This window comes from Xyrauchen texanus, chromosome 22 (assembly GCF_025860055.1).
Source record: "Xyrauchen texanus isolate HMW12.3.18 chromosome 22, RBS_HiC_50CHRs, whole genome shotgun sequence".
Lineage (NCBI taxonomy): Eukaryota > Metazoa > Chordata > Actinopteri > Cypriniformes > Catostomidae > Xyrauchen > Xyrauchen texanus.
This window is the reverse complement of record NC_068297.1, coordinates 24395857-24684214: the sequence shown is the minus strand read 5'-3', so window position 1 is coordinate 24684214 and position 288358 is coordinate 24395857. Positions and strand designations below refer to the sequence as shown.

Here is a 288358-nt window from a genome sequence, read left to right as displayed (position 1 = left end):
CGCAACTGGAATACATATTCCTTGAATAACATATAACGTGCGAGTAAGGGTAGCCGGTGCCCTCCTAGGGTAAGATGTTGCCCCCCTGCGTAGTCGGCTTATAGGGAGCAGCAGTACTGCCCTAACCCCAAAATGGATTGGTACTCCTAATGTTCAAAACATGGTTACAACCTTGACCTTGACTGAGCATTGACTCAATTTGATAATCTCTATATCGCACACAGTATGACTGATACATAACAGTTTCAATTCTGGGCTCAATTCCCCCCTTTGTCCCACTTTTCCCCATCCTGTTACCTGTCTCCACTCTTAGTATTTCCATTAATACTACTTACAGTATAATAAATTAAAATGTATATTTATGATTTGGTCACGGTGTCAGTCAGGGAGTTCAGAGAAATGTTTGATCTGGGTAAAATTAACCATGGTTTTACTATAGTAGAGTATAGTATAGTATAGTAATACTACATACCCATATATTTTGGCTGGATTTTTGGCTGAAGCCATAGTTTTAATGCATTTAACCATGGTATTACAACAGTGATTTCGTGTTAATATAGTAAAAAAAAAAAATGTTTTAGTTACTATGATTTTACTACAGGATACCACGGTGATACTAGGTTTACTGTTGTAAAACCATGGTTCATTTTTGTAAGGTAAGGTTAGGGTTAGGATTAGGGCTAGGGGTTGATGTCTGTGGAACTCTAAATAAACAAAATAAACACTACAGTTTTACTCCTATAATGTGTGTTAGTATTTATTTAGGAGTGCAAATAGTATCTGCCACTAAAGTTGTACCTGTTTGCAAAGTGCATAAAACGCCATTTGCACATAGTACAAAGAAGATGCTTTTTGTTTCTATTGACACAGAGTAAATACCATCTATTGCTCCTGCTGCCTTAAAAATAATAATAATAATAATAAGTAATAAGAAATATATCACAGGCAAGAATGCAGTTTTATTGAATAAATGTTTGTTAAAAATGCAATGGAATGTTGAGTAAAAAAGTAATTGTTCTATTTTTTTACTTTTTAAAGGTTTTAATTATTAATTTGATTAGACACCATTTAAAAAAATAAAAAAAAATAAAAAATAAAACAGATTTTCCACAAAACATAAAATGAGGCACTTTGAGCAATTTGGGTGCTTTTGAAACTACATAAGGGTGAGTAAACGATGACAAAATTTTCATGTTTGGCTAAACTATTGTTTTAAGCGCTGAAAAAAGAGAGTAATGTTTTGCACTCATGATAGAACGGGTAAGCCAGAGTCCAAAATGTCTGAATCGTGTGGAGGCCTTTCAGTGCACCTATATTCTTAGCATGCATATTCATGAGGTGCCCTCACCCTTTTGTTGCCTGCCTAGTCAGCAGTCACAAAACACATGGCGAGGGTTGGCAGTGCCTTGCCTAGGTAGAGAGGGGCGGTGGACAAAGGCAATGGCAGGAACTGGGACCTGTGAGGGCTGACTGACGTTTCCATCTGTGGTGAAGTCTGGTAATTATCAGGAAGAAGAGCGCCCGCAGCAGCGCACCATCTGCTAAGGGGGAAACGGCTCAATGAGGTATGATCGGGCTCCGCAGCGCCGGCGTGCCATTGCCTGATTCTGACATGAGGCCTCGCATCTGCTGCAGACGGGCCGCAGCATTGCCACACACTCACACACACGTCTGGGTGCAAGGCATCTGACAGGAGAGAGCCAAACAGAGAAATGCCCTCTGTGACCCAAATCTCCAACTGCTTTGCACCCTTTGAAGCCGACACAGCCTGTGCGTCACACCCTCAAAGTTTCCACATCTGTTTGTTTGTATGGTTGTTTGTCTCTGATGATCCTGTTCCTGATTGTTTTTTGCACTTGCATTGGTGAAGTCAAAGGAATAGTTCTCCAGAAATTTCTGCCTTTACTATGAAATTGTATTCACGTCTCTAGCCATTCAAGACTGGTATTAGGGGTGGGCAATATACCTGTACTGCCCTACAAAGGCAAAACGCCGTAACATCATGTTTAGTCAAAAATGAGTTAATGCCATTTTTGGGGTATTCAAGACCTCCTTTATCATGTGAATAAATATCGTGAGTCAATTTGATTGTTTTAACGAGAAATTAAAGGGCTATGACAACCGTAACATCCAAAACCATACGAGAAACCACAGCAGAACGTCGTAACAGTTGTTACAGCTCTTAGCCTTTGTTCCGGCACGCTTAAGTTGAGTTAAGGTGTTCTTTATTTGTTTCGCCTGGCATCAAGAGAGATGTTACGGTGCCGCTGTGATGTTACTGTACTCTGGCTTTGTCATACTGTCAAAGATTACCACTCTTTTATTGTCACCAAACCGCGTAACATACACACGACACATCTTTGAAATAAAGTGTAGACTGCCGACTGATTGTCTGTATTATTACTCTGTGATAGCGATGTGATAGGGTGATGGTTCAGATCTGTCAATGTCAGTGACAGCCCGGAGCTTGCTAAATTTAATCGGTGTCACGTAAATTAGCGCTAACGTTGACGCTGACACTCGCCTCACATCAGATGCTGAAAACCAAATATTAAATACAGAGGCATCCTACCTTTCCATGCAATCCGATATAATCCATAGAAGATATAATCCATAGCAATGCACGTCATCTGCTGTATCCACAACAATCCATACGTGTTTGAGCCATTCCTTCTTGCAGGTGTTCACGTCAGATTTTACAGCTGTTATCGCTAATGTCCGTACAAAGTAGGCTAACCTAAATAGTAAAAGTAATTCAAACTTTTTTTCGGTACACTCTGTCTATATTATCTCAGAATTAAAAAGTAGTAATCCAAGTCGAGTTCGTTGACTGAGCATCTTGAGCAGTTTGGTGGCCCTTAACCCTTAACCCTTTAACTGTCACCCCTCCCCCTTTTTTCGCATAGACATGAAAATCACTATCCAAACTTAAATGGTTGTATTTCAAGAATGCTTTGTCATATATACCTATGGACAAGTTGTGTTCCAAATTTTAGGTTGATATCTCAAAAAATTAGCTTTCAGTAAAATTTTATTTGGGCGCAGTAAAAAACTTGGAATGAGCAGTCTCTAATCTCTAATGTATTGGTCTAATGTTTAATTAATTATTACTCTATATCTTGCATTTAAACACATATACCTTTGTATTCAATTATAATTAAATTATCTTTATTGTGAAAATATTTATTGTATTTATTCATACTGTACATACTGTAACTTATCTGTTATACTGTTTAACTGTGTTTGTGTTGCCGCACTATCCTGATCATTATAGCAATAAATAGGAACAACAAAAGGTCTTCTATATAATTTAAAACAAATACCATGATGACTAGACCTTGGTTAGGTGTTCTTATAATGGATGTAAGTATGGTGAACAGCAAGTAAATATTGATTATATGTCAGTTACGGCCTTTTGCCTTTGCATGACTCCTGATTTTTGGCACATGATACAAAGGCAGAGTACAGTAACTGCCAAACAAGGGTCAAAGGTCAATTTTGAGCTCAAGATTTTTTGCATACAAACATTTCTTCAGTATAGCAACTAGTTGTGAAATTTTGGGAGTCCTACCTATAATACTTTTGTCTGGACAAAACAGAAACTTTAAAGTCATTTTTCTCAGTTTCACACTCTAGTGAGTTAAGGCCTTTTGCTTTTGCAGGGCAGTGTAGCCACGGTTGAAATATGCCAACGCTATACATTTCGGATTATCATCTCTATCGTGGTTTTAGAAAATTGCCAACCAATGGCAAGAAATGTGCACAGTATTACTATTCACTTTATATGCAGACGGTACACACTCTGTCGGAGAAATGGCGGAGCGGCTGCTGGTTCTTCAAATCCCTTTGAATGAGGAGATGAGGAGGAGATTGTGAAGAAAAAAGTTTTGTCTTACAGTAACACAATGCATATGTAAAGTGCAACTTTCGCTGGTGTGGGTCTGATTAATCGGTGGAGCAGTACAACACTGTGGTGCTCATGGATGTTGGTGATGGAGCTTAACAGCGCTTTTACACATGCCAGGTCTACACTCCCCCCTTCTTTGTCCAACTTTGATCGCTCTCTCTAAACAAACCAACATACTCTTTAACAATGAGCATGCTGTTCCGGCCTCCTGGGGGCCACAAAACCATGATGAGGATACGTGGTGTCCCATTGCTATTATAGCCTAAACAGTGGCGGGCCGTGCATTTTAAGCCTTCAGTGTGATTCATGCCATTAAGAAAACACAGTTTCACAATGAATAAGACACCCTATTCCTTTGGACATCATACATTATGTTGCAGCTAACTAGTAATACCAATTGACATTATAAAAACACCTGAACCGACACTTAATGCTCAAACAAGCCAAATTTTAACTGCAGAATGACTGATTTCTGAAATGAACATCTCCCGAAGGGACATTCAAAAATCATAATTTTTCATATGAATCTACCAAGGAGGTCTATAATACCTGGAAAAATCAATCTAGTAATATTTGCGTTAGGTCAGGGTACACGGTTATGCTGCGTGCCATTCAAGTTGGATGTGGGATATTCCTACTTGATATCTCCAACCATAAATGCATTCCATTTCCCAGATATTTGGAAGATGACTTTTAAGGAAACCAAACTGCAACGCTCCCATTAGCTTAGCAGGTGTTTGACTCATTTGAGATGTCTCCTAGCAACCCAACTGATAACATGCTGCAGCGGAAGCATTTGTGCTTCAGGTGTATGATTATCAAAAGAGATTATAATGTTTTATACACCTGTTCCCATTTTGTCACTCACTCGACGTTGTGTCGATTGTAGTGACACAAGGGGCTTCTTTCGGGAGCCTTGGATACCTCTGAATATGAAAAAGGCCAATAAAAATTGGTGAACAGAATTTGCATGTCCCGCCCCCGGGCATACGGGTATAAAAGGCGGGGATTGTGCATCTCTTCGGTCAGATTCTTTCTTTGGAGCTGAGCGGTTGTGTGATCAGCAAGCTGAGAAACTCACTACTGTTCCACTCACCTCTAGAGAGCTTTAGTGTTGGATCTATGGCGCATTGCCAGCGGCTTTCTCCCTCCTCTGCACGCCAGTGCAGTCCACGCCCCTGGGCGCTTCGACAGCTTTCTAAAAGTGTATAACTCCTCTAAAAGAATAATAATTTTCTCTAAAAGAGTTAATGCATTGGCGTCGAATGTCTTTTTAAAGACGCATGTGTCTGGGTAGCGTTCACACTGAAGTAGCGTTTGTGGATGACTCATGTACTCATTGTGAGAACTTGACCATGGCATCGTTGCAGACGCGGCTGCGGTCGCGGCTGCATCAGAGAGCCGAGACGTCGGGGTTGAGTTTAGGACTCAGCTGGGCTGCAACCTTTGGTTTGCCAGGCCAGTTCGAGGCTGACACCCAGATGTCCGGCATGCTTGCCGGGCCGCCGTGAGCGTGGGGCTGGACTGGAACCCTCCATGCTCCCCTCAACCCTCTCGACTACACGATTGGTTCCTCGGGTCAGGGCGCTGCTCAAAGCCACGTGGAGGTGCACAACAAGCTAACAAGGTCGTGGAGGGCACCTTTTACTATCCTGAACTGACCTCCTTACACGTCCGCTCTCACTACCCTCGGCGGCGGGGCGGTCCATGGGTACACAGAGGTCCCTCGTGTGGACAAAGCGCAACCACTGTACGGAATCACCCTGCACTCCTCTCCAAGGCCTGTAGGACGACATCGTCGCTGACAGCGAAAGCCTACAGGGCCTCCGGACAGGCCACCTCTGCCCTGCATGCCATGGCCCTTCTGCAACTTCACCAGGCCAAGGCACTAAAAGATCTGCATGTGGGTAGTCCTGATCCTGATGTCCTGCAGGAACTGCGCTCAGCTACCGACCTCGCCCTCCGGGCCACGAAGGTCACAGGCGATGGCCACCCTTGTGGTCCAGGAGCGTCAACTATGGCTGAACTTGGTCGAGATGTGGGAAACTGACAAAGCCCCCTTTCTCAATGCCCCCATCTCCCAGCTCGGTCTATTCGACGACACCATTGAAGACTTTGCCCAGCAGTTTTCAGTGGTGAAAAAGCAGACAGAGCAGGACTACATCCAGTCGAGCCCCGTCTGCTCGCAGAGTGCAGTCCTCTTCAAGGACCTGGAAGGCTCCCAAGCATTCCTGAGACGGACCACCCAGGGGACGAGATGTTCACGCAGGAGCTGGTAGCCAGACCACTCCTTACCCCGGTGGAGGGCCAGGAGGAGAATCCTTGCTTTCATTATTTTCATTTACCGCACCCCCTTCGGGCTGCGGTACCCACTTTTTCATCCCCTGTGTCACCTAGCCGGTGCAAGCAAACGCCGATCTCAGGGAACAGAAGGGGTGTTTTTTTGTCAGTGTTTTTACAGTCATTTTTTATATTTCTGTTTCCCTCCCCTTGACCCCTCCCTCATCCAGGTAGATGGGGATGACCTGCCGGCAGACAGGGCTTAGGGCATGCCCTCCTCCAGGGAAAGGGGGGGGGGGGGTGTAAGTCATGCCGGGGGCTCCCCTGCCTGAGAGAACAAGGGAGGAATGTGACAGGGCGGAGTGCGGGGCCGGGTTGTGATTATACACACCCGGTCCCTTATCAGGCTAATTAAGCCTCCGAGAGGGATAAAGGCCGATGGTGGTGCGACGAGAAAGAGATTGTTTACAGACATGTCCATCGTGTGTGTGTTTGTCTTTTGTTTAAGTTTCTCATTAACATATTATTTTTGTCGTCAAGCCCGTTCTCGCCTTTCCATTTAACTGCTTTACAGCTGCCTTTATGTACTTTTGGAGCTTCAAAATTTTGGTACCCATTCACTTGCATTGTATGGACCTACAAAGCTGAGACATCTAAAAATCTTTGTGTTCAGCTGAAGAAAGAAAGTCATGCACATCTTGGATGGCATGAGGGTGAGTAAATGATGAGAGAATTTTCATTTTTGGGTGAACTTTAACTTTAAGAATCCCTACAGGATTTCAAAAAATCGATTAAAAACTCTGATTCAACAATTAATTTCTATCATTAGTCAAAATTGTTAATTTAAGTATGTGTGTGTGTGTGTTTTTTATATTTAAAATGCATTAGTACAAATACTGCATATGCAGGTGAATATTTCTATTGATTATTTTCTATATATAGGCCTACTATTGCACATTAATGAAAATGAGTAAATATTCTTCATCATTTATTTAGTGTGGAAAATATTTTGTTCTTCTCTTTTCCAGTAATCTCTAAACGTGTTCTTTAAAAACCCAACTTTTCCAAACTTTCACCATATTTTTAATGCAGTCCTTCAGGCTGTTACTTCCCTCCAGAATCCCTCAATATTGCAGCAGCTCTTTTCACCTTTGCGGATCTGTGTTTTCATGCTGCACTTTAGTACTCCGAGTCCCATCTGTGGTTGAATAAAAGAGGAGGAAATAACTTAACTTTCTATCACAGGAATTTGTCAGACTGTTTGGACAGATTGGTAGAATACAAAATGCAGTGGGGAGCTCTGATGTGGCGATAAAGCGCTCCCCTTTGATCGTACTTTGCCTCCCCTCCCATCACGCACATGTGCACGTCAAAGTCAGTTACATCATATACCGAGAGACAAGAAGCTAGCCACCAAATTGACAGTATTTCTGTCCATCTGTAGCTTTGAAATCACTTTCCTTCATTTTTATCATTGTGAGAAAAGGCAAGTTTTGCTTATGATGAGGGAGCTTATTTGGGCATAACTGTATATCAGAATGGACAGAGACAGAGGAAGGAGGAGAGAATAACAAAATGTGCAATGCGGTGAGCAATAAAATACTACAGTATTTCCAACTTCGTTGAGAAACTATTTCCACGTGCAACATTATTTCATAATTAACATCTAAAACATTCGCTGAAGAGAAAAAATGGAAATTTGACTTTTCTCTTTTTGTTGGAGTGGCTTTTTAGATGTTGCCAGCACTTAGGAGAAATTCACAGCAGCATCAACAGCGGCTGTCTCCTCATTCAAAAGCATTAACTCTGTGCCATGTGTCTAACAAACAGAGGCCATTCTACAGCCCTTAATGACAAGGCAGGCGCTCCTCTTGCCTCCCTCTCCGCTGTTCAAATTGCTCTCCAAATGAAGTACAGCTGTGCCGACCAGGTGCTGCCATCCCTTTCAGAGAACAGGAAATTATCAAATCCCCAAATTCCTCAAACACAGCAAATGCCGGCTGCCTCTTCGTGTCTGTGGGCTCTTATTTGCGGTGGGTAGCTTGCCTTGTGTTGTCATGCGTGCACTATGCATAGATTACTGTAGAAAATCATATACTTAACAAGTCCAGTTTTGAAGTAAAAACACTGAAATGTCCTAAAAACCAAGACAAATATGCCCGATAAGCAAAATTGGCTAAGGCTTGTTTTGAGGGAATTTGTGTATTTATTAATTTTTTTTTTATGGCATTGGCAGATTGACTTGATTTAAACATTCAACAAACTTTCTCTGAAAACAAGCCTTTATATCTTGTGCAGTTTTGTGTATCAGGTTATTTTATCTGGTTATAAGGATAGATATTTTTCCTGGAATACAAGACAAAAACATTTGTTTGAAATTTGAGAAATACGAGTGCTTTTGGTGGAAATTAGGAAGTATTACCTTGGAAACCTTGAAACATAGCCTTTTACACATTGGCTGAACATGAAAATAAACTATATTCCACTGTAGTGGAATAAGGTTACTTATATTTTGCATTTTAAATTCCCATTATATGTATTCTGTTACTCCCCAACCCTGCTTATATATAATACTCAAAGCATTTCCACAGCTCGGCTTCATATGTGCACCCCAGCTGGGCTCCCACCCCAGGCAAATCCCATTCAGGCCTTGCTGTAACCAGATTTACACTGCACACCAAGGCCTCTGGGTCAACACATGTTAGAGGTATACAGAGAGACCATCAAATCCATTAGATGATTTACTGAATGAGGTTATTGGAAAAGTGAGTGCAAGGTCCGTAAATGTGCTTTCAAGAACTCTTCAAGAAACTCTTTCAAGACCACAGGACTTCAAGTCTTCCAGTAGCACAACTGGTAGAGTATGGCAACAGTGACGTCAATGTCATGGGTTTGATTCCCATGGTTCCAAATAAAATGTACTTTAAAAAGCATCTACCAAATGCATAAATATATATAAAAAAATATATACTACATTGTGTATAAGTGTCATCAATGGGCAGCATTACACTCTGTCTACACATAGGTGCAACATGATCACACACAAATTTGCCATGTTGCTTCCAAATGTTCCAGTACCTAGACATTGGCCCCATCATGCCATGTAACTGATAAGCACCTTCTCCGTGCTCTTCGTCCTGTGGCATGACTGATAGTGCATTGTGTCATCAACGTGGAACACCCGGGATCTGGGGGTTTGGTTAGAGTTAATAAAATCTGCATTCCTCTTCACTGTATTACACAGTGGTGGCCGTGCATTTTAAGTCTAGGACATCAGTGCTATTTGTGCGATTAAGGAAACACCATTTCACAATGACTAAGACATCTTATGGACATCATACATTATGTCGTAGCCAACTAATAATACCAATTGATGTTTTAAAAACTCATCCATGCACGAAAGCCAAAACTTGAAATGACACTGAATGCTCAAGTTAGAATAGCCTAATCTTAACTGCAGCATGATTGTTTTGTGAAATATATTGTTAAATAAAGAGTTGGATATGCCTCTCGACATTCAGAAATCATAATTTTTCATAAGAATCTACCGAGGAGGTCTATAATACCTGGAAAAAGCTATCTGATCATATTTGTGATTTAAATGTAGCTTGCAATAAATTTCACTGAATGCTCAAGACATCCTAATTTACAGTTTGAAAACTCCTGATGTTGCTATAACAATGCAAAATGCACTTACCAATTTATTTGAATTCAAAATCAACCCTCCTTTCCTGTTTAATAAATTAAGCGATCACACGGTCATGCAGAACGTCTCGGATTTATAAATTCATAAGGATCTCTTTCTCAATGGCGATAATGACTCTTCACTTTCAAATAATTTACATTACTTAATGCATGATTGCGTCACTCAAGGTCAGTTAGAAGGCCTTGACAGGGACTTATCTAAAAGCATACACCCACCAGGAACAAATAAATCAATCTGATTGGCTAATGAATCTGACAATATGACACTAGATGCCTAATCATTTGCACTGTTGAGGGATTCAGTGAAAATTCTGAAGGCTTAATGGGGTGGAGCTCAGACTCACGTGTTGCTTCAGCTAACGAGCTCGGCTTCGGCATGCCATGTGAAACAGGCATCACACTTTGCTTATAAGTGTCGAGGAATAAATTCTGATCGGATAAACGTTTCGTTTGTAGATGAATTAGGAGTGGAAAGCGTGGAAATAAATAGGCAAAAAGGTGAATGAGTATGAAGGATCAAAACTAAAAAATTTTATCAAGCAGGTTATGCCAGCAGAGAAGGCTTTGCTAGCCCTGAGAATTCACCACTGGTATTACATCATTTACAGCCAAAAACAAGATGCTTTACAACTCACTTTTGGCACCCCTCTGTGGACATTTAACCAGAAACCGGAGTTCACATGTGGCCTTACTTTCAAAAATACTTCCAGCTTCATCCATAGGGGGCAGTTCTTCCATATTCTGTAAGAGTTCAGCTCAAGAAAAGTCAACCTACTGTTTTCAAAATCACAGAGAGATCAATGATCAGATCTCGTGTGTGTGAGCGAATGTGTCTGTCTATGCATGGAGGTGTCGAAGCTGCAGGTCATTTAATTATGTTCACTAAAATGGACCAGTCAGCTGTAAGCTTGAGGAGAGCAATACTTTAATGGGTGAAAAACTATGTATCATACTTCATTTTCAAAAGAAATACATTGGTTTAAATATTGACTAATTATTATTATTGAATAACCATATATAAATCATACATAATGTATGAATAAATCATAAATAATATGAAATTGAATATATTCTAATTAATCTAATGTTAATATTGATACAAGAATCATGTCATGTTAAGAAGTTTATTAAATATATAATTACTAAAATGAATATAAAAAATAAACAACACACACAAATATGATATTTGGTAAAGTCATGAGTAAAATCATGTGGACTGGATGATTGTAAATTATAATGACTGCAGTGCAACAGAAATACAGTATACTGGGTCATCGCAGCCCTCATATCCGATGTAGACAGAGTGTAAAGCAGATCAAACTCACTGCACTCTTACCTAAGCATTAAGACCAGGCATAATCTCTCTTCATGTTTACCTCTCTGCGCATTTATATGCTTCTCTGGCACTCGTGCCAGGGTCAGGCAGTCCAGGTGGATGCCTGACTGATCAAGGCTTTTAACAGTCAGGCTTATTGGGATCACAAGACATGCCCATGCTGGCTTTTATGTCCCCTTGTGCAGTTGAGGACGACCTGAATTGGAGATGAGCAAACCCCTGCTGAAACCAGATAACCTCAGATGGGCAGTCTCTTTCAAAGACTTGGCCTGTACTGAGCCTCTGAAAAAGAAAGTGAACTCTTTGAAATGCAGAGTTCCATAAAGAATTGAGAAGCAGGACAAGAATCAAAGGATTCCGATTGGAAAGCAGCAAGCGAAAGTGATTCCTGAATTAAAGATGAGGAGGAAATGTGTCAGGTTCTAAATGCCAGATGAGAAAATCAATATTTGTTCGTGCCAAAAGAGACAATAATTTCTCTCATTTAATGGGATTTTAGAGAGACAGTACATTTATATGTGCACTTATAAATGAGCTACCGTGAGTTTTTTAGTTTAGTTGAGCTAAAGTTTTCATCTTTCTGTCCAAGAATACAGAAGATGTAATTGAACATTTGAAGGACTGACGTCAGCTCAGAAAGTGTTAAATACACATTGTGCATCATAAATGCATTATTTACATCTATTAGTCTGACTTTGAGAAAATGTTTCACTTGTACATACAGTAATATTTTAAAAACACAAATTATTGTTTAAGTCTGACTGTAATTAAACTGGTAACACTTTATAATAGTACACGAATAATCAAGTTAATGATTGTTAATCATTAAAAAATTCGGACAAAACATAGGTAATAATTATTGGACCACAAATCCCTAAAATAAGCCGCTAAAATATAATTTGACTCTTGATGGATGTACTGTTACATCGTCTTCTACAGCAAATAACTTAGGTATTATATTTGACACCAATCTGTCCCTATGTTTGTTGAACAGCATTTTTCCACCTCAGAACTTTTGCTAAGTTAGGACACATTGCTGATGCCGAAAAACTAATTCATGCGTTCATGACCTCAAAACTAGATTATTGTAATGCATTACTGGGAGGATGTCCATCAAGATCAATAAATAAACTTCAATTGGTTAAAAATGCAGCTACCAGAGTGCTGACTAGAACCAAGAAATATGATAATATTAGCCCAATTTTATCGTCGTTACATTGGATACCTGTTAAATTTTGTATTAATTTTAAAATTATGTTAACTACTTACAAAGCTTTGAATGGTCTAGCTCCACAGTACTTAAGTGACCTTCTACCACGCTATATTCCATCACGTTCATTACGGTCACAAAATTCTGGCATGTTAATAATTCCAAGAATATCAAAATCCACAAAAGGAGGCAGATCTTTTTCAAATTTGGCTCCTAAACTATGGAATAGTCTCCCAAACACTGTTCAGGTTGCAGACAAAGTCACTCTAAGTTTAACTCTAGACCACCACCCTCCCCATCTCCGTGCACCACTCTTGAAATGAGGGCGCTCCAGCCGACTTCCTTCCCCTTAAAATAATTTGTCTGCCGATCATGACACTGGTTAGAACCCAATTTTTTATGTGTTTATCTACTAGATTGATAATCTCCTAAAATACAGAGCCTGGGGCAAAATTTAATTTGAGTGCCCAATACATCACACATAAAACTCTGAACCGTCAACCAAAATTCTTGGATCTTTACACACCACCAAAAAACATGGGTTGTGTCAACATCTTCTGATTGGCATCACCATTAGGTGGGTGTGTCTGTCAGACCAAGCCAATACTATCAATAGATAATCTATGTAAAATCTTGAATTGCATATGGCGCACACTTGCACCTCTAGATACAGACTTGATATTTTTTTTAATGCTAGCCCACACTCAATACCAATCTTTCTCCCATAACCTCTTGAGAGAAGTTGAAGCTCAGTCCCCCTGATTCTGGATTAGCAGGGAGTAATACACTGATGCCTCATGACCTTTTCCAAAGCAGTAATCGCCAAAAGAACTGAGATCTGGGGATCCCAAAATGTTGAACCAAATTTTCAAAGGATCTCAACACTCCACTCTAATATACTGTAGGTCACTGAGTGTATGAACCTCCCTCACAATCCACTCTGACCAGCAAAAAGGGGACTTATTAATACATAATTTAATTCAGCATTATGCTCAAGGTAACATTTAAATAAATGTTTGAATTAAACACTGGACACTTTTGTCCATACCGAGTGCAAATGCGAGATAACGGGGTGTACCTTAACTTTCCGATTAATTTGATAGAAAGGCTTTGCAATTGCGAAATAGGGGTAAGAACTTCATGTTCAATACAAAACCACGGAGCCGCTCTCTCAGGTGGAAGCGACCAATGAGCCAAATGTCTTAGACCGAATGCATAATATAAAAAAAAAGATCTTCAATAAAAAGCAAATCGGCCTATGCAATTTACTGAAATGTAATCTGGGACATTTACCATTTCAATTGAAGGACTTTGATATGCTATCAAATTGCTTGAAATAAGAAAGGGGGACATCTACAGGGAGAGATTGTAGCAGGTAGTTGAATTTTAGAATACAATTCATTTTAAGAACTTTAACCTTCCCAATCATAGATAAATGTAATGAAGCCCATCTGCCCACATCACTAAAACCTTATATAAAGGGTCAAATTGACTGTAACTAAATCACACAAATTTGCTGGGAATAAAATAACCAAATACTTAATGCCCTGTTTGGGCCACTGGAAGGTGCCTGGCTGAAAAGCCATTCATTACCTGGTAGTATGCTATCAGAGCCAAAGTTTCAGATTTAGACCAATTGACTCTGTATCCTGAGAATTTAGAAAAGGAATTAATAATTCTGTGGAGACAAGGCATAGATCTAGTTAGGATGGAGATGAATAATAAAATATAATCTGCGTAAAGCAAAAGTTATGCGCCACAACCCCTGGAAAATCATCCCCTTTTCTTATCACGACTGCTAATGGTTCCAGGGCAAGACAGAACAAAAATGGGGAAAGAGGGTCACCCTGCCGAGTGCCCCTACCCAGAGTAAAATAGTCTGAAATTAATCCATGTGTTTGTACCGCAGCTACTATAAAGTAACTTAATCCATCCAATAAAAGTATTCCCAAACCCATATATTTCCAAAATCTTAAAAAGACAATCCCATTCTACCATATCAAACACCTTTTCAGTGTCAACTGAAATGGCAGCGATCTGATCATTGCCACTGACTACTTGATATAGATTAAATGCCTAATGTTATCAGAAGAGCTACAGCCCCGAATAAACCCCACCTGATCAATATGTATAAGAGTTGTCATAACTTTACCTTTGACAATATTTTAACCTCTAGCTGGATCAGGGAAATTGGACGGTAACTCCTACACTCACTTGGATCTTTGTTCTTTTTAAGAATCAGACTGATACGGGCTTGTGTCATGGTTGGCGGAACATTCTTTAATGATTTCATATAAACTTCTAGCAAAAGTGGAGCCAGTTCTTTAGCATAAGATCTAAAAAATTCAGTGGCAAAGCAGCTCTGGCCCCTGAGCCTTGCCTGCAGGTAAGGCCTTAATTACCTCGCCAAGCTCTGCCGAGGTTATCTCAGAATCAAGATAATTTTTTTGCTCAGTCGTCAGTTTAGGAAGTTCTAATGGTTCCACAAAGTTTCTAATATCTTCATCAGTAGACGGAGACATGGAAATATAAAGATCAAGATAGAATTCTTTAAAAGCATTATTAATATCAATGGCCGAGATAAATATTTTACCATTTAGTAGAATTCACTGAGGGAATTGTAGAAAAAGTCTCTCTGTTTTATATATCTAGCCAAAAGCTTCCCTGCTTTGTCCCCCAACTCAAAGTATGACTGTCTTGCCCTGAATAGCCAAAACTCCACCTTCCACGACAAAATAGTATTATATCAGTATTTCAATCGCGTCAACTCTCTGAGGCCATTAGAAGACATTCTGCGCTTGAGTTCTACTTCGGCACTTTTTATATTCCCTTCCAATTCCACAAGTTCTTGTGCTTTGGATTTTTCGGTGAATGAGGCATACTGTATGATCCGGCCCCTAACAACCACCGTGCCTCCCAAGCCCCGCCTACTGAGGATACTGGGGACAAGTTGGTCTCCTTATAAACATTGATTTCAGCCTTTAGCATTTTTACACATCTTCTGAAGCGTCAATGTTGCTCCAGAGGGCTTGCACACTTTTGCTTCACTATGATCGAGGACTGAGTACATCAAAAGATTAAAGTCTCCTCCCAATTTTATATCATGAGGGGTGCCAGTGGCTTGCAACATCCCTTCAAGATTTATAAAAAAGCCCTGATCTTCAACATTAGGTGCATAAATATAGATAAATAAGACTTTTCCCTGAATTTCTGCTTAAACAATAATGACTCTTCCTAATTTATATTTAATCTGTTTAAGACATTTGAATTGTAGATGCTTACTTATCAGTGTAATGACTCCCCTGCTCTTACTTGAGCCAGCACTAAAGAAAACATGTCCACCCCATATCTTCCCAAATCTTTCAGCTTCCTTCGGGGAAAGATGTGTTTCTTGAAGAAACGCTATATCCTATTTCTTACATTTAAGAAGAGAAATAACCTTCCTTCTTTTTATGTGGTGCCCCTACACATACGCATTCCACAGAGAAAATCCACTTATATTAACATTTGACATATGAGAATTATTCAAAAACAAAATTATAAAGACCACATTCCAACATTAGAGCAACAATCAAACCCCAAACTTCCCCCAAAACCAAACAAACAGAAAAAAGAAAATGTGCGCATTAACCCTGTGCACGACAGCACCAACTGACGTCCATCCCTTTAAACTCAAACAGTCCATGTTTTGAGTTACGAGAGCCCCCACGACAACTTTATTGTCGGAATGCTCAAGACAAAAGATACTTTCATTTTTTAAAACAATGGACCTTAATGCTTACTTAATTTACACATTTTAATTTGGCTTGCACTGCACACAAATAACTAACATTGGCATTATATTCATGTTGTTTAGCCAGAGGGGAACTGGCCCCCACAGTGAGTCTGATTTCTCCCAAGGTTATTTTTCTCCATTAACCAACATCTTATGGAGCTTTGTGTTCCTTGCCACAGTTGCCTTCGGCTTGCTCACTGGGGTTCTAAATATTTTTATACACAATTTAAATACTATTTAATCAAACTACACAATGATCACTCTAAGACTTTGTAGATATAACAGTTTCATTTTTTATGCATAATTTGCTGTAAAGCTGCTTTGAAACAATGTGTGACGTGAAAAACGCTATACAAATAAAAATTACTTGACTTGACTTGATCATGTACTGTAAACAATCCGAGTGTATGATGAATGTAGGATCTGATATTTGTAACGTGGTGCTGACAAAACTGGTGATGGTGGCAGCTGATGGCTATTATGTCCAGGTGGCCAGGGTTGCGATGGGGCTCACAGAGAGCCTCCAAGCTGCTGGGATTCTTTGCATGTCAATTAGAGCGAAGGGAAAGTGTGTTTGTAGGTTTCACAAGGACACACGGCACTCCATGTGTCACATATGGTGAAAATATTTAGGTACTAAGGTCATCAAGGTCATTTTCAGTCTGTCTGATCATGTTAAAACTACAGTACATAGCAAAATCTAAAGCGAAAGCTTGTGTTGCTGAAACTGACAATTTAGATCTCAACTGAAAAGACAGGCTTACAAACAGAATTAACTTCCATGCTAGACTGGTTTGGAGCTTTTCTAGATGTTGGACCAGTATAGGAATGCTTTTTACCAGCAAAAATGCAGATCAATCAACATTGATCAGGGAAGTCTAGCTGATTTAGCTAGTTTAGACGCCTGTTAGATGTATTAGATACACTTTTGGGATGCTCTTCATCAATGGCTATCCAACTATTATTGAACATTATTGAAAATGCCTTCGTTTATAAAGAAAAAGGACAATCAGGTATCATTGAGAGCAGCACGTTATCTCACATTAATTTCAGTACAAGGTTGTACAAGGCAAGTTCTCTTTCACCTTTGGAAATCTGGTTAAGGTCAAAGTGTGCCAAGATGTTAGCTGTTACTCTGCTATGCATGCCACTTTAATAGCATGCGCTGGGGTCAGAGGGCAGGGAGCGGGATTCAGTTTTCATAGCCCATATCGCAAAGCCATGTCTATCTGTGTCTGCACGCGAGCTGCTCTTTGCATTAAGCCATGACAGGCCTGGTGTAATTGGCCCAGGGAGGTGAATTTGTAATCGTGTGAGTGGCACGTTCCTCGCTATATTTTGACACCAAAGGTGAGGGAGCGGGTGCATGTCACATTGCCATAAGGACTAACCTTGTTAGAGGCCAGAGACACACTGATGAGGTGTTTCTATTTTTGCCTTCTCATTGCAATAGCCTTAGAATCCCTGCTGCAAAGACCAACATGAATTTCTATGCTGCAGGTTAATTTATGCTGGTTAGTACTAGTTTGGAGTTTTAGCCTAGAAGGTGGACCAGTATTGCCATGCTATTCAGTACCTGGTAGCCAGTATGGTCTTTCTACTTGACTAAGGATGTCTTGCTGGTTATGAAGCCTGGTGGAGACACCAGCCTCCGAAACCGGCATTGCTGGTATTTCAAGCAAGGACATTGTTGGAGACGTCTTGCTGCATGTGCTCATTTGTCATATGAAAATACAAGCTATAATCACAGGAAATGAGCTGTTTTGCATATGTAAATGCTGTCACAGGAGATCCTATAGTTCCATATGGTGACGCTGGACTTGTCTTCTTCCTGGCTGAGACATTTGAAAAGAAATGCATCGTTCCTCAGAAGCTCTCCACTGCAACGCACAGATGGTTATTATGGAGCTCCACATAAATTGATTATGTTGGAAATTAACTATTGCTGTCAAAGGCAGCCGCCAAACCTGTCCCAGTGTGTCCCTCTGCCCGCTGATGCATAGGATCCAGCTGATGAACCAGATGTTGTGTCGAGCTCTTCATTTTAAGGTCAGCACAGACGTGCTATGGAGGTCCTCACTCCTAATCTTGCTTTGTTTGGTAGGCTTGTTAGTCTTGTGTATTTGTCAGAACTGTGAAAGGGTTGTGACTAAAATGCAATCTGATGTCTACTTTTGCAGCTGTGAAACTACAGTACATATTAGAGTATGCAAACATTCCGTTCCATTCTAGTTTATCAATTCCATTGTCATGTTTGCACATTTGATAGCTGCAATCTATTTATACCAAATCACTCAGAAGTGTGTTCAGCCACTTACAGCACCCATATAAGTAACTTGCATAGGCTGAGGTTGAGATACCTAGAGATTGTTTTTATTTAAAAAAATGTTCCAATGAGTTGTGGTATATAATTGCAAAACGTGAGTCTAGGGACTAATCAGTCGAGGGAGTAATACATTTACGTTTTTAATAGTTGACTGTTTAAAACGTAAAAAATAAAACTATTAATGCAGTCTCCATTTTGTTCACACCAAAATCACCTGAAATCACTCACTGATGGTACGTATCCACTGGGACATGGTGGGTGAAGCTGAGTAGGCATTTTTAATTAATTCCAATGAGCATCAAAAACGCCCTCTTAGCTCCGCTCATCACGTGACAACATTTTAACATGTACAAATTTAAATAATTAAAATAGATGACTAACTAGTTTCTTGCAAGTTCTTTGAGATCAATTATAAAGTAAATATATTTATGATTATATTAATGTACCATGAACCATGATTATTTGCTGTGAAAACTGCAATTAATTAGTTAAAAACATTTAATCGATTCACAGCTAAGTCTGTTGCGATTATTAAACAATCGTCTGATTGTGGTTATTTGATCTGACCATGGTTATTTGAGATAACCCCGATTATTGTGCACTTCAAATTTTAATCACATTTTGAAAATATAAATGCCATGAATGGAGTGTTTGTGTGTCATTCAGTTGAACTCCGACCATCACTGAGCCACACAGCCTTTCTCAAACAGAGCAACTCCTGTCCGTCAGCTGAGGCATGTGCCAAACTGATGTGAAATATAAACAAACAAATATAGTGACAGTGAATCCAAAGCGCTCCAGATTCACTTTAAATGATTGTGTAATGGCAAATGCTCCTGGTCATATCGGGTTTATACATGCAGTGTTAATGACATGCAGTGACTCTTACTCTATTCCTGTGGAGTGATAAAATGATGACAGCAAATCTCAAAGGTTTGCTTCATGACAAATAAGAGCTTGAGATTTTGATTAAAGAGCATTAAAATAATGCGTGCAAGTGAAGAAATATTTTACTATAAATATAATATAACATAATACTGCATAATATATTTATCATATTTTTTACAAAACAATTAATTATATTTTTATGTGAGTTCCAAAAGCAAGTGTAAAAGGTAAAATTAACCAAAACTAAAGTTGACAAAAAAGAAAACAAATTTTTATTATTTAGAAATATTTTGGCATTAAAAAATATTATTTTTCATGTCATTCATACATTTTTAAATCCTTAAAATTAAATCATATTTTCGTATTTTATTTATTTTATTATATATTTGAAGTTAAATATGCAAAAAAATATATATATATATATATATATATATATATATATATATATATATATATATATATATATATATATATATATATATATATACTTCTAATGGTGTATAAAGCACACATGCACCTTAAGAAATATGTCAGTTTATATGGCAATTCAGTGTGAAAGCTCTAAAAGAGAAAATTAATTGGCATAGCCCTAAAATAGACAATTAATCATCATAATCGCAATCATATTTTGACAATTATTCATCAGCCAAATTCCATAATTGTGACATCCCTATTTACAAGCCTAATAATAAGTAATAAGCATTCTTTCTTAACATAACAAAATGAAATTGAAACAGCTTAACTACATCTGCATACATCATAATCATAAGCAGTTCTGCACCAGCAATGGCAGCACCAACTTAAAAATGTATGGAAGTTAAGATTTAAAAATATAACAGCAGTTATGAGCATCAGCATAATCCCACAACAGCAATTAAAATTTCCTATTGATATCTACTGCACAGTTGAAGTCAGAAGTCTCCATACACCTTAGCCAAATAAATGTAAAGTAAGTTTTTCACAATTCCTTACATTTAATCGTAGAAAACATTCCCTGTCTTAGGTCAGTTAGGATCACTACTTTATTTTAAGAATGTGAAATGTCACAATATAGTAGAGAGAGTGATATGTTTTTATTTCTTTCATCACGTTCCCATGGGGTCAGAAGTTTACATACACTTTGTTAGTATTTGGAAGCATTGCCTTTAAATTGTTTAATTTAAGTCAAATGTTTTGGGGAGCCTTCCACAAGCTTCTCACAATAAGTTGCTGGAATTCTGGCCCATTCCTCCAGACATAACTGGTGTAACTAGAGTCAGGTTTGTAGGCCTCGTTGCTCGCACACGCTTTTCAGTTCTGCCCACAAATGTTCTATCGGATTGAGGTTGGGCTTCTCACCAATATCTTGACTTGGTTGTCCTTAAACCATTTTGCCACAACTTTGGAGGTATGCTTGGGGTCATTGTACATTTGGAAGACCCATTTGCGACCAGGCTTTAACTTCTTGGCTGATGTCTTGAGATGTTGCTTCAATATGCCCACATAATTTTCTCATGATGACATCTATTTTGTGAAGTGCACCAGTCCCTCCTGCAGCAATGCACCCCACAACATGATGCTGCCACCCCCATGCTTCATGGTTGGGATGGTGTTCTTCTGCTTGCAAGCCTCACCCTTTTTACTCCAAACACAACGATGGTTATTATGGACAAACAGTAAAACTTTTGTTTCATTAGACTATGTGCACTTGCAAACTGTAGTCTGGCTTTGTTTATGGCAGTTTTGGAGCAGTAGGAGCAGTATCAGCCTTTCAGGTTATGTCGATATAGGACTTGCTTTACTGTGGATATAGATACTTGTCTACCTGTTTCCTCCAGCATCTTCACAAGGTCCATTTCAGTTGTTCTGGGATTATTTGCACTTTTTGTACCAAACTACATTAATCTCTAGGAGACTGAGAATGTGTCTCCTTCCTGAGCGGTAGGATGTCTGCGTGGTCCCATGGTGTTTATACTTGCGTACTATTGTTTGTACAGATGAACTTGGTACCTTCAGGCATTTGGAAATTACTCACAAGGATGAACCAGACTTGTGGAGGTCCACAATTGTTTTTCTGAGGGCTTGGTTGATTTCTTTTGAGTTGCCCACGATGTCAAGCAAAGATGCACTGAGTTTGAAGGTAGGCCTTAAAATACATTCATAGGTACACCTCCAATTCAGTACACCTCCTGTCAGAAGCTAATTGGCTAATTGTCTAAAGGCTTGACATCATTTTCTGGAATTTTCCAAGCTGCTTAAAGGCACAGTTAACTTAGTGTATGTAATCTTCTGAGCCACTGGATTTGTGATATAGTAAATCAAAAGTGAAACAATCTGTCTGTAAATAATTGTTGGAATAATTACTTGTGTCATGCACAAAGTAGATGTCCAAAACAACTTTCCAAGACTATAGTTTGCTAATATTAAATCTGTGGAGTGGTTAAAATTTGTTATAATGAATCTAAGTGTATGTAAACTTCTGACTTCAACTCTATATGGATTCATGAATACAGGCATCATGTCCTTGGCCTTTTCCAGCCTTAGACACGCTCTGCCCATGTACCATGCGTCAAAGCATATGCAAGGCCACTAATCCAACCTCAGTCCTTGAAGCTCACAAAGCATCATGTCTTTTAGTTTATATATGCCAGAGCAGTAGTTAAGTCAGTTAGAGGCATCCTTGTAATTCTTACACTATCATCTCAACATATTTTACGATTAATCGAATGAACCTGCTTTCACCAGTTTAAGTTTTAAACTGGTTTAGCTGACCGACCAGGTGGTCTCCTTGCCTCACCAACTGGCTAATGGCCAAAATCCATATAAAACTATCAAACTACACTATTGATCAGTGAGACCTGCAAACCACCTTAAACTATTTTAAGTTTTTTTTTCATCAGATGAAGCAAAAATCTTTTCTTTGAAGAGAAGTGACCTAGATTTATTTTCGTGAGATTCACCCTTAAGTTTTAAATTGCAAGATTTTTACAACCAGTCTTTACATTCATATCTGAATGGAAGAAGATACCTTTACAACAGTCAGTAATGGAAAAAAACTCTTTGCTTTTCAGCATTTCTCCTCTTCACACCTAAAATATCACAGCAAAACAGCCATCTGCAGAATGCATTCTAGCCTTTTAGCGAGCATGTCTTTATCTGTGATTGGGGAGCGCAGGCTCCACTCGCCGCGTCTGGCAAAAGACGGAGTCCGGGCGCATGAATATGGATGCTGTCAGGTGTAAAAGAGTGGGGCTCTGTGATGCAGTGCTGTCTGTGACACATCCTCTACACAGCTCCCTGCTCCAATCACACCCCAGATGTACCAGGGCTGCTGCTGCTGTCACTCAATCTGCAGCCCACGTTGTCTGCCAGCAGCAGGAGCCTTGCTCCATAACGCCCATCTCTGACAGCCATGAGGACAGAATAGGACACAAAAAATGCTGTACACAGTTTGGGTTTACATAAGCTACAGGGGTTCCTTTTTATATGAATTATTTGGGGAATAATGATGAACCTGAGCTACAATAGTCCTGAAAGTGCATTTAACATTTGTGGCTTTTTATGTGGAAGATTATTTTAATTTCTCCATACTCTGGCCCCAAAAAGTATTTGGACATAATGGCTACACTTAATTACATTGCAAATAATATAAGCACTATTTCAAGAAAAATATTTCACAAAAAGATGTTTGTTAGGCAAAAGCATTTTGACACGTTCTGGTTGTGAAATGTAGTGGAAGTGGTTACTCTACTATGACTCCTGTGTAACTCCTGAAGGGAACAGACATAATACTTCCACTAAAAATCACCTTGGGACCTGTTGGTTGAAGTTTCAGAAAAGTGAAGCTAGTTCTAAAAAACAGTCTAGCATCATTTGTTGGAAAATGTCGCTTGGATTGACATTTATCATCTATGCAAAGAAATACATTTTTAAGTGACTTAAAAGTCAAAAGTGTTCAAAAACTTTTTGAGGCTACTGCATGCAAAAACATTATTTTCCTGTTGTCTAAAAAATAATTTTGTTAGCATTATCTCTCTTGGCCTCATGTTGCATGAATAGTCATGTTTCCATGCAAGTTACAAATTAAATTTATGATGTTTTGACAAAGTCAAAATTACGAGATATAGTCATAGCATTATGAAATTAACGTGGTGAAATGTTAAATTAAGTAACATCGAAGTGATGTGGTGAACAACAGCATAGTGGAGTGTTTTTGACTTTACATACAGTAAACAAGGTCACACTTTATATTAGGTAGCCTTAACCACTATGTACTAACATTAAATACATACAAGACTATGTATTTACTGTGTAACTTCATGCTATTCTGCAAAATTCCCACATTTGCTGCTAATGAGGTTGAGGTAAGGGTAGGTTTGGGAGTAAGGGTAGGGTTAGAGTTATGGATGGGGTAAGGGTTGGGTTAGGGGTCAAGTTAACTGTGTAATTACAAATGTAATTAAATGCAAGTACTTTAAATGTAATTACAATGCAACAATGTATAAAATAAGTACATGAGGCCATCTAATATAAAGTGGATTCATAAACAACACTAACGGGAGATAACACTAGCTGAATTTGTGAAAAGTTTTTGCAAGAAACCTGTTCATGAATGAGATGTGCATTAGTACAGGAGTTTTCAACCTGTCGGCACCAGTCAAAGGAGGCAAGAGATGCTTAAACAACTGAAGTGAAAAATTACTGGAATTACTATGAATTATATACTGTAGGTCCATTTCAGGACATTATGTAAGGATAATGTACAGTCAGCCTTTTGTTATGTCAGAATAATGTTAAACAGAGTGATCAGGACCCCGACGAGAAGCGTCTTATTTCACGGCTACAAACCAGATATATAAATACATACACATAAATATTGATTTGTATTGATATAACAGGTATGTGAGATTAAATAAATCACTAAACAATCGAAATCCACCTCCCGTTTGCGTCAGAGTTCTGTTGGTGTTTATATATTTTTTTTCTCCCCTTTTCTCCCAATTTGGAATGCAAGTAGTGAATCGCCTCAATCTGGGTGGCGGAGGACGAATCTCAGTTGCCTCCATGTCTGAGACTGTCAATCCGTGCATCTTATCTGGCTTGTTGCGTTACCACGGAGACCTAGCACGTGCGTAGGCTTCATGCTATTCCCTGCGGCATCCATGCACAACTCACCACGTGCCCCACCAAGAGAAAGAACCACACTATAGTGACCACGAGGAGGTTACCCCAACGTGACTCTTCCCACCCTAGCAACTGGGACAATTGGTTGCTTACGAAGCCTGACTGGAGTAACTCAGCATGCCCTGGATTCGAACTTGCGATTCCACTTGCGGCTGTCTACCCAGGCACCCCCGTTGGTGTTTATTTGGTGAAAATTACCATCTGACTGTATATTATCCAGCTTAATATCAGACTACTTGCCAAGTAAACAAATACATGGACATGAAACATTGATTTGCATTGAAATGATGTAATTATGTGAGAAGAAATAAAATGCTGAACAGCTGAAATCCATCTCTGGTTTGCATCAGAGTTCTGTTGGTGTTTATTTTGTCATTAATAAAAGTCTGCCTGCTCATTATGCATCTCATTACAATACTACTTGTCAAATTAATAAATAAATGCACACGAAACATTCATTTGAGTTAGAATTATTTCATTAGCTTACTTGTGGAGTTCGCACAGTGATCCGAAAAGCATGAACAAAGGCTTGCAGTACCCGCATGGCCAGTCTGATATATGGACATGCGGTTGTTACAGAGAAATATCAAATAGCTAGATGGCACCATTGACTTATCAGAATAGAGTATTCCAGAGTGCTGTGTAAGAAATGTGGTAATATCCCCTCAATTATACTATTGTTTTGAGAGTCAAGTCAAGTCAATTTTATTTGTATAGCGCCTTTCACAACACACATCGTTTCAAAGCAGCTTTAAAGAAGATCAGGCATTAACAGACGATACAACTGTAATGTCTATAATGTCGATCATTGTGTAATTAGATAAAATAAGATTGTTAATCGTGTTTAAAAATAAGTAATTCAATAATAATTGTATTTATAACCCTAGTGAGCATGCTGAAAGCGACTGTTGCAAGGAACACAAAACTCCATAAGATGTTGGTTAATGGAGGAAAATAACCTTGGGAGAAACCAGACTCACTGTGGGGGCCAGATACCCTCTGGCCAACATCATGAATATAATGCCAATATTACTTGTCTATAGTGCAAGTCATGGTTTAAAATAATTAAACTACGTAAGTGTTAAGGGTCAGTGTTTAAAAAATATTTTGTATGAACTGTAAGATTAATGACTAATGTCTTTGAAGTCCATCCTGGATTAACTGCAGAAGTTTACATTGATGCAATTGTCCTTGTTAATTGGCTGATGAAGGCTTTTGTTTGCAATTGATAGTCTATGTATTACATTTCAAGAGTGTAGTCCATCATTAGACCGAGGTGATGCAGGCAGAGATCAGTGAGGTGCATGGCATTTCCACCGGCCGGTAATTTCTCTGGAGTTCGGTGAGGTCCATTCTAAATCCAAGGTTCAGACAGTGGCATATTAAGTATCCCATGTCTTACAGTTGGAGTTGGCATCAGTTCATCCTCTGAAGTCCATCATAATAGACTGAAGTGATGTTTGGCTCATCACAGTCATCATCATCACTCAGAGACACGTAGCAGTGGAGTCCGACACCAAGCAGGAACAGAACTGGATACAGCCGGTTGTGGTGAACTCAGAATAGGAGTCCCGAGGTTGAGACAGGGAAACAAATAAAATTATATAGGCATAGATGCCATTCAATTTATTGCAGAATTATGGATCATGATCAAACCAGAAACATTGATCATTATCTATATTGTTTTGAGAGCAAAAAAAAAACTACAAAAAAGCAGACCAAGTATCACCCACGCCGAGTGGGAAATTGGCACAAAATGGAAGTTATAGCCACTGAGGAAGGTAAACTGTATCCATCTTAAGTAAGCATATTTGTTTTTTACACACATTTTGGGATTATACACGCATCTTGTTGTTCCATCCAGCATTTTTTATGCACACTCAAAAATATTTTAGCTTATTTTTAAGATGTATCCATTTCAATTGAATAACACATTTCCATCTAATTGAATTGAATAGTCTTGCAGAAAATGTAATTAATAAAACTTGCACTTTGTAAGATTTGTACATTTTATTTAGTTAAAGATTAGGCAATTCAATTAGATGGAAATTTGTTATTCAATTGAAATGGATACATATTAAAAATAGGCTAAAAAAATTTTTTGAGTGCAATATCCCAATATTTGCATAAAAATAAGTGGATAGAAACCCAGCTAATGACATACCCTTACCTGACAATTTGTTAAAGAAATAGTTTTTCTTTACATATGTAACAAAAACCATGACTACGATATAAAAAACACATTTTCTTCTACCTTCAGTGCAGTAACATTTAAACACCTCAACTCAAACTCTTTTCTTCAAAACAATTTCTGAACTTCTTTCACTTTTGCTTGCAGAGATGTCACAACATGCCCTTAATATATATGCATAAGTAATATCATTTTCATTCCACATCTGTAAAGTTACCTTATCATGACCTTGCTTATTTAGTCTTATGAAAGTGCTCTAAAGATGACAGCTTCAATAGTTGTAGTAATAAGTGAACTTTTTTTCTGGCCAACATCCTTGACAACAAGGATTCTAGAATACGTTAAGCGTCTAATTTATGTCTTTCTCAAAAGTTTGAAAAGCCTTTTTAACACAGTTTACAGAAGTTGATCTCACTCATAATCCCTCTGGGGTTTTTTTTCACACGGCTTTGTGAGTCTCTGCAGAGAATATGGATGTCTATTTATTGTGCGTATAAAAAGATGAAGCTTTCTTTTCTTTTTTTTATGTGATGTTAATGGGAAGCGACACAAAATATGAAACATAAGTAGATGATGCTTGGCAAACCCAGATGGGCCATTTAGACTCTTTAAAATATATGAGAAATTAAACATGCTGGTAGGGGAAAGAAATGTGCTTATCTCGTTTTACAACACACTCCTGTAGAATATCTGCTAGTATCCAGACGAATGGAAACAGAAGCAAAACAATGTTGAGATTTTGGAGCAATGTGCACTCATTGTTGCTGGAGTTAGATTAAAAATGAGGGCTAAGGAGGGGGGTGCAGATATTTTTTTTGGTGATTCATACCCTGCTGTAAAAGGCAAAACTCTCAATTTCACTATATCAGAACCAAACACCTTGGCTGATAGACACTCTGAGGTGGAAAATAGCAGAATTAAATTTTCTGTGCTTAAACGGCGAGAAAGGGTGAAAAAATAGAAGAGGGGATATTCTCCAGTCACTGCGCCGCCATCCTTCTTTGTCCTGAGAGGCCTGTTTGCCATTCTGCATGATTAACAATATTATCTGTACCTGCCCATGTCTGCCGGCAGCCTGCATGCCATTGTGTTCTCGTCAGGGGTGAGTGCCTCGGGCCTGGCGTGACACTGACGCCGGCCCATCAGGTGCCACAGGGTTGGCTTCGCCCAGGTGGGACTGCGCTGGCATTTTGACCGGCTCCACAGCAGGGGGAGTTTAGAGACCCCCAGCGGGAGAGAAAATGGGGGAAGCAACTCTTCCAACACCTGACCAAAAGAGGTGTATGTGTATATGCATGTGTGTGTTTGGGCAGTAATCCCAATGGGTGTAGCATTTGTACAGTTTGTACAGAGCTCCAGCAGACTCTTCTGTCTGGAACAGAGAAGTTCTGCAATATGCCACTCATGATTTAATTAGCATTTAGATTACTTTATAGATATTCCTGTTTTACCTCGTCTCAGCCTCAGAAGGCTAATCCATGGACTGCCCACAATCCATAATCCACACAAAAATGGCAGGACCTGGTTGAAATTTGCTAAATTCATATCAACAAATCTGATTCTGAAAAAGATTTGTTTGAAGCATTTTGAAGCATGTTAACGGTATATCTTCTTATTGTACATTCTACATCGTTTTCTGAGTTATGTCTGAGAAATATTATGTACTTATAACTTTTGGATAAACAGAAATTATGATCAAAGCCTATACACATTTTCTGCTAATTTTTCTTTTTTCACTGATTTCAGATTTACCCACCCCTCTTCCTGCCTAACGGCCAAAGTATACTTCGGTCAGACGCGAACGCTAGGCATATAGGATGCGTGACAAAATGTAGTAATTTAGACAAATTTGAGTGCTCGAGCACTGAACGTATGTGGCTAGATTTTCCTAACTGCGTACTCTGCACAGTATGCACATGCGTCTGGAATTATTTGCAATAATAAGTGGGTCCACAAGGTGGCAACACTCACCACTGAGCCATTGCTGTCATGAAGAAAAGCTAGAAGATGTAATGGTCGCTAAACAGGAGACGAAGGTGGAAACAACAACAGTGGATAGGGATGTCCCGATATCAATACTGGTATCGGGTCTGATGCTGGGCTCACATAATCCTACTCATACTCTTCAAAAGGCTCCAATACCAAAAACCGATACAATCTGACATAGGAAGGTCATTCATTCAGTACACAAATGAAATCCACAAACTGTCCTACTGTGAGTATTAAACAACAAATGCTGCAATTTAATGAAATAAATATATAGTCTGCATGTACACATGCATATTTACATATTTACATGATTCAATCACAGCATTTGCTTTTTAAAATCAGACTTCCACAGAGCGATCTTCAGCTTTTCTGGATCTGTGAAGCCAGAAACCACCATCACTCTGTATCACCCGACAAAATTAAAGCTCTGTCAAAATAAAAGGTAAAAAATAGACAAGTCATTTTTATTTGTTAAGCGCTTTTCATAACACATCGTTTCAAAGCAGATTTAACAGAAAATTATTCTGTAATATCTTTAAATTCTTAGAGTCATGTGTAACTATATAGTTATGTAATATTCACGGTGTTATATTTAACTAATAATTGTGTTATATTTAAGCAATACCTCAGATCCTTAATGCTCTATTTTGCAGCTTTATTTGACAAAAATAACTTAAATGTTATATTTTAAGGATCTGTATAAAAGCACTTTATATGATAAAAATCATGCAATTTTATGTTGAATTACTTGTAATAGTTCTCTTTTCATTTGATTAATTTCATTCAATTAATTTATTTAGATACCCTTAATAATACAATTAGATTAAACTGTTGTAAATTAATTGTTGTAAATAATCTTCACCTTAAATTTGCAAAAGAATGCTTATTGATAGACGACCTTTACATCTTGGTTTTAAATTGAGCTGAAACCAATAAAGTCTGCAGGTCTACTCTCTGTTTTTTTTTTTTTTTTTGTGGTTTTTTTTAAACTGCAACATTGCAAAAAAAAGAAGAAAACAAAAAAACAGGTATCAGACTTGGTATCGAGGAGTACTGCAAAAAAAGTAGCGGTACTCGTACTCGTTTTCCAAAAAATGGTATCGAGACATTCCTAGTGCTTGTGTAAAGAGGTCAGGAGATACATGCAATTATATAGCTTGACTCTGAAGGACTATAAATTCATCTTTATAGGTCTAAACTCCTGAAGAGAACTAATCCAGTATCTCACTGCAGTCGTAGCGCGCATGCATCAACCACCTTTGTATGTGCACACAGCAGCATATGCGAGTAAATATGTCTGTTAGTCACTGGCTAGTAAATATTAACATTTCACTCGCCAGTGATTGAGTTGTGTAGTGTTGAAGCACTGATATCCTTTCACTGAATAAAAAGCAGGCAATTAAGATGCTGGATTCAGTCTCGTCTTTCCCTACATGCTACGTCTCATGAGCGTGCAGGCAAATGCAGTCTCATTCAGTTGAACTGTTGCGCGTGAAGATGAAATGCTTCTCAAGCGCTCTCTTGTGTGTGCCATCAGCAGAAGCTCCCACCAAACTCCCACGAAAATAGAAACAAGGAATACATTTATTAATTTAATGGTGAATGCAAAGTGCTCCAGTTTCACTTAAATGACCATGTAATGGCAAATGTCCAAGGTAATTGCGGGTTCATTCACGCAGTTAATAACATGCAGTGGCACAGAGGAGATGCCCACCTACACTATTTGGAGATAAATTGCAAGAAATAGAATCTCAAAGTCTTGCTTCATGAGAAATTATGGCTTGTGAGTTAATCAGAGAGCTAGAAATTATTTTGGCAAAAATATTTTACTATTGCATAATATAATATAATATACAACAGTAAGTTCAGGTCCTTGAATCTGATTGGACGAGAGACGTTCTATGAGTACTGATGATCTGACAACATCAGCAAATTCGCCGCTCATTAAGATTCAGGAGATGCATGACAGATATAAAAAAACATGGGTGTATGGAAGTGTTCAGATTAATATTGCTGCTTCTCTGTTTCGAGTCTCAAAAGAAACAGACCGAACACTTTTAGGTGTGGTCTTGTGTGGAAAGACGGAGACTACAATCAACTATCTTTTATATCCTCTGACTAAATGGAATAGTTTCTCTATCTGTGTAATTACAATTTGATGACATAATCACGGCCGTTCACCATAACACGGCAGCTCGTTTCAGCTTACTGCCGCCAGCTCGGCACCGTTTGGCCCACAGGGAAAGTCCCAGTTCTCCCTATGGCCAGTCTGCCCCTGTACATCAGTACTAAAATGGTGATACACTCTGTTATACCATTTGGCAGAAAGACTTTTTGTCCTCTGCATACCTTGTTACAAAATAAGGCTAGTTATTGTATCATAAAGTAAGGAATCACATAGTGTTCTTTTATGCCGATGACAAATGTAGAGCTTTAAGGAATTACACCACATGATTATTTATTTAGGCATGTGTAAAGGGATCAATGGAAAGGGGAGGCGAGAACCGGCTTGACAATATCAATAATAGTTTAATAATAAACTAAATCAAAAGACAAACACACACATGACGGACATGTCCGTTAACGATCTCTCTCTCCCGCACGATCCTCTGCAGTCAACCTTTATCTCTCTCGAAGGCTTGATTAGCCTAATACGGGACCGGGCGTGTAGGATCACGACCCGGCCCCGCCCTCCGCCCTGCCACAGCATCATATACTTAACTACTATGTAAATAGATACAGACAAAAACTAGGCATCACACACTAACCGACTGAGTATCACACAGTACTGGACTCCACCCTCACAACAACACCCTCTCGTTCTAGGAGACACATAACAGATGTAAACAAACATGGATGTACAGGAGCTGGCTGCTGTTTTTGTTGCTGAGTCAGTCCAATTGCATTTGGGTTAAGCCTTATGTGGAAAGACAAAGTCTGCGACGTGAGATGGAGGCACAGTAAGTGCCGTTAAAAGTTAGCCTGCATTTTCTGCGCTTGTTTGCCATCTCCATCCCCCATTTTGATACTTATTTTTATTGGATGTGCTGTTATAACAAAATCTCTGGCCCTTTCTTTTGAAAACTCAGAGAATGTGACTCCCTGCAAAAGTACTTTGATCAATTTAAAACCAATTCTCTTTCTCTATTTCTCCCTTTCTTATTCTTTTTCTCTCTTTCTCTGCCTACCCTTCTATTCACTCTGTATAATTGACTCAGCTGCAGTCTTTGTGATATAATAACCAGTTCACCTCAATGAATAAGATTTCAGAGGCTCAGCCCCAACATAAAGCTAATTGTTCCTGAAAGAAAAAGAGAGAGCCATGTGTGTGTGTGTGTGTGTGTGTGTGTGTGTGTGTGTGTGTGTGTGAGAGAGAGAGAGAAACCAGTGATAAGAGCAGAGGCGACACACTTTCAAACTGGGGCCTGTGTGTGTGTGCCGAAAGTGACATTTATCTTCACAGCGAGGCATGAACCTCCCTGTATGCCTGTATAAAGAGAAAAGGCTTCCAGCCACACCGTATTTTTTCATTTTAATATTACTTTTCAATAACTACAAGGTTTCTTTTTCTCTCTCTGCAGGCCCAGTCTGGTATACTGCTGTGCTAAGATAGGCAGTGTAATATTCACAGAACCTCCATTTTCTTTCTTCCCCATAAGCAATAGGATTTTTTCACCAGACAACTCCTCATTGTTTTTTCTCAACTGAATTTTGTTATTTCAAAACACTCTTGACAAATATAAAGTTTAAAGGCCTTTATAAGCTCTCGCTAATTAAACCATTAAAACACAAAACTACCAACATGTATAACAGGCACTTACTTATGTTATATGTACAGTACATGCCATGGTAACTTATACAAAATATTACTGTACTTACCAATGGTACAAACATGGTAAACATATTGTAACTACAGAAAATGTGGGGTAATAGTGTACATACAAATGTGAAACATTACTGTACTTATCAATACGTTAAAAATGATAGATAATAGTACATGCTATGTAAGCTGGATGGGATATTACATAGAACCTAATATGACTGAAATGTTCGGTGTCCAAGGAGTGGAAGAGGAAGAGGGGAGATGCAGGAGTAGAATCATTAAAACTTTTAATTACAATCGCTGGAGTGGAACAAACACTGGAGTGGAACAAATACTGAACATTACAAACTAGTTAAACAACTTAACACTTCAATAAACTCAGCGTAAACACTTCAAACATTACACTGCTAGGACTGACAAATAATGAACAAAACTAGAAGGTATAAATACACAGGGAAACTTATGAGGGAATGGCATACAGGATAATGATGAAGTGATAAGGGCAGGGGATTCTGGGAAACGTTGTGCATGAGAAAACTTCAAAATAAGAGTCCTTGAACACGGTGGAGACAAACTGTGACAATGACACACAGCAGTAACTATACAGTACTTCATAGGCAGGGTTGGGGAGTAACAGAAATAAATGTAACCGGATTATGTTTTTAAAATACAAGTAACTGTATTCCACTACATTTAAATCATTGGTAATTAGAATACAGTTACATTCAAAAAGTATTTTGATTACTGAAGAGATTACTTTGCATTTTATTGTCATTTGTTTAATTTACTATTTAGTCCTTTCAGATGGAAAACATTTATACATATAAATGATGTGATCCAAAGTGCATTTGAACAGCGGTGAAACACTTTCTTATGATGTGTTACATTCATACGAGCAGACAGAGAGTTTTTAAATTTGAAGTATGTTTGGAGCAGAAGAAATAGAAATAAACCTAGTGTAATTTGTCAGCTTTAAGCTAAGATAAAATGTTATTTAAAGCCATTTTACATGCACATGTTACCAGCACGATCATATTTATATATATATATATATATATATATATATATATATATATATATATATATATATATATATATATATATAAATAAGAAAATTCACATTGGATCATAATTTCTTTTTAAATAGTAAGACCTTTGATATTAGGACAAAAACTTTATTCTTGATAATAATTTTTGGATTGTTTTCCTGTAAAAATATCAAAAAAAATCCTTAAAACAAGATAAATTATATGTATCTTGTTTTAGAAACATCAATGCATAAGATATTCAGGTTTTTCAGAGAATGTATTTTTAACACGTGTATTTTGTCTTAATGTACTAGCTGAGTTTTTATAGTCAAAACAAGTGAAAAAATCTACTAGTGCTGAAGAAGTAATCCAAAGTATTTATAATACGTTACTTACCTTAAGTAATCTAATGAAATACATTAAAATTACATTTTACAGCATGTATTCTGTAATCTGTAGTGGAATACATTTCAAAAGTAACCCTCCCAACCCTGTTCAAAGGGTTATTACTTAATAATTTTAAGCATAGCCTTCTTCACATGACAACTTGTAAAGTCAAGAGCAAATATGAGTCTGGTAGCTACTGCAAAAGTCAAAAATGAGAACTGTCAACACATAATTATTAGGTATATCGTCAAAAATCCCTTCATGAATTTCCAGAAATTACAAGGATGTAATGAGGGTAATGTTATGGTATACCAGTCAGGTAAGAGAATCAAATATTGTTAGGTAAGATGAACTGCAGTGGTACTTAACAGTAAATAATACGATTCTTCGTCCATTTTTGACATGTTTGTGTATAGTTGTAACTGAATTTCGAAATCGAGTAAGAAGTCACGTCACACATGATCATTATTGATCATCGTTTACAGGATTGATCTTTGCTGTCACTTTCGAGTACTCGAGTACTTGTGCCCATCCCTTATATTTATAGATTTCGTCATCTATTGTTACTTTCTTGCCCATTCTTTTTTGTTGATGGGAGATATTTGAGGAATACTTTGTCTTGGATAGTGGGAGCTCTTTTCAAGCCTAAAGGGGGTTTGGGAAGATGTCCCTGGTGGTCCTTTCAGTGGTTCTCTACTGTCACACAACAAAATGTGTCCAGTTCGAATAGGCCACATTATTTTCTTCAGCAGTTAGTCTCTTTTGATAGAATTGGCTTAATATGCATTTCTCGTCGTTCTTGGTTTACCTTTCAAGATTCTTTGCTCCATTTCTTTAGCCCTCTTGTCAAAGTCAGTCTTTGCATCAAAGATCCATTCAGTCTATATATTTAACCTTGAGGGACGTTCTTAGTGCTGGAGTGGATAAAAACAGCTCCTTTTGGGAAAATATTATGTTTTCCATTCTTATGTCAAATTCTCAAGAAAAAGTTAGACTCTCTTTACCACTTGGAAGAAGATCTGATCTTGGGAGAGGAATTAATTGTTCTTCAATGTCCATTTTGATATTTCTGTCCCAGAGTCTACAAGATCAAGGCCTACTGCCTGATAAATATCTGTATAAAGTGATTTTGCATCTGTAGTGACTACAAAAGTATTCATTGTATGCTTTTCATAATCAATGCTTGGCAGTTGAAAAGTGACTATTCTGGTTCTACTTTTTATTCTTTTGTTTTTAGTATCTTTATTTTCAAATGGCAGCCACTTTTATCTTAACTTCAGAATCTTTTTCTGATTTAATTGAATTATCTTTTACCTCTGGCTGCTACATCCTAGTACATTGGGACATTCACATACATTTAGTATCTGTATTCTCAATGTTCATTGAAAAGAGTTGCTTTTGTAGTACCTTTAGTTGACTCACACAACTAAGAAAACATCATCTGAATTCCTCTACAGAACTGACATTGAATATCCTATGATGCTTTTAGTGGATTTTTTTTAAATTTAGGATTATATAAAAAGTTCTTCTACAAGTTCTTCTTCTATATTTTGAACCCACCACACATACAAGGTCTTTTCACATGCAGCAACTGGGAGCCCTATATGTTGCTAAACATCCTTTAACTTTTCACAAGTCATAGAAAATATCACCATGACAGTCGTTGTATTGCAAAGTGAGATATTTAGCATCCATATGCTCAAAAGTTGAGGAGGATGAGTCACTGTTTCAAATTACAAATCAGATTTGTAATTTATCCAAATGGGATGAAAAGGGTGGTGCAGCCTAGTGGTTTTACAACTTGTACAGTAAAACGCTCTGAGAAGTTGTATCTTTAAATGCACACCCTTTCGAACACTGCTACAGCCACACAAATCCAGACAGACATCTTTGGCCATCTTGTCACATCTTGTGCTGTTTGTTTAGCATCCCACATGTGCAAAGAATTTTAAAGACAGTGTGTCAAGTGAGTCCAACTTTTCAAAACATGACTCAAGACATTGCGTTCTTATCAGTATTGCTACATCCTGCTGTTTTAAATTCAAGAACGCGTCTTAAGGTATGTGAACTCTACCTAAGAAATTTTAGAACTGGTCAGTTAAATATGAATCCAGCACAATTATACAGGCTTAATACTGATGAGTTGACTAATTGCTCAGAAAACCCACAAACTAGTTGATTTTGAAAATGTATAGTTTTGCACAACCAAACTCCACTAACTGGGATTGTCATAAAATAACGATACATTGATTATTGATTGACATGTTTTTAATAGCTAAAAATGTAATCAAACATATAATATAGAAACTGTTCTCTTAGTGGGATACTTTAAAATTTGAAAAGCACAAACACTCATCAGGGAACTTCAGTGTGTCTGATATCAAGCACATCAGCTCAGTTAAACAGGTTAACCATTAAAATAAGGGAGAATCCCACTCTTAATGTCATGTTTGCTGTGCACTAAGATTAAATGCAAGTATAACTGTCAGAAACGTTTGGTTACGTATGTAACCTCCGTTCCCCGAGGGAGGGAACGACACGTTGTGTCGGAGAAGCGACACTAGGGGTCTCTCTTGAGCGCCGATATCCACCTCTGATCTATGAAAAAAGGCCAATGAGAGTTGGCAGCCAGTATTTGCATGTCCCGCCCCGGACATACGGGTATTTAAGCGCGCAAATACGGGAGTTCATTCAGGATTTTTCTGAGGAGCCGAAATGGTTCGGCCACAACAGTGGCTCGGTTCAGTGACATGGCGGAGGAAAGACACAACGTGTCGTTCCCTCCCTCGGGAACGGAGGTTACATACGTAACCAAACGTTCCCTTTCTGTTGCTCTCTCCACGTTGTGTCGGAGAAGTGACACTAGGGGACCCATTCCAATCTTGCCATGTGCTGAACCGTGTACGTGAACTGCCGATACAGAGGCGGGCAGGGATTCATCCAGTGCCATGCATCGTCTGTACCCGGCTGCACGCACTCTTCCCCAATGCCCCATACTGAACATCGGGATCCTTCTAGTTACCCTGGGAGGGGAACAAGGCGATGTTTGCCAACATGGGAACGGGCCAGCCTGGCTGGGCCTCTTTTCTCTCTATGTTTCTCGCATAGAGCAATCACGGCCGGGGCCCTTACACGCATATAGGGAAGGGGGTCTTACCAGACCCTTTGGAGACCACACCTGCCCTTTTTCTTGGGGAGGAAAAGTGGTAGACACGTCACACGGCCATCTTAGGGCTCGTGTGGAAAGTATGGTGCGGTGGTAGATCCCAGCCTCGAAGGGGGGAGTTGCTACAGCACGGTGACCGGGGCAGCTGTAACTGCCTAAGGGAGACACGGGGGTCCGCTCGTAAGGGGACAGAACCGTGGAAATACGCACAGGGGGCATCCGCGCAGGAGGCCTTCTATTTTACCTGTGGAGCACCTATACCAGTACAGGGTAGCCATCAGGATACCCGCAGTGGCTTGAGTTCCTCCGCTGAACCACGGACCCGGAGGGCTGGGGAGGAATCGACCAGGGTCCCGACTCGGAGTGGGGCGCCCTGGGAAGAAGGCGCACTACTTTACCTTGACGTCAGGAAAGGGCGCTGGGCGAAAGCGATCCACCCGGCCGGTCGGTCTACGTGTTACCGAGTTCTACGGGCTCGGACCTGAGAAAACACGAGACGCAACCGACTCAACGCGGAGGTTGTAAAACCTCGCGAAGGTGTTGGGTGTTGCCCAACCCGCGGCTCTACAGATGTCTGCTAGGGAGGTGCCCTTGGCCAGTGCCCACGAGGACGCAACACCCCTTGTTGAGTGAGCTCGGACTCGTAAGGGTAGGGGCACGGCCTGGGTGTGATAAGCCAGTGTGATGGCGTCGACAACCCAGTGGGCGAGCCTCTGTTTGGAGACGGCATTCCCTTTCTGCCGTCCCCCAAAGCAGACAAAGAGCTGCTCAGAGCATCTGGTGCTCTGTGTGCGGTCCAGGTAAATGCGCAGGGCGCGCACTGGACACAGCAACGAAAGGGCTGGGTCTGCCTCCTCCCGGGCAGCGCTTGCAGGTTCACTACCTGATCTCGGAATGGTGTGGTAGGAACCTTGGGCACATAGCCCGGTCGCGGTCTTAGGATCACAGACGTATCTGCCGGACCGAACTCCAGGCAAGTGTCGCTGACAGAGAACGCTTGCAGGTCCCCGACCCTCTTAATGGAGGCGTAGCCGATCAGCAGGGCCGTCTTAAGAGAGAGGGCCCTGAGTCCAACTGATTCGAGCGGCTCGAAGGGAGGTCTCTGGAGTCCTGCCAAGACTACTGAGAGATCCCGGAGGACCTAGGCCTGGCGGAGGGATTCAACCTCCGGGCGCCTCTCAGGAACCTGAGGATCAGGTCATGCTTACCCAAAGACTTGCCGTCTACAGGATCGTGGTGGGCGGCAATAGCGGCAACATACACCTTGAGGGTGGACGGGGACAGCCTCCTGTCCAGCCTCTCCTGTAGGAACAGAAGCACTGACCTAATCGCGCATCTCTGCGGGTCTTCGGCTCGGGAAGAACACCAAAGCGCCACTTTAGGGCGTAAAGGTGCCTGGTAGAGGGGGATCTGGCTTGGTTGATGGTATTCACAACGGTCGCCGGTAAGCCGGCTAGCTCTTCCGCGTCCCGTCCAGGGACCAGACGTGGAGGTTCCAGAGGTCTGGGCGCGGGTGCCAGAGCGTGCCCCATCCCTGAGAGAGGAGGTCCTTTCTCAGGGAAATTCGCCAGGGAGGAGCTGTCGCGAGGAGCCTGAGTTCTGAGAACCAAGTCCGAGTGGGCCAGTAGGGGGCCACCAACGTGACTTGCTCCTCGTCCTCCCTGACCTTGCACAGCACCGGTGCAAGAAGGCTCACTGGGGAAATGTGTACTTGCGCAGCCCCGAGGGCCAGCTGTGTGCCAGCAGCGTCTGTCCCGAGGGGAGCCTCTGTTAGGGCGTACCAGAGCCGGGCAGTGGGAAGTTTCCTGGGCGCTGAACAGGTCTACCTGGGCCTTGCCAAACCGTTCCCAAATCAGCTGGACTGACTGGGGTGAAGCCTCCACTCCCCGCCGGGCAGGCGTTGTCGTGATAGCGGCGTCCGCTACGACGTTGAGCTTGCTGGGGATGTGAGTGGCACGCAGCGACTTGAGTCGCTGCTGGCTCCATAGGAGGAGACGGCGGCGAAGTTGTGACGTGTGGCGGAGCGTACGCCGCCTTGGCGATTTATGTACGCCACCACCGTGGTGCTGTCCGATCTCACGAGGACATGTTTGTCCCGAACTAACGGGAGGAACTTCCTGAGAGCAAGAAGGACGGTCAGCAACTCCAGGCAATTGATGTGCCAACACAGCGGGGCCCCTTTCCAATGGCCCGCTGCTGCGTGCTCCGCTGTACATGGCACCCCACCCGGACCGGAGGCGTCGGTTGTGACCAGAACGCGTCGGGAAACCTGCTGCAGGGGCACTCCTTCCCGTAAAAAGCAGAGGTCTGTCCAGGGTCGGAGTGTTTTGAGGCAGGCGGGGTGATCCTTACCCGATCGCGTGCCGTGGTGCCATGCTTGTCTCGGGACTCGAGTCTGGAGCCAGTGCTGGAGTGGTCTCATATGCATCAACCCCAGCGCGCGACCGCCCGTGAGGATGCCGTATGCCCCAGGAGCCTCTGGAAAAGTTTTAGAGGGACCACTGTGCCTGGCTTGAGGGAAGCGAGGCAGTCCAGCACCGACTGAGCACGCTCGCTCGTGAGACGTGCTGTCATTGAGACTGAGTCTAACTCCAACCCGAGAAAAGAGATGCTCTGAACCGGAGTGAGCTTGCTCTTTTCCCAGTTGACCTGAAGCCCCAAACGGCTGAGGTGCCGGAGCACCTGGTCTCTGCGGATGCCGGCTACTTGTAGCGGGGCAAGGGCCGCCTCTGCGACCTTCGTGAAGATGCGAGGGAACAGAGACAGGCCGAAGGGGAGGACTTTGTACTGAAACGCCTGGCCGTCGAACGCGAACCGTAAGAAGGGTCGGTGTCGTGGCAGAATTGAGACGTGGAAGTACGCGTCCTTCAGGTCTACCGCTGCGAACCAATCTAGATGCTGAACGCCAGCCAGAATATTTCTCTGCGTGAGCATTTTGAACGGGAGTTTTAACAAGGCCCGATTGAAAACTTCGCCGGTCCAGGATTGGTCGTAAGCCACGCCTTTCTTGGGTACAATGAAGTAAGGGCTGTAGAAACCCTTCCTCATTTAGGTTGGAGGGACGGGCTCTACCGCACCCTTGGCTAAGAGGGGTGGGAGCCGGGCAAACTGAATTGGCGTAACCGAAGTCGAATGGTCCGGTGCAGCCAGCGTGATGCATTGGGGAGCGAAAGCCACGCTTCCCAGCTCTGCGCTAGGGGCACCAAAGGGACGAGTATTTTGGACGTACCGGGCGGGCCTCGCGAGCGGGCGGAACAGGTAATGCAGCGTCGGGCGGCTTCGTTGCAGCCCGAGGCTGAGGTGCTGAGAATAGACTCAAAGCACTTACCTTGCTCCGCGCACCCGGCAGGGGGCGGGTTCGTGACTGAGGAGGAGGTCTGATGCTGGCGTCCTCTGGACTCGCTCTGAACTGGCCAGCCGGGGGACAGTAATGGGCAGGCAGAAGGCGGGATCGCCGCGTCCGGTGTACCGGGACTGTCGTAATCTGAAAGCAGATTGCCGTGAGAACAGCATTTGTGGGCCAGGTGACCCTGAGGCAAAGGAAATAGCTCTGTTAATGAGAATGTGGGTACCACAGCCCCCGTCAGGGGGTGTGGAAACATGAAAAAACAAAGGATTCTCTTCCCGGCCCTCCACCGGGGGACGGAGCGGTCTTACCACCTCGGAGCTAACATCTTCGGCTCTGGGTCGGCTGTCTCAGGAACGCTTGGGAGCCTTCCGGGTCCTGGAGGGGTTCGTGAGACAGGGGGCGTGCGCCGCCTGCGGGGTGCTCGACACTGGGGCTGAGAGCTGGGCCCAGGTTGAGGCGGAGCAGGAGCTGGTTTCTTCGCAGGGGGACGCCCTCGGCGGGCAGACGGGGCAGGGCCCGTAGCGGCAGGTCTGCGGCGGGGCATCATGTGAGAGATGGCCTCCGTCTGCTTCTCCACCGTGGAGAACTGTTGGGCGAAGTCCTCGACGGTGTCGCGGGAAAAGGCCAATCTGGGAGGCAGGTGCGTCCAGGAAGCGGTTCTTATCAGCCTCACGCATCTCGACCAGATTGAGCCAAAGATGGCATTCCTGGACCACTAGGGTGGCCATCGCCTGTCCGAGTGCCTGCGCTGTGGCCTTCGTCGCTCTCAAGGCAAGGTCGGTCGCTGAGCGCAGTTCCTGCAGCACATCAGGATCAGGTCCACCCCCGTGCATGTTGAGTGCTTTGGCCTGGTGGACTTGCAGGAGGGCCATCGCATGCAGGGCGGAGGCAGCGCATCCAGCCGCGACTGTAGGCCTTCGCGTTGAGCGAGGATGTTGTCCTACAGGGCTTGGATGGGAGTACGGGCGGCCCGCCAGGCGGTAGGGCTACCGGGCATAGATGGTACGCAACTGCCCTAACGACCTGGGGAATCGCCCGTATCCGTGGCGCTCTCTGCCGTCGAGGGTGGTGAGAGTGGAGCGGGTGGCACCTAGACGAGCGGAGAGCGGGGCTCTCCACGTAGACGTCAGCTCATCATGCACCTCCGGAAGAAAGGAACCGGGGATGCGAGGCCGCGAACGGCGCGCCGCCCCAGGAACCAATCATCCAACCGTGAAGGCTGTGGGGAGGATGGAGGGTTCCAATCCAACCCCACGCTCATGGCGGCCCGGGCAAGCATGTCGGACATCTGAGCGTCGGCCTCAGCCTGGGCCTGCTGGCCCAGGCGGCAGTCCAGGGAGTCCTCGGCATCAGACGCCGCACTCTCCGATGCAGCGGCGAGCTCATCTGCTTCGGACTCGGGAGGATAGACAGCCAGGCCGTGAGGCGAGCTGCTATCGCCGCGAGCGTAGACGGAAACCATCGAGCGTGTCGGGAACGGGAGGTTCGCGGGGGTTACCCGGCGAAACTGCACCCGCTGCCGCCCCAAATCGCCCCAGCGCCAACCGCACCGTCCTCAATCCCGTGGGAAGAAGGAGCAATGCGAGGTGCAGCTGGGGTGGCTTGCTTTCTGTTGAAAGCAAGCCGCGATCGCTAACGTGGTCATGGTCATGTTCTCGCAGTGAGAACATGAACCATCCATAAACGCCGCCTCGGTGTGATCGCGGCCCAAACACACGAGACAGCGCCTGTGGCCGTCTGAAGTGGAAAGCACTCTACCGCATCCAGGAACGACACAGGGGCGGAAAGGCATCTTGAAAAGACGCGTCCTTAAAAGGACGTTCAACGCCGCTGTGTTTGCTCTTTTAGAGAAATTACTCTTTTAATAGGAATTTACTCTTTTAATACACAGTGTGTGTGTGTGTGTGTGTCTGCTGTCGAGCGCTCAGGGGCAACAATGCACGCCGTGCAATGTGAAGGAGAAAGCCGCTGTTGTGCGCCGTCAAGATCCAACAGCATGCAGATCGTCAGAGGAAACAGGAACGTTTATAGTGGTGTGTAACTCGCAGCAAACTGCAGACAGACCATCGGCTCCGAAGAAATTTTCTGAATGAACTCCCGTATTTGCGCCGCTTAAATACCCGTATGTCCGGGGGCGGGACATGCAAATACTGGCTGCCAACTCTCATTGGCCTTTTTTCATAGATCAGAGGTGGATATCGGCGCTCAAGAGAGACCCCTAGTGTCGCTTCTCCGACACAACGTGGAGAGAGCGACAGAAGGGGAACGGTAAGCATTTTTTCCACACTGTTTTATTGTTCTTATACTTTTTGCATTTTATTATCATGCAGAAACACATTGATATACTGTAATGACTGATCATGAAACCAGAGACAATCCGATAATACATGGTCAAAAGAGTCGCATATAAGACCAGGTGTAAATGGTGATGTGTCTGTCAATGGTGCCTGTCCACTTGTGATTTGATCGGCCTAAATGTAAGTTGATACCAGGCAATAAACATTGGCAGGACACACACACCCAGAGCGGGAGTGAGAGAGTGAAATCAAAACTAATGTGCTAGGTTTAAGTGGTTTTCTTGTTTATTTTTTTATCTGTCAAAATGACAGATTATCCGAAATCTGACATTTCCAAAAAATCATTTTGGTTAACGCAGCCCCTGGGTGGCAGTCCAAAATTGATAATCTAGACTCAAGAATAAACAAAATTATGTTGATGAGTTGTATGTATAGTGTAAGTGCGCAAACTGAATGGCGACATTTATTATGCAATTTCTCTTTATGTAGCCTTGAATGTGTTTCATTCAAGCTGTCAAACCACAAAAAGACATACTTGTAACTGAAAATACATTGTGTAGGCTGTATGAAAGATACATATACACAACATATCATCCAATGATGGAAGGAGTAAATATTAATTTACTCATTTGATAATGATTTGGGTCAAATTTAATGGAAAGCTATTCAAGTTGTGCACCGTGGTGCTGAAAATTTTTGAGCAGTCACTTGAGAGTAGTAACTAGGCAGAGCCGAAAGACGCCGTTTTTAATTGTAAATTGCATCATGATGTCCGCCAGACATGTCCGGTGTGCGACCCCCCTATAAGTTATCCAGCTGCTCACACTTTACCAGAGTTGTGTTGAGCTGAACACCTGTGTATGTGTGTACTACTGTATGTGAGTGGGGGGGGGTAGGGGTTGCTGACACTCTTGAGCTTACTCACAGCAGAGTGGGAGGTGTAAACAGGAAATTCCGTTAAACCTGCAATCCACTCAGCAGTCAAACCTGTGTACCATGACACATTTATCCATCACTCTGATGGACTGAGTTGAAAATTTTTTTAGAGACAGATACCAGCTTTGTACAAACTTTAGGTTTAAGTAAGGACTGCTTATAAGAGTAGCTTAAAAAACAATACAATTAATCAATGAAAAACTTCAATGTGCAATTGTTGTTTTTTTTCAGATGCAAAATCTCTCATTGACATTTTTATTGTCTTTTGGCAGAGATAATGTTTGTAGAATGTCACATTTCTTTTCACAGATTTTGTTAATATTTTTCAAGTTAACATTAAATAACGGATGGGCTAAATGTTTTTAGTAAAGCACATAATGTTTTTGTCATCTTGTAGGCAGGGCTGGACTGGCAATCTGGCATACCGGGCATTTTACCGGTGGGCCGACGCACTTTGGGCCCGATCATGGGCAGACTGGCCAGCGGGGGAACCGAGTGGGCCGGTGGTGCATCCGCGAATGGGCCAAAATAAGCAAAAATGAGCTGCCGTATGCAGAACGGACCACAAAACGGCACTGCAATATGCAGAAAAGGACAGCGACCCCAAGTTTTGGGCCAGTTGGCATGTAAAATCCTGGACCGATTTCTCTTCCCAGTCCAGCCCTGCTTGTAGGGATGTAAAAAGTACCAGTACTAGTATTACAAAATATATACATATAGTGCATTCATAAAGTATTCAGACCCCTTAATTTATTTTCACATTTTGTTATGTTGCAGCCTTATGCTAAAATGCTTTAAATACCAATATTTTAATTCACATCAATCTACACTCCATACCCCATAACGAAAAAGCAAAAAAATGATTTTTGATAACTTTGCAAATTTATAAAAAAAAAAAAAAACTGAAATATCACAGTGATATAAGTATTCAGACCCTTACTTGAAGCACCCCCAGATCAGGGCTGGATTGGTAATCTGGCATACCGAGCATTGTCCTGGTGGGCCGACGCACTTTGGGGCCGATCAGGGGTGGACTGACCATCTAGAGAACCGCCAAATGGGGCGAATGGGCCGCGATAAGCTGAAATGAGCCACTGCGTTATGCCGAATGGGCCACAAAATCGTGCATCTTTATGCCTAAGGGAGCAGCGCTATGCAGAAAAGAGACCACCCCACGCCCCGCTCAACAACCTTTGGGCCAGTATCTATGTAAAATCCTGGGCTGCTTTCTCTTCCCAGTCCACTCCTGCCCCAGATCATCACCGTTCCTCCACCAAATTTCACAGTGGGTGCAAGACACTGTGGCTTGAAGGCCTCTTCAGGTCTCCGTCTAACCATTAGACAACAAGGAGGTGGGGGTGCTTCAGCAAGGCTGGAATCGGGCAGATTTGTCTTTGTGAAGGACGCATGAATCAAGCCATGTACAAGGTTAAACTGGAAGAAAACTCTGACAGTGTTCCCCAACTCTGAGGATTGGTTTTTCCAGCAGGACAATGGTCCATACCACACTGCCAGGTCAATCAAGGTGTGGATGGAGGACCACCGGATCAAGACCCTAACATGGCCAGCCCAATCTCCAGACCTGAACCCCATTGAAAATATCTGGAATGTGATCAAGAGGAAGATGGATGGACACAAGCCATCAAACGAAGACGAGCTGCTTGAATTTTTGTGCCAGTAGTGGCATAAAGTCACCCAACATCAATGTGAAAGACTGGTACAGAGCATGCCAAGACACATGAAAGCTGTGATTGAAAATCAGGGTTATTCCTCCAAATATTAATTTCTGAACTCAATGAAGTTAAAACATTAGTAATGCGTTGATTAAAATGAATATGAACTTGTTTTCTTTGCATTATTCAAGGTCTGAAAACACTGCGTCTTTTTTGTTATTTTGACCAGTTGTCATTTTCTGCAAATAAATGCTCTAAATGACAATATTTTATTTGTAATTTGAAAGAAATTTTGTCAGTAGTTTGTAGAATAAAACAAAAATGTTCATTTTACTCAAACACATACCTATAAATAGTAAATTCAGAGAAACTGATAATTTTGTAGTGGTCTCTTAATGTTTTCTAGAGCAGTAGTACTAATAACGGTCTTTCTGCAGTAACTGTAATCCCAAAATACTGACTCAGTTTGGTACCCACACACTGCCTGGCATCTACATTCCAGCACTTGTGCGTATTTGCGCACACACAAGAAGAGTGCTCACGACTCAAAAAGGTCAAAATGCCTGTCTTGGTAAGATATGGAAAACAGTGTAAATATTTAGATACCTAAGCATGAAAACAAAGAGTTATATACAGATGTGTTTAAGGAATTTTAAAACTTTAAAACACAAGCCAGGATCATTAGCATTTTCGTTATAAAGACAATATGCCATGGACCTCGCAGTAAAGACTAGATGAAAAAAAACAGCGGTCAATGACGTCATAAATAAAAGAAAAATTATTAAAAAAATACAAAAAATAAAATACAAAAATTAAATACGAAAATTAAATATGGTAGAGGCTAATGTCAAAGGAAAATACAAACAGGGCATTAGCCTACCCATATTTCATTTTCCTATTAAATCTTTGTATTTTCTTCATTAGTTCCTTCAGCATACATCACCTTAATACATGCTTTCATAATTCCCAGCATTTTATGCATTTAACACATGCTTAAATCACTCAAAGCACTTTATGCATTTTTAACCAGGCTTTAAAAACATGTATTAGTTTAAAACAATAGAATTCTCATTACACATGTTTTCACATATAGCACGTATTACACTCATTCATTAAACTGGAAAACACTCTGGGCCATAAATCATTAAATAAGATATTATTAATTCTAAATTTACATACCCAGTCCTTGCATGTGCACAAAAACATGGTCAAATTCCACACATGCAATCCATATGCATCCTTCAAAAATGACCATAACAAACACTCAATTTTAACATTCAACACTTCTGAGCACATATTTAATTAAATGTAATAATAATGATAATAATTCCTTACATTTATATAACACTTTTCTTGGTACTCAAAGTGCTTTACATAGTATAGGGGGCATCTCCTCAACCACAACTAGTGTGCAGCATCCATCTGGATGATGTGACGGCAGCCATAGTGCACCAGAATGGCCACCACACACTAGATAAATTTATAAGCATTTTGTGTAAAATTGTATATTTATCCAAAGAATTGTCAACCGATGAACAAAACCGGAAGCTCTTTTGCACAACGCATGCTCTCACATCTCTAACACGAGAGAGTGCTGGAAAGCAGGTGTCGCAAAACTCCAGTTCTTAAAGGGGCCACATCCAATATATGACTAGAGTTAAATTACATCAAATTTCTCCATTGGCTACATTAAGTATTACATATTTCAATATTTCATCAAAGGATAGTTCCAAACGTATCCATAGAGGCCTAGGCTTTGCCTCTAATATCCATATAGAACAGCCCCAGTATAACGTTATAGTTAACATGAGCTTAAAATTAAAGAACAATACTTTTACAAAATATATTAAACGTGCCTAAAGTTACTTGTTAATATTAATGGTACATTTCTACACAGAAATATTTTTTTACATTGAAAGTTGTATACACTAGCAATAGTTAATACATTATGAACTAACCATGAACAGTTGTATTATGAATTAACATTAACTAAGATTATTAAATGATGTAGAAATTATGATATATAATACATCATACCTAATGCATTAGCTTATATTAATGTATAGAAACTTATTGTAAAGTGTTACCTAGACTTTCTCATTAATTAAAAAATATAGATTTTATCGGATGGGACAATAAAAAGTGTGACAGTATATTGCAAATACTCAGTGTCACAGGTATTACTGTACATTGCATTGTATTTGAAATTCTGCAAACTTGATTTCCTGGTTGTGGGGTAGAGTTCCTGACCTTTATCGATGTGGCCTTCTTTGACCATGGAGGTCTGGTGACAGTTCAGAGGAGTGATGTCTTCCCCCCTCTTTTTTCCTTTCCTTTTTAGCTCTCTCCTTATCTTTCCACATGCCAAAGCTTTCAGGGCTACAGGAGTCTGCACGGCAGATGGGTGCCTTGCTTTTACATCTCACTTGAGGGATGGAAAAAACAGCACAATCTGCGACCCACAATGCAGCATCAGCGAAGCCGCACAAACGAAACTGGGAATCGATGCTAGGGCACAGCCCAGATTCTTAACAATCCCTTTGAATCCTCACTTCCCTCTGCCTGGCCCTTCAAAGTGTGCCCAATGTTTTATTTATCCGATGGTGGGAGGAAACAAAGAGCCCGGCACAACAGAGTACCCCTTCTGTTTCCTGAAAAAGTCGGCCGTTATCGAGAACGAGGGGAGGGACAGTGGGGATTTCACACATGTCTTTGAGAAAGAACTACAAATCCCAATAGGTTTGGTGGTGGAAACGGACCAGCTGTCCACGGTTTTGCAGATCAGATCCCGTTGTCTTGATTATGAAATCACAAAATAATGAGTAAAGTGCAGGCATGAGTGTTTTCTCCTTTGTTCTTGCATTTTGACAGAAGTTATTTTTCTCCCGTTGCCTTCAAGCTGTGGTCTGTGGTTGCCAATGTTTGGTGCAGGACTACACTTGTTCCCGCAGACAGAAGAGAAGACTCACGGCTTGCCCTGTTTAAAGCTGTCGTCCAACTCCCGCCTTGTGTTTTATTCAATTTTGACTGTGGCCCATACGCATCCCATACCAACTGTCAGCATAAAAATTTCAAAAGTCCAATGCAATTAGACTTTTTGCAGACTCTTGGTTAACTTCTGTTCTGTTTTCACATTATATTAGATAGACACATGAAATACTTTCAGAAAAAAAAATACTCTGCATATTGTTTTTGCAAGATTTAGAAGTGAACACCCCAAATACACATTGATGAAATGGCTCCATATCTCATCTTGAGATTTGAGAGGGGTTATCTGGCCTCTACAAAAATAGCACATTACACAATCTCCCATTGTGTGATTTATGTTTTCATATTTGTAAATTGTAAACTTCACAATATAAAGATAGGGTTCTCATAATAACCAACAGGTAACAAACTAAAGCTAGCAGCAACACAAAACGAGAGGTTTTGTTTGCATCAGGTGCATTTGAAACATTGATTTCCCTCAACTGAAGAATGCTGAATACTTAGGTCTAGTAAACATTTAAGCATTCCATTTAAAATTATACTATCCATTGAAAATTAATTCACTAGATCAGGGGTTTTCAAACTGTGGGACAACAATTTATTCCACAATAGAAAAAATAAATATTATTATTATTTTGAGGATTTAACTAATTTAATTAATCCAGTTTATGTCTAAGTCTCTCCTAACATTAATCATTGGTAGAAAGAAAATACTCTGGTAACATAATACAAATTCAATAATTTCCAGATGTAAATGGAGCCAGCTGGTAAGTGATAGCTTGCGATATGTGTAAACCTCACTCCCCTAGCCTCAAGATGTCCACTAACGACTGGCGCTAGAGGCTGTAAACTTTAGCATCCTCATTAGCCTCCCATGCCGGCTGACGCCAGTTTGAATCCCGCTCGGAGTGGGATGAGCAGGACTGGTTACAGAGATGCCGTGACCCGGATGGGAGTGGGGTTTACAAATACCACACAGCTATCACATACGAGCTGACTCCCATTACACTCACCCGCCTAAACCTCAATCCCATCGGGGTCACGGCACCACTGTAACCGGTCCTGCTCGACCCGCTCTGAGGGGAATACTGCAGGTGCACTAACGAAAAGGCTAAAGGCTACAGCCTCTAGCGTCAGTCGCTAGTGTGCCTCTTAAGGCCAGGGAGTGATGTTTACACATACTGTACTGCTATCATGTACCAGCTGGCTCCCATTACACAGACAGTATTCTAATAATTTGTTTTGGCTCTGGGTAGCTCAGAAAGTAAAGATGCTGACTGCCACACCTGGGGTTGCAAGTTCGAATCCAGGGCATGCTGAGTGACTCCAGTTAGGATTCCTAAGCAATCAATGGGCCCGGTTGCTAGGGTGGGTAGAGTCACGTTGGGTTAACCTCCTCGTGGTCCCTATAATGTGGTTCTCAGTCTTGGTTGGGTACATGGTGAGTTGTGAATGGATGCCACGGTGAATAGCGTGAAGTCTCCACATGTGCTAGGTCTACTTGGTAACGCGCTCAACAAGCCACGTGATAAGATGCACGGATTGACCACCCGGACTGAGGCGAGTCACTACGCCACCACGAGGACCTAGAGCGCATTGGGAATTGGGTGTGCCAAATTGGGGAGTAAAAAAAAAAAATGGTTTTGGCTAAGTACAATACCAATAAAAAAATCGAATTATTTAACTGAACAAACAACATGTCTTTATAATGCAACACTCACTTTTTTTCTCACACAGTATAAATCAGTTTTTATACATAAAAATACAAAAATGGCTTTGTATTTTCAAAGGGGATAGTTTGCAAGGAGATCATCATATTTGGGTTAGATTGCATTAGATGTTCATGTACATACTGTATAGTGTTAGAACACAGTGCATCATTTCAGATACAATTTTAGTTTAAAAAATGCTCTTGCACGCACCTACAAATGCTTACTTTGAAAAACAACAACTGTGCCTTCCTAAATGCTTGAGTTGACTTCCATAATGATATGATGATAATTTTCTTTATACAAAGACAAAAGGGCTGTTTTATATAAACTGTAACTTTTTACGACACAGCAAATGAGCAAATCACAGCAGGCATTGAAAGTGGGCAGCATTGTCAAAAAAGATTTAGATATGAACAAAAAAAGCTGACAGTGTTAATATGGAACCAAAAAGAGGAGCGCAACCTGGCATTCACTCAAATTTTGCACCTGCACCTTAACAAATGGAGCTCTCCTGTGTGCCTCTCTGGCTTTCTCTGACTCCATCTCTCATTTCTATTCAGCAAAATCTCTGTCCTGCCCTACACCCAGGCTCTGGGCGACATTTTTGGGATGTTTCTCCTGCTCTGTGCAGTCTACGTTCGTTAATTTTGGCCAAACCCTGAGGGAGTGCAACAATGAGGTGGACCTGTTTGGGAACACGTGCCAAGTTTGGGGGATGACACTGTGAGGAGTTAGAGACACCTGGTCTGCCTGAAGGGCAAGCAGAAAATGTCTTCCCCACTTTCCCTTCTTTTTCTCTCACTCTGAGAAAGCAGCTGCTGATCAGCATCTCACAGCCATCTTACCACACTGGCTCAACTTATACCATCAATCAACCAACACCTCCTGGGTGAAAGAGAGAGAGAGACTGCAAAAGAGTGAGCAATGAGCAATACCTCATTTTCTTTGGCATAGGTGTTCAGTTTATTCTCACACAAGTCTCAGGTCAGCTTTGATGGTCTCAGCTTGTTTACTTGTATGCGGTTGTTAATGTTTGTGAAATGTTTTAAAATACACAGTACAAGTGGCAGCAGCATGCCGAACCGGAAAAGAGTCTTTCTCTTATCAAGAACCATTTTATGGGGTTTTTCAGTTGGCTATGGTTGTTTTGTCTTGATGTCATATTATAGGTTCTTAAGATCAGTGTATTAGTTTCTGGGTTCTTTAAAGCACCAGCAAATAGAGGCTTTTCAAAAGTACAAAAAAAAAAAACCTAGCAAGCTCTCTTGCTGTCTATGGCCTAGGCAGACAGCTGCCTTCTAAGGCATCATCCTAACTGAAATTGAACATCACAAGTGACTAATTTGGAACAATCTGAACTACACTAATATTGCTTTTCCCACTAAGTGCATTTACGACTCAAATCTATAGAAACATTATTTAAATTAAGTTTGATGTAAGCTTATTGTTAGCATAACACAATACTAAACACTAAAATACAGAGCACACACACAAATCAATACTTTAAAAAAAAAAAAGCAAAGAAATTCACGGAGCTCTGGGATTGTCTTTGCCATGTGATGCTTAATGCCTTAAACTTTGGCCAAAATGTAAGAGTTTGGAACAGGGATCTCGTCTTGGATTTCTAGTTGTCATGACACTACTCTCCTGTTGTCGTCTTCATTAATTCTTAGTTAACATTAAGACATGTACATGCAGGAGTTATAATGCCCAGCTTCTTTACTTGCATCTTTTAGAACACACCTCACCAGATTGGCCACTAGCCATACAACAGTGGGTCATACCAACTACATGAACTATAGGGGTGTGCTGGTCAGAACCATTCACTGCATATACTACATCTCCCCCAAGTACACAGTTGGAAATATCATAATGAGGATATCATAATATCATAATAGTACTATTGCACTCTAAAACCATTCCCACGTGTGGCAATACATGCACATTAAACATGTAACAATGCACACATTTCACAATATGATACAATTCAATGCATAGCCTCACGATACGATACGAGCACCTACAAATATTTCGCACAGAATTACTCAAGGCTTCGACAAAAATGTCTTTTAAATCATAAATGCCACAAAGGCCACCTCGAGAATATATATATAAAAGAGAACAAATGTGGCAATGGATGGAACTCACTGAGGTCTATCCAGAGGTGACGCTATAAGATTGTTTATATTAATCAAAATTGCACATTTAACTCCAGTTAGGGGGTAGTATACATTTTCCCTTCTGATGCACGGGATTGCTGCTGTGGCAAGAGCAAAGGCTATCTTTGCGAGCTGCGCTTGATTGTACTGGATAGACTGCTTAAAAATTTCCAAATATTATCTTGAAATAATGGGATATTTTCTCAAAATGTTTAGATCATATCTCAAGATAATGAGGTATTATCTCAAAATATTGAGATTTTATCTCAAAATAATGACTTTTATTTTATTTATTTTTGTCTTGGTTGAAACAGGCTTCCATAGGTTTTACTATATAGCATGTACATAATTTAATATTATTTAGCCGTTTGAACAAAAACTATTGTATGATAAAATACAATAATTTGACACCCCTAATGTGCATAAAACAAACACATGCATATGCTAGCATGCTCTAAGAAACAACATTCAGCTTTGCCAAATATTCTACTCTCCTTTTTTTAACCTCCTCTGTCCAACCAACAAATGAACTCAAACAAGCAGTGCTAACAAATGCTGCACTATCACTTCCTGTATGCCTGTACACTGATGGGCACAGGCTGTATCCAAATTTGCATACTACCCACAATATATAGCAGGAGAGATTAGGTTTAGTGCATACGGTCCAAAAAATTGTATACTATTTCTAGAATGTTTTCAAAGTATGCATCAATGCATGGCTTTGAGGTTAATATTGCCCATAACCCCTTGCACTAAAGAGGTATTTGTGAAATTTCTATTTCAACTTTTTCAGTTGGAGAAATATGACAAAGATTGCAAGACCAAAGCTGCCATGGTAACTTTTAAATATATCAACCAACAAGGTAATAAATGTTAAGGTCAGGAATTTTGCAAGATGCTAATGTTACTTTGCAAATCCAAATAGTATGCAACAACAGGGTCTGTAGCAGCCAATAACACACATTTATGATGTTGTAGTATGGCCCAGTAGTAGCATATGTCCTGTACCATCATCACTGAAGTACATACAGTAATTTTAGTGCATAGCAGGAAAATGCAAATTAGGATGCCTTCAATGGTTATGTTCGGAATAGCATACTGTCATACTACTCTTATTATTGCTGTATACTGTACAGTTTGCAAAATACTACTACACATATTTGCCAAAATGTACAGTTTACAATGTAGCTTACATGCTAGAATACTGTTTCCAACAATGTCATGCGATTGACTTCTTCTTCCATTTCCAAAGTGATGGATGAGCCAGAATTACATGACTTTAAACATCTCTTTCTTGGATCATTATTTGACCAGACTAAAGAATGTTAAGACATTTTTACATAAAATTAGATAAATATTTGTATTTCTAATAGAATAATTAAACTTGCAATGCGATGAGGCCATGTGATAAATTATGTGAGGTCCAGTGATAACAATGTTGCAAACTGCTGTTTCAAACTCCCACTGTTTCAGTATTCCATCCCGAACAAAGCCAAAGTGTCAAACTGATAGTCATATGCACCAACGTTTGCAATGTTCTACTTCTTTCCATCCACACGTGCTTTAGAACGTCTTATCCTCCGTGCAAGTGTGCAAAAAAGAGGGAACCCTCTGTACAGTAAGTTGGCCTGTCTTTCTCCTCCAGTGACATGTTGAATAATGGAAAGTTGCAGGAGGAGTGCTCGTAGGCAGAGCCGGTGACATACGGACCCAGGCACATACTTCGGCACACAACTTGGTCAGCACAGATGAGTTGTGGGAAAACAAGCAGCTGTGGGAGGAAGAATGGACCATAAGGCTCAACCGCTTGCCAAATTTCATCATCTATTATGGATTGCCTGAGAAGCACACTCCACTGCGACCGGGGGCATGCCTGAATCACGTGCAATCGTAAATCCACATCAAGCGCAGAGATATTGGAGATGTGCTCTGAGCTGGCCTAGCTTTATGGAATTTAACATGTTACTACAGAATTAAAGGATTTAGATCGTTGAAATGTCTTGAATTGAAATAACCCTGCAATTTCAAATCAGATATAACAAGGATTTACAGACTTACTGAGAGATGTATTGCCAGTTTGTGCAGGATGATAAGCGGAAGATAAATCTGATCAATTTATTACTACATCCAACATTCAAATTGACAAAAGGCCACACATTTGTGCTCTGAGCCATTTTAAACAGCATAATTTCGATGGTCCATGATTCAGTTTGTCCCTTTTCATCAAATTAAAATAAAAGTGCTATGATGGTATCAGCTGGTAATACCAACAGTTCTTTGATATAAACCATGCAACTGACTGGTAATCCAAGGTACATCTAAAAATACCACAGTATTACCATAGTACATGTCCAAAAAACATGGTACATTTTTGATAGTGTATGGTCAAATAATATATAATATTTCAATAGAATTAGCATATTCATGCAACATGGTATGTACACAGTACTCCATTGTACTACAAATAATTTTTTTTACTTTTGCGCCACTGAAAAAAATAGTACACGGTTACATGAAAATAAATGCTAGATTCTACTTGTCTTAAAAGTACATGATAAATTAAACCACACCATAAAGGCAGTAGAGCAGATATACGGTATACCTACACTTCTTAATCTACAGTTGACAGAAGCAGAACTAAAGCAGTTGAGAGTTGCTGAGCATTTCAATATCTTTTCTGAGGGCCCACTTTGGCAGACACCATCTTCACACAGCAGTCAATTGCTGTGTAAATTACAGGGCCGGGGTAATAAAAACTGATTTGTATATCACCAGGAGTGGAGAGTGTGTCTGTCTTGTAAATTTAATTAAACAGCAGGTGCAAAATCAGGTCATATGGCTTTGATGTGCCCCATGTGAGAATGACAACCAGACAAAGATTCTAATATGGGCAGAATTTACATATTTTTGCATGGAAGCTTGTACATTGAAACAGCCATCACCTTGTAGTGTATTGAATCCCCCCACCCAAAAAAATCAAACAGGATTCAAATGAACCATCCCCTCCAATTTTAATAGATTTGTGCCAAAATAAACGTTTAAGCTCTTCACAACAGCTTTGACTGGCTTAATGTTGCATAAATGCACTTATTATAGTCGGTTTACTCTTACTGAAACACTTCGGCTGCTTACAGCAAGAAATCATCCTCTTTTTGGACGATGTGATCTGTGACATCAGTCCCGCCTCAGTCCCCTAATGATTTGATTTGACTTGTAAGAGGTGTCAACACCCATCTTGTGTTTTTACTTTCTACTTTCTTATCTTTTTCTAGAGAAGGTGCAGGATAATTACCACCTAGGATGTTGCCATCTGTGCCGCCTTTTCACGGTCTGTTAACTTGCCTCTCAAAAAGTTTTCTGGTGGCAGGGGCCACACATGTAAGAGAGTACGCATTCAAGCATCATTAAATCCTGCGCTAAAGAGGATAGACTCTACTTATGGCTCAGAGCAGTATGTCATGCTGCCCTAAAAATAGGCTGTTAGAAAATTAAGTCCCAAAAATGTAATAAATTTCATGTGTTTTATGTGTTTTTGACCATTGAGGTCATGTTGCCTCGATCCAGCCCAAAAATTGCTCAAGTTGCCCTGGCACACACACACACACACACATGGTTTTATCCAAAGTCAGTCTGACCTTTCCCACCTTATGTCCAGTTAGGCACAAATGTGTGGAACCGATTTTGATATCTCAGACTGTTTAAAGCAGAGGTGCCCAAACTTTTTCCTACAAAGGACCAAAAATCAAACTTGATTGATTGAGGGCCGCGGGCCAAAACAAACTCTGGCTTGAAAAAAGTTTTTTTCTAGCCTTATAAAATGACTGTGTCATCCTTACACAGTATAACAAATACTTTAATTAACATAATTCAATTTTAAAATGGCAGACATGTTTCAATCATTTAAAAATTGCAGATCTCTAGTTTGCATAATGTGCATTGTTATTGAAACAACTTTTCTCATTCACATATTTCAAAATATTTTGGCCATTAAATTAACATACAAAACTAATGCACTGACACAAAGGAGATGACATCATTTCTCCAGATTTGGAATTAGGAGCTTATAAAAAAAAACTTAGCAACTTCTTAAAGCCAGTTGAATAATGCAATGCAAAAATAAACATTTAAAAATTCGCATTAGTCAGAGATATGATTCATACACTAAAAGTGGTTAATGTTCTGTAAAATTATTACTGTATCATTAATAAAGTTTTATTTAACATCAAGGCTATTTAATGCATCCAGACATTATTTTCGTTAATATTATTATTACCTACATTGTAGCACTGAGTAATTTTAGCATGTGAGCCCAACATCGAACTGATGTTTTGCGTGAGAAGCGGAGTGCCCCTCTGTGCACATTTATGGAGCGAGCATCCGCCACTAACCCGGCAACATCTGCACAATGGACGGCACAAAACAAATAATGTTCAGTGAAAATTCAAAGGAAGATCGCGTGTATGTATTTGAAACTATATCAGATTGCAGGGGATTTTTTTTGTTGTTGCCCAGAGCCCCGTTAACTTTTACTCTGGATGGAACTAGATATGGAGATGAGAGATGTAACAGGTGTTTAAGTGTCTTTCTCTTAACCATGCAGCTGGTACATTACACAAAGCATTTTGTCTATTTCTTGCAAATGTGCTGTATTATGACTAATGAAAGCGCGTCAATATAGGAAAGGTATAAAGAGAAACGATATAGTTTCATCCCGTTGCTTGCTTACGGAGACACAGTACAGCGCCATTTGCATGTCGAATTAACAGGTTTATACATCTTAGATCTGTAATTATTTGACAAAGCGTTTCCTCACTGCACGCTTACACAAAATTTAGCAAACACTCAATGCGCTGCTGACAGCTGCACGAGAGAAAGGAAGAAAGGGATGCGGATGGAATCACGCAGCATCTGGAATTACAGTTTGATACAAAAACAAATTTATTTATTTGATTTGTTCTTCTGCATCTACTGGTTTACTCATTCGCAGCTGCACTGTTAAGTTAATAAATGTGTGTGGGAATTTCCCACATTATGAATGTGGAATTTGCAGGAATGATTAAAATTGTGCACAAAACCTGCAATCCCGCACCGAAATTCAGGCCCTGCAAATAATATTACATTAAAATATTAAAGTTGCCCTTGATCTCCTCCTTTTTTTATTTAATTATGTAAAAAAACATTACTCTGCAATCTGATAAATTAATGCAATGAAAAACTGCGTCGATGGCATTTTTTCCCCTCTTGGTCACATATGGCAAAACAGGCCAAATCAAAGGTCTTCACAGGCCAACTTGGGCCTGCGGGCCCTGGTTTGGGCATCTCTGGGCAAAAGTTCACCCAGAAATGAAATTTCTGTCATGATTTTTCTCTCCCTCATGTCTTTCCAAACCAAAGGATCACAGTCCACCTTTTCAATACATTGGCAGTTGATAGTAACTCACTTTAAAGCTTAAATTAGTACCTATAAGTATAAAAGTAGTCGATGCGACTCTTGTGTCATTTCAACTCTTGTGAAAGCATATGATAATTTTTGCTAAAAAAACAACCAAAAATGAAAGTGATTTTCTGTGGAAATCTGAATGTCCCATGCATGACAAGAGTGCACGAAAGTGCACTGAAAAACAAGTGTTGTATTTACTTAAAATATATTCAGTATGTAGCATTTTTAAATCACTTTTTATGTGAATTCAACTTATGGTCATTTTATGTCAGCATAACTACAAAACCTTTGTTTGATATACACAAATTAATCAGCAAATGTAACTTTGTTTACTTAAAATGGTATGTCACACCATTAAGACTGAACAACTAATAGTATGTTGTTTAAAATGTAATTATTTTAATTATTGTTTCTACTTTATTTAATTGGCTCATTAGAAAATAATTCACATGCGCAAGGAAAAATTACGTGAAATCCATCCAACCAATCCAACTTCACCAAAGGGAGCACTGATTACCCTAATGGTGACTTTACACAAAACAACTAATTAAAATTCAACAAATACTCATAATACTAAAAATATCTAAAATCATAAATGAGTTCTTAATAATAATGAATTAAATGCCCCAATAATTTCCTTTTGACCAAAAAAAATATTAAATAAAGTCAAATTCAAGGACAAGGTCTTATGTGTATTCCCCACAACCTCAGTTCTGTACTTCATCGGTTGAATTAGTGGTACTTAAATCTTAATTTTATGGATTTTTAAGCCAAGTTCACTGTTATTCTTTTACTTTATGTATCCCTCTAACCTTATAGTCAATATTTTGTGTTGTACACATTTATGGAAATTAAGTAAAGGTAAAAATATGAATATGTACATTTCTGAGTAGAAGCGTTTTCTTTTCATATGTATTTATTTTCATACAAAGTTTGATTTGTTCACATTCACAGTGGTACGTGTGCTTGTACTTCTAAACACATGTACGCACAAATTCCAGATTGTTTGTCACCAAGAAATTATCGTATACCTTCAGAAGATTTGGCACTTCATTGTTGTTGTGAAAATCTGTTATTAACAAGCTGTCTGGTATTTGTACTGATAGATTCTTTGTGAAAGCCTCACTTAGGAAACTGCGGTATCCAGCTGAGCAAGATTTTAATGAGAAATGCCAAACAAAACACGGCACACAGCTGCAGGAGCAAGGAGGTGTACAGGTGCATTGCTGGAAGCGGTGGATGGCTCGATAGCCAAGAGAGGACATATCTGTGTTCAGGATCTCCTCTGATTATTGCCACACATCACCTGAGAAATGAAGCAACATCAACACAGGTGTGCAGTGGAGGGTTATAGGAGCCAATCTGACACATTCTGAGAGCACCCGCTCTGTTTTATTACTCAGGATGCTCGTTGCACCACGCAAAAACCCAACAGTGGTACATTATATGATATGAAGCAGATCATCAAATCTATAATACAAAAACCAAATAATACACGTGAGAAATTCTGATTGTTTTTAGATGATGCAGACTTTCAAAGACAGCCTTGCTCCTTTGTTAACTATTTAGATCATGTGAATCTTAGTGGATGAAGCCAAACAATGACAATTAACTAAACTGTCTGAATTTCTTTGTGTGTTTTTGTGTAAAAATGGTACCTTTAGTGGTATAAAAGCTTGTCACTTGGGCGGTTCCCTTAAAGGTACCCTTTAGATGTCAATTTCAATGTGTTTGTACCTTATCTGTTGACTTCCGTATTGTGACATTTCCGAGTGAAACAGCTTATTGAAAAAGAAAAAAATGAAGGGCAGGGTTTTGAGCTTATCCATTGGTTGTTGATTGGACTGTGAAAATATGGACGTTGCATAGCGGAACAGAGGCAGATCTGAATGAGAGTTTGCAATGGACACACACACCCCTACCACCGTGCTGCTCGAGTCAGTGCCGATTATTGGTCAAATTGAGCAGCGATCTCAACATATTTACGAACAAACTGACAAACAAACATAAATGCATGGGTTTTTGGGGTCGTTTGGTGTTGTGGGTGATGAGATGGCTGGAGGAGTTCAGGGCACCCACTTGTCTGTGTGGTGTATGGAATGATAGTTTTGAAGGAAAACAGACGAAAATACACCTTGCCATCTTCACCAACATGCGATTGATGCATCGTTCAACTCTACACAAGGTTGGGATATTTATAAAAAAGTGGCAGGGTTTAATAAGACTAAATTATTGGAAAAGTCCTGCATACGTCACCAGAGAGAAGTCTGTCGTTTCACCGGAAGATCAAGTTATTACATTTTCAAATAACAATTTTAAAAATAAAACACATGCATGGATGAATAATTCACAATAAGAGAAACAACATATATTTAGAAAATATATAGGGTGAATTTTCATTTCATGCTGACTTTCAGTAAAGAAGGTACTGTACACTGGGTGTACTCTTGAGAGTACCGCCCGAAGCACTGACATGTTTTTTCTGACAGCATTATAGCACCTCTAGAGGGCATACCGGGCACTGCACCTAGGCCTATAGCACTTTAGAATATAAAGTGAGGTCACGTATCAGAGGGTGGCTGGTAGGAGCAAACAGTTTTTCAACCGCATGCAATGCAGTTTTAGCTTGACTATTTGTTTGATCTTCTTGTTGTGTATATTGATTTTGGAACAAAATAAAATAGAACAAAGAAAGAAAGAAAGTGAGTTGAGACTACGGCCTTCTTTAACTTTGATATCGGCCGCAACATCACTTATATTAACAAGGTAACATCTACACGTTTTAATTATATTTGTTTTAGGTGGGTCTTCCAAGTCAAAAGCATTATTTAGTATGACTTAATCAACCTGGCTACAACTAATTAAACCAACAAAAAGTATTTTTTAAGGGTTAGTTCAGGTACAAATAGCACCTTAAAGGGATAGTTCACCCATATCATAATTTACTCACCCTCATGCCATCCTGTATGTGTATAACTTACTTTCTTCTGCAGAACACAAAGATTTTTAGAAGAATATATATCAGTTCTGTTAATTCGTTAAGATGCCCAGTGCCCAGAACTTTGAAGGTTCTTCAAATGTCTTCAGAATCGCTACCTACTGGGCAGGGAGAATAATTTATAGTAACCTATCACATCACTTCTGAAGATATGGATTTAACAACTGGAGTCACATGTCACCTTTATGTGCTTTTTTTAATGTGCTTTATGATCTTTATGTTCAAGATATTCTAGTAAGAATCTTCAGAAGAAAGAATGTCATGTACATGGGATGACATGAGGGTAAGTAAATGAGAGAATTTTCATTTTTGGGTAAACTATTCCTTTATGGTGAGAACTGCAGTTTCACTTTTACAGTGTAGATGAAAAGTGTGGAGTTAACTGTGTTGATCAAATTTTCAGATTAAAAAAAATGTATTGGTTGATTCTCAAACACAAAAAATACAGAATAAAGCAAAGTATATATGTACAGAGCATGCTCAATTACCCACTCCATGCTTGTGCCCGATCACGGCCCAAGCGAATGCTCCACTCAAGTACCTCTCATGCTCACCAGTAAAAAGCATTGTTTTTATTGTATGATCTGCCCCTATGAACGGCCTGAAGTGACTCCCATGCCACGCCCACAGAGGATACTGAGGACGAATTGGTTTCTACATAAACATTGACTTCTGTCTTTAACATTTGTTGAAATTCAGGGTCTTGTAGAGGGGATGTATTAAAGTGCAATCTACATGATTGTCTTTTCTCTATAGGCGGTAACATCTCTAAACATACCAAATTATGATCTGAAACTAAAATGTTCCCAATTGAGCAGTCTTCGGTAGATGGAATAAGGGACTTAGATATATAAAAAATATATATTCTAGAGTGAATCTTATGAATTGACGAAAAAAAGGGTATTCCCTCCCAGATGGATTCAGAAGTCTCCAAATGTCTGTATTGCTCTAAAGGGTCTACACACTTTTGCATCACTATGATCAAGGAATGGATCCATTAAAAGATTTAAGTCTCCACCCAAAACCATATCATGAAGGATCCCAGTGGCTTGTAGCTTCCATTCAAGATCTGATCATCAGCGTTGGTTGAATAAATATTAGCCCAAATAAAGTTTTACCCCTGTATTTAAACCAAAACAATAATTACTCTTCCTAAATGATATTTGATCTGTTTGAGTCATCTGAATTGTAAATGCGTACTTATCAATGTGATGACTCCCCTGATCTTACTCGAACCAGCACTGCAAAACACATGACCACCCCATGCCTTACCAAGCTTTTTTTTTATGACACAACCTTCCTTCTTTTTATGGGGTGCCCCAGCCCATTAACATTCCATGTGAAGAGAAACATTTGACTTATATTAAAGTGTGACATATTGACATGTAAAGATAAACTGTGTACCCAAGGCAAAATTATATAGATCACTTTCCAACATTGCTGCAACAATCAAATCCTGAACAACCCACAGAACAGAAAAATAAATCCCAACTGGCATCCATCCCCTGGAAATCTGACGGTTCATGCATGCTCACGAGATCCTCTGCAACACTTCTGTAACCAGACTGCTCAAGTCCAGTGATTTTTTTTCTACTTGTTTTGTCTTGTTTTTGTTTTTTAACAAACTGTGCCATTAAATTGCACAAAAATGTATTCCATAAAATAAGCCCCAGTAAATAATCACATCGAACCCACAAAATGAACAAATTAACTCAACAATAAGTCATTAAAGGAAGAAAGAGAAAAAAAGAAAAGAAAAGGGTAGAGCAAAATTACCTACTCACACCATTGATTTAATGAAGGCCACAGCTTGTCGTGGGCATGTAAATCTTGCGACCACACTTGGTGTCAATTCTCAGTTTAGTAGGAAAAAGCAGTACGAAACCCCCAAGTTCTGTTGGTGAAGCATTTTTTTTGCTCTTTGAATCTGTCACACTTCGTTTGTGTCTGGAAAAACATTGATGTTGTAGTACTCTCATGACAACTTGCCTTTATTCCTCGCCGCTCATAGAACAAAGTCTCTGTCACCCGACAGCAAAAATCTTGCACCGTGGGAAGCTGACCAAAAACTCTGTGGGCCCATCCAAGCCCATCCAAAAACTTCCCCATATCTTGACCTTCCTTTCCCTCGGGGATTCCAATGAAACATTATTACGCCTGCTCCGATTTTCCATATCCTCTTGTTTTTCCCACACGCGTTCCACATCAGCCTTGGTTGCAGGCAGGTTAGCCTGTAGCTCTCTTTCGTCCAACTTCAGAATCTCAACCCATTTTTCAACATTGTCCATTCTTATGATCAGGGTGGAAGTTTCACCTCCATAGATGTAATCGCTCTGCCTATTTCTGCGAGGCCCTCCAAGATTTTAGTCAGCACTACATAAATGTTTGAGATCTCCCGACCTACTTCACGAAGCTTGCTGCCACCATCGACCGGAAATCCGCCATCCTGCGAGTTGTCCGACCCATGAGAACGTAAGTGTTTTTAATGTCCTCACAGTCTGACAATTTCGCATTTTTCGAAATCCTGCCCTCCCAGCACAGTTAGCAAACAAAACTATTACAGTTCTCACCAGTTAATATTGCTTAAAAGGATAATTGTAGCAAAGTTTAAGTGAAGTTCGCCTTTTAAGTGACCAACCTTTGCATAACGTCATTTGACTTCTAAATATTTTCATGATGACCAAATTTTTATGTTTTAAGGCTCGGAAACAAACATGAGCTCACACTGACTATTTTTATTTATCCATAAACAAAATCCAGGATTAGTGTATTGGCATACAGCAATATATTCCTCTACTTCTTGCCAGTCTCAGGGTGTGTCCATTAAGTTATATGGAAGTGCCTGAGAGACATTTCCCACCTGAAAGAAGGTCCAAAGCTCACCTACGATTCCAATAGAAACATCATGGGCACAGCTGAGCACGCTCATAAACACTCCAGGCATCATCAATGCAGAGTAGCAAGGTCCTGGAAGCAGACCATTACTACTGACTGACATGACGGTTCCTCTTCATAATGAATATTATCTATCTGCAGCTGTTGTAGATAACATAAAAGAGGGCTGGATGTATTGGCAAGCTTTGTCCAAACAAGTGAGCGAAGGCTATATTTGGAACGCTGAACTAAAAGCACCCTGCTGAGAAAAACATCTTAGACCAGAATACATTTCCAAGCTGATTCGTGATGGTTTGGTATTGGCAGGGCTGCTTCTCCCTATATGCAGATTTAACCAGTTAGCGTAGGCCACCAACCCTGGGGGCACCATCTTACCCAAAAAGTCCACTGGCTGCTCTTCCTCGCACATTATAAGTTATTAAAGGACCCTGTCGTGGAACAGCCTCCCCGTCAGATGATCACCCCATTCAAAAACAAGGATGGCAAAAAGAAAATCATACATTTTATATAACATTTCGAGTTGAGATGAATCATGTTGTGGCCAAGAATTTCAAACGCCAAAGAAAGACCAGATGTCCAAACATCATGGAGCTATGAAGAACCATTTTTGCATGCAGAGTGTACTACTGTAACTAACTATCTGCAAAGTATATTGTTTGGTATAATACATACAGTATATACAATAACAATCTAAATTGTTTAGAAAAATTAGCTCTCACAAAAGCTAATAGAGGAGATTATTTCATTACACAAAAAAGGCCATGGCTACAAATACATTTTCATTACAATTTCCAATGGACAAAGTTGGCAGCACCATTTATACATTTACGAAAACAAATAGGGTACAACAGCAACTTTCCTGGGTGTGGAAGAAAGCAAAACTTAAACAAGGGAAATGTTGACTTGAATATTCAAGAGTGAATTTGAAAAAGGCCAGTGGAGTCCTGGGAGAATGTTCTATGGACGTATAAGACTAAACTGGAACTGAGTTTTAGACCCATGTGTCAGCATTATGTCTGGAGAAAGAAAGGCAAGGCTTTTGACAAGAACAACACTATCCCCAAGGACAAGCATGGAGGTCAGTCCTGTCATGGAGGTGTTTTGCTGCTGCAGAAACTGGCTACCCTGACTGTATGACTGGCACCATGGATTCTTTATAGGGTATCAGGCCATTTTGGCAAAGAATGTGATGCCTTCAGTGTGTAAAGTGAAGCTTTGTAATCACTGGACTTTTCAGCAAGACAAAAATGCCAATGATACATCAAAGTTGTCCAAAGCTTGGTTCAGGGATGGGTCCTGGAATTACCTTGAATGGCCCTCTAAGTCTTGCATAGAAAATGGATTTGAAGGAAGCAGTGGCAGCACAGAAACCAAAGAATATCAATGAGCTGGATGCTTTTGCTCATGACAAATGTGTTAGTATTTCAATAGAGAGGTTTCTGAAGGTTTAGAACACTTACCTGGACCATTTATTGGATGTTATAAAGGGTAAAGGATGCTCCACAAATTACTGACTTTGGGGGTTTCATAATTTTGACATGACATTTGTGAAGAGAATTAGGTTTTTTATTATTATTATTTGAAATTAGAAAAAAAGTCTTTGTTCTCAAAATCACTCAAATGTGTATTAAAAACGTACTTTGTTTACTGTGGTTTTAGATAATATATACTGTATAAATACAATATAAATGCCTTAAACTTATATTTATACATTATTTTTGTGGCATTGCAGACAGAGCAAATGGGTTGAGCAAATTGGTTCCCATAGTTACTGAGACTTTGGTTCCCTCACTTGGTAGACTGGTGCAATGAAAGCCCATAAACAGACAATTATGTTTTTCCAAGACATATAAGTACATAATCCCTAAAAATATTGAATTAATTCTGTATGTACCATTAAACACAGTACAATGATGCAGTGGACATGAAGATAACTTTGTTGTTGTTGTTGTTTTACTCAAGTGAGCCTACCTAAAAATATATATTTTATCATGAGAAATGTTAATCATCTGGAAGGGAAAAAACTGTGATGATTAATTAATATTAAAGGTGATAATGAAGAGATTATTTTTCCAAAACGATAAGCAAATGGCTTGTAATTAGAAGTGCTGTCTCTGTCACTTTAAGCAGCCTTTGACGCAGCAGTGACAAAAATAACCCCTCATTAGCAGTTAATAATGTTAACCTGACTGTGTGCAGTAATGGGGAACTAACTTGATTTTGCAACAAGAGATTGATTTCTTGCAATTAAATGAACAGGTGCGATGCATGTAGAGTTTCAAAAAAAATTTTGAACAATCCCTTTAGTTTATTTTAAACACTTGATTTTAACTAAATAGTCCTATTTTCACTCTTTTCAACACTTTCTGAGAAGGGCTCAGTGCAAATTAAAGTGTAAGAAAATAAAGTTTTTCTTTCAGGCCTTCAGCACAAAGTGTGCATACATCATAGCAACAAATCTGAATGTAACAAATAGGCCACAAATAATTATTATAAATAAAAAAAATTTATTTAAATGTTCTAAAATAATACATAATATTAGTTTAGTTTGAAGAAAACTCGTGAAATATATAGATAATGGGAAAACGAAAAGTCTCTCCTCATCTACTCACCCTCATTCCATACCAGATGTGCTCTGAACACAAACCAGGATTTTTACAAGAATATTTCTGTTCGTCCATACAATGAAAGTAAATAGTGGCCAGAACTTTGAAGGTCCAAAAAGAACACAAAGGCGAATAAAAGTAATCTATATGACTCCAGTGGTTGAATCAATGTCTTCAGATGTGATTTGATAGGTGTGGGTGAGAAACAGATCAATATTGAAGTACTTTTTTCTCTATAAATCTCCACTTTCACATTCCTCTTTTATTTATGGTGATTCAGTCTTCATGCACATCGCCACCTACTGGGCAGGGAAGAGAATTTATAGCAAAATAAAACAAAAGGCTTAAATAATTATCTGTTTCTTATCCACACCTATCATATCTCTTCTGAAGACACTGGTTTAACCACTGGAGTCGTATGAATGACTTTTATACTGCCTGTATGTGCTTCAAGTTTCTGGCCACAATTCACTTGCATTGTATGGACCAACAGAGCTGAGACAAATCTTAGCAGAAGAAATTCATATAAATCTAGGATGGCATGAGGCAGTGTACATTTTTTATATGATTTTTTGGGGGTGAACTATCCTAGTCAGCTATGGGCAGATCATCTGAGCTCTACTCTGCTCTCATCAAGCTCAATAAGGAGCTTGATAACTGTCAGATTATGAGTCTAGTTACATTGTTGGACTTGTACCATTGGTGCCTTGTGCCAGTGCATATGCAGGTTCATGCCTTACTTCCATAAATATTCCCATGAGATCACATAAAAAATTGCTCTAAGGGTCCAGGATCTTATTTAGCCAAACACCTGCAGGAATACAATGAACAAAGACAGATACATTAGGACTCCAGAGGGGACATCAGTAATAGAACTCCATAAACATCCTGTACTAAAGCACTTAAACATAAAGTCATAAACTCTCAGAGCTGCCAGTTTATGATCAGATACGAAATAATATAAGAAAAAAAAGGGCTGACCTGACTTCACCTCATCAGGAACAAGTGGCCTTTGTTATTGAGACGAACCACCAACTGCACAACTCAAAGCCTCTATTTTCTCATTCGTAGAGATTTATTTGAAAGTGGACTGTTGACATCCACTTGAATTTTATCACAGAGATGTACAGAAAAACCTGTAAAATTTTGTTGAAACATAATTTAAAACCTGTGAGTACAAATGGAGTCGAGCAGTAACATGCCATGAGCGGGAAAGAATTCGAATCCTTTAAGCCGCTTCTTATATGCTAAACACTGATACAACATCGCCATCTTATGGTAAGAAATGTAATTACACGGAGTAATGAAAGATATATGGGCTGAGTTCAGAATTGCACACTACCATACAACGATTACTATTTCTGCCATAGACACGAACTCTATCCGCGTTCGTTGTATGGGGAAAAATAAAATAAAAATAGGTGATATAACTAGTAGTCACTTTTATTTTATTCACCATTTTTAATCAATGCTAATTTTTGCAGACCACTTACCAAATAGCTCTATGGCGTGACAGATGTCATACTGGAGGCACAATTTATGAGGTCATGGATTCAGCATGTGCAATAATTGTAAGAGAAAGCAGATTCCTTCACTTTTCTAATGTATTGTTTTATATAATTTTACAAAGGTTCTTACAAAATACCACTTTAAAGTTATTTACCAAAGCAAAAACATGGTAAATGTTAGAGCATTTGTTTTTTGTTAAATTACATTTGTGGTCACGATCACAAAATAACACAAAGGGCAAAAATACATAAATGTTTTTTGGAAGTAAAAAAAAAATATATATAACTGCTTGTTTTTATTAGTTCAACATCCTCAACAGATATGGGTTCTGATAAGCAGAAGTAAACTGGTTAGTTGCTTTTAAGGTTTATTAAAAAATATCCGAGGCCCCTGACAGATGAGCATCTATCTTAAATGAGGCTTTGAGACAGAAAAACTTTAAACGATCACAATTATGAAATAGTTTTTGCCTTATTATAGACTCAAAGCAAAATGTAAGTGGCCATGATAGTAAATGCATCCCAAAAGTCATAAATCAAACATCCATTAATGAAATCCTCTTCTTTAACTCACAATCTGAGTAAATTATTCAAGCAGCTCTTCCCATCAACTCTTTTTCAGTCCTTGTTTTATGACAAACAAACCGATGTAACTCTAAAGTCCCCTGAATGATTATGGCAATGCTGGTTTATTCTTTTTCATCAAGCTAGTCATCAGCTTTGGCCTCCATCTCCTCTGCATCATCGTCTCCATCCACCTCTGCATTCTCTCTCTCCAGTCGCTCTAGCTGCCTAGCCAGTTCTGTCTCATCTGTGTCTGTTACGACTTTTGGCTGTAGTGGGATAGAGATATATAACAAAACAAGGTCAGATACTACATAAACGATATAAGCAACATACCGGTCTATAGTTTTAGTCAAGTATTACTCTTAAAGAGATAGAGAATTTTCATTTTTGGGTGAACTCATTATTTCCTCACACTCATGCCATCCCAGATCTGTTTGACTTTCTTCAGCAGAACACAAACAATTTTGTTTTTGAAGAATATGTCTGCTTTGTAGGTCTACAAAATGCAAGTGAATTGTGGGCAGAGCTTTGAAGGTCCAAAAAGCACATAAAGTCAGCATAAAAGTAATCTATATTACTCCAGTGTTTAAATCCATATATTCAGAAGTAACACGATAGGTGTGGGTGAGAAACAGATCAATATTTAAGTCCTTTTTTACTATAAATTCTCCTCCCTGCCCAGTAGTTGGCGATATGAATGAAAATTGTGAATTGCCAAAACAAGAATGTCGAAGAGAAAAAGTGGAGATTGATAGTAAAAAATGACTTCAATATTGATCTGTTTCGCACCCACACCTATCATTTTGCTTCTGAAGATATAGATTTCACCACTAGAGTCTTATGGATTACTTTTATGCTGCCTTTTGTACTTTTAGATCTTCAAACTTTTGAACCCTGTTGACTTGCATTGTGAGGACATACAGAGCTCAAATATTCTTCTAAAAATCTACGTTTGTGTTTAGCAAAAGAAGGTAACTCATACACATCTGAGATGGCATGAGGGTGAGTAAATGATGAGAGAACCTTCATTTTTGGTGAATCAATCACCTCCATCTGAATGTTGAAGACACCTCTCTTCTCCTCAATCTTTTCTTTAATGACAGCCATGGCCTGATTGAGCACAGAAAGGCCTTCTGTACGCTCTAGTGTGGTTGTGGTCATAACATAGCGAGGAGGGGCAATCAAGTTGATCTGAAACAAATGCAAAGTAATAATAAGCATGTCTGGATTTGTGTTAAAATTAAAGACATATTTAAGTGCACTCAACTGTTTATATTCTATGCATGCCTAAAACCACTAACATAACCAATATTTGGGCATGTAATTTGTCAAAACTCACACTTTACTATATCTGCGATTAAGGACAGATTGTGTTCATATTAACAGTGAACCATACCCCACACCACCTTTTCAAGCGGAGTCAGGTGCGGTTCGCAGTTGTGCACCAGAGTTCGGAAACAAAGCATTCATGCCGTAACAAACTAATCTAAACAACCCAAACTTTGATGTCAAACAATCCCGGGGAACACAACAACTTGTAGTATGACGCACCCTAAAATATAGCAAATAGTGCTGCACATTCGTTCAGATCAGTCGGAGGAGTTCTTACCTTGATTGGCATGGCCTCTGTTGAACAAGTCAGCCCAGCCCGCAAAGCATCTTTGACTGCATCTATGCCTTCATAACCATAGCAAGCCACCTCAATGTCTGTTAATGGGAAAACACACACACACAAAACATTTAAAAGACAAGAGGTAAATACTGATGGTGATACACAGATTATTTAAAGGGATAGTTCACCCAAAAGTGAAAATTCTATAATTTACAGTGAGTAAATTATGCCATCCCAGATGTGTATGACTTTCTTCTGCAGAATACAAATTAAGATTCTTAGAAGAATGTCTCAGCTCCATGTACTTTTTAGAGCTTCAAATTTTGGCTATTATTCACTTACATTGAATGGAACCACAAAGGCAGCATAAAAGTAATCCACATGACTCCAGTCGTTAAATCCACGACTTCTGAAGCGATATGAGGTTTGGTGAGAAACGGTTCAATATTTACTAGAAATTCTCCTCCCTGCCCAGTAGGTGGCGATATGCATGAAGAATGTGAAAAGCCAATAACAATAGAAAAATGTGAAAGTGGAAATTTATCATAAAAAAGGACTTCAATATTGATCTGTTTCTCACCCACACCTTTCAAATCACTTCTGAAGACGGATGAAACCATTGGAGTCGTACAGATACATTTTCTGCTGCCTTTATTTACTTTTTAGAGCTTCAAAGTTTTGGAACCCACCCACTTGCATTGAATGGAACCACAGAGCAGAGATATTCTCCTAAAAATCTTTGTGTTCTGCTGAAGAAAGAAAGTCATACACATTTAAGATTGCATGAGGGTGAGTAAATGATGAGAGAATTTTCATTTTTGGGTGAACTCTCTCTTTAATATGTTTATTGATTCATGTTCCCAGTAAGTGCCAACTACAGAACAGATCAAAAGACGGGCACCTGCTCTTATTTTAACAGCTTGTGGAGTGAGTCGTCTGTTGATGTTATCAATCAGGACAGTCCTTTCCTCCTCTGTTAAATCCAGGCCATCTAAAATGGATGGATCTCTGCATAGAAACAATAAACACTTTTTTTTTATATAGTAGGACAGATGTACAGTTTACAAAAACGTTGTTTTTGAAAATGGTTCAGAGTGGCATTTTACTTACGACACCGCCTGCTTAAAGGCATCATAAGCGCCATATCCTGCCCGCTTGAATTTCTCGTCAAACACCCAGGCTGTTCGCAGGTACAGACTCTCTAGCTGCTCATCTTTGGTGTACTCTAAAACTTCTGCTACATGTCTCAAAATGCTGTACACCTACAACACAAACATTATCTATAAGATCATTTGCCGAACTTCACAAACCAAGACAAGGATATTGATGCCAATAGGTGATCCAAGGAAATTTGCTATTACATACACAAAATGTAAATCTTTCAGCAATGCATTACTTGTGATATTCTTACAGTTTTAGATTTTGTGAACTTGTCTTCGCATTTAATGGCCTCTTCTGGTGACACTCTTCGTTTGGATAAATCAATGTAGCCTTGGGAAACATGGACATCACAGGTTCAGTAAAGCAACAGAAGAAACCATCAAGAAAAATTAAATCTCAGCAATACACACCTTTCTCCTTGTCCACACGAATGACCACGACACATTCGTTTCGGCCGATCCGGATGAGTTTGTTGATGGATCTGATCCGTCGTCTGGAGAGCTCGCTGAGCAGGATCATGCCCTCGATGTTGTTGTACTCTAACAGACACACATAAGCGCCCATCTCTGCTATGGATCTTACATTGACCATAACCACATCCTCCACCTCTGGAAATCTGTGCTGGTAGAATCTACAGCTGAGCCCGGGCATCTTCAACCTAAACACAAAGTGTGCTTCAAAACCTGTGATCAAGATCAGCACGCCCAAAAATACTGTCTAGATAGGCAGCCAGCCACTAGCCCGAGATCTCAATAGTGCATTAACAAATATGACAACTCGTCAGTTAAACGGCTACTTAAACACAGAAAGGTGTAACGTAGCCTATTCTGCAAATAATTTCAGGCTTGACGCATAAAAACAAAGCATCATCATCAACTAGCTGTCGTGAATGATATCAAATATAACTCACTTCTTGCATCTAAAACACGAAGCTCTTCCACTTACCAATATATTCGACAACTGTTTATTGGAGTTCAGTTTTAGTGATGTAATTTATTATAGGAATTCAAGTGTATAAATCAGAAAAGGAGATACTGAGCACCGGTTTAACAGCTATTTCATCGACATGTTAAACTTCAGCAGGAAGCGGAAGTTGTTCTTTCCTCTTTTCGACGACTTCTCTCAGTGTTGACGTGTTCTACATTGCCATCTACTGATCCGGAGCTCTTTGAGGTTTTTTCCCTCCTTCTTTATTTTTCAGCGCTTCCGATAATTAAACTTTATTGGCAGTGTTTTACGGATGATTCTCAAGCGTGCATATTTTAACTTGTTTTTACGTCTCCATAATCATTCTCATTAGATTATCATCCCTGTAGTACACCTGAACAAAAGATGTTTAGAAGAATATCTCAGCTCTGAAGGTCCATACAATGTAAGCAAATGATATCTATAATTTTGAAGCTTCAAAAAGTACATAAACTCAGCAATAAATTAATCCATAAGCCTGAAATGGTTCAATCCATGTCTTCAGAAGAGATATTATAGGTATGGGTGAGAAACAGAACAATATTCAAGTTTTTTTCCACAATAAATTATCTTCCCTGCCCAATGCAGGCACAATGCATGAAGAATTTGAATCACCAAAAACAAAAGGTGAAAGTGAAAGTGGAGATCTATAGCAAAAAGCACTTAAATATTTATCTGTTTCTCACCCACCCCTTTCATTTGACTTCTGAAGACATGGACATAACCACTGGAGAAGTATGGATTACTGTTATGCTGACTTTATGTGCTTTATGAAACTCTGGCCATCATTCACTTGCATTGTCTGTACCTAAAAAGTTTAAATATTCTTCTAAAAATCTGTGTTCTGCTGAAGATAGAAAGTCATACACATCTGGGATGGCATGAGGCTGAGAAAATAAGAATTTTGGGGTGAACTATCCCTTTAAGGACCTGCAGGTGAGATATTCTTCAAAGAAATCTTTATGTTGTGCAGAAGAAAGTCAAACACTTCTGGGATGGCATGACGGGGAGTAAATGATGAGAGAATGCACAGAGAAAGAGAAAAAAAAAAAGACAAACGCTCTATTAATCTGGGCTTTAATTCACTTACATAATTCAAACAAAAACAGTTGAGAAGGAAAGGTGATTCATCTTTTACATTCATTAATTCTACTTTCAGTTCACTGGCATGTAACTAGATCACATGAGACTGAGGTGATGCACAGCAGGTTACTGGCTCAGTCCACACTCAGAACAGAAACCAAACTGTAGTGCACAAGAGTAAAAAGCTTAAGGATGTGTCCGATCTATTCTGTACATAAAAAAAAAATATTTAGGTTGTTTCCTAAATACACAATATCTTGAAGAAAAAAAAAACAAAACAAAAAAAAAACAGTAAAAACAGTTTGCAAAACAAATCTCTCAGCTGTTTTCAGTGTGTGCTTGAAGCAGTTATAGAGAGAATACTTGCCTGCAGAAAGGGTTGTTTTCAATCATGCACACTGCTTTGTGTCAATCATGATCAAGCGCTCCCTACTTCCAATATTTGCTCTCATGGGCAAATCACAGAAATCATGCATTCACAAGCATACGCTCACATATGACTTCAACATGGACCTGATGTTTCACACTTTTGATCACTAAAAGTCATGGAAAACTAATAAGTGAATCTCATTAAAATGTGAAAATTTCCTGAAATGTTTGAATCGCATTTCACCCCAAAATCAAAATGAAAAATAATAATAATAAAATAGCCATAAAGAAATTGAAGCATATTGTTAGGTAAATTAAGACTGTGACAATTAAGCAACTTTTCTTATTACCACAATACATCTAGATGTTTTTTTTTTGTAAATCTAATTATCCTCAAAAGGGGATTTTCATCAGATTCTTACTGTAATACAGTAATTTCTTACTGTAACACAATGCTTTTTTTCCGGCAGTACAACAAATACTACCATGATAATTAAATATTTTTTTCCCTTTATTAAAGTGATGAGACTTTTAGGGGGAAATGTCCTTGTCTGTCATGAAAATATAGTATGATATATCAATATCAAATACCAAAAATATCTAAAATCCTAGTCCAAAGAAATAGTTATGTTTTCTTTAAACAATACTTTCTTTCTTTTGAATTTGGGGTGAAAAATGACCCAGAAATGTTCTTGACAGGTTTCATGAGATCCACCCTAATAATAGAGCACAACCACTGCTTGCTCAAGTTGAAAGCCTATGGGTAAAAATACAACAATCTTACAATCCAATTAAAGGAATATCACTTGATCAAAGAAACATAATTTTAAGTTCTGCATAAACATTGACTAAGACTAGGCCGTGGCAATGCTCAGATCGTGAACCTCACTGTATTGCTCCCGAACACTGTTTACAATACTGGTTACACTTCTGAGTGCATGTGAATACTGGGACAAGAGCACAGGAGAAGCTTTGAGCCAATTACGGTAGCTCTTATTATAGACTTGGCCTTGCAAACACTCAAAACAACATTTAACCTGAAGTTTAACTATTAAACTCTGTCATAATCACAGTGTTGGTTGCCATAGGAACACAGAGGCAGCACTGCAGGGATTGAAGGCAGAGGCTTCGAGTACTGTTGCAGTCACTTCAACATTCATCCCATTTGGTGTCTTGGAAGCTTGGAAGAGTTGTTCAAATGTGACGGACACTGAACTCACTGCTAGGTATCCTTGAAACTTTATACATCAGATGTTTAAGGTGATGAAGGAGAGAATAATAAAGAGTACAAACATTTTGTCTGCTAATGAGGGAGTCTAAACTCTAGAGCAGTTTTGGAGCACAGATCTCTCCCCATTGAACTTTTAAAAGAGTTGCTTTCTTACAATTCAAACCCATTCCCATGTTTCTCTTTAAAATGACATACAGAATATTTACAATCATAAATAGTTATCAAAAGCAGTATAGAAGCCCTAATTGTACTGCTGCACCAAGTGCTGGTAACTCTCTTACAGGTCTATGGAATGTGGGTAATTGGACTCAAATACACACCATGATCAAACATATTATGACATAAAAACTAATTTCCCCAGCCTGTTGACAGCACAGTGCAGACAGACACTTCTGTCAAGGTCTGAGGTGGCGTAATGTCCTTATCTTTAATAGAGTGTTGAATTATTGTAGTGTAAAAACATGGCCTTAGAGTCTGCCACAGGAACCCGAGTGTAAGAGATTCTTCATTTACACCCGTCTGTTGATGGGTCAGGCTCCGAGTGGGGTTCATCTCAGCGCAGCCAGGATGAAGGGACCCACTGAGGTTCAGTATCTAATTTATTGATGAGGCGGAGAAGCTCCTGGAAGGCCTTGTCCAAGTCAGTGTTCACGATGGCAGCGTCAAACAGGTGGCCATAGTTCTGCTCCATTTCCCGAGCTTTCTCAATGATGTCTCTAAGCTCCTCAGGCTGACACATGAGAGAAGAACAAGCAAGGTATAAGACTATATGGGGAAAACAGGAATGGATTTGTAGTAGAACACCATATCCTAACCAGATACAAGGAATTTTATGGTGGCTTGATCTCCATTTTAGTCCAGAGTTTGGGGTGGGAAAATCTGTTTGTCTGGCCAAATGAAGATGAGGGGTGTGTTTGGGTTTAAAAACAATTCTTTATTTTATTCAATTCTGTTTAGTCAATTTCAGTAAGGACAAACAAATGATTTCATGCTCTAAATTTGTCACATCGCACCTGGTTAAAAAAAACTAAGACATGGTGCTGAAGGATAAATATTACCTTTGGGTTTTTGTTGTCTTTTGCTAAAAGGGCCCTCAATCGTTCCTGTGATGGGGGAGCGATGAAGATTATGTAGGGCTTGAGGTCTGAGCTGCGCAACACCTTTAAAGACTTAAGGGAGACAAGACAATAGTTATTAGTGAGCATTTATTGCCTCATTACATTTCAAAATCCACTCACCACACTCTGTCTCTCTCTCTCACCTGACTATGCACACACAAGAGGCAAATTTTGCCAGTGTTGATGACCTGTCGGACCGAGTTGGAACTAGTGCCATAAAGGTTCTTCTCAAACTCTCCAGACTCTATGAACTTCCCTGCCGCAGAGTCCAAGTCGAAGACCTGGCGGGACACAAAATGGTAGTCGCGTCCGCTCATCTCGTTATCGCGGCGGTTTCGTGTGGTGTCTGTGACAGAGAGAGGTTCTTGTTTAGGACATTATAGAAGAAAATGTTCTGAATTAAGAAAAAGTGCTGCATATTAGGCATGTGACTATACTGTTGGTAAATAACATGCATGATATTGTTATCGTGGGCACTTCAAAATACCGTAAATAATTCAAGACAACCTTTTGGCCAAATTGTTTAGATTTTTTCTGCTCCCACGGTAGTTTTTATTCCATCAACGAATCGAGATTTTCAACCCTGCGTGTATGTGGCACAAATGACACATGGGCACACTGATGTAAAGGAACCAGTGTGGACGAGAAACGTGACTGAAGCAGGAACGCAGCCGACCCTTTGTCTGCCTTCTAAAAGGGTTAAGTTTGCAAATATTTTGTGTTGCTTTAAAATGCAGAGGGATGGTTGGTTGGAGATGGTTTCCCTTTGTGTAAAACATGTGGCAGAAAAGTGGTATAGAAATACGGGAACACCAACATGTTCGCTCATCCGTGGGACAATCATTCTGTTCAATTCAGTGAGATAAAGGGAAGTTGTGACACTTCTGCTCTTTTTTTTTTTTTTTTTGTAAAACTGAGACATCACTCTAAGAGACAATTAGCTAAGTGACAACCAAGACGGCTAAAAAAAGTGAACTCTTGTTGCCATTTGCAGATAACGTGGAAGTGACCGAAGAGTAGTTTGCTAGAGCTCCGCTAGCTACACGGTGACGTTTGTATCTTGTAGTGACAACTAAAATACAGTTGTAATCAGCTAACACCAAGTCCTGTAATTAATAATGGCAATGTGGCACAATGATGATTTCAATATTAATTTCAAGTTGGAACGCCAGTACACCACGCAATCATACGTTGCCATACAGTGCAAGTGAACTTACGGTTATTACATTTGTAGCTAGCACCTTGCTATGTATTAGCAACTGCTTGCTATCCAAAAAAAAGGGGAACCTAAAACAAGCATACTATTGTTGTAGCCTAGTAGCTGGCTTGATAAAAATGTGTCTAGCCTTACTTTAACAATAGCCTCAACAAAACAAGGTTTGTACTGATCAGTAGCCCTGTGGCATAATGACCATTTAAATATTAAGACATCAACTAAATGTTATATTTGGTTATGTATCTGTGGTATTGATGGTAATTTTTTTAAACATTCAGGGTGCTTTTCAAAGTTCTTTGTTATTTGTTCATTTAAAGGCCAATCTGGTATTGATAAGGTAATTAAACTTGTTATTAAGAAAACAAAAATAAAGTGTTTATCGTTCAATCCATTTTTGTAATGTAATTCAGTACCGTGATAATACTTTATACTGTGATAAAAGCTTCAGCAATTATCATAACGTGAAAATGTTATACCGTCACATGCCTAAAAGAAGGGGATACAATAAGAAGAAATTGATTTTGACAGTTGTTGTCACTAGAACATTGGGCAAGCACACATGCACGCCATCTTCACAAGGCAGTTTTTGATACTTACGAGGGACGGCGCCAGCAAACCTGTCTGGCTCACTGGAGAGGAGTCTTTGTCTGAGCTCATTCTGCCCACAGTTGGGTGGGCCAATTAGAGCAATGGGCCGCTTGCGATTGGCTGGCTGGTGGTACAGTGCCATCTCTTCATATGTGAGAATCTCTTCATTATCAATGTCTGCAGGGCAGAGCAAAAAAAAAAAAAAAAAAAAAAAAAGAGGAGGAGAGATTTCAGGGTCTACTGTGTGAAAAATTTGTATATTCCTGAAGTAAAGATGTATGAATATTAAAGTGCCCATTTTCAGGAGTCATTACAGTAATTGAGAGAAAACGGAAGTAAAAATGTATTGACCCTTTGCAAAGCCCCACCTTAAAAGCTGTTTTAACTGTTGCCCCGTCACCATCACTCTGATGAAGCGTTTGCCTTTTCACAATGAGAAGTGTTTGTAGTGTGTTTGAGTAGTGATCCACAATTTAAAAAACATTGCTGCAGGGTCATTTGAAAACTTGTTTTTTCATTCTTTAAAAAAAATTAATATATATCTTTAAATATATATTGAGAAGAGCATGCTATGGATTAAAGTATGTCATCCCTCATTCCCAATGGAGCATGTACTGTATATATCATAAGTGATGACATTTCTTCCAAAGTAAAGTGAACAACTTAACATTAGTTCATTTACGCATTGATTCAGGTTTTAGTAAAGGTGAATAAAGAGATCACAGCATCAAAATGAGAGTGTCATTAGATGTTATAAGCAGTTTTTTTCACTTGCACTTATGTTATAAGGTTTGTAATCAAGTGACGCTTTTCTCTTTTTATGTGACTGTGATGATCGTTTGCCTCTATTCTGATTCACAGTCTGGACAGTTTTCAATCAAATTAATGTGTAATTTAACCATTCCTTTGACAACAAATGTCAGATAAATATTCTTTACAATGTCACTCTTCATTCCAGTCCACGTAATAATATTATTTATTCTGTTTATGAGAATATTTTGCCAAAAATGCAGCATTCACAGCAATCTCCCATTCATTCCTATAGGGAGTTCTACGGAGCTTGTCAGAGTGAGCGACTGTAACCAAGGGGGATGGAGCTTAGCAAATGGTCAGTTAAACAACAAATAAAGATGCAAATACAAATCTGAGTATACACGATGTAACAAGTCGTAACAGTTAGATGCTGCTTGGAAGGATAAAGACAGTTTGAGCGAATATGCACACTTTCAGTTTCACTCCCTCCAACATACCTCCAACTCTGTGTCATCGAACATGCGTGATCTCATTCTTTCATCAGTCACTCATCCCAGCGCTATTTTGTAAGAACCCTGACTTAAATTATATATATATATATACAGTATATTTGTCACAATACAACTTATTGCAGAAATAACAGTTTAAACTTCAATAATGCCACAGCGTCTTCATTAGGGATGCACCGATACCACTTTTTCTCTTCCGATCCCGATATCAGAAATCTCAGTATCGGCCCATATGATCCAGTGTTGTTTTTTTGCATAATCAGTTTAGAATATCTTTACATTATTGTGTGGAACTAATTGGGATTACTCTTTAATATGTATAGAAACACAAACCTTTAACTACACATTATTTCAATATAAATGTATTGATTATTAAGAAACACTTTATTATTAACTAGTATACTGGATAATGTAGCAGCAAAATTGACAGTAATTCCAGTGCGTCATCATTTGAAAATGTCTCTCTCTTCCTCACTGCAGTCACAGTGCTCACTCTCCCTTGAGTTCAGATTACACACACCTGCATATCATTACTGGCTAATCAAGGACTGCATATATACAGTGATAATATATGTGTCTGTTTGTAGACAAGTCCACAGTAGTTTAATTCTCTTCTTATTCAAATTCTGGTAAAAATGCACCTCCAGTGCCGTTCTAAAAGCATAAGTGAACCGAACTATTGAGTATCTACATATGCAATGTTGTTCGTGAATAGCGCTCAAATATTGCGCACCGCGTGAAGGCTAAAAATAGGCACGCGGGTGTGTGTAAACAGAGCAGCGCCATTCACTGACATGCTGGAGCTGCTTGTGAATTGTATATATTTACTTATAAAACACAGCTATCGCACATCTTCAAGTGGCTTTGAATAAAATGCACGAGTCAAATTAAAGGGTAACTAAACCCTAAACCAACTTTTTTTAGTTAATGATCTGTCAGCATGGGGCTTTATTAGTACTGGTCATTGATTCAAGTAATTTTTTTGACATTTGTGTATAAAGTGTTTTAATTCTACAATATATGGTGTAAAAACGTCTGAGTGCTGCCCTCTTCAGGTTGAACGGTGGCTACTGCAGTTGAATTTTCCTATTGGCTGTTGCGGTACTTCGTGACGTAAGCGGTGACAGCTGACGTAAGCAGGTTCCAGCTCACCACGCCAGATTCATGTACATGTCGTCTCTCGAACGTGTGAGGAATAATAATATCAGAGTCTGACAGCAGCTGTCAATTAATCCGTCACTACGAGTCTCAGGTGCCCCCCCCCCGCTCTCGGTTCGTTCCCTCTATCCCCGCCGGGGTCTGCCCACTTTTCCAGCATTTTCAAATATTTCTAGTGGGTGGAGTCAGACTCTGAGCAGGTGTTTAGTTACCCTTTAACTACTTTAATTGTGTTTTTTGGTTTGTTTGTCATTTTTTGAGCTTGAAAGTAACGAACACGACTAACACACAGTATCAGATTTGGATTAGGCTCGTCAGACCGATACTCAATAAAAACTTCAGTATCGGATCGGTGTATCCCTAGTCTTCATGCAGTTTCTTAAATAGTGAGCTGTGTTACAACAAAATGCCAAAGACAGTAAACAAATCATAGATACTAATGATTTCTCACTGGAGGGGTTTTGTAGCTTGTAGTGGATATATCGCTCTTATTTGTTTACATATCTCTGCTGTGTGTGATGCTCTCATGGCATTCAACTGTTTGCCAGTATGTCACAATGATCTTTGATAATGACAAAATAAATAATAACTGATTTGTATTTAAATAAATGTTAGAATTTCACAATAACTATAAATTAATTTTAATTTTACACTGTTTTGGGTACACACAAATAACTGCAGCACATAAATCATAAAAGTGTCACAGGGCACACTTAAAAAATAAATATCGGTGATTGGATTGGCATTGGCCAATCAGTGTTAAAATATTGGTGATCATATCGGCCTCAAATTTCCTAATAAGTGCACTACTACAACAAGTAGCAATCCATGAGCTATCACGACAGAGCCTAGAGCGAGGCACTTAACCCCATGTTGCTCCAGGGGCATTGTCCCTGTGTTAAGTGTACTGTTAGTCACTTTAGATAAAAGGCATCTGCTAAATGACTACTTGCTGAATTATTTAGAAGCCTCTGATATAACTGGAACATCGCATTCGTCTTATCAAAAGAATAACATTAAATCAATGCCAAAACATAAAAATAAAATATTTAAGTACACAGAAAGGAGGGTGAATTGCTTTAGTGCTGGTTAGGGATGAGCAAAACTACATATTTTCAACATTGACTCAATGGGGTCCAACACTTCCAAGGACCAAAGAGGACATAAAGGCAGCATAAAAGTAATTTATACGACTCTAGTTAAATCCATGTCTTCTGAAGAAATATGATCGGTTTTGGGTGAGAACCAGATCAAAATGTAACTCCTTTTTCACTCATTCAAAACTGATCATATGGCTTAAACCAAAAGACATGGATTAAACCAATGGAGTCTTTCGGATTATGTCATATCAAGTACTGAGTTTGAGAGGGCATAAGGCTGAGCAAATAATGAAACAATTTTATATTTGAGTGAAATATTTCTTTAAAGAAGCACTTTATAATTATGCGGGGTTAATTAGGCTAATTTGAGTTAACCGCATTTCTTTGTGGGTAATTACATATAACGCTTTATTGTTTTCAAAAACAGCTAGATGCAACGCACCATAATTCTGGGTCTTTGAGATACGTTTTTAACTTGACATCGAAAATACAACCATTGTGGCAGAACTCTCTCTCTCTCTATCAAAAAAAAAACAAAAACAAAAAAAAACAGTGTGAGACATGTCGCAACAGCTAAAGACATTCATCTGAAAGTAGTGGGGCATGAAAAGGGATTAATTTAAAGATGCATCCTTTCCAAAAGGATTTAACAGCACAAACTGTGTAAAAGTTGAAGCACAGCATGTTAGCACACTAATCAAATCACGCTGCAAGAAATATCGAAACAAAAAAAACGAGTTGGTTGCTGGATGACTAATCAACCATCGTGACCCATCCCTACCCAAGTGCTGGGAATTTTTTTTTTATCTTGAACCTTCAAAAGGGGTTAAAGGAACCTTTAACATGACTGGCACATTTTCACTCAGATGGTCCCTCTGAGAAGCAAAAACAATTGTTTGACTCACCATCATTTTTGTTAGCATTGTATTGCATCTTCTTTCGCTTCTTCTTGTTCTTTTTAGCACACCAAAGTTTTCCTGATATGAAACAAGATTAGTGTTACCAAGAATCAAAAGTTAAACTATTGCGCACCCAAGTGTTTGTGAGTGTGTGCATGCACTAAACAAAGCACATGCCTCTGCGGAACAAAAATTGATATTTCCCAATCAGTGGGCGTTTTCAAATAGGAATGGGCATTTTTCAACTATTCAATGAAAGTAGGGAATCTCTACATAGTAGGCAAATCAAGAACAGAGGTTGAAACTGATTGGGAAACACCCATTTTTGTTCTGCAGAGACACTAGTCTTTCTGCAACCCTCACCAGATTTCTCAGGCTCTTTATCCTCCTCTATGGTTTGTTTCATTGCCTCTCTCTGCTGCTGGAAGCTTTTCCCTGGATAATGAGACAAAAAGGACAACTAAATATGAAAACTACAGTCATATATTTCAAAGTCAAAAAAAGAAAAAAATATATCAACACAAACAAAAAAAACAAGCACAAAATAGTGCTATTGAAGCCTGTGTGCTACAGTACCAGGGACCAGGCCAGCGAGAGGTTGATTGTCTTCATCCCCATCTCTGTAGGCCTGCCACCAGTTGGGGTCATCTTGGCTGATGATGTGGAGGATATCTCCCTTCTGAAAGCAAAGACCGAGCTCTCTACACGGTACATAGGGGTCATCTGAAGGGTCGTAGTCAAAATGTGCTTTCACATGCACCTGAGTGGAGAAACGTGAATTTATTAATTTACTGACTTTATTGCACAAATGTAACAAAAACCATTGTATGTATTAATTGATGAGCAGAGTTTAGATTGATAGCCTCACCACTGTCTCTTTAATGGGAGGTGGTTTGATCTGTTGGCTGGGGATCAGAACGAAGGTCAGTACACCATGCATATCCGCCTGTGAATATGAATTATACATCTATTTACATCTCGCTTACACAGCCACACTGTATTCATATCTTTTGTTTCTCTCACCAATTACATTTACATTGCCTTTTATCTAATTTCTTCCTTTGACGTACAGCAGTGTCTAAAAGTCAGAGACTACTAGTGGTAGTTTTTCTACTTCATCCAACATTTTTCATAACAAATTGTATTATCAGCATAATAATTTAAGTGAAAAGATGAAATAAAAATGTACATGAAAATCTGAAAATCTCACTAATTTGGAATGTTCCCCTTTTGCATTAATAACAGTATCCAGCTGGTATGGAATCCACAACTTCATACAAAACTTGATCCATGTTAAGTTTGCATGATTTGAATGATTCAATGTAAACATGGATATCTGAACTTTTGCACAACATAAACACAATGTCACAAATTGGCTTATATTACCTAGAAATAGACCTTGAAACAGCATAGAATCTTATTTTATTATTATTATAATGTTTCTTTAATTGAAAGTTTTCAAAATCCTAAAACTTTATTTCTTAGACTTTTGGACCCCATTGTAATCCCCTCTCTTACTCTTACCAGTATATCGAAGACCTCGTTGACATCTTTGCCGCGGATCTCCACACCATTGATCTCAAGTATCTCATCTCCTTCATGCAGCAAGCAACTGCGTTCTGCCGCCCCTCCTTTTACAATGCGGCTGATGATCACGCTGTCCATGTCGTTTCTCACAGTTGCTCCCTAAACAAATTCATAACAGTTGAAGACCCTGTGAATTCATTTGATGGGTTTTCTTTCATGTGTTGAATAATTTCCTAATGAAACAAAGTTTGAGCAGGACCTATCAAAGGGCCCATCACCTTTAAAAAAAAAAAAAGAAAAAAGAAAATTTATAGGCTTTAGTTGTCACAGCTAAGCTGCGGGGGATGGGGTATCCTCATTCCAGAGAAGATTTAAGCTGTAAAGTTGTTTAAATTGTAATTTTTACAGTCATTTTAGGATTTGTTGACATCACATCATCATGGCAGATAAGTTGTATAATTGGCTGTACTTTTACACAGAAAAGGTTTGTAAGTGATTCCATCACACTAAAATTAGTTTACAAGCATACTGTTTATGTCTTATGGCTATACTTTTGAAACAGTGAGTATATTAACATAACAAATTGGCCCCCATTCAGTTCCAATGTAAGTGCCGCATTGCTACCCAGATTTTTGCTATTTTTTTTAAAGGGCAAGTCAAAATACATTTTTGTGGTAATCGATATTATGACACAAATGCTGTCGATTGAGCTTTACTTGTATTTAACCCAGAATATTCCTTTAAAGTTAATTCTGTCAATATTTAAGAGTACATTAACATTTAGACCACAAAGCTAACACAGATGGCCTAAGAGCCACACAACTCTAATTTTGTTTTTATTGGGGTTTAAACCAAAATACAGGTTAAGTGTGAGGACTCAAATAATACAGCGCAAGACACTGAAATGTCATCCTCACCAGTGGGATGTCCTTGGACTTTTCAATCCGCACAATCTTGACAGTCTCCCCGCCCCACTGGGTGAGAGTCTCACTTGCATTGACTGAAGGTGCAAGAGGCTCCAGCTGCATCTCTTGTTCAGCCACGCTGTCATGGGCCATCATAAGAGCCTGGAGGATACATATACAGAGATGATGAGTAGTTACAACCAGGATGAAAGCAACTGAGTTCTGAGATGGACTGCTAGAGAGAAGGGTCAGGGTAGCCATGAGTCTGATCTTAACATCTAGTAAGAGATCAAAGAGCTTAGGCTGTTGGACAGGGACTATGATCACAACTGTGGGCAACATTGAGAGAGAAGCAGGGACAGACTCTGTGTGTGTGTGTGCGTGCGTAATTGAAACACACCTGCACATGAGGAGTCGTGAGCAGAGTGCTTAGTTCCAATCCCTCCTTCTGTGAGCTGTTGTGCAGCATGGCCTGGATCTGTGAGGATAGTGGATTGTGCCAAATAAGATAAATACAGCAACACTACTACAATTAGAATGCACTAATCAGTTTTCAAAATAGAACTAAAAGGAGGGGTACACTGCTAAATTTGAATGCCCCATCCTTTGAGGAAAGTTGCATTTTTTTATATAAACATATGTGAAAACTCATGAACGGTGATTTCACAAATATATTAAAGGGATAGTTCATCCAAAAATGAAAACTCTCATTTACTCCCCTTCATGCCATCAAGTATCTCAGCTCTGTTGGTCCATTGAAATCGAAGCGAATGGTGGCCAGAACTCTGAAAGTTCATAAAGCAAATAGGAGCAGCATAAAAGTAATCTATACTCAAGTGGTTAAATTAATGTTTTTATCCCACTAAGGTGGGATAAATGGACTGAAGCTGTGAACAAAAAAGGACAGCAAAGGCTATACTTCCTTAGGAAGATGCTGACATTTAAATGTAAATGTTTCAATCCTAACAGTATTTTATGATTCTTTTATTGAAAGTGTTTTTACATTTTGCATCACCTGCTGGTTTGGAAATGTCACAGTGAAGCAAAAAAGTTCGCTTAGAAAGGTCTTGATTACTGTGAGTAAATTAATTGGTATCCCTTTAAGAGGTCTTGAACAAATTTATAAAACTAGATGCCTTAGTAAAGTAAGACAAATTATATCAGACAATAGACATCCTCTGTTTGATAAATTTGAGATATTACCCTCAGGTAGAAGATACAGGATGCCAGCAATTTTTTAAAACCGGGAAAAATTCCTTCTTGCCACACACAGTAAAATTATTAAATGATAGGTAGTGTGGGTGTTCACTGAGTGGGTCTCAGTGAAGATTAAAATTTGTTTTTATTTATTTTATATATAAATCTGCATATTTGTTACATGTATATTGTTGGTCTTATATGTACGCATGTTGAAACACAAGCACAAAAATTTCCCTAAGGGGATAATAATAAAGCAATCAATCAATCAATTAGGTGTGAGTGAGAAACAGATCAATATTTAAGTCCTTTAACTATAAATCTCCACCTTTTACCAGCCCCAACCACTAGGGAGGAGATATGCACGAAGAATGTCAATCATGAAAAATGTGAAAGAGTTTTATAGTAGAAAATAATTTAAATATTGTTTCTCACCCACACCTATTATATTGCATCTGAAGATATATATAACCACTGGAGTCGTTTGGATTATTTTTATTTTATCTTTATGTGCTTTTTGGACTTTCACAGTTCTGGCTACCATTTACTTGCATTGAATGGACCAACAGAGCTGAGATTTCCTTCTAAAAATCTTCATTTGTGTTCTGCAGAAGACTGCCATACACATCTGGGATGGCATGAGGGTGAGTAAATGATGAAATAATTTTAATTTTTGGATGCACTATCAGTTTAAAAACAACAAGAAAATTGACCCCATTCACATTCTTAAAGGGGTGCTCAATTTTTCCCCATTAAAAGGGTTTAACAAAGAAATTAAGTCATTTTGAGAAAAAGAAAAATCTTGTACACCCATGAAATGCACATTCCAGTGATATCAGTCGCCTAATAAAAGCATAAAATGACCTAATTATTTTTATTTTACATGCTACATGTGCACATTATTCAAGCTTTAAACAAAAAAATGTGTTTAAAGCAATTCTTCAATTTAAATGTGCAAACAATCTCTCTTTTGTCACATGAGATAACATTATGGCACACTTCTAAAATGGAATGTGAAATTATCCAAATGCATAACACTGATTTAGAGGGGTACAGAGGAAATTATGCAGTTTAGTTTCAGGTTGCCCCAAATTGTACAAGAAAGCAGAATGAAGGATTTCTGTCATCTTATTTCTCCCTTCACGTTTTAGTAGACACAAAGCCCACAAGCCTTGTGTGATGGGTCAGGGCAATGTGGGGAGACTTGGAGGTTTTGGAAAAGATCTCACAGTTAGTCGTTTAATCTACCATGCTCAAATCAGTTACTGATGGATCAGGTGGAAAGGGACATTTTTGGAGAACTTTGGCAATACAGTATATGAAAAGATGATCAGTTAAGGGTTTACAATATTGATAAAAAACTGGATTGAGATGTGGCTACATTCGAATAGGCTTTTCACAGAGGGTCTTTTAACCTGTCCCCATGAGAGAGAGTATTACTGTGAGAGCAGAGTACAGGTCAGTAGATTTGGGACTTAATGAATGCAGAGGACAGAGCAGCTCTCTGTCTGGTATTGTCCAGCACAGAGTGAGAGAACAAAAAACAACAACCACGAGTTTATCAGCCTCTCATTACCACTTCACACAACAATAACTCCAACTAAAGAGCCTTTTCACCAAACATCGGCTTCATTAGTGCAAATGCTCACATGGCAAATCATTTGAACAGCTTTAAACATCTTAGCTTCAAACCTGTTTTGAATGAAGTGTACTAAATATATATGATAATGTAAAGACAAATGGATATTAAATATACAGTTGTTTCAGGAACTGAATTGAAGAGATCTTAAGTCAGTTTTAGCAGTAGGATGGAATGGTATCTACACTCACCTAAAGGATTATTAGGAACACCTGTTCAATTTCTCATTAATGCAATTATCTAATCAACCAATCACATGGCAGTTGCTTCAATGCATTTAGGGGTATGGTCCTGGTCAAGACAATCTCCTGAACTCCACACTGAATGTCAGAATGGGAAAGAAAGGTGATTTAAGCAATTTTGAGCGTGGCATGGTTGTTGGTGCCAGACGGGCCGGTCTGAGTATTTCACAATCTGCTCAGTTACTGGGATTTTCACGCACAACCATTTCTAGGGTTTACAAAGAATGGTGTGAAAAGGGATAAACATCCAGTATGCGGCAGTCCTGTGGGCGAAAATGCCTTGTTGATGCTAGAGGTCAGAGGAGAATGGGCCGACTGATTCAAGCTGACAGAAGAGCAACTTTGCCTGAAATAACCACTCGTTACAACCGAGGTATGCAGCAAAGCATTTGTGAAGCCACAACACACACAACCTTGAGGCGGATGGGCTACAACAGCAGAAGACCCCACCGGGTACCACTCATCTCCACTACAAATAGGAAAAAGAGGCTACAATTTGCAAGAGCTCACCAAAATTGGACAGTTGAAGACTGGAAAAATGTTGCCTGGTCTGATGAGTCTCGATTTCTGTTGAGACATTCAGATGGTAGAGTCAGAATTTGGCATAAACAGAATGAGAACATGGATCCATCATGCCTTGTTACCACTGTGCAGGCTGGTGGTGGTGGTGTAATGTGTGGGGGATGTTTTCTTGGCACACTTTAGGCCCCTTAGTGCCAATTGGGCATTGTTTAAATGCTACGGCCTACCTGAGCATTGTTTCTGACCATGTCCATCCCTTTATGGCCACCATGTAACCATCCTCTGATGGCTACTTCCAGCAGGATAATGCACCATGTCACAAAGCTCGGATCATTTCAAATTGGTTTCTTGAACATGACAATGAGTTCACTGTACTAAAATGGCCCCCACAGTCACCAGATCTCAACCCAATAGAGCATCTTTGGGATGTGGTGGAACGGGAACTTCGTGCCCTGGATGTGCATCCCACAAATCTCCATCAACTGCAAGACGCTATCCTATCAATATGGGCCAACATTTCTAAAGAATGCTTTCAGCACCTTGTTGAATCAATGCCACGTAGAATTAAGGCAGTTCTGAAGGTGAAAGGGGGTCAAACACAGTATTAGTATGGTGTTCCTAATAATCCTTTAGGTGAGTGTATAGGCCGCATTTAGACTGTCAACCAATCCCGACTTTTACAACAGTATCTGGCACAGGTGTGATATTGTTGCTCGTAAACAGAAAACATATGAGATCAGAATAACACAGCAGCTTTAGGTAACTTTCAGATATATTTTGATCTGACTTACATAACACTTCTTAAATTCATTTCTTAACTGGTTGTTACATTCAACAGGTAGGTCTGCTTTAAAATCAGGTAAAGTTGGTGAAAGCAATGGGAATTCCAACATGCGAAAAAGGAAGTTCAGTCAGAGGAGCCAATACAAAGTTATTTGTCTAACAAATGTGTGGGTACATTTTAATTACTTTGTCAACCCCTTCAGATATTCTTAAGAACAAAGATATAATATCATAAATAATGCCATATTATTATTCAACATATAGACGTGTACATGTTAAACTCATATGAGGACAACTGCAAAAAAAAAAAGCTATCTAAATTGGGCAGTTGTCAGCCTAGCACCATTTGTTGTTTTATTCATGTCAAAACAATTGGATATGTCTTCAATGAATGAGCCAGAAAATAGTGTAATCTCCCTATTAGATTAAGGAGCTGATGGATGGAGATGTGTTTAACTACTAACTTCATTAATGCTCTATTAACAAAGCACTTTTTGTTACCTACAACAGACATCCACGTAGGAATGCATGTAGAGCAACACTGCACTGCATCAGTGACTGAATGACTATAATATTGAACTGAATTTCCCTCTGTTCTTTGACAAAATCCTTTAAACCAATAACAACAAGCATTTTACATGAACAGCCACAATATTATTTTGAGTCAGTCCATGAAAACACACTATTCCAGTTTGAACTGTTTATTGCACGTGCAACGCACAAGACTCAACTCACAAACACCGTTCCCTCTAAGCTGCGAATATGCGCGGCCGCACACTACTGATATGCAATTCTGTGCATAAGGAAAAATTATCTGTGCAGATAACGGACTCAAGAGTGTAGGGAAAGTCTAGCGATTTTCTGGAATCAGAGCTATATTAATACCATAAGACCTTAAAATCTAGTCAAAACGAGATATCTTAGAAGGCAGCATAAATAAAATACCTACTTTTTGGAACAGCCTTCGTGTCAGAAGCACGCATATGATGTCTTAAAATGCTGCCTCAGGAGGACAATCACTATGTTTTGGAACAGACCCATTATGCACGTTACGAAAGACAGAGGTGACTCGTGTACTTAAAACTTGTTCAACTGCTATTCATCTTTCAAATATCTGATTACGCATTGCACATTGTGTCATCTATACTTGAACAAAAAGGTAAGGTCTGTTGCTTGACTACACAAAAACTTGCTGTAGTTCGATTATACGGTAATTGTGCATGAAAACTTACTGAATAATGACTAAACTAATCCACAAACAAACTTTTTCAAGAGCTCTTCCATTACAGGCTCCAAGTTGAGGGTCAGTTGTCATGTTGCTATTTTGCATGTGTATGAACATAACATCCGTTGAATGCTGCACCCAGCCATGAGCAGTTGGAGGCACTCCAAAGCAGAGGCAAACAAGTCTTTGAGAGGTCTTCTGTTTATTTTTTCAAATACCTATAGGGTTCCCACTCCCTTTGCCAGATGGATTTGTATGACTTTTCCAGATATCTGGATAAGGATATTTAACCATTTTATTGGGATTACACTAAATTTTTAGCAGATTAAATATTTCAGTGCTGTGAATAATAGTGAGGTAACATTATATTCGCTCAAGGAATTTACAGGCCTGGAAAACTCAATTTAAAAATTCCATATATTTTCAGGTTTTTCCATAAGCGAGAGAACCTGCACCTAGCATCCTCATCTTTCAGAGAGAAAGGTGCTCCACCTTTCTTTGTTTACAAGTAGTAGGCCTATACTGATCTCATGTGTGTCAGGGCATTGCTTTCACATTAATCTTTGGGTAGATATAAAGATTCTCAGACTGCGTGAGGTCATCTGACTCTGCCATTTCTTTAATGTTTACAATATCCATGCCAAGCGTTTATGTGTGATCCCTGCTCAACCTAACGCCTAAACTACATGGGATATTCACCTCCTGTATCTATACTTGCAATAATGTGCAGCTCACCTCTTGTGCAAGGTTCTGTGCATGGTCCGTCAAGGGGAAGGGAGGGCTGGGCCGGTTCATGTACTGGGCCACAGCGTTGTGGATGTTGAAGGCTTTCTGGAAGTCAGTTTTCTGGACCAGCTGTAGAACTAGCTCCACGTCCTCTTGACTCTGAGAGTCATTCAAACAATGCTGGACCTGCTTCAGGGACATCAACAAGTCCTCCAGCTCTAAATAAACGCATACGCAAAAAAAAAAAAAATTATTCCATGAGAACCAAAGACACTTACATTATCCTAAGTTCAGTCTCATACATGTTGGTCATTGGTCACTTATTTGTCTCAAAAAAGAGTGACTTCCGAGGAATAATGGTACATACCTCTCGATCATTCACCCGGAAAACTGATGACATTGACAAAGACTCCCCCACTGAGCATTTTTATTGTTCGCCATCTACACTGCATCAAGTTCGCGTAAATCAGAGCAATGATTCTGCTACACTTTCCTAAACGAACATACTTCAGCTATCTTACTCTAATTTCTAGTGTCTAACTCCAGTATGAAGGAATGGTGAGTCACAATGGGGGTGTGTTAACTTTGTGTGAAGTGTAGAGTTTAAGCAGGTGGCTAATAGAGGTATTAGTGGGTAAATCAAATATCTTAAATGTTGCCTTCACTTTGTCCTTTATCTTTATGCACGCTTGTTTAAGCATATGCCTTTATGACAAAAAAAAAACTACTTTTGGCTAGTTTAAAAACAGTTTAGGGAGAGCATAACAAACAATGCACAAAGATGAAATGTAACAGAAACAAAGAATCAGGAAAACACAGTACAGCAACAACAGTCTGGGTCAGAATGTTTCAAAAAAGGCTTTTTAATTAACCCCCCCTCCCCCCCCCCCAAAAGGGTCCTCTCCTCCCTCCCTGAGGAATTCCACTCACACACATCCCTCGGACATGACTTTCACTCACATCACCAAGTGCCTCTCTCATTTGCACAGAAACTCAGTCTGTTATTCTTTGCCTTGCATGCTGTACTTCAACCTAACGGAGATCTATTCAAAACGAAGAATACATTTTTTGGGGCTAAGCGAGCATGTACATCCAATCTCTTGGATCAAACTCCAGCTAGAAGTTTCATGCTGAGAGAACCCAAAGAAAAAAATATACAATTGTGGTGTGAGGAAATGGCATCAGCAAAAAACAATCTGTCAGATGCAAAGAAAGCAGCTATAAGATGATGTAAAATAATGGCACATGCAATTGGACTTTTGTCCTCATTCAATTTCAAGACCAGTGCTCTTGAGCACTTAGTCATCAGTAACATGGCTCTAAAGTATCTGCTATGCCTCCTTTAACAATGATTTCACTCATGCGTGCTGATTTCAGCAGTCAAGTGCCCTTCAGTTGGCTCAGCATCAGTTTCAAACTTGCACCATTTCATCACTGTTCCTCCTTGCTTTTTGTCCCTTTTACTAGTAGGACTGTGAACTGTTGTGGTCAGCCGAAATGGTTTGTAATGATTATTGCCCCGGATAACACTTGAGATATGCATTTGTATGCATTCAGGAAATTGTTGCATTTGTGATAGTTTAATTCTAAACAATACCTACTGAATATATATTATTCATTTGCAGTTTATTTATTGGCATTTTGTCCAATACGGTCTATTTTCTACCACAGTTTCACTGGCAATTTCCTGCCTGCATATTGTCAATGTCAATTTCCTGCACATCAAAAGGCATGCACTTTGTAAACCCTATTTAGTACTATGTTTTACAAATAAAACATATTATTAGTATTATCAAACACATTGTTGGCCTACTGTTGTGCTTCACTTGGGCAAAAGAACAAACAGTTGATGTGAAATGTCAAACTACATTGAATCTGGTGTTTTTATGAAATCAGGCTATAGTTTACCATCCTGTATACAGTTTTTCCACTTACATTCATCTTCGCAAATCGCTCACGGAGATGGTGCTTAAAGTTCGAAGAGTTTCCCGTCTGAGCCAATACTTTTTTGCAAAAAACTTTACAGACTGGCTAACCATCAACACTGATGGTGCCTCGTGGGAATTTAAGAAACCCAAAGAAATACCAGACAGCAGACTCCGCTCATGCAGCACTTCTGAAGTGCTCGTGATGCGCTGCCCTTGTGACACCTGCATGTCACCTTTAAAATTGAGTGACCGTTGAATGGAACATGAAGAAGGCCCAAATTAAAGATATATTTTATCTTGCCTAGTTTATATGATGCTGTGTAAACGACGCCGATTCTGTCAATAATGTCTATGAGAAGATTTCAATGGTATAAAACCGTTTAAAGTCCGTTTTAAAACGTATCGGTTACCTAACGTAACTTCGGTTCTCTCTAGATGAGGGAACGAGTATTGCGTAAGCTAGCTTACGCTACGGGAAAGAGTCATCTTTTCTGAGATATTGAAGCCAAAAAATTATCCTTAATTTTTGTATCCATTGTCAACGCAGTGCGGCAGCTGCAGACCTTGAGCGGGCTAGCTAGCAAGCTCATAGGTTGCTCTGCGGCAACTGCTGCAGCCTATAGACGAGCTTGGGAGAACTCGCATCCAATGAGAGGCGTCCACGGCTCACTGCATCAAAGCCCGCCAAAATGGGCGGACTTGAGTGCATATAAGCGTAGTTCAGTAGGCTGGAACCCTGGTTTTCACTGACTGAAGCGTAAAAGTCGCCGTGGCGCGAAGCACGCCGGCTACGCAATACTCGTTCCCTCATCTAGAGAGAACCGAGGTTACGTTAGGTAACCGATACGTTCTCTTCACGAGATGTTCTCTCAGTATTCCGTAAGCTAGCTTACGCTCACGGGAACCCATTGTCAACGCCGGCGCGCCAAGCATCCACTGTATGAGCCCCAGGGAATTAAGGGGGACCGGGGAGCCCTTACGAGTGGGGAAATAATATTTGGCCGGCAAGAATGCGGGTCATTGATTGTGTAATACATAAGCACATAGTGGGAAGGGAACGACAGAGCGGCGGTGCCGGTCTGTGTGGAATGTGTCCCATCAGTGCAGCTCACCAGGGGAGCTGTAGCGTATTAAACCGCTAGTAGTTTTGCCTGCAGAGCGGGCACTTCCATATTGTAAAATCTGACAAAGGTGGAGGGGAAGTCCATCCCGCTGCCACACATATGTCGTGGAATGGAAATCCCGCTGGACCATGCCCACGAGGATGCCATGCCTCTAGTGGAGTGAGCCCTAATGCCCAACGGGAATGGCAGGTCTTTTGACGCGTATGCAGCAGCAATAGCGTCCACTATCCATCTAGATAGTGTCTGTTTCGAGTGCCGAGACCTTTGGTGCGCCCTCGAACGAAACGAAAAGCTGCTCAGAGCGTCTGAAAGCGGCGGAGCGCGCAGTATACAATCTCAGTGCTCTGACCGGGCAAAGGAGATTGGCGTCGCGTTCGCTATCGGGTGCTGGCAGCGCCGATAGGGAAATGACCTGTGCTCTGAAAGGAGTACCGATCACCTTGGGAACATAGCCGTGTCTAGGCTTTAAAATGACCTTGGAGTCACTTGGTCCAAACTCAAGACACGCAGCGCTGACAGTCTCCCACACGTTTGACTGATGACAGGGCAGTCAGAAAAACGGTTTTGAGTGAAAGGTATTTCAAATCCACGGATTGAAGTGGTTCGAAAGGGGGGGGCTTTCATAGTTTCGAGAACTATAGAAAGATCCCAGATAGGAACCGATGGGGGCGCGGGGTTCATCCTTCTAGCTCCCTGAGGAAGCGGATGACCAGCTCGTTTTTACCCCATGACTGGCCGTGCAGGGGTTCAGCGAACGCCGCAACGGCCGCCACATACACTTTGAGCGTGGATGGGGATCTGCCCTTATCCAGCAGCTCTTGTAGAAATACTGAGCAGCGACGACACCCCACATGTCCGTGGGTCCAGGTCTCTGTCGGTGCACCATTTTGAGAACACAGACCATTTTGACGCATAGAGTCTTCTCGTGGAAGGGGCTCTAGCGTGTATGATGGTGTTTATTACCCCTTCTGGCAGAGCGACGGGTAGTCGTTGATCACCCACGCATGCAGCGCCCAGCGCTCTGGGTGGGGATGCCAGATTGTTCCGCGAGCTTGAGAGAGGAGATCTGCTCTCACTGGGATGGGCCACGGCGCTGTCAGTGACAGCTGCGTAAGCTCCGGGAACCATGTCTGATTCTACCATGTCAGATTTGTTGTCCGAACGGACCAGGACGTGATGACCCTGAATGACCGGGAGAAAGCGCACGAGCAAGACGCTATCATTTCCAGACAATTTATGTGAAGGAGCTTTTCCTGAACTGACCATAGGCCGAAAACCGGAGAGCCCTCGCAGACCGCACCCCAACCCGTGTTGGACGCGTCTGTCGAGATGACTTTTCGGCGAGATATAGCTCCCATTGTCACTCCCCGCTGATACCATTCGGCCACTGTCCAGGGCTGCAGAGCTGAAATACAGGTCTGAGTCACCTTGATGGGCTGGCGGCCCGTGGCCCAAGCCCGGCGAGATGCGCGGGTGTTTAGCCAATGCTGAAGTGGGCGCATGTGCAGTAAACCCAGCTGAAGTACTGCTGCGGCTGAGGCCATGTAACCTAGCACTCTCTGGAATTTCTTCAGAGGCGTGAGGCTGTTCATCTGAAAAGATGCGGCTAGTCGCTGAACACGGCGCGTGCGCTGTGTAGATAAGCGAGCCGTCATTGCCACGGAGTCTAGTTCTATTCCAAGGAAGGAAATTGTCTGACTGGGCTGCAGTGAACTCTTGGTCCGATTGACTGCAAGACCCAAACTGTTCAGATGGCTGAGGAGGACTGCTCTGTGAGACAGAAGCTCCATATGTGACTGTGCCATAATCAGCCAGTCGTCCAAATAGTTCAAAATTCGCAAACCCTGACTCCGCAGGGGTGCGAGCGCCGCACCCATGCACTTCGTGAAAGTACGGGGTGCTAAGGACAGGCCGAACGGAAGGACGGTGTATTGATAAACCTGGCCGTCGGGCGAATCTCAAGAATGGCCTGTGACGGGATTTATCTGAATCTGAAAGTATGCATCTTTCAGATCGAGAGAAATAAACCAGTCCCCTGGCGCATATGCGCGAGGAGTTTCCTGATTGTAAGCATTTTGAACGGTCTTTTTGCAAGCACCTTGTTCAAAACCCTGAGATCTAATATGGGTCTGAGGCCGCCGTCTTTCTTGGGAACAAGAAAATAACGGCTGTAAAGCCCCGACTCGCTCAGAGAGGGTGGCACTTTCTCTATGGCCCTTTTGCACAGAAGGCTTGCTATTTCTGAACGAAGCATGCTCGCTGTTTCCGTGTTCACAGTGGTTTCGAGCTGCGCTCTGAAGCGAGGAGGGCGGCGATCGAACTGTAGCAAATAGCCCTGTTGTATTGTGCTTAACACCACTTGGATATCCCTGGAATAGCTTCCCACGCTTTGAAGCGTAACGCTAGAGGGTGAATGGCCAATTCGCTCTGATTGCCGCACACAGAGCGCTGAACAAAATGTGTGAGCGCGTTTAGTGTGTTTATGCATGATTGCTCGCAGACAGCATGAACAGGCTGTTTTGTGAGTGACTTCCGATTGGAATGAATGGGGAAAGAGTCACATCTGTTACGTGATGCGCAAGCATAGTCATGGGCACGGACTTACACACAGAGGAATGTTTGCTGGCCGTGTAACAGAGCGGGCAGAGAATGGGCGTCGCGACGTATTCGTGGGTCGCATTTATTGACTCTAGCGCTCGAGCGGTTCGTAACCGCTTTATGTGAGTGTGCTCTGGTGGGGACACGAGACATGCAGTGCTTGTGTGTAGAGGTGAACACTGGATTGTGGGCACTTTTTCTACACATAGGGCTGGTCGTGTGACAGAGCGGCCAGAGAATGGGCGCGCGCACGCATTTGTGGGCGCCTTCAATGACTCTGACGCTCGAGCGGTTCGTAACCGCTTTATGAGAGCGTGCTCTGTTAGGGGCACGGGATGTGTTATGCTTGTGTGTAGGGGTGAACACTGAAACACTTGAAAAAGACGCTCGTACTCTTTTGTGAATAGTTCGTGAGAACTAGCTTGCTGAATAAAAGGATACGTCGTCGGATGGCGTAGCTCGCAGGATGGCTGAAGGTGGCTGAGACGGCCGGCTTCTTCTAGCGCTGTCCACGCTTGCTTGATGCCCCTCGAACGGCGACGCGGCTTCCAGGTCAGCGATGCGAAGAGCTTCGCTGAAGAGATGAAAATCAGGGTTCCAGCCTACGAACTACGCTTATATGCACTCTAGTCACGCCCATTTTGGCGGGCTTTGATGCAGTGAGCGCACGGACGCCTCTCATTGGATGCGAGTTCGCCCAAGCTCGTCTATAGGCTGCAGCAGTTGCCACAGAGCAACCTATGAGCTCGCTAGCTAGCCCGCTCAAGGTCTGCAGCTGCCGCACTGCGTTGACAATGGATACAAAAATTAAGGATAATTTTTTGGCTTCAATATCTCAGAAAAGATTAATCTTTCCCGTAGCGTAAGCTAGCTTACGCAATACGAGAGAACCTCTCGTAAGAGAACTGAGGTATATTGTGAAACACTGAAACTGTTGCATCCCTAGTGCCAAATGGTATTCACAACCCTGCATATCTACTGCTGCTTGCTCTTAAAAGGATAGTGATATCCCAGGTGTGTATGATCTTCTTTCATCAGCAGAACACATTTGGAGAAAAATAGCTTAGCAGGTCCTTAAAAAGCAAGTGGATGGTGATCTGACATTTGAAGCTCCAAAAACACAGACAGTCAGCATAAACATCATCCATACAACTACAGTGGTCAAATTAATGTATTCTAAAGTGGTGTGAGAAAAAGATTAAGTACTTTTTAATTATAAACAATTGCTTCCGTTAAGCTTCAATGAGAGCTGAGCTCAAACGGTCTCTCGTGTGATGTATTCCGTTGCCATGTTATGGACGTAATCTCACATTCTCCTCTCAGTTGAGAAATCCAGGATAAGGACACAAATGCAACATTGAGAGTAAAGAAACAGATAAATACATATCTAAACCAAAACAAACTAAGCTTATGTACAGCGTTCCTCCTACTCTGTTGTAAACAGCGCTGCTCCTCCAGGTGTGCCACACGTGCATATGTTCTCACGCGTCGCATATGCCAATTCGATTACGTCAAATGGGCATACCGCTGCTGACTGGAAGCGATGGATTATAGTTAAAAAGTACATAAATATTGATCTTTTTCACACCGAAAGCCATTGTGTTGCTTTAGAAGACATTCACTTAACAGCTGGAGTCGTTTGGATGAAGTTTTTGCATAATATCAGTTCTTTTTGGAGCTTCAAATGTCAACATCCACTTGCAAAAAGGACAGTTTTCACAATGTTTACCCTCATGCCATCCTAGATATGCATGACTTTATTTCTTCAGCTGAACACAAACAAAGATTTTTAGAAGAATATCTCAGCTCTGTAGGTCCATACAATGCAAGTGCATGGTTCTCAGACCATCATAGCACCAAATCTCACATGAAGGAAACATAATGTGAGTTAACATGACTCCAGTGGTTAAATCCATATCTTCAGAAGTGATATGATAGGTGTGGGTGAGAAACAGATACAAATTTAAGTCTTTTTTATCATCTGAAAGTGAATGTGAAAGTAGAGATTTAGAGTAAAAAAGGACTTAAATATTGTTCTGTTTCTCACCCACACCTATCATATCATTTCTGAAGATATTGCTTTAACCACTGGAGTCTTATAGATTACTTTTATGTGAGTTTTGGAGCTACAAAAGGTTTGATCACCATTCACTTGCATTGTATGGACCTACAGAGTTGAGATATTCTTCTAAAAATCTTTGTTTGTGTTCTGCTGAAGAAAGAAAGACATACACACCTGGGATGGCATGAGGGCGGGTAAATGATCAAATAACTTTCATCTTTGGGTGAACTAACCCTTCAAGTGAACAGAAGTGAAGGGGGTGGGCATAGTTTAGCACCAATCTTTGGAAACATTGTTAATTAGCAGTTTATAACACCCACCTAGTAGAGCTGGTGATGCGATGAGGTTTTGCAGACCTCCTATGGAGCCTCCAGGACCTTCCATTTGCTCAAAGGTGGGGTTATCGATGCCCACCTTGGGGTTCTGGGAGAGCTTCTTGAGACGCATGGAGGAGTTAAGATCAAGCTCCTTGCGTCCCTCCTCCTCGCGTCTCCTGCGGTCCTCCTGCTGCTGCCGGATCCGTTCGAGCTGAGCGCTGCGTCTGACGGGCAGGGTGCGGGCACCCAGGTCTCCAGGGCAGTCCACCGCCATCTCCCTGTGCCTCTGCACCACCTCCTCCAGCATGTCAGTGCCTCCGCCGCTCCCTCCCTCGGGTCACATATCCGTTCATGTAGGGGGTGGTCATTATTGCTGTGCGAGAGTGTGGTGGTGTATTGTGTGTGTGTGGGAGTGTGTGTATGTGTGGGCTGAGGGTTAGGAGGGGTGCTTTCTACATGGTGTGAGGGCTGAGGCCATGACAGTAGGGCTGAGGTCAGCAGCGGCTCCAAAGAGGGAGCCACACCTGGATAAAAAAGGAATAGTGGTTAGAGTTTAACACACACCCAAGCTTGACCAAGAGCATGATTGAGATGTTACTGCTCAGAATGAAAAAACTTCACCAGGATAAAACAATAATTTTTTTGAATACTTAAAAAATCTGAATAAATATACATTGTGATATACAGTATGCTTTGTTTTGGCATGATATTTTTATTCATAATCTGCGTATATGCAAAACACAAAAGCTTCTATACTGTTACAACAGGAAGATATATTACTTTCCTGTGGAGTGCTTGTAGCATTGCTGATTTAATCGAGTGCTATTTATGGCATACAGACCTAAATAAGTGTACAGTTATTTAGGCAGCGTTTTCAGATTAATAAACTGCACAGTAATTTCCAAAAAAAGACAACAAAAAAAACATATCAGTCCTCATAACATATGCACTTACAGCTAAACAGAGATTCTATCTCTCTCTCACACACACACACACACACACACACACACACACAGCCTTGTGGTTGTGCATGCAGCATCAGCTGTTTGAGACAGGCCAGATCTCTCTGTTATCTACCTCTACATCATCTCGATTTCATACAGCTGACACTTTCAGAAAATCCCAATCCACTTCTCACCCCCCACCAAAACCCTGCAGATGTGAGCAGCCCTGACCCTTGGCCGCCCAAGCCTTTCTTTCCATCCTCTTATAAGGATTCCGGTAACAAATATTCCTGAGTCATGGCTCTGTCACCCAGTGAGTCAGATGATGAGCTGTGTGTGGAGATGCTTTAAAACAGCTCTTGTAACGACAGTATTCATGGCGGAGTGATTTACGATTTAAGTGTTTGCTGTTGACTCAGACTGCCTACGTTCTTACCAATGAATTATGCATGAGAAAGTGACAACACTTAAAATGGGCATCTCCTTTCAGGAAAAACCATCTCATAGAATAAAGGAACGACATGTAATGGATAATGCATAACCTTGTCCCTCCATCTACACCTCCTCCACTACTCACTTCTCTAACTACTTTCAATGTGGGCATAAAATAAAAGAACCAGCCAACACCATAATCAAAAGTAATAAATATAAATGGCATGACATGAATACAACCTCATGGCAGGTATGGTTCTCCATGGGTGTGAAAATGTGTAAACTAAACACTCACTTTTAAACGTGCCAAAAACAGATCGAATACTTAATTCCCCAACCAAACAAATATTGTGACTGAGCTAGGCCTGGGCAATACATAAAAAACATTTCTGCTTGATTGATTTTGCTTTACAAATTAATTGAAACAAGAAAAACAAACAAAAAGTAAAAAACAAAACAAAATGTATATAACCACCTCCCCAGATCCAAACAATTACCATCTCTAACTGCCCCATTTGCCATCATGCAATTATCAGTCAACGACAACATATGGAAAATTACTAACAGCCTACAAATTAAGAATTATAAATGTCAAAATAATAATCATAATAAAGATTAATTAATTCCCTTTTTTCCCCAAAATAATGCTACCAAATGTGTGTTCTTATTGAATTTGTGTTTGTATTGCATTTTAATAGTTAACGCTGCCTGAAAATAAAATAGAACTCAATTTAAGGTTCAAGGTGAACATTTCTTGTATTATTTTATGATTATTTGCCTTTGTTTCTTTAATACAAAGATATATATTACTGGCCCTGCAGAATTGCGTTCACAATGCATGTTAACCGCAAACTGCTTCATGGAAATAAAACAAATTAAACTCACAGCACCTCCTGAGATGATCAGATATAATTTGCAGTATTATAGACAACAAGCAAACAGTTTTCAGATGAATGAAACAGAGAAAAAAGAATGAAAACTCTTTACATGCACTTGTTTCAAAAGACAGGCTCATGCTAAACGACTATGAGCAAACAGAGGATCAGATATGGGCATTGACTGCTTTTCTTTTGTCCGTTCTTAAAAAAATACAATAATGTGTGTTTCTTCACGTGCGTGTCTTTGTGTCTAACATCATGTATCACTCGGCGATGTCTTACAGGTCGCCCGTCTCTTGCGGGTAGATGAGCAAATTACCAGTGCATAAAATTCCTGCATTTGGATGAGGAGCTCGCAAACTAGATTCAGCCTTGTCGCATTTGGCAGGTGCTAGCCCGTTATAACCATCACTTTTGAATATACAACTCTATATACAATATTATTTTAACTATACTGTTTAATATATGACTTCCCAGATCCATGTGTGATGAGCAGGAGGGCATTGCCGGGCTGAGAGTATGCACTGCCGGCGCTGTCAATAATCATCGGGAGAGAGAGTTAAAGGGGAGCTGGAGATGCCAGTTCGGGAGAGAGAGACAAACGCGGTCACATGGTGTGTGCGTCTACGTGTTTTAAGTTCTTTTAAGTTCATTTCTGTCATTAAAGTTTACCTGTCCTGTCCCATCACCTCCTTGCTCATCCTTTACCCATTAAACTGGTGCCGAAAACCGGGAAGGGGTGGGATGTGCTATAGTGGAGTCCTCGCTGCTACCGTCTGCCAGAGGAGACGTGGCCGTCCGTTTTAACATGTATACACTGTTACATTGATTTGGGCTTGTTTTATTTGGGATCGTCAATGCCATTTTCCATTTTTTGTAAATATTTAATTAAGAAAAAACCAAAATGTGAGAAAACCCATTTGTATAAAACTAAAGAGCCATTTTTGTCACGTGCATGCTTACTGCATTGTGAAAATTACATATTGTCACGTACAGCAGATGATCCAAATTAAAATGTATGATCAAATAACCCTCACAGTGACATGAAATGTTAGCATGAGACAATTTATGTCTAATACCCTTTATTTCCAATTCAATAAAGCAGAACATCGGTATAAATGTCATACTTGGTGGTTCAAGTGAGTAACAAACATTATATATTACATTACATTATATTCAAGATAGATATTTACATACGTTATAATGTATATTATTCATATAATGATATATATTATGATATATATATACACTCACCTAAAGGATTATTAGGAACACCAGTTCAATTTCTCATTAATGCAATTATCTAATCAACCAATCACATGGCAGTTGCTTCAATGCATTTAGGGGTGTGGTCCTGGTCAAGACAATCTCCTGAACTCCAAACTGAATGTCAGAATGGGAAAGAAAGGTGATTTAAGCAATTTTGAGCGTGGCGTGGTTGTTGGTGCCAGACGGGCGGTCTGAGTATTTCACAATCTGCTCAGTTACTGGGATTTTCACGCACAACCATTTCTAGGGTTTACAAAGAATGGTGTGAAAAGGAAAAACATCCAGTATGCGGCAGTCCTGTGGGCTGAAAATGCCTTGTTGATGCTAGAGGTCAGAGGAGAATGGGCCGACTGATTCAAGCTGATAGAAGAGCAACTTTGCCTGAAATAACCACTTGTTACAACCGAGGTATGCAGCAAAGCATTTGTGAAGCCACAACACACACAACCTTGAGGCGGATGGGCTACAACAGCAGAAGACCCCACCGGGTACCACTCATCTCCACTACAAATAGGAAAAAAGAGGCTACAATTTGCAAGAGCTCACCAAAATCGGACAGTTGAAGACTGGAAAAATGTTGCCTGGTCTGATGAGTCTCGATTTCTGTTGAGACATTCAGATGGTAGAGTCAGAATTTGGCATAAACAGAATGAGAACATGGATCCATCATGCCTTGTTACCACTGTGCAGGCTGGTGGTGGTGGTGTAATGGTGTGGGGGATGTTTTCTTGGCACACTTTAGGCCCCTTAGTGCCAATTGGGCATCGTTTAAATGCTACGGCCGCCCTGAGCATTGTTTCTGACCATGTCCATCCCTTTATGGCCACCATGTACCCATCCTCTGATGGCTACTTCCAGCAGGATAATGCACCATGTCACAAAGCTCGAATCATTTCAAATTGGTTTCTTGAACATGACAATGAGTCACTGAGGCATCTTTGGGATGTGGTGGAACGGGAGCTTCGTGCCCTGGATGTGCATCCCACAAATCTCCATCAACTGCAAGATGCTATCCTATCAATATGGGCCAACATTTCTAAAGAATGCTTTCAGCACCTTGTTGAATCAATGCCACGTAGAATTAAGGCAGTTCTGAAGGCGAAAGGGAGTCAAACACAGTATTAGTATGGTGTTCCTAATAATCCTTTAGGTGAGTGTATATGTATACTGATTCACATGGCAGAGAAAATACATGTATAAGTTAGATGGAGAGATTAAGAAGAGATGTAACAGGTGTTTAAGTGTTTCTCTTAGTAGTTCTGGTAGCTACAAATAAATTTTTGCTATTGCTGCCCTTCTTGTGAATTTGCTTTATTATGGGTGAGCGCCATGATATGAAAGGTGTCAAAACTAGACAGCTACAACCTTGCACGTTGCGCACCGCAACACTGACAGCTTTGTTGAATATAAACAGGAGGGATCGCTCGCTTACAGAAGCACTGTATAATGGCATCTGTAACATCATAAGTTCAGTAAATATGCGACAACACACACTCAAACCAAACTCAATCGGTCAATGAGCTGTTGAATGCTGGCTGAACGAGAGAGAGCCATTTTGAGATTATTGCCATTAGTGGGGAACCATGACCAAATGCGGAAGAGCTGTTTACTAACATTACAGTTTAATTAGATTTTTTATTCAATTTGTTTATCTGTATGGATTGTTTTATATGTTAAAGCAGGGCTCGACAATAAAGACTGTCCGATGGCCCGGGGCTAGTGAGGCTTTATTTTTTTTTTAAGTATCCCAAAACATTCCAGTTCACAATCACAGTACACAAAATTCCCAAATTTTTGTCTTTTTAATATGTTCTACACTTTGGAATAGTGTTGTCACGGTACCAAAATTTTAGTAGTCGGTACGATACCAGTTAAATGTCACGGTTCGAGATACCAATTTCGATACCACAGCAAAAACATGCTAATATGATAATGTGCTTTTGAACACACCAGTTTAGTTATTTTTTATTATTTTAATAATATAGGTTAATTATTATTTTCCAGAATTTTTTTTAAAGTTTAATTTAATTTCATCATCAAAATGGTGTCTAATCAATACATTCTTAATTTTATCAAGTGAACATAAAACGTTTTAACGTGTCATTGCTTATTTTTTTGCCAAATCTTTATTCAACAGATGTCTTGCTTGTGATACTTTAATTATTATAATAATTATCATAATAATGTTTAATAAAAATATATTACAACTTTATAGTAAAATGTTATATTCTCTATAATAATAAATAGAGAATATAACATTTTACTATAAAGTTGTAATATATTTTTATTACATTTCAGGCATCTAGATTTTATTTTGAATCGTGCTTTTATTATGATGTGTGTTTTGCCATATGCTTCACTTTTCTGGATAAACAGTTTGCGACACTGCAGTGTGATCATTGAAGACTTTTAACCAATTTCTTTACACTTGCCTTGAAGTTCGACGAATAAAAAGAGCCAAATAATCACACATGTTTGCTGTTTTAAGCATCTCCTCTATTCTAACTCAAAATTTAAGATCTTTGCAAACATAATTTAAGACCTCTTGTATTTTAAGAAATGTAAGACTTGTGGCCAAAAATGTTAGACTTTTTATGGACCAGTGGTTACCCTGTAGTTGTTTTTATTTGTTTATTTATTTTACTAATAAATTAAAGCAGCTCAGTTTTAAAGGGTTAAAACTCAAAAGGTCAAAATATCAGGCACAATTAGGCTAGCTTTGAATTATCGATGCATTCCTGGTGGTAGCCCAAATTAGGTCTGAAAGATGCTAAAGGTAATTTATTCAGTGAGTAATGGCTTAAATAATGACATTTCTAGATACAAATGTGCTTTTTTTTTTTTTTTTACACTTTTAGAGCAGGGGTAAGCAAACTTTTTGACACTCTGTGCCATTTTTAATTTTCCTTGTAAATAACTGTGCTGAACAACCCCCAATATGCAAGTACTTTATATAAGAATAGCCTAACATAACTTGTTTCAAAAGTCCACTTGTGAAATTGCAACATATTTTTCTTATTTAACGGTTTAATTACAAATCATACTATTAGCAAAACCGCTTGAGTGGAAAGTTATGAATACCAGATTAGCATGCCACATGCAGGTGCAAGGGACTTTATAGAAATAATACTATGTCTCACTGTTGATCGAGTGCTAGCATTTAGCCTCAACGTGCCAGCCGGCAGCTGTTGGTCACTTAAAAAGCAGGGCTCGACATTAAACATTGTAATATGCTTGTCCTCTGGACAAGTGGTCATTCACTTGTCCGAGTAAAAAAAAGTTACTTGTTCGGATTGAAAAAAGGACATTTACATGTTCAAGTAACATGTCAAAGTTTATGTTGTATATTTTTCTAAACTTATGAACAATGCCCAACCTAATGGTGTACCTAAGCAATCAACTCAATTCTGTGCGACAGAAATGTAAACTGCACCAGGTAGGGGAGGAGGATATTGACATATGATAATTATTTTATGTTACATATGGTAGTCAAATAAAGAAAAGCCTCCATTGCCATCATTAACAGCAGGGGTGCTCACACTTCTATGGAATGAGATCTACTTTTTCATCATGTTATTACAACAAGAGTTTACCATGTACAATAAAGGCTATACATTATCACAATACCAGACTTTCAGTAGTCGGTCATGAAATTGAATGATTCTCAATACAGCTTCAAAACCACAACAAATAACACCACAACTAATATGTTAATTATGGAAGAATGTTTTCAAGTAATCATTCAAGACTAGAAAATAGTCAGTAATACAATAACATTAAAAAGCAGCACTGAATAGAAATAGATGAAAAATAATAGAACAAAAAATAATAATAAAGAAAATTATGTGCTATTTTAACAGCTTTAAATGTTTTTAACAGCAGTATCAAGTATTCAAGTAAACATTCAGAATGAAATGCAACATAAAACTACTACAGTTCTTCACTGTATGATTAAAATACATCAATTATTTTTTTAAAGCTACTAAAGTTATTCAGTCAGGAGCAGTGAGTGTTTTCTGTTTATTATTATAATGACACGTTAGACAGTAGCAGGTCTATTAGCTTACATTTATACTTACAAGTCCGACATTTTAATACAAATCTGCTTTTTCCTCCACACTTTAGTCATCCCTCTCTGTGTTTACATGAATACCTCAACAAGACGGGCATTTTGGCCAAATTGTGAAATGTATTTGATCATTCAGGTGTGCATTAACGAGAGCATTTTCAGAACACGTTCAGCAAACACACATAAGCCACCTGTCAATCAAAGAGGATGCAGCTGTTACTAAATCGCTTGTTAATTATTAAATTGCGTGCTCTTGATTACTTTCAACAGCAGAATAAGAATATTAACTTTCTAATAAGTAACACAGGTCTAGGCGATCACAAATATCGCTGGTTATTTGTTTTTGTTATTGTTATTGAGGTTTTAATCAGTCTGCTTGTCCAGTCAGGCTAGTAAAATTCTCTTTCACTTGACCCTTCAAAAATCCACTTGTCCCAAATGCAAACAAATATAGTTGATTACGACAATAATTTTAAATCTATTCGTGTTGTGTGCGTTCATGTGCAGTTTTGTCAGACATTATCTTGTGAGTTATTAAATATGTTTTTAGAACACGCAAAACCAGTCTGTCTCATGCTGCTATTAACATGTTCTGTTTCTGACAAGTTCGCTGCACCGCATGCATCAAATAACCCAGCACGAGACTCTTTTGAACCAGATCTTTTTCATGAATCACCTGAAAAGAACTGAGGGTTTGGACTCAGGAGCTCAGGTTAGCAGTTTGAAATCAGATTTACTTTCTCAGCGAATCAGCCGTCAGTGAGCTCACAACTGGGAGCGCACAAACAAAAAAAAAAAAAAAAAAAAAAAAAAAGAGTCCCATGTGTATTTCGGGCTTCTTTATAATTAAAAGACCCGTATTGTGAACCACTTTTTCATCTTCTGGTAATTATTGATTGGGATTGAAGTAGCACTATAATCTGCATCTGGGATTTCATTCAATTTACACTCTTGTAGTATCTGTGTCTGGGCCATTCGGTAACAGTTAAGAAAGACTAAGGCGATATTTTAAAACTATTAAAAATGATATATAATCAAGCTTTTGACACATAGGACTATTGAGGGACTTGTACACAACTATTACACAAGGTGCAAACATTCATTTATGCTCAGAAAGACAACACACTACACTGTAACTGATTTTTGTAATTTGAACAGTATTTTACTGTTATACGTACACCAAGATACTGTAAAATGTGTATACAGTACATTACTGTAAATAGCAAAGGATTATGGGAAAATATATGGTCATTACTGTAATTCTTCTGTACTGTAAATCCATTTACAGTAGTGAACCTACCCACAAAAAAACTGACCAATGGCAAGAGAGATTTATTTTCAAATATTTTTTCCATACTTTTTGGTGAAAGTGAGATAAAGGACAACTGGGAATGTAATTTTACAACGGTGATTCATCAAAAAGGTTAGTATATTGTTTGTATTATTATATTTAATTATATAAAACAGAGACATTTTCAAATGTATTGATTTGGAATGTTTACAGCATACTAACGTGCGTCACCTGATTAAAGAAAGTTTTATTAACAGTAACTTGTCTTATGGCGCCCGTTTTTTTGGCTGTTGGCTAGGAGTTGTCGGTGATTGGCGTCATAACGGTGATATTATCAACTTGTGAATATGTTAATATCAATTAAATTAGCTGAAGAAACCCTTAGTTAAACAGAGAAACACAACTTTTGTGTGTTCCTCTGCCGCTTTATCGTTAGCTAACCAGGAGGAGGAGTGTTGAACTCAACGCAAATATCTAATGTGAAACACTAAAGAGTGTTAGGCTACACCGATTAAATCAGCAGCTTCTCATAACATTATGTCTCGTGGTTGATATTTATCGAGCAACTAGTTAGTGGTTACTGTAAAAATGACCACGCGATTTGTGTGCAAACAATGTAATTTTATCTGTGTGAACGCTTTCCTGGTTTTATCACCATATCAAAATACAAACCTGACTAATTGTAGTTCTCTTACGAGAGGTTCTCTCGTATTGCGTAAGCTAGCTTACGCTACGGGAAAGATTCATCTTTTCTGAGATACTGAAGCCAAAAAATTATCCTTAATTTTTGTATCCATTGTCAACGCAGTGCGGCAGCTGCAGACCTTCAGCGGGCTAGCTAGCGAGCTCATAGGTTGCTCTGCGGCAACTGCTGCAGCCTATAGACGAGCTTGGGCGAACTTCGCATCCAATGAGAGGCGTCCGGCGCTCACTGCATCAAAGCCCGCCAAAATGGGCGTGACTAGAGTGCATATAAGCGTAGTTCAGTAGGCTGGAACCCTGATTTTCATCTCTTCAGCGAAGCTCTTTGCATCGCTGACCTGGAAGCCGCGTCGCCGTTCGAGGGGCATCAAGCAAGCGTGGACAGTGCTAGAAGAAGCCGGCCGTCTCAGCCACCTTCAGCCATCCTGCGAGCTACGCCATCCGGCGGCGTATCCTTTTATTCAGCAAGCTAGTTCTCACGAACTATTCACAAAAAGTACTGGCGTCTTTTTCAAGATGCCTCGCTCCACTTGCGCCTCATGTCGCGCCCTTCTCAGCACAGGAGACCGCCACATCATCTGCGCTCTCTGCCTGGGACTGGGGCACGCAGAGCTCGCCCTCACTGAGGCGGATCGCGATTCTGCGAGGAGCTACCGATGTCGACCCTGCGGGCTCGACTCGAAGCGCTCAAAGCAGAAACCGCCGCGCCGCCTTACCTTCAGCCGCGCAGGAAGAAGCGCCGCTCACAAAGGCTGCCGGAAACTGTGGTTAAAGCGACTGCCTCGCCGAGCGGCCGCACTGCTGCCATCTCGGATGACGAGGCGGAGAATAAGGGCCGCTGTTCCATCATGGCTTCGGACAGTGAGGAGTGGTCAGGCTCCCAAGCCTCCTCCTCGGCCCAGGAATCCAGCAGGACCCGCGCCGGAGTCGAAGGGGAGTTAACACGCCTCCTCACACAGGCCGTTGACCGCCTCGGGCTCGAGTGGTCACCGCCCCTGAGCAGGCACCCAACAGACTTCGGCGGCTGCTTTCTTCAAAGCCATCGCCGCTCTACACCCGCGGCCCGGGCCGCTCCCTTCCTGCCGGAATTACATACGGAGCTTGCAAAGTTGTGGAACGCTCCTTTTTCAGCCAGGACCCGTTCCCACGTCTCCACCTCTCTCACGTCGGTGGACGGCGCCACTGAGAGAGGCTACTCCTCCATCCCCCCGGTCGAGGACTCGGTAGCAGCACACCTTTGTCCGCCCTCTGCGAGATGGCGTTCCAAGCCTGTGCTCCCGTCTAAGGCCTGCAGAGCGACTTCTGCCTATGCTGGCCGTTTTACAGATCCTACAAGCAGACCTTCTTCGGGAGTGGGATGAGAAAGGCAGGCACCCAGAGGCTGTTACTGGTCTACGAAGCGCGACAGACCTCGCCCTTTCGCGCTACCAAAGCTGCAGCCCAAGCTCTAGGGAAGTGCATGGCCTCGCTGACTGTGACCGAGAGACACTTATGGCTAACACTAGCCGACATGGGAGAAGCAGAGCGCTCCACGTTCCTCAACGCACCGCTCTTTCCGACCGGTCTCTTCGGCTCCGCGGTGAGTGGCATTGTTGACCGCTTCTCAGAAGTCCAGAAAGCCACCCAAGCCATGAACCTCTTCCTGCCGCGTCGCACTAGCTTCTCTGCAGGCCGCTCACGTGATCAGCCTCCTGCTCGAGCCTCTTCACAGCGCCCAGTTCAACAAACTCAGACTTTTCAGCGTCGACAGGGCGGCCGCCCTCGATCGCGCTCGGACAGCCGGCGCAGACCGCCGCCCCCCCGCGGGCCTCAATTTAATGTAACGCTGAAACCAGAGCAACCGAAGTCTTCCTAACTTTGTTGAACAAACGACGGCTCAGTCCCGCCGCGGCCGGACCACCGTCAAAGTCAGTCCCCTTCTCTCAGGCTACTACAGTGGTGAATTTAGCAGCCAACAAGCCGGTGACACTGCCCGCTTGCCTGCACTCAAACGCCGTTTTCACGGCGACCCAAATAAATCTTGTAAAGAGCAAACATGTCTTATGTGTAGAAAGTGCCCACAACCCAGTGTTAGCCCCTACACACAAGCATAACACATCCGATGCCCCTATCAGAGCACGCTCTCATAAAGCGGTTATGAACCGCTCGGCGTCAGAGTCAATGAAAGCGCCCACAAATGCGTCGTGTGCGCCCATTCTCTGCCCGCTCTGTTACACGGCCAGCCCTATGTGTAGAAAATGTGCCCACAATCCAGTGTTCACTTCTGCACACAAGCACTGCATGTCTCGTGTCCCCACCAGAGCACGCTCACATAAAGCGATTACTGAACCGCTCGGCGTCAGAGTCAACGAAGCGCCCACAAATGCGTGCGCCCATTCTCTGCCCGCTCTGTTACACGGCCAGCAACCATTCCTCTGTGTGTAAGTCCCGTGCCCATGACTATGCTTGCGCATCACGTAACAGATGTGACTCTTTCCCCATTCATTCCAATCGGAAGTCACTCACAAAATAGCCTGTTCATGCTGTCTGCGAGCAATCATGCATGAACACACTAAACGCAGCTCACACATTTTGTTCAGCGCTCTGTGTCGCGACAATCAGAGCGAATTGGCCATTCACCCTCTAGCGTTACGCTTCAAAGCGTGGGAAGCTATTCCAGGGATATCCAAGTGGGTGTTAAGCACAATACAACAGGGCTATTTGCTACAGTTCGATCGCCGCCCTCCTCGCTTCAGAGCGTGGCTCGAAACCACTGTGAACACGGAAGCTTAGCGTGCATGCTTCGTTCAGAAATAGCAAGACTTCTGTGCAAAAGGGCCATAGAAAAAGTGCCACCCTCTCTGAGCGAGTCGGGGCTTTACAGCCGTTATTTTCTTGTTCCCAAGAAAGACGGCGGCCTCAGACCCATATTAGATCTCAGGGTTTTGAACAAGGTGCTTGCAAAAGACCGTTCAAAATGCTTACAATCAGGAAACTCCTGGCGCGTAATGCGCCAGGGGACTGGTTTATTTCTCTTGATCTGAAAGATGCATACTTTCAGATTCAGATAAATCCCGTCACAGGCCATTCTTGAGATTAGCCTTGACGGCCAGGTTTATCAATACACCGTCCTTCCGTTCGGCCTGTCCTTAGCACCCGTACTTTCACGAAGTGCATGGATGCGGCGCTCGCACCCCTGCTGAGTCAGGGTTTGCGAATTCTGAACTATTTGGACGACTGGCTGATTATGGCTCAGTCACATATGGAGCTTCTGTCTCACAGAGCAGTTCTCCTCAGCCATCTGAACAGTTTGGGTCTTGCAGTCAATTGGACCAAGAGCTCACTACAGCCCAGTCAGACCATTTCCTTCCTAGGAATAGAACTAGACTCCGTGGCAATGACGGCTCGCTTATCTACACAGCGCACGCCGTGTTCAGCGACTAGCCGCATCTTTTCAGATGAACAGCCTCACGCCTCTGAAGAAATTCCAGAGAGTGCTAGGTTACATGGCCTCAGCCGCAGCAGTACTTCAGCTGGGTTTACTGCACATGCGCCCGCTTCAGCATTGGCTAAACACCCACGCGTCTCGCCGGGCTTGGGCCACAGGCCGCCAGCCCATCAAGGTGACTCAGACCTGTATATCAGCTCTGCAGCCCTGGACAGTGGCCGAATGGTATCAGCGGGGAGTGACAATGGGAGCTGTATCTCGCCGAAAAGTCATCTCGACAGGCAGCGTCCAACACGGGTTGGGGCGCGGTCTCGCGAGGGCTCTCCGGTTTTCGGCCTATGGTCAGTTCAGGAAAAGCTCCTTCACATAAATTGTCTGGAAATGATAGCGGTCGAGTGCGCGCTCGTCGCTTTCTCCCGGTCATTCAGGGTCACCACGTCCTGGTCCATTCGGACAACAGATCTGTGGTATCCTACCTAAACCGTCAGGGCGGTGTCAGATCCAGGAACCTCTTCCATCTGACGAAACGCATACCGAGTTGGTCCCAGTGCCACCTGCGCTCGCTGAGGGCGACGCACGTGCCAGGCCACCTGAGCGGCGGCCCGGACAGACTGTCCAGAGACAATATTCCCCCAGGGGAATGGTCCCTGCACGCTCAAACAGTCCAGACGTTATGGCACCTATTCGGCAGAGCAGAGATAGACCTCTTTACGTCCAAAGAGAACTCTCACTGCCCAATATTTTTCTCGAAAAGTGAGGACGCGCTGGCCCAGGACTGGCCCAGGCGCCCGCTTACGCCTTCCCTCCCGTCTCGCTATTGCCACAGGTAATGCAGAGGATCAGGGAAGCGCGTCACTCGGTGCTCCTCATAGCCCCACGTTGGGAGAATCAGACATGGTTCCGGAGCTTACGCAGCTGTCACTGACAGCGCCGTGGCCCATCCCAGTGAGAGCAGATCTCCTCTCTCAAGCTCGCGGCACAATCTGGCATCCCCACCCAGAGGCTGGGGCTGCATGCGTGGGTGATCAGCGACTACCCGTCGCTCTGCCAGAAGGAGTAATAAACACCATCATACACGCTAGAGCCCCTTCCACGAGAAGACTCTATGCGTCAAAATGGTCTGTGTTCTCAAAATGGTGCACCGACAGAGACCTGGACCCGCGGACATGTGGGGTGTCTTCAGCTGCTCATATTTTTACAAGAGCTGCTGGATAAGGGCAGATCCCCATCCACGCTCAAAGTGTATGTGGCGGCCGTTGCGGCGTTCAGCTGAACCCCTGCACGGCCAGTCATGGGGTAAAAGCGAGCTGGTCATCCGCTTCCTCAGGGGAGCTAGAAGGATGAACCCTCGCGCCCCCATCGGTTCCTATCTGGGATCTTTCTATAGTTCTCGAAACTATGAAAGCCCCCTTTCGAACCACTTCAATCCGTGGATTTGAAATACCTTTCACTCAAAACCGTTTTCTGACTGCCCTGTCATCAGTCAAGCGTGTGGGAGACCTTCACGCGCTGTCTGTCAGCGCTGCGTGTCTTGAGTTTGGACCAAGTGACTCCAAGGTCATTTTAAAGCCTAGACACGGCTATGTTCCCAAGGTGATCGGTACTCCTTTCAGAGCACAGGTCATTTCCCTATCGGCGCTGCCAGCATCCGATAGCGAACGCAGCGCTAATCTCCTTTGCCCGGTCAGAGCACTGAGATTGTATACTGCGCGCTCCGCTGCTTTCAGGCGCTCTGAGCAGCTTTTCGTTTCGTTCGAGGGCGCACCAAAGGTCTCGCCGCCTTGAAACAGACACTATCTAGATGGATAGTGGAAGCTATTGCTGCTGCATACGCGTCAAAAGACCTGCCATGCCCGTTGGGCATTAGGGCTCACTCCACTAGAGGCATGGCATCCTCGTGGGCATGGTCCAGCGGGATTTCCATTCACGACATATGTGTGGCAGCGGGATGGACTTCCCCTCCACCTTTGTCAGATTTTACAATATGGAAGTGCCCGCTCTGCAGGCAAAACTACTAGCGGTTTAATACGCTACAGCTCCCCTGGTGAGCTGCACTGATGGGACACATTCCACACAGACCGGCACCGCCGCTCTGTCGATTCCCTTCCCACTATGTGCTTATGTATTACACAATCAATGACCTGCATTCTTGCCGGCCAAATATTATTTCCCCACTCATAAGGGCTCCCGGGTCCCCCTTAATTCCCTGGGGCTCATACAGTGGATGCTTGGCGCGCATGGCGTTGACAATGGGTTCCGTGGCGTAAGCTAGCTTACGCATATCTGAGAGAACCTCTCGTAAGAGAACGTATCGGTTACCTAACGTAACCTCGGTCCTCTCTAGATGAGGGAACGAGTATTGCGTAGCCGGCCGTGCTTTCAGCGCCACGGCGACTTTTCGTTTCAGTCAATGAAAACCAGGGTTCCAGCCTACGAACTACGCTTATATGCACTCTAGTCACGCCCATTTTGGCGGGCTTTGATGCAGTGAGCGCGGACGCCTCTCATTGGATGCTGAGTTCAGCCCAAGCTCGTCTATAGGCTGCAGCAGTTGCCACAGAGCAACCTATGAGCTCGCTAGCTAGCCCGCTCAAGGTCTGCAGCTGCCGCACAGCGTTGACAATGGATACAAAAATTAAGGATAAGTTTTTGGCTTCAATATCTCAGAAAAGATTAATCTTTCCCGTAGCGTAAGCTAGCTTACGCAATACTCGTTCCCTCATCTAGAGAGAACCGAGGTTATGTTAGGTAATCGATACGATTTGTCAACTTGACCTTGCAGTTTTTATTTATGATTACCACAATGACGTACTTCAGAGAGAGAGAGAGAGGATTCACTCTTTCTTTTGGCTGATGTAAGTATTAATGCTAATTTGAACAGCTGTTTCTAGAGTATACTGATTGTAATTAGGATCATTGTTTGAAATTTCAAAGACTATTCCTGTTTTGTATGTGTCATGCATTTGAGGGTACATTTTATTTGCATCATTCAAAAAAATCTAACTTTACAGGTAATAAGCCTGTAATAGAATTTAACTGTGAATTGCAAGATAGGCAGACATACTTGAGCTGGTCAAGGGGTTGTATCACAAGATATAACACATAGTGACATATAAGCATAACCTCTATAGAGGAGCCTATTAGAAAGTATTGTAAAGAAAGACACAAGTATGTTCTCTATATATTTAATGAATTTCTTCCTACTTTTTGTTAATTGCTGCACTTAGGTCACTGCAACTCCAGCAGATGTAGAGAGAAGCTTCACTGTTCCCAGCATCCCAAGGTGATTGCACTTGGTAAGGCTATGAAAATAATTTAATTAATTGATACTATGGCTGAGATTATGATCAGATGGTGGGTCTGTACAACACCAACTATAAGATCTTACGCATAGGCTGAACATAGCCTGTGACGATAATAAAAATCTGCTGTGATGGTGTTTGTTACAGGAGATTCTGTTCTCCAAGCAAAAACATGGATGCTAACTATGGAGGGCAGAGTCATCATCCAGCTGCAGGAGCTAACAGATTGTTCATCAGCATTTGCTGTCCTATTTGGCTGCTACTATGTAGTCAATGTGCAGTACCAGGAAGAGGCGGCCAGTACACTGGAGTTTATTCACAGGTTCGTACATCATTAAATACTTCAAAAGCAGCATAACACCAATTGTTAAATGACAGCGTGACAACAAATTGTGCAGAATTTATATTCCTAATTGGGGTTGGGGTCAATCCACTTTGATGTATATATTATTGATCAATATAATATAAATCCTGTGTAAGCGCATTGAGAGCAATGAAAAACTGTGGTCAAATTCCTTGTATGTGTACAAATACTTGGCCATTAAAGTTGATTCTTATTCTCATTTTGATATTAACCGTCAATTTAGTAGATGAGGGATGTGAAGTGTATTGGTGGGAAAATGGACAGTGATTTTGTTGTAATGCCAACCTGTCTAGGTTGAAAAAGGGCAGCTCAGTGGTAAGCATTTTTGCCTCGAAGTAAGAGCATCCTGGGTATCCATGTGCTGGCCAGCTAGCGCCTTTCTTTGAGTTTCCTCCCATTGCTATACTTTTTCCCACATGTATGTTAAGTTAATTAGTGAGTCTATAAATCTTTTTATATATTTTATTTTTCAAATGAGGGTTGCAGCATAAGTATTTTGTTGTAATGGTGATTTGAATGATTCAGTGATTTGAATGTCATGGATCATCAACTAATTATGCACTTTACCTGTAGGTATTCAGTACATATTGCTATTATTGGCCCCAAAGTGCATACATTACAGAGTTATGACAGTTGGAGAAACACTGGTTTGATAAATAATGTATTTTTTCTTGTGCTTGCAGGTTCATTCTGAGAATCAACCCTGATGGCACCAAATAGCAATCAAAGTCACACATCAGCCAAAAATCTGGATAGAGGATGCAAAGAAAAAGCATCAGTCTGAATCTCCCTGTGGCATCTCTCATCAGAGAAATTGTTGACTTTTATTGGCAAAATTACAAAAAAGTAACAACAAACAGATTTTTTTTATTGCATTTTGTTTGGGCTTGTATCACTTTGAAATTTTAGCTATGTTACATTACAGATACATAGGAACTTGTTTTACTAAGTAAATGTTCAACAAAGACAATAAATGTAAAATTATGTATATGAGTAATTTTGAATTTTTTGGGGGGACGGGGGGACGGGGGTGTTGCTACAATTAGATTTTCTTACAGGTGTAAAATATTAATACCAAAAAATACAAATTAAATCTTAACTAAATTACATTTAAATTCAATTAATTATAAATGAAAACACAGTACATATGCTGTAAATGAAAATATGGTACATATACTGTAAATGAAAATACAGTAATACTGTAAATGTAAATACAACAATCAGTAAGTTACTGTAAAATTTACAGCAAACTTTTTACAGTGTACTTATATGCACACTTTATGTAAATATCTGTAATGTAGATTCTGAAGAGAGTATATCAAATATTTGTATAAATTATGAAAGGGGTGTGAACATTGAGACAAAAGACAATGCAAACGTATCTTCTCAACTATGTTTACAGTTTATTAAACCTTTGATGAAAGGGTTATCAGCTGACTTCCTTTTCTTCAGCTTTCCATCTGGTTTCTGAACAGCAATCTAAATTGAGAAAATCTGTGATTTGGCTACTAAAAACAGCCATTTGGCTCCTTAATGTTTCAGTTTAGGAGCCAATCGCTCCTAAGTCTTTTTTTAAAAAAATGTCTGGAGTCCTGGTTAATGTCGAGCCCTGAAATAGTGTGGAAAAGTAGCATGAATATTCTTCAGAATTTCTCCTTTTGTGTTCCATGGAATAAAGTATATTTGTTTGAAATGAGTAACTGAATGGCCTAAAACACTTCCTGGCATGAGCCTTAATAAGCTTTAGGCAAACTTTGGGAGTACTAAAGGCAGCCTGCAAAAATGCTACACCTATAGTCCCATCCTGTTGGTGTCAGGAAGCAAATCACTGTGAATTGCAAAAGTTGTTAGTGCAAGCAGTGACTTTTTTTTCTTCCTGAAAACTCCTAATTCACTCGTCCTCTATGCAAATCATACAGATAAATGGAACTATTTATTTATATAGAAGAAATATTTGATGTATTTATTTATTTATTTTTGGCATTAAAATGCTTAGTGGTTTCTATTTTTCCACTAATTCACTGACATAATATTTCTGTTAACTCTGAATACGGCGCACAGTGGGAATTTTGCTAATCTAATCTATCTACCACATTAATCTAATAATCAATGGATGTTGTTATTAATAACTTTAGCACTGTATTACAGTCATATGAGGGCGTTGTGCCACATCATATCTTCTCGGCACTCAGAATCGATGCCGAATGTTAATAAGAAATTATCAAGATAGTAAAAAACAATAAATATAAATACAAATGTATGCTTGTACTAATGTTTTTATACTTGTTGGCAGTTTTTAGCAGTATTAATATTTTAATAATGAAAATATATATTAAAGGTTAAACATGACAAACAGAATGAAGATTAATTGTATATACCATTTTATAAGAATAACACGTATTATTTTTGTTATTATGATTATTATTATCTTACAGGTATGATAAGTCTACATGTGTGACGAAGTTGTGTCCGCGTCATCTCCAGCGTTCTCCACGATACTCTGTGTATATACGTCAGCATCCGAATTCACTCACTCATTTCGTTCACTCATTGCCTGATATAGGGCACTCGCACACATCCACTGTATAGGAAATAGTGAATCAGTGAACAAGTGAGCGACTTTGGAGGCAACTTTAGTCTGTGCACATTGTTGCCGCATATGCCTGCTGTTGACTGTACTAAAAGTGTCACAAAGCAGATGTAGTGTTCATGTGTCTAACGCGTTTGTATTCATTTTGCAGGCAGAAGAGTGCAGTTTGAAAGGCAATGCGGTCGATCGGGGGTGACCCGATCCGGAACATAAAAAAAATTAAGTATGCCTGGGCCTTTAGTCTGACATTAGCGGAGCCTTTTTTCTGAAACCAGCCTTCATAAAAGAACCTTCCTCTTTTACTCCCTAATCTTTAACACCGTCCCTCATTTAGTCTAAATTCTGCCATGCCTCTCAGATTCCCCTCCTCAGAGATAACTGTGCCGCACGAATGAAACATGTTGCCATGACAACAGATTTGTCAGTGCGCAGGAGGTCCCAAGGCCTGAGAACCAAAAGAGGAAAGCACAAAGTGTCTCTCTCTCTCTCTCTCTCTCTCTCACACACTCACACTCACACTCACGAGAAGCTACATGGGGGTCCTCACCCGTGTTGGCCAGTCAGTACAGGATTAACACTCCAGATTGAAGCAGGGTCTCCTCACTTCTCGTCTGTCATGACCCGTCTGCCTCTTTTCCCTGAGTAATAAAAGTCTCTCTCTTTTGACCCCCTCCTGAAATGAACAGAAATTATGAGATTCACAGAGATGCCAGGTGTCAGTATAACTTTATGACTTTATGTTGGAAGGGAGGCATGAACTTTGATATAGACAAATCAACAACAGCCAATCAGATAAAAAAAAAAAAAAAAAAAATTATTCACTGTATGCAAGCTATTTGATCTTACCAAGTCCTTCAAATCACATTGGCTACAAAGTACATTATCTTTGTAGAGATATGGTGAGTTTACCTAAACTAAAATGTGTAATTTTGTACTCGCCTTCATGTTGTTCCAAAAATGTATGACTTAATTTCTTCTGTGGAACACAAAAGGGGATGTTTTGCAGAATGTTAGGGACTGACATCCTCAGCCATCATTCACTTTTATTGTATAGGAAGAAAGATGCAATGAAAGTGAATGGTGACAAGAGGCAATCATTCTGTCAAACATCTCCTTATTTTTTTTTCCACACAAGACAAAAAAAAATAAAAAAAAATGACAGAATAACTTAAGTGCATATGACAATTTGAATTTATGAGTGAAACATCATTAAAACATTAAAACATCTGAAAGTGCACTGTAGACACTTACAACAACAGCTTGCACACTATAGTGTTTATAGTTCCCTTGAATGCTTATTTTCTAAGTCCCATAGACGTCTGAGGTCATTCTGGTGTAGTGACCAAGCAACAATCCCATAATGCACGAGGGAGGAATGCAAAACAGCCTGGGAATGTTATTCCTCTGAAGACCAGACCATTATAAGTGACCTATTGTGAGTGAATGCATTTGTGTGTATTCTCACGAGACCTCAATTCCTGATTATTGTAAACTTGAAGTCTAGGTTAAATGAAGACATAAAGAACTAGTGATTAAAAAACAAATGTAATAAACACATGGATGTCATTTGCGCATTACCAATCACATTTTCTCACATAAGACCCAATCAAACCAATTGTACATACAGTACACAGTGAATATGGCAATTACTCAGTGCATGTGAAGTGCTTTTACTTTGAAGATGCACTCACGCTTTCATGCTGATCCAGCGAGCGCAGCAATCTCCTGAGAATTTAAATGCCGTGGATCACCTGCTTGTATTATCATGGACTGACCATCATGATTTGTGAATTATTAGAGGAGCATTTGATCCTGAAGATTTTGATTCTGGGTGGACAGGAAGAAAATGCTGGATTTCGTGAGGTTTATGAATTACATTATGTTTAAACAAGATATACATATTTGCAGATGGTATATGATAGAAGTTTATTGATATTTGTCTTTTTATCACTAGAAAAGTTACAGGGAACTGTTGAGGTTAGAGATAGAAACCAGAGCGCACTTTAACACATTGTGGCTCTGATGTGCGGACCGTTTAATTGAGACAGTGTTGCACACCATCTATTATTAAAAGTTACTCTTCAAATTACCTCAATGGCCAATAAGCCATCTGAAAAATTAGCTAAAAAGCCAAAACAAATCATAAGAAAAAAAATAACTAAACATTTAATTGACATATTTTAATTAACTTAAATATTTTTATGACCAGTAAAAATACTTAATTTCACTGGCAGATGAGGCAAAAATGTTGGATCCTGGTGCTGTGAAATGAGGCCTTAGATAAATGTTGTTTTAAACGTTCTGCACATATATGAACACAAACACACGCACAAACACGGAACATCTCAAGGATGTTTCCCCTTCCCCCTCCCTCATGACACATCATGTAGTCGAGAGCCTAAAGACTGAAAAACATATAAATAGAGCCACAAACCATCTGCTGCTCAAGAGCTTATGTAGCCTATTTCAAACCCCCCTGTCCCATTCAACGGTGGGCTGGCTGGGGCTCAACTACAGCACTGCCTAGCACGCTAAGCCTCTGGCCCTCTTATGCTGGAAATAGGGACAGCTGGGCTCTTTCTGTAGATTCAGCCCTTTACACTGATCTAGGATCAGATCCAAACTTTAATGCTTACTGGCTAAAGAGTGAAGCTGATTTCAGATCAGCACCGAAGGGAAGGCTATTATCTCCCAATGCAGCAGAATAGGGATGAGTTGGGGTGGATTAAGATGAGCAGGTTCATGGTTCAATGCAGGTGTTTCGAGCCAGAGCAGAACAGGTGCAGCATGGCTGGCCCTGAGGCTGTGGGCGTCACCTCACCATGGCAGCCAATGGGACGCGACTATGAGTGGGCGCTGTGTCAATAACTGATGTTTTTTCCTTCCACCTGAGGAACAGTCCACAGATACTGCAGTGAAAACATGCTGCACAATACAAATGACGTGCTCTCAACAGCTGCATTCCTGGTAGCTTCAGTAGTTTCAATGTAAATAAAAAGCGAAACTCGAAAAGTAGTGTTGAAAAAGTTATCAGATAAATATGGATCTGATCAAGAACAAACTATGTTGAAGTTCCACTTTACACATGTCTACAGCCACTTTGACCCATCTAATTCTCACTAAAATCACAAAGTTAAAGCCATATGATATTCTTAAACCGTTAACAAAATCAAAGCTATTAAATCACAATACCACGGCTCTCAAGAGTTTACTCAAAGAAACAAAGCTCCACTTAAAGCACAAAATAACAGATTTTATTTTTTCATTTCATGTGAAAGAAGATTTGTCCTTGAGCTGACAACATCAGCCCTGCACAAGATGAACCGGTTATAATGAGAGACAAGAAACGGCTCGTTCTGAGGAGTGGCAGCAAGGAAAACACAATAGTAACGGAACTCTGGGAACTCCCTACATCATACAGCTCCATAAAGTGTTTATATGTATACAGTATATAGCATCATTATATATAAAATATCTGTGGTTCATCAATAAACCGAACCTTTCCACTGAAAAAGCCAAATTGACTTGACACTTCACATGTAGCAGTCACTCTTATCAGAGAGCTGGTAAATGCATAAGGCAAAAGTCATTCAAACAAAATGGCAAACAAAAGAAATTTGGACAGACATCATGGAGGAGAGAAGCTGGACAGGCTGACACTTCAAAGGCTGTCACTGCGGAGGAGAAACAGACCAGGATCGTTATCTTCTCAAAAGCTCCAGCTGAACATTCCAACACCCAAAGCTTACGTACCAAGAAAATTCCAGATTCCATGCTCCTAAGAATCGGGGCACGTACCACCGAGTACCAGGAGGGAGAGCAATGCCAGAGAGAGAGAGAGAGTGGAAATGACAGGGAAAGATATAAACAGAGGTAAAATTTGTGGAAAATGTATCTTAAAAAGCTAAAATTGTACCAATGAGGGTATGTAGGCATGGTTAAGTCTGACGCAGGCAAGCACTATCGTTAACAAAAAGCTGGGATAATAACTTTTGGCTTTTGCTTTGGTGGCAAAAATTTACAGAAACAGTTTTGAGTTTGGGAAGAGAGAAATAAAATAGCACAAGACCTTCATCTTATGCTGTTGATGTGTTTTCAAAGCTATTAATAAGTAAAACATTCTACTTGCCTTCAAATGAATAACTTACAATGCAGACAATCAGAGCTGAAAGTCATGTTCATCTTAGCATGCAACTATGCACAGAGAATAAAATATTCAAGAAGCCGATAGGTGAAACTAATAGGTGTATATTCTTAGGTCCACCACTTATATTTTAAAACATCAACCTGCCGGTTCAAAAAACTGCCAATTATAACCTACTCCTGCCAGTGTGTGTGTTTATATACATATACATATTAGTCAAATTAGAATGGTATCTTTGTTTTACCGGCAATATGCGTCATGTATAGAAAGAATGCCCACTAGCAATGTACAGTGCAGGGACTAGCGACATCAAGTGTTGCTGCAATTGTGAATGAGGTTTTAAAAAAATGTATCTGTTTAGTGACTGTTGGATATGACCCTAACCAGCCTAATACAAGGCTTCCTTAAATCCTGAATAGTCAATCAGACAATTCACTGACTAATCTATTTTGTAGACCTCTATGTAGTTTTGTACATCCCTAGTAATAACATACAATCAGCAGCACGGCCGTATATGAAAAGCAGCTGTTAAATGCATGCATTGTTTAAAGTGTGCTGCTGATATACTGCAATTTACAGCACTGAAGGCCAACTAGATACAGTGCTGGGGATCAGTGGATGAGCCTTCACTGGTTGTTGCACTCAGACCAGCCAGTTGTAACTAACAGAGTTTTCAGTTCAGTCATTAAGGGAAGTTCAGTCATTAGTTTGAACACTCAGGGGCCAATATGTTGTTATTGTCCTTTACAGGCCCCCTGAAAACAAGCAGGAAAATCCAGGTCTAAGCAGAACAGGAGGCCCCAGTCATTTTGGATGGAGTCACTAGGAGAGTTGGCGGACAGTGCAGGCTTGTTATTTCCTAACCACGGTGGTCCATCAGGACATCAGAGCTGGCACATATTGAGAATTCCTCAGGGGGACAGAAATGGGTCACTGAGAACATATGGGTCCTGCACATTCCTGTCCCAAGTCCCAGAACCTTTCCGCACCACTGTCCATGTGATAAGGCCTGTCTACAAGTTCATACTTGGGATGGGCATGAGTACTGAAGTACTTGGATGTGACAGCAATGATCGATCATGAAAATGATGATTGATGGTGATCATGCATGATGTGACTTTTCACTTAATTCATAATTCAGTAAATATTACCTGACAACTAAACACAAATGTGTCAAAAGGAGGAGTTTATTTTTAATTTTGAGACCGATTAAGTTGTGATTTTGAGGGATACATTGATTTGAGAGGTCTCATAGCAACCAAAATGATATGCGACACTGCAATGCTATTGTTACGATAATCAAAAGTGCGCGTAATTAACAGTGTTTTGAACACCTATCTCAGCAAAACGTTTGTTAAATAAATTTTATTCTCATTTAAATGTAAGAACTTTGACTCGTTAAAAGTTATTTAATCAAATGTAATGTTTGTCACTGACTGAAACTTTCCTGCCCTAGGTGGCAAAATGTTTGCATGACGTAACACACCTGCATCTCGATGAAATGGGAGTTGAAGATTTCCTCACGAGTTTCCAAATTAGAAGTCTGACATAATGTGCCATTCCATTGCACTTTCCCCAGTTTAAAGGTGGAAATTATACCAAAGAACCATTGAGCAATGTTTTGATAAGCTGAAAAAACTGCAGGTTCAATATCTGAAGGTTTATCTGGCAGCTCACTGGACGAAAAGGATAAATTCCAGTGGTACGATGCTGTGACAATTAGGCTTGTGAGAGGGCCGTGTGTCACTGTGCTCCAAATGACTTCAAATAAGCCACAGATTAAGTAACGTTACAATGATGGACTCATTGTGCTGTGCGAGAGCGCTTTTCTTGCCATCACATCATAATGACGTAAGTGTGCTCAGCCCTGTAAAGAAGTAAAATGTGAGTGCAGGCAAGCGGGGGAGTGGGGCCAATCGTGCTTGGGCATGGTACAAGGCAACTGTGCCTAGTGTAAGTATGCCCGAAGATTACTACGGTAACCTGAAGGAACAACAGACAGACACACGTGGTGCCCATTCTTTCAATGAGTTGGGCAGTGAATCTTCACATAATGACAAAATATGATGCATTAAATTTTGATTATGTAATATTTTGTTCATTTTGTGACAGATTATTTAACAGCCTATAATAATGAATAGACGATACAATGGAACAACAAGACACAATGCAGCAGCCATAAATGTTTGTCAGACATGTTATTATATATAAAGTTATGTACATGTTATTATATATAACATGTACATGTTATTATATATAAAGTTATGTACATGTCATTGCCTCTCGAGTACTCAATGAGTAGTTAGTCAGAGTACTCGAATAGACAAAATGACCAAATGCCCATCCCTACTTCATACCTCATTTACCAGGCCAATGCATTGTATACCTGAGAATGAGGCTGCTGCACTTGAGACTATCAACCTACCTGCTACTTCTACACATTACTACAGAATGTCTGCTGACAATATTTGATGATAGTATTTGTCAGTGGTATGGATATTAATAGCATGGGAGGGAATCGCAAGGTGATTCAATATTATATCGATATCCATGTCATGACAGTATTATTGCAAATATTTTAGGTGTATTGCAACATTGTCAAATATTGTAATACATAAGTAATACTAACCCTCAAATATGTCTTTTTACACATCACCTATTTGGCCTATTTAAACAAAAATAGAGCAGTGAACATATAACATATAAAGTCCTACAGTCCTAGCAACTTAAAGGGATAGTTTCAACAAAAACAGCCTTCTAAGAGGTGAACAATTTTTTTGAAGTTCACTAAACAAAGTATATATTATTTAGTAATATGAAGTCATTGCAACTAAACACTTCATTGAATTAAAACTGAAAAAACATAAAAACAGAATACTGTAACAATATATAAAACTTTTTTGGCAACTGGATCTTTGTGACCTTATTGTACATGATAATGTTTGGATGTGACAATTTGAACATGAATATTTAATATATAAATAACAACTTTAAAGTCATGCTATGTGAAATCAAGCTAAACTTAATTAACACCTTATACACATTAAAGGGGTCATGACATGAGAAACCAAATTTGCCTTGATCTTTTGGTATATAAGAGGTCTTTGTATCATTAAAACGTCCTGCAAGTTTAATATTTTAAGACGTCCCCCCCATTCTAAACGAATCATTTATTTAATCAAGCTCAAAATACAGCTCGTTCTGGATTCATGGTTAGAAGTGACATGACGGTTAGAAGTGACGTACCAGCGTTTGCATATGACCGCCTCCAGCACAAGATAACTACGCTCATTTCGTATCGCCGTGCGCCTCACAAGTGTTCAGTCGATGGATATGGACAGCGAGCTCTGACAGAGACTACTTGTGCACAGGAAATTTACGATGCCACACAGATGTGCTGTTCCTGGCTGCGGTCAAACAAAACCTCTGAATAAGCTGCCGAAAGATCCAGACGTCAGGGAAAAATGGATGCAGTTTATTTTTTGCGGACGTCCCAGTCACGGCAGTGTTAACTTAAGCGTTTGTTCTGTACATTTTAAGGATGACTGTTTTGAGAACAAATCTCAATATGATGCTGGCTTTGCCAGAAAACTGTTGCTCAAAGATAAGTCCGTGCCGACTATTCTGGGAACAACGACGACGCAAACTGTAAGTAATCTATTTTAAACTTTAAACTACTTTTTAAAGCGCAATTTCATTCATTATGAATAATCACAGTGTTTTTACTTAGTTTACTTGCATATTGTTCTGGCTGGGGCATCAATAATTGATACATAGGCACTGACGTTAGCCAATCATAACAGTAGGCGTTAACACTGAAGTCTTAAATGGAAAACGCCCCAAAACAGACTGTTTGAATCAGAGGATGAGAAACAGGGTGGGAAAAGGTCATAAATCACTAGATTTTAAAAGTTTTTCTTAAAAAAAAATATATTAATACTATAATTGCACCTAAGGGAACATAATAATACAATAAAAAAACCCATGTCATGACCCCTTTAAAAAGGTTTTGATTCCTACTTGATAACAGATATTGTTTTCCTTCCAATAGGCCCTAAATTATTTCAATGATTAACCAATCCAACACCAGGAACGGAATTGCCTCCGATAGTGACATTTTCAACTGGATCAAGTATCGGTTCGATGAGCTCAATCAAAACCGATACCACATGTTGTTCATAGTAGTTACAATCAAATAGTGGTCGGCGATATAATCTTATAGCACGATAACGATATACACAGTAGGGCTGTCACGATTATGAAATTTGGCTGACAATTAATTAATCAAACAAATAATTGAGATTATGATGATCGTCTCTTTTAGGGCTTCCACAACTAATTGTCATAGAAATTGTCATACGTGTGCTTCATACTCCTCAAGTCATTTTTACGTATTTAATTTCAAATATTTAAATAAAATAATAAAGTAGGGCTATAAGAACTTATAAGGCTTTAAAAACTCATGAATGACATAAAAAAATTTTTTTAAAAAATGATACATTACCAATTGTTTACAGTGAAGCTGGAGCACTTTGCGTTCACTATCTTAGTTTATTTTTGTTTGTTTGTTTACATTTTCGTGGGAGTTTGGCTCCAGCCGCTACTGTTGGTGAGTGCATCAGAGTGCTTGAGAAGCAGATGACGCTCTTCCAGACAGGAGCTGCTCAAGTTGACATCTGCCATCTCAGTGATGCTTGAAGTTCAACTGAATGACATAACACACATGCCATTAATAACATTTATATTTTCGCTTAAAATTCCTTTATATGGGCATTAAAATGTGATTGGAATTTGAAGTGCACAATAATAGTGTTTCTCAAATAACCGTGGTTAGATCAAATAACCGCAATTAGTGTTGTCACGGTACCAAAATTTCAGTAGTCCGTACCAATACCAGTGAAATTTCACGGTACTCGATACCATTTTCGGTACCAAAGCAAAAACAGGTTACTAAACAACACTCTTTTATTAACAAAGTCTACAAAACATTAGCAGCAGAACTCCAAGAACAAAAATAAGCCATTGAGCAACACTTTAATTTAAACATATTATTTTTTAATTATAACAAAACTGAACAATGTATGCTTAAAGTATTTTTGAACACTTATATAAGATTTGCTTCAACTTTTGCAACTTTTAATTTAGGTTTTTACTAAGTACTAAAAAACATAACCTAAATAAACAAGCATACAATAGAATGAATAAAAAACAATTTCCAAACTAGTGTGCAATGTGCTCTCTTATTAATAAAGCTGCATTTTGCCAATTTTCTTCATGATAAGAAATACACAGTGACATATATTATGATTAAATAAGTCGTGAGCAATCACGTTCTAATTTAGCTGCATTTAGCGCGCGCGCAAGGGATGAGCTCCACGAGGCTCTCTCAGCTATGGCAAGCCGTTTTAACTTTTATTCATTTCCAGGATATGAATCCTTGATATCAACAATTACATTTTCACTAGTTAAAATGATAGTTATTGATATCAGGAATTTGATATCTACTAGTAACAATGGCAATGTTTGATATCAGAAATTACATTTCCACTAGTAACAATGCTAATTCTTGATATCTGTAATATCAATTGTTACAATTGTTGATACAACTGCTCTACATAAAGATGGCCTAAGGTAGAAGAAGACTGCCAAGACCCTGACACTGAGCTGCAGCACGGTGGCCAAGACCATACAGTGGTTTAACAGGACAGGTTCCACTCAGAACAGGCCTCACCATGGTCGACCAAAGACGTTGAGTGCACGTGCTCAGCATCATTGCTGCCAGCATTGCTGCAGAGATTGAAGGGGTGGGGGGGGGTCAGCCTGTCAGTATTCAGACCATACACCGCACACTGCATCAAATTGGTCTGCATCGCTGTCATCCCAGAAGGAAGCCTCTTCTAAAGATGATGCACAAGAAAGCCCGCAAATAGTTTGCTGAAGACAAGCAGACTAAGGACATGGATTACTGGAACCATGTCCTGTGGTCTGATGAGAACAAGATACATTTATTTGGTTCAGATGGTGTCAAGCGTGTGTGGCGGAAACCAGGTGAGGAGTACAAAGACAAGTGTGTCTTGCCTACAGTCAAGCATGGTGGTGGGAGTATCATGGTCTGGGGCTGCATGAGTGCTGTCGGCACTGGGGAGCTACAGTTTATTGAGGGAACCATGAATGCCAACATAAACTGTGAAATACTGAAGCAGAGCATGATCCTCTCCTTGGAGACTGGGCCGCAGGGCAGTATTCCAGCATGATAACGACCCAAAACACACCTAAGACGACCACTGCCTTGCTAAAGAAGCTGAGGGTGAAGGTGATGGACTGGCAAAGCATGTCTCCAGAACTAAACCCTATTGAGCATCTGTGGGGCTTCCTCAAACAGAAGGTGGAAGAGCACATGGTCTCTAACATCAACTGGCTCCGTGATGTCGTCATGGAGGAATGGAAGAGGACTCCAGTGGCAACCTGTGAATTTCTGGTGAACTCCACGCCCAAGAGGGTTGGAAAATAATTGTGGCCACACAAAATATTGACAATTTGGACATTTTCACTTAGGGGTGTACTCACTCTTGTTACCAGCAGTTTAGACATTAATGGCTGTGTGCAGAGTTATTTTGAGGGGACAGCAAATTTACACTGTTATACAAGCTGTACACTCACTACTTTTCATTGCAGCAAAGTGTAATTTCTTCAGTGTTGTCACATAAAAAGATACACTCACCTAAAGGATTATTAGGAACACCTGTTAAATTTCTCATTAATGCAATTATATAATCAACCAATCACATGGCAGTTGCTTCAATGCATTTAGGGGTGTGGTCCTGGTCAAGACAATCTCCTGAACTCCAAACTGAATGTCAGAATGGGAAAGAAAGGTGATTTAAGCAATTTTGAGCGTGGCCGGTCTGAGTATTTCACAATCTGCTCAGTTACTGGGATTTTCACGCACAACCATTTCTAGGGTTTACAAAGAATGGTGTGAAAAGGGAAGAACATCCAGTATGTGGCAGTCCTGTGGGAGAAAATGCCTTGTTGATGCTAGAGGTCAGAGGAGAATGGGCCGAATGATTCAAGCTGATAGAAGAGCAACTTTGCCTGAAATAGCCACTCGTTACAACCGAGGTATGCAGCAAAGTATTTGTGAAGCCACAACATGCACATCCTTGAGGCGGATGGGCTACAACAGCAGAAGACCCCACCGGGTACCACTCATCTCCACTACAAATAGGAAAAAGAGGCTACAATTTGCAAGAGCTCACCAAAATTGGACAGTTGAAGACTGGAAAAATGTTGCCTGGTCTGATGAGTCTCGATTTCTGTTGAGACATTCAGATGGTAGAGTCAGAATTTGGCATAAACAGAATGAGAACATGGATCCATCATGCCTTGTTACCACTGTGCAGGCTGGTGGTGGTGGTGTAATGGTGTGGGGGATGTTTTCTTGGCACACTTTAGGCCCCTTAGTGCCAATTGGGCATTGTTTAAATGCCACAGCCTACCTGAGCATTTTTTCTGACCATGTCCATCCCTTTATGGCCACCATGTACCCATCCTCTGATGGCTACTTCCAACAGGATAATGCACCATGTCACAAAGCTCGAATCATTTCAAATTGGTTTCTTGAACATGACAATGAGTTCACTGTACTAAAATGGCCCCCACAGTCACCAGATCTCAACCCAATAGAGCATCTTTGGGATGTGGTGGAACGGGAGCTTCGTGCCCTGAATGTGCATCCCACAAATCTCCATCAACTGCAAGATGCTATCCTATCAATATGGGCCAACATTTCTAAAGAATGCTTTCAGCACCTTGTTGAATCAATGCCACGTAGAATTAAGGCAGTTCTGAAGGCGAAAGGGGGTCAAACACAGTATTAGTATGGTGTTCCTAATAATCCTTTAGGTGAGTGTATAATCAAATATTTACAAAAATGTGAGGGGTGTACTCACTTTTGTGAGATACTGTGTATAAAACATTTTTAAAACACCTCATTTTAAATAGGGCTAAATTATTCTGACTGTGCAACTTTATTTGGACTCCTCTCATCAGGCTGATGTTGATTCAAGTTCAGTCATCTCTTCAAATTTTGAAAGCAAACAAAACCAGTTATCCGTTTCTATAATCAGAGGGCATTAGAAGAGAACAGATTTTACACACAAGAAAAAATAGTTCAGGTCCAGAGTTTAAAGCCCTTTATTCTATTTTGCATTTACCCTTATGAAAATGTACCATAGTTTTTTTCTTTTATATAGTTTTAAAAGTGTTTTAGTTACAACACCATGGTAAACTCAGTTAAAACCAAGCATTGCTCTTCACTACCATGGTTAGATGTAACATGATTTCAGTAAAAGAGACTATGGCATTTATGTGATGATTTTTAAATAATTCTTGTATACAGGCCTAACTATGTTAATCTAAACCAGGGGTACAGTCTCTACATTTTCTTCCCAGCAACGGTCCGGATAATAGTATGTATCTTACAGTCTCATATGGCTTATATAATATATATTTTTGAATAGTTTTTATAACTTACCCCATTGGCAGCAAAAGTGATTTGTTAAAATAAATAAAATTAAAAATTAAAAAGTCAAAACAGTCTCTTTAAAACTGGGCAGGGATGAGGACATTGTGGGGACATTTTGGGTCCAGGGACAGCCAAAATAGTGGGGTCTGAGGGATCTTCTACCAAAAGATAAAAATATTTAAATCAAGACTTCATCACTCGAGGGCACTTGGGTATGAACTTTAAAAGATAAGATCAAACGTTCTTTTGAAGCTGAATGACAGCAGTCCAGTTTTTGTGTTCAAATATTTTTACATTCATAATATAAATGTATGGGACATAGGAGGCCTTTTGACAAATACAAATACTTTATTGGGCTTCGGGGGTTTCCCCTGAGAGAAAATTTATAAAAATGTAAAAGTTTGAATACACCATTTTAATATTTTCCTTAAAGTGAGAATCTATGAGCAACAATTTATAAAACAGTGAAGCATTACAATACTGTTAGCTTAATTTAAGTATAAGCAGGCTTTCCTTGCCACTTATGACATGACGACATTGGAATAATTTTCACAAATTTAGAAAAAAAATCTTTTGTTTGTTTCATTTGTTTATTATTAAAGACTCCTAACATGCTGATTAATGATGTTATTGTCTAAAGGCGCCATGTTAACTTGCCCCGACACAAACCTGGCTGAGCTGATCCATCTGAAATCACGCATCAGACAGATGGAGTTTCACTCAGCTTCATTTTTGTTTGCTGCAGTGTGTTTAAGAGAAAGATGCCAGTATCTGTAGCGGTGTCTCTGCTGCTGTTGTTAAAATAACCATGCCTGCAACAACGTACAGTGAATTAGGCTTTATGCGCCTTCTCTATAGTGGGGAAAGAGGCAATACGCATGGAACGGGAAACAAGCACATTCAGCGCTAGGGAATAAGCCCGTAGTGCTGGACACACTTTATTCCCGCTCCGCACACATTTACAAGCATGCTTACACAATCACTTAGCCAGATGTCAGATAACTAGCACAATGATTTAGACCTCGGTCGGTCCGGCTAAATTGTCCTTTGGTCTGAATCAGGACTGGAGTCTGTTTAGACCAGGGGTACTCAAGAGACAAAGTAATTTTTATTAGTGGTTGACCGATATATCGCAGATGCCGATAAAAAATGAGATTTTATGACTTTAATTATCAGCAGATACATTTTCCCATTTAGCCGATTTCTTTCTTGAGGGTGCCGAGAATCGACTGCTTGCATGTGTAGCGACTGGTTATGTAAATAACCAGTCACGGTTCATTTTGTTGTTACGTGCCATCATGTTACTACAATAAATACCGGTGTGCAACACGGTCTCATTTAAAGATCTGCATATCAGAGCCACGGCAGACGTGTGAGCTCATAATGTTAAAGTGCTCGCCTGTTTCATTCTCTCTCTCTCTCTCTGTCTCTCTCTCTCTCTCTCTCTCTCTCTCTCTCTCTCTCTCTCTCTAGACATTAACTGTCTTGTCTAATTAGAAAAAGGCAAATATCAATCAAACTTTTATTATATACCATTTGCAAATATGCAGATATCTCATTTAAACAGATGTAATTCAAGAACCTCAATAAAATTCTGCGTTTTCTTCTTGTCAAGCGCTAATCTAATATCTTCCTCTGAAGCCCGTAATCTATCAGCCAGAATCAAAAACTTTCATTCACAAATAATGATGGTCAGTCCGTGACAATCCAAACAGGCGATCCAGGCAATCTAATTGCAGAAATTAGAACACCCAACCAAGAGGTTCTAACGGATGTAGAAAGGAAGTCCCGCCTTACAGGTAAAAGAACCAATCACCTTTTAGATACAGACATCACCTATCAATCATCTCGGGAAAATTGCATTATTTTAGTGTAATCTGAGGTAAAGAAGCACCATTTATGATACCAGCATAGTCAAATTTTACTGCTGATTTGAAATCTGTTATTTGATAGAAATCTTGACCAACCATTTTTAAGATTTCAGTGTTCCCCCATTCAAGTAGAAAGGAGCTGCACTGTCATGACTGGATATAGTCTCCCAGGAGCATTCCAAAGATGGTCACCAATGGACTCACTTAACAGACTTTTGCTGATTCCGCACAAGCGCACGAGTGATTCTTCAAGGTAAAAGCACATCACTTGTGCTATAATTAAATGTCTTATTCACTATGCACTGCATGTACAATTGGTTTGATTCGATATTTAATAAGTAAATGCGACTGCTAACGTGGAAATGCCATCCATGGTTGCCGGACTACTGTGTGTACAGTTATTTCCTTCTTAATATATGAACAATTTCATGTGCAATAAATTACAAACATTTTATGAATAAACAGAAATAAAAATAAATTTCCATCTACCATTTAAAATACAATATAATTTTTTTAATTCTTTACAAAATGTATTTTTTTGTGAAATTGAGAAAATATAGTGCTAAATAAAATTTGTTTTTTTAGCAACTTTGTTTATGTTATTTACTATATTATATTGTGTGCAGGGCGCGACATTAAGCATTGTAATGTGCTTGTCCTCTGGACAAGTGGTCATTCACTTGTCCGAGTAAAAAAAGTTACTTGTTCAGATTGAAAAAAGGACATTTACATGTTCAAGTAACATGTCAAAGTTTATGTTGTATATTTTTCTAAACTTATGAACAATGCCCAACCTAATGGTGTACCTAAGCAATCAACTCAATTCTGTGCGACAGAAATGTAAACTGCACCAGGTAGGGGAGGAGGATATTGTCATATGATAATTATTTTATGTTACATATGGTAGTCAAATAAAGAAAAGCCTCCATTGCCATCATTAACAGCAGGGGTGCTCACACTTCTATGGAATGAGATCTACTTTTTCATCATGTTATTACAACAAGAGTTTACCATGTACAATAAAGGCTATACATTATCACAATACCAAACTTTCAGTAGTCAGTCATGAAATTGAATGATTCTCAATACAGCTTCAAAACCACAACAAATAACAACACAACTAATATGTTAATTATGGAAGAATGTTTTCAAGTAATCATTCAAGACTAGAAAATAGTCAGTAATACAATAACATTAAAAAGCAGCACTGAATAGAAATAGATGAAAAATAATAGAACAAAAAATAATAATAAAGAAAATTATGTGCTATTTTAACAGCTTTAAATGTTTTTAACAGCAGTATTAAGTATTCAAGTAAACATTCAGAATGAAATGCAACATAAAACTACTACAGTTCTTCACTGTATGATTAAAATACATCAATTATTTTTTTAAAGCTACTAAAGTTATTCAGTCAGGAGCAGTGAGTGTTTTCTGTTTATTATTATAATGACACGTTAGACAGTAGCAGGTCTATTAGCTTACATTTATACTTACAAGTCCGACATTTTAATACAAATCTGCTTTTTCCTCCACACTTTAGTCATCCCTCTCTGTGTTTACATGAATACCTCAACAAGACGGGCATTTTGGCCAAATTGTGAAATGTATTTGATCATTCAGGTGTGCATTAACGAGATTAACAATCAAAGAGGGTGCAGCTGTTACTAAATCGCTTGTTAATTATTAAATTGCGTGCTCTTGATTACTTTCAACAGCAAAATAAGAATATTAAATTTCTAATAAGTAACACAGGTCTAGGCGATCACAAATATCGCTGGTTATTTGTTTTTGTTATTGAGGTTTTAATCAGTCTGCTTGTCCGGTCAGGCTAGTAAAATTCTCTTTCACTTGACCCTTCAAAAATCCATTTGTCCCGGACAAGCAGACCAGGGTTAATGCTGACCCATGGTGTGATATATTGCATTGTATCGGCCACACTGCTCTCTGGATATCAGCATCGGCCATTCAAAAACTCACATACAAGTACTAATTTTGATAATTTCTTCAAAAATTACTCCTGTCCGACAGTTGTGGTGTCATTTCCTCCATATAAAACTATTTTGCATTGTCTTCTTGAGACAAGTGACGTTTGAGGATTATGGAAAACGTGTCAAAAAATATCATGCACTTGTATTTAGAATAAATGTTATGTTAGCTATGAAATTAGCCTTAGCAAGACAAAGGAGTAATGTTATTTCCATCACTGTTATGACACATAATTCTATTAAACAGAATTTGAGATGTGGTGGAAATGACACGGTGGTGTGAATTTTCATGGATTTAAGGGGGAAAATGCATGTACTTACACTGTTGGACATTGCTAGAAGAGCTGCATGATTAATCATTAAAAGACCATGATCTCGATTCAGACACCCATGTGACATTGTTCCTAAATGACAACGATTCAGCTATCTTAAAGGGATAATTTGCCCAAAAATTTAAATTCTCTCATCATTTACTCCCCCTCATGCCATCCTAGATGTGTGTGACTTTCTTCTTCAGAACACAAACAAAAGTTTTTAAAACAATATCTCCGCTCTGTTGGTCCATACAATGCAAGTGAATGGTGATCAGACCAGTGACGTGCAAAGACCTTAGCAGTGACAGGGGCAGAAGGATGAAATGGAGCACTGATTTTTTTTTATTTTACCTTTTTAATGAGTAGTAATTATATATACTTATGTAATTTCTTTGCTTTTGAGTATTTAAGCATTTTTCTTGTATTATATACCATTATGTAATTAATTTTTCATTTTTTTTCTTTATCACAAATAATAGCCAATTCTGTTATATTTCTTACAAAAAGCACAATGGTGTTACATTTGTTTATTTATTTTCAGACATGGCATGTGATAACCCCATGTTTTTACATGTGTCAGAGTAAAACCATGGTATTTTTCTGAAAGTGATTAATCTAATGATTTATTAGTTTGGCTTTGGCTGAACCAGACTGCTCCTTCAGTTTATGCCAATATTCTATAAAAGACTCAATGAAATCGACGCAACCGCTCACATTATAATTAATAAAGCTATCTGCACAGCATGTGTGTGATGTCGGAAATGAAGTAGCAATTGAGTATTATTCTTTTGATGAACTTACAGCACAATACATGGAGTGGACTTTTTATCTGACTCGTTACTCCTCTGAGTTACTGGCACTTCGATGTTCAAGGGCAAATATCAAACTGCATTTATGCTCCAATGAACAGCACTGCTGCCCTTCCACAAAGCTGTTATCAAAGGGTACATTCATACAGCAACGCCATGTTACCTTCAGTGTACCCAATTCAAGGGCAATGCTCTTCATAGAAAGCAGGGCATTGGGAGGATCAATTGCGATAGGAATCCACCCCCGATCTGCTGAAGCGTGTGCTGTTAAAGGCAGCTCTGCTTAATTTTCTGTAATATGCCTGCTTGCGCTCCTGCACCACCATTCTGTGCACGTCAAAGGATCAGATATTTATAGCTCCAAAAATTACATAAAGGAAACATAAAAGTAATCCAAATGACTCCAGTAGCGATATGATGGGTGTGGGTGAAAAACAATTTGTAATCCTTTTTTCCTATAAATCTCAACTTTAACTTTCAGATTTGAAAGTAAAACTAAGCAGGCACCACATGAGACTTTCAGATGTAAAAGTGAAAATGGATATTTAGATATTAAAGAAGGACTTTTATCTGTTTCTACAAAAGGTCTGATTACCATTCTCTTGCATTGTATGGACCTACAGAGCGGAGATATTTTTCTAAAATATGTTGTGTTCTGGTGAAGAAAGTCATAAACATTTGGGTTGGCATGAGGGTGAGTAAATGATGAGAACATTTTCAGTTTTGGGTGAACTATCCCTTTAACTTTCCAATGCATGCCTTTGTAAGGTGGTCAAATTTTATTTTGAAATTCGCTTTGAGACACGTTTTTAAAGGGTTTCTTTAAGATATGGCATCTATAAAACCGCGCGCCTGAACGAGATGCAAAATAAACTGTTTGGGAACCACTGTCTAGCGCAGTGGTTCCCAAACTGCAGGGTGCAGCAACTACTGGCTATGGGTACTACGAAATCTGCGCTCAGTTCAATATTTTAATAGCTACTGATGCTAAAAATACCAGCAGTATCAAGCTCTGACTCAATTCAGTTGCCACACATGGTTTGATTTCAGCTGGCTACTTTTAAATGCTCAAACTTTCTGCCCGTGCACTTGTGTCCTGTGATGAATGTAGCTGTGTGTGTGAACAGCCAAATACACTTGTGTGTGTGTAAATGCCACTCTTGATGTGATATTAATGTAAACACCGCTGCTAATAGCCAAGCAGATGGGACAAAATTTTTATATTTCCAAATATTGGATCTGTGTGATGTGCAAATGCAACCTAATATACCTGCTGCCCTCGGCCTGCTGTATTAATGTATCTAATAATCACAAAGTAAAGATTGTCAATAATTTATGTAGATTTATTTTGCATTAGACTACTTTTTTACAAATCCTCTGGGTATTAAATGTAAAAGCTTGAAGCAACATTAACAAAAGAAACACTAAAGGCTCTACTGTTTTAAATTAATGAGTGTTTTTTTATAAAGCATATTTGCTCATTTATTTACCAGTGCAACACAAAACCTAATGCTCAGGTTTTGTAAAATATACTGAAATATTATTAAAATTTAATCCAGAATCATGCAGCTTTAATTGCTTTCAGTGGTCGGTACCGATGCCAGTGAAATGTCATGGCTCTCGATATTAATTTCAATACCACAGCATAAATATACTAATATGATATTGTACTATTGAACACACCATTTTAGTTATTTTTAAAAATGATTTTAATAATGATAGTTTAATTATTTATCATTATTATTATTATTAGTAGTAGTAGTAGTAGTAGTAGTAGTATTACTCCATGTTTAAAGTTTAATTTAATTTCATCATCAAAATAGTGTCCAATTAATTCTTCAAAAAAATAAACCTTTTCAACGTGTCATTGCATTTTTTGCCAAACTTTTATTCAACAGCAGTCTTGCTTGTGATATATTGCTTATTATTATTACAGTGAAATTTACATTTTACTATACATTTGTAATATATTTCTTAGATTTAGAATCATTACATCATTTTTATTTTAGTATCGACTTGGTACCGAAGTAATGGTACTTCTGACAACACTAATTGCTAGTAGACAAATTAAAAAAACTAAATGGTGAGTGTGAGAATTTTTTTTTTGAAGAGACTTTACTTTCTAGTACTAAGTTTGCATTGCTAAAAGTGCCCGAAGTTATAGAAACACCCAATTGAATTTTTGGTATTCAAATGCCCCTTCCACCCATCTGCAAGTATTCAAACAAACAGGTACTCCAAACACACACCATTGGTTGAGCCAGAAGTTGACATGACGGACCACTCAACCAACAGAGAGATGTTTTGATAGCATCACAGACCCTCTAGTGAGTCAACTTTAACTAAAAAAAAAATGACTCATCACCTTTAAATGACCAAGAACTCCATTAATATTTTCAAACTTCTTAACTGTCTCTGATAGGAGTCACATTGTACTTCATATCCTAAAAGATTATCTTAGAACAGAATAACCTCCTCTGGTAGTCATAACATCTCTTCATCAGGCTCACAGCCCAGACACAATGAACGAATGTCCCGGGAGCAGTAATATGATTCTAGAGTGTGCTGGCATTAACACCTCTCTCTCCGCTGAAAACAGATACCAATCAACAGCTTGGCTAATCAACTGATCCAGATCCAAAATCCTGTATCATCTGCTATAGTATCATTTCTTTGTGCAGTAACTCCATACCTTTACCATTACCACATTTCACTCTTACAGCCTATGTGGACATGCAATGTCTTGCAAATCTGCAATCGTAAAAAAATTACATCTCATTTTAAAATGTGCACTATCATCAACACACCTTAATCATTTAATGTGACAATTGGGCTTTGACTTCAGTACACATAAAAAGACAAAAGAAGGTTTTATAAGGCTAGGCTGAAATATATCACAGCAAGAAGTGAAGACTTATCTTGAAACAACACAGAGCAGCCAGCTGACTAGCAGCTTGTGATTTAAGGAAATGATAAGATTGTGAATTGTGTTCCTAATAATGGAATAGAGATATGGATTACAGCCAGACCATGCTGAGATTTTCCTTTTGGTGACCTGATAACTTTACCAAAAAGGAATGTCAACAACACAAAGGTTAAAGGGGATGCGTGCCATTGTTTACGAACATAAAATACATCATTATTTTTCCATCTTAATATGCAGAGATGAACCATCCAGACCTAGCAACATTGGCCTGACCAATACCACAAGTTTGGGACAGGGCTATGTGTTTGTACAAATAATGGCAGACGGGGAGTGTTCAATTTTGCTCCTGAGAAACCTTTACATTAGAATAGAACAACAGTGCAACACAACCTTTGATCTCCTTTAATTTAATAGCACATCAAACTGTCAGAACCCTTTGGACATGCAAAAAGGGGGGTTGACAAAAATGAACCTGAACACTTCAGCTTTTATAAGCAAATAAACACTTTGTAAATGTCTTGTAAAAATGCCAGTGACTCCAGACTCTGGGCCTCTTTTCATGCATGACACTGGATCTTCAATTCATTAATAAAGCAGGAAAGATCTACTTGTAACTGTAAAGATCTGTCTGGGCTCACTGCTCTAGTCTACAGCAATCCACAGACATAAAAATAAAGTGATAACGCCCTTTCCATGTCAGTTTTGATCCCTAGTTTGATCTCTCCAGTTAAGAGTCAGAGTTATCCGATTTCTGCATTTAAGCGCTGAACAAAGGGAACCATTTAACAATCCGCATCTGTGCCCCAATGGCTGTAATGATAAACAACAGCAGTCCGTGGACCGATCAAACAAACTTCCAGTTTCAACAGGTTGTTGTTGTTGTAGTAAGTGCTGGATGAATCACTCGCTTTGCCATTTTGAAATTTTAGATTTTTATTCACACCGACTTAATCAACAATAACAGTGCGACTGAAACCAAGCAAGCTGCCTACTTTAGACAGCCTGTGTGGGCTTCATAAAGTGATGATCAATAGGAACGCGCATATTGATGCCACAAATGCTACATAAGAAGGCAGCTCGCTAGTATTCGAGACAGAGCCGCTGTTAAAGCTTGGTATGAACTTCAAACTAAATACATAAAGAAATTACTCGTAACTTAAATAAACGAATATTTAAAAAACCCAATAAGGTTAATTTACCAGAATTAAGAGCTTGTTTCGGTGTTTTGCAGACTATTTGCATTGCTAACACAGCTAGCTGGTCACTTTCCGAAGTGCAGCTCTGCCTTTCCCAGGCAACCTGTTGCAAACAACAACTCACACCGTATTTTAACGTAAAAATACTACTTTAAAGAGAGACTTAACTCACCTTTTCAGTCAGATAAGGCGTCACTTTACTCCAATGCGGGTATAAAAACTTAATAAGAGATAGTTTAGTTCACCAGAATAGCACATTAGTTGTCATGTTGTGTGACTGGTCGCAGCTGCTCGAGAGTCCACGCGTGTGTGAGACACTATCTGACTGAGAGCGGCTCAACAGCGCCTCCGCTGTTACGATGGTTTATTTCTCTGGGCGGAGCTAACATAAATATTCATGAGATTCCTCAACATGCGCGAGGAACTGAAAATGTCAATCCACGCTCTTCAAATCTCAACATGAACACCTCCAATGGAATAGTTTGAAACGGTAAACAAGTTTCAACGTCCAATTTATGCCTAAACTACTATATTTTATTCAAATTTTCGCGAGTTTGCAACATGTGTTTTTGGTTAGTTTTGTCTTTTGTGCAGACTTGAGATACGTTCTGCGTTCTTTATGTTATGTGACGGCAGAGCAAAGTTATCAACTAGTGTACAGATATTAAACTTATTCTTCGTTGTACTCTTCTTACCTTGTAAGAGTCTCTTTATTGGTGGTTATCAGTGCCTTTACAGAACTGCTGACTGACGTACAGGTGATGCCATAAGTTTGGAATAATGTACATATTTTTCTGTTTTGGGAGGAAATTGGTTCTTTAATTCACCAAAGTGGCATTCAACTGATCACAAAGTATAGTCAGGACATTACTTATTTAAAATAGTGATGGTGTTTTTTTACTTAAGTAATTTTTGATCTAGAGAGGCCCCATTTCCAGCAGCAATCTCTCCTACCATATCCTTGAGTAACCATGCTAAATTGCAAAGTTGAAAGCTATTTGGTTCGTTAAATGAAGCTTAACATTGTCTTTGTGTTTGTTTTTGAGTTGCCACAGTATGCAATAGACTGGTATGTCTTAAGGTCAATATTAGGTCATAAATGGCAAAAAAGAAACATCTTTCTCTAGAAACTCATCAGTCAATCATTGTTTTGAGGAATGAAGGCTATTCAATGCTTAAAATTGCCAAAACATTGAGGATTTCATAGAAAGGTGTACACTACAGTCTTCAAAGACAAAGGACAACTGGTTCTAACAAGGACAGAAAGAGATGTGGAAGGCCAGATGTACAACTAAACAACAGGATAAGTACATCAGAGTCTCTAGTTTGAGAAATAGACGCCTCACATGTCCTCAGCTGACAGCTTCATTGAATTCTACCTGCTCAACACCAGTTTCATGTACAACAGTAAAGAGAAGACTCAGGGGTGCAGGACTTATGAGAAGAATTGCAAAGAAAAACCCACTTTTCAAACAGAAAAAACAAAAGAAAAGGTTATGGGCAAAGAAACAGACATTTGGAAAAGAGTGTTATGGATCTAAACCCCATTGAGCTTTTGTGGGATCAGCTAAACTGTAAGGTGTGTGAGAAGTGCCCGACAAGACATCCACATCTATGGCAAGTGCTACAGGAAGTGTGGGGTGAAATGTCACCTGAGTATCTGGACAAACTGACAACTAGAATAACAAGGATCTGCAAAGCTGTCATTGGCGTATGTGAAGGATTTGTTTAATGAGAAATCTTTGATGTAGTTTAAGAAGTTCTGAACATTTTATTTAAAATTGTAATAGTAGTTTTTCACATTATAAATGTCCTGACTATATGATGTGATCAGATGAATGCCACTTTGGTGAATAAAAGTACCCATTACTTTCCAAAAGAGCATAATCTGTACATTATTCCAAACTTTTGGCCACCAGTGTAAATTTGCACAATTGTATCATTGGCCTAATATAAATGTGTATAACATATCCTTGTCTGATTATTCTGTCTATTATTTTTGTTAATTTATATTTTTTAATGAACATGATATAGACCCTGATGTCAGTTGTTTCACCACATGCTGCTGGACCAATGTGAAAATCACTTATATTCCCTTCCATCTCATTTCAATGTCTAATGGTCTTTAAAGACATATTTTTGTAAACATCTTTACATGTAATGATTCAAGTGTTTACTTACCATGTTCTGACTGTTTAAAATGTAAAAGTCTCATTCAGAGTTTTTTTTTTTTTTTTTTAAGTATAGGTACTATGATAAAATCAGCCATATTACATACAAAAGGCATGCTGATTTTTGTCTTCGATACATGTTTTATACATATTAGTGTCATGAAATATTTTATATTTTATAAATATACGTTTCATGAAAAAAATGTTAACATAAGAAAAGGGGAAGCAGGTTAAAACTCATATTGGAAAGTCAATGAAAGTTTCAAAGCAATGTGTGAAATAAAACACAAGATTGGCTGAATTTCCGAGATAATAGTTGATTATACCGCGGGTCTGTTGAATGCTTGATTCTGATTGGTTGACAGACGTTCTAAGGCAAGGGTGTCCAAACAACGGCCCACGAGTCATCTGCGGCCCTCCTACTGTTCCGATGCGGCCCGCAAGAGACTTTAGAAATACAACAGAATTAGGCCCGCTATGGAGAGATTATATGAAATTCATATTCTGGGCACTTGATGTTGCTATCATGTACAGCGGCTAATCACAGCGCATCGTCACCAGCTTCATCCACTGACAGAGTTCAACAGGAGTTTGGAATATTCCTCTTATTTCCAAGGATGAAGCGCCCCGCAGAAAGAATGATGCATTTATTAAAGGATTGACACCAGGTTAGATACTTATGTATTTGTTCTTGTTAAAATGTCCTGATACCTCACATCATACAACTGAGTAGAGCTGCTGTTGTGCCAGTTGCTGAACAGTTTGTTGAGCGCGCACAGACACATGCAAACCGAGCATAATCTTCCAGAACGTACACTGTAGCACTGATGTGCACAGAACAGAGTGTGTGTGTGTGTGTGTCCTCTGCGCATCGTGACCGCATTACCACCATGGGTGTGCATTATTTTTCAATAATTCAATTGTCTGTCGGCAGTTATTACTTATACCATGGGCTATTCGTATCCTCGATTCTGATTGGCTGTAATGTTCAAACTGTTGAATGCAAAAGTAGTTCCGGTCAGTTTTAATCACCATTCGATATGAATGTGCTGTTTGTAACCCTAGCAACATAACATAACGGATAAAGCAGAGAACTATAGCAATTGAAAACATTTCCTAACCACTTTCTTCAGTATAGCTAATATAATGCAATTCATCTTGTTTTGCACGGAGGGTGAAAAGAGAAAATTAAATGCCTAATACCTATTAAATGCGTCTTTCGCTGTCCGGCAAGGCGATGCAAGACGATTTAAACTGTAATGTGCTATTTATGTTATATTATGAAGCACCGCCTATTGCCATTAACTATTAAGCATTCAACATATGCGTAGTATAAAACAGTTCATCATATCATCACAGTCTGTGAAAAAGGTCTATTATCTGCAATATCTGTGAGAAACACCCTCGCGCTCCCCCTTCCACTCACACACGCGCATAACGCACACACTCCTGAGAGAAAAACAGAGCTGTCATGTCAGTGCACACCTGCATCTCAGTGGGGTTGAAAACAGTTGTTAAGGTTTACATCGGAAATATGGCGACACTGGCTGCTGCTGAGAAGTGCTTAAACTTACATCTTGGCGATTTTGAAGCGATTTTACATCTGACGAGAGATGCAACAAATAAAGGTAGTCCCACAGGCGATCTCTCTTTTTCTGAGCTTCTCTCTTTCAATTCCTCAAAACCAAACACACACACACACACACACACACACACAAACTCTCACACACAAACGCACTTACTCATTACTCTAGTAAGTGCTCCAGTAAAGCAGCGCAAGCCTCACAATCCTACTTTGCTTGTGACGTTTTCGAACTAGCAATGAAGGCTTGAGTTGTATCAGAGTAAGACGCTGAATCCTTGGCGGAAGAAAGTAGTTCCACTCACAAGAGTATTTTAGGGATGAAAGGAAATGTCGTGAGATAAAACCCTGAATAATGTCTTAAAACGGGGCCTTAGCACCCTGGACAAATACAAATTCACACAATGTGAGCAGTACCAGCCACAGCTGCTGTCATATGTAATCTGAAAGAGACACTGAAATAGACATCACATTTGTCCCCCTTCCAAGGGCCTTTTTGAGAGCATTTTTTCCCCCTCAGCATATGACATATACAAATGACATCCATTAAACTTATACTAACCCCATGACTTGAAAGACCTATAGGATAGTGCATTATCTGTCACTTTCTGATGGACAGTTTAGACAGGAACCGAATAAAAAATGTATCAACTCTTAGACATGTTTTAGATTGAAGATGTTAACAAAAATTAAAGAGAGAGTTGTCTCTGTCTTAATGGTACAAATATGGAGAAAAATAACCAAAAAAAAACATTTTAAATGACCCATATGTAGGCTGTTATAATATAATAGTGCTAAATGAGTATTATATCTAATATAATATGATAATATAAAATTTCAGTAGCCAATAAATCATGCTTAAGGAATTCATTTATATTTTACTATTAGTGATCTTTGATGATACACTAACACACCTATATTGTTCATATGTTTGAAAATAAATGACAGATAAAGAGAACTGACACTTCAATCAACTTTCAGTATTTATTTAAAAAAGAAACAGAACCACGTCTTTACATAATGATCAAGAATTTTAATTCTCGCATTAGATTCAGTATTACAGAAAATGATATTATAGTACAGAGCTTTTCAATATCTTTTCAATACCTTAGTAGTGTTTATTCCTCAGGAGTGCTGGTCACTTATCTGTACAATATCACTCTAGCATTTTTATTTTTTTTATTTTTTTTTGACTGTACATTTTATGTAATTCGTTTAAAAAGGCTGTCAGCACTTAAATATGCTGTGTCCTCCTTTTTCGATGTTAAACAAGGTTTGAGGGAGCTCAGCCTCTAGGTGTGGGCCGGGCAAGTTTAAAAGTAAGGGTAGTGGGTAAAATAGAGAGTAATAAGGGCAGAGCTATGAGGGCCAGTTTATTATAAAGCATGTTCCAGACTGAGGAAGCCTGTAGCACCGGACCTGCCTCTGGGTATGTGCAAGTAGCACAGAATTTACACAGACCCATCCAAGTTCACTGACTGGTCATCATATCCAAAAATGATGTTTATAAGTTGAAGGAGCTGCACAAAGTCTGTGTTACTCAAAAGCACCCACTGCTTTTCAAACATAACCACAAGACCTCACCCCTCACAGCCCTGGCTTTTAGCACTGTGCACATAAACACGACTCACAAGATAAACGACAAGCAAAGCAGTTTTGTAAACCCTTTATGAAGCATAATGAAGTCTTTATGGATCACATAATACCAAACGGAAAGATAGCTGGGTCACCTTGGTGCACTTTAAAGGAATAGTTCACCTAAATAATACAAATTCAGGCATCAATTACTAACCCTCATGTTGTTTTAAATTCGTATGACTTAGTTTCTTCTGTGGAACATCAAAAGGATATGTTAGGTGGAATGTTAGCCTCGGTCACCAAAAAAAGATGCAATGAAAGTAAATAGTGAATTGTGAATAATGCTAACATTCTGCCTTAAAAATCTCCTTTTGTGTTCCATGGAAGGAAGTCATATGGTTTTGAACGATGAGAGGGTAAGTAATGACATAATTTATATTTTTTGAGTGAACTATCCCTTTAAAGAGAGATGAAAATATCTAACATCCATCAGGGATCCAAAGGGGTTTCTGATGACATTTTTAAGAGCTTTTCATCCCATAGGGACACATTTTCTACCGATGAGAAAATAAGCTTTTCAATGTATGTGTGACAGGCGCCAACAGCTGTCTATTAAAATGCTACGGCTATCTATAAGGTCTAGCATTGAACACACAAAGCAATTGCAATGAAAGAACAGAGTTGCTTAATATGATAATATTCATCATTATATTAATAATCATAATAATTATAACAATATATTACAGAATAAATCTCTTATATTTCATATATATATATATATTTTATTTTTTTCACTTTAAAAGGTATAATATTTTCTGTCTTTGAAATACTATGATGTCTTCAAAGTCATATTTTCATAAATTCACATATTAGTCTTTGCTCAAATTGTTGATTATACTGGATCAACTTTTTCCAAATCAATAAAAACTAGCTGTGCCGTTGCATATTACAGAATAGTAATGATATGTGGACATGCACCACTTTCTTGCTCTTTACTTGGTCTGTCCTCTTAAGATGACATCATAGCCGTCCTATGACCATGACATCCACGACTTCACCCTTGTGCAGCTCCACGTATTGCTCTGTTTTTGGAGGCAACATCAGAAGGCCGTTGGCACTGCGCATGCTCATTAGCCGACTACTCATTTGGTTTCCTGAGAAACAGAGGAGAAAGAGGGTATTACTTGCTATTTATGTAGCGGACACTTTTTATCCAATGCAATTTACAAGAGACTAACTGCAGCAACAGTTCCACAGGAGCAACCTAGAATTACGTGTCTTATGGTGTGTTAACATAGAACACGAATTGACCGCTGGATTATAAATTTGTGTTTAAACACGCGTTCACACGAGTAACGCAAACCCGTGAGTATTCCCCCTTCTCTTCTGGAAAAGGACAGGAGGAGGGGCTTCTACGACTTGGTTCATAGTAAAGTACAACCAATAGCTGTAATCAAGTAGACGCGCATATTTTCAGAACTTACCAGGTAGTCCAAATTCCATGCTCACTTTCCTCCAAGTGATGTCTTTTTTTCGTCCGGTCTCTGTACATGTATGACATTGTGTCATACAATTCCGGGTGCCCACACACCGCTACAACAATTTTTTCATTCATTGTTCCAGATTTCTTCTGCTACTATGTCAGTATGTCAGTGACATCCTGACAATCTCAATGCTGATAGGCTTTTGCGACAACGCATCATGCAGATTTTTCACTCGAGTTGAAAAATGTTAACTCACGTGACTATGCGAATGTTGCAATTTTGCATGTTTGAGTCGCTCTATTCGCGTCATTCTTGCTGCCCGGTGCGAACACGCATCGATCTATCTTTTCATTGACATTGTATGTAATTGTGCCGCTTCGCATTGTATGTGAACGCACCATTAGTTAAGAGTGCAATGTTGATATATTATGGCCACGTTCACTCAGCAGCAGAATACGGTTGTCAGTTCTGTATTTGAGTACGGTACTTAATACAGTAACGTTCACACAAAGTTGCTATTTACGAGAGTGTCAACCGCATTCTATGACCGATCTGACACACGCACATTTTCAGGACTCCCAACCACATTCTCTGCAAACCTAAAATTATACTTCAGTCAGACGTGAATGCTAGGCGTTATACGAACAGGACATGTGGCACAAATTTTGTCATCAGCAGAGTGTTCGAGCATTGAATGCGTGATGCCCCATTATTCCTACAGTGCTTACTCTAAATGCACAGAATGTGCATGGGCTTGGATTAATAAGCAGGTCCACAAGGTAGCAACACTCACTGTTGAACCCATGTTGTCACAAAGAAGCGCTAGAAGAAGATGCATGTCAAGAGCATGTGTGTGAAGAGGTCAGGAGATACCTGCATTTGTATAACTCAACTATAAGGACTATAAAGACATATTTCTGGGTCTTCTGAAGAAAAGTAGTCCAGTATCTCAAGAAATCGTAGCGTGCATGCGCCAATCGCCTCTGTATGCGTGTACAGTCACATGAAGCATACTTCGAAAGGCTAGCGTTCGACTGAATGTATACGCTAAGCATTCATGTCAAAACCGAATATACTTTGGGCTTTAATAGCATTTGTGTAAACAAACCATTAGGCTACTACTACATTTATGAGAGTGTAAGTGCAGAGTTTAGGAGGGGAAACCAAAGACAGAGCCAGAAACAGGGCTACATAGCAATCAGGTTTTTATACCTGTGCTCTGTGCCCAGGGCAGTGGTTCCTGGTGATGCCATGTCAGTATACAGCGATGATACTCTGGACGTGGATCCAACTTTACATCGCAGGACAGCTGCACAGAAAAGGGCATATACTGATGTCATTCCAGTACAACAGAAACACACTGTCAGCCACAGTGTGAGCTTCAGTTTCAGGTGTAATGCTTACCCTGGCTTTGATTATGGTGGGTCTTGGGTCCAGGATCCCCTGCATCTTTCTTAATGCAGGGATGACAAAAAGGTTACAGGTTACAACAGCTGACACTGGGTTACCTGAGAGAGAAAAAGGGAGAGATGACTGTTGAGGTGAAGGCTAAGGGTACACAGAATGGTGTTGGGTCATGGGTGAGGGTTTGGGGCAGAATCTCTGTACAGGAGAGCATATAAGAATTGTGGAACATTCTATTATGGAGGTGTGGTAGTATGTGTGTACTTGCTAAGGGCAAACAAGAGTTTTAGTAAGTAGAGTTGTTTAATGTACTGTAAGTTGTGCTTAGTGTAGACTGGAACCATGTTTGTCTTCTGAACCATTAATGTCTTTAAAATATTACACAAGAGTTTTTGGTGTGGACTTGAGTTCTTTCGACGTCAACTCAAGTGCACACTAAGGAACTGCCCCACATCAGGTTCAATACAGGGGTCTAGGGCTTAGTTTATGAGATTTCCTGTACAGTTTGCAACTGGTTTGAAAATGTCCTGGTCTAATTTGTGGAAGTTCTCCCCTTTCAAAGTGGGACTGATTCCCTGCAAGCAGAGTGGCGAATGCATTTCTTATGGCTGCTTGTCTCCTTAGAAACTGGCTTTGGAAAGCAGCTTGCATTCTTTGCATCTCTTGCAAAGTATCAGCAGTTTGGTGTCTGTTAACCTTAACCTTAATCCAAGAAGAAAGCTAAGAAAGCTGTAATTATATGGCCATTCATGCGTAGCTACCTAGCTTGGCATTGTGATCTGGCTTCAGTGGTAAACAGCTGCCACTAGTACTCAAGGTGATGATGCAATGGATTTTAGGAGCCAAATAATGCAACATGGAAAGAAACCAAACTTGAGTTTGGGCAAATCAATTGAATCAAGCTTGAAAAGAGCCTAAGGGGCTATTTAGACCTTGAATGTGTTCTTACCCCTAATGAGGCTAGATGTAGCACAGCAAATGGGATATAAATTAAGTGTCTTGAAACTTCTATTTAAAAGATGAAGTTATTTTACCGTGACATGACATGGTGACACTTCTGTGCGTGATGCTTAAATTCGAAGATGACCAAGTAGCGTCTGTTTACATTGAAAAACTATTTAAAATGAGCAAGGATGAATGTAAAAGCCCTTTTGATGTGAACTGTTCCTAAAGGGGTATGGAGATCACCAAGTTGCTATACCGAAGGTTGCTAGTAGGTGTTCATACTCGACTGCTGTACCAACTGTTTCAGGAAGAGGATCATGTGAGCTCCACTGTCTACACTACCAGTCAATGCATCATGTTAATGTGCATTTGCATGAAGTTGAACTCTGCCCAAATTTGTTGCAATGCCAATGGCCTTTATTGCACATGTTGCCTTAAATTGTCATTAAAACAAATGTCTTCTGATAAGTGTGTTGCTGTAAACCGCTGTCAGTGAAAACATTCCTTAAAGTCAAGTACACGCTACATTTTTGCAGTCTGTGGATAGTCATTGACTGGTCTGCAATTTGAAGTCTCAGATCGCAGTGCGTGCTCGTCGCTGACAGTATTTTGTGCGCAATACCAGCTAATCACAGACACTATGATAAAAAAAACCTGTTTGAAATTTGTCCGACCAGTCAACTGGTGTTCGCAAGGTATTGTGAAAGAGTAGCCAAAACATATTTGGAAAATAAAGAACATCAAAATGCTCCCCACATCACCCTTCTTATCGATATTTTTGGCACTTTGTCTTTTTTATGGTTCTGTGCAAATCGGTGCAAAAAGAGCAGTATATATATAATATATATATATATATATATATATATATATATATATATATATATATATATATATATATATATATATATTATATATATATATATATATATATATTATAATAATACACTTGACTGTGTCCACGTATTTATAGTAAATACGTAATACATTTAGTATTATTCAACTGTGTTCCAAAAATTAAGTCGAGTAGTTTTTGTACAGCTTGTTCATTCACAAATTATTTTTTTAGTACAAATATATGAACGTAATAATGCTTTTATATTAAGCTATTATGCATCATTGTATATCAAATATTAATATAAAAGTGCATATCAATGAAAATTATGTAATCTCATTCACCTTTGTGTTCATTTAGAGAAAAACTGTGGGGGGAATTGGCTTTATTTTCAAATAGATTTTTATTAAATGCCTTTAAAATATTGAATCTACTTGGCTACAATGGCTGTTTTGATGAAATGATGGATGGGCATAAAAAAAATTCCTTTTGGGCCATTTCAGAGCAAATATATAATTATTGAGATATACAGTGGATATAAAAAGTCTACACACCCCTGTTAAAATGCCAGGTTTTTGTGATGTAAAAGAATGAGACAAAGATAAATCATGTCAGAAAGTTTTCCACTTTTAATGTGACCTATAATGTGAACAATTCAATTGAAAACAATATGAAATCTTTGTGGGGGAAAAATGAAAAACCTTAGAATAACCTGGTTGCATAAGTGTGCACACTCTCTTATAACTGGGGATGTGGTTGTGTTCAGAATTAACCAATCACATTCAAACTCATGTTAAATAGAAGTCATTACACACCTGCCATCATTTAAAGTGTAAACTCTGATTAATCACAAATAAAGTTCAGCTGTTCTAGTAGGATTTTCCTGACATTTTCTTAGTTGCATCTCAGAGCAAAAGCCATGGTCTGCAGAGAGCTTCCAAAGCATCAGAGGGATCTCATTGTTGAAAGAAATCAGTCAGGAGAAGGGTACAAAAGAATTTCCAAAGCATTAGATATACCATGGAACACAGTGAAGACAGTCATCATCAAGTGGAGAAAATATGGCACAACAGAGACTGTGGCAGTGGGGGTGTGGTCAAGTGCCCGTCCGGAGAGAGGGAAGCGGTAAGGGCACTTACACCTGAGCCAAATTATGTCTAACACCTGTCTCTAATTTCAGTGAGCACGGGGAGAGCGGATAAAACACCCACGCCATGGGCAGTGGGGGAGAGAGAGAACAACACGTCAGTCCAGTGTTGGCGTGTTCCCCGAAGTCAGATAACTTTTGTGTTTACTGAGAGTTTGTTATTTGTGAAGCTGTGAGCACTGCTGCGTGCCCATTAAAATCCCTACCTGAGAGGAATATCTCGTCTTTGTGTCCTCCTTATCCTCCATAACTCTTTACAGAGACATTACCAAGAACTGGACATCCCTCCAAAATTTATGAAAAGACGAGAAGAAAACTGGTCAGGGAGGCTTCCAAGAGGCCTACAGCAACATTAAAGGAACTGCAGGAATTTCTGGCAAGTACTGGCTGTGTGCTACATGTGACAACAATCTCCCATATTCTTCATATGAATGGGCTATGGGGTAGAGTGTCAAGACGGAAGCCTTTTCTTACAAAGAACAACATCCAAGTCTGGCTGAAGTTTGCAAAAACAAACATCAAGTCTCCCAAAAGCACGTGGGAAAATGTGATATTGTCTGATGAAACCAAGGTTGAACTTTTTGGCCATAATTCCAAAAGGTATGTTTGCGCAAAAACAGCACCCAAAGAACACCATACACACAGTGAAGCATGGTGGTGGCAGCATCATGCTTTGGGGCTGTTTTTCTTCAGCTGGAACCGGGGCCTTAGTCAGGGTGGAGGGAATTATGAACAGTTCCAAATACAAGGCAATTTTGGCACAAAACCTTCAGGTATCCGTTAGAAAGCTGAAGAGGAAGTTCACCTTTCAGCATGACAATGACCCAAAGCACACATCCAAATCCACAAAAGCATGGCTTCACCAGAAAAAGATTAATGTTTTGGAATGGCCCAGCCAGAGCCCAGACCTGAATCCAATTGAACATCTGTGGGGTGATCTAAAGAGGGCTGTGCACAGGAGATGTCCTCGCAGTCTGACAGATTTGGAGCGCTTTTGCAAAGAAGAGTGGGCAAATATTGCCACGTCAAGATGTGCCATGCTAATAGACTCCTACCCAAAAAGACTGAGTGCTGTAATAAAATCAAAAGGTGCTTCAACAAAGTATTAGTTTAAGGATGTGCACACTTATGCAACCAGGTTATTATGAGTTTTTTTTTTTTTTCAGTTTGTTTTTCAGTTGAATTTTTCACATTAAAGTTCACATTAAAGGTGGAAAAGTTGTAAAAAAATCACAAAAACCTGGCATTTTCACAGGGGTGAGTAGACATTTTATATCCACTGTATAGGGAATATTGTCAATAAGATGAAAAATATAGAGATTTTTCTAGCCATTTCGCCCAGCCCTATTTCAAACTACATTTAACTTAACACAGAATTTATGACCAGAGATGCTGTAAACCACTGAAACGCAACACAACCAAAGTGAGCTGCCCCAAATGTGTCCATAGACAAGAGTGCATAGACCAAATATTACAAATACCTTAGATCGATGTAAGCCAACAATAGGATTATGTTCAATGATATGGGAATAAAAATAATATTTTTACCTTTAAGCCACTTTTTGATTGTAGAAATGTTGTCTGCTCTCACAATATATCTAATGTATATGAATTAATTGAATTATAATATTTATTATATATTACATTTATTATTCTTTTAACTTTTATATGCAAAATTATGTTTATTTGGTGGTTTTCTGAGTAAATATTGTGATTAAGCAATTAATCAGCACACCACGCAATTCATTCAATTAAAAATTGTAATCGATTAACAGCCCAAGTTGTAACATGCTGCATGTGAGTTTGTATGCAAATAAATGTATGGAATGTACAGTAGTTGCTTCAGTCAGGCCCATGTGGTTTTGAAACTGATACACCCAGTCTGCGATCAGTGTTGTAGTGTGTGCATCAACATGACCGAAAACAAAATACTGTGAGTTGTTAAATGTGTGCATTGTTTAAGACTCCGCTCTAACAAGTCAGGTGTGCCATCCTACCAAATTATGTGAAGGAAGAATAGTGTGTGAGGTCGAGAGGTGTCCTTTAACACATCATCGGGAAGGGGCATTGAAAGTAAAATGAGGACAGGAGAGGGAATGGGGCAAACATTCAAATATTTCAGACAATCAGCAGTTTCAAGACACTAAGCCACATCACTGTTCACAAACGATAAGGCTTTGGGAGGTTGCAACAGAACTAATAGCTACAACGAGCAACATAGACCCAAAATAAAGCATCCTAAAAACAGAACTTGTGACCAGAGACAGTGTAAACTACTGAAACGCAACCAAAGTGAGATGCCCCTAAAGCGTCCATCTGATGCATGTGTGCATAGACCAAATAATACAAATAGCTTAGACCAAAATCAATAATAGGATTATGTTCAGTGATATGGGAATAAAATAAAATTTTTAACTTTATACCAGTTTTTGTATTGTAGAAATGCTTAATTTGTCTGCTGTCACAATATATCTAATGTATATGATGTAATGCATTTTAATTAATTGAATTATAATATTTATTATATATTACATGTATTATCCTCTTAAATGTTATATGCAAATGATGTTTATTTGGTATTTTTTTGAGTAAATAATGTGATTAAGCAATTAATCAGGACAGCATGCAATTCATTCGATCTGAGACTTGTCCTCCACCACCCGGATTGAGGTGAGTAACTGCGCCACCACGAGGACATAGTAAGTAGTGGGAATTGGGCATTCCAAATTGTGAGGAAAGGAGATAAAAAATTTGTTTAAATTCTAATCGAATAACAGCCCAAGTTGTTACAGCATGTGAGTTTGTATGCAAATGCATTTGGTCAACGTATAGTAGATACTTCAGTCAGGGCCGTATGGTTTTGCAACTGATACACCCAGTCTGCGATCAGTTTTTATTTTGTGTGCATTGACATGCAACTAAAACAAAATACTGTGAGTCCTCAAGTGTGTGCTTTAAGACTCCTCTCTTACAAGTCAGGTGTACCATCCTACCAAATTCTGTGAAGGAAGAATAGTGTGTGAGGTCGAGAGGTGCCCTTTAACACATTGTCAGGAAGGGGCATTGAAAGTAAAAGGAAGACAGGACAGGAGAGGGAATGGGACAAATATTCAAATATTTCAGACAAACAGCAGTTTCAAGACACTAAGCCACATCACTGTTCACAAACGAAAAGGCTTTGGGCGGTTGCAACAGAACTAATAGCTACAACGAGCAACATAGACCCAAAATAAAGCAAAAATACAAAGCTTCTCTCAGAAAACAGAACAGAAAGTCACATTTGAAAATCAGAACAAAAATATTATATCCCATTTTTTTCTCCGTTACACTTATGATCCATTTCATTATGTGTTTTTGAGGTTGTTACATTATAGAAGTTTTTTTTTTTTTTTTTTTTCTGGTTTGGCATCTGACATCTATAATCATTCTAACATACTGGTCCCAAATGAGCCCAAGTGCAATACAAAGAAATGTTTCTGGTTTTGAAAACCAGTTCTTTAAGATTTTGTGTCAAATTTTAAGTCCATTTCCGTTTTCTGAGCTCGGGCTGAAGACAGGGCATATTTCCTGGAAGAGCACCTACTTCTACGTGGGGTAGGAGGCAGAGGCAGTCTGCTGGCCTCGCTGTCACTCAGGGGCACTGCCTCCAGAAGAGTCGCCCCTGTGTCTCTGTAGGTGAGATTACCTTCAAAGGGGAATATAGAAATTGCCACTGTCATCACTGCCTCAAACCACCTGTTTTCCGAAGGCACAAGGTGGGAGCACAGTGTGCTTGGGGCAAGGGCAAGCTTGGGCAAGTGGGATGTTGGCAAGCAGGGAGTTGTGGGGCACAGGTTTGCAGAAGGGTATAGAGGTGGGCAACTGTGAGCTGCTTATATTTGTTTGGAGGGGGTACATTTAGTTTAGAAATCTGGTGAGAACTTCATAGTTAGAATGAGGAAAGTTGTTTTAATTGGATCAATGCATATGTGGGAAAAATCAGCTGGGTTTGTGTATGTATGTTTTCTCGTTTGTGTGAATGGTATACATTTTAAAGAGTAAGTTCAACTGAAACATTCTGCAAGTTGAAAAAAAAATACACCATTCAATCACACACATACACGCTCACAATTTCAAACACATAGTACAATATACAGTACCTGGTAGGGCAAAGATCAGTTTTCTGGCACCATCAATGTCTAAGGTGGCAAATGTAGTGGGTAAACTGCAATTAAAAGGAAAATAAAACGAGTACATCAACATTCTGCATCCCAGGATCAATCCAAGCTATTTTCAAGAATAGAATAATGTGACAATTAAAGTAATAACATTTCTAAAATAACAAATTGCAATGATCTTCAGCTGTTTCTGTCTATACTGTTCAAGTCAATAATTATGATGATATCAGCGTTTTCAGAATTTTCAGAAAAAACAACCAAGATAATAACTTCTTTACATGTCAGTCAGACCCCTTCCTCTCTTCCTAAGTGGGCAGTACTTGACTGGAGCATACTATGATATGAACCAGACTTTGAGTAATTCTAGCTCTGTATGACCATATTACTCTGATCAGCACCTCACTCACCCTGGCTTCATAAACACTCGGCCAAAGTGGATCTGGGCATGGAGGTCTATATCCAGTACTTGCTTCAGGTAGTCCTGCAGGGAAAAAGATATTTTAGTTGTGAGTAAAAGTGTTTGTGTTTTCCTCTCATGTAGGACAACATATCTACTCCAGCGTGTCCGACAGCACCACACGGCGAAGTGAAACATTGGGTAATTAAAGAGCGCTAATTAGTAGGTTGGAAAATCTGGGCAAAGACCCAGAGTAAATGGCCAGATTAGCAAGTGCTGCTTTGTAGCAAGAAACAAGTGATAACACCAGATGGCAGTAAAACACATGGCGGCTTGTGCTCTAAAGTGTTTTGGTCAGAGATCATGTTGCCTCTGGGTAAACTGATGTTTTCCTCGACTTGACATGAAACACATTGATCAGTGAGACTGCATTCCTCTACTGAGGTACTCAGAGGTTTCGAGCACTGTCACTACCCTTTATAAAGGTAAAATGCTTTCAGACATGCCAATTTACTAACCTTCTCACCCATGGACACACCCCCAGAAGTGATGATGACATCAGCACGACTAATTCCCTCATTTAGGGCATTCAGCAGGTCGTCTGGGCTGCAGGGTCAAATTAAATTTGAAATTAAAACAGTTCTAAAATACATTTATAAATTTCGAAGACAGAGGTCCACAACCATTTTTAGACCATGGACAATGTAACAAAGTCTTTAGTTTGAGCAATGGAGGAGTCAGGAGACAAAGAAGAAAGTTCCAGGTCAGTTCTTTATTTTCCACTTCCTTTGTTTGGAACGACGGTAACCGTTGTTATAAATAAATGAAAACACATATAAGTTTAGCACACTCTGGCTGCTGTACTCTCCGGTCTCTCTCTCACTCTGATGCTGTGCCGTGACTCTTAAGTCTCCCTCCGCCTTCACTATAATGAGAGACAGGTGTTAGGGATCATTGTGAACCAGGTGGCCCCATTTCTAGAGAGGAAATCAGGCACAACCATCTGCGCCTCCGGTCTGTGGACCACCTTGAATTTAAAAGGCTGGATAGCTAGATACCAATGGGTGATCCACGCGTTAGTATTCTTCATGTGGTGGAGCCACTGCAGAGGAGCATGATTGGAACAGAGGGCGAATGCCCGCCCCAGCAGGTAGTTGCGGAGGTTCAGAACAGCCCACTTAATCACAAGACACTCCTTCTCGATGGTACTATATTTTGTCTCCCTGAAGGAGAGCTTGCGACTAATAAATAGCACTGGCCATTTCTCCCCTCCTACCTCCTGCGAGAGCACTGCGCCCAGCCCCCTGTCAGATGCATCAGTCTGCAAAATAAAGGGGAGAGAGAAATCAGGTGCATGTAAAAGCGGTCCCCCCACACAGTGCAGATTTTACCTTAAGGAAGGCCTGTTGACACGACTCTGTCCACTGGACCGGATTGGGAGCCCCCTTTTTAGTAAGGTCAGTCAGTGGGCTGGTGACATCAGAGTAGCTAGGCACAAACCTTCGGTAGTAGCCAGCCAGGCCCAAGAACTGCCTTACCCCCTTTTTGGTCTTGGGTGCTGGGCAATATGCGATCGGCGCAGTTTTGTCCCGTCTGTCTCAGTGTCCCGGGACAGCCCTCGGGTGTTCTATATGCCGTTGCCAATCATTGCTGTAAATTATGATATAATCTAGGTATGCGGCGGCATATGCCATGTGCGGTCTGAGGACCTTGTCCATAAGGCGCTGAAACGTGGCCGGGGCTCCGAACAAACCGAACGGAAGATTCACGAATTGGTGTAATCCGAATATTGCGGAAAAAGCCATCTTTTCTAGGGATATTGCCGTTAAAGTGATCTGCCAATAACCCTTTGTTAAGTCCAGTGTCGAGTAAAATTGAGCCGCGCCCAACCGATCGAGTAACTCGTCAATTCGCAGCATTGTATACATGTCAAATTTGGACACGGCGTTCACTTTCCGTAGTCAACACAGAACCGGACCGAGCCGTTACTCTTCGATACCAGAACTACCAGAATTATGCCCATTTCCAGCATTGCCTCTAATTGTTCCTGAACAATCTTTTTCTTGTGTTCAGGAAGGCGAGAGGGATGACTACGAACCACCACCCCCGGGGGTGAAAACATGTCTGCGAGTTCTGCTTGCAACATGGAAATATCTGTAAGATGTGACAGCGAGAGGTGGTCTCTGCAAGGGACCGGGGTGAATGAACTTGATTTGGGAAATACCTCTGGCTCGAACTCTGCCCTCTCTGGAACTACCATCTCCAAGGCTACAGGTACCGCCTCCCTCCATGGTTTGAGAAGGTTGAGGTGGTAGATTTGACGTACCCCTCTCCTATCCGCTCGCCTAACCTCATAATCGAGATCTCCGGCTCGACGTGTGACCTTGAAGGGTCCTTGTCACTTGGTGAGTAATTTCCCGTAGTCGAGTGCCCCTGTCTTACAGTCGGCGTTGACATTCCTGAGCTTGGAGCAAATTCTCCTGTGTTACCTGCCCCAAAGTGTGGAGATTTGCTTGAAGGTCAAGAACGTATTGAATTTGATTTTTACTATTCCAAGGTCCTTCCTCCCAGGCTTCCCATATAACGTCGAGCACGCTGTACGGCTGGTGCCCATACAGTAGCTCAAACAAGGAAAAACCAGGTGGCGAGCATTACCACCCTCTCCCGCAGACCGACACATGACCACGCCCCCCCAAGCCACAGACAACTTGGTGGATAGTAAAATGGAGAAGGGAAGCCCTGTTGTACAGAAGTTTACACAAAAATAACAAATTAGTAAATCCAGAGGCACTCTCGTTGTGGAATAAGCAGAGCCAGAGCTCTTTAAATGAAACACCCCGGCGTTACATCTTAAATGCAGTTATATTTAATGCGTTATAGCTAGGGATGAAACGGTTACCACAGTAAACCACAATAAATTCCCAGATGGTTATTATTACTGTCACATTTAATTATCATTAAAACAGTGCACGATTAACTCACGGTAAATGCTGTCCACACACAACCAGCATGAGTCTGACACATGGGCGCAGCATTTAACATTGTTGTTTATTTATCTCGAAAACATGGCGCAAGGCAATGAAAGCACTCAGGAGAATTTCCAACCTTCCAAGAAAACCAAATCAGAAGTGTGGTCATATTTTGGATTTTATAAGAATGCTGAGGAATTAGTAGAAGATGAGAATGTTGAATATAATATTAAAAATATAAATATTTTAAAATATCTAAAAATCCTCCCTCTATGGTATGCAATATGATATCAATGAGGAAAAAAATATGTGTAATGCTTTTCCTGCTTAAAATTGGACACTATAACAATATCAATAAACATTTTCATTATTTTGAAATTTATTTATTTATTAAAAGTTTGTTGCCTCAAGGCATTGTACCACAATAGACAAATTGAAACATTTGACATTTTCATGCAGAAAAAATAAATATATTTATTGAAATCATCAATTTCTTTAACAAAACACTTGAACAAACAGATTTATCTAGTGTTAGATGTATTACACATTTCATATTTAATAAAAAGTAACATTTCATATCGAGCTGTTGCTCTCAGGCAACATTGTACCATCGTGGTATTACCAAACCATCATATCAATTTATCATTTCAAAACATTACAATCAGTGTTGTTTCAAGATAAATCAATAAACCAAAAAATCACCATAAGCTTAAACCTAATATGCACCTTATCCTTACAAGCATGCACGTACACACAAAATGTCCTTCCTCACAAATGGCACCTCACCGCTTGTGAAAGTTGATGAAGCAATTCCTCTCAACAGAAAAACACAGATAGGTAGCACATTTTGAGCACTGCACTTTTACAGTGCCTGAACATCCTGGGTATTTGCATTACCCTTGTCTGATCAAAGCGAACCAGCGTTGATGGTCGTTGTTCTACAGGGGTTTTTGGATGCTTTTCAGGCTGTTCTTCCTCACTGTGCTCTGATAGTCTCCCCCTTCTCTTCAAGGCCTTCCTCTCCATACAGAGACACGCTGCAACTTCAGCTTTGAATTTTGCAAGGCTGCACACACCCTTTGGGCGGATGTCACAGTCACTGCTGTCTCTCCGGTAGAGGAGCCAGGCCTCAACAACAGCCAGCTCAAACATGTGGAAGACAACTCGGTGATACCACTTTTTGGATCGAATCTTTGTTCTGTAGAAGGCGATGAAAGAGTCTAGTAGATCAACTCCTCCCATCCCCTTTGTTGTGGGATTGTAATGTTTCATGGGGTTTTTCCCCCTTGAATGGGACAATTTTTTTCATCCACACAAAGATTTCCATCAATTGGGATTGCTTGGAACTTCTCCAAGAGGGATGTCAGCAGTGGGCACACCTTGTACAAGCTTGTCATTGGAGACCCAGCCAACCTAGCATGCCCGGTATGGCCTTATGCGATTCCATTACGGTACAATGTTGCCTCAAGGCAACCTGTAGTTTTTTGTAATGTCCTATGATACATTTGATGATATATAATGTAACGTTTTTGAAAATACTTCTTTACTTACCAATGTAGGTGACTCAGATTTTTGAACAAATATTTGTGAAAAATGCACTTTTCAATGGAGAAAATATGGACCCATGTGACATGTGCTGAAAAAGGAAACACAATAGGCCCCTGTGGGTCTTGTGACCACTTTTTTTTGCATTTTCATTGGTTAGTATTTTAGTTCTCCTCCCTGATATAGCATTGCCAAATTAAATGGGTGTCTCATTTTATTAAAAAACAACTAAAATAGGCTGTGTTGCATGGAGGCAACACGGTACCATAGAGGGTTAAAAGAAGATGCATTCTCCTGAGAAGCAGCATGTGAGGTATTTAGACTTGCTTTTAGAGAATATATCTTGAATAAAAGTATATTTTGTCTTTACTGCACTCACAGAAGAATAACCAAGTGAAAAAACACACATATATGCAAAATACACACTGTATATTTAAGATACATACTTTTAAAGCAAGTCTAAATATATGAAATGTTGCTTCTCAAGTAAATGTATCTTGTTTTAAGGATTTTTTAGACAATTTTAAATGGAAAACGACAAAAACACTCGATAACAACACGATTTTTTGCAGTGAATATCTTTACTGAATTAAACTTAATAAAAGTATTTTTTTCCCTTTTAATTCAGTGAATGTCATTTAGAGGTATTTTTAAAAGATGATTTTATCCTCTTTATTGTTAATATGCAGGTATAATACAACCTTGTAAGTCGGGAGCACAAGCTGAATAATCGGTTGAGAGCTAATGATTAATCATTGCAATAATCACAGAATAGTCGAATAATCCTAATAATCGTTAGATTAATTGATTATCAAAATAAATGTTATTTGCTGCCCTATTGTACAGTATATTGCATAAAATTCAATGCTACATTTGAAGTCTGGCCAATAATAACATGCAAATAGTGCCATATTAAAGGTGTTGTAAGCGATTTTAGCATACTGAAGCTTTCACGTGACTGAGCCGTTGAATTAGCCATGCCCCCTCATTCCAAAATCCTACCCTCCAAAGATAATTTTGAGACCAAAATAGAGCAAAAGAGCAGCTTTGTTTGTTCCTGTGGTTGTCAAATTCAACAGTGACACAATAGCGCCCTCAAATGACAAACATTTTGAATCATAGCCTCAATGATCCGCTTCAAATACAACACTATAAGAATGGGCAAAATTATTGACAGGTGAAAAGCATCAATGTCTGAGGACACATTTTTGTTTGCTGTTTACAAAGTCTACAGCTGTTACAAAGACCGGTGAGATATCTCAGGACACTTATTTAATTCATATCTTTAAGGGAGTAGGAATATTTTTGCCTACTTTTCCATGAAAAAAAAAAAATAGCTTACAGCACCATTCCTGTACTTACATAGTTTGTTCAAATTCTCACATTGCAAAGTCTTTAAAGGGTTAGTTCACCCAAAAATGAAAATTTTCTCACCATTTACCCGCCCTCATGCCATCCCTGATGTGTATGAATTACTTTCTTCAGCTAAACACAATCAAAGATTTTTAGAAGAATATCTCAGCTCTGTAGGTCCTCACAAAGTGAATGGGTACCAAAGTTTTGATAGCAATATAATAGGTTTGGGTGAAACAGATCAAGTTTGAAGTCCTTTTTTATTATAATCTCCACGTTCACTTTCTTCTGCTTGTGTTTTTGGTGATTCACATTCTTAAAGCATAACACCACCTACTGGGCAGGGAGAAGACTTTCTAGCAAAAATAGACATACTATTCATCTGTTTCTCACCCAAACCAATCATATAGCTTTTGAAGCCATGGATTTAACCATTTCAGTCTTATGGATTACTTTTATGTTGAGCTTCAAAAGTTGCATTGTATGGACCTAAAGAGCGGAGATATTTTTCTAAAAATCTTTGTTTGTGTAATGAAGAAAAAAGAAAGAGGGTGAGTATGAGAGAATTTTTATTTTTGAGTGAACTATACATTTAATCTAATCATTACTAATGGGCAGATCCTTATACATTACATTTAAATTAAACTTAATACATTTTAATGTGGGAGAAACAATGGAATATTGAGCTGAACTTCAGCCTCGGAACTTTAGCTTTGGTTAAAGTTAACTTGCAATGTGCACATAATACTAAACATTTTATTTACTGCATATTATCATTGTTTCACAAAAAATAGTTTAAGATCAAACATTAAATGGCGGCTCCCATCATGATACCATCATGGACCCCCTATCAAAAAACCCTGGTATAATAAATACATAATATATAAGATAATAAAACCATAATCTCACTAGGTTTTGTTGAATTTATGCTTAAAACAAGAAAAACAAATTGCCAATGGGGTGGCAATTTTTGTATAGCAATGTATAGCAATTTTGCAAGACGAAAAATATTTATTAAGAAAATGATTCTTGCAGTGTAACCATTACAAACAGTTTGGTGAAGTTCTATATTGTGTATTGATGGATGAAAGAAATATTACATCTACATTGGATAATTAACTTTTGTGAATCTAACAATGGTCTGAATGAGCAGTATAGTGTAAATACTACCAAGATCTGAACTAAGGATGTAGACAATTGCCATAAATTCTGCTGACACAAAGTATGATACTACATCGATTCTAATACGTGTGCTATAATCTCCAGAGGAATGCTGATGTTAGACAGATATAGACATGGGCAAAGCTGACTGTGTGTTTGCATGTAGGAGTGGGTGGAAAGGGAGGGATGCTGACTTGTCTCCGACGATGCCGAGGTTTATAGTGGGGTAGCCGTGCTCCTGGATGGTGGCCAACAGCGTGGATCGGTTACTGTCCCTGATCTTGCCTGGGTGGAGGTCATCCTCCGGGTTTAACAACTGCACACACACACAAATAATGATGAGCGAAAGAGAGTAACAAAGTAACATAAAAGCCACAAATAAAAAAGAAAACAATGACCCTGTGAAAACACTGTCTTACCTCATTGCCTGTAGACATGACTGCTACAACTGGGAATTTCTGCACCTCCACTTCTGTGACTCCTACAGTGGCCAGGAGGCCGATCTCAGACGGACCCATGTGAGTGCCTTTAGCCAGCACACACTCTCCACGCTTGATATCATGACCTATAGGTCTGTGTTTGCCAGACAGGAAAGTACAAAAAGCGAGATGCCAGTCTTAATATCACCAGTTTTATTTAAATCCCAGAAAGTCAATAATGTCCAAAGATGGAACATGGACTTGAGGCTTATGTAAGTCGAAATGTATGGCATGAAAAAAATAAATGACAAGATTTTAAAACAGATTTAATTCTGTCTTAATTTGCACACCCTCATGTCTTTCCGAACCCGTACAACTTTCTGGTTCATTCATGGTTTTTTCAATACAATGCCAAGCAATGCAAGTTCTTGAAAAAACATTGACTCTGTAAACAAGTTTCTCTGTTAGCGCTCATGAATATGCAACACACGTCAACATTTTCACTGAAAATTGTAAAATTTCATATGCCTTCAGAGACTTGGAATATGATGCACGAGTCGCATAGACTACTTTTATGATACATTTGGTTAATTTTTTTTTATCTTTAAAGCATCATTCCCCAATTAGTTTCACTAAGGGCCATATTCTGTGAACAATACAAAGCCAAGGGCCATCACCCTCAATGTTATGAAAAGTTTGTGCTACTGCTAATATTATTATTATTATTATTATTATTACGATTGTTGATTTGATTGACATACATAACCTGTTTTTTTATAAGTTATTTTTCTCAGTATTAGTAGCCGTTTTATTTATTCAAACAATTCTGAACATTTTGTTTGTATACAGAAAACAAAACTTTACAGCTTTGCCTGTTGAAAAAAAATTACAAAATAAAAGCTAAATGAATTAATGAAAAACAAAAAACTTTAATGAACAATCTGTATCTCCATGTTATCCATGGAACCGTTCCTGCTCTCCAAACGGGACCTACTCCCTGCACTTATTAGACCTGTTAGCATTAATATTGTTATTGGTCTTCCTTTGATTAATGGGGGTCAATATGTACCTGTATTCATTTACATACACTCCCCATTCAATGAGAAGTGACAGCGATGGGCTGAAGCAACCTCTGAATTTGGGACTTTACTCTGCTGTTGAAATCCTTTGACACTGATCAAGATGTTCACTATCCTGGTTCTTGATGATATTCATTATAGAAAAAGCTGACTCACAGATATAGGTGCAGCTGGCCCCCCCGAAATGTATATATATTTAAACCATTTGTACTGCAAACACCTGGTCTGTTTTTGAAAGGCTGCTTATGGTGTTTTATCTTAATATACATTATGTAATATATCACATTCTCCTGGCATTAAAAATAGCACAGAGGTTCGGCAATTCATTTCCACTAAGCTCATCGTTAAAACATTCCATAAAAAGACACTTTACATGCAATATTTTACTGTACAAAAACAAACTTCAGAAACACACTGCTATTTTTATTGCGAGAAAAATATAACAAAGTATTACAATAATTTAAAAAAGTAAAGATCGTGAGCCAGTTATTACTTATTTTTAATATTAGGCCTATGCATCGTATTTTATACTGTACTATACATGTTATTCTTAATCTGCACTATTGTGCATGTGTATTTGTATCACAGAACCTGGTGTTATATTTTCCAGGCATTAATTCAGACATTATAAAAAGAGTATTTGGTTCAGGAGTCCATTTACTTGTAGCAAAATACATGTTCAAATATAAACAGGATGATATTTTTGCAACATGCATCAACACCATGGAAAGAACATAATGAAACAGTTATGCCAAAATAGGTAAATAAATGCCTTAAAAGCGTTCATCTAGCATTCAAAGCTGGGCAGGGCAGGAGACAGGGAAAATGTTGTAGAACTGTACGAGGGTGAAATTGACTGTGTGTATTTCGTCTGAGGTGCATCTCGCAAAATTGTCACAGATTTGGTGTGAACAGGCCTTTGGCGTGGACCAAACATTTGTCTCTCGCAGGCCGGATCTGGCCCGTGGGCCACCTATTGAGGAACCCTGCTTTAAAGTGAGTCACTATCAACTACAATTGTATTGAAAAACTGACTGGAATATTTGTTAAGTTTTATATTTGTGTTCCACATTAGAAAGGGTGAGTAAAGGTTAACATAGTTTTTATTTTTGTTATTTTGAACTATTCTTTAAATAGGGATTTTTTGTATTGTTTTAAAAATCTTGTTACCCCTTTTTTCATGCCAAAAAATTCAGACAGTGTAAGTGTTATTAATTCTTCAAAACAGTGCAAGAAATTGCATTGTCATCTGTCTGTCTTTCTTTTTTTTTGCTAGATTGTTTTTTTTAATTGTTCGGAAGCCAAACGATTCATTCAGGTATCCGAACTTTGTGCAAAGAACAACAAAAATGTGGCATCAAACTTGGTTGCGAATAATTTTGGTGCAATTGGTTGGCAAATACTTTATACTTTCATGTTGCATCAGACCTGGTTTGACTTGTTAGGAAGAAGAGTATAAGTTAGGTTAGTTAAGAAAAGTAAAGTCTGGGGGTTTTCAGCTTGCTGGCTGACAGGTTGTGAAGAAACCAGTCTCCAGTCCCACCGACCTGATATCCTGTCCTGGACGCACCTGAACGAGGATCCTCACCTCCAACTCCTCTGTACCCTATAATGCATAAACAACCAGACTGAAATGCATGTATGTGTTTAAAAATTAACATGGGTTTAAAATCACCAACAGTGAATCTGTTGCATAATAAAAGCAGTGGACTCAAATATATTTGTATATTCTGAATTGGTATGAAAAGATTGCGTGATATGCTCACATCTTCAGACTCTCGTATCAGCTCCGTGTCCTCTACTTGAACTACGGCGTCTGCTCCACATGGGATCGGAGCTCCTGTCGTCACCCTCATCACCTGCCCTGGCATGACAGTGAGAGTGGGCTAAACACATAAACACAGAAAGACAAACCCTTTGTCATCACACAACATTATGGCTGGTCTGCAGTGTGAAAGCAATAGAACACTTGTGTCTGAATAATAAAAACATGCATCCTATACTGGTTAATGTCTTAATACATGGGTAGTGGACAAATAACATATCGGATTCTAGGTTAAAATTTACATAAGTCTAAAAATGATTAGGCCAAAAGTATGTCATTTTTCAAGTTTTTCACAATTTTGAATTATCATTTGCCTTTACAAGTACATTTTACAGTAAACAGTCCTACAGTGTGATATACATTTTTAAAAGTATAACTATTTTATGTAGTCACTCAATTCATCAGAGCTCATAAACACTGAATGTATAATAATTACAGCAGAATCGGATTTTATTTAGATGAATTATAGCATGTTACACCCCAGGACACTGCTGTAACTGCTCATGTAAACTATCTACGTATAAAATGACATAAACCCTAAAAAAAAATGGAGCCACATGGCATCAGCTAACAGAAAAATTATAATAGAATGACCCATTTGATGATGCACATACATTCAGGCTTAAACAAGCACACACACACACACACACACACCAGACAGTGCTCTCTATGGACGTCAGCCATGAGTGCAAGCCTGCACTCTGCTCCACATGGCCCACGGGGATCTCCCTCTCCTTTCCTTACTGATGCACTCATTAAAGCATGCTCACTAAGTTTTCGTGCCATCTGAGCACACGAGCCTCCTGCAGACACAAGGTGCCAGTGCAAAAGCAAGCTGTGGCAGGGTGGAGGGCGGGGCCGGGTCGTGATCCTGCGCGCCCGGTCCCGTATTAGGCTAATTATCTGTCCCTGAGGTTTAAAGGCCGACAGCAGAGGGCTGTGGGAGAGAGAGAGATCGTTAGCGGACATGTCCGCCATGTGTGTTTGTTTATGTGTACTGTTAAGTTTTTCATTAAAATATTATTTATGTTGAAAAGCCGGTTCTCGCCTCCTCCTTGCCCCATCCTTGAGCTGTTTTACACTGGTGCCGAAAGCCCGGGAGGGAGGAGGGATACGCCGCAGTAGAGTTCTCGCCACTACCGCCCACTCTAACGGAGCAGCCGCTGCCATCTGCCGGGGACGAGGAGCCCAGCCGCCTGAGCGAGGACGATGGCCGCCGACCGCGGGGAGGAGGGGCTCTAGCCGACCGCCTGGAGCGAGAGAACCGCTGCCAGGGGCGGAGGAGTCGCCACCGGCCGCTGAAACGCGGGCGGGTTGGAGATCGCCGATCACGAAGCGGGAGGGGCTCACTGCCGACCGCCTGGAGCGGAGAACCGCTGCCAGGGGCGGGGAGACCCTTCTAGTCCCCGGAACGCGGGCGGGTGTTCCGTCCGCCAGGGGCTGGAGGACTGCCGCGGATCCGCCCGAGAGGCGCGGCTGTCGTCCGACAAAGGGTGGAGGAGTGGCCGAGGAACAAGCTGCGCGTGATCGGAGAACTGGCGAGTAAGAGTTTTTTTTTTTTCTCATCTCTCTCTCTCTCTCTCTCTCTCACTGTCGCTCTGCGCTGGCCTTTACCTCTCTTAAAATTTATAGTTTTGGGGGGTACTACACTCTTACAGGAAGTACCCCCCATTTTAATTAGTTCTGTTTCCCTCCCTTGTCCCCTCCAGGTAGATGGGGATGACCTGCCGGCAGACAGCTGAAGGCGCGCCCTTCCCCAGGGAAAGAGGGGGGGATGTACGTCAGGCCGGGGCTCCCCAGCCTGAGAGAACGGGGAGGAATGTGGCAGGGTGGAGGGCGGGGCCGGGTCGTGATCCTGCGCGCCCGGTCCCGTGATTAGGCTAATTATCTGTCCCTGAGGTTTAAAGGCCGACAGCAGAGGGCTGTGGGAGAGAGAGAGATCGTTAGCGGACATGTCCGCCATGTGTGTTTGTTTATGTGTACTGTTAAGTTTTTCATTAAAATATTATTTATGTTGAAAAGCCGGTTCTCGCCTCCTCCTTGCCCCATCCTTGAGCTGTTTTACACAAGCATTTCCAGTGCGTGTGTGTGTGTGAGATAGAGAGAATCAGCAAGCTCACATCAGATTTTCAGGCACATGTCAGGCTAAGAAGAATCACTAACGTGTGTTAATTTCACTCACCTGCTCCCCAGCCTGAGACTCCCCAATGATGAAGCGATCTCCTGGGCCATCAGCAGCTGACAGACAGCAAAAGATAAACTCTTGTCAAAGCACTATTATCTGCCCAAAGAACACACTCATCCAAAGTCATTTTCATGAGGATCACCTGGTTGGTGAATGAGGTTACATTGAGGTAATAACACGGTTAATATATTTTATTAAGATTATCATGATAAAATATGGTCTTCAACAAAGCCATTTACATTAGGTTTAACAGACAAAGGGTTCCTATTTTTTATGTGTGATTCAATTTGATTCCAATTCATTTGTGTATTTTTCAATTACAGTATTATGTCCATTTTGCTTACATGCCTCAGCTAATGCTGTTAATTATAAAGGGGACTTTCTAACTTTGTACATTACAAAAATATTAATATCACAAATTTTATTTTATCATTAAGTTTAGTTAGTCATCATTTTGGTTACATTTGAGCTTTTTATAAATGTACAATGATGTCAATACATCAAATGTCGGCAAAAATAAATGCATTTGGAAACACTTTTTGGCAAGAAAAATGGGACTTAATGCAGAAAATGTATTGTCACATTACAGAAATTACATCTGTCATTCACCAGTTATCAACAAGTGACTGGAGAAAAATGGATGGCCAGCAGCCACCCTTTGAAATGAATGGAATTGCAGTAGCCTTCCATCAGGGTAAGAATGGGGATCCAGTGCACCGTAAACCTGTGGCACAATGTGCGCCAAGGAATTACGGTGTGCAATTTCATTGGCTCCTGCTACATTAGGCAGTCTGATATTATGGCGCATCAGTTCCTTTTATAAAAGCTGTGCACACATCTATGGATGGATGTATTACTATCCCTGAAAGTTTCCCCCACTACTCTGTACTCAACATCAGGACCAATGAAGTGGCTCAGCATTTCAAATCTTTAGCGATAAATCAATACTTGTGTGGATGAACTCATCACGCACACTATTTTATCGGTAAAAGGCCAATTGGATGGAAATGAGCAGGGGAGAGCAAATTTGCAAAAACAATTTTATAACAGAACCATGCAAAAAGTGAATGGAAACTTGGCTATTGATAATTTAGAGGCAGACAAAAACTGTACTGCCTCTAAGAATACAGGCAGTTCAGTGAGCACACAGAAGAATTTCGGTTGAGTGCACATTAATGCGATTGGAGTCACACGGCTTCTTTACAACATCCATGCTATGTGTGATTATAATTAAATATTTATTTTTATTTTTATATTATTTTTGGTAAGACAACTGACTGTTAAAAACAGAAAGAGCATTAAAAGAGACAATATTCAATTACAAATGGATTGTGTTGGTCTCATCTTTAGACACATTACACAAAACGAGTCAAACCAAACTTTTACCCTCAGCGTGCTGTGAAACAATCCATTGCTAAACTTCTTTGCCAATATACTCGTCAGTCACTGGTGTGTGAAATCTGAACATTTACCAGCCAGTGGCTAATCACAGGCATTTATAGTGGCTTAGTGCAAAATTAGGTTGCAAATGTGAGTGATTTACTTGCATTGTACAGGGTTGTGTGAATAGTCAAATATTGATGGGATTTTAAGGATCGATCTTGGGATCGTTCAAATGAAGATTCATCAGAAAGTCAGTATTGTTACCCAGCAATACTTGTAACCATTACATTAAAGCCAGCCTGTGATGGCATAAAGGTGCCGAGTTAAATTACTTGGCTTGTTAAATATGTTCTTAAAACGAGGAGTTACCTCATTAGTTGCGCAAGTCAGTGGTCATGTGGCCCTGCCAAGCACCAGCTCCAGCACCAGAATGCTTTTGGTGAAACTGGCTAAATGAGACCTTGTGGATTCAATAAATTTGGCTGTAATGAGCTCTCACCTCGAACAGCGTAGCCATCTTTAACTGACGCAGGGAAAGGAGGCAGGTTGTCTTTGGCATAGACGTCCTGAGCCAGAACTCGACCCATTCCATCTATAAACATACAAAAGGGAGACAAGTTAAAAAAAAGTTATTTGACTGTAGAAGAAGCTCAAAAAGAAAGCACAATGGAAGTTTGCTTCTATGTAGGTGTAAAAAAGGGGGACATGTGTTGGGACTCAGAGTCCCTGAGTCAGACAGGCAAAAGCTGTGTGAGACAGCAAATGCATGCATGCAGCCACACTGATAAGAGCATGAACGGAGGGATGGAGGAATGAGAGAAACAAGGGAGGAGATGGTGCAGACAGAGGACTCCGAATGAAGAGTTAGAAAGGTGGATGAGTGTGTGTGCCCTGAAACACAGATGTGCCATTTCCTCTGAGCACCAAAAACACACTAATGTGCACACACACTTAGACGCACAAAGCCAGGGATCTCCAGAGGGAGCAACAAGCTCCCACCCACACATGAAAATAAGAAGAGAAAAGAGAGATGACAGAGAGAGAGAGAGAGAGAGAGAGAAGGCAAGGAATAAAGAACTGGGGAGAGCCAGAAAGAAAGACATAGAGAGAAAAAGAGAGCAAGAGAGTGCAAAGGCACTCTTGAAGAGATAAAGACTGCAAATAAGAAAGGGAGAGCGAGCTGATGCTAATGAGACCTCTCCTCGGTTGGAGGCTGATTAGAAAAGTCTTATTTCTCTAAAACAGCACATCTGACGAAGCTCTAAATATAGGGCTTGTCTGGATTGGGAGATCAAACAGATGGGTACGGTGTTATCTACACACAGAGATGAGTACACAACCTCGCATCACTGAGAGCGCTGACAACCCAGTCACCGTGAAACTGCAATGATTCCCTGCAGCTACAATACAATGAGCCCAGATCTACTCAGAACAGCCGATCACATATTCAGATGCTGGGCCCACAAATAGACCAAGTGTAAGCCTGAAGTCCAAATTCACTATTTCAAAAGCAAATCCCACATCTACAAAAATAAAAGAGCCGCAAGGACATGTTTTGTGATAAAACTGCTAGACGGAGCAAAATGGAATTGAACAGGTGCGCATAAAAGGCACATTAACTCCCATACTAAAAAGCTTCTATAACACTGAATACACTTGTTCATCTGTAAATAGGCTGTAACGCCTTCAGATTCATTTGATTGGTCCATTATTTTAAAACTGACATTGATCTGCTGTGCTGCAAGTTTGACGGTGAACGGTTGAACTATTTTTAACTTGACATGGTGTCTTAAAGGCGCTGCATTCATGGCAGACTTTAAAAGGATAATTCACCCAAAAATGAAAATTCTCTCATCATTTACTCACCCTCATGCAATCCCAGATGTGTATGACTTTCTTTCTTCTACTGAACACAAACACAGATAATTTGAAGGATGTATGAGGTATTTTTTTCCATCTAAAGTCAATGGGGTCCAAAACTTTCAAGCTCCAAAAAGGACATAAAGGCAGATTACAAGTAAAGCATACAACTTAAGTGGTTTAATCCACGTCTTCAGCAGCCATTGCTTTGGGTGAGAAATGGACCACAATTTAAGTCCTTATTCACTATAATTCTTGACATCTAGCCTGATTTGAACAGTGCAGGCTTCAAGATGGTGATGCTTTGACACAGCACATTATTGGCAGGTCCTCAATCCCAGTATCATTATGCATAAATAAAACGTTGCATTTTCATATTCTAGTGTTTATCATCAACCATTTGGTGACCACGTTACAAAGTATGCCAAAAAACCCTGCAAATATAATTTTGACTTACCTTTGCATTTTTTTAATCCCCTTTTATCTGCCCAATTTGGAATGCCCAATTCCCACTATTTGCAAGGTCCTCGTGATGGCACGGTTATTCCCCTCAATCCGGTGGTAGAGGACAAGTCTCAGTTGCTTCTGCTTCTGAGACAGTCAATCTGCGTATCTTATCACGAGACTCACAGCATGTGGAGGCTCATGCAACTTTCCGCGATCCACGCACAATTTACCACATGCCCCATTGAGAGCGAGAACCCCTAATCGCGACTACGGGGAGGTTACCACATGTGACTCTACCCTCCCTAGCAACCGGGCCAATTTGGTGGCTTAGGAGACCTGGCTGGAGTCACTCAGCACACCCTGGATTTGAACTCTTGACTTTAGGGGTGGTAGTCAGCGTCAAAACTCGCTGAGCTACCCAGGCCCCTGATTTTTGCTTTTTTTAAAGAAAAGTAGGTACGAGTCAAAATAATTTTTCTGGTAATGAATGTTAACATTATTATGCCACAAATGCTGTCGATTGATCAAAGTAAGTCATATAACTTTGAGATGGCATGAGGGAGAGTACATGCTGAGAGAATTATCATTTTGGGTGGACTATACCTTTATTTAGAAAAAGACAGCATTATAGAAGAGAATCTCATGTATAATTAATCATAGGCTTTGTTCACACAGTACACAAATCTGATTTGGTTTTTAGATATTAAACTTATATTTTAAACTTCTGATCGGTTCGTTCCGACAGTGTGGTCAATATCAGGCATATCTACATCAGTTGCTAAAGTCCACATGACTTCCAAAAGATTCCTTCTACAACAACTGAATCAGTGTAGAAAGAGAGGATGGAAATACCATGACATCTCACCGTAGTGCTGAATTCGAGGTGTATGAGAGAACACAAGTGACAGAGGCCTTTGTTTTATTCACTTTTCAATAATCACTACATAGTGAATTTCACGCAGTATGTAAAATTAGCAGCTCCAGACTATATTGCGCACTTTGCATGATGACACATCGTAAATGATGAAACATAAACTGTGTGAAACAGGAATAAGGTTTTCTGATTGAGACACATTTAAAAATAGCAATCTAGCATGGCCTGTCATCCCTTTTTTATTTAATAGATTTGTATTTATAATAGATGCAAACATCCTGATTATCATCCATTACATATAAAAGGAATGTTCATATTCCTATAAGGAATGATTACCTATACACCAACATTCAACAAAACACAGTAACAACCTCAGCTTCCAATAAATGGCCCATCTTTTCCAAGGTCCATTTATAAATCGTTACATTCATTTTATTAGCCAGCATGACAGGGAGACGTTTTTAAACATACACCTCGCTCATAACTTACACCCATCTTGGTGTGTGAACATCGCTATTTAAAAAATTTATGAAAGACATTAGTTGGCGGGGTGAGAATATTTCCTCTATTTCCTCTGCTCTGGACCTGGTGTCCTTGTGCTTGGGCTGAGCTGAAAATCCATCACTTTTATCTGTCAGAGAACAGTAAGGCTCGATTTAGGTAACTGATGGCTTGAAGGTGCAATGTTTGAGGTACTGGTGTTTTTATGAAAAGCGGTGACACATGGAAAGTATGTTTTTTGAATGTCTGTTGGGGTTAAGTGAACATTTAAAAATAAAATGTTGGCACACAGACAGTCTGCGTCTGTGTGACTTGTCTGCATATGCGCCTGCTGTTGATTGTACTAAAGAGTTTCACAAAGCAGTCACAGCGCACATGCAGTGAATGTGTTTGTATAGGATTGCAGTCAAGGGTATACTTTGTAAGCAAGAGTGCTCGACAGTGCATGACAGACATGACAGCATGTGGAAAACCAAAGTATACCCTTCCATTAAGAAATGTAACTTATTGTCCCTAAATCAGCCTAATCATAAAGGGCTTCCTTCAGACCAACTAAGTGGAAATATTGTCACACTCCCCAACAACCATTGGATTTTGAAAACTTTATCAAGTTTTGTTTGATGAGTTTGCTGGTTTTCATAGCAGTGGTCATGGGCAAATGATAAGGAATACAAAATGACAATATAGCTCTCCCATTCTAGGCCATTATCCACTGAAAAACCAAAGAAGAGTTGAGCTGAACATGGGACATGATTTCATTATTTGATTCAGTGGAAGAAGCTAAAAGGTTGCAAAAGATAACAGTGAAACGCTTTTGTTTCTTATGTCGTGGAACATAAGATAAGAGCATCCAAAATCAAAGTATGTTGAAAATAGTTTGTCAAAGGTGCTCAAATGGCATACTATTTCAAGCAGATTGTCAAAGGATGGAATTGTGCATGCTATGAAAGATAATTGGTTTGCAATGATTCTCATATTGGGTTACTCAAAGGTATGTGATTTACCATTCCCAACATAGTTATCTACTACTTTTAGTGCATAATTGGAAATTACGGTACAGCAAATTATGATTCAGCCATGCTAATATTACTCCTTAAAGGAATGTTCCTGGTTCGATACAAGTTAAGATCAATCGACAGCAATTTGTGGCCCCTCCTTTTCTTAAAAAAATAACCTGGGTAACAGTGAGCCACTTACAATGGAAGTGAATGGGGGGGGTCAATGCCACAAGTCATAAACAGTATACATGTAAACAATACTTTAGTGTGATAAAATCACTTACTAACCTTTTCTGTGTAAAGTTACAGCCAATTTTACAACTTTGCTGCCATGACGATGCAATGTCAACAAACACTACAATGACTGTATAAATTACTATTTAAACAACTTTACAGCTCAAATACAAGAGTTTTAACAGAAAAATTAATGCAAGTGTTTTTATACTAATAAATAATAAACTTCAGATTTCTGCCTTAAAATCCTCCAAACATTGGCCACATTCACTTCCATTGTAAGTGCCTTACTGTAACCTAAATTTTTGCTCTTTTTTGAAGAAAAGGTAGAAATACATTTTTGTTATAATCAACACTATGTCACAAATGCTGTTGACTGAGCTTAACTTGTATTGAACTGGAACAGTCCTATAATGTTGACTCACTTCGGAATCGTATACTTCCATAATACAAATTTCTGAATCTAACCATTCATTTTTTGTCTTACTCCACCCTCTCGCAAATAGTTATCAACAACTCTCAATCGCTCCCCACTGGTCTGGAGGTGAAATGACTCTGCAGCATGGATGACAGCAATTCCACAACATTTTCAGGCACAGATGAGCATCAGGCATGCTCGAAGGTGTGCGCCGGATATGAAGGTGCTAGGTAAGGTGCTCACTGACCTGTACAAAGTTTTGGGATATGGGCTGCATTGGCCAGGGCACACCTCTCTGCCTTTACTTCGGGGCCAGTACAGAGAGGAATTTTCCGCCAGCTTGAGCCATTCTGGCGCCAGGTGCCTTTTCGTGCTGGAGGGGCCAATTCACCTATGCGGGGCCCTGCCACACGCATGCCACATTTCACTACAACATGGGCAATCCCAGAATCCCCCAAAACATGGACCGAAATTGATGCCCAGCTCACAGCCTGAGTCTTGGTAGTTTCGCAAAGCCATAACCTTTGACTAAACTGCTTAAGGTCTCGTCCTCGCTGCTGCTTATTGTGGCCAAGAACTGCTCACTAACACAGGAAGAGACCGTCTGACTGATATGTGGGCAGGGTAATCTTAAACTATCCCACAATGATAGACTAGCTGTACAAATAACACATGAAATAATCGTGGAAAATGTGTTTAAACATTTTAATCAGAATGATTGTAATGATTATTTTAGTCATCATTCAGCAAACCAATTGGGCTCATGGAAAATCGGTTAACTGGAATTTTGCTAGAACTGGCAAGTTGGGACAGCGCTTGCCATTTTTGTGTGTAATATGCATCAGACGGTCTGCGAACCTGTGGGCGGACTAATGCTGAGACTAGCAAGTGGTAGAGGTCTGCAAACCGACCCGAGCCCAATGGGCCCTGAAAACCCGTCGGGTTTCCGGAAAGATTTGGTTCAGTTTTTCAAGTAAGACTTCGGGTTTGGGTCTGGTTCAGGTTTGTAACTAATGAAACAATAAATCAGCCTACCTAACTTGTTTGTGCACGTGCTCTTACTCACAGACATGGGGGGAATGGACGTGTGACAGCCACATGGTGAGTGGAGCTGAGCAGGTGTTTTCAATTAATTCCAATTGTAGCCGAGCGCCACGCTCAAGAGAGGAATTGACAGCAGAGCGAAGCAAGCATTGAGAATGGCAGAGAGCGTTTAAGAGTTCAAGAAATGCTCAGCTGAGGAGCAAAAAATGCCAACTGCAAACAGACTTCAAAAGATGATTGCACGCATTCATTGTGGCAATACTGTGGCTGGGTAAGCAAAAGTGTATGAAATCATTGCTGTTTATTTACATCGTGCATTCAGATATGAAGCTGACATCTTTCCAACTGTAATCATGCATATTTAAGATGTTATTATTGCAACTGAACATCCCAAATTGATAGACTGCTGGCATTGTGAGCAATTGTGAGTGGAATTGTTCTGCTCCAATGAACACGTACGTACATTAGGGGCTGTCCAAACAGAATGCATTTTTCATGTCAGCGCTGTTTGTTCAATTGTTCTGTTTTTCCAAATGTCCTTCATGAGCACACACTGGACGGATGACTTTGACCATTAAACAGAGTCTCACGCAGTACCACCATATTGTTTAGGTATATTGACATTCTGAAGAAGTTCAGTGTTATGTTTACTGCCGGTGTACTGTTACTATACTGTTACGAATGTTGTCTACAATGCTTACATATATCCAATTATTTTGAGAAGAAAATAATAGGATATTATTAGTCGGGTTTGGACTTAAAATTTGACAGTACCGGTCAGGTCGAGCCGGGTCAGGTCAAACAGTCTCGGGTACGGGTCGGGTTCAGGCCTCATTTTAAGGCCCGTGCAGATCTCTAGCGAGTGGTGGCGGAATTCATATACACATGCAAGGGTGGCTGCTTTGTGTTAGCGATGGCTGTGAAAATAACAGAAGAGCCACCAAAAACAAATACATAGGCTTTTAAAACTAAACAGACAGCAGAGGAACAGTTTTCAGTGCACCAACCATAAAGTAAATAAAAACTTGGGGTATAATCTAGCTCGTGGGACCTGAAAAAAATATTCAGATTGAAAGCTTTAACACTTGGACTTGGAGGTAGCCACATGGCATAGCTGGGTGGAAACTATCCACAGGAAATGTCTTCATATAAGAATATGTCAGTGAGTAGAGTGACAGTATTTCTTCTCCCTGCTCGAAGCATTCTGTAATCACTCCACTCCAGGTTTTCCACTCCATGCTCCCTCACTCCAAGTTCGCTCAATAGCATAAATTACCATTACCATTCCACTGTAAAGTTCTATTAATTTGTGACGTATTGTGCATGTTTTTTTTTTCCACACATGCAAAAAGAACACTTAATTATTGTTTTTCTCGTCAGGTCTTTCCACAACAAATCTCTGTTCTTGCCAAATTTCATCTTTTCTTTTTTTTCATTCTAAATGCAATAGTCTAGTAACACAATGTGAATTCTTGCTGACTTATTATTGCATTATGGTCTGTTGTGTTATGCTCATGATAGAGTGGTATCGGAACTATCTTGGAGTGAGAGAAAAAACTCTGACGCTCTGTCTTTCGAGACAATGCTTCTTTCTCGCTGCAATATCATGCGGCTCCTCTTCCACTCCGTATCACTCGCATACTCTGTTTCAGATAACAGCAAATGGCATCAAAGCTTCAGAGGAGGTCAGCGATTTGAATACAACAGAGGACTGGTGAATGGACAGGAGTGACAAGATTAAAGCTGGAAGGATGAGAGATGTTGGGAAAGAAAGACAGAACAGATGTGTGACAGATGAGGAGCTACAGGCATGAGAGATGAAAAAGCAAGAGCAATGGTGAAAGCCTGAAAAGTATCGAGAGCATGGTGACTATATGCCTTCAGCTCTTGCTGGCCTATATACAGTACAATAGACAATGAGAAAATACATTCGGCAAGGGACAGCACTTCACGTTGAGGCCTATTCACAGTTTGTGATTAATTGTCAGAATGTGTCTGAACTTTCAACACAAAAAAAAACATGTTTTCAAAAAGCATGACAAGATTTTAAAAATAATTAATGCATCTGTATGAACTCCTTAATACTGCAATGATATGTCATGTTTTATTCTGCGGTTAGGTCAATTGTTTAATTGTCTGAATGCCAAAATACATCCAATGACATTCACATAAAAGTAATGTCTTATGATCCACACTATTAATTTACTGGAGAGTTGTATCTGCATTTTTTTAAACATTAGTATTAACAGCAGTAAATGAACACTAAATACATACAAAGAATAATTTAGACCAAAATATCAATATTCTAACTTCTTCAGAACGCTCTTTGAAATTTTTGTTTAAAGGGTCATGACATGAGGAACAAAATTTTCCTTGATATTTTAACATATAACAGGTCATTGTGCTAGAAAAACATACTGTAAGTTTCAGAACTCAAAACTTCCCCCTCACTGCAAAAAGAGCAATTATTGTATCCAAGCTGCCAAAATGACTCTTTCTCTACTTCCTCCACATTGTGATGTCACACTGTGGTAGACAATTGCATCTGACTGCCTCCCCAACAACACATCAACACCTACTTTACATTGACCTTTCTGGCAAGGAGCGCGCAGGTCAGTCAAGAGCAGAGAATCATAACAGTGGGCATTTTCTGTCAGGTCTTAAAGGAGAAACAGCACCAAACCAGAGAATTTCTGACAGAGGATCAGAATGAGGGTGGAAATAGTTTTTCAAATATAGTATATGATAGTTTGCTGTGAATTATTATTATTATTATTTTTTTTTACAAATATTATAAGTAAACCTCAAGGAACATATTAAGATAATTTAAAATAGACATGTCATGACCTCTTTTAAACATGGGCCACTTGCTCATGGTTTTTAAAGTCATAAACATTATTCGTATTAACAAAGTATTCTTGTTAATGATTGATTGTTAATTCTAATGGCAATCAACTATGAAACATTCTCAAAATGAACATCCCTAATCCAACCCTTTTCTAGATTTTTTCCATGACTCGATATGAATTTTTGTTTTTTCACTACCATGACGTTTTGTCACACCAGACATGGTGTGAATAGGCCTTTGCTCTATTTTATAAAGTTTTGTATGCGCAACAAGGGTCTTACCTCTGTAGTTGATGATTTCCATACCCAGGACAGGAGTCATCTCCAGCACAGTGATGAAGGCCTTGTCCATAGAGGTGAGGGGGAAAGGGGACATGCGGTGTCTCCGAGCTACCTTGGTGATGTCCACTGCACTGTGACCTGAGACCAAGATTAAAAGTTGGCACATGTTCAAACATGCACACGCATACATAACATCACTAATAATGCATGTTGTTCACCCACTTGCTCTCAAGATGTTCTCCTTGCTGCTGCATCGTGACTGTACCTACAGATAGATAGACAGAGAGGGAATGAGAGGGAATGAGGGGGAGAGAGAGAGAGAGAGATAAGGGAATTGGAAAAAAGAAAGACAGAGAGAGGGATGGAGAGAGTTAGAGCACAAAAGGAGCCCCATCCTACGTCCAGGAGTGTTTGCATTCCACTGACAGGATTTGTTTTGTTAAGAATGATCATCTGCACATTCAGACAAAGCAACCAAAAGAAACTAGCTACAAATAAAACAAACTGAAAACAACATTTCAGTCCTACTGCCATTATTATCATTATCATGACAGTCTTGACATAATGTCGACTGGAGTATGTGAAGTTCTGCGCTGTATTCTAGTACCCAGAAATTTATAAAATCTTATATAGCTGACATTAAAGTTAACATGAAATAGCAGTTACAACAAATTGTAATGAATTTAAATCTGAATATTTAATATAAAAAATAAATAGATTTGGCTACTGGTTGACAATATTTTCATTGCGTGCATGGAAATGGTGGCATCCGAAAAGGTATATTGCTTCAGAGGCAGAGCAAGTTATTACATTTTGATGAAAAATTATGAAGACATTTATTTTTAGAATACATATACATAACATGCACAGATGATTCGTCCACAGTAAAGCCCAAAACTTGTATTAAGAAATTAAATAAGATCATTTTGATTTCATGTTGACTTTAACAGCTAGGAGCCCCATGAGACCAAACTAAATTAAAGATCTCCCTCCAATCCCACTTTCTTTTCACCCCTTTTAAGTAGAATTCATTTAAAAAAGACCTATGTATGTTTTCGATAATAATAATAATAGCAAATTGTATTATACACTCAGCTGTAACTGTCGAATCTACCAGTACAAAGTATTATAAAGTATGGAGTTCCCTTAGGCCAAGAGTAATGGTATGAGAGGGCAATCAAATTCCATGCAAACAATACACATAAACTTGTGGCAATAATGATATAGAGGTTTATAGATTACAGAAGTGTTTGAATTAGTGCATGAAAACTTTATAAACAGCCCTTCATGTGTCCTTTGTGCTGAGAAGCAATGCCCCTGGCCTATAGGGGGAGACACACAAGCAAGTCCCAAATCCTTTCTACTCACGATCCAGTTACAACAGACTAGCACCAACACGACAAATCAATGATCGACACAGAGCAGAAAGAAAGAGCAAGATTAAAATAATGATAGAAGAAGAGGGAGTAGAAGAGATAGAAAGAAAAAGAGGAAAAAATTGGAAAATGAAAAATGAAGAGGGAGAGGAAAGGGAAGTGTTAGAGGGGGAAAAGAAGAAGAAAAAGGAAGAGCAACTAAAAGGGGAAAAGGAAGAGAATTAGGAAAGTGGAAAAGAAAGAGGAAAAGAAAATGGAAAGGGAAAGAAAGAGATAGTTGGAAAGGAAGAGAAAGGAGGAAAAAGGAAGAAGAAAAGGAAGGGAAAATGAAGAGGCCATTTAAAGAGGAAGTGGAAGTGAAAGAGAAAAAGGAAAATAGGACAAGAGAAATGGATAGCAGATTTAGAGAGAGAGAGAGAGGAAAAGGATGTAGAAGAAAAAGAGGAAGAGGAAAAGAAAGATGAAAAGGTAAAGGCGGAGGAAGAGGAAAGGAAGAGAAAGAGGATAGGAAAAGGAAAAGGGAACAGAATAGCAGATTTAGAAATAGGACGTAGAAGAGAAAGAGGAAGAAGTGGGAGAGGAAGAGGAAAATGAAGAGAAAGAGGATAGGAAATGGAAGAGGACAAAACAAGGAAGAGGAAGAAGAAAGGAAGAGGAAAAGGACAAGGAAAAAGGAAGAGGAAGAAAAACAGTAGATGAGGTGCAGCTCACATACAGCAAACAGCAAAAAACACTGCATCTAAATGGAGATAAAAACTTAAAGAACAGAAAAAAGGAAAGAAAGAAACAATAATAAGATCTAAGAAACAGAACTCAATGTCCACAAGAGACTCCAACACACCAAACGGCTAATAAAAAAAAAAAAGAGTGTTAGATTGAGCGACGTCTACAGACAAGAAAATGAGAGAGAAGGAAAGAGAAGAGTGTAAAGCAAGGAGTTTGGACTCCTGACGCAAAGCAGAGTTTGCGGATGGAAGCAGCTCCTTTTTTTGCGTGGGTTGGGAATAGTTACTCGCGAATCGAAGGTCCTATGTCCCCGGCGATCATCTTTGAGCCCCTCCAGCCTAGAGTGGAGCTTTAGCAATGAACAGAAACAAAAGGGTTTACAACAGACAGAGCAAAGAAGAAGCTTTGGGAGACCCCAAAAAAAAGAAATCGTTTTAAAGTCTCTTTAAGACAGCAGTCGCTCAGTTTACAAAAAAAACAAAACAGAGATGAATAAATGAGCATTGACAGGTAAAGCAATCTGATTGGACGGTCATTCAGTTGTGTGCTAATAAAGGAAGGGGCATTATGCCAGCCAGCCAGGAAGTTAGCACAGGTAAGCGAGGAAGAGGGGTGCAGTGAGGCACAAATATCACTCAGCACAGTTAGCAAAATCACACAACACATACTGCACTTCTGGTCCAGTAAACTTAAAAGACACCTGATAAAGATATTACATATCAACTAGAGTGCCCATGGTGTTTTGTGGGCTCAAAGTGTTAATGGCCACCAGAGAATGTAAAAGTTTATATTATATTGTGTTATTACGAGGTCTGAGGGGATTGTGTATGTGAGTGTGTGCACAGGTGTGGGAGATTTCTGCCATGAAAGACCAAGGATGGACAGATGTGTAAATGAATGAATGAATGGATGACGATGAGGATGACATAATAATTGCTGATAAACAGCACACAAATATATTAGATCTACCTAATTTGATATTCCAACTATTTCAATTTGTTTTGTTGTTTTTTCCTCAAAAGCACAAAACGCATTGAAACTGAATATATAAAATCTTGAAAATATATGATATGATAAATGATATGATATAATCTAATGTAAGATTATTCACGTTAACTACAAAAAATAAAATTAAAATAAACAACATGAGATTAATTTTGATTATTTTAATCTATTGACTGTCATAAAATAAATATATTTGTCTCTCAAAATAATATATTTGTTTATTTGATGGAGTAAGGGAGTTGTACAAGACTTATTTCCTAAACTAAAAATACAAATGTAGCCCCTAAGTTAGACCTTTCATAGATTTCTGTTATATATATAATGTGCATTTATCTTCAGAGGAGCAAAATATTAAAGCCAATTTAAATATGATTCTTCATGTATGCACTTAAACCCATGTGTACATGGGAAAAAACACACACACATTAGGCTGGTAAATCTTTCTACACTCAACACAAAAACAATGAATAATACACCCATAATAGCACAAACTTACAAACACATACAAACACAAACAGATCTAAGAGTGGTATTATCCTGTTAACTCTGAATTAACAAGAACATTTATACAACCATGGCACAACCGCAGCTTTTCATTCTCATCTCTCCTCGTATTTGTACGTCTAACCTCCCTTCATCAAACAACAAACAGCATGAGCTCAGAGTGAAGATGAGATGTAACAAATGATCACAGGAGGGGTTGAAGGAATGGACAGAGGCAATGAAAGAAGAGGCTTCACGTCTCTTTAAATCAGAGCCGGACCAAAGGACTCAGTGGACTGAAAACACATGCTCACAAACAGACATGTCCTCACACACACACACTCAAAAGGGTGATGTGTCAGCATATAGGCAGATGAGAGTTAAACCCTGGCCAGTGAAATGAAGATGGAGTAAAGGGTGAATAGTAATGAGGAATGAATAATTAACAAGTGAGTGTCAGGCCCAATGAGAGGAACTCCGCTCTGTGATTAACAAATCAGAAATGATTGATAAGACAGTGTAGGAAAGAACAGCTGAAATGCTTGTGAGCCATTTCATTAGCTCGGAAGAAAGAGGGATGAAAGAGAGAGAGAAAGAAAGAAAGGCTCTGTTCCAAAATCTAGTGAGCTGCCTACCTAGAGCATTTTAGGCATCATATGCACATTTCAGAAGAGAGGGCTGTTTCAAAAGACAGCCAACATAAGTGTGCTGTCTTCTAAAATTCCTTTTGTTATTAATGGACAATGACAATTATGCTTCGAAAAGATGGCAATGCCCGAATTCGAACATTCATTCAAGATGGCAGACAAGTTAGGAGAAATGTTGATTATAAATATAAATAATGATTGTATTTTACATTAGTAGTAGTGGTAGTTAAACACATCAATCATATGTCAATAATAAAGTTCAATCAAATTTGAAAAATTTACAAAATCACCAAATATTAGTGTGATGTACTTTTATGCTTTAAACTTAGAGTATTGCACTGTTAGCTTAGCATTAGCCTAGCAACATGCTAACATATATATTACTTTAATACATTATTTTAATTATTGTTATTATTATTAATATTTTTTTAGGCTATAAATTCAATATGAAAAAGAATTAATAATAATAATCAATCGCATACAATTTTTAATAAATTACTAAATATTTGTGCGCAATGTATTTTCTGCTTATTAGAATGTTGCACTATTAGCTTAGCAACATGCTAACATATCAATTATTATTATTATTATTATTATATAGACTATGAAATCAATATGGAAAAGAATTAAAGTGGACTAAATTACCCAATATTTGTCTGCTATATATTTTTATACTTAATAGACATTTTAGCTTAGCAACATCCAAACATATACATTATTGTTTTATATTTGTATTATTATTATTATTATTATATATGCTTTAAAAGCAATATGGAAAAGCAATATAAATAAAGTTCCGTAAAATAAAAAAACTGACATAATTACCAATATGTGTGTGCTATGTATGTTTATGCATATTAGAGTCTCTCATTATTAGCTTAGCAGTACGCTAACATCAAACACTATTAAAGTAAACTTTGAGTAAAGTCTCCTGTGCGTTTCATGTGAGATTCAAGTGCGGATCATTTGCTGCCAATAAAGAGCATTCCGAATCAATAACTTATGAGGTTCAATGTCAGTTAGTGTGTAGCCTTAAAAGGCAGTAGATAATAATAAAAAAAAAGTTCACTAGGATTTAGAACAGGGTTACTGTACAAAGAGAGAGAAAGAGAGATTGTATAAGACAAGACATTAACAAACCAAACTGTCTTAACTCTACACCAATAGACTGTGGGCCATGTGCAACACTCTGAGGGAAGAAACTAGTGCATGGTTGTGTGTGATTGACTGAGTGCTGGTTTATGTGAAGGTTAGGGGAGAAAGGGAATATCCGTTTACCTGGTCCAAGGTAGAGTACCTTGACTTGAGCGTGATGACTTCATCCAGGTGAGCCCTGAACTCTCTCCGTGAGGCCTGGAGGAAGCCACAGGACAGTAACTCACCTGATACAGCCATCAGCACACAAACACAATTAATAACATACACTATCACAGACACATACACGAACACACACTTCTATCTAAAGATCAGCTAACACTGACATGAAAAATGTGAGGGGGAACCAAGCAAAACCTAATGACAGCAAAATACTCCCACTACTACTACCCAACTAAAGAGGAGCAAAGCAGCTGCAGAGCGTTTCTGAGTGTTACGCTGATCTTTCAGCCGATTTCAAAGAACAAAAGGAGGTTTGAGTGGATAATGAGCATTCGTAATTGTATTAAAGCTAATTTCTGTAACCTTTCAACTTTGGGAAATTGGAAGTGTTGCACAAAGTAAATTTTAATGACAGATAACAAACTTAATGCTAGGGGATACTTGTTTTTTTTCTCATGCTGTTGTGTCTTGGGTACGGTTGAGCGCTCTGATGTACAGTCAGTGCCAGAAGCATGCAAAGATGCCGTGCACAGATGAAGACTGTCTAGAAAAACTGGACAGCAATGTATTGTATTGATGATGAATTTTGCATTATGCACACTGTGCAGAGATGTAACGGCATGAGGAAAATCGAAGTATACTTTGCTCATTAGTCTTGAGGGTCAAGTGTATTTGAGTTATGGTGGTTAAAGCTGCTGTAAGAGATGTTTCCAATCTTGCTAACTTTCGTCAGTCTTAGCCACTGAATTAGACCAAGGTCCATTCTTTTAACGAGACACTCTCTCCAAAATCCCACCCTCCAAAGATATGTCAACCTACCAGATGTCAGCAAACCAGAACAAACAAAATGACCAACAGGCAGAGATGCACCTCAAAGTTTTTGATTGGTTAATATGTACAAACCGCAGTCATATTTTTATTATTATGACATATTATTATTATTATTGTTGTTTACTGAGCCCAGGGCTGTCACTGAGACCACAGGAAACCTATTTTTGTGTATTTTGATGTCAGATCTCTTACAGCAGCTTCAATGAAATAATTATGTGTAAACTATTAAACATTCCAATATTAATTTTTATCTACACAATTATCTTATTTATGGTTTTTTGTCACTTATTTAGGACAAAAAAAGCTCAAAATTCATAAGAAAAAGATTTTTGAAGGCATCAATTGATGAATTACACACCAACAAACATACACAAAGCAAACTATGAGATAAAAGAGAATAAGAGGCCAATTTGGGGGGTAAATAAATGGGACCGTTGATGAAGCAGAATTGCTGCACTGGAATGAGTTGTGCACGTGTGAGGCGTGCGAGCAATGATTGGCCAAGTCCCTGAGAAGGGTGTGGTTAGTCGCAGGGTGATGGGCAGAGCTGTGTAAAACATGCTGTACCTCTGTGACACTATAAGTGGATGAGCAGGAGATGAGCCGGGCCTGGTGCAGGGAGAGAGGGAACAGGGAAGAGGAGGGTTAACTGCAGCCACAAGCTGGGGAAACATACAAACAGCATTCCCGTCATTACACAGGCAACTCTGTAGGGAGAGGACACATTCAAGACACCAGGACACAGCAAGCCACAGCACTGTTAGTTTGACTAGACTCAACTGCACACATTTCCTCCAGACCTCCAGGGAAAGTTTCTCTTCAAACATAAAATAAAACATGCAATAAACCAGTTAATTCCTACATTTCTGTTTTTTAAAGGGATGTGTGATGGAATGTTTCCCTTTAAAAAGGATTTCCTTTGCTCTTTTGAAATAAAAGAGTTCAATCTGCTATGTAGGCATAGTCTAACATTCACAATGCAAAGCTCCCTCCCCAGCCCATTTCTGGAAACTAAGCTGCAAAAATGTCTCTTCACAACCAAAAGCATATTTACATATGACAGCCCACCTTTACATCTCAGCACCTATTTAGAATTCAGCACCTTAGCCCTTCCTGATGAATGACAGTGTGAAATACGCCTGACGTTTTTACATGCAAAAGGGGTTAGCCAATAATGACAGAGGTCATTAACATATAGATGGGGTCCAAACTTAACCGCCAAGTGCCAAATTAGAGTAAAAATGGGCTTTGGCGGGTACATAAAATGTTACGCAAGACATACAAACTGTATACAAAAGAAAACATCTGTCAAAACTATTCTAGCAGCTTATACAATTAAAAGTTATCTAAGATGCCGTAGGTTATAAAAATATTAGGAATGGTCTTCTCCATGTTTTTGCAAAGGGTGCAGTTTCACTGTGGATGGAGACCAGCTCATTTAATGAGTGACACAATGACTTGCGCTGTTTGCCACTAGTATGCAACTAAAAGATCCCACTTTCATCTCAGCATCAGATACGCTCGAGGATCAGAAGTTGCATGCTTTATGTACTTTATTTACTCGTTTTGTCCCTTTCAGATTTCTATAGTTTAATGAACATTTTGCACAATTGACTGTTGATTAATTTGGGTTTTGTTTTTTTAAAGTTTGTTTAGCTGGCTCCAAATAGGCTACAATGGATAGGCATACTTATGAGAAAAAACAGTTGCTGGATTTGCCAATGTCTTAAAGTATGCAAATTCATCAAGCACATCTGTATATTACTTTCTGTTTTCAGGTACTTATGGCATCTGAAAATACTTAAGTAAGTTAAGTTTTCAGTATCTCACTATAACTTTTTGACCTTTTGACTACATTTTGACTGTTCACAGTGAGCAAATACGTCTGGAAAACATTCGCCAGACAATGTGTTTATTTGGTATTATCCATAATGTACGTATTTATTTATAATTTCATTATATCTGTTACATAATATAAAAATATATTAATATTTTAGTATCGACTTAACTAAAAGAAAAAAAAAGGCCAAATCAGGTGTGACAATAAGTTGATTCTTGATCCAGCATACATAGAAGTCTTAAAGGTACAGTACAGTAGCAAAAACAGCCTGTTTTTCTAAGGACCAGTGAGAGGGTGGAAAACTAAATTGTGTGCGCTTTTGATGAAAGAAACATTGAATAATGCTATAATGGACTTCTGGGGAAAAAATAAATGTAACAAAAAGTGAAGAATATGACCACTTTAAAGGTGTAATTTTTTTAACATGTTGTCTGGGACTTATACAAAAATCTAGGGGCCTGGATGCAGCATCATTCAAACGCACTCATTTTTTGTTTCCAATGACACTGTAAAAATTCACTAATCACAGTCAGTTACTATTAATTTAAACCAAGAGTTAAAGAGCCAAATAACAGGGTGGTTACTGAGATTAAGCGAATTCAGCTAGTCATGTGATTCTAACATGGCAACCCCCATTAGGGGACCCTCTCCATGTAAAATAAAACTGATTTATTTTAAATATTATTGGATTTTCCCATCTTTTCTTCCCAATTTCACATGTCCAATTCCCAATGCACTCTAAATCCTCGTGGTGACGTATTGACAGTCTCAATCCGGGTGGCGGATGATGAAACCTGCGCTTTTTACACGTGGCTTGTTGAGCACATTACTATGGAGACCTAGTGCGTGTGGAGACTCACGCTATTCTCCACGGCATCCACGCACAACTCACCACACACCCCACCGAGAGCAAGAACCACATTATAACAACTACGAGGAGGTTACCCCATGTGACTCTACCCACCAAAGCAATTGGGCCAATTGGTTGCTTTGACTGGAGTCACTCAGCACACGCTGGATTCAAACTTATGACTCCAGGTGTGGTAGACAGCATCTTTACTTGCTGAGCTACCCAGGCCCCCAATAAAACGGATTTTTTTTTAAGGTTAATGATTTGACTGAAGTCTTCATCTCATTTTAGTGGTCATGACTATATACATATGTTTGAAAATTACTATTAATTACTTTGGTAGTTAAATTTTTTAATCAGGAACAAAATACTGAGTGCACCTTTAAGCTACAGGATTGCATTGAGATATACAGTAGGGTGTAATGGTCTCTGAATGAGAAGAACTGCATCTTGGGTTGGAACAACGAAAACAGACAAACGCAAATGGACAGAAACACACACACACACACACACACAAACACACACAAACACACACACACACACACATTAATGAAAACATTCAATGCAAAGCAAGTGTCAGATACAATAAGTATCTCTTCCACAAGTGTCACACACCTGTCAAAATCAATGACAGAACCATGTAGTAATCTCCATGGCAACCGCAAGGGCCTGATCTCTCCTTCAGCTGACCTCCAATCTACAATACCCTCCATTTATCAATCAAACCGAGAGAGAAGGTGAGGGTGGGGGCCGGGTTTCCAAAGGACCATCCGGCCACCAATGTCTGTTTATTACGCTTACAGAGAGGGGAGATTGGAAGCCAGGTACACTCTCTCTCTCTCTCTCAAACCAATGCAAATGACTTAAGCATGCGTTTCTAAAAATATTAAAATACTTTCTCCTGTCCCAGTGTAATGTCCAGATATTCAGTAATTCAGTATTGACCTCTCTGTTTAATTACAGTTTTTTCTCTCTCTCTTTTACTCCACGTCTGTCTTTGGCTGAAAGACCCTTCAGGGTGTATCCTTAACCAACTTTACCCCGCTCCTACACACCAGTGAACACAACACACACTCGCCTCAGTGAACACAACACACAGGCTGTCCCTCTAAGCGTACACACAACTCCAGCCAATGAAGCACAGAGCGTGAGCTTCACTCTTAAACTAAACTAAATAAATGCTGTAAAAGCATTTTTCATTGTTAGTTCATTTTAAACAAATGTAAACAAATACAACCTATCATGAAGTGTTACCACTTACTTTTACTGTAATATTCTTATAATGCAAACATTTTCACTTTGTACAAAAGCTTAAAAGCTCCTAAAACCAAGAATGTAAGTAAATATCTACAACTGCCTTACAAATTATTTTAAAATAATTCTCTAATAATCCATCTTTAGTACTGCTGATATGAGCTACCCTGCATTTGAGGCTAAATACTTGATATGTCACACGGGAAGTTGGAAATTTTAAAGTTACTGTATTGAAATATGTTAAATATGTTAAAAATACAACATTAGTGTACTAGGAGTGACACTTAAAAATAAAATCAGTCAATTATCAGTTTATTCATTCAAACAAACAAATCTAACTAAATACAAATTAAAAATGTTTTTAATTGGACAATTTAATAGAAATATTTAAAAATATTTATTTAATTCACATTTTAAAAAGTAGTTTAAATATAACAATAAAATATTATTTTCATAATAATCCATCAAAATATATTTATTATTTAAAATGTATAATAAGTTGATATTGTATTTTTAGTTTATTGTTTTGTTGTTATATTCAACTACAAAAACACAAACTGTTTTAAATGTGTCTATTAAATATGACTATTAATTATAGGGATGTGCATTCATCAATAATTTTGTATTTGAATATTTAAGCTCATAAAAAAAGAATATTCAAATATTCTGTTATTTAATTAATATACTTTTTTGTAAAATTATTTTTCTAATCAAAGGTGGCGTCACCATTAAAAAAAAACAAGCTTGTAATTATGATCAAACCAAGCTTATATCATGTCCTGTGTTTTATATATATATATATTTAAGCTCATGCAAAGCGAAGAAAAAGAAACCGCTAATGAATTCGGCATATAATAGTTATCATGTTTATATTGTATCTCATGTTATGTTTTTGTTGAGAAAAACAAGCATATCCACGTGCTCAGTAAACTATACTCATTTATTCATACCAGTTTAAATGATCGAATGTCCCGTACCTCAGCTAGCAAAGTCTTTCTCGGATGCCATGTTTGTTGTTTACAGAAGCGTTGCGGGGATTACGTTGCTACGGGGGATGCTGCTTTCTGACGAGCTGCACAGATACGAGAGTAAAGTGTACATCGCTTATCCAGTACATTTAAACAGGAGCCCAGCTTTCTCACAGTAAGCCACATTCTCACAATAACCCGCTTTTCTGGTGTCCATCTGAACGTACTGACAGAACCGTTTGCTCAACAAATGTGATCAACTTGTGCCCGCACTCAACAGCGCCACCCAGTGCATTCTGTTATAACTGCCAGTTTTAGTTTGTGTATTCAGGATTTAACATGCATCTCATTATATGCCAGCAAAGCAAAACTTTGCGAAATTCGAATAGTATTTTTACTATTCGAATAATTATTGCAGAACGAGTATTCGAATATTCGACTAATCGTGCACATCCCTAATTAATTAACTGCACGTCCATTTACAATTTGAGATTTATTTATATTTTTATGTTTGAATTAATAAATTGATAATAGATGTCATCAATTTTATTTTTTTAATATCAGTGCTGGTCCTATACAAACATAAAGCAGATGTGCACTTTGTGCAACATGCAAAGAAACACACTTCATGTGCATTACACATACCCAGTAAGTATACAGTGAGCACACATCACCGAGATGTCTGTTAGAGAGTGCATCGCCTGCAAAGCATCAAGCTATTGTATACAAATATCAGATAAAATCTTAAACAGCATATTCAAACACATCCAAAACCAAAAAGTTAGTCCTAAAAATGCCATCTTACAAGATGAAAACAAACAGAGGTCTGGGAGATGTACAGTATCTGTACTATCAATTTGTTTTGGTTAAAGGGCTACAGAAAAAAAGCATTACAGATTTGAATGCACAACACTCAAAAATGAGGTAAAGAGAACTGGAGAACAACTCCCTGTAAGATGTTATGCAGATTGTGTGGGACAGCACCAATGTTACAGTATATCAAACTCCAACTGTACACACATCTGAGCCCTGTCCCATTCAGAAACCCCACACTAACATCTCCTGTACTACATCAGAGCACTGCAGCTGTTATGAAACCACAGTTGCTGCTCCATACGCAACAGATAAGGCAAGAACACACTGAAATCACCCCATTTACAGAGCATCCTGAGCAGGCACAGCTGCCACGGATTCCCTCGGAGTCTGTCTGGAGCCCTACTATTCTACACTCACATCCACACACGCACATCAAAAAAGACACGTGTACAACAAAACAGAGTGATGCATGAGAGAGGAGAAAGCCTATGCTTACCATGCTTTATCCCGATACACAGCAGAATGCTGCCTGCCTCTCATACGTACACTAACACATACAGGCGTACACACACACACACACACACACACACACACACACACACACACACACATACACTACTACACGCATGAAGCTAGAGAGAGTGTAGGAGGAGAGAGAGAGAGAGAGGTGGAGTGAGCCTGGGAAAAAAGAAAGAGTGCAAAGTGGAGGATGAGTACAGATAACTGCTATCTAAATTTGGAGCAAATGCAATAACAGATTTGAGTGATGTACAGTGTAATAGCGTTGACTGTTGTGCTGTCTGTGGGGTGTGTTTGTTAAAGCACAAAGAGGGGGTCAAGCAAAGGATCTTAGTGGGTTGAGAAAAAGAGAGAAAGCAGCCAGACTGATCTCATGAGAGAATCTACGACAGTAAGTTGATTTGTTGTCTAAAATGGGTTGTTTTCCAAATTTCCAAACTGCCCCTAGTGGCAAAAGCTTGGAACAACAGTTGTGCACATGTGCACGTTTGCGCAACACTGTGCAAACGTGAGACATGAGCAAACATTATGCGCAAACAATTTTCGGAAACATTATTCATTAGTAATAAATGTCATTAATATACTCCTAACCATAACAGTACAGACCAAAACAGCATTCTTTTACATATTTGCATACGTAGTATCACGCTTGCTGGAGAAAAGGGGTATAACGTTAAAGGCACAGCTCAGTGAAAATTTTAGGGGCACGAACATTCGCCACATAATGGGACTTGTCCAGAAATTGTTACATTGTATTATTATAATTTTTTTATTTCCTTTTTCCTATATTCGCATAGCTTCATTAGTATTATTTAGCATTATCCCTTATATCTTACTTTGTCAATTACACTTTATACTTTTTGCTTCTGTTTCTTTTTTTAATGTATGTTGGATTGGTTTATATGTACAAAGCTAGGCAGCAGATGCATATGCAATACAAATAGTATTTTTCATGCCAATAAAGCACCTTAAAAATGTGAAAGAGTGGGAAGAGGAGAGCTAGAGAAAATGCATTATTTCCTCTGTCTTTAGCACACAGTGATCTAACAGCCAGGCTGGGTATTATGTAACAGCTGGACGTTCTACAGAGGGAATGCAGTCAGTGTGTGTGTGTGTGTGTGTGTTTGAGCATAGGGAGTGTTCATTTCCCCTGGTTGTCCTATATGAGATGTATTCAATTAAAGTTTCAAGACGTACAGTCTCTACAATTCTTTCCCACCCAGCACAGGTCCAAACAATCAAATGTCCCAAATATTTTTTTCATGATGTGTGTCTATGTAATTAAATAAGCAATGTGCATTTCAAGAACACTCTTTGGAAATTGTCAAGACTGCTGATTTGTCAGTATGGAACTGCAAATTATTAATTTGAATTCATATGTATAAGTGTAGTGCTTTACAAGATGATTTAGCTGTTTTTAATGAATTTATTTATTTACAGAAAACAAACATGTTAAAAGATTAAGAAAAATACTTAGCTTAACAATTAGATTACTAGTGTCTCCTTTAACTTGAGTGTTATCAATCCCTCAGACTGCATTACATGCACATTATTTGGGCAATTGCATAAACAGAAGTAGATACAGTAACTCTAAAAACATGACTACACCATACTGTTGTCATGACATTCAGCACATGTTGTTCATTGTGCACGAGAAACAACAAGCGAATGATACACTAAACTGATTCTGTGGTTCATGGTTTTGATTCCTGTGTAAATGCAAAATGAAACACACATTTTCATTGCAAATATGCTGCTTTAGTTGCTCAATTTCTCAGTGAGGAAACAATTGTTTATATATCATCATCATCATTAACTATTTCAATTCATGATAAATGATTCATGGCTCAGGTGGAACCTAGTTTGGGTCTTGTGGCTGTATCACAGAAACTCTAGATTCCTATCTTTTGCCTCATTAACCAAGGCGTTTAAAGGGGGACCTGTATGCGTATTATTTATCTTTTCAGATGACACTTAAAACTCTGTCAGCTTTTATGGGTGTTTAGATATTTTAATTGGAAACTGATTAAGTCAAAAATACAAATTAAGGAAACCTTTCTTTGCATATTGCTAATCTTTGAACATAATTGCTTAAAAAGAAAACAATAAAAATGACGACCTGAATTCACTTGTCAATTTATTCGGCAGCTCTTTGCACATTTCTGGCCCCTCTGCAGCACCCTGTCTTTTACAAATCCTCAAATAACCACTGACATAATTTTTCAAGCTTGTCAATTGCCAGGTGCCTAATGTCATACAGTAGATGTGTACACAAAAGTTGGACTGGTAAGAATATAGATTTTCCGATGCATCGCAATCTTCTTTTTGATCACGATATTGATTCTTAAATACTAAGATTGATCTTTTTCTCTATGTGCCAACCTTCTATAATGCAAATAAATCACTTGCATGTGCGGCAAAATTTTGCGCTATGCAACTAGGAATCTCTGTGACTTGCCACTGGCTGGTAAACTTTCAGAATTGTCTCACCAGTGATTGACTAGTGTAGTGGTAAAGAACTTATTAGCATCGAGAAACTTTCACTGTGTTTTTCAGTAAAAGTCAGGCTTGTGGAATAATAGATTACTTGTAACAGCATTAGGTAATCAGGACTCAAACATTTGTGAACTGTAATCCATTACAGTTACATAAAAACCCATTGTAATCAGATTAGTTACATTTAAAAAAAACTGGGTTTACTTTTTAGTTTTAATTACTGACAAAAGATATAGTGAGAGATGGTTTAGATGTGCGTTCTCTTCGGGTTCTCTCTCTCATGAGTCACTTGAATCAGGAGCGCCTCCTACTGTCGTATGCGCAAATAACACCTGTCTCACATCAGCACTCCGCTCTCGAGGCAAACAGCTGCTTCATTGCGATGGCCACAGAAGAGCATGCATTATTTTCTCTCATCTTTAAAAGGGAAAAACTAAACAACATTAAAGTTCAGTGGAATTTATGTTTTCTAGCTGAGAAGATGCTCTCATTATCCAAGGACCTAAGAATTTGAAGGTAATAAGAGCCACACAAAAATCACATTAGCTAGGTTAGCTAAAATTAGTTAATATTAAAATGTGTTAAAATGAGTTAGCATTAGCGCTCAAAGAAATCCGTGGCCCTCATCATTTTGCGGGAGCAAGAATAGCTGTCAATACTGACACGATTTGTCGATCATTGCTAGTACGGCATAGAAATCCCCTGGTTTGCATGGTTGCAAATGGAAACTGTACTATATTAGCCAGGACGTCCTGTATTGAAGCTGAAAAAATGACACCTCCTCCAGGTGAATGGTACTTAAATCTTCATAAACATACAAACATAAACATAGAAATCAGCCATAAACTGTTAGCTAGTGATATTTGACTTTGGATCATGAGCAAGCAGAGGAAAGACACTCTCCAGCATTTAATTATGAAAATAATAATGATGATGAAGATGATAACGTGTGATCTAAATATTTTACAAATACACGCTAACTGCAATACACAGTAAAAATCACACTTTGCAGTGTTTTTGAATCTGAGGTGTATCCTGTCAGATTTAGTGTAATATTAACCAAGACACAATGCAGTGCATCTGTTTTGATAATTTCTGCTTTATGATAAATGTTATTTTTCTGTAGCAGACAACAAACTCACCTGATTTCTTTAAAAGTCGTTCTACATTAACACCTCATTTTCTGTTTTCTTGGTAGGGTGCAGTGTCCATGTTTCTTTTCCTTAGATATAATAACAGCTACAAAATACTCATAATATTACTCACACATGTTCAGTTTGTATTCAAGGCATATTTTCAAGTTTTAGAGATCATATTGGTTTTATCTTGACTTTATATACAAGTGTGTCCTTGTGGTAATCCACAAGTAATGAAAAGTAATCTGATTAAATTACTTTCACATTTTTGTAATTGGATTACATTTATTGTTAAGTACTCAACAATATGTAACAGATTAGATTAAAAAGTAAACCTCCCAACCCTGGTAAAAGTTTAGTTTAACTCGTTCTGTGTGTCCAAAGATGAGTTCCAAACAATCCATTTGTTATTGAAAAGATGTCTCTTTTAATACACTTTATGTTCTTTACAGTCAGTTGATCATAAAAAAAGAGAGAAATATTTAATTCTAATCACACAAGAATGATAAAGAAACCATGTACGTCCTGTCGTTAATATGCGCTCTCTGACTGATGATGGTATTCTTAAAGAGACAGTGTCGAATTAGCACATGTTCTACATAATGTAACCACCTGCAAACAGAACAAATTATGCAAGTACACCATAAACGTGTAACAAAAACTATGATGAAAAACTGATGATAAAATATCATTTAAAAATGTAAATTTTCATAATAAACTTTACTCTATATACATTTTTGCAAACTGACTTGTACATGCCACCACCTTCTATATTTCGCTCCAGTTTCCTGGTGAAATTAACACTAGAGGCGCTACAACAACTGTGTGGTTTAATCATTGCCACACAAATCACAAGTGCAATTGCTGATTTTGATTTTAGAAAATCTTATTTTTTCACTCTATTACTCACCACCCGCTGTTATGATATCAAAATTGAACGCATGATTTGAGAAACGAAACATTTGAACACTTGTATTACATGCTACCTATACACACTAATTCCTATGGCTTTAGGCTTTAGATCGCTTGGTAGTTCACATGATAGTGCGGTAGAACGCACAAAAGTGAAAGTTGCATAGAAGTGACTCAAAATAATGTGGTTGCTTCAGGTAATGTGTGTTTTCTTTTTTTATTTCAAATTTGCATTTTAAAACACTACTGGTTAGGGTTAGGTGTTGGTTAAGGGTTAGGATGTCTGATTTGTAAAACTCTGTAGAAGGTTGAAAGAGGACACGAAGACAAGCCGTTCCACTCAGGTAAGGTTCTTTAATGTCCACTTAGCAGTTCTCACAACTTTCTATAACAAAACTTCTCGTAAACATATGTCAGGTAACTAAAACAGTACTCTCGACTCTTTGGACCACACCGACACTAGACTGATGTGTCTCTCTCTCTCTACTGGAGGCTCTATGTCTGCTTTTATGCCGCTCTCCTCGTGCTCACTGGAATTAGAGACAGGTGTTGGGCATAATTTAGCTCAGGTGTAAGCGCCCTTACCGCTTTCCTCTCCAGGACGGCGCATGACCACGCCCCCGCTGCCACATACCCCCCCACCGCCCCCCCATCGCCAAATTCCCGTAGCTGAGCACCCCTGTCATACAGCCGGCATTGGCGTTCTTGAGCCTAGAGCAAATTCTCCTGTGTTAGTCGCCCCAGTGTGTGGAGTTTTGCTCTAAGATCGAGAACGTACTGAATTTCATTTTTGCTATTAGAAGGTCCCTCCTCCAAGCTTCACGGATGACGTCGAGGACCCCACGTGGGCGTCGCCCGTACAGCAGCTCAAACGGGGAGAACCCTGTGGAGGCTTGCGGAACCTCTCGTACTGCAAACAAAAGGGGGTCCAGCCACTTATCCCAATTCCTAGCGTCATCGTGTACGAATTTATGAATCATGTTATTGAGCGTTTTATTAAATCGTTCCACTAGGCCATCGGTCTGGGGATGGTAAACGCTAGTGCGAATCGACTTAATGCCCAAGAGCTCGTAAAGTTCGTGGAGTGTTCGTGACATAAAAGTCGGGCCTTGATCGGTGAGGATTTCTTTTGGAATCCCCACCCGGGAGAATATCTTGAAGAGTGCCCCTGCAACACTACGTGTGTTGCTCAGGGGCACTGCTTCCGGATATCGCGTCGCGTAATCCACTAGGACTAACACGAAGCGATGTCCGCATGCTGACCGTTCTAATGGCCCAACGAGGTCCATCCCAATTCTTTCGAAGGGGACCTCGATCAATGGTAGAGCGCGCAATGGCGCTTTTGGGGTGGCTGGTGGGTTTACCAGCTGACATTCACGGCACACGGCACACCACCTGCGGACGTCACCGCCAATGCCCGGCCAATAGAAACGGGCTATTAGAAGGAGAAGTGATTTCGTTCCCCTAGGTGACCGGCCATAGGATTATAGTGAGCCGCCTGGAAAACCATTTCCCGGCGGCTCCGTGGGATCAACAACTGGGTCACGTCCTCCTTTGTTTGAGCGTCCTGCGTCACTCTATATAGCCAATCTTTAATCATGGCAAAATATGGGTATGAAATGGCAATGCCCGGCCGGAGCTATTGACCATCAATTACTTCACCTCACTTGGTCAAGAGCATGTTTAAAGGTTTCGTCCCGCGACTGCTCCAGAGGGAAGTCCCCCTCACCTCTTCCCTCGTCATTCTGAGCAGCCGAGGACGGCCCCGGCTCCGCCTCCCCTGCCAAAGCATCGCACACCTCTTTATGCAGGACCCATCCACGCAAATACCCCCTAAAATATCTCTAAACCTCAGCCAATCAGTACCCAAGATTAGCGGATGAGTGAGGCGGGAACTAACCACTGCCTCCACACTATGGTTTCTTCCCCTGAATTTAATCGCCAAAGTCACCATGGGATACTTGTGAACATCCCCGTGCACACACCTCACCGTCACCAATTTAGCTAAACCCAAAGCCCCGGGTTGAACCAAGCGTTGGTAGATGGTGGTCTGATTGCAGCCGGTATCCAGCAAAGCTTGGTAAATACCCCCCTGATCTTTACCGGAATCCGGTATGCTCCAGCCCGATCGGGGGCAGCCTGCGGGACGTCGGACACCCGCACCACCTCCATCAGCGGACACTGATCCCGAAATGGTCCGGGTCTCCGCACTTCCAACAGGCCGGCCCAGGCGTTACGCCCGCACTTGTGCTGGCGGGCGCCCCCACCTGAGGAGGAGAGCAGCTGAAGGACGGGGAAGGAACATTCTCCCAAGGCCGGGAAGCTGGTCGGACATATACTCCATGCCTGCGCGGGGCAGGAAGGGCCCTGGGGAGAGAACAGAGCGAGAGGACACAGGGGAGGGGAGGAGGTGGGGGCAGACACAGGGGAAGGGGAGAGAGAGAGAGAAGAAGAAGAGGGCTCATCCGCCCTAGGGATCGCCGCCAAATGGTCCTCCGCCAGACGATCCAGTACCACCTGATCGATCACTCCCTCGATGTCGCGGTCCCCCGCAAGCAGCCACCTCCGACAGGCGTCCCGGAGCCGTTGAGCAAATGCAAACGGGCGATCGGACCTCTCTAACTTCATGCCCCGGAAGAGCTGGCGATTCTCTTCCGGGCTCTGACCGACCCGTTGCAGAATGGCTCTCTTCAGGTCTATATAGGCCAAGAGGTTCGTCACCGGCAGTTGTTGTGCCGCAAGTTAAGCTTCCCCGGACAGGAGAGGAATTAGGCGGGCTGCCCACTGTTCGAGCGGCCGAGTGCTCACTGGAATTAGAGACAGGTGTTAGGCATGATTTAGCTCAGGTGTAAGCGCCCTTACAGCTTTCCTCTCCCGGACGGGTGCTTGACCACGCCCCTGCTGCCACACGCTCATTTATCTTTGTCTGCTTTTATGCCACTGTCCTCGTGCTCATTGGAATTAGAGACAGGTGTTAGGCATGATTTAGCTCAGGTGTAAGCGCCCTTACCGCTTTCCTCTCCCGGATGGGCGCTTGACCACGCCCCCGCTGCCACACGCTCATTTATCTTTTCAGTCACTATTGGTTAGGTTTAGGGTAAAGTTTGAGGTTAGGGAGGTACATTTTTATCTCCATCTATAATTCACCTTAAAAACCTTGTCTGATTACAACATAATTTCACATGTCCAAGTACTCGAGTACTCATGCCCATCCCTAATCAATACCCAGCCCCACTCAAAAGCATGTCTAATGGAGTACACACATACAGGCACACACTGCACTTTATGTACTCTATAACTGTTAAGTGCCACCTGACACTAATGTTTTGGATCTAAAGCAAATCCACTAAACGCTTGTCAGAAGTCACTTTATGGGTCTTCTGCTTCTGACTGTTGCAACATGTAATTCATCCCTGCATTTCTGTTCACTTGCCACTAATTACTGATTCACAGCATGTTGGCAAAGCTCACACTCATATTACTTTTTCACCCTCTGATTCATTTCCTAAACACACACACACACACACAGTCACATGCAGGATAAATAGCAAAGACTATAAACACATTTATACAATCACATTCCCACTAACACAGTGTCTTCACCAACATCGACCAACGTTGTGTTGTTTCACGAGCCTGTCTACACTGGAAGTGTCAAAGCTGCATATCACCTTAGAACGTTCACAAACAACGAACCAATCAGCTGTAACCTTTATGATAGATGTTGGTAACAGTAAAATTAAAAGTCTAAAATTCATCAACTGGAATAATAATTGCCATTTTTAGAAAAGAAAAATAGTTTTACACATAATTTTTAGTATTACAGATAGGGCTGTCATTAGATAAAAAAAAATTCAATCAAATTAATAACGATATGCCGATTAATTTAATTAATTGCACATATATTTTCGCTGGGAAAGTCCCTCATATAATGACAATTGAATATATAGTGAGTAAAAAAATGATAAATAGTTATATTTAAATAATTACAATATAAATTATACAAATAATAACATAACTAGAATGCATTATATTATTATTGATGGATTGATTGTTATATACTGTATGACACTTGTTAATAAAATATTTTTATTTTGTTCTCATTTATTATTTTATTTATGGTAAAAACAAAGTGGCTAAACAAGCCAAGCGGGGCAAAAAATTTAAACAGGTTATTTGTCTGAAGGCGCATTGTAACGCAACACATTGCAACAGACCTTGAAGTGTAGACAACTCTGTTGATTATAATGAGAGCTATCTAGTTTGTTGCGTTGTCTCATGTGTCCCATGTAAGAAATTTAGAAACCAAAACTAAAATATTTCTTGATATTAAAATCAAAGAATTACACTCTTACATACTCAAAAAAATCAAAAAGAAAGTTTGCATAAAAACATTATTCGACACCACAGAATAACTACACTAGTGTTCATTAAACCTTTACTCATGACCCACAAAGCTACCATTTTAGCACTTTTCACTCAAAAGAGATGAATGTATGATCATGATGTACAGTATGAAGTGACCAAATACAACATTGCTAACTGAAAGTGAGAAAGGTCTCAGTTAGAGATAGTATCCTCACTCTAGGGAGGGAAGTAAAATGACAAAAATGGTTTAAAAACACATAAAAAACCCAAACAGCTCACGAAACTTCAACTGAAAATCATAAAGAAAATAATTATTGTTGAAACCCCTGTTTGTAGCCCCCCATTCATTAAGTCACACACTTGGATCTGTAACAACAAACAGATTTTCAGCCAGTGCAAAAGCTTCGCCTCTCTCCTCAGAAGACCCAATGAGCAGAGTCACTGCTGTCTGGAATGCAAAGCAGTGCGTCAAAGCAGCCAATGAGGTGGCAGCAGATGAAGATCCAGCCATGGAGGTTACGGAGTGCATGAAGAAACAGTAAGCTGAGCTTGAGGGGAGAAGTATGACGTGAAGAAAGGGAGAAGAGGCAGAGTCTTACTTTGGGGGTGGGGCAGGAGGCAGTGGAGAGGCGGGACTGCTGAGCACAAGGAGACTCTGAGGGCGTGGTGCTGAGAGAGGCGGTATCCCGTGGCAAAACTTGCACGCCCCTTGAAATGATGGATTCTGGTATCTGTGAATGGAAATTGAAAATGAAACTACATAAAACCACCAGAACAGCTTTTTTAAGTAAAATTCAGTAAAGCTTTGTCAGAATTCACCATGCTGACTTTAACATTACAGTTTCTCTGAAGTGCTTAGACACATTTCTTAAAAGACACATTTATCAAAAATGTAATCATAAAAACAAAACGGCAAACCTCAAACTTTTACAAAAGTAAACACTCTATTTAAAACTATAATATCTTTAAACAAATAAAAATGTAAATGTTTCTCTGAAATGGCTCAAATGGCCATCAATTGCACAGTAATTTAACATCCATACACTTTAAGCACTTCAAGGACCTTGAGTGAACTCGTAATCAGTGTAAATAAAAGTGCAGTAGGGCTAAAATCAAGCGATAGAAAGATTATGATGTTTGACGGGTCACTTCATTTATGATCAAATGGACAGAAAACCATGTTTAAAATTAGAAATTAGAAATAGAAATTCTATATATCATCCCATCCCTAATATAAAGTAACTAATCATAGATGCAATTCAATGTATATTATTATTAGTGCTCGACCTATGTATTGCCGAGGCCTTTAAATCGCTTGATATTCTGAATTTCTTAAATAATCGCCATTGGCCAATACATTTTCCTGCTTAGCCAATTAGTTTCTCAAGCTGCACCAAAGTTGAGCGTCGCCTGCTTGCACATGAAGGAGCCACCTGAGATATGGAAGACCTAATGTTTTAATTGCAGTAGTGATGAGGCAATATTCACATCAGGTGCGCCTCATCATCTACTGCCCAAACGATGCCAATTAAATTGTGTCCTTCCTCTCTCCTGCCCACTCCCGTTGTGATCCTAGCTGAAAGATGGCCCTCAGAGGCAGGCCAATGATGACGAGAGAGAGGGAGTTGTTCCACCACACTTATCTAATGATAAAAAGGCAAATATCAATAAAACCTCTATGATATACCATCTGCATATATGCGGAAAGCTCATTTAAACAAATTTTACTCAAAAACCTCCCACATTTCATTCTCCCTCTCTTTCTTCTTCCCTGCACAGTTCCCCGTAACACTTAACTGTCTCGTCTAATGGAAAAAAGCAAACATCAATAATACTTCTATCATAAACTGTAACATCTGCAAATATGCGGATACTGTATCTAGTTTGAACAGATTTAATTCATAAAAACATGCACAGAAAAAGCGCTGACATATATTCCTCTTAGGAGCATTTTATAATAGCATGGATCAAAACGGTGTAGCTCTGACTCACGAATGCTGCGCAATGGACAGTCCATGACACTCCAAGCAGCCAATCCAGGCCAAGTAAACTGGAAGCAGTCAGTAGATTGCTGCTCTTGCTGAATCCGCACGAGACCGATAGAGTAACTTTAAAGTACATTAAAAGTGCTTCACGTGTGATATTGTTAAATGTCATATTCACTGTGCACTGTTTGTACAATTGATGTATAAATGTATGTACAAAAGACTCTGTCTACTGTATGCACTATTGTTATTAATATTTTCCTAATGTTTAACTAATTATTCATGTGAAAACAATTATTAAAATGGGAGGACTTAACAGAAACCAGGAGAAACTGAAGTCTACCATCTAAAAAACACAAAATCTTATTTAAATAAAGATTTTTATTTTTTACTAAATTAAAGTTTTGTGTGAAAATTTGAGTGAATATAATGCTAAGGAATCAATGCACATTCACTAAGAACTCAGACAAATATATGAACCATCATAATTAATATGATGGTTTTGATTTTATTTATTTATAATTCTCACTTCGTCTCACTGCCTTTGATCCAGCAGGCAAGTCTCTGTGCCATACCAAATTGCAGCTCTACTCTCTGGATGTAGGGTGGTGGGATTAAGAGGGAGTCTGATGGGCAGAAGGGCGAAGAGCGTGGGGATCTTCCACAGTAACGCTGGGGCTTAACGGAGCACTAATTAACACTGGGGCTAAATCAAGGCCTCACAGGAAAGAGCAGCTCCGCAAGCACTTTAATTACCAGAACAGAAGCTAACCCTGCTCTAATAATAGCACTCGACTCAACCTCTGCCTTCCCACGAGACTCATGCTATGAGCACTCCCTGTGGAGAACACAGTAATGCCAACCTGCATGACCCCATTATAATTACAATATAAAGAGAGCTAATGCAGCAGATAATTTAAATGATCTGTTATCAAGAGAAAAGCTTTACAAGACTTGGTAAGGCTGAATAACAATAAAAACAAAACTTACCAGAGAATAAACTGATAAAACACACAATACTCAATATCACAGCTTATTTTCAATCCAACAGCATTCTTGCTTGTGTATTATTTATTAGGTTATAACTTAGTCATTCTGCGAGTTCCGTCAGAGGACAGCCATCCAGCACCAAAATATTTTACACATGAGATTATGTCCATAAAATGTGAGAGAAGTTAATATTATAATTATATATTAATATTATAAATATATAATCTGTATTTAGTTCAGTGTTTGCAGTTTTTTGTTGATCTGAAACCATTTGAGAAATAAAGATTTAATGTGAGTGAGAAGAGCACTTCAGCACAAACCCATCTCTGTCCACATCTTGATATAGCCTATTTGTACATGTACATTCCCATGGACATCTATTCAAGCTATTTTTGGGGCTTCAAAAGAAAATCTCCATTCACTTGCATTTTAACGACCTACTGAGCTAAGATATTTTCTCTTTTCCTTCAAACATTTATACATTGAACAACAACAACTTACATTTATAAAGCGCTTTTCATAGTATAGGGGGAATCTCCTCAACCACCACCAGTGTGCAGCATCCACCTGGATGATGCGACAGCAGCCATAGTGCGCCAGAACGCCCACCACACTCCAGCTATTGGTGGAGAGGAGATGGTAGAGTGATGTAGCCAATTCAGGGATGGAGATTATTAGGAGGCCATGATAGATAGGGGCCAATGGAGGAATTTGACTAGGACACCGGGGTTAAACCCCCTACTCTTTACAAGAAAGTGCCCTAGGGATTTTTAATGACCACAGAGAGTCAAGACCTCGGTTTAACGTCCCATCCGAAAGATGGTGCTTTTTGTTTGTTTTTTTACAGTATAGTGTCCCCATCACTATACTGGGGCATTAGGACCCACACAGACCATAGGGTGAGCACCCCCTGCTGGCCTCCCTAATACCACTTCCAGCAGCAACCTTGGTTTTTGCAAAGAGATCTCCCATCCAGGGACTGGCCAGGCTCAACCCTGCTTAGCTTTAGTGGGAAACCAGGCAATAGCCACAGGGTGATATGGCAGCCAAGAAAGTCAAAGAAAGAAAAGTCATACACACCTGAGATATCATGATAAACAATGAGAGGATTTTCATTTTTTGGTAAACTATCTCTTTATCAGTCCACTAAATTTACAACAACAAATAAACCAAAAACAACTTGCTTGTGAAATTTAAGCTCAGTGATCGGTTGGCCCTAAAACCGACCACCTCTCAAAACCATCCTGATCATGTCTAATGTTGCATTCCACAACATTAGAAAGATAAGACCCTTCCTCTCTGAACATGCCACACAACTCCTTATTCAGTCTCTTGTTATATCTAAACTGGATTACTGAAGTGCTAATTTAGCCAGCCTTCCTGCATGCGCAATCAGGCCTCTGCAAATGATCCAGAATGCAGCAGGACAGCTAGTCTTCAGTGAACCCAAGAGAGCGCAAGTACCTCCCTCCTAGTCTCTTTACACTGGTTGCCAGTTGCTGCACGCATCAAGTTCAAGGCTCTGATGCTGGCATACAGAACAGTCACTGGGTCTGTGCCAGCTTACCTACAAGCCTTCCTGCAGAGCTACGTTCCCACCAGAAGTTCTGCAAATGTTCAGCGCCTTGTGATCCCAAAACAAAGAGACACCAAATCACTTTCCCAGACTTTTGGCTTCACTGTACCTCGATGGTGGAAGGACATTCCCAACTCCATTCGAGAAGCAGACTCCCTCTCTGTCTTCAAAAAACAGCTGAAGAACTTTTTCATGAGCACTTGACCCTACACTCATAATAAAAAAAAAAGTTTTACTTTCCTTATTGGCTAGTTCTTTTCTTATGCAATTGAAATGTTGTAATGCAGCACTTTTTGTGTTACTGTCTCCTTAAGATGAATCGCTTATGTTGTATCTTTCATCATTTTGTAAGTAGCTTTGGATAAAAGTGTCTTCTAAATGAATACATGTAAATGTAAAACTTGATGTTCACAAGGCCAATGAAATAGCAGGACAGGTGAATGTGGGAGGGGAGATAAGTAGGTGTGGCTTACCGTGTTGCTGCAGGAGCAGGTAAAATGGGAGGGAATGGAGGTGGGCGGGATGGAGGCAGTCAAGGGCCGCCCACCTTTCGCCATGACAACAGCATGACTGGGATGAGACTTCATACTCTGATGATGAACATGAGACATAAACATGACAAAAGACTTTACACAAACACAATACACATGGATGATGGAAATATCAAGGACACAAGAAGATTAGAAATACAGAAGTCTTAAACTTACGAAACAACTGGATTGTTTGTGAGATAGATGAAAGTCTGATATTTAAATACAAATACAATTCAGCACATCAAGCCAGCCTTAGAAACACTACATGGACATATTCATGTAGACACCTGAACAACACACCCATGTGTGCTTATTGAACACTACTCTACATATCATTAAAACTGTGTTTTTAAGCAGAATCTGTCCCAGATCAAGTTATAGCATGCATGATTTTTGTTACTCTGCAACATGTAAGACTGCAGGGTCACTAAGTTATAACATTTTAGTAGTAAAAAAACAAACAATTTACTGTATATATATATATATATATATATATATATATATATACACACACACACATTAGAGGCCAATATATAGTCGGGACATTAATAACATGAAAATTACTATTACAATTTCTTTGCAAGTCTTCCCATAAGACCTGCACCCCTGAGTCTTCTCTTTACTGTTGTACATGAAACTGGTGTTGAGCGGGTAGAATTCAATGAAGCTGTCAGCTGAGGACATGAAAGGCATCTATTTCTCAAACTAGAGACTCTGATGTACGTATCCTCTTGTTTAGTTGTACATCTGGCCTTCCACATTTATTTCTGTCCTTGTTAGAGCGAGGTGTCCTTTGTCTTTGAAGACTGTAGTGTGAACAAGTGTCGAACCGTTGAGTGTCAAACCTTTGTATGAAATCTTCAGTTTTTTGGCAATTTCAAGCATTGTACAGCCTTTATTCCTCAAAACAATGATTGACTGACGTGTTTCTTGAGAAAGATGTTTCTTTTTTGCCATTTTTGACCTAATATTGACCTTAAGACACACCAGTCTATTGCATACTGTGGCAACTCAAAAACAAAAGCAAAGACAAGGTTAAGCTTCATTTAATGAACCAAATAGCTTTCAGATGTGTTTGATATAATGGCAAGTGATTTTCTAGTACCAAATAAACAATTTAGCATGATTACTCGAGGATTAGGTGTTGGAGAGATGGCTGCTGAAAATGGGGCCTGTCTAGATTTGATCAAATAGTGGTGGTGCTGTTTATTACATCAGTAATGTCCTGACTATACTTTGTGATCAGTTGAATGCCACTTTGGTTAAGTAAATTACCAATTTCCTTCCGAAACAGCAAAATTGAACATTATTCCATATTATTCCAAACATTTGGCCACCAGTGTATATACAGGTCCTTCTCAAAAAATTAGCATATTGTGATAAAGTTCATTATTTTCCATAATGTAATGATAAAAATTAAACTTTCATATATTTTAGATTCATTGCACACCAACTGAAATATTTCAGGTCTTTTATTGTTTTAATACTGATGATTTTGGCATACAGCTCATGAAAACCCAAAATTCCTATCTCAAAAAATTAGCATATTTCATCCGACCAATAAAAGAAGTGTTTTTAATACAAAAAAGTAAACCTTCAAATAATTATGTTCAATTATGTTCATATACTTGGTCGGGAATCCTTTTGCAGAAATGACTGCTTCAATGCGGCGTGGCATGGAGGCAATCAGCCTGTGGCACTGCTGAGGTGTTATGGAGGCCCAGGATGCTTCGATAGCGGCCTTAAGCTCATCCAGAGTGTTGGGTCTTGCGTCTCTCAACTTTCTCTTCACAATATCCCACAGATTCTCTATGGGGTTCAGGTCAGGAGAGTTGGCAGGCCAATTGAGCACAGTATTACCATGGTCAGTAAACCATTTACCAGTGGTTTTGGCACTGTGAGCAGGTGCCAGGTCGTGCTGAAAAATGAAATCTTCATCTCCATAAAGCTTTTCAGCAGATGGAAGCATGAAGTGCTCCAAAATCTCCTGATAGCTAGCTGCATTGACCCTGCCCTTGATAAAACACAGTGGACCAACACCAGCAGCTGACATGGCACCCCAGACCATCACTGACTGTGGGTACTTGACACTGGACTTCAGGCATTTTGGCATTTCCTTCTCCCCAGTCTTCCTCCAGACTCTGGCACCTTGATTTCCGAATGACATGCAAAATTTGCTTTCATCTGAAAAAAGTACTTTGGACCACTGAGCAACAGTCCAGTGCTGCTTCTCTGTAGCCCAGGTCAGGCGCTTCTGCCGCTGTTTCTGGTGCCTGTGCACAGTGGCTCTGGATGTTTCTACTCCAGACTCAGTCCACTGCTTCCGCAGGTCCCCCAAGGTCTGGAATCGGTCCTTCTCCACAATCTTCCTCAGGGTCCAGTCACCTCTTCTCCTTGTGCAGCGTTTTTTGCCACACTTTTTCCTTCCCACAGACTTCCCACTGAGGTGCCTTGATACAGCACTCTGGGAACAGCCTATTTGTTCAGAAATTTTTTTCTGTGTCTTACCCTCTTGCTTGAGGGTGTCAATGATGGCCTTCTGGACAGCAGTCAGGTCGGCAGTCTTACCCATGATTGCGGTTTTGAGTAATGAAACAGGCTGGGAGTTTTTAAAAGCCTCAGGAATCTTTTGCAGGTGTTTAGAGTTAATTAGAGTTTGCCAAAATCATCAGTATTAAAACAATAAAAGACCTGAAATATTTCAGTTGGTGTGCAATGAATCTAAAATATATGAAAGTTTAATTTTTATCATTACATTATGGAAAATAATGAACTTTATCACAATATGCTAATTTTTTGAGAAGGACCTGTATTTTGTTTTTTTACAAAAAATATTATAACTATAATAATATATATAAAGCATTTCTTTCTTAACAAACCATTCACAATCCAGATTTATCAGGCGCAATAAGTGCTAAAACAGCACTGCGTCTTCCCGTCTTTCATTCCTTTCCATGCAAACATTCCTCCTTTCTTTGTAAATTAAAAAAAGTCTGCCCGGTGCAATTAGAATCATGCTATTACCGCACGAGAATAGCAGGCGGTAAACTGCATTTTATTTGAAAGAGATTCATATTGATCAATAATGACAGAATGATGGTGAAGAGTGTTATAACCTGACATATATCCAGATAAGTGGCATAGTCAAGCATGCTTTCGGCATGTTAAAGAGATAAGTCAGGTGTCTGAATCACAGTACAGGAGAGATGCTGAGCAGTTCCGGCAGAGTGTCAGTCGCGGTGGTCTGCAGCATCCTCCGCTATAAAGTGCTCAGAACATCCCGTAAGAACAGAATTGCAATATGCAAATTGCACAAATTCAGCACAGATTTTGCAGGCATGTTTGTGCATTGCCTGATCTGAATATTTCCGTTAGTGAAATTTTATCCTAAATTTACAATGAATTTAGGTGCAAAATTTAATGAGTCCTGATTTATATACTTGACTTCACACACGTTAATAATAAAATAGTCAAAACCGTTAATTAGATGGGTGTCTCCGCATATTTTTGGCCATGTAGTGTATTAACAGGAACTGCTTGACCAAGTTTAATTCAGCAATCTGAGTGATAGTTTAACATGTTGTTTAGCAGATAGCAGTGCTAACCTTAGCAGCAATGGCAGCTGCTGTGATGTTAGAGGAGCCACTGTCCTCAGTGGACGCCAAGCCACTGTCCTTCTTCTCCTCATCCTCTTCCTCACACTGCACACCCTTGTCTTCTGTCTGCTTGTGTGGGCTGATGGTGGGTGGAGGGGAGAGAGGTGGAGGAGGTGACGGCAGGTCCTCTAGAGCATTGTGTACCTCTTTCACTTTCACTACAGCATCCCGCAGCAGGTCTATGGCGTGCGGCAGAGCGGGCAGGATGAACTGAAAGCACTCCTGCAAAAAAGAGAGTCAGAAAGAGGGAGGCTGTGAAATAAATAGCAAGTCCCAAAACATTTTCTTTTATGTCAAGTTGGAGCTCCATGGTACAGTAATTCAGGTAATGTAAGAAAATTTGACAATAATTGCTCAAAGTTTTACCAGTCCACAAAATGAACAAACTGCATGACAAATAAGATGTGACATAAAGTGGTATGACATTAAATAAGGAATAGTTCACCCAAAAATGAAAATTCTCTCATCATTTACTCACCCTCATGCCATCCCAGATATGTATGACTTTCTTCTTGCAGAACACAAATTATGATTTTTAGAAGAGCTCTGTAGGTCCATACAATGCAAGCGAATGGTTGACAACATTTTGATGCTCCAAAAAGCACATAAAGGCAGCATAAATGTCTTCAGAAGTGATATGACAGGTGTGGGTGAGAAACAGATCCATATTTAAGGCATGTTTTGCTAAACTAATTCTTCTTACTGCCTAATGACATGCATGAAGAATGTTTATCACCAAGAACAAAAGAAGAAGAATGTGAAAGTTAAAGTGGAGATTGAGCAGGGAGGAGAATTTATAGTGAAAAGGGACTTAAATGTTAATCTGTTTCTCACCCACACTTATCATATCGATTCTGAAAACATGGACTTAACCACTGGAGTCTTATGGATTACATTAATGCTAATTTATGTGATTTTTGTAGCTTCCAAATTTTGGCACCCAATCACTTGCATTATATGGATCAAAAAAGTGGAGACATTTTCCAAACATCTTTATTTGTGTTCAGTAGTAGAAAGAAAGTCATACACATCTGGGATGGCATAAGGATGAGTAAATTATGAGAACATTTTCATTTTTGGGTGAACTATTCCTTTAATGGTACGATTAAGCAGCAACTCTGTAATAAATCATTAAAGCAACAATATATTTTACATGTTTTATACTTTATAATTACCATATATTTAGGATTTATGTGAAGATTAACAATAATTAATTAATCTTATTCCATGGATATCCTTCCTCAATTTGTAATTAAAATGTATATGCTTGTTTATGTACAATACTTTATTAATAAATAGTCTCAATTCTGTTATTATTCCATGGTGTGATGCACAATCATTTGGTGTGACAGACAACATGATCTAAATACTTTATGTCTCTGACAAAAAACAACATAATAAAAAAAACTTTATGAGCTAAAGAAGTTATAAAATGATAAATGCTACATATAAAAATATAATTAGCATATTTTGTTTTTCCAAATGATTTTGTAAGTATAACTGAAAAGATTTGCACAAGATCAGGATATTTTGTTTGTTTTTATGTTATCAAAAAATCAATGAACACAAATTAACATTTAATTAATTAACATTAATGAAGGTGAATGTGTTTCAGTCAAACCATATTGACAGTTTTGGGAATTTGCATAGAAATATGAATAACATTATATAAAATACCATGGTGTGCTTGAATTAAACTTGTTCCATATTGTCCACACTGATTAAATGAATTGAACAGAGAAAGAGGAATTGTGAAAAAGCATGAATCTATTTGATAAACACAACCAGCCTCACAGTGTAAGTGTGCTCCTGAATCTCCACAGAGTACAATTTTTCCAGCTCTTGCAAACATCTCCATAGCAAAGTGTACCGTTTAGCAGTAATTTGAGGTCTTCACAGTGCAAATCCCTCTTGTTCTTCTCCATCCTAACAATGTGTTTAGTGACGGCCCAGTATCTATCAGAATCCCCTAATAAGATGACATACAGGCCAGCCTATTGACAATTACTTAATGGAATTTCTAATACTGTTGGACAGACTCTATTTTAAGGGGATGAAGCCTGATAAGGACACAGCCTGTGAACTTAACACAGGTGGCAGAACTGGATTGCTCTTAAACTGTATTTCTTAAGTACTTCTGGCAGAAGACATTAATAATAATGAAAGAGAGGATGGCAGAGGGGATACAGACAGGTCCATGCAGGGTTTATGCGCTCACCCTAGGTCTGATATGGTTGCATCTCTCCATTATGGTGACTAAGAGTTAAAACGAAGATTAATGTGTGGAGACATCAACAGTCCATGGGACTGTTACAATTTCATTGTTTCTCTCACGTAGATGCTCAGTATCAACAAAACGTGTGGATAAGTCACTTCAGGTAAACATTTGATGTTCTTTGAGAAAATATGTTAATTTAGAGCCTTATTTAAAGGATCTGGTAATGATACCAGAAGTGCTCCCAAGCCAGTAGTTTTCTAATTGCTTTTGATATTGTTTCCATCTTTGAAATGGTCTACACCAAGTTTCGTTTCACATTTTTTTTTAGGATAAAGGTCCCCAAATTTAGTTTGAAATTTGTAAATACTGACTGGTTGTTGATATGACAATACACATTATTAGTTTTATCGTAATTAGTGTTTTTTTTTAAACTGGTATTTTAATTGTTTTAAAACAAGATATCTTAATTAAAAAGTTTGTGTGAACACTTTTTTGAAGATAATGTTCTTTTAAAATCTCAAATGATCTCATCATTTGGTAAGATTGTTGAGTGCTGTAAATATAATAGGTAAGACTTTACTATAAGGCTGTATTCGTTAACATTAGTTAACTAAATAAGTTTACATGAACCAGTGAACAATACTTTTATTTTGATGAATTATATCACCTTGCACTGTATAGCCCCACCCACTAATATGTTTCATCAGATATGTTTTGATCGTGTTTTTAGCATGGCACACAATATATTCAGAGAGGACAAAAACTACTTGATGCTAAAAACTACGTTAAAATACTTTCCCCTATCCCATCCAAATATCCAGAGACAACTATAAGTAATCCATTCATAATCCATTCGTTTAAACACTGTGGCTCATTGGTTGAACACAGCAACACTGGTTCAAACCATGGCATTATTTGGTGGCAGACTATCTGTTTGCCTACACAATGGAAAAGAGGGGGAGTGATCAGGAAACCTGTCTGACAACAATCATTATTTTTGCAACTCTTTTTGATGACATGGTGCAAAACCCTTTGTGGTGCAGAAATGACCAACATGATCACATGGAAAGTTGGCATGTTATTTCTGATAGTTCCGATATCCTAGGATCAGCCACATTATGCCTACTCACTGACAAGCAGCATCTTCTATCAGACAAGTTTGCATCGGCTCCTTTGCTACCTTTCCCTGTGGTGCAAACGGAAGCTTGTTGGAGTGGTGGTGGTGTAGTGGGCTAAAGCACATTACCAGTAATCAGAAGGTCACTGGTTCGATCCCCACAGCCACCACCATTGTGTCCTTGAGCAAGGCTCTTAACTCCAGGTTGCTCCAGGGGGATTGTCCCTGTAATAAGGGCTCTGTAAGTCGCTTTGGATAAAAGCGTCTGCCAAATGCATAAATGTAAATGTTGTTGCATCAGCAATGAGGGATTCCTGAGTTCGGACTGTAACCAGAAAGTATTCGCGTTCGCATTAGCGCTGACGAGTGAAATTCAGAGGTTGCATTTTTCCTCCACTGATGGTTAGGTTTAGGTTTGGGATTTGGGTTGGAGGGTACAGTTTATAAAATATGCCTTCCTCGTCACTGTATTACTGCGTGTACAGCTGAAAACAACTCACTTTTGGCACCCCTTAGTGGACATAACACCCAGAAAATGGAGCTCACATGTGCTCATACTCAACTTATCACTTTGGCCACTGGGAGGAGTGTTTAGAATTTCGGTAAGCACAGACCGATTTAAGCTTAAGAAAAGTCAACTTACTCTTTCTGAATTATACACTTTAAATGTATAAAATCTCAGCATTATTTAGTTTGAATACTCCCTTTTTCAACAACACATTACTTGCTGAAAGATATATTGAACACTTATAATTTAAAAGCTTTGCATTATCTCTATCTGTATCTCTCTATAAACTCGTACAATAGTGGCATGCATCAGCCTCCATTTTAAAAGCAAAAAGGTCAAACTCAGTCCAGCAGAAGAGTCCCTCTCAGTGAGGAGCCAGAGTTGAGAGGAGGTTGCTTTTATGGGTCGTGGACGTGGGATGGAGCGATGCTTTTATTTAGGCAGGGAGAGGAGGAGAACTGGAACTGAGCTGGACCAAGCATAAAGGGGGTTCTTCAAAGTTTAATCCCCTTATCGGCTCGGCTTGTGGACTTCAAAGCGCCAGTGACAGCGGAGTGCTCCATGACTGGGGCTGATGGGTAATGGAGATTATTACCTCGGTCCTATCAGCAAAGCTCCATAGGAAGGAGCTGTAATAGGATTGGCCACAATGTTAAAACGGTAAGCGTGGGTCAAAGTGTGTGAGAGGTGAAGTAAGGGGAGGGGGTTACCCACATTTAAGAGTGAGGACATAAACTGGGGAGCATGGATGGGAAGAATAGGTCCAACTGAACAGTTCTTTTCAATTAAACAATAAAAAAAACGATTCAGTGGTACTTTTATGTCATCGTTTGGTCCCAGTTTTCCTAGCGTGGCATTTTACATGCTATAAAATGTCACATAAATGATATTAAGCCATATATTAAGCACATTTTGATGTGTACTATATTTTTTGTGGTTTTATTAATAGTGTTCTTTATTGTACTTTCATGTATCACAGTTCAGTTAGTTGCAGCTATGAGTCAGCTCATAAAAACAAAGTCATTTAGAAAACAAATATAACTTACATTCATAAAAAACATTGTAAAAATGAAACAACAGTCTTGCGTATAAATGCTAATAAAAGTTGCTGATACAATCAAGTAATTAACATATTTTTTTCACTGAGTTGTTGACTTGAGAACTGCTTAGAACAACTCATTCGTTACAGTATGTTCAGAATACCACACTAATCTTAAAAATTCAACATTATCTATCTATGTCAGAAATAGTTCAATTATTATGCTAGTATGCTATTCCAACCAGAACGATTGTCTAAATGAGAACCACTCAAACAATCAGTTCAACATGTAAACATATTGTTCAGAACGGTTTTGTCAACCGATTGATTCAGAAGACCTGTGAATTGTACAGAACTTCTTTCGTTAAGTGTTCAGAAGGGTTAAAGTAAGTGGAAGTGATCAGAATACATAAGCGCAAAAGACACATGCACACACACAGACTGCTTACCTGTGAGCCCTTCTTGCTCCCAGGTAAATTAATGATGAGGGTTTTTCCTCTGATTCCACATATGGGTCTGCAGGAAGGAGATGATTAGTATTCAATCTGATTCATATTCAAAATATATCCTTTGTACACATTTGAGTGTGAAAGGCAGAGCAAAGGAAAGAGAGAAGGCATGTCCATGCATGTACATTCACCTCGACAGCATGCCGAGGGGCGTGACATTTAAGGAGCCCATGAGCATGGCTAGAGCCATCCCTGGAGCTTCACGCTCAATCACCTCTCTGGTGGCCTGCAGATAACAGAACAGAAACAAATATATCTCAGCAAAATACTACTACAGGTGCATAAAACAATAATATTATCTTTCATATTTCATTATTGGGCTTTTTGTCCCTTTATTAGATTTAGTGAAAAAGAAACAAAAAATGTTTGGGTACAGAGACGGCGAATAGGATCTGAACATGTTGCAGGTCAGACTCAACCTGCGTTACATGCGTGAGCACCCTGGTTCCAATGTGATAAAGACCAAATTAAATGGTTGAATGAGTAACATTTTCTTTCCTGTGTTGACAAATTTCCTATTGAAACAGAAGTTTGGGCATGACATATTGAAGGACTGGTCTTTTTTTATTTAGCCAACAGCCTTTAATTAAAAACACACCTATGCTTTGCTAAGTGATTAACTAGTCAGTTGCAGGTAGGGTTGCCACCCATACCGTAAAATAAGGGTTCATCTTATTATCAAGCCGGGCCAAGATGGACACCGATCTAGAGGTTTGCAACCTGATCTGAGCACAACGGGACAAGCCATCGTGTTTTGGGCAGGGCTGGACTGGGAAGAGAAATCGGTAAGGGATTTTACATAGCAAATGGCACAAAAAAAAAGGGGGGGGGTGATGTCCTTTTCTGCATATCGCAGTGCCGTTTTGCATAACGCGGCAGCTCATTTTAGCTTATCGTGACCCATTCAACCCATTTCGCGGCCGACCAACTGGCCAGCTCGGTTCTCCCAATGGCCCGTCCGGCCCTGATCGGCCAATCGGAAAAATGCCCGGTATGCCAGATTACCAGTCCAGCCCTGGTTTTGGGTCGGGTTCGGGTCAATTTTTCAAGTTTGACTAGAGGTTCCGGTCAGTTTTGTAATTAATTTCTGAACACACTCTCGCTTACAGACATTTTGTTTTTATTATTTTATTTTGTAAACATGCATTGGATGGATGTCTTGGAGCATTGCACTGCCGCAATTTTTTCAGCATATCTTGCAGGACCACCATATTTTTTAGACACCGTTTCAAGTTAAAAAGATCTGATTTTTTTTTTTAAATACATCTGAAGACATCTGCATTCTATGTAACAAAGATTAAACATTCTGAAGTAGTTAGAACACTCAAAGACTTCATATGAATGTTGTTACATTGGTATGTGTGATTCCAGGTCTGCACTCAGCAAACTTCCTGTGGTACATAAAATGTAAGCCAAACTTTTTTCCCTTCTGCTCTGGTGTGCTGAGCGAACACCATGCCTTGTTAAAACTGTGTATGTTTACTGTTACATACAGAATGTTGCTTATGATATTTACATAAAATACAGCCTACTGCAACAAATTTATTTGCTTGGATAAAAATTATAAAGAAAGTGAGCTGGTGATTTATGACCCATTTCAAGGGGGAACCGTTGAACAGCTAAATTGTTCAGGGGTGCCACAAAACTTTTATTTCATGGGGTCTTAAAACACATCTGTGAAATTATATAGCACTGTGTTATTTTATGACTAAATACAAAAAGTTTGTTGTGGATGGATGGATGGATGGATGGATGGATGGATGGATGGATGGATGGATGGATGGATGGATGGATGGATGGATGGATGGATGGATGGATGGATGGATGGATGGATGGATGGATGGATGGATGGATGGATGGATGCTATTTCGAGTTTTTAGAATGGCTTGAACTCTGTATTACCCAATCATTCAGCACCAGAACTAATCACATTATAGTTATTTATAATAGGGACTCGAGTTACTAAGCTGTTATTATTATTATTACTATTATTATTTGTTTTGTTTAATTTATTAATTCATTTTTTCTCTTATAGATGTAAAAACAATAAATTAATTCAGCATTTTGAACCAATTTTCCTCACAGTTCTGGCATTACTACAATGTTCATAACATAAGCACAGCCAAAGCAGATTTTTAATTACAAACATTCCAGTGAGCCTTTGATGTCTTTCCTCTTCCATCTGAAAATCCCAGTTCACCGAATCCTTCCAGGAACCCCTGGAACACGTGCCCTTCCTCATCCACTGTACCATTCCAGTGGAACACCCACACACCCACACCCACCCACAGTGTTAAATTAAACATATGCACACACACACGAGAGCAAAGTCAGGAGAAATGTGTGCAGCAGGGAGGGGTGGAGAAAAAACAAAGGGATCTCTGGCTAAAAGAAAAGGAGAATTTCTTTGCAATGTCACACACTGCACCCTTGAATTGAATGGCACTTCAAATGCTCACATTAGTAAAAGGGAGAAGGAGCGCAGGATGCATCAAAGAGCTACAGAGAATCGCTCCACCAGGCATAATCCCCACCAGAATCCGATAGATACACACACAACTTCACTCACACACATCCATTTCAGCACCTTTGGGGTTTACAAGCACACATAGCAAAAACATATTGTCGCCACAAAAAACAACACATGAATGACATTATTCTTAATGATTGAGAAGTTATTCAAAAGCAGTACTTGAGTTTTATATCCAATGCAAGTGTTTGTTGAACTCCTATAGCTAGACACAAGTCCAATACTTTTAGTTAATTCTTAAAAAAATATTTAATTTCCAACTTGCAAAATATTGAAATTTTCCATTCAGTTCAGATTTCACCCATAAAAGCTGAGGTTAAGCATCTTGAGATCTTGAAATAATCTAATCCGATTACCCCAAAAATATAATCTGCAAGATTACATTAGTGATTGCATTTTTTGTCATGTAATTTGTAATCAGTACCCGATTAAAATTTGGAAGTAATCTGCACAGCACTGCATATTAGTTGAGGTTTTACATGTAGTTTTGGGGCAATTTTAACTGTTCATGAGATGATAGCCTGAGGGAAAAAACTGATCCTGTGTCTGATGGTTCTGGTGCTCAGAGCTCTGAAGAGTTGGCCACAAGGCAACAGTTCAAAAAGATAATGGGCAGGGTGAGTGGGATCCAGAGTGATTTTTACAGCCTATTTCCTCACTCTGGAAGTGTATAGTTCTTGAAGGGGGGCAGGGGGCAACCAAAAATCCTCTCAGCAGTCCGGACTGTCCTCTATAGTCTTCTGATGTCTGATTTTGTAGCTGCACCAAACCAGACAGTTATTGAAGTGCAGGGGACAGACTCAATGACTGCTGAGTAGAACTGTTTCAGCAGCACCTGTGGCAGATTGATTAGCTAGAGTTTCCCAAGATGTGAGGCAACAGGCAGGTGTGGGGATACTCACGAGTCCCCTGCTGAGTGCCGCTATGTTGGAATTTACCCCGGTGGACGAGAGGGTCGCCTCCCTACCCCTACGGGTTGTGTGTGTGTGGGGGGGACTCTGACTGTTGTCTGTGCACCAAACAGCAGTTCAGAGTATTCAGCCTTCTTGGAGACCCTGAATGGAGTCCTGAATAGGGCCCCAGTAGAGGACTCCATAGTGATGCTGGGTGACTTCAATGTGCACGTGGGAAATGACAGGGACAAATGGAGAGGCGTGATTGGGAGGAACGGCTTCGCAGATCTGAACCCGAGTGGATGTTTGTTGTTAGACTTCTTTGCTATTCATGGATTATCTATAACAAACACCATGTTCGAACATAAGGATGCTCATAAGTGTACGTGGTACCAGAGCACCCTTGGCCGAAGGTCGATGATCAATTTTGTATTCATGTCGTCGGATCTGAGCCCATATGTTTTGGACACTCGGGTGAACAGAGGGGCGGAGCTATCAACCAATCACCATCTGGTGGTGAGTTGGGTCAGGTAGTGGGGAAAGACACTGGACAGACCTGGGAAGCCCAAGCGAGTAGTGTGGGTGAACTGGGAACATTTGGAGGAGGCCCCTGTCCGCGAGATCTTCAACTCACACCTCTGGCAGAGCTTTTCAGGCATCCCTGCAGAGGTTGGGGACATTGAACCGGAGTGGGATTGTTCAAAGCTTCCATTGCCGAAGCCTCGGTGGAGAGCTGCGGCCTCAAGGTCTTAGGTGCCCCAAGGGGTGGTAACCCCAAGTACCTCTGGGTCTTGTTCACGAGTGAGGGGACAATGGAGCGGGAGGTTGGCCGGAGAATCGAGGCAGCGGGGGCGGTATTGCATTTGTTCTATCGCACTGTTGTCACGAAAAGAGAGCTGAGCCGGAGGGCAAAGCTCTCAATCTATCAGTCAATTTTCAGTCCTACCCTCACCTATGGTCATGAAGGCTGGGTCATGACCGAATGAAAAAGGTTGCGAGTACAAGCGGCCGAAATGGGTTTCCTCAGAGGGGTGGCGGGCTTCTCCCTTAGAGATAGGGTGAGGAGCTCAGTCATCCATGAGGAGCTCGGAGTAGAGCCGCTGCTCCTTTGCGTCGAAAGGAGCCAGTTGAGGTGATTTGGGCATCTGGTAAGGATTCCCCCTGGGCGCCTCCCTAGGGAGGTGTTTCAGGCACTTCCAGCTGGGATGAGGCCTCGGGGAAGACCCAGGACTAGGTGGAGAGATTACATCTCCACACTGGCCTGGGAATGCCTCGGGGTCCCCCAGTCAGAGCTGGTTAATGTGGCTTGTGATAGAGAAGTTTGGGGCCCCCTGCTGGAGCTACTGCCCACGCGACATAACTTCGGATAAGCGGTTGAAGATAGACGGATGGATGGATAATCCGATTACATTTGAATTACTTTTGAATTAGTTCCAACCTAACTCTTTTATTCACTTGCATTTCTAGAAATATGGATAGGCTCCCGGGGTGCGTTACACAAACTTGGTCTTGCAATTTTGCCATTTTACAGATGCCATCCTGACAAGCTGCCTGTGTGCTGGCCATTTGCCATTTGCTGAAAAGCTGTGCTTATTTGATTGCCACCTTTGATTTATTGGAAGTCAATTTTCATTATCGCTGCTAAGTGAATGGTTTTTATTTAAGTAAAAGTGTTTTTCCTGTGTTGGAATCGCAGGGGTGTACTCTAGCAGTGACACTGGCCACGGGGCCCCCACCTCAGTTCACCCTTGCCAAGATAGGCCCCCAGGATGACCCCGAGGTGTTTGAGCGGGCTGCTGGTGGGTCTGGCTAACCTAAGGCTCAGTACATGGTCCATTTGCTGCTGCTCCTATCGGAGTAGGCCCTGCTCACGGCCCAATAACTACCTGTGGCTAACCTGCTGGCGTACTTGGACCTGAAGCGGACCGTGGAGTGGATCCAGTGCCACTGCCCGACATCGCTGGATGATACAGTCCGGCTGGCTGAGGACCAGCCCTTAGAGGATTCCTGTCAGGGGATTTCCCTCATGAGCAGATGTGAGACGAGACTCTTAGGGAAGCCATTGACCAAGTGAAAGTGATTGATGTTCAACGCCTCCAGTCAGATATTACACTCGCATAACCATATTTTTTGATTATTTAGGATCAGTTGTATCGAGTGATGCAGGACACTCAAAGGAGGATACAACTCAATTGTTAGTACTGAAGAGCCGTCTGAAAATGTTATTCCAGACAGATCATTATAATCAGATGGCGGGTCACTTAGGTCAGGAAAAAAACCTAAACCGTCTGATGGCCCGTTTCTACTGGCCAGGCATTCATGGGATGTTCGCAGGTGATGAGCGGCATGCCGTAAATGTCAGCTGGTGAATCCCGTGGCCACACCAAAAGCGCCATTGCTCCCACTTCCATTGATTGAGGTTTCCTTTGAAATAATTGGCATGGACCTTGTCGGACCATTAAAGCGGATGGCACGCAGGCATCACTTTGTGCTGTTTCTGGTGGACTATCCACGTGATATCCAGAAGCAGTGCCTCTGTGCAACATCTCAGCAAGAAGTGTGAAAAATGAGTGGTGAATGATTTCCACCTGTGCTTAACACCTGTCTTTCAGTGAGGAGTGACCATTTAAGGAGAGGAGCCAGTGGCAGATGGGGAGAGAGAGCCCAGCTTACAAGCTGCCTGTGTGTTGGCCATTTGCCGTCTGCTGAAAAGCTGTGCTTATTTGTTTGTCACCTTTGATTTATTGGAAACTGAGTCCATTTTCATTATTTTCATTATCGCTGCTAATCAAAAAAATTTAGTTTAAACTAAAGTGTTTTTCCTGTGGTGGAATCGCTGTCTCCAGCTTCCTAATTCCCTGGAGCACAGGGATTTGTAACAAATATTTAAAATGTGTTCAACAGGAGTTAAGAAAGTTAATATACTCTATCTTCAAATGCTTCTTTAAGTTTGACATTGAATCCTCTGCAGTTGACAGTATATTAACCTTTAGAAGTCAGAGTTTACATTGCACTCACAGTGATGGTATTTCCTCTTGTTGCCATAAAATTAAAATTAATCTCTGTGCTTACAGTGGTCAAACTCTGATTTAGACTACTCCATCTTCACCTGGCTAATGACGAGTTTAAGGTCTGTCTGCAATTTGACAACTCTCCTCTCCCTCTAGGGTTACTGAACATATATCGTAGTTAGGCTGAGTGAAAAATGTAAAAGGTTTAAAAAAACAGAACAATTTACTGCCATTGCCTAATTAATTGAGTAATCAATAAGAAAGTAACTGTTGTTCAATTACGAGTATTTTAAAATGTAATTTAATCCAGTTACAAGCAACTGATTTTTGTAATCTGATTATGTAACCCAGATTACAGATAATAAATTATTAGCCAGCACTAGGGCTGCTCAATTATTGCAAAAATCTTAATCATGGTTATTTTGGTCAATATTGAGACCACAATTATTTAACACGATTACTCATTGACTTTGAAAACATCATACATTTATTGAACTTTAAAAACAGTGGATCTCCTTGAACTTGAAAACTTCACCGGGTAGGGGAGGAGGATATTGTCATATGATAATTATTTTATGTTACATATGGTAGTCAAATAAAGAAAAGCCTCCATTGCCATCATTAACAGCAGGGGTGCTCACACTTCTATGGAATGAGATCTACTTTTTCATCATGTTATTACAACAAGAGTTTACCATGTACAATAAAGGCTATACATTATCACAATACCAAACTTTCAGTAGTCGGTCATGAAATTGAATGATTCTCAATACAGCTTCAAAACCACAACAAATAACAACACAACTAATATGTTAATTATGGAAGAATGTTTTCAAGTAATCATTCAAGACTAGAAAATAGTCAGTAATACAATAACATTAAAAAGCAGCACTGAATAGAAATAGATGAAAAATAATAGAACAAAAAATAATAATAAAGAAAATTATGTGCTATTTTAACAGCTTTAAATGTTTTTAACAGCAGTATCAAGTATTCAAGTAAACATTCAGAATGAAATGCAACATAAAACTACTACAGTTCTTCACTGTATGATTATATACATCAATTATTTTTTTAAAGCTACTAAAGTTATTCAGTCAGGAGCAGTGAGTGTTTTCTGTTTATTATTATAATGACACGTTAGACAGTAGCAGGTCTATTAGCTTACATTTATACTTACAAGTCCGACATTTTAATACAAATCTGCTTTTTCCTCCACACTTTAGTCATCCCTCTCTGTGTTTACATGAATACCTCAACAAGACGGGCATTTTGGCCAAATTGTGAAATGTATTTGATCATTCAGGTGTGCATTAACGAGAGCATTTTCAGAACACGTTCAGCAAACACACATAAGCCACCTGTCAATCAAAGAGGGTGCAGCTGTTACTAAATCGCTTGTTAATTATTAAATTGCGTGCTCTTGATTACTTTCAACAGCAAAATAAGAATATTAAATTTCTAATAAGTAACACAGGTCTAGGCGATCACAAATATAGCTGGTTATTTGTTTTTGTTATTAAGGTTTTAATCAGTCTGCTTGTCCGGTCAGGCTAGTAAAATTCTCTTTCACTTGACCCTTCAAAAATCCACTTGTCCCGGACAAGTATTAATGTCAAGCCCTGATTAAATATTGTATTCAACATTCTCCAATAACAATTGTTTCTTCTGCAGTATAGCTCTTAAAGTAAATGTACATTGTTTTAAAGGAGTTTTAGACATTATTTTAGAAAACAAGCCAAAAAAGACTGATCAAAAACATATTTTGTTCCAGTGTATAATGGACTAAGACTACAATCTCACCTTTATGTTCACTTCAATCCATATTTAATACACATTAAACAAACTTTCTCTACTTAATAGAGCTTTCTTCATGATAAGATACACACAGGGAACACGACATATATATTAAGATTAACTATGTCGCGAGCCATCACGTTGTAATCTAGCAGCAGCAAACGTGCGCAAGTAACGTGCGTCCCCGCTCAGAGTGAGCATCAGCAGAGCGAAGATTCAATCTCTTCCCCGGTCACTCCACACAACTCATAGACGTGGCACTGACCGCACAAAGAAATGTTTCAGAGTTTATTTTTATATCCCGCTTCCTTAATATTTTAACTTTAATAAAGGATGCTTTAAAGATATAACACCGGGGTGTTTCATTGCGAAATGAAATGCGGCACAATAATTGTTTTATCTCGATTATCTTGTTCTCATAATTGTTGGAAGCCAAAATTGCAATTGAAAATAAAATTGTATTAATCGCCCAGCCCTACCCAGCACTGCTGCCATGATACTAAAATGTGTTATCAATGACTTCAAGCCTCATTCTACAAGTAGTATTCACACAAGATCAGTAAAATAAGTTGTTTTAATCACTCAATGATTTTTAAAAGTAACATATATGCAGTAGATAATATGCAATTTGTCATGTTTACCTTTTGCATTTATGGCGCTAATGCGCGAACACGCCAACATATGTGCCGATTACACGGTTATTGTAATTGCAGCACATTTTCCCCGTACTTCACAGAACCAGACATGTTCTTCATGTGATTCACCCATGTCTCCAGTATATATACATAAACACAGTAAAAGCACACACATGCAACACTCACATAAAATGACACAACTTCAGCACAAAAGACACAAAACAGAGACACAATTTCTCTCTCTTACACAAATTCAGACACAGAAAAACAAAGACACATTGGGGTGGGGGCATAAACCAGAGGTGGAAAGTAATGAATTACAACTACACTCGTTACAGTACTTGAGTACATTTTTCAAATTTTTCTACTTTTTAAAGTATAAATAAATAATAGTACTTTTACTTGAGTTGATTAAAAATGAAGTATTTAACTTTGCTCACCACAATTACAAAGTACAAAAAAAATACATAATATTTCTGAATTTTTGGGAAGAACAAATTGGCAAGTTATAAACGCTAAATCTGTTTACAAACTAAAAAGCGCTGCGTGCAGCATGACGGAAGTCTGTAGGACACAGCATCATGAGCACAGCAGTTTGCATATACTGCCGCCGGTGTCCTCTCTTCTCTAGCTTCTCCAAGACTTTCTGCCCTGTCACTATACAAGAACAGTAATTCTGTGATTTACTGCATATTTCATTTTATTCTGGAAAGGAGCCCTTCATTCAGGTTTGAGGGAACCGTCTGAACACGTTTAACCACTGATCAAACTTCACTTGTTTTTAAGGTAGGCAAAGATTTAACTGTCAAACATTAACACAATGTAGTTTGACATGTATGTGGGTATATCTTGTTTACTTGCTTCTATATGTCTAAAACAAACTTTTTAAATACCGTAGAAAGACACAATGCCAATAGTGTCGGAAATTAACGGGGACTCGTGTAAAAATTCCACAGAAATTGACAAAAATATCCCCCAAATTTAAACTATGGGGGCAAAATTTTTTACTGTGTTTCATTAATCATATCTGATATAGTTCCAATTACATACATTGCAATCTTCTATTGACATTTCTCTGAACATAATTTTTTATTTCTGCCATCCGGTTCCTCGCACCATCACACGCACAGATGGGCTCTCCACTTCTATCAATCTGCATCAGTTGAATTCCGTACGTTTGCCCCTCTTGTTCAAAATAAACTGTCCTAACAGGTAACATTCTCGCTCACGATGCTGTACTGTACTTTCCTGCCCTGTTCTGCTGTTTATCTGTCTGAAAACCCTCACCCACTAGAGGCCAAAATTGTGCAAGGGATGGATGTTAGTTAAAGAATGAACGAGAAATTTAAACATAATATAGCCAAATGTTACTTCAGTCTATAGAATTTACTCAGGATGGTGCCAAAATCAAAAAACATCCATTAAGCAGCAGTTCTGTAGACGGAAATGCCTTGTTGATGAGAGGTCTACAGAGAATGGCCAGACTGGTTCAAAACTGACAAAGTCTACGGCAACTCAGATAACTACTCTGTACAATTGTGGTGAGAAGAATATCATCTAAGAATGCTATTCTGAGATGCGGGTTGGCGCTGTTTTGGTGGCACGAGGGGTACCAACACAATATTAGGCAGGTGGTTTTAATGTTGTGGCTGATCGGTGTAGAATTGTTTTTGCCTATTTTTAAAACCAAAATTTTACTTGCAAGTATAAAACAACTTGTAAGAACTCAAAACTTCATCGAATGGGGGAAACCGCACTGTATTGTGATTCCCGCATTGTAGGACAACCATTTTCAGTTGTTGTAATAATAAGAAAATTTTCTTGAGTACCAAATTAGCACTTTAAAATTATTTTATAAGGAATAGGTGACACAGTATATGTTTGCCATCACAGGCAAAGAAAAAAATGTAATAAATACCACTTAAAAAAATTATTTCAAACAGTAATAATAATCTGCAATTAATGATTTTGGCAGTATTTTTGATCAATTTAATTCATCCTTGGTGAAAGAAAGCATCAATTTCTTTCAAGAACAAAAATGTCTGTGTTCCAAAAATGGAAGCATACATACTAAATATAATATAATTTTCATAAATTAACTTATAGCGTAATTACTTGAGTAGTTTTTCAGCAAACTACATATTTACTCTTACTTGAGTCATAATATTTCTCAGTTCTACTTCTGCTCAAGTGAATTCATTCTTCAGTAGCAGTACTTTTAAGTAAAAAATTAAAATCAGTACTCTTTCCACCACTGGCACAAACACACTCACATGGATGCAAACACAAACAGGTGGGCTCCCATGTACCTCAGGTGTGACATCACGGGGTGCAAAGCCCGTTCCACCGGTGGTCAAGATCAAGTTGAGCTCCTTCTCATCACACCAGTCCACCAACGTCTCCTTTAAAACACACACACACACACACACACACACACACACACACACACACACACACACAATATCATGGATCCTGGCAGTGTCTGAAAAGAAACTTTCACTAGTAATACTGTCTTGATTTTGAACAGCATGCATACGGCATATTGTTTAATAATTTAAAACCTGACAGTTTTAGGCCTATATCTATTAATTTATCATTTAAAACTTTCTGTCAAATGTTTTGTGCTGCCTTTATTTAAAATAATTCCCACATGGTTTCATATTTTGACATTCACTCATTGTATGTGTGACTTCAACGTCCAAAAACATTCTGGGACCTGCCGTATTTAAGCTGGCAACCAAATATTGAAGCAGTGACTGAACATGTGATGAAAAGAAGGCAATGTTTGAATATACTGCATTTTTTTTAGCTCAAGTGAACTCGAAATAAATCATGTCATTAAACTGCTGGCCTCTAGGGGGCAGAAGTGTGCAAAGGTGTGTGTGTGTGTGTGTGTGTGTGTGTGTGTGTGTGTGTGTGTGTGTGTGTGTGTGTGTGTGTGTGTGTGTATGTGAGGCATGGTTTATGGAAGTGGTGAGAGGAAGCGTTACCTTTATCTCGTCAATCTCATCAGGGACTATTTTGTATGCAGAGATTATGCCTCCGAGCCTGTGGGTGAAACACACACATACACACACACACACACACACACACACACACACACACACAACCGACAACACTTGTTAGTGCATGTTCAGTCCTAACAGCATGGGAGAAACAGAGCGATAGAGGAATAAAAACACAATGTGACAGAGCGTGGGAAAGAGCAACACAATGCCAGAGGTATAAGAAAGCTGTCAAAATACATCTCCACACACTCCACCCACAACAGCAGGGATGACAGTTAAAGAAGAAATTTCACTCTTTCAGGGGGCCCTTGCTGTTTTATGCATGTCTGCATTCTCAGGGGTGACGGCTCACAGAGGTTTAAACTTTGACAGCGCCGTTTTTAGCCCACAAAACAGGTAGTTTGGTGCAACTGCTTGTTTTCAAGCACTAGTCTCTATAATATAAACGACGAGGCATAAAAGGACAAATCATAGCAAATCATGTCCAAATTCTCAAGTGCAGCACAACTAGTGGCTGCTTGTAGTACTGCAGCCAGCAATAATTCAAGAAATGGCTCATATTTGGGATTTTTATAAACAAGTAAGGGATAGTGGACGTTCTCGCAGAAAGTCATTATAACAAAACTAAACCCCAAAAAACATTTGTGAGAGGCATCGCTGGTTAGACTCAAAACGGCAACATCTGCTTGAGCACCAAGACTTAAAGGAATAGTTCACCCAAAAATGAAAATTCTCTCATCGTTTACTCACCCTCATGCCATCCAAGATTTGTGTGACTTTCTTCTACAAATGCGTTTTAGAAGAATATCTCTATCATTGTGTAGGTCCATATGCAAGTCCTTTTTTATTATAAATTCTGCTCCCTGCCCAGTAGGAGGCGATATGCATGAAGAATGTGAACTGCTAAAAACACAAGAATAAGAATGTGAAAGTCAAGACTGACAGTAAAAAATTACTTAAATATTGATCTGTTTCTCACCCACACATTTTATATAGCTTCTAAAGACATGGATTTAACAACCGAAGCCTTATGGATTGCTTTTATGCAGCTTACTTTATCTGCTTTTTGGAGCTTCAAAATGTTGATAACCATACACTTGCATTGTGAGGACCTACAGAGCTGAAATATTCTTCTAAAAATCTTTGTTTGTGTAGTGCAGAAGAAAGAAAGTTAGTTATACATATGGGATGGCCTGAGAGTGAGTAAATGATGGGAACATTTATATTTTTGCGTGACCTGTCCCTTTAATGCATCAGGAGGATATGTGTTAACTATTGTGCCACTGCTTTGACTAGAGATGTTTTTTAGATTTGTATTAGGGTTGGGAATTATACAGTTTTAACAAATTAATCACTCTGATTTATCGCAAATAATTATGGTACATGGTAAATTAAAACAAACATTAAAATTAAATAATAAATATCTTTACTTTATAGTTTGTCTCAAAGAACTTGCAAGTTATTCGTTAGTCATAATTTATTTTAATTATTTAAATGAGTGGTGGTGGCGTAGTGGCTAAAGCACAGGGCTGTTAATCAGAAGGTCGCAGGTTCTAACCCCATGGCCACCACCATTGTGTCCTTGAGCAAGACACTTAACTCCAGGTTGTTCCGGGGGGATTGTCCCTGTAATAATTGCACTGTAAGTCGCTTTGGATAAAAGCGTCTGCCAAATGCATAAATGTAAATTTAAATATGTATGTTCATGGTAAAATGTTACAATGATAATTAGTCACATTTGCACAGGTACAAATCTTTTATACAAGCATATACATACTATATACACATGTCATATAATCTGAGGATATGCTTTAATTAAAAGTTAATCAAAATATTCTAGGTTTTCCAGGGGGCTTTTTTCAATAATAGGATCAAATTGACAGGTTAAATTCATATAAAGCTTTATTGGCAAGAGAAACTTAAATGTACATTGCCAATGCATTATTGGACATTATTCATTCAGATATAAAACATATTGAATGCTGAAGTTTAATTTGCTGATGTTTAAAATCTATTAATTTATCTGGCTGCCGACGAGTCTCTATCGCGCATAGGCAGGGTCACTCTCGCGCAGTTTTGTTTTTGACACCTCGGGTTAAAGGAGTTAGATGACATTGAGTGAGTGTTTTTGGGCACTTTCCCTGCCCTAATTTGTATTGTAATATAGTTACATTTAATGTCAATATAGTTACGTTAAGTTTTGCATCTAAATATTTCCTTGAAAATCAACAGAGCACATCTACATATACATTGAAGTATTAGGGTGTATTACCCACAAAAGTGTGAGAATTAGAGAAGAGAGTGGATAGAGAGAGAGAGAGGGGGGGAGAGAGAGGGAAGAGAGAGAGAGAGAGAGAGAGAGAGAGAGAGAGAGAGAGAGATGGGGGGAGAGGAGAGCAGAGACTAAAAGAAGAATATGCTGAACACAAAGATGCAGAGCTCTTTAATCTGGTTGCCAGGGAAACCACTGGTGTGTGAAGATTGGGGGTTTGGGGAGACGTGCTTTAAGACGGAGATGAGTTTGGGATTTCAACCTGGGTATTGTGTTTGTGTGAGTGAGTACACATGCACACACACACCAACGCACACAAACAAATAGAATTGAAACGAAGAGCTCGGAATCTAAAAGGAGTGCTTTCTGAATTTGGAAAAATATATATTAATAAGTAGATACGTTGGTTGGTTGACTACATGTGCGTTTGAACAGATATAGCAGAGGTTTCCGCCTGAAAACAGCTAACACCATGTGCTCATCAGCTGTAACGCGACAGGTTTACAACGACAAGTAATTCATCTGTTCATACTAAAGGCAAAGATTTTATGTGATGCAACATAATCACAGACAATCAGAATATATCTGATGTTTAATATAGCAATGCTTTTGGAGGTAAAAATATATTTTTTCTCCACAGGAGAACTGATTATTACGATAATTTACAAGCCTTTATAGTCAGATCTACCGTGAGCTCCGAAGTTCTTAATCCATGGTATACAGTATACTTCTGCTGAAGCCATCAGTCTGAATTATTTCAACTTTTAGGGGTTTTTTTTCATTGTGTTTAATAGTGTAATTTCTGGTGAAAAACTGCCCTTACTATAAATACTGAAGAGAAATATCCACCAATCAAAGAATCATTGCAAACAAAGTGTACCAAAAGAGCTCTGCAACAACCACCTACTTCAAAGACGCACCGTGAATGACGTAATCGAGTCGGTCTCCCTACAATCTCAAGCTATTTGTATATTTGTACATATATTAATATTTTGCTATAAACTTAAAATGTATACCTCGAGTCAACAATAATAAATCAAGTTTTATATTTTTACATAGTTTTTAATTTGATTGTCATCTGCATTGCTTTGCGGGATTGTAGTTCATTCACTCATAAAAAAACAAGAAAATGAAAACTCTCTCATCATTTACTAACCCTCATGCCATCCCAAATGTGTACGATTTTCTTTCTTCTGCTGAACACAAAACGAAGTTTTTTGGAAGAATATCTCAGCTCTGTCAAAAAAATGCAAGTCAATGGTGGTCAGAACTTTGTAGCTCCAAAAACCACAGAAAGGCATAAAAAAATAATCCTTTTGACTTGAGTGGTTAAATCCATGTCTTCAGAACAGATATGATAGGTGTGGGTTAAGAAACAGATCAATATTTAAGCCTTTTTTAAACTATAAATCTCCACTTTCACTTTTACTTTCACATAATTTTTCTTTTGTTTTTGCCGACTCACATTCTACAGTATGCGCATATCACTACTTCCTGGGCAGGAAGGGTAATTAATAATAAAATAAATACATTTTTATCTGTTTCTCACCCACACATATCATATCACTTCAGAAGACATGAATTAAACCACTAGAATGGTTAAGATTACTTTTATGCTGCCTTTACAGATTTTTTGAAGCTTCAAAATTCTTGTCACCGTTCACTTGCATTGAAGTGACCTACAGAGTTGAGATATTCTTCTAAAAATCTTAATTTGTGTTCTGTAGATGAAAAAGTTATACACATCTGGGATGGCATGAGGGTGAGTAAATGAGAGAATTTTAATTTTTGGGTGAACTCTTCCACAGTCTTGGGTGAACACAGTCTTGTACCTTTGTCTTTTTGTCCAATTTTCAATTATATTTTTTCTTCAAATAAAAGTTTGTAATGTTGCGATTCACCTCTGAGCTGGTTGGTTTGGTTCATGGCTTAGAACTCTTTATATGAAGAATAATCTAAAAACCCTGTGGAAATGAATGAATGGGAAAAATCTAATCAATTCACCTGAGCGCAGGGCCATTACCACCACACATTTATATTCAATATATAACTGATATGGGTTTTTCAATGGTTGGCACTTGGGCCTAATACATTTTAATAGCCCCATTCCTAATAAGTTTACAACCTTTTATGGAAGAGATCTTTTTGTTTGTTGCACTGCAGGTGGTTAGAATACGTCACACAATTTTCTCATTTTAAGACTCTGAAGGAGCCATGTCATGTCCAAATCGCTCTCCATGATAATTTCCTGTCTCTTCCCTACTGTCTCCATTATAAAAAAGCGGCAAACTCTGATGAGTTAATAAAGGATTTCTGCAGGCCCATGGCAAACAATATTCTCTTTGACCTTGGTGGCTTTTCTTCTTTTGGGTGAGGAATTGTCCATCTATATTTCTCAGGTGAGGACTCGGCTATCCCTCAATCAAACGTCTGCCTCTATATAGGTGAAGACGTCTGAACTGTCTCCATCCTGAGGACGATGAGCCGTGTGTGTCCCGCTATGATTAATGCAGCTCTATTTTTACCACTACTCGTTAGTAAAACTGACAGCTCTTCCGATTAATCAATTCACCTGAGCTGACAGAGCACTGGAGATGAGCTCACCAGTCAACAGTCAACACACACACACACACACACACACACACACACACACACACACACACACACACACACACTATATCAATACAATCTCAACTATTCCTACCTTCTGGCTGTGCCCCATTCTTTACTGAGACCTAAATCCTTCTGGCGTGAAGTGTGAAGGATTTAGGTCTGACAAAAGTATTGGTTTTTGATTCTTAAAGAGATAGTTCACCCCAAAATGAAAATTCTCTCATGATTACTTTTATGTGCTTTTTGGAGCTTCAAAGTTTTGGCCACTATTCACTTGCATTGCATGGACCTACAGAGCTGAGATATTCTTCTAAAAATCTTCGTTTGTGTTCAGCAGAAGAAAAACATACACATCTGGGATGGCATGAGGGCAAGTAAAGTTGTTTTTGGGTGCACTAACCCTTAAAGAATATTAGCCATCTTTGTTTCCATACAATGAAACGGAAGAAAAAAAGAACAGAAGAGAGAAAATCATACAGGCTTGGAACATGAGGACGAGAACCAAAAGCAGAATTGTCTCAGAAGATGTTAAAATAATAGTGTTATAATAGTGTTGTAACGGCATGTACATTTTGTATCCGTGCATCCCTGATTAAAGATTAAAAATGTTTTTCTTTTAAAAACTATAAAAAAATAATAAAATTGTTTTACAGCTTCAGCTTCATCAGGTGCCATATTTATGGGATTGTGTGATATAACCATATAGCCAGCAAAGGATACATCTGCTGCCTTCAAAATTGTTTCAAATAAAAGCATCTTCTTGGACAGGATGTTACGTCAACATCAGACTCGCACCTTGCTGCCTTTCCACCTATGGAAAGCTTGACTACCCGAAAATGCAGTATTTTTTAGATTTCGGATACAGCCACTCACAACTAAATCTAAAGAGAGAGATGGAAGGAGAATGAGCTCTCCATGTCAAAATGTTGTTTAAGACAAGAACGTTTCGAAAAAGTATGAGAGATCTCAACTGAAGTTCACGTGAAGTAATGGCATACAAGAAGCCTGCATTATGTGAAGATTCCTCACTATGCCTATTAGCAAGAGTGCATGCCGACACACTGCACATAAGCACTCAAAAGTGCCGTCTCCAGCAGTCCAGTCCAGTGGATTTTTTCATGACATTTTAAACCATGACTAAGGAAAGTAAATATGCTAGTTTAGCATCACATATGCACTGGGGTCAAAGGTAGACACTGCTTTGATGCAATCAATACTCTCCAGTCCACTTTACAGCTAAGGACTATATTCACAGACCACAATTAGTTAAATTAGTTTTTTATGTAGTGTAAATGGAGTGGTGGTGGTGTAGTGGTCTAATGCACATAACTGGTAAACTGGTAATCAGAAAGTCGCTGGTTCGATCCCCACAGCCATCACCATTGTGTCATTGAGCAAGGCACTTAACTCCAGGTTGCTCCGGGGGGATTGTCCCTGTAATAATTGCACTGTAAGTCACTTTGTATAAAAGCGTCTGCCAAATGCATAAATGTAAATGTAAATGTATAACAAAACTTTTTGTTTCATATTATCCTGTCACTGATGTTTAGATTTAAAAAATGTAGTCACCGCTGCTACAATTGAGTTTCAAATAGCTGCTGAGTGATTGACAGAAAATTTCTCTTCTGACTGTCATATTCCACCATTCTCCTTTTTATTCCTCCGTTAAAAGTATGGAAATGTAATATTGGATTACATTTATACTTGTTGTGGTCATCCATTCTTCACTACTATCGAAGTTTAACTTGGAATAGTTTACTTCCACTTTCCAAACATGGAAATGTCCAAAGAGTCTATTCTGGCCAAGAACTACCCTCTTAGGGTGTGTTCACACTTGTAGCTCGGTTCTTTTGGTTCTCTGTTGGTCTGGACCAAAAATTACAATGATACATTTAGTCCTGGTTCGCTTAGCATTTTTAACACCAAACCTAAAGACACAAAACAAAAGGCATAAGGATAAGGTCACAACTTGTTTGGACAGTTTTTATGATGTATATTTTGCCATGGAACTTGCCGATCATCCAAAACAATGCTGCCTGCTGGGATAAATGTGCTCTTTGGATTTATGTATATATATATATATATATATATATATATATATATATATAGGTGGTATTTTTACCAGCTGAGAACAAACAAAGAGCTTATAAAATGTGTAAAGGAGTCAAAACAGCACCAGGAATTCCTCCGTTGCACACACAAACGAAGATATGCTGCAAGGACAGATGGCGGCGGGTACCGAACTGTGATGGGCAACAGCTCCTATGATGAGAAGAACCAGGTATGCTTGAGGTTAGTATTAAAGGCAAATCACTTCCTGTTATTGGTCCGTTTAGACATCTTTGGTTCATGGTATGTTCATACATCAATCAAACCGCACCAGAGTTCGTTTGGAAGTGGACAGAGACCCACTTTTCAGGCGGTCTCGGTCCGCTTGTTTGGTGCACACCAAGGTTCAGGTGACAGTGTTCACACTTGTTCAAATGAACCGCACTAACAGAGCAATCACAACAGAGTTCGTTTTAATCTAACCAAACCTACCAAGTTTGAACACACCCTTAGACAGGAAGAGGTTATCTTCACTCTTAAAAATAAAGTTTTTTATCGGCATGTATGGTCAGAGAATATTTAGCCTGAGACGGACCACTGGTATTCAAATGAATAGGAGGAACTGGAACGCCCAACGCCTGTGGAAATCCTGATAATCAAATCAACTTTTAGATACAGATATCGCCTGTCAGTCAGCTCGAGAATGTGCATGTGTATTTGCTGAACCAGCCTAAATAAATAGCATTTTTTTGTATGATATGAGCTATAGTAGGGCTGCACGATTTGGGGAAAATGTCATATTGCGATTATTGAGGCTAATATTGCGATATGCGATATGCAATATAATAAACAAATGGTAACAAGTGTCAACTTGCTTGGTTATCAAGGAAAATGCACAAATAGATTAAAGATAATACTGAAATTTGTATTTCTCAACTCAAACATACAAACTAGCAACAAAAACCACTATAAATGCAGTGTTTTCAAATTAAAATAATATTTTTACTAAATTATTATCTTTTAATTACTGCAAACTTGTTATTTTCTCAATTATTACACCTAAATAAAATCGAACAATAAATAAGAACATATGAATTTTCATGAAAATAAGATTGTCCAAACAAACAGGGACATTTAATCAGGATGTAACATGTACTTTCTATAAACTCTTTTGAAAAGGAAACTGGATATAAAAGTGTGTTTCACTCAAACCACTAAAACTGTTGTTGCTGTTGTTGTGTGTGTTTTTTTTTTTTTTTTAAATGATCTACTGGTATTTCCAAATCCTCTTTCTAAAAAGTTCTACTTATCGCTGGTACCTCTTGTCCAGTGTGTGGATCACTTTCTGAAATCCCACTTTGCTAACGGTGCATCATGTCTCTTTATATCTCTGTAAAGAATTGTCATATGGCGTGACACTCGCAAACACATCTGTAATTGTGCTATGTTTTGTTTACTGTTTTTATGTAGTTTTAGTCAATGAAAACTGTTGACATTTTAGTCATATTTTAGTAACATTTAGTCATATTGATATTTTAGCCACTGAACACTGCAAACATTTTAGCCATAAGAGTATTATTGATAAGCATCTGTCAATCTTGTCTATCCAAATCATCTATCCAGAACTTTATATCTCTCCCGGTCTCGACTCCCGCTCAGAATGGGTCTATTCCACGACTGGTTGAAGCAACTCTGACCGCACAGAGAATGACAGTTTTGGAGTTTGTGTTTATTTACATGTCATACTCCCGTATTATATGATCTTTAATTAAGGATGAAATAAAGATATATCGCCAACCTATGATCTGTTTTATTTTTTCTGGCCACCAGTTCAGTGTCAGTCTGCCCGGCATCTATCTCCACGCTGCACACCGGAAACTCACATGACCACACGTGCCAATACCTAAACTGAGACTGACTGGTCATCTTTTTATTAGTGGTGTAGAAAATGGGCAAACAGCTCTCAGAGAGAAAGGCTGTCACGTCCACACATGCACTTATTTATTTAAAATAATAACAGCATTTTGCCGTCATATAATCGCACATGCTGACATCACGATTGCAATATGATTAATCGTGCGGCACTAAGCTATAGTAGCATCATTTATGATACCATTGTTGTCTGATTTTACAGCTGATTTGAAATATGTTCTTTGATCGTAATCTTGACCAACCATTTTGGAGATTTCGGTATTTCCCTATTCAAGTAAACAGGAGCTGTATTTGCTTGAAAGGGACTTTGGTATGGTTCCATGATTCAGAACCTTTAGCGTCCATGGAACCATTGCACAAGTGGTTCTTAAGACTATAAAAAGCTTCTTAAAAGAATAGTTCACCCTAAAATGCTTTCATAATTTGATACAGATGTGGGACTTTCGTTCATCTGATGAACTCAAATGAAGGTTTTTAGAAGAATTTCTTCTTTTGGTTCATACAATGCAAGTGAATGGGTGCCAAAATTTCGAAGCTCTAAAAATCACATAAGACAGCATGAAAGTAATCCATAAGACTCCAGAGTTTAAATCAATGTCTTCAGAAGTGCTATGATAGGTGTGAGTGAGAAACGGAACAATATTTAAGTCTACTTCTACTATAAATTCTCCTCCCTACTCAATCTCCAGATTAACTTTCACTTTAACATTCTTCTTCTTGTGTTTTTGCTGACATTCTACATGCATATCGGCCCCCTACTGGACAGGGAGAAATATTTCTAGCAAAAAATGATTAAATATTGATCTGTTTCTCACCCACACCTATCATATCACTTCTGAAGACATGGATTTAAACACTGGAGTCTTTTAGATTGCTTTTATGCTGCCTTTATGTGCTTTTTGGAGCATCACAATTTTGGCCCCCATTCACTTGCATTGTATGGACCTACAGAGATTAACTATTCTTCTTAAAATCATAATTTGTGTTCTACAGAAGAAAGAAAATCATGCATCTTGGAAGGCATGAGGGTGATGATGAGAGTATTTTTGGGTGGACTATCCCTTTAAAAATTGGTCTTTTTAAAAACCTTTATTTTATCAGTGTGACTAACCAAAGTTTGCTTTTTTTATGTTTATGGGCACTCAAAGATATCTTGTTTTCTTGCTACTAACTGCCTAAAATAAACTCTTGAATATCTTGTGAACTTTGGAAAACTCAATAACTAGTTGTGCCTCGAAAGCCCTCAATGTAGCGGCCTGGTGCTCCATAAAAAAACCGACTCCCAGAAACCGTGTCGAAGGTTTGCTTCAAATTCTATGTACTGAGCACTAATGAAGCTTGCATCCATGCATAAATAATAATGCACACAGAACGAGTATGCATTCCCGAAATTTGAACTGCTTTCCTTGATAGTCAGGGATGAGAGCTCTTGATCATCATGGGTGACACTTTTTGTCACATTTTGTGCTCCATTTAATGTTCCTGGAGAACAGAAAGTCTGTGAATGGGAAGCAATGGCTGTTTGGCAAAGTCCAATGGTGGACAGGGCTTGAAACAAGGATGGGAGTACTGGTAATAGGCAACAGCATGTGTTGTGTGTGAGTCACTTACAAGGACGGGTCATGGACAAGATCTTTGAGGTTGACTCCACTGCGGTCTTCAGCAAGGTTTCTGAAGCAGCTGTCACTCACTGCAGGAAGGAGAGAGAGGGTGAGAGACATAAGGCAATGGAAGAGAAAAGAGAAAAAGAGCACATCATTTCATGGAAATAGCCGAATGCCCCTTTGTAGGCTGAATAATGTCTCATTCCTTAAACGTCACATTCGTCCTGAGGTTTGAGAGAGTATGAGTTATGTCAAAACACATTACACAACAGTAGCACACAGCTACAAGCTTGAAGAATCATACGTTCAGGTCCTGATATGTTCCACATAACGGAGGCCATGCTGTTACGCACCGCAGAGCATTAACTTTACTGTCCCCCTCTGTTTTATGTCAATTTCCACAGGGATTTTAGACGCAGGATGATGGTGAACAGAACCAGCACCACTGATAGTAAACATCAGCTGGGCACATCCTGAAGCACCAGTGCATAGCTACCAGCAGTTACTCCTGTAAGTATTGTCCTAAAACAGTAGTTAAAGGGAAAGTTCACACAAAAATGTCTGTCATCATTTACTCATGTTCATGTTGTTCCAAACCTATATGACTTTCGTTTTTTCTGTGAAACACAAAAGTATATATAAGTCTAAATGCTAGTCTCAGAAACATTCACTTTCATTGTAAGAGTTCACCAAAAAAAATCACCCTCATGCCATACCAAGATGTGCATGACTTTCATCTGCTGAACTCAAATGAAGAGTTTTCTTAGCTCTGGAGGTCCATACATTGTAAGAGAATGGTGACCAAATCTTTGAAGCTCCAAAAAGAAAAAAAAAGCAGCTAAAAATAATCCATACACCTCCAGTGGTTTAATCCACGTCTTCTGAAGCGATTCAATATGTTTTGGGAGAGAGCAGACCAAAATAAAACTCCTTTTCACTATAAATCTTGATATCAGTATTCTCCTTGGCATTCTTGATTTTAAGCTCAACTACAATTCCTAGCACCATCTAGAGCACTGCATATTTGTCAAGTGCTAGGAAGTGTAATCGACCTTGGAATCTTGATCTTACCTAGAGACATCAATGGCAATGTTTTCAAGGAAAAAAAGTTTATTTTGGTTTCTTCTCACCCAAAACTGATTGGATTGCTTCAGAAGACGTGGCTTAAAACTCTGGAGTCAAATGGATTACTTTTATGCTGCCTTTATGTGCTTTTTGGAGCTTCACATTTTGGTAACTTACATTGAAAGCACTTACAGAGCAAAGATATTTTTTCTAAAAAATATTTATTTGTGTTCTGCAGAACAAAAAAAAAATCATACAAATCTGGGATGAAAAGATGAAAAAATGATTTATTTTTTGGGGTGAATTATCCCTTCATCATTCAGCCTAATATTTTCTTTTGTGTTTTATATAAGAGAGCAAGTCATATAAAATTGGAATGGGGGTGCGAAAATGACTTAACTCCATTTTTGTGCGAACAATCGCTTTAATATGTTTAAAGAAACATTTTAAGCAAAGTTTGTGTTGTTAATTTTATTATGTAGTAGTAACCGTTTTACAGAAGCAATAAGACACTCAATACTGTAACATTGGTCTTTAGCCATATTCTATACTGACAATACAGCAAAGCCTCATACAGAAAATGTTGCTTAATTAACTGTTTTGGAGCAAGAAAACTTGAGCAACATAATAAGCAATAATGGATGTATAAAATAAAATATAAAAACACAAATAAACGTAAAATCAGGCCTCTTTAAATAAAACAATAGTACTGCTACTAGTTTTCAAAGCAGTTTTTATAATAGAAATAGAAATAACAGCTTCATCCTTATTGTGATGTGAACATTGATTAGATGAGTGTAGTTCAAAACAGATACAAATCTTGTAAAAGGACGATGAATGAGAGACAGAAGACAATGACCTGTCCTGTGTAAATAAAAGATAAAGTGCTGCCGTTCTCTGTCACATTCTCCATCATGCAGAAGGGCTCAATGCAACACTTGCTTCATAATTGCAGCATTTTCTCACCCTACTCTCTCTTTCTTCTCTTTCTTCTCTCTCTCTCTCTCTTTCTCTCCACCCTGCTAACCCTTGATCTATAAATAGGCTGGTGTTCCCTGCAGGAGCCAGTAGAAGTGAGCTCTCCTAAGAGAGGCAGCAGAAAACTTCTAGTCACAGGCACGCAAACCAGCATCTGTGTGTGTATGAATGGTGATTGTACTGCTGACGTGTACCGTGTAAGTGCGTGAGAGGATGTGTGTGTGTGTGTGTGTGTGTGTGTGTGTGTGTGTGTGTGTGTGTGTGTGAGAGAGAGAGAGAGAGAGAGAGAGAGAGAGAGAGATTATGGTACTTTAAACACTCCCCGGCCACTTTATTAGATACACCTGTACACCAACTTATTTATGTGATTCAGGAGTCAGGAGCTTCAGTTAATGTTCACATCAACCATCAGAATGGGGAAAAAAGGTGATTTCAGTGATTTAGACCGTGGCATGATTGTTGGTGCAAGATAGGCTGGTTTGAGTATTTCAACTGAACTCCTGGGATTTTCATGCACAGGAGCCAACAGATTCAACAGCCTCTAGAGTGTATAGAGAATGGTGCGGGGGGAAAAAAACATCTAGTGAACGGCAGTTCTGTGGACGAAAACAGCTTGTTAATGACAGAGGTCGGAGGAGAATGGCGAGACTGGTCCAAGCTGACAGGAAGGTGACAGTAACCTAAATAACCACACGTTACAACAGTGCTATGAAGAAAAGAATTTCTGAACATACAACATGTCAAACAATACTCAAACCAGCCCGTCTGGCACCAACAATCATGCCACGGACGAAATCACTGAAATCACCTTTTTTCCCCATTCTGATGGTTGATGTGAACATTAAATGAAGCTCCTGACCTGTATCTGCATGATTTCAAACATTTCACTGCTGCCATATAACTGGCTAATCAGATAATTGCATGAATAAGTAGATATACAGGTGTACCTAATAAAGTGGTCGTGAGTGTATATAAACCATGGTACTGAAAGATTATTATATTAATATGCCATGGCATTTGCTTGGAACTCTGAGGTTTTTCAAAAATCACCCTAGTATAGTGATGGTAACAGATGTCATTCCCAGGGTACTTTGATATTTACCATGGTACCATATTAACATACCACAGTATTTACTCGGTATTCCAAGGTACTTTTAAAAAATATCATGGTAATTGTCAAACAAATAATTGCGATTATTATGATAAATTGACTCCTTAAGGGCTTTCACAGTTATTATACTGTAAGCTGTCATATTTCTTAAGGCAAACTTTTTTTGCATGTGTGCTTCATGCACCTTTAGAAATAATTTTTACATATTTAACTTAAAATATATCAATCAAATAATAAAATAGGAATATAGGATCATGTTTTAAATATCCAAATATTTCTAAATACTTCAAATATGTCTTTCTTATTGGTCAACTTTAGTTTTGGTCAATTTTACATTTACACTGTTGTTTTTGGAATTCAACTATTTTATTTTTTTAATAAGTTTTATATATTGTTTTTATAGTTATATTAAATTATATACAACAGTTAGTTCAGGTCCTCGAATCTGATTGGACGAGATATATTCCATGAGCACTGATGGTCTGACACCATCAGCACTCCGACACTTCACTGTTTGTGTATCGCTCCGCTTGTGTTCCTGCCATTCTAAACTAAAGTGTAAGAGCAGTGAAGATCTGTTAAGAGTTGCTGTTTGTCTTTTTTTTTTACATTACATATGTTAGCTAGCAGGTGGTGAAAAAAGATCATTTTTGTGTGTAATATGAGCCAGTTAGGTGACGTGAAGTCAATCCACATATACATACAACAGCTCTTAATGATCGCTTGTATTACTACTAATAACGCTAGGAAATAGCTTTAAACGGCTTTAAACGAAAAACCTCAGCATTACAACTCATCACAGCCTAGTGACACAACAGACTGATTAATTACACAATGGGTGCCGTTTAAAATGGTGGAGGACATTGTGGTTTCTATTGTGATCGACTCTTGTGCACCGGCTACTGCGAAATAGAGACTATTTCGAACACTATTTTCCACTGAGAAAGCTGATCTTCAGAAAGCTGACAGCATCTCTGCTTGTGTGTGGCAATAATTGATCGCACATGCTCGCTCTCTCTGTCTCTCTGTCTCTCTCTCTCGCTCTCACACAAACACACGTCCTTGTTTATGCAATAACTTTTTATTTTTTTAAATTGACTTGTTCATTGAACTGTTGTATAATGCAATATCACACTCGCAATCGTGCTATATGGCCCTAAATCAGCACTGGTTTATTTACCTACTGCACTCGGCCTGCGGCCTAGTACCTGTGGCCGAATAACAGCAGTGCTGATGTAGGGCCATATCGCACTCTTGCTCATCTGATATTACTTAAAAATTACATTTATTATTATGCAAGAGTAAAAATATTCTGTCATAATTCACTTTCAAACGTTATTTTAATGCTCTATGATTAAACCCATGAGCCCTTATTTCTCATGAAGCAAAACCTTTGAGATTTATTTTCATCACTTTATCACTCCACAGAAATAGATTAAGCATGCATCTCCTCTGTGTCACTGCTCATAATTAACACTGCATGTATGAAGGAACATTTGCCATTGCACGGTTAAAGAGAAATAGGAGCGCTTGTTTATATTTATGCAAGAGCTTGGCATGAGTCTCTGCTGACAATGTGCTCATCAGAGCAATTCACGCGCTCTTCCGGACAGTAGGTGCTCTGGTTGACATTCGCACTGCAGTTCAGTGACATTTTGACTCAGAGTCATAGATATCTATACTTATTGCACGGCTCTCTGGAATACTCGATTCTGATTGGTCAATGGTGCCATCCAGTGGTCGGATATTGATCTATAACTACCGAATATCAGGGGATTTAGACGTATCAGACCACTCATCCGGGTCTTGCGAGCCATCTCTCCTGCTTCTTGGCTCATTGTGTGACTGTAAAAGTAAGCTAATAAAATATTTTAAACTTAAAAAATGTTTTATCTGCATTTATTTATTTATTTGGCATGTAGTCTTATAATAGGCTGAATATTGAGGAGTCAGACAGTCATTTTCACAAAATAAACCAACAGATCTCTGAAGCAAACCGGAGGTTGATTTCAGTTGTTCAGCCATTTCTTGCTTCTCAAATTGCATAATTTGAATGCAAATCAATATTTGATGTCCATATATTTATTTATTTGGTTAGTAGCCATGTAATAAGCAGGATAATGTATAGTCAGTCGGTTGCTATTGCAAAATAAACCCTTCAGGGTGATACAAGTCCCCTCCACTTCGTAAGGTATCTCCCCTTACATAGATACCTTCTTAGCAGCTGTTCCTATGGACCGCGATAAATCGGTGCATCCGCCATATTGGAAAGGTCAAGAGCTGTCCATCAACACATGAACGATTGGAATCTTTTCCAACCAACTTTCAGATTATCTGATTGGCCAATATTTTATATTATATAAAAATTCCTTACTTCACTTTTAAAACAGGTTTTTTTTTTCATAGCAAACTGCAAATAAAGTCCTCTACAAATGAATATATCATGGTAAATACACTGACAATTAGCACCCAGTCATTCAATTCAGTACATGAGAAACTGCTTCTACACATAAGCAGTTTATGCAGCAGTCTGATGCTTATTCTCCATTTGCTTGCATTCAAACAGCTCTCCTTTTTGACCGTTCCAAGATGGCATCGCGGTTGACATATCCGAACCAGCCAAATGAGGCATCCATGTATGTATATCTATGCTCAGATTGAACTGAAGGACACACAAATGCGCCATCCATGGCATTTATACAGTATATTAACTATTAAATGTGTTTGGAATTAGAACGCCCAATAATCATGGTTACGGTATCTCAAATAATTTCAAATGATTATTTAATCATTGCGGCAGGCCTAATAAATATAAAAGGGTTATTCAAGACCATCAATTCCCACAGGGCATCCTTCAAGCTGAGAGCACAATCAAACACACACACACACTCCCTCTCCTTTTTTCTTTCTACCTCATGTCTGTGACTCACTGCTCTGCAGACGGAAAAGTCTGTCTGTATGGACACTTTTGTGAGGTGAGAGTTTCCCTCTCAGCGTGAGACGTGTGTGTGTGTGTGTGTGTGTGTGTGTGTGTGTGTGTGTGTGTGTGTGTGTGTGTGTGTGTGTGTGCCTACGGCTGCGAGTAGGATTTAGACTTGCATGAGCTGAGCTGGTGTAAAACTCAGTCTCGTTAACCCCTGCCTACATCCAGAGATGACCTGTGGACCTCATTCTGTTCCCAAAACACCACAGGTCCAACCAAGGAGCAGATAAGCCTAGCTCAGAGTAGAGCAAACATCTGAGCTGCGATAAAAGTCTGCTAATAAAAACTTCTAGCATAGGCATAGGAATTGTAAGGAATTTAACATTTGGTGGCATATTTTATAAATTATTTTAACTGATTATTGAAATTTTTTATAAAACCACTTCTTACAACAACACTTAGAACGTGTTATCTACATAACGTATTGTAATCACATCACAGATGATTAATTCATAAGTGTTCATCCCAATGTTCAGTGGATGAACACCCTTGGCAGTGCCCAAATTTGTGTTCACGATATATTGATATATACAACAGTTATTTCCGGTCCACAAATCTGATTGGAGAGGAGACGTTCCAGATTATCTGTGAATTGATGTTTCAGAACATCAGCACTCGGATGCTTCACTGTTTTTATCACTCCGATTGTACATATGTATAAAAAGCTTGGTGTGTCTCTTTACATTTACAGTATCTCACAAAAGTGAGGACACCCCTCACATTTTTGTAAATATTTGATTATATCTTTTCATGTGACAACACTGAAGAAATGACATTTTACAGCTTGTATAACAGTGTAAATTTGCTGTCCCCTCAAAATAACTCAACACACAGCCATTAATGTCTCAACTGCTGGCAACAAAAGTGAGTACACCCCTAAGTGAAAATGTCCAAATTGGGCCCAAAGTGTCAATATTTTGTGTGGCCACAATTATTTTCCAGCACTGCTTTAACCCTCTTGGGCATGGAGTTTACCAGAGCTTCACAGGTTGCCACTGGAGTCCTCTTCCACTCCTCCATGATGACATCACAGAGCTGGTGGATGTTCATGGTTCCCTCAATGAACTGTAGCTCCCCAGTGCCGGCAGCACTCATGCAGCCCCAGACCATGAAACTCCCACCACCATGCTTGACTGTAGGCAAGACACACTTGTCTTTGTACTCCTCACCTGGTTTCCGCCACACACGCTTGACACCATCTGAACCAAATAAATGTATCTTGGTCTCATCAGACCACAGGACATGGTTCCAGTAATCCATGTCCTTAGTCTGCTTGTCTTCAGCAAACTGTTTCCGGGCTTTCTTGTGCATCATCTTTAAAAGAGGCTTCCTTCTGGGACGACAGCCATGTAGACCAATTTGATGCAGTGTGCGGTGTATGGTCTGAGCACTGACAGGCTGACCCCCCCCCCACCCCTTCAACCTCTGCAGCAATGCTGGCAGCACTCCTACGTCTATTTCCCAAAGACAACCTCTGGATATGACGCTGAGCACGCGCACTCAACTTCTGTGGTTGACCATGGCGAGGCCTAATAATTTCTAATAATCAGGTTCTGAGTGGAACCTGTCCTGTTAAACCGCTGTATGGTCTTTGCCACCGTACTGCAGCTCAGTGTCAGGGTCTTGGCAATCTTCTTATAGCCTAGGCCATCTAAACTTCCATCTGAACTTCCAGTGACCAGTATGAGGGAGTGTGAGAGTGATGACACCAAATTTAACACACCTGCTCCCCATTCACACCTGAGACCTTGTAACACTAACGAGTCACATGACACCGGGGAGGGAAAATGGCTAATTGGGCCCAATTTGGACATTTTCACTGAGGGGTGTACTCACTTTTGTTGCCAGCGGTTTAGACATTAATGGCTGTGTGTTGAGTTACTTTGAGGGGACAGCAAATTTACACTGTTATACAAGCTGTACACTCACTAATTTTCATTACAGCAAAGTGTAATTTATTCAGTGTTGTCACATGAAAAGATATAATCAAATATTTATAAAAATGTGAGTGTTGTACTCACTTTTGTGAGATACTGTATTTTTGTGACATCACAGATTTTAGCCAACAGGTGGCAGCAAAAGACCATTTACGTGTTAAATGATTCAGCTGAGGTGACGTGCTTCGCCAGTCAGTCAGTATTTTAATTCATCGGCACTCCGTGATTTCCCGGATTACTACTACACTACTAAAGCTAGGAAATAGTTTTAAACAGCTTTAATCAAACAACTTCAGCATTACGGCTCATCACAGCTGAGAGACACAACAGACTGATTAATTACACAAACTCATGGCGCTTACCTCTTACCAGACTTTCCACATTGGAGAGGACATACTGTTCAAAATGGCGGAGGAGATTGCGGTCTCGTGCACTGGCTACCACAAAATAGGGAGGAATACCCCTGTTCGGACGGCTTTTTTCCACTGAGAAAATAGGATGCATTTGACCAAAAGAACATTATCTTCAGAAAGATGACTAACACACTACTGTTGGAGTGGCAACAGAGACAGGTGATTGCACACTCCATCTCTCTCTCTCTCTCTCTCTCTCTCTCTCTCTCAATTTAGAAGTACTTTATTGGCATGATTGTGTTTACATACAACATTGCCAAATCATTAATACACAAAACAAATAATGACAAGACAAACAATAATGATAAGATAGAATTAAAATAAGGTGCCAGGTAATGAATGAATCAAATAAAATAAAAACTATAATAACAATATACACTATACAATATAAAATAAAATAAGCATTTAACATGACATTATGAACAAAAGAAAATAAAAGTACTGTGAATTAAGGCAGTAATTGGTTTCTGAGGAGGTGCAGCTCAAAAATTAATTTAGCTGCAACTGATGCATGATGGTCCTCCCCCAGTAACACCAGCATCTGATCAGTTTCTGCCAAACTGAAAAACTGTGGCATGAGGTTTGAGAGTTTATGGAGGTATCTCTCTCTCATCTCTGTAAATCGCACCACCGTCTGTCATTGGCCTTTATCCCTCTCGGAGGCTTAATTAGCCTGATAAGGGACCGGGTGTGTATGATCACGACCCGGCCCCGCCCTCCGCTCTGCCACACCATGTTTGTCCGTGTCGGCCTTTTTTATGTTCAGACTGTGATCACAGAGTCTGTATTTGGTGAGTATCCGTCTCTGTTTTGGATCTCTTAAAGTGTCCAGATATTCTGCCAGATTATCTGTTCTGTTTAGGGCCCGATAACATTCCAATTTGCTTTGGTTTTTACTTTCATTTTCCCAATGGTCCAAATATACATTTTTGCAGATTTGGTTTATTCTGATTTGGTTTTGTTCAGCAGTGCTGGTCTGAAACTGGTGTTTGTTAGTTGTTAGTGGGTTTGTGAGTTTCAGAGCCAGCTGACAAAGGGGACTGGATTTAGGCTTCAGCTCTTGGGTATTAAGGGCTTCATGTTGCAGTGTGTTAGGAGAACTTGAATTTAGGTGTGTCCAAAATTTGAGGGATCATTTTTCAGTATGTATAATAAGGGGATATCTGCCTATTTCGGCCCGGCATGCATTAGTAGCTGTTCTTCTCTGAACTCTTAGAATGTTTCTACAGAATTCTGCATGCAGGGATTCTATGGGGTGTTTGTCCCATCTCGAGTAATCTACCATACAGAGTGGACCCCAAACCTCACATCCGTACAGAGCAATAGGCATTATAATACTATCAAAGATCTTACACCAGATTGTTACAGGAATGTCAACTTGGGTAAATTTGCCCTTAATAGCATAGAATGCTCTTCTAGCTTTCTCTTTTAGTGCATTCACTGCCAGACCAAAACCCCCTGAAGCACTAATCTTTAGACCGAGGTAGTCGTAGTGTCGGGTGTGTTCTATTGCAGTGTTCCCCAGAGTGAATGTGTATCTGGTGTCCTGTAATCTGGCATTTTTTCTGGAAAATCATAATTTTAGTTTTTTTCAGATTGACTGTCAGGGCCCAGTTCTGACAGTAGTTCTCCAGCAGGTCCAGGTGCTGCCGTAGCCCTTGTGCAGTAGCTGACAGCAGCACCAGATCATTTGCATAGAGAAGAAATTTAACTTCAGAATGAGTAAGACCAGGTGTAAATGTTGAACAGAGTTGGACTCAAACTGCAGCCCTGTCTCACTCCTCGCCCTTGAGTGAAAAATTCTGTTCTTTTATTGCCAATTTTAACTGCGCACCTGTTGTCTGAATACATAGATTTGATAGTGTCATACATTTTACCCCCAATGCCGGATTGTAGAATTTTATAATATAGACCATCATGCCAAATGGAATCGAATGCTTTTTTTAAATCAACAAAGCAAGCATACATTTAGCCAAAACCACCTTCTTTGATACTACTTCTAAAGTGACGTTTTTGAGAGGCTTGGACAAATTATTTGGTTTGAACCAGCAACGGCAGATTCTGATCTGTAGTGTAAGAAAGTGCACAAATGCCTTTTTTGTGACAGTACTCAATTTTTCCTAATTTTTAAATGCTGATGTAGGGCCATATCGCACTCGTTTGTGTGATATTGCTTAATCGCGACATTGGGAGCGAGATGAATTGCACTCTCTGTAACCGTTCTGATTCATTAGGGTTTTTGATTAGAGATCAACTAATTTTCCGATATTTTTTCTGATATTCCGATATGTTTTGAATCCACAGATAACTGGTGCAATCTAGCAGGAGTTTCTGAAATTGCACGCAAGACGGCCATTGCAGAAGTGCGTGTGAGAGGAAACAATGCTGAGGGTCGATCTCTTTTTTAATTAACTAAAATAACTGGTTCATAAGTAATTTGTTGGGGAATATAACAAAACTGGGCACGCTTTTTTGCGCTGTAGATTCAATAGCATTGTAGCAGTGCCAGTAGGAACAGGAACCGATCCAATACTGATGCTTTTAGACAGATCAGGTATCAGTCCGACGAGCCCGATCAAAATCCGATATTGTGTGTTAGTCAAGTTCGTTACTGTCAAGCTCCAAAACTGACCTATAAAAACCCATAGGCACCATTAAAATAGTCCATATGATTTGTGCATTTTTTTCAAAGCCAATACATGCGACAGCTTTATGAATCGAAAGAAGCTGTGATTAATAAGAAAATATACCCGGGTAGTATGCATGCACAGACTGTTAGAGAATGCCGCTGCTCAATTGACACGCAAACATAACGTGCAGGCTGGTGATGCGCTTGCGGCTATTTTATTTTTGTGAGTGCTACTTACGAGCAACCTCTCAGATGTAAATGCTCAATAGTTCGGTTCACTTATAATATGCATTTAGAATGGCATAGGAGGAGCATTTTACTAGAATTTGAATAAGAATAGAATTAAACTACTGTGAAGTAGCCCACAAATAGAAACTTACAGGACTACCTGGAGTGTTAGGTCAAAATAAAAGAGGGTTTTAAAGTTAAAGGTGCACAACTGAAATATATTACTGTTGTATTTTAAAATTCTAAAAGTCAATAATTTATTATTATCATTATTATTTGTTTACAATATTATAATATATTATTATAATAATATTTAATTTGAATGGGTTCCAAAAAAAATCTGTGTGAACTAAAAGTGGACTGATATCTTACAAAAAAAGCGATCTGAATCATTTAAAGTTTAGATACAAGTTGAAAATATTTTTCAAAAGAAAACTGGCTTCATTTTTACTGAAGACTTCAATTGATAATTTTGCTGCAAGATTATCTAATAGACTAGTTAACAATAAAGTTTTTCTTACTAGGTTGCACATTTATATTTAAATTATGTGTATTTAGAAGTTTGCGTTTCTTTACATATTAAAGAGTTCTCCCAATTAGTTTCAAAAAATGAAGTAAAGATATAAAAAAAAAATCAATACTGCATTGTATCGGATCAGTCAATATTGAGATTTCAGATATCGGGATCAGATCAGAGCAGACATAGTGGTATCGGTGCATCCCTAACATGAAGTACGGTGTTCCATACTTAATGCACATTTGAGAACCATTAACAGAACAAAAAGTCATAAAAAAAAAAAAAAAAAACTTTTGGTTGCAGTAGTGTTATCACAATACCGAAATGTCAGTATTCTGACTCTTATATATACACCAGTGAAATTTCATGGTTCTCTGAATTTTTTTTTAAATATGCTTATAGAGTAATGTGCTATTGAACACACTCTTTTAGCCTATTTAACATCTAGCTTTTATTTCAAATTGTGCTTTTATTTTGAAGTGTGTTTTTGACAGAAGCTTCATTTCTCCGGATAAACATTCGCTACATGGCCAGTGTGATTGATAAAGATTTCATTGTATAAATTTATTGTGGTCTGCATGTGCTGCATGCTTCAAAGTGGATTAGTGCTCTGCTTTCATCTGCTCATCTCAAACAACGCAAATGACTCTCAATGTCTGTGAAATTTCAGAGAATGAGCGGTCTGTTTCACACATTCATTTAAAGCAGGTAGCTCGTGCAGACTAAGATCGCAGCCTTTCAAAGTGTAATTATCACACTAGGACATATCACAATGCTAATTTGATTAATTGTGCATTTCAGTGTAAGAGGAGCAACAGAGCACAAGCTCAAATGAGCATATGAGCATTTAAAAGCAGCCATGCGTCAGTCTGACAGCATGCAAGGACCGAATTAAAATGGTACTATGTGCTACTGGTACTTCAGGAACACTGGTATCATCACACCTTTTTTATTTTATTATCGACTTAATACCAAAGTACTGGTACTTTTGACATCACTAGGTTGCAGTATTTGTATTTTTTTTATGAAACCATTTGTCTCATCATGACTAATCTCAAAGTGAAATCGGAAACAGTTGTTTGGCTATTCTTTAGCTAAAAACAGTGTTTTCAATCTGTGCATACCAAAATTTAAAACACTTCCTCGGGTGGCAAAAGCAGTGAGTGTTGTTGGGCGAATGGGCACGTGTGTGCTCCATTTTCTGTGTAAAATGTCCACGAATGGGCGCCAAGAGCAAGTTGTGAAGCGAGTTGTATTTAGCTGTACAGGCAGTAATACAGTGACCAGGAAAATATAAGGTTAGAGGCAAAAATGCAACCTTTGAATCATGCACATGATTCACTGATTTTACTTGCTGGTTTCCATACGGTATCCTAACACGGGCCTCCCACGTTGCTGACGCAATGCGCTTTCGGACGCGCCACAGGGAAAGATAAACACGTTGGAGTAGATCCAAACATGTCTGATGAGATGGCACTTGTCGGTAAGTTGCCGTAATGTGGCCAATCCTAGAGTACCAGAAGTATCAAAAACAACATGCCGACCTCAGTGTGTTCATGTTGTAAGTCTTGCACATGGTCGAGCATTTCAGCCTTTCAAAGTATAGCCTACTTCTTTAACAGCAAGCACATATGGACACATTGGCCACATGCACATTTTGATTGCTTTGTGGACACTTTTAAGTACAGTCAAAGCTAGGCCCATGCGCAGACGTCGTGCACAAACACGGACTGTCTGCATGTCTAGAAAAACAGGCTTTAGCATTTAGCGTATTCCATGCGTACTAATGAATAAAAATTGTGTCTTACACACTGTGATCTTTATGGTACAAGGACAAGTCTGCCTCTGATTGGACGATCATTTAATCCAGTAGGTTCATTTCCATCCTGCTTTATGCCTAAAGTTTTTTAAGGTTTATTTTGGCAGTAAGCTGCAACTATAGCAAATATCCTCATTTAAGAATGACACTGTTTGTAGTCTAGCATAGCTAAAACTAGAGCTTTACATTTTCTTCAGGCACTTGTGCATACGCCGCTACAATGATGCTAAGGTGTTATGGTTGGTTGCCAAGGAGTTTGCTATATTATGGCTAATGTGTTCCGAGTCTGTGATTTTTAGCATGTGGCAATGCATTTGCAAGGTTATTATGACTGGTTTTTAGGCAGTTGCTTACTGTCACAAAACAAAAGATGAAACCCTAAGTATTACCTAGTTATGGATTTGATTTGTCCTTCAACGTAAATTTTGGGATTTCCTTTTTTTATTTTTTATTTTATGGTCCACCAAACAAAACATGTTCATCATAAAATAGGTGTGCGCTGTAATTGTTTTATGTGAATTGCATTTTCTATGTATGTTTTAATAATTTATTAGATCTGGACCACAAAATTAGTATAACATCACCATCCCTTTAAGGAGAGAACATGGAAGGCCACAATGGAGCTCCAATTTGTGAGCTGCATTTCAAAGCACCTTTATACAAAATGTATCGTATAGTCTCCACAAAAGCTCAATTTCTAGATAAGCGCTTCACAAAGGGAAATGTGGCGAAGGAGAGAGAGAAAAAAAAACATTTATTTAGGGGGAAGGGTGCTGATGGGAAGGTGAGAGAATTGCAGACATGTTCATAGAGAGGCTTTGTGGGTATTTAATTAGTCAGAGAAAATACTGTCTTTATATCACCTCTGAACACACGCATATGCATATCCATACACTGTATAATTTCATACAGTGTCAACAGAGAGTATCAGGCGTTGCTTTTATAGGAAAAGCAGAGAGAATAAAATTCTGTCATCATTTACCCACCCTCATGTTGTTTTACACCTGTATGACTTGCTGATGTTGACATGTCACAATTTTTGATTTGGACTCCGTAGACATGAGTTGATCAATGATTTGCTTTGAAAGTGAGTATCAACTTCTGTCAATTTCATTCTGCTCATCATACAAAGTGGTCCTATGGCTTCAGAAGACTTGAAATATGACCCACAGGTAGCATGGACAACATCTGTGACATTTTAGCATGCTTTAAAGTGAGTCACTATCAACTACTATTGTATGGAGTTTGTGACAGATTTTCACAGAAGAAAGTAAGTCACATGGTTTAAAACAAATGAGGGTGAGGAAGTAAATGACAGAACTTACATTTCTGGTTGAACTCTTCCTTTAAAATATATAGCAGTGATTGGAAAGTACATACTTTTGAGAATGGATTGCTTGCGTTTGCATGTAAACGTCAGCATACACCTAAATAACACAGCATATCTCCAGGCAGACTCCTATTTTGAACATATACTGTTATTTAAGGCAACTAATCTTACATACAATTTAGGATGGATAATATGTGAACACAGGACTAAAAATGGCTCAAGGAAGGAAAATAAACTAAATATTTAGCAGAATTTAACCGAAAACCAGAACAAACTGATTTTCAATTGTTCTGGAGTGAAAACGTTATTTTTAAATGCTTGTAACCAGTTATAACCGGACTATTTTGTTCTGATAATTTATTTAATGAAAATAAAGGCCAAAGGGTTTATCACAGTATATTTTTGGAACTACAACACTTCATGTTGCCTGAGAAAATGAAACATGTGCTTTTATCCTGAAGGAAACATCACCCATATCTATGTCATTGTGGATGTCACATTCTGTGTATAAAGGTCTTTTTAAAAACTATGCATAATTACTACATATACATGCACGGCTAATCCACATACAATGAAAAGAAAAAAAGTACATTTCTAAGTTGTTTCAAAGTCTTCACTGAATTATTGTTAGATATGATGTATTAATACAGATTTGATGCTGTCAGGTTTAGACCGAGAAGCAGATTTGCAATTAAAGTTATACTTAACTGTTAATTAACTGTATGCTTGCTGTGTTTTTCCAGACAGGTTGCTTATTTCTCTCTTGAGATCTGGCAACGATTGGTATTTCACCCACCCCTTAGTGCAGAGTACTGTCATTTAAAAAACAGAACTAACTGGTAACCTTTTGGAAAGGAGGCTGCAGAACTTCTAAACCAGAACAGAAAAATACAGTTTTTACTCAGAACGAACCGAAATGAACAATATTTCGGTTTTAGTCCCTGATGGGAACTATGACCCATTTCTTGGTTTAGAAATGAGAAGATTCTTTAGCCGTTCAGACATGAACATTGTATTTACAATCTATCAAGGTAGTTCTACATCACCCATACTCATATAAGCATAAGCATTTTTAGCTGGACAATCACCAACTGAAAGAGAAAGTGTGTTGCATTTCATCTGCTGCTCATGGATACATGAAAGCAAAAGTTCAATGCTTCTGTAAACGATAAAAATCCTTTATAATCTTAAAAGCATTAACAAATATTTATTTATGCCAAATTACAGAAATGAAGCCCAAAATTTTCATTCTGTAATTATGCTATCCCAAACTATTATGAAATGTTTTCTTCTGTTAAAAAGTATTTGCAGGGTTTATAAGTGAATAGTGACTCCGGTCTGTCAAGCTTGAGAGAGAAATAAATAAAAATAAAATAAAGAGTATTACAAAGTGAAATTGTTGCTTCAGAAATGAGTATTTGCATTAGTGAAAATTAGTACTTCTACTATGGTATTATGGTATCTTTTGTGGGTCCTTTTCCCACCACCAGCTGCCAGCACAGTGTCCTAACACAACTACCCTCAGTCTGGCCACAATCGCTCAACAAGTGCTTTCAGTCAATCAGTTTTGTCAAAAAGCCCATCAAACATCTGAAACACAAAATTATTTGACCTCACTTTCCGAACTGACAGAATAAAACAACATTATGTAAAGTATAGCTTAGTTAAAACATGCTAATAACTCTGAGTGAAAAATGACAAAAAAAACATAAGTTGAAAGTTGCCCTCGACTTCTCTTGCTCTCCAAAGCAGATTAATAAAACATCATACACAGCAGCTTCACGGCTAACTTACTTAGTCAGCAAAATGTAGCCAATCTCTCAATATTGAACACACATACGAAACAACGCCAAGACCACACAATAACAAAGCAGGCACTCACACACACACACAAAAAATCATATCGTTATGAAAAAAGTACTTAAAACATCTGTCTTTGTCATGGAAACTTGACAAGTTACTTGACTGTTAAAATAACAGTGGTGGTCAAAGACACAGTATTCACTATCTAGCCCTGACAAGACCACACTCACATCTTAATAAATCATGTCAATTATGTCATTACGATTAATACAGGGTTCCCGCATTTTTAAAACAAATGAATTTCCATGACATGTTCAGTTGTTTGATATTTCTAAGGATTTTAAAAAGCATTTTATAGAGATCGCACTCATGAGCAGCAATTTCTAGTTGATTAAATCATTTATAGTTGCACATAACTAAAAATGTAAATGTCCATAACATTGAAAGAGTTTATTCCATTTCCACGTTGCCTCATGTTTGAAAAAAGTACAAAGACAGAGAGGAATTAGAGCCTTATTTTTCCATGGAACACATTATCAGAGCACACCCCACTTTGTGGAAAAACTGATATCTGTTTTTGTGTGTTGTTCATTGCATTTTAAGTTATTTAAGTTCTGCACGTAAAAGTTAGGCATGTGAAAATACCAATTTTTATAATCGGCTTCTCAGTCAGTTCTTGAATGACGAGTCAGCGTTTCTGACGGGTATATGGGTTTTGTTCCGTTTTTTTTTGCTTCTGTAAGATGGGGTTGTCAGGCATTTTAAATATTTTATTACCACACTAATAAATATTGAGGAGAGCTTAGTTCTGGAACCCGCTACATACACAACTCTCAGCACTCGTCTCTTTTCATCCCTCCATCCAGCCAATCATCATCTTGACTTCTTTCTCATTCATTCCATAATTTTCTTTTCTTACCGCTCCTCAATATACTCAAAAGAGTATTCATATTTTCAGGCTACATGAGAGAAAAGGCTACAAACAGTCAGACAGGTAGAGACAGAAAGATAGCCAGAGATGGAGAGAGACAGATGATCCATCAGGAAGAACAATGGAGAAAAATGAAAGATGGAGGGATCTGAATAAGTGAATGGGGAAGTTCTGGATGGAACGGTTGAACGATTGAATGGGGAATAGTGAGTGATCTGATAGCGAATGGGAAGAAATGGGGAGTGGAGAGAAGACAGAGAAGATCAGATAAATGATGAACAGGATGAGCCATACATCCTGAGAACAAGCGAGAGAGAGAGAGAGAGAATACATTCAAAGATTTCAAATTACAGAGGAATGATGCAAACCTTTACAACCAAAACACACAAACACACACAGAGCTATTCCCCTTGTGAACACAGGCAATTATCTTAAAGCCCATTGCTGATGACCCCTGTGCTTTCAGTAGCACTTTTGCCTCACGTCTGCACATCCTAGCACACATATCTGATATCATGCATGACATCACTTACTAAGAAAAGTGTCACTGTAAAACATGAAAACCATATCTAAGGTACTCCTCTTATAAACAGTCAGTCCTGCTCAAACTCACCTTCTCTTTTAAAACTTTTCTGAATTTTTTATTATATTAAAATATATTCTCTTGTCCAGTTTAATATGCAGAGTCAAGTTTAAATAAGCCTATTGGTTAGGTTCAGGCAAAAGTTTTAGGTTAGGGAGGTATGTTTTAAAAACGTCCATCTAAAATTCACCTTAAAACCTTGTCTTAATACGACAACATTTTATACGCTTTTGGCACCCCCAGCTGGAGATTTCACTAGAAACCTGCAGCCAAACGTGTTATACAGCACATACATTTTGAATTGCATGTTCATTTAAATTTCCTGAGATCAGGCTGGTTTAATCATAGAGAATGTTTTCAGAGTGGTGGCCAAGCAGATAACACAACTTCCAACAACATGAAGAGAAACATTGAATGTCTCAATTTCATATTATTCATTAATGTTGCCCTTATTGTTTCTTAGCATCCTCAGACTAATTTAAAGGAGCAATATGTAACATTGACATCAAGCGTTTAAAATGGGTACTGCGGTCCAAATTCAAAATATTGGAGAGAGTTGTCTCCCCCGCCCCCTCCTCCCCAGACTTGAAGCTCACAAGGGTTACCAGGTTAAGGACACGCAACAGGAATGAGCAAACTGACAATGGCAAGCGACGAGCCTTACACTGTAAGTTGATCAGCTAATGTATTCGTTTGCATTATTTGTATTGTTTGCAATACAAATAATGAAACCAACTCAGATAGATTTTTTTTATAACTCTGTCAATGTTAGCTAGATGTATTGCTGGCTTCCATGGCTGCACTGCACTGTTTTTGCCAGCTAACTTGTTTCAAATCATTGTAGAAATACTATTGGGAAATGGGCAGTGGGCGGGATCACACAGGTCAAAACGCAAACAGAAATTCCGTCCCGGAACGGACATTTCAAAAGTAGAATATACTGGCTGTAGCATTATTTTCGGAGAAGCCAGTATTTCAACTTAGCATGTTTCCTAAATCACTGATAATATATAAAAATAATTGTATGCTTTAGTACCGTAAATACATTACATATTGCACCTTTCACTCTAAATTCACTAAAAACTTCCTATTGTATTCAACAAGTCCTTTTTATTACTTTTCAGTAATAAATGTATCAAAGCAATTGCTGGGATTTGTTTTCTGCTCTAGGCTCAAATGCTTGTTTGTTTTTTTTATGTTTAGTGGGCATCTCCCTTTTATAACGCTATTTGCATAATTTTTCACATGGAGGTCAAAGCGGAGCATGGTGCTTGCATTGAAACCTTGACGTGAATCATGTGAAAGGGCCATGAGACCAAGAACATCCTGTAGGTGCAGGCTGATTTGCTAAAATAGTGTTGGGATACTGTGACAGTAGCACCATCCTTCATTTGCACACAGTGGGGTTCTATTCAGTTGGGAGAAACTAAAGTGATACTGCGGATGGAGCTCCAGCATGTAAAGCTTTAATCCCACAGTCCAGCACTGCAACCAGATCTGAAGCTAAATCTACTGCAGAACGACTGCCTGTGTCTAAAACACCACACTGACTTATACGGAGACCCTAAAAAGTAGTTGGACTCTTAAAGGTATAGTTCACCCAAAAATGAAAATCTCCTCCTCAGGCATTCCCCAATGTGTATGACTTTCTTTCTTCTGCTGAACACAAATTAAGGTTTTCAGAAGAATATCTCAGGTCCTTAAAACGCAAATGAATGGTGACTAGAACTTTGAAGCTCCAAAAAGCAGCATAAGTAATTCATAAGACTCCAGTGGTTAAATCCATGTCTTCAGAAGCGATATGATAGGTGTGGGTGAAAAACAGCTCAATATGTAAGTCCTTTACAATAAATCCACTTTTACACTGACGGAGGGTAAATTCCAGGGCTCATGACAAAAAAAAAATTGACATGGTCTCCTAAACTGAAACATTAAGGAGTCAAATGGCTGTTTTTTGCCAAATCACAGAATTGCTTGATTTAGAATGCATATATATATATATATATATATATATATATATATATATATATATATAAAATAAAAAATATTCAGATAATTAAAATGCATTACATTCTTGTGGCAGAAGAGTTCATCATTGATAAGACAATACAAAAAGCGGCTTTAGAATACAATGTATTGTTTACTACCATATTATTGATCATAAGTCAATCATTGGCAAACAGTTCACAGCAATCCATTACACAAGTGAATTTGTCAATCAGTTTATGAGGAGATTTATTATGAGGGCTTGTTTAAGGATCCGTCAATATACAACTGCGTCAGATATATATTACAATAATGCAAAACATTATATTCATTACATAGTGCAATGGTTTTCAATGCTTTGGAGTTGTTGAAGGTACAAAGAGTATTTAAATAATATTTTAAGTTTTTACAAAAAAGTGCAAATAGGGGCTTTATAGACATACATTTACAAGAAATTTGGCAAGAAAAATAAACAGATTAATCAGAAAATGTGAACTTTAAGTTATCAGAACCGTGAAAACCAAATAAAACATCTTTATAATGCAAAGAAAAACTAGTTAAAATTGAGGTACGTACAAACAAAAAAAAATTCTACAAAATACTACAGCGTGGACACATTCCCAAAAAAGGTGAGGGGCAGATTCATCTACAGCATTACAGAAGGAGCAAAGTGGATCTATTTCAGGGAGCATGTTTCTTAAATAAAGATTGACTGAGTAAAAACGGTGTAACAGTTTAAAGGACACCTCCTTAACCTTGTTGGTAATTCAATATTTGTGAGGTAAAGACCGTACGACCTGCGTCAGACATGCTTGTGTCGCATCTCGGTTGTGTTGCGTCATAAAAATAAAATGTTTAGGTCACTGTGTCAAGTTAAATATAATTTAATACTCAATCTTTAAACACATCTTGAGATCCCTTAGATCGCATTTGCGCTCCTTCAAGTGTTTTGAATGCAAGAACGTAACGCACATTTATGTTGTGTGTCCGCTGAAGAGTTGTTAATGTTTTCTTCACTGCATAGACGGAAATCGCGGGGGGTCGGGGGGGTCAGGACCCCCCATCTGAGGGTTGTCCCCCCCCTAAAATATCATTAAAATATGTGTATTGTAAATAATATAATGATATATTCTTAAAATAATTGTTTAAGAAATAAAATAATACAAAATGCAAATGGGGCAACAACAAAAAACCCCTTCAAAAATTGCTCTTGAGAATTGTTATGTTTATTGTCCCCCCCCCAACATTTTGATGAAATTTTCGCCCCTGCTTCACTGTATAAACTGCACGTTGCTCACACAGCTGACATTTCACTTACTGCCCTCTGGAGCAAAACAGGTGGTACTACAAGCTTGAATTACTCAGGAAGGAACCTTCCTCATTACAGTCCAGGGGCATTGCGATTAATTGCGTTAATTATTTTAACGTGTTCTTTTTTATCAAATTAATCACACTGAATTAACACGTTAAATCGACAGCCCAATATACATATATACACACATAAGCTCGTCACCACAACAGACCGAGTGAAAAGTAGCACACGACTCACTGGTGCCCTACAGATGTATTCAATAACTCACAAGATGCTATCTGATGAAGCCGCATATGAAAGCACACAACCCGACTGTCACCAATGTTTTAAATTATAGTCACAATAAATGATTTTTGGTCGCATTTGCGACCATTTTAGTCACAGTCTGGAGCCCTGTATTCACAAGAGTTCTTCTTTTTTTTTTATGCCGATTCACATTCTTTGTGAATATTGCCACCTACTGGGCTGTTGTGCACATATCATTTATAAATTTTCTTACTTAGCTTCATCCCCTTAATTTTTTTTATCCTCCCTGTCCAGTGGGTGGCGATATGCACAAAAAATGTGACTCATCAAAAAAACAACAAAAAAAAAAAACAGAAGAAGAAGAACTTGGTCCTCTTGTAAACGTGCATAGGGCTGGTGTACATTTATTGTAAAAAAAAAAAAAAGACTTACATATTGATCTGTTTCTCACCCACACCGATCATATCGCTTCTAAATATATGGATCTAAACAATGGAGTTGTCTGGATTACATTTATGCTGGCTTTATGCGCTTTTTGGAGGTTGAAAGTTTTGGCCACCATTGCATAAATCAGCAGAGCTGAGAAATTCTCCTAAAAATCACTGTTTTGTGTTCTGCAGATGAAAAAAAGTCATACAGGTCTCGGATGGCATGAGGGTGAGTAGATGATGAGAGATTTTTTCATTTATGAGTGAACTATCCCATTAAGTCAAACTTAAAATTCTATTTATGTCAAGCACTTTTCAACAATACATGGTGTTTTTTCCAGGTATTCCAGTACTTAAATATCTAAAAGTTAAATTCAAGCATTTTAAGCGCCTAAAGGACCTTGAGCAAACCCTGTACATAGCATAGAATAAAACAACAGAAAGATGTTTGACGGGTTATTTAATTTATGATCACATGGTCAGAAAACAATGTTGCAAATTTTTACATTTCCAATTTTAACTTGATATGGTTCATCATTCATTTTGGTTCATGACATTTGGAAATTTGATATATTGTCCCATCTCTTGTTGGAAGTTAAAGTATGGATACGCACAGTTGAATATCTAGGCATCGTGTGCAATAAGTGCCTGGATTAACTTCGCCTTTTAACAGAATTAAAGAGAAACAAAAGCCTGATATGAAACATGCAATTAGCAAGAGTCTTATGAAAGCCTTATTGCACTTTAATAAGCAGATTTAGTTCCACGTACGGTAGTTTTAATACAAAGTGTCAGATAATATGTCTCTGGTTGCTAATATCATCTATTAGTCATAGCTAACACCAAACCAGTGCCAAGCACAGAAAACATCAACCATCTCAGCCATGACATTCACTGTCTCTCTGAAACACTCACTCGCATTGAGAACACACACTCTAACAGGTTATGAAAACATAACAAGCAGTTTGATCAACAGCACAAGAGAGATTCCTTAGAAATGGGGGGTTTCTATTTGATGGTGGCTGTGATTAATGCTTGTATTCTATTATCTAAATAGAATACACAGACACGCTGTGTCCAGATAAGGCTTGAGTTAAATTATTCATCCAGGCACGGGCCAACAGATCGCAGGCACGTTAAGATGGGGAGCCATCTTTAAGAGAAGCAATCATTACATAGACACTTTGGGAGATTTTCACTTCTCACAGTCTGTTTCCACCATATGGGTCTGTTTTACTGTTACTGATACAGCTTTAACCTCACTGTGAGAGGTGTTTCCAGAATATGATGTAAGGCCCTGCTGTTGTAATTTGTGTTGTATATTGTGAACTTCCTCACTCAATTTATCAATCTTTTGAGATTGACTTAGCTATGCTAAGGCAGATTTAAAGAGAATAAGAAATCAAAATTGATTATATTTAATTTCTTAAAGGGATGGTTCACCCTAAAAATGTAAATTCTTTAATCAGGATGTTCACTAGGTTTTGGAGTACACCCCATGTTTCCTTTCAAAATATAATGTGTTGAATGTGAGCGAATGTGAACACGTTTGGCACATGCGCTCAATGACTGATTTGTGATACTGTTGTGATACTGATACAGTACATGCACTGATAATGCGAAATCAAATAATAAAATAGGGATATATGATTTCCTTTTAAGGCTTTAAAAGGTATGAATGGAATGAAATATAATGTTTTAAATGTTAAAATATTTCTAAAAACTAAAAGGTTTAGTTCACCCAAAAATGAAAATTATCCAATCATTTACACATTCATTTATAATATGACTTTCTTCTTTCAGCCAAACACAATCAGAGTTCTATAAAAAAATATCCTGGCTTTTCTAAGCTTTATAATGGGAGTGAATGGTACCTTAGATTTTGAAGCCCCAAAAAAGCGCATCCATCCATCAAAAAAGTTATCCATACGGCTCCAGGAAATTAATTAAGGCCATCTAAAGTGAAGCGATGCATTTTTTTGTAAGAAAAATATCCATATTTATAACTTTATAAACTATAATCACTGGCTTCCTGTAACAGCTGTCCGCATGTCAGGTTTACAATTACCCTGTTGTTTTGGATATACTTTATTTTATATAACATATGCCATTTTTGGGCATGAACATTAACCGAATGATGGCCCTTGCCCGTAATTTTGTTTCGAATTGTTGAAAGGAAATTTCAAATAAAAACACAGATTTTCTGTGTGATCATCACAACTAAGCCATTACAGTACATCATTTTGCTCACACAATCACAAAGCCATGACATATCGAAGATGCTTATGCTGCCTTCACGTGCTATCGGAATTATCGTAAATATGAGTTCTCCCACTCTGAAGCTGCACATGAATGATCCCTCAAGTCGTAATTACAAATGGCAAACTCTGAGATCATTTTGGTACCTGAGATTCCGAGATGGGAGGAATTCTAAACTTTCAACATGGTGGAGGAGAGTACAGTTTCTGTAGTGAATGACAGGTTTTGTTCATTTTTCTAAATGCAGCTAATTGTTTGCGTTTGTTGTTTTGGTCAAATTCATTTATGTAACAATTCTATGCATGTACATTTTTACACTGTGAAAATAGCTTGTATTTGACCAAAATTCCATTATCGTAAGCAAATTAACTGAGTGATATGTATTATGGTGTCAAAATAAAAGTTCCTCAAGAAATATGATTGAATGAACCTGGTGTCATCCATGTTTCCCGTTCTTTCCAACAACAAAGCACGTGGACACGACATACTTGTAATTACCACTTCAGAAGTGGGTAGTAGGATAATTCCAATAGCACATGAAAGCAGCATTAGATGATCTATTCCACAAACACACAGACAGCCTATTATGTATTCAGAGTTGTATGCATCTCGTTGTGTGGATGTGTGTTTAGAGTGCCGTTGACAGAGGAGTGGTGTAATGAGTGTAATGATTAAAGGCAGATTAAAACTGCATGAGGATTATGATGCTCATTTTCAGCCTCTGCTGTGCTAACTATCCAATAGTGCTGTATTTCATCCACTGCGCTAGTACATCTGTATGTATGTGTGTGTCTGTGTGTTTCTATCACAGGATCTTGACTGCTCTCTGGACTCTAATGGTGAAGCACGTGATACATATATGACCAGCCATGAACCTCTTCAGAGGTTAAATTAATCAGCAGTCAGGTGGCCAGCGTGAAAAATCCACCATTTCAAGGCCATTTCAGAGCATCATGTGACAGAGAAGGGCAAAGGTCATTTCTTGATAATTAACAGCAAAAAACAATACTTTGATGTGAATAATATCTTGTTAGACTTGATCTTTTGTCTTACTGAAATGGGTCTCATTTGAGCTAATAAATGTCTTCTGAATGAGTAAAATCCATTTCATCAAGACATATTTACTATTTTTAGCAGCTTTCGTATTTAAGTCACATAGTTTTTTCCTCAAATTAAATCTCAGTCGAAAAAAAAACTAATGCCACTGAATATTTCAATGAAGTTAATAGTCAAAATTATGATGCGGGCAATTACTAAGACAAATACCTCTGTGGTATGACAAGTGTTTCCAACCAAATGTCTATGCAATGCAAGTGGCATGCCTTCGATTACCATAGATAATGATTTTGACTTGTTTTTACAGGCAAGCAGTACTGTGTATAAAATTTTAAAATATGCAACAATTACACAATTTTTAAAGTATAATCACAACACAAAATAAACCTTGTGTTAAAATGAGACTGGTCGGGTGCAATCGCATACAAACATGTCTGTAAAGCTATACGTTTTTGACTTAAAACTCACTTTTATACACAGCTGCGGGACAGAGATCAAAATAATCCAGAATATTCCTTTAAATGATGATATAGGGAGGGATACAACTAACCAGACGTGTTTAATAGTTTGTTGGATGTATTTACGTAAAAAAAAGAAATGTCTATTTCACCACAAACTTGAATGATAAACTTGTCAGTCACATACTCTGTGTGTAAAACATGTAAGTGGGAAGTGAAGCATAGGCTAGACGGCAGGGTATAAAAGTCCTGCTGGATCATATTTCCCTCTGCTCCAAATCCCCAGCAGGACACAGACAAAGAGCCAACACGTTCATGAGCCATTACGCATTTATGAATTGAGCTTGTGGTGTGGTAATCGAGGCAGGCCATCGAGCCAACCAAGCAGGAACACACTGCCAGAGGACAGGAGAACTGTCAGTCACAAGGGCAACCAATAGCAGGGCGGAAGATTAACTTCCAGCAATAAATGTGTTATGAAACAATGATAAAACCATGATGAAAATCCTACATGTTTGTGAATAATTTTGCATGCAAGTTTATAAACAATATGTAGAACAGCAGGCAAAATACTGTTTTGCATGCAAGCATGTTGTCTTTAAAATAATAGCAAGTTTTTATGTGAAATTATACACAAAATATAGAATTTTGCATATATAGGCAAATTGACTTTCTGTACCATTTAAGTCAAAATAAAGACATGTTTGCATGCATTGCAACTGTATTCTTTTTAGGCTTTTATTTCACAGAGAGACAATATGCTTTTTTATGCCAAATTATTATTTATTTCAGCTACTGAACATAAAGACAATACGCTTGCATGCAATAAAGGGCTGGGCGATATGGTTACAAAAACTTAGCCCGACATGTATCAGCCTATTGACAATATTTGATATACATCTCAATAATTATATATTTGTTCTGAAATGGCATAAAATATGTTCTCATGACAAATCTTTAGTCATTTCCTTTTCTGTGAAACTTTGTTGCATTTTTTTATTTGTATAATAACTTGTAGCAGTTAAAATTATTTGGAATTGCGAGAAATTGTGAACCTCCAGCACTTTGCCTTCAAGTTCATAATCGACCTAGTCTCATAGAATGAACGTTAATATAACTACATTTTGCAAACTGACATTTACGTGCCACTTTCTGCATGTTTTGATGCAGTTTCCTGGTGACATCAACACTAGAGATGCTACAACAAATGTGCGTTTTATTCACTTTCACACAAATCACAAGTACAATGGCTGATTACTTTATAAAACACTTAATTTTACTCTATTACTCACACACTGCTCTGTTATAATATTGAAACAATTTTACTTTAAAATATCATTGGAAAAACTATACATTTTAACGCTTGTAGACATCTACATTTACACAATTATTCTGGTGTGATTAGCTTGCACAGTAGCTCACCGGATAGTGTGTTGGACTTTGGACTTGGAAGGCCGCAGTTTGAGCTCAGCCAAAGACATTCGAAACGAAACTGAAAGTAAAACTAAAGTAATGAGAAGAGACACAAAATGACGTGGTTGCTTCAGAAACGAATTTGCTATTTCTTTTTTGCTTTTAAAATGCTATCGCTTAGGTTTTGGCATTGGTTAAATGTAAGAATGTCTGTTTTGTTCACCTCACATTTATCATTTAGGACACTGTGGGTTAGCTTTAGGCTAAAGTTTTAGGTTAAGGAAGTATGTTTTACTCATTAAAACATCCATCTAAAATGTACCTTATAAACCTTGTCTGATTACAACATCACTTCACTTGTTTTGGAGCCCCCTATTGGACATTTCACTAGGAAACTGCAGCCAAATGTGTAATGAAGCACATCATTTTGTTTTAAAAAATGTTGCCATGTAGGGGTGGGCGATGTACCGGTAGATGCGATAAACAGGTAGAAATTTCACAACCGGTATACATTTCGGATTATCGTCTCTGGCAAGAATTTTAATTATTGTCTCTGACTTATTCTATTAACGTTACACATACGCACACATTCTGTCAGAGAAATGGAGGAGGAAGATGGAGCGGCTTCACGTGAGACTTGAAAAAGACAATTGAAGAAATATAGACAGGGGTTTCTGGAACTGACCATTTTTCGGCAGCCACCCAAGAGAAATTTACCATAATTTAACTTTGTCAGAGATAATAATTTAACTGCACAATATAACTGGCAAAAGTGTGGCAAAGAGCACTTTTTAAAAAATCTGTATCGGCCAATCTTAGCATTAAAAAAAGAATCAGAGATCGGTATTGGCCTCAAATTTCCTTATTGGTGCACCACTATCCTGAAGGATCGCAAAATTCGTCTAATGACGCACCCTTTGGGCAACATAGTTGCCAAATAAAAAGTTAATTCAAATAATTGCTATATTTACAATATTACTTAATTTTATATTGCCCAGCCCTAATGTAAAAGTATTATTATTATTATTATTTGGCTATTATTTTACATAAAGACATGCTTACATGAAATATTATTCTAAGATGATAACCAAAAAAACAGCATGTAAGCATGGTATATTTATGTAAAATAATTGCTAAAATGTATCAACCTAATATGAAACTGTAAATCTGCATGCATGGAACTAGGTATAGTACTTGCATACAAACCTCCATTTCAATTCTGTCTGTATTGGTTGGACAAAGTGGGCCCCTTAGGCATTTTAAAGAATACATCATTGCCAAGGGGTTACACTACAACAGATACTACAAGCTATGGCTCTCTAAACGGCAGAGAGATGCTTCAAAGATAATCCGCTTCTAAAAGAAATTCTTGTGCCCATGCTGAGAGAGCTGAGCTCTAAACATATGCAGATAACAACTGCAATGGATTTATCATGAGCATGCAATTTAATATCTTTCACATCTAGACGGAAATCCCTCTATGGAATAGATTAATAATCTACCAAAGTGGCGACATAAAAACCTCTTTTGATTGGTCTCTCTTGTTGCAGAGTAGGACAGATGTGCTATCGGCTACACCTTTCTTACCACCTTATATTTCAGCGAAACTAGGGTGCCGCCATTATTAACCTTGAATGTGGACCACTTCCAGTATCAGCCACTTCCAGCTATTTTACGATACAAAAATACTACATTATACTGCTTTATATTGCATTTTGCCATCATTTTATCAAACACAGTTGCAAAGGCCGAATGAATGAGAGATCAGGTGCTGACAGGACAGTGCTCCATGCCGTCTGACACGCCTCCACAAACTTTGCACAACCAGAGAGCAGAAAGCCGCTGGGCAAATGCTGCTTCAACTTCAATTACACCAAAACTGCATCTTGTTTCATCTTGGCAAATTAATAAACACCTTTTACTCTCCCTTTTTGTCAGAGAGCATTCTCGCTTTCTTAGCGGTGTATAGTAAACAGACACGCAGATCACACATTCAGCATGGCTTATGAAACATGGCCTTTGGAATTAAACTAATAAAGGCATCATCGGAGGTTTTGCAAGTAAATATGGAGGTTTACATGGAGACAAGAAACACTGCATCGTCACTATCTTGGTAAAGTAAGAAGCAGATTTTATTACCTTCAATGCAACACACAGCAACAAGTGAGATATTTACTTACTCTATAACTATAAATGCTGAAGTTAGAAAATTATTCCGACATTAGGCCATCATTCTGCTGTACATCCTGTGGTTGTGTGAGAGTTTATAAAATTATAACACTAAATTCTGGTATTATAACCTTCTAGTTATTTACATTGCAGTCAACAACACATTTGCTGGAAATGCAGTCATTGCTTACTTCCACAAGGCAAAATAAGGTGGATAAAATACAATGCTTTCAGAGAACAACATTATTTATTAACACAAATATAGCCATCAGGCATGATATAGTAATCAGTGACTGTGCGTCCAGAGTTTTCAAAACAATAGTTACTTTGAAAAATGACTGTGCTAAATATGATAATATTATATAAATATTATAATATTTATACAATGTTGCCATGTCGACATGGAAGTGGTTATTCGCTTAACATATACCATAACATATAACCAACATTTGCCCAAATTTTTTGATGACTAATGTAAGGCCCATTATGAGTTTGTTATCGGTGTTCTTCTGGGCTGATATTGTCTGAATTTCAAACACCTGTGAATTAATAACCCTGTAATTCAACACTGATGGCTTCGAAATGATACCTGGGGACTGACATCTGAACTATCTTTCATTAAGGCTTATTAATGGCAACTGTTGACGTACAGCTGAGATTAGATCTTGGCAGAGGCCCATGTCTTTCAAAATCCCTCAAAGTCTGGCACATGGGTTCCCAATTGCTATTCAAGTGTCTGTTCCTTCACTGGTGGAGAGTTTCAGGACGTGTTAAAGAGAGCTGAAGTGTAAACTCTTGAGAGTCTGTAGCTATGTGTTTGTGTGCGTTTGACCCTTCAGGAGGGTGCTAACATGCTGTGACACCGCAAAAGCCTTGAGTAAGTACATCTGAAGGTATTTTCAAAAAGGGTCGTAAAAGTATGAGCAGATGACTGGTGACTAATACTTTCATGCGCACACTTTCCGTATGTCTAGAAAAATTGGGCTGCATGCAGATAGTCAGTGCGTATGGTGCTGGTGACGTAATATGCGTCACACACACTGTGCGAGAGTTGTTGCAGTTTCCGGCAATTACTTTGGTCTTTGGTAGTTAAAGATCTGGGCAAGTAACCCTTAGGTTAAAGGTATGTTAAAAAGCCTGAAAGGGGAGATTCATAAAGTGGAGAGTCAGTGAGATCTGCTATCACCATAAAGTGCAACAGTGCACTTTTCAGCTGTCTTTTTTTCCGATTGGGGTTTCATAAATGTCTTTATAAAAATAATTCTAACAATTAACCAAACCAACCAGCTCTGAGGTGAAGCACAAAATTACAAACTGTGATTTGAAGCAAATAAGTATTTGAATATCGAATAAAAAATGACGTGGGCATGAACTACAATCCCATGAAGCACTGGGAATGACATAATCGAATTAAAATCTTTGGAAAACCCCGATCAGCCACAACATTAAAACCACCTGCCTAATAACGTGTAGGTCCCCCTTGTGCCGCCCAAACAGCTCTGACCTGTCGAGCCATGGACTCCACAAGACCTATGAAGGTGTCCTTTAAATTGCGAGGTAGGGCCTCCATTGATAGGACTTGTTGGTCCAGCACATCCCATAGATGCTCAATCGGATTGAGATTAGGGGAATTTGAGGGCCAAGTCAACACCTTGAACTCTTTGTCATGTTTCTCAAAACATTCCTGAACAATATTTGCAGTGTGGCAGGGCACATTATCTTGCAGAAAGAGGCCACTGCCATCAGGGAATACCGTTGCTATGAAGGGTGGTACATGGTCTGCAACAATCTTAAGGTAGGTGGTACATGTAAAAAAAAAAAAAAAAACATGAATGCAACAAATTTTATACAAATAAAAAGAAGTTTAAGAGACTCAATAGCATCATTCAAAGTGCATCACAGAAGTGGGTGAATCTTTCTCTTTAGCATTCATGAGTAGTTGTTTTTCACCTGGAATTCCACTATTAAAAGATATATATATATATATATTATATATATATATATATATATATATATATATATATAATTTTTTTTATTAATTTGAAATCACTGAAGCTGATGGCTTCAACAGGAGCATATACCATTTATTAACAACCTAATATTAAGGTTTTAAGTTATAATTAAAAATAATTTTCCTTAGGAAAATTAACTTGGACTGTTGTGCGCTATTGTGCCCTTGAGCAAGACCCTTTACCCCAGGATGCTCCAAGAGGTGCTGCTCCTGATTTCCTGTCGGTGTCTGTGATTTCCTGTCATGATTTTTTCAATGATGAGAATGTGCCTGACTTTAGTGTATTCGCTGAATTAAGACAGCTGTTCAGAGGGAGGAAACAGAAAGGAGCCCTGCCCACACCAGCACATCACCCTGAACACCCCAGAGACAGGCCCTGACAGCATCCACAGTCATGAATGACAGGCCCTGACAGCATCCACAGTCATGAATGTAACTCTGATTCTGCCAGATTTGTATGGAAAGATGAGAGCTGGAAAAGGTAGAGATCTAAAAGCTTGTGCTTTTATTCTGTGTCATTTCATGTATAGGGTATCAAAGAGGAACTGACAGATGTTATAGATCATAGCCTCTATAGTGAGCAACACACATCTGCAAAAACTTCCCATCTACAACTCAAGAAATTGGAATGAATAATGTTTTGTTGAGCATACCTGATCTATGCAGTAAATACAAGGCATTTACAACTTATCAAATTCAGTCTAGAGACGTGCACCATCCGCAACATTCAGGAAGCCACTAGTTGGATAACCATTTTCTATGTTCGTTGAAAAACAAAACCTAAAGTCTCTGAGCTCAGCATTCAACTAAAACCTCATGGTCAGAATTCTGTATTTGTATTTTTTATTCATTCAGTAGTTTTTTCCCCCCAAAACTGTACCAGGCTCTGGAAGATATATGTAAAACATTTGTATTACCGCCAGACAGGACTGTGACTTTTGCTTGGAAACCATTCGGAGAATCTGCAGAGTTTGCAGACTCGCTTTGACTGCTACCCCAAAAATAAACACAAAAACAAATCAACTCAGAATTGCAAGAAATCGATCGTTTCTAATTTGGATTCTGTTTCTCGATGCAACTTATAAGGCCTATGAAAAGTAGATGTTTTAGAGACCTAATTTTGGACTAGCACACTCTATAAACCATTGACACCAAATCTGAACACCTCTGATATGCTTCCGTTTAACCAATGTACAACATCTCAAACGAGGATGCCCAATAGGTCAGAAGGTTTTGCTCATCAGTGCGCAACCATCTAGAAATGGTGTTCTGTCTGCAATAAGCATGTTCACTATTAAGTGTGCACGCTACTTAGTTCTATGCAATGGTCCCATTTTTGTCTCACTCTACAGCATCCATACTCTCCAGCTTCCTCCCTGCCTTCTTTACGCACACACACACACACACACACACACACACACACTTACACACACACATAGAGTTCCTCATCAATAAGCGTGCGCTTTCACGTAATGCCCCTACACAGTGAAGGCATGCTATCCAATCTCCTAGAAGGGCTAGGCGTGACTGTGACTAATGATGGACTACATCAGCTGATGTTAGCATAAGAAAAAAAGAAAAGAAAAAGGGAAGGGGTGCTTATAATGTCCTCGGGAAAATCCCCCCTTACATTTGCAAACCTATTTCTGTTATGGGTGTATGATGCTCAGGAAACCGTTGCAACAAACACAAATATGAAGCTGAGGACATTTCAGCACCAAACAGCGGTGGACAGCACCCTCGCGATCAGAAGTCATGCTTTGACAGGGCTGTGAGCGCGCGAATGTTTATCTTTATGTATGTCTGTATGTGAATATATCTGTATTTGTATTGTATACTGTGTGTGTGTGTGTGTGTGTGTGTGTGTGTGTGTGTGTGTGTGTGTGTGTGTGTGTGTGTGTGTGTTATATGGGAATCCCCCTCCCATATACTGTTTTATGCCATCCCCCCTCGCGACAATCATCGCATAGGCTCGCTCGCGCGCGCGGAATATGCGCGCGAGAGAGGCGAAAACACGCCGAGAGGAATAATGAATACGTGACACACTGCAAAACTCACTGACATTTGCATGCAGTAACTGTGTGCATTTCATCACTCATTCCCTCCTGCTCCCGTGAGGCAGCAACGGCAGCGCTACAGCGATTTTTAACGGGAAGGCGGCGGTTGCATCCCACCGTTTATGACCAAAATTGGGGTGGTGAAGAGGGAGCGATCAATGAGGGCGATTAAAATGCATCTAAATCGCATGCAGTTAGTTAAAAGCCATTATCAGTAACATTGAAAGTCGTGTTTAAAATGCATCTCTGATTTAGCTGAGTGCATAAGTACAGCTGGATCTATTGCATGCAAGCTCGAGGTCTTTAAATATATCGGTGCATGTGTACAAATAAAGCCTCGGAGTAAACCCGAGATGCTGCTGTGCAGAAATCCATGGAGAAAAAAACCCCACTGCGTGACCAACTCCAAATACCAGCACGTTTACATATACCAGCACTATTCATATACCAAGCATGATAATATGAATGTAAAAAAGACATATGGCAGCGATCGGTGGGTTCATTCACAGATGTAAGTGGGTTTTCCTGCGTTCTGCTTTATGTTAGTTGGATGTCTTCTGTGCAAGGCATGAATAATTCATCACACAAACTGTTGTCTTGACACTGAGCTTTGCTGCATGACAGACCAAAGGCAGATCTCATATAGCAGGGTACATAATTGCACAGATGCATAATTGAATTAGACAACATATAGAAGAATAAACGCAGAGCTTTTGATCAGCGTCGCCTGCAAACGAGTTGAGGAACGCAAGTCGCACAGATAGAAATCACCACTGTAACATATCACCACCGCCACGACAGACCACAGCGGGCTACGGCATGAAAAATCAGACCAGGACGAGCGATGAGACGGAAAAGGAGCTAGTGTCATTTCGTATTTACCTGTTAATATTCCAACTCGGATTTGGTGGTCGTGGTTGGTTAAAATCATCCCGTCCGACGCCATGTTTAACAGCGCTCTCGCCCGCACTAAAGCCTGAGCAGAGCCGAGAGACGAGAGCATCGAACTCAGGGGGAGGAGTCAGGCGTGAGCAGCCGAACACTCGCTGTGAGGCATGAGTGAAAAGAAATATATCTTTCACAGCTTGTTGCCTGTGTTTGAGTTAAGGACATGGCTTGATATGTTTTTACATTACATTTATCATAGTATGTCCAGAAGATAATTTATATGATGAGCATGATATATTAGTGTGGACTCTTTCTTCTTTGTTCAATTTCTGCAGTAGCCTTTAAAAAAAAAGTTTCCTTTCTTCTTGGTGTCATTTCAGGTATTTCTTTTTTATTTTATTTTTCAACATTACTACTTTGAAGTGGCGAGATAAGGAATATCCTTTGAATATTTCTTTTAATAACTCCTACTGACAAGGAATTCTCTCAATTCTTGCCCTCATGCATCAGATGTGTATGACTTCTTCTGCAGCACACAAATTAAGATTTTAGAAGAATATTTCAGCTCTGTAGGTCCATACAATGCAAGTGAATGGGTGCCAAAATGTTGACACTCCAAAAAATCACATAATGGCAGCATAAAAGTAAGGCAGATGCTATTTGCACTAAGTGTAAAAAGCAACAAAAAGCATCTTCTTTGCACTACGTGCAAATAGCGTTAAATGCTATTTGTACACTAGTGCAAATAGTGGCAGATACTCTAACACCCCTGTTTAAATACTAACATACAGTATAGTGGCATCACTGCAGCATTTTTATTGTTTATTTGGAGTCCCACAGACACCCTACACCAACCCCTAACCCTACCTAATAAAAATTAACCATGGTTTTACAACAGTAACCATAGTATCATCACAGTATTTTTCTAGTAAAATCATAGTAACCACAAAATTAAACATGGTTACTATTAACTTCTATTAACAACATGTTACTGTAGTTACACCATGGTTAATACATCAGAACTATACAGTTTCCACCAAAACACATGATTACTACAATATTACTGCAGTAAAACCATGGTTCATTTTATCCAGATCAAATCCTCTCAACTCCCCGACCTTCACTGTTACCAAATCACTGCGAGAATTCTCTTTTATTTGTCTTTATTTATAAGTAGTATTATAGGAAATATTAAGAGTAGAGATATGGGAAAAAGTTTGTCAAGGGGAGGGATTCAAACCCAGATCTCCAGTGTGACAACACACACACATACCATCATTACACCCAGAGCTACTACAGCTACACATGGGGGTGCAGTTTGTCGTAAAATCCTGTTTCCACCAGACTATTGGAGTGCAAATAGTTAGTGTAAATGGCCTCTGCCAACAGGATGGGCTATTTGCAATTAGTGCAAATAGACACTTCGTAAAATCAATCCATATGTCTCCAGTGAAAAAATCCATATCATCTGAAGTTATATGATAGGTGTAGGTGAGAAACAGATAAATATTTATGTACATTTTTGCTAGAAATTCTTCATCCTGCCCAGTAGGTGGCATATTAATGTGAATCACCAAAAACCCTAAAGTTAAAGTGGATGCTGACTGAGCAGGGAGGAGAATTTGTAGGCCTAGTAAAAAAAGGACTTAAATATTGATCTGTTTCTCACCCACACCTATCAAACCGCTTCTGGAGACTTTGATTCAACCACTGGAGTCTTATGGATTACTTTCATGCTGACTTGTGCTATTTTTGGAGATTCAAAATGTTGGCACCCATTCACTTACATTGTATGGACTAAAAGAGCTGAGAAACTCTTCTAAAATATTTGTTTGTGTTCTGCTGAAGAAAGAAAGTCATACACATCTGGGATGGTATAAGGGTGAGTAAATGATGATAGAATTTTAATTTTTGGGGTGAACCATTCCCTCAAGAATCTTCTCCCTCCCTTTGCCCTTCAAGTTCTATTTAACCCAAATTGAAATACATTAAAAATGCATGAACTCTTGATTAGTGTACAACCGCACTAAAGACCCCCTTTACAAAAATCTGTTTTATTGCGCCAAAGTGTGTAATGATAGGGGGAATTGCCATATGCTGAACATTAACAGAGTATTATAATTGTTTTAAGATTTTTAATTAAAAAAAAAGTTTAAAAACTTGGCAAAAATTGGCCAAGTAAATCTCAATTGTCATTTGTTTCAATCACTTTTGGCATTTTGTAATGTCAACTATATTACAAGAATTTAGGATTTATTCTGCTTGTAGAAAACCAACAGTGTACATCATTGCAGTTACAATTTTAGCACAGGCTTATGTGATGTCCCAGCCTAGGCTGTGCCTGTTTGTGTGTGTGCTTGTGAGTGTGTGTGGTCATTTCAGATAGCGCTTTGGCTGAGGGGTGTTTAGAAGTGGGTGCTGGTTGGGGACAGAGTTCTCTCAGGGCACGGAGTTGCACCATGGCATTGCTCTGAGTTCCAGTCTAGCACCCAATTTTGCGTTGTTTCTATTTATTTTTTGATTTGTTTGTACACATTCAGATATGCAGCACTAAATTTGCCTCATGCGCTTGAAAAACACTACTGATTAACATTTATACTGCCTTGCATTACATTTCATGGTTTGTTCGTTTATGTTAAAATAAATGCATTTTTATTTCTTTTTAGAAATGTTGGTCTCCCTATTTGATACAGCCTTCGAGCCGGATTGTAAAACCTATTTCACAAATGATTCTCTATTGCCTTTTCCAGTTGTCAAAATGGGCAAAATCTGCACATCAATTGCATCAAATCTATTCCTTACCACTAATGTCAAACTATTTGCTGCAGTTTTACAGGGGTTTAGGAAGGTGCCGTAATAGATATTTCTTCCATCTAATATTTTAGGGGAAAATTATGCAATAGGATTTTTTAACATTGGGGGCCTTTAACACCATTGTTCCCTATCATATAAAGTTATGTTAGTAAACTTATTTGAATAGGTAATATATCGGTAGTCAACATTATGCCACAAATGCTGTTGACTGAGAATAACTTGTATTGAACCCAGAATATTACTTAAACATTATTGACTTCCTGTGTTATGGACACAGATGAGGTGGAATTATGAAAGATTTATTTTATTCTATTTTAAAGAGAAAAGCAATTTCCCTCTCAACTCTCTAGAAGCGTTCCCATTGTAAGTCTCAAGTCGCTGGTGTGGTGATCTCAGCTGGTTTAAGGAGGTCTAGCTTTTCTTCCAGCCTAGTGCTCAGCTGGTTTAACTGCTTAGCTAGTCTCGCAATCTGACTTGCTGAACAGTGCCCATAAACCAACAAACACACCAGCCTGACCAAAACTGGAAAACCAGCTCAGACCAGCAAACCAGCTGATGCCAAGTCTTTCCCCTTTCTCCCAATAGAGAATGACATGGTGGTCACTCACCTTCAGCATTCCTCTAGAGGGCATTTTGCTAACCATTAAAGGTGGATGTTTACTGATTATATTATTGCTGTGTAGGTTGTCTTTGAGATGGAGCTCGGTGAAGGAATCATGGGGAATTGGTACCTGTATTAGAAATTAATTACACACTTTATTGCATCACAGAATCACTAGCTGAGATAATGGGTTTGACACTAAGTTGCACAGCTCCAGTGGAAACACTCTTGCTTTATTAACAGGAGCACAAGAGCACTATGGGAAATACCAAGAAAGGCAGTGGAGAAGCTTGAGTCATATCCATTAAAGGGATAGTTCACTCTAAAATGAAAATTCTGTCATCGTTTACTCACCCTCATGTTGTTGTTAAAAACTGTATGGCTTAGGCAATGTCCACACATATAAATTTCCGTTTGAATACACATTGATTGTGTTACATTTACACCTCATATCCACACTAGAACAGTGATTTCTTCCACCGAAAATGGAGCACTTAAAAAATGATCTACATTACTGCATACTTTGGAAAACAATGATTTTGGAATATAATATAATGAAAGTGAATGAGGACTGTCAAGCTGCAAAATAAAAAAATTAAAAAGCACAATAAAAGTATTCTAAAAGTCATCCATACAACTTGTGCACTATATTCCAAATCCATCCGATATCTATTTTATGAGGAGCACACCAAAATGTCGATATTCAATGAAAATCTTTACATTCACCCTAGATCTTCATGAGAGTTTGAGATTTGTGTCTGTTTTGTGAACGAATCACTCCTTTGAGTAGGATCTTTTAAGCAATTTGATTAATCCAGTTAAAAAAAACAGTCTGAATGATACAGTATATTCAGAGTCTTTATTTTTGGATGAACAATTTCTCAATGGTTAGACATGAATGTTTGCTATGGTGGTCTTCTTTTTGCTGCTGTTGCAAGGGTCGGAGCAAACATTTTCAGACAAACTTGGCTGATTCTAGATCAGTTTCCACCAACACTATACAGGAAGTCAGACTTTTCTGGAGTTGAGTGAAAAGTCGGCATGTCAGCAAAGGCCTTGTATAGGGCAACAGTTCTCTGCAGGTCATTATTTAAGCATTCTTAATTGGCAGCAACCTCAAGCTAACAAAATGAGTGGCTGTTTTCTGCTGGCAGAGCACAAAAACACTCTTTATCATGATCCATGTCTGCATCTCTTAAGTATCCATATTAATCAACAACAACATTCTTACCAACACTAATTAAAGCACCTGAAGCTATATGGTTGCTATAGATGTCCCTAAATGAGACTTCCTTGCTAGCAAATAGTGTTGTTGAGTACTGAAGGATATTTTAACCTCTCAAAAGGTGATTTATTGCTATATATTAATGCAAGTTGTGGATATAACATTGCAATTTGCATTTTAACTTGAAGTGGAAGCCAGAGAAGGCAATAGTAATTGGCATTTGCCAGATATTACTCTTTATCTCTATTACCCCATAACTCTAGTATTTTGCAAGCAGTGTCTTAACTTATGGCCCTCTTCTACTTTACAGTGGTGTATTGCAATAACAGAGGATAGCCTTCCCTTCCTACTATGGCTGTCTTGAACATTTCCCACTGTTAGCACTCTATGAGGAAAGCCTTAGCTCTATTAGATGAGACTGCTCTCCAATTCACACATATGCAGGCAGAATTTTAACCAACCTGACTTCCAAGTAGGCTGTACACCCTCTTCCCAAGACCATTCCCCTCTTCCTTGCATTCTCTCACCTCCCTCATCCCCTCAATATTTTTCTATCCCAAGATTGTCTTTTCATCAGTCCTCTCTCTCTCTCTGTTTCCATGCTGGTCCCAGCTGATTTATGCTGTTTAATAGTGGTGGACTGCCATAGCCATGCTGTTCAACAGCAAATCAAAAGCTACAAAAGCTGGCTGCTGATGCTGCTGGTCAACTAAGGACTTTATTATAATACAAATCATAATTTAGTCATAATTTACTCACCCTCATGTCGTTCCAAACTTGTATGACTTTTATTTTTATGCGGCCACAAAAGCAGATGCTTTAATTAATATCAAAGCCTGTCTAACATATACAATGCCAGTGGATATAGGGACTAAAACGGTTCAAAGAATGAAAACGAAAAACAAAAACCAACTAAATTTTTAGCAGAATGTAACCGAATATCAATTATTCTGGAGTGAAAACGTTATTTTTAAATGCTGGTAACTGGTTATAACCAGTTAATTTTGATTAATGAAACTAAAGGCCAAATGGTTTATCACAGCACATTTTTGTAATTACACCACTTCAAAAAATGAAACGTGCTCTGATACTGAAGGAAACTGCTGCATCACATTTATTTGCATAATTCCCCATGTGGATGACACATTCTCTATATCAAGACCTTTTTAACAACTATGCATAACTACTACATATATATGCACAGCTACAGGGAAAACATTATTAGAGGCAATGTTGGGTGACGTTACTTTTAAAAGTAACTTGTTAGAATATTGCGTTACTTTGCAGCAAAGTCCAACATTCGAACCTGCATCATATCTGTCATCATATCGACAATGTCAGAGTCAACTTAAGATGTTTTTAAAAAGTCATGATAAAATTCAGGGGGGAATGCCAGTGTAACATATTCAAGGAACAAGTCTGATGAAATAAATATTTTTCCAATGAAGTCGTCTGCAGCTTGTTTTAAGTTGATCCACGGTGCAGTGCGTACAGATGCCACAACTTTAAAGGCGCATGTTGATGCAAAATGAATGGAATCGTTTTTAATGCTAACAAAATATCATAAAAACGGTAGAAATTTCTAGAAACATAGAAATTAAGTCATTATCTCTGAGTACACAATTGATGTAGAACGTTGCTCGGAGCCACTGATCCAGATTCAGCTCTTCTCATCCCATTTAACACGGAGCAGTTCAGATGCATAAGTCAGTGAATTGAGTGAGTATTTCACTCTGTGTATCATGTCGTGGCCAGTGGAAGACTAGTCTTATGATCCCTCTGTCTAAACACATTTACTGATTTTTTAATGCAGTGTTTATTAACACATGAATGAACCGTGTTTCACTCAACCGAATGTTGACCTTATATTGATTGACAGGCAATGTCTGTATCTAAAATGTTTTTGATTGCCTGTTTTACCTGCAAGGCGGGACTTCCTTTCCACATCCATTAACTGTTGGGTGTTAGAGCTTCTTGGTTGGTCGTTCCAATTTCTCCTATTAATTTAAATAGAAGTGACTTATCTCTGCTAAATGGTCTCTGGCCTCACACTCTATAGAACTACAATGGCAATCCTGCACTACGTCTCCTCTGTGAAGTTTGCACAGTTTTACCCCTGATTTCTCACAATACAGGGAGAGTAGAGGTGTACAAAAGCAACGCATTACTTTATTGAAATGTAACTCAGATATTATGGTCTAAAATAAAAAAATATTGTGTTACTTTACTCGTTACTCGAAAAAAGTAATCTGATTGCATAACGCGCGTTACTTTTATCGCGTTACCCCAATACTAAATAGAGATACAGTAAAAAAGTACTTTTCTCAGTTGTTTTCAACTCTTCACTGAATTATTGTTAGATATGATGCATTCATTCAGATTTGATGCTGTCAGGTTTTGACTGAGAAACAGATCTGTAAATATAATTATACTGTTAATATAATATAACTGTTAATTAATTGCTTGTTATGATTTCTCTGCAAATTAATCCACCACACAGGGAAACAATTTATTGCTTATTTTAGTGAGGCAAGTGGCTTATTTTGGGATTGTTTTCCAAATCATGTTGCTTGTTTCTCTTGAGAGATCTGGCAATGCTGCAATAGGTATTTCATCCACCCCTTAGAGTACTTTTGTTTTAAAAAGAACGTTATTAACCATTCTTTTGTTTTTTTTCTAACCGGTAACCTTCTGGAAAGAAGGCTGCAGAACTCCTGAACCAGAATGAAAAAAACACAGTTCCCCGTCTGTCGCTCTCTCCACGTTGTGTCGGAGAAGCGACACTAGGGGTCTCTCTTGAGCGCCGAATATGCCTCTGATCCATTGAAAAAAGGCCAATGAGAAGTTGGCAGTCAGTATTTGCATACCCCGCCCCCGGACATACGGGTATAAAGGCGAGGCAAATACTAGAGTTCATTCAGAAATTTTCTTCGGAGCCGATGGTTGTACATGCTGTTTGCAGTGAAACACACCCGTTCCTGTATTCCTCTAACGCTACTGCATGCTGTTGGATTGAGGGCGCATTACAGCGGCGATTCTTCTCCTTGCACGGCAGTGCATCCGTCCCCCAGCACGCTTGTTGACTCCCGTCCGTGCTCGAGGCAACAGCAGCTCGCCTCACAGCCAGCTTGCCTATCCTCTAGAGCTAGAAGTGGATGAGCTCGCCGCTGCATCGGAGAGCGTGGCGTCTGATGCGGATGACTCCCTTGGGCTGCCGCCTTCGGGCTAGCACGCCCAAGCCGAGGCTGACGCTCAGATGTCCGACATGCTTTCCCGGGCCGCCGCCAGCATGGGTTTGGACTGGCACCCCCCGTCCTCCCCACAGCCATCGCGGTTGGACGACTGGTTCCTAGGGTCCGGGCGCCGCTCACAGCCGCGCCCCTCCCGGTTTCGTTTTTCCCGGAAGTGCACGATGAGCTGACGTCGCTGTGGAGGGCACCGTTCACCACAAAACATCACAAAGCCACACGCTCATCCGCTCTCGCTACCCTCGACGGCGGAGCGGCCCACGGGTACACGGCGATCCCCCCGATGGATAGGGCTGTTGCGCTCCATCTATGCCCCGGAAACCCTACCACCTGGCGCGGTCGCCCTGTACTCCCTTCCAAGGCCTGTAGGACAACATCCTTGCTGACAGCGAAGGCCTACAGCGCCGCCGGAACTGCTGCTTCTGCCTTGCACGCCATGGCCCTCCTGCAAGTCCACCAGGCCAAGGTGCTCAAAGAACTGCACTTGGGTAGCCCTGATCCCCCAGATCTCAACAGTCCCGGCACGCTGGATGCGGCCTCAAGCCTGCCTCCAGCCCCACGACTGTCCCCCGGCCGGCCGGTTCTGACGAATCCAGAGGACGCCACTACAGGACCTCTTTCTCAGTCACCAACCCGCCCCCTGACGGATGTGCGGAGCAAGGTAAGTGCTTTGAATTTTTTCTCAGCACCAGAGCCTCGGGACGTGGCCGTGCCTCCCGACGGCGTATTACCTGCTCCACCCCCCTGCGAAGCCCCGCCGGGTACGTCAAAAATAACCGTCCCCTTGGTGCCCCTAGCACGGAGATTGGATGCCTGGTTTTCACTTCCCAACCCGTCTCGCTGGCTGGCCCGGACCATCCGACTCGGTTACGCGATTCAGTTTGCCAGGCCCCCGCCCCCCTTCACGGGTGTCCGCTTTACCTCAGTGCATGGCCAACATGCCAAATTCCTGCACGCGGAGATCGCTACTCTTCTACTCAAAGACGCGATAGAGCCTGTCCCTCCAACCGAAATTAAGAAGGGTTTCTACAGCCTTTACTTCATTGTACCCAAGAAAGGCGGCGGCTTACGACCAATCTTGGACCTGCGAGTTTTCAATCGAGCGCTGCTCAAACTCCCGTTCAAAATGCTCACGCACAAATGCATCTTGACAAGCGTCCAACACCTAGATTGGTTCGCAGCGGTAGACCTGAAGGACGCGTACTTCCACGTCTCAATCTTGCCGCGACACCGACCTTTTCTACGGTTCGCGTTCGATGGCCAGGCGTTCCAGTACAAAGTCCTCCCCTTCAGCATGTCTCTGTCCCCTCGCGTCTTCACGAAAGTCGCAGAGGCAGCTCTTGCCCCGCACCGAGAAGCCAGCATCCACATACTCAACTACCTCGACGACTGGCTCATATTGGCCCACTTCCGAGATTTACTATGCGCTCACAGAGACCAGGTGCTCAGGCACCTCAGCCGCTTGGGGCTTCAGGTCAACCGAGAAAAGAGCAAGCTCACCCCGGTCCAGAGCATCTCCTTTCTCGGCATGGAGTTAAACTCAGTCTCAATGTCCGCGCGTCTCACCAACGAGCGTGCACAGTCGGTGCTGAAATGCCTCGCCAAATTCAGGCCAGGCACAACGGTCCCTTTAAAACTCTTCCAGAGGCTCCTGGGGCATATAGCATCCTCCACCGCGACCACGCCGCTGGGGTTGATGCATATGAGACCGATTCAGCACTGGCTTCAGACTCGAGTCCCGAGACGAGCATGGCGCCACGGCACGCACCGTGTGACGATCACCCACGCCTGCCGAAAAACACTACAACCCTGGACAGACCTCTGCTTTCTACGGGCAGGAATGCCCCTGCAGCAGGTGTCCCGATGCGTCCTGGTCACTACCGACACCTCCAGATTGGGTTGGGGCACCGTATGCAAAGGGCACGCAGCCGTGGGCCGTTGGAGAGGGGCCCCGCTGCGCTGGCATATCAATTGCCTAGAGTTGTTGATTGTCTTCTTTGCCCTGCGGCGGTTTCTCCCGTTAATTCGAGACAAACACGTCCTAATCAGGTCAGACAGCACCACCGCGGTAGCGTACATAAATCGCCAAGGCGGCGTACGCTCCCGCCACATGTCACGACTCGCCCGTCGTCTCCTCCTTTGGAGCCAGCAGCGACTCCGGTCGCTGCGTGCCACTCACATCCCGGCAAGCTCAATGTGGTAGCGGACACACTGTCACGACAGAGCTTACCCAGTGGAGAGTGGAGGCTCCACCCCCAGTCGGTCCAGCTGATTTGGGAACGGTTCGGCAGAGCCCAAGTAGACCTGCTTGCCTCCCGAGAGACCTCCCACTGCCCGCTCTGGTACGGCCGAACAGAGGCTCCCCTTGGGACAGACGCGCTGGCGCACAGCTGGCCCGCGGGGCTACGCAAGTATGCTTTTCCCCCAGTGAGCCTTCTTGCACAGGTGCTGTGCAAGGTCAGGGAGGACGAGGAACAAGTCACACTAGTGGCTCCCTACTGGCCCAACCGGGCCTCGTTCTCGGACCTCGTGCTCCTCGCGACAGCCCCTCCCTGGCGTATTCCCCTGAGGAAGGACCTTCTTTCTCAGGGGCAGGGCACGCTCTGGCATCCGCATCCAGACCTCTGGAAACTCCACGTCTGGTCCCTGGACGGGACGCGGAAGATCTAGCCGGTCTACCACCTACCGTCGTAGACACGATCAACCAAGCCAGAGCCCCTTCTACCAGGCAGCTTTACGCCCAGAAGTGGCGCCTGTTCGCAGATTGGTGTTCTTCCAGGGCCGAAGACCCACAGAGGTGCGCAGTTAGGTCAGTGCTCTTATTCCTGCAGGAGAGGCTGGAGGGGAGGCTGTCCCCTTCCACCCTAAAGGTGTATGTCGCTGCTATCGCGGCTCACCACAACGCAGTAGACGGTAAGTCTCTTGGTAAGCACGACTTAATCATCAGGTTCCTAAGAGGCGCCCGGAGGTTAAATCCCTCCTGGCCAAGCCTGTTCCCCTCCTGGGACCTCTCGGTAGTCCTCGCGGGCCTCCAGAGACCTCCCTTCAAGCCGCTAGAATCAGTTGGACTCAGGGCCCTCTCCCTTAAGACGGCCCTGCTGATCGCGCTCGCTTCCATCAAGAGGGTCGGGGACCTGCAAGCGTTCTCTGTCAGCGACACTTGCCTGGAGTTCGGTCCGGCAGACACTCATGTGATCCTAAGACCGCGACCGGGCTATGTGCCCAAGGTTCCTACCATGCCCTTCAGAGACCAGGTAGTGAACCTGCAAGCGTTGCCCCGGGAGGAGGCAGACCCAGCCCCTTCGTTGCTGTGTCCGGTACGTGCTTTGCGTACCTACCTGGACCGCACGCAGAGCTTCAGACGCTCTGAGCAGCTCTTTGTATGCTTTGGGGGACAGCGGAAAGGAAACGCTGTCTCCAAACAGAGGCTTTCCCACTGGGTTGTAGATGCCATTTCATTGGCTTATCACACACAGGCCGTGCCCCCACCCTTGCGGGTCCGAGCTCACTCGACAAGGAGTGTTGCGTCCTCGTGGGCACTGGCTAAGGGTACCTCCCTGGCAGACATTTGTAGAGCAGCGGGTTGGGCGACACCCAACACCTTTGCGAGATACTACAATCTCAGGGTTGAACCAGTTCATCCCATGTTTTCTCAGGTCCGAGCCAGTAGAACTCGGTAACACGCTGATGGGCTTGCCGGGTGAATTGCTTGCGTATACGGCCTTTCCCTCGCTTGAGGTAAAACAGTGCGTCTTTTTTCCCAGGAGACTCCACTCAACGTGAATCCCTGGTTGATTCCTCCCTAGCCCTCATGGGTCCGCAGTTCGGCGGAGGAACTTGCCGACCCAAGCCACTGCGGGTACCCTGATGGCTACCCTGTACTGGTATAGGTGCTCCACAGAGTAAGGGCCTCCTACGCGGACTCCCCCTGTGTGTATTTTCCACGATACGGTCCCCTTACGAGCAGACCCGCATTTTCCTTGGGTAAGTTTCGGCTGCCCCCCGGTCGCCGTGTGTAGCAACTCCACCCTCGCTGAGGCTGGATCTGCCACCGCGCCACTTCCACGTGTCGTCTAAGAACACATGTGACGTATTCACCACCATACCTCCCCAGTTGGGCAGGGGTGGTCTCCGCGGGTCTTCCCCCCCTGAAAATAGGGGAAACTGGGTAAGACCCCCTTCCCTCAGTGTGTGTAAGGGCCCCGGCTGTCTATTGCTCTATGCAAGAAACATAGAGAGAAAAGAGGCCCAGCCAGGCTTGGCCCGTACCCAGGTTGGCAAGCATCGCCTTGTTCCCCTGCCTAGGGTAACCAAAAGGATCCCGACGACTTTCTGGGGCATTGGGGAAGGGTACGTGCCCTGGCACAGCTGGTCGTTTGGCACGTAACAAATACCTGCCTGCTCCTGTGTCAGCAGAACACGTACACGGCTCAGTGCATGGCAGATTTAAATTGGACCCCTAGTGTCGCTTCTCCGACACAACGTGGAGAGAGCGACAGACGGGGAACGTCTAGGTTACGGATGTAACCTCCATTCCCTGATGGAGGGAACGAGACGTTGTGTCTTCCCAGCCACGTCGCTGAGCCGAACCACTGTAGTGGCCAGAACCATTTCCGGCTCCTCAGAATGAAGGAGAATCCTGAATGAACTCTAGTATTTGCCTCGCCTTTATACCCGTATGTCCGGGGGCGGGGTATGCAAATACTGACTGCCAAATTCTCATTGGCCTTTTTTCAATGGATCAGAGGCATATTCGGCGCTCAAGAGAGACCCCTAGTGTCGCTTCTCCGACACAACGTCTCGTTCCCTCCATCAGGGAACGGAGGTTACATCCGTAACCTAGCCGTTTTTAGTCCCTGGTGAGTAGTGCCTTATTTTAAAGCTTAAGAAAGGTCCCAAAAGTATCATAAACAAGTAGTGCATTTGACTTGTCTCTCAAATTCCAAGTATTCCGAGGACATAAAAGTCTTGGTGTGAAACAAACCGAAATATATATAATTTGTTAGCTAAAATCTTGACATCCCTTGCACGTCCATGAACGCTATGAGAGAAGTGCATTCACAGTGGCCCGCATGTTCGCATGAGATTTTGCATACATTTTTGTGCCAAAAATGAAAGTTATCATACACCAAAACCTAATGAATGCCTTAAAAAACATGAAATATGATGCGATGCACGAGTCGCATTAACTATGTTTATGAAACATTTGGGTCCTTTTCAAGCTTTAAAGTGAGGCACTATCCTCTGCCACTGTATTGCAAAGACATCTTAAAGGTATAGTTCACCTAAACATTTAAGTTTCTCATCATTTACTCACCCTAATGCCTAATGTAGGTGTGAATGACTTTCTTTCTTCTGCTAAACACAAACAAAGGTTTTTAGAAGAATATTTCAGTGGGAGTCACGTGATGCCATGCGAGGTTCGGATGTGTGAATGGCGAGCTCTATGCACTTTGCTAGTTTTAACACTATTAATGACATAAACCGGAGAGATTCATTCTGTTCCATAACTGATCTAGTAAAGGAATTTAAAAAATCTTGGGCTCTGGAGACATTAAAAGACACTTACTTGCTCAAGCTGATACCCCATTCAATCACTGCCATGGAGACGAAATTCTCTGAGGTGGTTACGAGTAAATGGTAAATGGTCTGCACTTATATAGTGCCTTTTTAACCATAACGGTATTCAAAGCACTTTACACTGTGACACATTCACCCATTCATACACCAATGACGGCAGAGCTGCCATGCAATGCGTTAGCCTGCCATTGGGAGCAACTTGGGGTTCAGTGTCTTGCCCAAGGACACTTCAGCATGTGGAGTCGTGTGGGCTTGGATTCAAACCACCAATCCTGGGATTAGTGGCCAACACGCTCTACCAACTGAGCCACAGCCGCCCCAAGCCGAGTGTGGGGGATGTTGGGAAATGAAAAGGTTATCTGGAGTCATCGGCGAGGGAATTAGCTGCTAATCCGATAGCGACCAAGGTGGATTTGGAGCATGTCTGGGAGAAACTCCAGAGAGAACCGTAGGAATAACATACGAATCGTCGGAATAACATACGAATCGTCGGAATTCCAGAAACCGAAGAGGGTCAGGATATGGTGAAATTCTTATACGGGCTCTTTCCGAATCTGCTTGACATAGCAGGCCATTAGCAGGAAATTGAGCAAGCTCACAGGGTTCTGGCTTGGCGATACACTGAGGGAGATCAATTCTGGCCAAATTTCTTAGATCATCCGTTAAGATCTTGTGTTTCGTGAGCCAAGGAGTAAAGGAAGTCATGGAAACCAAAGCATTTTCTTGTTCCCAGACTTTGTGAATTCAACAAGATAGAAATTAGATTAATTCAAGGAATGCAAGAAACTCTTACATCAACGGAAGGTCGCTTTTGCACTGTTGTTCCCGGCCAAATTAAGAATAGATGCTAAGGATGGCCGTAAAACATTCTCATGTCCCCAGCAAGCGATGTGCTTCATAAAGTCAATGGAGTAAGTTATTTTGTGGAACTCGCGCTGTAGCCGAATGGGCCGGCTCACTGAACGTTCGTTTGACTGTCCGAGGTAACTGAGCGCCTTTTTTGTTTTCTTTTTGTGTTGGTTCAGCCTAGCAGCTGGAGTCTGTTTTGTGGAGGAACCTTCGGGACAGTTATGTGGATGAATCTACATGTTCTTTGTGTTTATTCCACTTATTGGCTGGAGTTTGTTTTATAGATTATCTTTTGTTGTGTAATTCTGTCTCATAAAATTTGTATAGAAACGTCGGACTTGAGTTATCTAAGGCAAAGTTGTTGCTGGGGCTCTCGTAGGCGTGCATGGACTATTTGAGTTTAGAGGGATTGATGCCGGTTGCTGCTGTCGTGAACGGGGTTAATGCACACGTTTTTCTTTTTTTTTTTTGGTTCGGGGGGGTTGTTGCACTAATGTTGGAATGTGGTCTTAAGAATTGTATTTTTTCTCATATGTCAAAATGTCAAATGTTAATATGAGCGGATTGTCTCTCTCCACGTGGAATGTGAATGTATTAGGGAACCCCATGAAACAAGGAAGGTTATTCTCTGTTCAAGCATAAGAAATATGATATAGTGGATCTTCAAGAAAAGCATCTTTCCCTGCAGGAAGCTGAAAAATTTGGGAAGATATGGGGTGGACATGTTTTCTTTAGTGCTGGCTCAAGTAAGAGCAGGGGAGTCATTACACTGATAAGTAAGCATCTACAATTCAAATGTCTCAAACAGATTAAAGATAAATTAGGAAGAGTCATTATTATTTTAGCAGAAATTCATGGGCAAAATCTTATTTTGCCTAATATTTGCACACATAACATTGATGATCGGGGCTTTTTTTTTTTAGATCTTGAAGGGATACTGCAAGCCACTCATGATATAAAATTGTGAGGAGACTTTAATCTTTTGATGGACTTAGTCCTTGATCATAGTGAAGCAAAAGTGTTCAAGCCCCCTAGAGCAACAGTGATGCTTCACAGGATGTGTAAAAATCTTGGTCTTACAGATATTTGGAGACTTTGGAGCCCATCTGGAAGTTACTATCAGACCATAAGATTTATTTTAGAATACATTTTTATATATATAAGTCCTTCATTTCATCTGTTGTTGATTGCTCAATAGGAAACATTTTAGTCTGAGATCACGCCCTGGTGAGTTTAGAGGCGTTGCCACATATGTAGAAAATAAATCATATAGTTACCATTTGCAAAATCTTGAATTCCAAAATGTTAAAGGCTGAAATCAATGTTTATATGGAGACCAACTGGTCTTAAGTATCCTCTGTGGCCATGGCTTAGGAGGTTGTTCTTAGGGGCTGGATCATACAGTATGCCTCATTCACCAAAAAATCCAAAGCACGAGAACTCATGGAGTTGGAAGGGAATATTAAAAGTGCTGAGGCAGAGCTGAAGTGCTGGATGTCATTTGATGGCCAGAATTGACCTGATTGAAATACAGATATAATACTATTTTGTCATGGAAGGTGGAGTTTTGGCTATTCAGTGCAAGACAGTCATACTTTGAGTTGGGGGACAAAGCAGGAAAACTGCTTGCTTGATATATAAATCTTTTTAGAGAGTCTTTTTCTACCATTCCCTCAGTGAAATCTGCTGGTATTGAAATATTTATCTCAGCCATTGATATTAATAATGCTTTTAAAGAATTCTATCTTGATCTCTATAATTCCATGTCTTCATCCTCTGATGAGGATATTAGAAACTTTGTGGTCCATTAAAACTTCCTAAACTGGCAAATGAGCAAAAACATTCTCTTGATTCTGAGATAAACTTGAAGGAGCTTGGCAAGGTAATTAAGGCTTTGCCTACAGGAAAGGCTCCAGAGCCAGATGGCTTTGCTTCTGAAATTTTAAATCTTATGCTACAAAATTGGCACCACTTTTGTTAGAAGTTTATACTGAATCATTAAAGTATGGAAAACTTCCGCCAACCATGATGCAAGCATGGATTAGTCTGATTCTTAAAAAGGACAAAGATCCAAGCGAGTGTAAGAGTTACCATCCAATTTCCCTGATCCAACTAGATGTTAAAATATTGTCAAAATCTTTAGCTAACCGATTAAATAAATTTATGACATCTCGTATACATATAGATCAAGTGGGGTTTATTCAGGGCCATAGATCTTCTGATAACATTACGTGTTTCATCAATATCATGTGGTCAGTGGCGAATGATCAGACTCCGGTCGCTGCCATCTCACTTGACGCTGAAAAGGCATTTGATATATTAGAATGGGATAATCTTTTTAAGATTTTGGAAATGTATGGGTTCGGGAATACTTTTATTTGTTGGGTT

General features: G+C 39.6%; 3 protein-coding genes across 13 annotated transcripts; all 3 read right to left on the bottom strand.

Moving 5' to 3' along the window:
* Positions 1-67327: 67327 nt before the first annotated feature.
* LOC127662564 (eukaryotic translation initiation factor 2 subunit 1-like) lies at positions 67328-72156 on the bottom strand. Its single transcript, XM_052153808.1, has 8 exons — positions 72021-72156; positions 71486-71733; positions 71326-71405; positions 71025-71176; positions 70816-70922; positions 69912-70009; positions 69350-69493; positions 67328-68568 (listed from the first exon to the last, which is right to left on the bottom strand). The coding sequence occupies exons 2-8, from the start codon at positions 71724-71726 to the stop codon at positions 68443-68445; spliced, it is 948 nt and encodes a 315-aa protein (XP_052009768.1). The 5' UTR covers positions 71727-71733; positions 72021-72156; the 3' UTR covers positions 67328-68442.
* Positions 72157-73102: 946 nt separating this feature from the next.
* Positions 73103-140211, bottom strand: LOC127662563 (protein PALS1). The gene is made up of 15 exons (XM_052153807.1): positions 140076-140211; positions 118676-118801; positions 98864-99384; positions 90841-91049; positions 84898-84975; positions 84510-84659; positions 83590-83751; positions 82934-83011; positions 82642-82825; positions 82429-82500; positions 82072-82143; positions 77656-77823; positions 75986-76188; positions 75783-75893; positions 73103-75454 (listed from the first exon to the last, which is right to left on the bottom strand). The coding sequence occupies exons 3-15, from the start codon at positions 99165-99167 to the stop codon at positions 75278-75280; spliced, it is 1968 nt and encodes a 655-aa protein (XP_052009767.1). The 5' UTR covers positions 99168-99384; positions 118676-118801; positions 140076-140211; the 3' UTR covers positions 73103-75277.
* Positions 140212-144668: 4457 nt separating this feature from the next.
* On the bottom strand, positions 144669-271748 carry LOC127662550 (gephyrin-like). Of its 11 annotated transcripts, XM_052153776.1 has the most exons (27): positions 271648-271748; positions 237051-237129; positions 226556-226613; positions 225875-225967; positions 214831-214925; positions 214640-214706; positions 209258-209530; positions 205593-205709; positions 201168-201299; positions 185977-186018; positions 184540-184614; positions 181413-181475; positions 179247-179289; positions 179025-179162; positions 170019-170111; positions 168134-168189; positions 165893-166012; positions 165674-165732; positions 163048-163201; positions 162823-162944; positions 156119-156206; positions 155611-155684; positions 155186-155250; positions 154630-154731; positions 148123-148226; positions 147931-148027; positions 144669-146388 (listed from the first exon to the last, which is right to left on the bottom strand). In XM_052153776.1, exons 1-27 carry the CDS (start codon positions 271709-271711, stop codon positions 146255-146257), a joined length of 2607 nt encoding a protein of 868 aa, XP_052009736.1. In that variant the 5' UTR covers positions 271712-271748; the 3' UTR covers positions 144669-146254. The 11 variants fall into 11 exon arrangements, with proteins under 11 accessions (XP_052009736.1, XP_052009739.1, XP_052009738.1 ...); XM_052153779.1 differs by lacking the exon at positions 154630-154731; XM_052153778.1 differs by lacking the exon at positions 181413-181475.
* Between the last annotated feature and the right edge of the window lie 16610 nt (positions 271749-288358).

Excerpts from the sequence above, each read along its gene's own strand:
- LOC127662564 (XM_052153808.1), bottom strand. The coding sequence starts at position 71,726 with ATGCCCGGGCTCAGCTGTAGATTCTACCAGCACAGATTTCCAGAGGTG. Across the intron at positions 71,177-71,325 it reads AGTTCACAAAATCTAAAACT|GTGTACAGCATTTTGAGACA; the intron begins GTAAGAATATCA and ends TTTGTGTTGTAG. Across the intron at positions 69,494-69,911 it reads CAGAGGCCATGCCAATCAAG|ATCAACTTGATTGCCCCTCC; the intron begins GTAAGAACTCCT and ends CATTTGTTTCAG.
- LOC127662563 (XM_052153807.1), bottom strand. The coding sequence starts at position 99,167 with ATGCTGGAGGAGGTGGTGCAGAGGCACAGGGAGATGGCGGTGGACTGC. Across the intron at positions 77,824-82,071 it reads CAATGCTAACAAAAATGATG|ACATTGATAATGAAGAGATT; the intron begins GTGAGTCAAACA and ends TCTGCCCTGCAG. Across the intron at positions 75,894-75,985 it reads TCTTGTGTGTGCATAGTCAG|TCTTTAAAGGTGTTGCGCAG; the intron begins GTGAGAGAGAGA and ends GTCTCCCTTAAG.
- LOC127662550 (XM_052153776.1), bottom strand. The coding sequence starts at position 271,711 with ATGGCGTCGGACGGGATGATTTTAACCAACCACGACCACCAAATCCGA. Across the intron at positions 226,614-237,050 it reads CTTGTCCATGACCCGTCCTT|GCTCGGAGGCATAATCTCTG; the intron begins GTAAGTGACTCA and ends TTTCACCCACAG. Across the intron at positions 214,707-214,830 it reads CCCCTCGGCATGCTGTCGAG|ACCCATATGTGGAATCAGAG; the intron begins GTGAATGTACAT and ends TCCTTCCTGCAG.